General features: G+C 46.1%; 1 protein-coding gene across 2 annotated transcripts; it reads left to right on the forward strand.

Moving 5' to 3' along the window:
- Positions 1-32,536: 32,536 nt before the first annotated feature.
- Positions 32,537-156,094, forward strand: MTR (5-methyltetrahydrofolate-homocysteine methyltransferase). Of its 2 annotated transcripts, XM_044289004.1 has the most exons (33): positions 32,537-32,676; positions 35,972-36,174; positions 36,815-36,904; positions 37,098-37,167; positions 54,129-54,221; positions 55,125-55,231; positions 66,171-66,230; positions 66,561-66,655; positions 67,738-67,838; positions 77,527-77,588; positions 77,956-78,023; positions 78,128-78,207; positions 82,720-82,832; positions 87,145-87,285; positions 87,374-87,559; positions 90,429-90,608; positions 90,955-91,071; positions 92,579-92,719; positions 94,774-94,863; positions 95,318-95,470; positions 96,643-96,753; positions 104,608-104,708; positions 105,225-105,292; positions 106,586-106,706; positions 118,987-119,068; positions 138,133-138,231; positions 139,766-139,841; positions 141,427-141,582; positions 148,229-148,425; positions 148,941-149,141; positions 149,387-149,579; positions 151,872-151,984; positions 153,670-156,094. In XM_044289004.1, the coding sequence occupies exons 1-33, from the start codon at positions 32,643-32,645 to the stop codon at positions 153,757-153,759; spliced, it is 3,792 nt and encodes a 1,263-aa protein (XP_044144939.1). In that variant the 5' UTR covers positions 32,537-32,642; the 3' UTR covers positions 153,760-156,094. The 2 variants fall into 2 exon arrangements, with proteins under 2 accessions (XP_044144939.1, XP_044144940.1); XM_044289005.1 differs by lacking the exons at positions 32,537-32,676; positions 35,972-36,174; positions 54,129-54,221; positions 55,125-55,231.
- Positions 156,095-288,358: the final 132,264 nt, after the last annotated feature.

Below are 288,358 nucleotides of genomic sequence, written 5' to 3' on the forward strand. Positions count from 1 at the left end.
GTGTTCGCGCTATGACCTGAGGCTGCATGCGGCGTGAGCCCAGAGAAGATCAGGGAGTGTGACTGCAGGAGAGATCACTGGACCTGGAGAGTAGCAGCGGAGAGATCGCTGGACCTGGAGAGTAGCAGCGGAGAGATCGCTGGACCTGGAGAGTAGCAGCGGAGAGATCGCTGGACCTGGAGAGTAGCAGCGGAGAGATCGCTGGACCTGGAGAGTAGCAGCGGAGAGATCACTGGACCTGGAGAGTAGCAGCGGAGAGATCGCTGGACCTGGAGAGTAGCAGCGGAGAGATCGCTGGACCTGGAGAGTAGCAGCGGAGAGAACGCTGGACCTGGAGAGTAGCAGCGGAGAGATCGCTGGACCTGGAGAGTAGCAGCGGAGAGATCGCTGGAACTGGAGAGTAGCAGCGGAGAGATCGCTGGACCTAGAGAGTAGCATCAGAGAGATCGCTGGACCTGGAGAGTAGCAGCGGAGAGATCGCTGGACCTGGAGAGTAGCAGCGGAGAGATCACTGGAACTGGAGAGTAGCAGCGGAGAGATCGCTGGACCTGGAGAGTAGCAGCGGAGAGATCGCTGGACCTGGAGAGTAGCAGCGGAGAGATCGCTGGACCTGGAGAGTAGCAGCGGAGAGATCGCTGGACCTGGAGAGTAGCAGCGGAGGAGGAGAGGTAAGTGAATGTATTTATTTTATTTCTGATGGGCCTCTGATATGGGGGTTCTGATCGGAGGTCTGATCTGGTATGGGGGTCTGAGCTGAGGTCTGACATGGGGGGTCTTTGATATACGGGTCTGATCTGCAGTCTAATTAAAAAAAAATATATATATATATTTTTTTCCCTTTTCTAAAACCTGTAAAATCTTATAGTGGCAGTACTTGGTATTGCAGCTCAGCCTTTATTGATTTGAATGGGGCTGAGACGCTACTAATCCATGCGACTGATGTACAGTGATGTCACATTACCTAGGAAGAGGCTGCGGCGCTTAAAAGGGGTATTCCCATTACATACAATGCCATTGTCTGATAGGTGTGGGTCCCACCATTGGGACCCGCACCTACAACGAGAACGGAGCGGGGAGAGCTATGGCTAGAGGACCCCAGATTTCCCGGGTCCATCCACCACCAAGTGCTGCTCTCCGCTGCTCCCATAGAAGTGAATGGGAGCGTACCGCGCACGCGCAGCCCCTGTTCCCTTTCATTTCTATGGGGCAGAAGGAAATAGCTGAGCCAGTGTTCGGCTGTTTTTGGTGGCCCCATAGAAATGAATGGAGGGTGGCTGCACATGCGCAGTGCTCCCTCCGTTCATTTACCCCTCCGGTCTCATTGTAGATGCAGGTTTTAAAGGTGGGACCCTCACCTATCAGACAATGGGGCATATCCTAGCAATATGCCCCCATTGTCTGAGATGGCAAAACCCCTTTAAATGCCTTTTCTAACAGCTGATAGGCGGGGGTCTGTGGTGTCGTACCCCTACAGATCTGATACTGATGACCCATCCTGAGGATAATTCATTAATATCTTTTCCTGGATAGCCCCTTTAAGTACCAGCCCATTTTCATTTTTGATTTTTTTCTCGCCACTTTACAATAGCCATAACTTAAATTTCCATTCATATGTACAGTGTACATATATTTCCATGACTTGTCTATTGGACAATAATTTGAATTTGGACTGTATTATGGAAGAAGTCAAGTGTCAGAGGTGCCAGACAGCTGGGGGGTCCATTAAAAAAAAAATTATTACGCAAGTGCTAAGAGAGACTTATTAGTACAGAATTTTTTTTCATTAATGATCCAGTGATCTATCAAAAAACCTTACGTTGTTAAAAAACCCTACCCAACGTGACTTCCGGGGGTTTGCGCCTCCGTGCAAGCACTGTACCAGGGCATGGATAAGCTAAAATTACAGTGAGCGTTGACTTATGGATGCGCACATGGACACTGCACGTGCCCTCTCAGGGGTAAGGAGATCTGACAGTCTTTTGTCTTGTTAATTCTCCTTACCCTCACACTGCGCACGTGCGGATTGTAAAATCTCCTTACCCTCACTGCACATAGAGACCGACCTGATCCTGATCTAAACCAGCCAGCAATGAATCTGAAGCGCGCTGTGTAGTAAGAATAAGACGATTTTACAATCCGCGTGTGCGCAGTGTGAGGGTAAGGAGATAAAAATACCGTCAGATCTCCTTACCCCTGAGAGCGCATGCACGGTGTCCGTGGGTGCATCCATGAGTCAATGCTCACTGTAATTTTAGCTTACCCATGCCCTGGTACTGCACTTGCGGAGGCGCACACCCCTGGAAGTCACGTGGGGTAAGGTTTTTTAATGACTTGGGGTATTCCCATCATAGACAATGGGGGCATATCGCTAGCAGCATATGCCCCCATTGTCTTATAGGTGCTGGTCCCACAGCTGGAACCCACACCTATATAGAGAATGGAACCCTAAAAGTGAAGGAGGGCGCACTGCGCATGCGCAGCCTCCCTCCATTCATTTCTATGGGGCCGCCGAAAATAGACGAGTGCTGGCTCAGCTATTTCCATCTGCCTCATAGAAATGAATGGGAGCATGGGCCACGCATGCGCGGTACACTCCTATTCACTTCTATGGGAGAAGCGCTTGGTGGTGGATGGACCCCGGGAAATCTAGGGTCCTCCAGACACAGCGCTCCCCGCTCCATTCTCAATATAGGTGCGGGTCCCAGTGGTGGGACCCGCACCTATCAGACAATGGGGGCATATGCTGCTAGCGATATGCCCCCATTGTCCATGATGGGAATACCTCAGTTTTTTTTTATAGAATCCCTGTATGTAAAGATTGTGACTGGGGCGGTGTCTTACTGTGTGGACGGGCTGGCAGTGGCAAAGGTCCGGACTGGCTGTGGTATTAATGTTTTGGGTGGCACTGGTGAGACGTGAGGCAGCACAACTCAATGACTTCTTCCAGCCTGGGATGCGCGCCTGCTGCGGTGCTGCCTGACAGCAATACACTGGGCCAATCAGCAGCAGGATATTTGCACACTGCTAATGCTGATTGGCCCAGTGTGTGATGCGGTGCAGGCGCATGAGGGAGCGCCCAGTCAGTGAGACGTCGGGGGGAGGCGGGGGACCTGTGTGTTGGCTCCGGGAGGCGGTGAGTAGTGAGCGCAGCTGCAGGGGGCGGGGCATTCCGAGCGCTCCGGGCTGGAGCCGAATCTAGGCAGTTGCAGGGGGCGGGGCCTTCAGAACCGGCTTTATTTTTCACAGAGACGCGCTGATCGCAGAGGCAGAAGATCTGCTGTGTCTCTGTGCAGGAGTACGGGGGCCGCAAAAACTGGCTGTGCGGGGCGCAGGTTGTGCACCCCTGGTATAGGGTGAAATCCATGGCAAATCTGCAGTAAAATCCACAACAAATTTGCATGAAACACATAATTATGCCAGGTTTTTATTGCGGATTTGGTTCTCTTGAACAGTGTGTCCACCTACATGAAGATTGTATGGAGCAATAAGTCATATGGACAGGGATCATATACCAACACCAAATAAAAGGAATACAAAAATCTGAATCTAAATTAGGTTGGGGGTATCTACGTAGGTACTGTGACACAGTAAAGGGAATTGTATGTGGAGGCAGGTATTTTCCTCCCAGTGTGTGCTGCTGGACTAATTAGCAGTCAGGTAAGGTCAAACCTTTGTGTCAGGTGGAGGTGGAAGTCACTCCTGTGGTGGCTCTGCTGGACTCAGGGAGTCGGATGACCCTTGTGAGGGCTTCCCTGGTGCAACCCACCGAGCTTATGGGATGGAAAGTCGGGGTGCTCAGTATAAATGGGGATTTAAAAGAGTACCCCACTGCTCTGGTGTAACTAATCACAATTGCCAGCAGGCAGATACATGAGGTGGCCGTAACCACCAGCATGCACTATAGAGTGATACTAGGAAGAGACTTTCTATTGTTCCCAGCCTTGTGGCCGGCCGTTGTACATACTGATCCCCGGGAGATAGGGAAAGCTCTAGTAGCGAGGCCTGGCCCAGTTGTGGTGTTAGAACACTGGAAACCCAAGGCAGAGAGGCCCACGGTAGGTCCAGTGGGTGAGGGGGAGACAATTCCACTGAATAGGATAGGTAGGGAGCATAGGAAGATAGCTCAGCCAGCCCAGAATCGTGCCTATAATCGAGCATCTGGGGTCCGTAACTGTTGCCGGGGAGATACAGTTTGGGTTTTTGGGCCTCCTGTACAGTAAGTTCCTCGCTAGGTGGCAGGGACTCTACAAAACATCAGAGAAAGTTGGAGACACAAATTACAAAGTACGCCAGCCAGGTCAGCAAAAGCTGAGACAGGTCTACCATGTCAATTTACTAAAACCTTGGAAGGTTAGGGAGACCTGTACTGAGAACAGTCCGTGGCTGTTCTAGGGGGAAGAGATTCCGGTCCATGTGCTATAGGGGAAGCTGCTGCCACAGAAAAGATTACTGACAGGCTTTTCTGCTAAACAGACTCAGTGGGCCAGGTAGTTCGTTAGTCGGAACACAGATGTGTCCTCTGACCTCCCTGAAAGCCCTTCCGTAACCCAACGTGATATTGTCACTGAACCCCAGGCAAAAGTCTGGTTAAAGCCGTACCGGGTGCCCGTGGCTCAGCGGCAAGCCACCTCTGAAGGAGCGATACGGAGTTGGCCACGGCCTGTCACCACCTGGACAAAGAGAGAAAGTCCCGGGTCACCAGATGGCTCTGGTCACTGCAGGACTTTGAGTTCACAGTGGAGCACAGAGCAGGCCGGTTGCAGGGAAACGTGGAGGCACGGTCCCGGGTGCACTGTTTATGCATGTATTCACCCCCTCAAGGTTGAACAAAGGGGGGGTATGTGACACAGTAAAGGGAATTGTATGTGGAGGCAGGTATTTTCTTCCCAGTGTGTGCTGCTGGACTAATTAGCAGTCAGGTATAGAGATGAGCGAACTTCTGTTTTAAGTTCGGCGTCTAAAGTTCGGGGGCGGGTTAGCGGAGAATCCCGATCTGGAACCGGATATGGATTCCGACTTCCGTTGTGGTCCGTGGTAGCGGAATCAATAATGGCCGATTATTGATTCCGCTACCACGGACCACAACGGAAGTCGGAATCCATATCCGGTTCCAGATCGGGATTCTCCGCTAACCCGCCCCCGAACTTTAGACGCCGAACTTAAAACAGAAGTTCGCTCATCTCTAGTCAGGTAAGGTCAAACACTGGACTGGATCGCAGGTCCAGGTCCAGGTTTTTGTTAACACCTAGCTGCCTTTAAAAGACAGCTGGTTTCATGCAGAGGGATCTCTGTATTGGGATCTGAGGCTTGTGCCGGGGAGGAGGGCTGAGACCCTATGTGAGGGGAAACAGGCTGACTAAAGCCTGCTGATGGACTCTTGTTGGCAGAACAGGCCGCATGGTGTGAACTGACACCAATCCTGCAAGGTGACATTTTTGTTTGAAAGTGTTTTTTTGTTCTGTGAACTTTCTAACGTTTAAATAAACACTGAACTTTTGGTTTACAAACTGGTTGGTGCCGCTATACTGCGTCCGCTTATTTTGTTTACCAGAGCGAATCCCCACAGTACATAGAAATACAATAGGTACATATGAGATTGTAGATATTATAGACATGAGAATGATTGATTGATAGACATAGAGGGATGGATGGACAGATATAAAAGAAAAATAGAGTATGAGAATGATAGATAGATATGAGATAGATAGATAGATTAATAGATAGACAGACATATAGACAGACTGACATAAAGGGATGCATGGATAGATATGAGAGATAAATAGTTACAGTATGAGGATATGTAACACACCAGAGTGATGTTACCACTTCTGTACCTTGCTTTTATATTTTATGGTCTAACCTGTATGTCACCTATATATTTATTTCCAGGTCCCTCAACATTGTGCATTTACAGTATAATAATGTTATGTAACTGTTCATTTCATGTCCCTGGTTCACCAGCAGGCGGCAGCGTTTCTGGCAGAGCTATCTTAGATAGAATGGAACTTACAATTCCACCCCCCCCCCCCCCCCCCGGAGAGAAGTGGGCTAGTCCTACTTCCTGCAAGAAGGGTGGGGACCAATTAGAGTTCGAGTTTAGTTTACCCCCTGCAAGAGGAAGGGTGTCAAGGGTGCAGATAGATAGACAGACTGACATAGAGGTATGGATGGATAGATATGAGAGAAAAATAGTTACAGAATGATGATAGATAGATAGATAGATAGATAGATATCGTACTTAGTGCTTTTAGTGGTGTGCTGCTACTTTATTTGTATATACATAGCTCGCTAGCATAGCATGGTAGCTTGCACCTGCTATTAACCCTGGAGGTGTTGGTTCATTCTTTGATTATATAGATAGATAGATTGATAGATCGATAGAAAGAGGTAGATATAGACAGACTCACCACTTGAAGCCTTTGTAGTAACTTAGTGAAGCATGTCAGGGACAGCACCAGCAGGTCATCTCTGTGGGGTTAGAAAACAAGTAATGCCATCCCAGCATATAGACCCTATCACTGTCAGGTGAGTCCATGTGTGTGGTGTACATCGCCCAGATTGTTTGTCTGTTTGTTATGATACTAGGCTATGTTTAACTGTGGATAGGACGTTATACACTCAATCTACTCTATATTCTATATTTTATATGAGGACCTTTGTACCTGTTGGTCCACCCCTGTCCCCCTTTATGCCATTAGTGCTGAGGACTCACCCCAGAATTTATAAAGATGGCATACATCTGATTGATGAATTTTCGATTATACATGTATTTTATTGGTGTTTAGTGGTCTATTGTATACCGGGATGGTGTTTTTTCTGTCCCTACCAATAAAGTATTTTTTCATAATTGGTTGTTTAGCAGCTCAAGTCTTCTTTTGTTTTTCTCATCTCTGTGGGGTGTCCGGACGAGGTGCACAGTGCACCACACAAACTGCTCATAACAAAACAGCATGTGGGAGGAAGCAGTTGTTGCTTTCCTTCTCAAGAGACTTCACAGCTCACAGAAAACTCAGGGGCCATCACAGTTGTTGACGGGGAAGGAGGGATGAAGCAAGGTGAAAATGAATAGCTTCATTGCCTTTGGGAAAGTTGCTCTGGCGCCCCCTTCTCTTCAACCAGCACTGTGTCAGAAAAGCCGCATATTCAGCTCTGCTACATCTGTTTCTCTTTCACTAGCATTGATGCTGACCTGACACATATACAGCTTTGCTACATCTGTTTTTATCTTCAACCAGGACTGTGTCAGAACAGCCGCATATTCAAGCCTGCTACATCTGTTTCTCTTTCACCAGCATTGATGCTGACCTGACACATATACAGCTCTGCTACATCTGTTTTTATCTTCAACCAGCACTGTGTCAGAACAGCTGCATATTCATCTCTGCTACATCTGTTTCTTTTTCACCAGCATTGATGCTGACCTTCCACATATACAGCTCTGCTACATCTGTTTTTATCTTTAACCAGCACTGGGTCAGAACAGCCGACTATTCATCTCTGCTACATCTGTTTCTCTTTCACCAGCATTGATGCTGACCTGACACATATACAGCTCTGCTACATCTGTTTTTCTCTTCAACCAGCACTGTCAGAACACCCGCATATTCAGCTCTGCTGCATCTGTTTCTCTTACACCAGCCCCCAAGTGCCTCCATCTGCCCCCAAATGCCTTTATCTGCCCCAAGTGCCTCCATCTGCCCCCAAGTGCCTCTATCTGCCCCCAAGAGCCTCCATCTGACACATATAGCCGCCCATTAGCCTCATATAGCCGCCCATATAGCCTCCATCTGCCCCCAACGCCCCCCATATAGCCGCCCATATAGCCTCATATAGCTGCCCATTAGCCTCATATAGCCGCCCATTAGCTTCATGTAGCCGCCCATCTGCCCCCAAAGCCCCCCCATATAGCCTCATATGGCCGCCCATATGCCTCCATCTGCCCCAAAAGTGACTCCATCTGCCCCAATCGCATATATAACAAGTACTCACCCCGCTGTCTCTCCCATGCCCTCAGCACTCGTCTCTTCCTTCCACGAACTGATCGGCCGGCCGCGCATGCGCAGATCTATTTTCAACGCAGCACAAAATAGATCTGCGCATGCATGGCCGGCCGGAGCCGTGCGCGATCCTGAGAAGAATTGCGTCCGCCACTAGATCACCAGGGAATGATGTGCGCAGGCGCGGCCCATGGATGAGGCTGGTGAGCGGTGGCCGTATCCATGGGCAGCGACTATAAACAATGCTATATGATTTTTCAATTTTATTCAAAACCTATAGGATTTAGAAAAAGGATTACATTTAGGAAAAGCCTGGGGGGGGGGGGGGTGGATGAAACATGATTACCCAGATGATAATACCCCTTTAATACTTTTTTCCTATATTTTTTTTACTCAGACCAACTTGGTTCTTGAAGATCCAGTGGGTCTGATGCCTCTATAATACACTGCAGTACACTTATGATCATTAAGATGAGAATACCCCTTTAAATTAAACATATCGCAAAAAAGTTAAATACAGAAGCAGAGAAATAAAAATTTTGAAAATTTTGAAAAAGAGTCTCTTAATGGCTTGGATAATTAAATGTAGAAGTCCAGCAATACAAGTAGCAAGCTTATACTAAGACGGGGTAACAATGTGTAAAACAATCAGTCCAGCAGGGGTACCCTGTTTGTTTGTTAGATAACTAAGTTTAATAAAACCAAAACCCTGATAATGATTGATGCAATAAATTATTTCAACTTCTTGGATAATTAAAGCATCACAAAGTTACAGATTTTTTAAACTAGGCTCTGTCAGGAAGGTGAAAAATAACAGGAACGGGATAAAATCCATCTAGTGGGATTAATAATAATGATTATTTACGGCATAGTGAAATAAAAAAAAATGTTTTCCTTTAACCATATGTACCTTGCTATAAACAAAAAAGTTGAGGTATTTCAGGGGAAAAAGTATGGACACTTATGGAAAATTTAATTTGCATCAACCCTACCAACACTTTGCTATGGGGGTAATAATTGGTCCTTTAATCAAGAAAATGCAGTCCACCTGGCAGTCACACACATCAGTTGTGCTGCACTCAGGGCTCGGGCTGTTGTGTGCTCCTCCAGTCCCAGGCTGTAGAGAACAGAGAGCTGCTGATTGGTGGATTAGAATCTGATCAACCAATCAGCACTTCCCCTTAGAAACATGAATGATAACTGCTGTTACAAACTGTCATTCCTGGTTGCCGGCTGCAGGAGGAGGAAGATGTCTCCCAGCTTTGCTGTATCACCCCCTCTGTCTGCAAGAGAGAAGCATCCGTGTGTCTTTAGTGACGTCTGCGACCCCTCTTTAGATCTTGGTAAGTTCTCAGTCAGACATTGCAGGAGGGGGATCATTACTGGACCAGGGAACTGTATGGGATGATTGATGTGTATGAAGAGGTTCATCTAAACCCCTGCATAAGACGAGTGGAGCTTGTTCATAGCAGCCAATAAGGTTCCAGTGCCTTTGGTTCATCTATTCACTGCCCCCTTCATCGTACTGGTCACTTCCCACCTTAATTTACAGATCACTGCCTTATATTACAATTCACTCATATATTACTGGTCACTGTCCTAACTTACTGGTTATTACCCTACCTTACTGGTCTCTATCCGCCCTATTTTACTGCTAACTGACCGTCTGATAGCCTAGCTCAACTGCCCACCTCTCCTGAAGACCCCCCAGTCAAGTGGAGGACATCATCTCTGAAAGAGGGTCCCACAGATGCATCCTAGCAGTTTGAGCACCACTCCTACAAGAGTCCATGCCCTGAGTGATTTCACTGGGGAATTACTCCAGGGTGGTACTTGTGTTGGGATGCACCTCTGGCTGACTATCATCATTCGATAAGATAATGATGTAGGTGTGTGCTGTCAATAACCCCATAAAGATTTGTGAATGTTTAGATGAAATGGCTACTATCAGACAACCAGGAATGGATGTCTAACATCCCATGATCTATGCAGCTTATCTGGATACTTCATGCAGTATGGGAAGTCTAAGTGGCCATTTATGGACAGGTAGGAAAGATAGTTAGCTAACAAATGAGAAATGCATATATGAGTGATAATGTAATGATCAAAAGAGGAGAAAATGTGTCAGGAAAGAATTAACTCACATTTCTTGTATCAATCATTATCAGAGTTTTGGTTCATGTCAGGTTTATTTCCACTTTCCTGCATCTCCTCTATTGATATAACATTCAATTATTGCCTGGAAATTATTTATATGTTATATTCCTAGTTGAGGGCGTGGCTGTGTCCATTTTGTAGGAAGGATGACATCACAGCTAGAGTTGACCGTCTGATAGCCCAGCTCAACTGCCCACCTCTCCTGAAGACCCCTCAGCTTTTTGAGAGTTGGGTGGAGGACATCATCTCTGAAAGAGGGTCCCACAGATGCACCCTAGCAGTTTGAGCACCACTCTTACAAGAAGAGTCAATGCCCTAAAAGCGTGATTTCACTGGGGATTACTCCAGGGTGGTCCTTGTGTTGGGATGCACCTCTGGCTGGCTGTCGTCATCCTTTTAGGTAGATAATGAAGTGTGTGTTGTCAATAACCCCATAAAGAAGAGGAATGTTCAGATGAAATGGCTTCTATGAGGTGGTCAGGAATGGATATCTAACATCCCATGATGTATACAGCTTACCTAAATACTTCATGCAGTACATGCAGTTTAAGGGGCCTTTTTTAGACAGCTAGGACAGATAGTTAGCTAACAAATCAATGAGAAATGCATATATGAGTGATAATGTAATGATCAAAAGAGGAGAAAATGTGAAAGGAAAGAAGTAACTCTGATTTGTTGTATCAATCATTATCAGGGTTTTGGCTCATGTCTGGTTTCCTTCCACTTTCCTGCTTCTCCTCTATTGATATAACACTAAATTATTGACTGGAAATGATTAATATGTTATATTCGTAGTTGAGGGCGTGGATATGTCCATTTTGTAGGAAGGATGACATCACAGCTACAGAGTTGACCGTCTGATAGCCCAGCTCGACTACCCACCTCTCCTGAAGACCCCTCAGCGTTTTGAGAGTTGGGTGGAGGACATCATCTCTGAAAAAGGGTCCCACAGATGCACCCTAGCGGTTTGAGCACCACTCTTACAAGAAGAGTCAATGCCCTAAAAGCGTGATTTCACCGGGGATTACTCCAGGGTGGTCCTTGTGTTGGGATGCACCTCTGGCTGGCTGTCGTCATCCTTTTAGGTAGATAATGAAGTGTGTGTTGTCAATAACCCCATAAAGAAGCGGAATGTTCAGATGAAATGGCTTCTATGAGGTGGTCAGGAATGGATATCTAACATCCCATGATGCATACAGCTTATCTAGATACTTCATGCAGTACATGCAATTTAAGGGCCTTTTTCTAGACAGCTAGGACAGATAGTTAGCTAACAAATCAATGAGAAATGCATATATGAGTGATAATGTAATGATTAAAAGAGGAGAAAATGTGAAAGGAAAGAAATAACTCTGATTTCTTGTATCAATCATTATCAGGGTTTTGGCTCATGTCTGGTTTCTTTCCACTTTTCTGCTTCTCCTCTATTGATATAACATTCAATAATTACCTGGAAATGATTAATATGTTATATTCCTAGTTAAGGGTGTGGACATGTCCATTTTGTAGGAAGGATGACATCACAGCTACAGAGTTGACCGTCTGATAGCCCAGCTCGACTGCCCACCTCTCCTGAAGATCCCTCAGCTTTTTGAGAGTTGGGTGGAGGACATCATCTCTGAAAGAGGGTCCCACAGATGCACCCTAGCAGTTTGAGCACCACTCCTACAAGAAGAGTCAATGCCCTAAAAGTGTGATTTCACCGGGGATTACTCCGGTGTGATCCTTGTGTTGGGATGCACCTCTGGCTGGCTGTCGTCATCTTTTTAGTTAGATAATTATATGTGTGTGTGTTGTCAACAACTCCATAAAGATGTGTGAATGTTCAGATGAAATGGCTACTATGAGGCAGCCAGGAATGGATGTCTAACATCCCATGATCTATGCACCTTATCTGTATACTTCATGCAGTACAGGCAGTCTAAGGGGCCTTTTCTATACAGGTAGGATAGATAGTTAGCTAATAAATCAATGAGAAATACATATGTGTGATAATGTAATGATCAAAATGGTGAAAAACGTTAAAGAAATAAATTATTTCTGATACCCTGCCTGCCTGTAATCTAATTTCATTCATATTAATAATATATTCTGTTGTGCTTGAGAAAATTATACTTATATACGCATAAAAACTTTTTTAACAAGAAGACCTCATATCTTGAGGACCCGTCAAGCTTACCATCAACACCCCCATGCTGTATGTGACTATATTTTTATATTACAATATATTGTCATATTACTTTATTGTAATCCCCTGCGGGACCCTTAAAATGAGTGGAGGGGCAATTCTTCTTGAACTAGATGATCGCGTTAATTGCCTTCATTAAAGTGGGCAACATTAACCAGTTATTGATTGCCCATTTATATACATCTGGGGGGTGTTGCATTTAACACCACAAGGACATTTCTGAGTGTCCTTGCAGAGTTAGGATACTTTCACATCTGCGCTTTCACTTTCAGCTATTGAGATCCGTCATAGGATCTCAAAAGTGGGGAAAACGCTTCAGTTTTGTCCCCATTCATAGTCAATGTGGACAAAACTGAACTGAAGGGAACAAAGTGCACCAAAATGCATCACGTTCCATTTCATTGTGTTCCAATGACGCACACAAAAACACTGCAAGTAGAGCTTTTGAGAGTGTCCTGGGATGCAGAGCAAGAAGAATGGAAAATAAATGGTGGCATGCACTCCGGCTTTTGCAGGTCCGCCATTTACAGACAATAAAACACTTAAGAACGTGTACATGAGCCCTAATATGTATATTTACTTATATTCCTATGTAGTCCTACAGCCTGTCCACCTCATGCTGTGAGTAGAAACTTTATCTTTAGACCTCCATCCATTTCCATGGGATTGAGTGATTTGCTTGTGTGAAGATTGGTGCTTATCTTATTAAACAATACCATAAGGGCCGAGTTGACACAACATCTGGTATTAGCATAATTGAATTGGATGAGAAAATAGATGTTCCTACCACCACACAGCCTCCCAGATTCAGCGGAGCTGAAAGTCATCCTTTATAAAATATAGAAGGATCAGAACAATATGGGTTCCAAACTAAGGTTTTACCAATGCCTGGATCTTGGCTACTAGAGTTTGCGGAAGGAAAAAGCAGGAGGTAGACTGTCGATCCATCCAGAAGGGGCCATACATCTTGGGCCAGAGGTTAAAAACTGTGTTTAAATGGGTCTTGCAAACATTTAGTAAGCTTACCATGTCAATTCATTTGAAGAACATTGGCCGGGATCCCCAACTTTGTGCATGGCCCTCAAGGACTCAGTGATGGGCTTAGTTACCCCACAGTGTGCTTCATATTCCTCCCAGAAGCTCAATCTTTCTTCCTGGGGCTTCACCTCCACCCCAGGAAGTTCACCAGTAATGTCAGTAAAATCTGTTATTCTGCACAATCCACCTTTCCCCATCCCCATTTACATCAGCCAGTTGTTCTCATCCAGGTGCTTTTGCTCTACAGGCACATCAGATATACCAAGTGGACTGACATGCAGGCTTTCTCCGACTGCACCCACTCATTCCAAAGAGAACCAGGATCTTTTTCATCAGCCTCTCAGAGTATTTGACTGGCTAGGTCTAGCACTCATTATCCTATTATTCATTTATGCCTTTAATATGGCCTGAGGGCATTATTATACATATTGCATCCCAATTCTGTAGAAATATTTACCAACTTCCGATTGCTAGTCACCAACGTACGATTGCTAGTAATCTCCTGGTTGAAGGGTATGACTTTCAGGAATCTGGCTGGGATCTGGAACTGAAGAAAATACTCGAAAATGTAGATCAGTCGGGTGTTTACATAGGCAGATAAACAATCAGTATTACATTTTTCGTAACCAGAGAGGGAAATGAATGGTGTTCCTTATGGGGATATGTGATAGAAAATACAGGACCAGATTGGGGATACCAACCAGCAGAGGGGGTTCTCAAAAAGATGACAAGGGGACATCTTTGGTGGATAGACTGCATTTTTCTGACAAAGAAAGATCATGTAATCACAGGGAACAACCTGTTCTAAAACGTAGCCTTTAATCTAATTTACATAAAATAACGAACTCCCACAAACATACATAGAAAAAGAACAAAGAAAAGATATAACCTTGATGGCATGGGATGATACTGTGGTGTCCAGATGGCAGGCTCAGTGATGGATGAGGTGGACAGTCATGAATTCTGATCTGTCCCTATGCTCAACCCTAGGCTCAAGCCCCTGCCTATAAACGGAATAGCCGTCCTGATAAGGACGATCCCGTGTTCTGGAACCTCCTACTGAGTCCTGGATTACCCTATGATGTAGGTTACTACCTAAATCGGGACCTACTCTAGGTACACAGAACAAAAAAAAGGAAAATTACAGTATCTTGAGTGATTGATCCCCCACAGTCGTAATAACTGCGTATTGTGGGTGGGCAAGGATAATATTATGCCAGGTGTCACAGAAGACCCCAAGTATGGTTGCCTGTGAGTCTAAATATCATCAAAACAACAATATCAAACTTGCCGTACACATTTGTACATGCAAATGTACCATCAATATGAATACATGTACTGAACACCAGAAATACTGCCTCCTAAGTTGGTGGCGTAGGATCAGGTGTCAGAGTCCCAACGCGTTTCACCCTAATAGATTGTCGGGTTCATCAGGGGACATATTATAGTACAATGCTCTAATTTGGCATCGGTGAGAGGTGGCGAGACAGTCAGCAGGCCCCTCAATTGTGATGACACTGTTTGATCAAATTATTCACTAGTCAATTTAGTTCATTCATTGAATAGCTTATAAAGGTCTGATATTGTGACCATATGTTCATGGATCATTGGAAAGCACAAGATAGGTGCATATAAGATGGATATATAGCATGAAGTACGGGCTCCCAAATGGGTATATTAGAGGTTACCTTAGGTACAGTCTCATCTGTGCCATCACATGTATAATAAACAGTGAGATAAAAATAACAAGATATTACTTGCATGCCAGGATGAGACCAAGGAGGCCCCGCGCTATTAATGCGGTTCGCAGTATATTCACTCGCATATTCAGCAGCAGCCCATGTACATGCGATAGTGGTGCCTCACTGATCCTGTGTGTGAGGACGAGTGGCGTCCTCACACACAGGATCAGTGAGGCACCACTATCGCATGTACATGGGCTGCTGCTGAATATGCGAGTGAATATACTGCGAACCGCATTAATAGCGCGGTACATGTATTCATATTGATGGTACATTTGCATGTACAAATGTGTACGGCAAGTTTGATATTGTTGTTTTGATGATATTTAGACTCACAGGCAACCATACTTGGGGTCTTCTGTGACACCTGGCATAATATTATCCTTGTGAGTTATTGCCCACCCACAATACGCAGTTATTACGACTGTGGGGGATCAATCACTCAAGATACTGTAATTTTCCTTTTTTTTGTTCTGTGTACCTAGAGTAGGTCCCGATTTAGGTAGTAACCTACATCATAGGGTAATCCAGGACTCAGTAGGAGGTTCCAGAACACGGGATCGTCCTTATCAGGACGGCTATTCCGTTTATAGGCAGGGGCTTGAGCCTAGGGTTGAGCATAGGGACAGATCAGAATTCATGACTGTCCACCTCATCCATCACTGAGCCTGCCATCTGGACACCACAGTATCATCCCATGCCATCAAGATTATATCTTTTCTTTGTTCTTTTTCTATGTATGTTTGTGGGAGTTCGTTATTTTATGTAAATTAGATTAAAGGCTACGTTTTAGAACAGGTTGTTCCCTGTGATTACTTCAATTATACATATATACTTCCTGTGGTCATTACTCCCTCTGACGGGATATCGTCTTAGCTGTGATTTAAAGAAAGATCATGGAAAGAAAGGTGTGATCTGACAAAGGCAAAGCCAGGAGAGTGTCATCCTCTGTTTCTGTCCCTAGAGAACCCACAGAAAGTAGACCTGGGAAAATATGTGTTGGGAAGGTATCAAACATCAAGCAGTCTCCCTAACTCCCCCCTTGTAAAGTTCCAATTAGGAGATCTTAAAGCCAGGGTAGAGAGGCCTGACTCCTTATCAGGGAACCCTCTTCTCTCAGGGGAGAGTCGAGCCAGGGCCCCGTATACAATGGAGGAAACTTTGGCTGTGAAAACAGGATTATCTGATAGCAATTTTTGGTTGGAATGGATGCATCCCAGGTAAATATGTGAGGATGTATCACATGCTCTACAGCCAGGCCCCATCTGGGATCTGGGAGATGTGATATGGTTATGTACAGATATGAAGCGGAGGACAAAGTTGGAAATTGTCTGGCATGAACAATGCCGTTCCACATATTTATTCCTCTTGACTGGAAAAAGACTATAGAAATTTTGAGAAACCCTGAATAATAATATTCTAATCCCTCTCTATCAGAAGAAGAAACAGTTATAAGAAGGAAAAGGGAAACAAATTTAAGAGGCAGCCTTGATTCTCATGTGTATTGTGGTGAAAATAACCTCGCCACTGGGTTTTGGAGGGGCCTGTTTGCCAGCCTCTTGCCTCAGGATTATGGCCCATACTAACTTTGAAGGAGAAGACAGACCGGCTGCACAGCTTAAATCTGTGGAACTGTGGAAGCAGGAAAGCCATGCTTGCGGCCGGCCAAATGTGACTTCCATGGAATTCGGGAACCCCTGCTCGGATCTGGGTGATTTTTGGATATATTGTTCACCCAGATCAGAGCTATCCATGGGTGTATACATTATGGGGATATGTGGGGTTTTGATGTGTTTTCTGTGTTTTGGGAAAAATGTGTGGTTTCTGTCTGTGAGTGATTAAAGAGGACCTTTCATCGGTCCAAACATTGTGAACTAAGTATCATGACATATACTGCGGCGCCCAGGGATCTCACGGCACTTACTATTATCCCTGGGCGTTCTCCCGTTATGTCCTCCGGTATGTTCGGGGACTTGGTTATAGTAGGCGGAGACTTAGTTATAGTAGGCGGAGTCTACCCTTGTTCTGCTGGGCGTCTCCTTCTCCTAGGCTGTAGCGCTGCCAATCGCAGCACAGAGCTCACAGCCTGGGAGGTTTTTTCTCCCAGGCTGTGAGCTCTGCGATGTGATTGGCCAGCGCTACAGCCTAGGAGGAGACGCCCAGAAGAACAAGCGCAGTCTCCGCCTACTATAACCAAGTCCCCGAACATACCAGAGGACATAACAGGAGAACGAAGCAGCGCCCAGGGATAATAGTAAGCGCAGTGAGATCTCTGGGCGCCGCTATATATGTCATGATACAAACCGGATTCCAAAATAGTTGGGACACTAAACAAATTGTGAATAAAAACTGAATGCAATGATGTGGAGATGGCAACTGTCAATATTTTATTTGTAATAAAACGTAGATCACAGATCAAACGTTTAATCCGAGTAAATGTATCATTTTAAAGGAAAGATACATTGATTCAAATTTTCACGGTGTTAACAAATCCCCAAAAAGTTGGCACAAGTAGCAATAAGAGGCTAGAAAAAGTAAATTTGGGCATAACGAAGAGCTGGAAGACCAATTAACACTAATTAGGTCAATTGGCAACATGAATGGGTATAAAAAGAGCTTATCAGAGTGGCAGTGTCTCTCAGAAGCCAAGATGGGTAGAGGATCACCAATTCCCACAATGTTGCGCAGAAAGATAGTGGAGCAATATCAGAAAGGTGTTACCCAGCGAAAAATTGCAAAGACTTTGCATCTATCATCATCAACTGTGCATAACATCATCCGAAGATTCAGAGAATCTGGAACAATCTCTGTGCGTAAGGGTCAAGGCCGTAAAACCATACTGGATGCCCGTGATCTCCGGGCCCTTAAACGACACTGCACCATAAACAGGAATGCTACTGTAAAGGAAATCACAGAATGGGCTCATTGTCAGTGAACACAATCCACCATGCCATCCGCCGTTGCCAGCTGAAACTCTACAGTGCAAAGAAGAAGCCATTTCTAAGCAAGATCCACAAGCTCAGGCGTTTTCACTGGGCCAGGGATCATTTAAAATGGAGTGTGGCAAAATGGAAGACTGTTCTGTGGTCAGACGAGTCACGATTCAAAGTTCTTTTTGGAAATCTGGGACGCCATGTCATCCGGACCAAAGAGGACAAGGACAACCCAAGTTGTTATCAACGCTCAGTTCAGAAGCCTGCATCTCTGATGGTATGGGGTTGCATGAGTGCGTGTGGCATGGGCAGCTTACATGTCTGGAAAGGCACCATCAATGCAGAAAAATATATTCAGGTTCTAGAACAACATATGCTCCCATCCAGACGTCATCTCTTTCAGGGAAGACCCTGCATTTTACAACAAGATAATGCCAGGCCACATTCTGCATCAATCACAACATCATGGCTGTGTAGGAGAAGGATCCGGGTACTGAAATGGCCAGTCTGCAGTCCAGATCTTTCACCTATAGAGAACATTAGGCGCATCATAAAGAGGAAGGTGCAACAAAGAAGGCCCAAGACTATTGAACAGTTAGAGGCCTGTATTAGACAAGAATGGGAGAGCATTCCTATTTCTAAACTTGAGAAACTGGTCTCCTCGGTCCCCAGACGTCTGTTGAGTGTTGTAAGAAGGGGAGATGCCACACAGTGGTGAAAATGGCCTTGTCCCAACTTTTTGGGGATTTGTTGACACCATGAAATTCTGATTCAACATATTTTCCCCTTAAAAAAGGGCATTTTCTCAGCTTAAACTTTTGTTCCGTGATTTATGTTCTATTCTGAATAAACTATTAGAAGTTGGCACCTCCACATCATTGCATTCAGTTTTTATTCACGATTTGTATAGTGTCCCAACTTTTTTGGAATCCGGTTTGTACTTGGACCGATGAAAGGTCCTCTTTAAGTTAGCCTATTATGTCTGGTAATTGTATCACAGGCAGAGCCCAATATGTTTTGGTAATTGCATTTTGTTGATTACGTCAAAGACAATGCCAGTGTGTTTGTTAATTGCTTCACAGACAATGCCATTGTGTTTGTTGAATAAGGTTAGTTTTGTGTTTAAACTGTACAGGATTGGCTGCTATGTCATGTCCTCAGTATGTCATGTGTATATAAGTCAATGCTGTGTGTTCAATAAAGAGTTCCTGTTTTACATTCAACATAGAGCCTCGTCTCATGTGTGTGGGGATTGCTATACGTGTATACTCCCCTGACTATTATTCCTAGCTCTTGTAAGAGCTGTTCCTGCTCTCTGGATTTAGGAGAGGTTCACCCACTGGAGCCTGGAGCCTTGTCTTAAGTCCAGGGTGGGTAGGAGACGGCGAGACCTCAACCAAGCTTCGGTGGTTTGTGGGGTCTGCAGTGCTTACAGTGTCAAGTGGAGTGCTTGGAGTCCTCGGGAAGCGCTAGGAGCATCCATCAACGGAGGTACCCGGTCGGGGTGCCAGGAGATCCGTTATATGTATATAGATGCTATAGGAGTGCCCAGGGGGTCCCAGATGAGTTCAAAGCTAGAGATCAAGTGGCAGCAGGTTTTGAATCCCAACCCTCATCCCTATAATTACGATAAACAAAAATGTGGATTGGATCAATTACATTTTTTTTTATAATCAACAGAGATTTGTAAACTATACCAGAGATGCCTTAAAAGGAATCTCTGAACAGCTAGAACAGCTAGATTGCTCCCATATCCTGTTGCTTGAAGCCAAGAACAAAGGACAGCATGAGGGTCTCAGCCCATCCTGAAAGACCCCACTTCTGGAGGGGTCATTTGTGATATACGTTGTACCACTACTGACCAATGAGGACATTACACAATGTACTCCTCCCCCTTCCTCACTATGTATAGGAATGTGCTGTGTAATAAAGCTGAGAGCTGAATTGACCCTGCTGGTGTCAAGTTGTTTCTTCTGTGCACACAAAATCCTAGCATAAGCAAATGTTATAGCTCTGATTAGAGCATCTTTAACCATTTCTGTGTCAGGGGTGCAAAGATGGTGCATTGCACCTACAAAAGATCGCTATAGGTCACCCACAGAATTAACAGCCAGATTTTTTTTTATATTTCTGTGTCAGGGGTACAAAGCTGGTGTATTGCACCCACAAGAAATAATTAAACTGGAGGTTACCCACAAAAAAAATAATAATAATAAAAAATAAATAAAATAAAAATCGCCAGATTCCTAACACTCTCCCTCACTTCAGCTGCCTGCTTTCTGCCCTGCAATACTCTGAGTCACATGATGCACCAGCTAATCACAGCCATGCCATTAGTTGGCATGGCTGTGATGGCTTCTAAGTGCCTACAGCTTAAAAGCTGGTTGATTGGCTGTCCCGCAGCCTTTCAACAAGCTTTATTAAATGCCTGAACACCGAATTCAAACCCAAACTTTTACTGCAAAGTTGGCCAGGAGTCTCTTCCTGTGACTCCTCTGGAGCTTTCTGCAGTTGCTCTGCGAGAACCGCTAGTCCCTTCTCTAGTGTATCTAGGGACTGTGCGAAGTTTGTAGCTGTACTGACCTGTCAGGTCATCTACCCCTGCCTGGGTATGGGTCTCAGACACTAGGCTGCCGTCTCCCCACTCAGCTCTCGTCACGTCAGGTATAGCTGTCATCTGGTCGCTACTAGTAACTACCTTAGTTTCGCAGGGTCTTGACATGGCAGCCTCCCTGAGTTGCTATCGGTCACAGAACATATGTCACATATACTGCTCATGTCATTATCAACGCTGACCTCTAGGGGCACTGATGAGCTAATCTCCACCTGGGACATTTTATTAATCGTAGAAATCTGTGGAGACTGCATATCCACCTCTGGCTCGTGGGGTACACCCCTCAGCATTGCCACAGTTTCCTGCACATTCACTACAGTGGGTTCACTCAACTCCATGCTCTCAACACTTCTAAACACTTCTGCATCTTTTATAATTTTCCCTGCAGGGGGCGCTATTCCCCTGATGACAGCCTGCAGCGGAAAAAGCATGTCATTATTATCACATATTTCACATGACTTCATATTTTCAATATGCATTACATGGTACCATCACTTTGCACCTTCTCGGCTCCACTGTTTCTAATGGTCGGAATGGCTTCCTTTAAAGGGCTAGGTATCATTTCTGCGGGAGTTACGTGACCGACCGCAGAAGTGTTTCTACCCCAAAAAGCACGGAACAACCCGGCTGTCACTATAGCCTCACACTCAGTGAGAACTACCTGACAGTCCTCATTAACCGCATGTCTGTCCAGCATATTTATCACTTTATTCATCTCAGGTTTCCATATGTGCTACCTCTTAACTGGGCCATCATAGGGTCTCTAATTTTCGCCACCCCATGCCTAGCCTTGGTCACGGGCATTTTAGGCAACACAACCTTCTCCCCTGCAAAGGAACAACCGCAACAGGCTTACCCGCCTGTTCAGACCCTGCGTTTTCTCCAATGTCACACATTTCCGAGACCGTTCCTCACCTCAGTGATTTATCACTCACCGTCCCAGCAGGTATCCCCTGCCACTGGCTCACTGTCACTGGGTCTGTCACATAATAACAGGAGCGATCTTACCCAGCGATGTCGCGGGTTCGGCAGTCCCAGGAGCCAAGGATACTCCAGGATCCTCCATTACAAAATCACCTGCAGACTCCTGACTGCAGTGGTTGCTACGAGAAATGCTGTGACTCCATCCTCCTTCCAGATGTGGAGTCACACTCTTGGGAGACCTGTCCTTGGTATCTCCAGCCACAGAATATGAGCCACTTGCTCTGCTCCATAACTGCTGGGCAGCCGCACGCTGTTGTGGTTGGTTGCCCTTAGCAACAGCCTCAAAGATCCTCGGCACATCCTCTCTAGGACTCTGGTAGGTAACACTCGACTGGTAGGAAACACTGGCCCTCCTGAGAGCCGAACCGCTCTCCCCCTCTTTATCTTCCAGACGGTTGCCCTTGGCAACGGCATATCTTTGCTTTTCCCCCGATATTCCCGGAACACGATCAACCTCTTGGAACTTTGTACAGGGTCCATACAGCTTTGAGAACCCTTTTCTCATGGCCAGCTGCAACTGCGCCTCCAAAGCCTCTCGCTCTGCATCAAATTTTACCAATTCATTTTTAGTGTATCCAATCACTATGGACATTCTTCTCCCTGCTGTATGTGTCAGCGCCGCCGGACGTACTCTTCCCCGAGACTCATGGTGGTAGCAGGAAAAACTTTCAGCCACAAGTGCATTTTTGCTGGGCTACTGGCCCTTTAATTCACTGCAGTTTTACCTGCACCACAGCAAAATAGTCCACTCTCTTATGAGCAGCACCTGCTCCACTGGACAAAAAAAAGCTTCTGGCCCTGTAACTCCACACATGGCAAAAAACTGCTCCTGCAGTCTCATTGTTGCCCCTAGCAACCGACCGTTGCCCTTCTCTCATGGACAACCTGCACGCATCCTCCACCATATGTAGGGATCGTCTCTTATTCGGGAGTCAATCTCACAGAATTATCTTCATAACCACTGGGTTTCAGGCCCAAACAGTACGATTTATTTGACACTCTTCATACACAGCATGGCATAAAACAAAAGCCTGCCCGTCTGGGCTCTACCTAAACATAATAAACATTGTATCCCTAACTCGGCTATACGATAGCGTTCACACATGGAACCAGGTGCGGCTTACCCCAGACATACAGTCCACCAGCCCTCAGGCTGTAACAAGTGCAGTAGCTTTGGATGGGGTTGTGGTCTAGCAGTCCTCCTGACTCTGACCTTTCAACACTTGTTCCCAGGCGTCGCTGAGTCCCCCAAAGTTCAGGCTATTGCATAGCCTCGTGGCCCCTTAGCCTTGCCTAACTGAGACCACACTGACAGAGCCTCAATAGGCCTCTGTCTGCACACTCTCCAGAGTGAGACACACCCAATTCCAGCAACCAGATTAAATGGAATCCCTGGACGTGAGCATGCCCCTAGTCGCGGACTGGAGCATGGGGAACAGGCACCCACCCAGCACATTGCCTGTTCCCAGTAAAAGCCCGCCCCGGACTAGCTAGAACCAGCTATTCCAACTATATTGGTGTCCACCAGCCAACTTAGTGGTCACCTATCTAGGGGCCTTTACTCCACCAAGGCCGGGCCTCATGGTGACACGCTCCCGATGCAAACAACACCCCTTTTATCATGCTTCCCCGGGACTTTACTTCACACCACAATGTTCACATTGCCACACCCATTTCTAGAAAAGCCACACACATTTCCGGTGAAACAACTCCCTCAACAGGCAAGGTGAAAAAAAACCTTAGAAAAGTGTGTAAAACGGTTAGTAAATGTGATGCAAAGCATGCACACCATTTTTTGGGAGAAAATTGTGCCTAAAAAAATTGAGCATTTTCAAAGAAACATTCAACATCAACATACAGGAAAGGAGGGCGATTCAAACCTTAAAAAACAACAAAGGAATCACCATAAAACCTGCAGATAAAGGTGGCGCTATAGTCCTTTTGAACACTCTGGACTATATAGAAGAAGCACACCGACAACTCACAGACACACAATACTATATCAAAATGGAGGGAGACCCAACTCAGAAATATTTAAAAGAGTTGAAAAAGGTCATCAGAGGTCTTCCTGCAGGATCCACGCAACTTTTAGACTTGGTACCTGAGAATCCCAGGATTGGAGCATTCTACATGCTTCCCAAAATACACAAAGCAGGGAATCCAGGGAGGCCGATCATTTCAGGTGTGGGAACCCTCACTGAAAAAATCTCAGGTTGGATAGAGGGCATCCTCAAACCATTAGTGAGGAACACAAAAAGTTATCTACAGGACACCACTGACTTATTGAACAAACTGTCAGCCATAGGTCCCCTCCCTAAAGGCACAATCTTTGCAACCATGGATGTGGAATCCTTGTATTCGAATATCCCGCACAATGATGGATTAACTGCTTGCCGAGTATACTTGGAGGCGAATGGGATCGTCTCAGAGTCTGTACTACAACTGACCAAATTCATCCTCACCCATAACTATTTCTCTTTTAACAAGGAGATATATTTACAGTGCACTGGGACCGCCATGGGCAGTAGAATGGCACCGCAATATGCAAATCTGTTCATGGCAAAACTGGAAAATGACTTTTTGGTATCCTGTCTCAAAAAACCCTTGGCCTACTTTCGTTTCATTGATGACATCCTAATAATCTGGACCGACTCTGAACATGAACTGATAAAATTTCATGAACAATTCAACAAATTCCATCCCACCATAAACCTGACCCTCAACTATTCCCACACAGAAGTCAGCTTTCTGGACACCACCATAAAACTTCAAGACAGCTCAATACAGACATCCCTGTATCGGAAACCTATTGATCGGCCTACATACCTCAAATGGGACAGCTTCCACCCCAAACATATTAAAAAGTCCATCATCTATAGTCAAGCTATCAGATATAACCGAATCTGCTCCAGCCCATTAGACAGGGATGAACATTTACAATATCTGAAAAGGACATTTTTACACCAGGGCTACCATCCTGCTTCAATTGAAGATCAGATCACAAGAGCCACCAAGATCCCCAGAAGTCAACTTCTCCAATACAATGAAAAGAAACAGAACCAGCGCATACCTCTGGTTGTGACCTACAACCCACAACTAGAGGTACTGAGGAAAACTGCCATAAAATTACATCATGTCCTACGTAAGAATGAACGACTAAAAACAATCTTCCCAGACCCCCCCTTACTAGCTTACCGACAACCTCCAAATCTGAGGAACATTTTGATCAGATCAAGGTCAAGGCCAGGTACCACAGAAAAAGGAACCTATCCCTGTAATATAAGCAGATGCAAAACCTGTTCCCATATAATGACAACAGATAAGATCCGGATCCCCAACACACAGCAGGAATATAGGATCCCTGGGATATTCACCTGTTCTACATCTAATGTTGTTTATCTGATTCTCTGCACTAAATGTCCTGTTAGAGGCCTCTACGTTGGAGAAACAGGACAGAGACTCAATGCAAGGATGAGGTCCCATCGCCACACAATTAAAGAGAAGAAGCTACACTTTCCTGTGGCTAAGCATTTCTGTAGCCCAGGACACAATGTAGAACATATGAAAGTTCTCATATTAAAAGGTAACTTCAAATCCCAAAAAGCTAGAAGAATTTGGGAATACAAATTTATAACACTGCTTGACACTTTGAATACTGGACTGAATTTGTCCCCGGGATTTATGACACACTACAAGATCTAAAGAGTCTTCTGAACTTCTGACATAGTCGGGGCACCAGGTCTCTGAGATAACATCAATTTAGAGACCATAAAACTTTCACACCCCTTATCTGTAAGATAATTAAGGACTCATTCTCAAGATCTTTAATATGTTGTTGTTTTTTGTTTTTTTTTCAAATGTCCATTCATTACCCCCATGCCTCTGTTCTTATTGTATATATATTGCTGTTTCTTCATATATTCTTGTAGTACGCCTGATGAAGAGACCGGTGATGTCTCGAAAGCTCGCTACGTAACATCATTACTTCTATTTTTGTTAGCCATTAAAAGGTATCAAACCTGCAATACTCTTATTTTGTTTCTCTTAATGAGAGCACTAAACCATTAGTTTATCTGCTCATTTTATACCTTAAAGGCTATTTACAACTTAGGAGGCAATTCTTTTTTATGATCGCATGTTAATCATTTTTGGTTAAAAATCTTTTTTTCAGTTGGACTTTATTAAAAGTATTGAGCACAAAGGGTTAACTGTCTAGCTGTGTGACTGGTACTTTTGCTTTGTGATGGTCATGTAATAACCTTTATCTCTAAACTTCTGAGAGGTCATAAAAACTTATTTAAGCCACATTCTTATCAGTAAGATAAGAATTGAGCTGCATTTAGAAGGGCAGCGAGCAGAGATAAGGAGTCCGTCTTCCCAGATGACGGAAAAGACAGAAAAGCTAAAGGGTGCTACTAGAGTATGTCAACTCTGTGCAGAAAAAAAAGAAGCCATATTTTTAATAAAGACCAATTAAAAAAATATATTTTTAGTTCAAAATTAGCACAATGCAATAATAATAAAAATTGCCCCTAAAGGTGTACATAGCCTTTAAATACTGACTTTTATATAGTATCATGGCAGTTCTGAAATGGCCCTAACCCGCAAAGATGTCCTTCAACACTCAGGAGAGAAAAATCCCAGTGGAGGAAGCCTCTAGGGAGCTATGGCTAAAGGACTGCCCCTCCCATGGTCAAGGAATAGAAAGCCAACATATGGAATGAGGAATTTACAGCACGATATTCACTTGCTCTTCAAATGGATCTGACTCTGTACTGAGCCTGTAATCTGCCTCTTGTTACAGCAGATAAAGTATATCTGACTGTGGAAAGTCCAATAACTTCATGCCCAGTATTGAGAAGAGACCAAGGACTATAGCTCTTCTTCAGTATGTGTCTGAGCCTGACATGAAGCTAGTGGCCACCATGTAATAAACGTGTGGTGGCATCTTTACCACCCCAGCTGCTGATTGTTTACACTTCAAGATCCTGCTCTGCATCCATGGGTCCATAGTATAGACAGTGACACCATCACTTCATGCTGTTTCTGAGAAGAAGAAAAAAGATCAGACGTTTCCCTGTAATAACTCACTTACCCTAAATGCAGAATGTATAAACAGTTTAATTAGGGTTATTGAACTATGTGCCAGAGGTGCCAACCTATGTAGTGGATCACTGGTGGTAGTTAGGGGTTGTGTGGACTGAAGCTGACAGGACATTATCCAGTAGGCAGGGAGGATCTTTTGGTCAGTCCAAAACTCTACTTGTCTTAGGCTACTTTCACACTTGCGTTCGGAGCGGATCCGTCTGGTGTCTGCACAGACGAATCCGCTCCTATAATGCAGACGATGGGATCCGTTCAGAACGGATCCGTCTGCATTATATTTCTGAAAAATGTCTAAGTGTGAAAGTTGCTCAGACGGATCCGTCCAGACTTTACATTGAAAGTCAATGGGGGACGGATCAGTTTGAAATTGAGCCATATTGTGTCAACTTCAAACGGATCCGTCCCCATTGACTTACATTGTAAGTCTGGACGGATCCATTTAGATCCGCACGGCCAGGCAGACACTAAAACGCTGTAAGCAGCGTTCGGGTGTCCGCCTGCTGAGCGGAGCAGAGGCCAAACGCTGCCAGACTGATGTGCATTGGGGGCCGTACGGATCCGCTTGTGAGAGCCTTCAAACGGAACTCACAAGCGGAGCCCCGAACGCTAATGTGAAAGTAGCCTTAGAAGTGGACTTTCATTTGTACCATCTGCATCAGTTGCCTGTGGGTTTGTATTTGTGCTGTTGTGTTCAATAGCTGTTCATGTTGCCACTGCTCTGTACATCCTGGTTCCGGTTACTTGTGGTGTGAATTATGGCTATGTGCTTGCATCCCTCCTTAGTTCTGTATTGCCAGGGTTAAAGGGGTTATTGGGTAACTTATATTGATGACCTCTCCTCAGGATAATTCATCAGTGTCGGACCCCCGCCGATCAACTGTTATTAAAGACCAGCACTCAGTGAGTGCCGAGGCCTCTTCCTGGGCCATGTGACGTCACCATACATCGGTCACAAGGCCTAGATGCAGAATCAGTCCTTTTAAGGAAACGGGGCTGAGCTGCGATACCAAGCAAAGCCGTTATACAAAGTATGACACTGTGCTTGGAAACTCTGGTTAGAGTGGCTGCTCCCTAAAACAGCTGATCGGCGGGGTGCTCGTACACCCGCCAATGTAATAATAATGACCTATCCCGTGGATAACTCTTTTAACCCTTCCCTTGCTGTGTGTGTGTGGCTGCATCTGTTGGACTGCTATACAGTTCTGTGTCAGTTTGTTGGATATATCTCTTCAGTGCTATGACCTTCCCTGGTTGCGCATTTATGTCATGTTTTTCTTTGATCTGTTTGGTGTCAGTTTTTACCCTGTGTTTGTTCTATGCATTCTATCTAATCTGTTTGCTTGACCTTGTCATAGATATATGCTCTGCTAGAGTTTGTATGGGGCTTATCTGTCGTCCGTATTCCAGTTGTGTCTTGTCTTTGTCCTGTAGCAACAGTCTGAGTGTCTTGTGCTTCCTTATGCCTACATGTCTTAACCACTGCTGTCCAGTATCCGCTATGTATGTCCAAGTTTCTGTGGTTTGCGTGTCCAAGTTCATAAAGTCAGTATGCCGGACTCTTGGCCATTTAGGGTTCACTTGCCAGTATGTCTTGCTATTACTGAGTGATTGAGGTCCTGCAGCTCTTACCGAGTGTGAACGGGTTCCTGCAGCTCTTACCGAGTGTGAACAAGTTCCTGCAGCTTTTACCAAGTGTGAACTGGTTCCTGCAGCTCTTACCAAGTGTGAACTGGTTCCTGCAGCTCTTACCAAGTGTGAACGGGTTCCTGCAGCTCTTACCGAGTGTGAACGGGTTCCTGAAGCTCTTACCGAGTGTGAACGGATTCCTGCAGCTCTTACCGAGTGTGAACGGGTTCCTGCAGCTCTTACCGAGTGTGAACGGGTTCCTGCAGCTCTTACCGAGTGTGAACGGGTTCCTGCAGCTCTTACCAAGTGTGAACAGATTCCTGCAGCTCTTACCGAGTGTGAACGGGTTCCTGCAGCTCTTACCGTGTGTGAACGGGTTCCTGCAGCTCTTACCGAGTGTGAACGGGTTCCTGCAGCTCTTACCGAGTGTGAACAGATTCCTGCAGCTCTTACCGAGTGTGAATGGGTTCCTGCAGCTCTTACCGAGTGTGAATGGGTTCCTGCAGCTCTTACCGATTGTGAACAGATTCCTACAGCTCTTACCGAGTGTGAACTGGTTCCTGCAGCTCTTACCGAGTGTGAATGGGTTCCTGCAGCTCTTACCGAGTGTGAACGGGTTCCTGCAGCTCTTACCGAGTGTGAACAGATTCCTGCAGCTCTTACCGAGTGTGAACGGGTTCCTGAAGCTCTTACCGAGTGTGAAAGGGTTCCTGCAGCTATTTCCGAGGAGTGTGAACGGGTTACTGCAGCTCTTACCGAGTGTTAACGGGTTCCTGCAGCTCTTACCGAGTGTGAACGGGTTCCTGCAGCTCTTACCGAGTGTGAACAGATTCCTGCAGCTCTTACCCTAAGTTCAGACCTGAGCGTTTTACAGCGCGTTCCTACGCGCTGTAAAACGCTCAACACGGAGAAACCAATAATTCCCTATGGGAATGGTTCTCACCTGGGCGTTTTACAGCGCGTACGATCGCGTTGTAAAACGCCCGACGCTCAAACAAGTACAGGAGCTTTTTTGGGCGCGTTTGGGCCATAGACTCTTTGGACAACACTGCTGTCAATCACCCAAACGCGCGTCAAACGCGCGTTCAGTATAAAAAAAAACGCGCATAAAAACGCACGTCAAAAACGCGCATAGAAACGCGCGTTTGAGAAACGCCTAGGTGTGAAACCAGGGTTACCGAGTGTGAACGGGTTCCTGCAGCTCTTACCGAGTGTGAACAGATTCCTGCAGCTCTTACCGAGTGTGAACGGGTTCCTGCAGCTCTTACCGAGTGTGAACGGGTTCCTGCAGCTCTTACCGAGTGTGAACGGGTTCCTGCAGCTCTTACCGAGTGTGAACGGGTTCCTGCAGCTCTTACCGAGTGTGAACGGGTTCCTGCAGCTCTTACCGAGTGTGAAAAGATTCCTGCAGCTCTTACCGAGTGTGAACGGGTTCCTGCAGCTCTTACCGAGTGTGAAAGGGTTCATGCAGCTGTTTCCGAGTGTGAACGGGTTCCTGCAGCTCTTACCGAGTGTGAACGGGTTCCTGCAGCTCTTACCGAGTGTGAACGGGTTCCTGCAGCTCTTACCGAGTGTGAACGGGATCCTGCAGCTCTTACCGAGTGTGAACGGGTTCCTGCAGCTCTTACCGAGTGTGAACGGGTTCCTGCAGCTCTTACCGAGTGTGAACGGGTTCCTGCAGCTCTTACCGAGTGTGAACGGGTTCCTGCAGCTCTTACCGAGTGTGAACGGGTTCCTGCAGCTCTTACCGAGTGTGAACGGGTTCCTGCAGCTCTTACCAAGTGTGAACGGGTTCCTGCAGCTCTTACCAAGTGTGAACGGGTTCCTGCAGCTCTTACCAAGTGTGAACGGGTTCCTGCAGCTCTTTCAGAGTATAAACGGGTTCCTGCAGCACCCACTGAATGTGACTGGATTCCTGATCTGTTGGGCTGCCAGTGATCTGTGTCATGCCTGTGTACTCACCAGTGTCTCTGACCTCTGTAAGTCAGCTGCCAAGTACACCAAAGGTAGCATGCTGGTTCCTAACCCACAGCGAAGTCCATATCCCTGTACAGAATAGCGCCCTTAGGGTTTGGCCCATCAAACCAGCTACTTGGCGTAGTGGTTCACAATCATTGTCTGTATGCATGTACATAACACCTCTCTTGGAAATCCAATGATCCTACTATTTTGCAGGCAGGAAATTAGAGGATTTCTCATCATGTCATGTTGGTAGTACATTACTATAGCTTTTCCATCATTTGCCAGAGGTTCATAGGCAAACCCTATGGCACATTTCCCACAGTCATAAGAGTTTAACCCTTAAGTAACTTTCAGAAACTACATATTTCAGAGGGTCTCTGAACAAGACCATAGATATTATTGATCTTTTCATGGATGGATGGATGGTGGCAGATTGTTGGCCACCAGGATTTTACCATTTCTGAAGCATGTTGTGATCCAGTGCACCCTGTTCTCATCATAGAGGATTTATACTCTCTAGCAGCAGCGGGCGGCAGGTAATGAAAGTTCTTAAACAGAAACTGCAGGAGATCCTGGGCATTGTTGATGATATCGTCCAGCAGGCCTCTCTTCCTGCTGCTTCTCAAGAAGGGTGGGTTTTGTAGAGATAGGTTATTCATATTCTGCTGCCTCTGGGTATTAGACATTATTACTTCAGGTGATACCACGGCAGGTGAAAGGTAAAAACCCCACAAGTGCATCTTTCCCGGACAGGCACTCCCTCCCTTGGCTGAGATCGGGGAAGGCATCCACACCCAGCTGACACTGCTGGCTGGGTTTAATATAGGCCAGTCAAGACACGGCCTGGAACGTGGGGAGTAGTCACCCACCCAACACTTGACTACTAGCCCATTCACCTGGTTGCGTTCCTATGTCTGTGTCCGCTCACCACTGCAAATAAAGAAGATTTGATTTAGCGCAAAGAAGGGGTGAGTGCCGTCCTTTTCTCTCAGATGTATCGATATTTACTGGAAGTAACTTGCTAGTTACACGTAGGACAGAGCACCGCCGACCAGCGCTCTCAATCACACAGCAGGCACACTTGATCTTACCCTCACTGACCTGTCAGTGACACCAGAGATTAAGGGGTCTTTCTTCAGTACTGCAGTGCCACTCCGCTTCTTTTTCTCTGTACACAGTGTGCAACACTTGACTACTCCCAGTAAGAGCCGTCCCGGCTCAGCTATACAGCCATACTAAAATAGCAAAAGAGTTAATCAGCACTAGCTGCCGCTGACACCTGAAATTACCGGCTCTTACTTCACCGAGGCCAGGAACCTCGGTGACACATAACTCCCGTCAATGATGGACCCTTGCGCCTTCCTACAGCCTATTACTGGTATATACCAATGCTGGCCTGCAGGTGGCATTGGAATATACCAATTCAGCAACCTCTGGCACTCCAGCTGTGGTGAAATGTCAATTCCCAGTATTCTCCATTCACTTATATGAGAGTTCTGACAACAGTCATGCAAGTGTGCATGCTGAGAGTTGTAGTTTCACTACATCCCGAGTGCCGGACGTTGCTGATCCCTGCTATAATGGATAAAATCCCATTACTGAACACAAACGGCAATCTAATAATTGCATGATGAATTTTTTTTAAGGACAGAAAAAAATTAATTCAAATCACCTTTCACATGGAAACAAGAGGCAGTGTGTGGTATCTTAGGGCAAAGTCCGTGCTGAATTTCCCCCTGAAATAACTGGCAAGCATAAAAAACAGCTCCATCTAAGCCCAGGCATTTTACGCACATTTTTTGGGTGCAGATCCATGTAAAAAACGCACGTTGACAACTGCGCTAAATTTTGTAGGTGGATTTTCGAAAATCCCTCCTGTGAACATACCCTGAGGGTCTGCATTCATTCTGAGATGTGACGCAAGGAGTCATGTGGGTAGGACGCGTGCCCTATTCAGACAGGTGCGGTATTTACACGCAGGTTACCTCACAGAAGTTGGCAGCTATAAGTAGCATGCTAGATATCTTTTTCACACGTGGCTTGTCACTGTTTGCAGCCCATGGAAGCGGTGCAGCTCCCGGAGCCACCGTGTCCCCTCTCATTCCCACAGCGCTTCGCAAAGGCTACTACGAGCTGAGGTGGCCGCGGCAGCTGTCACTACTGAGCATGCGCACTAAGCTCCCCCCGCACAGGAAGCAGCGCACATCCCGAGACCGGCGCTCTCTGTAGGACACGCTGCTCCGGGGTCTCCGTTCTGTGCTGAGAGGGTTCCTGTCCCCCCCGCCTGCTAGAGCCATGCCTCCCACTATCCAGCACCCCGAGACTGCAGGTAATGGCAGCTCCCGTCACAGCCCAGCACCTGGTGGGAGAGTTGTAATGGGACGGGGAGGGCTGAGGATCAGCTGCGTGGGGGTTAATGCGCTGATCCATTTCAGAGGTCTCCTGCTTGTCTGTACCTCCTGTGTCACAGCCTGCTGCCATGTTTCATCTGTGCCATCCTGACCAGGGCACTCCAGCTGGTCCGAAACTACAATTCCCAGAAGGCTTCCTTCATTTCTATGAGAGCTTACATGCTGGGAGTTGTAGTTTCACAACAGCTGGAGTGCCGGAGATTGCCTACCCCTGCTGTAGACATGGGAGAACTGTTGTCAGGCTGTGTTCACACTGCACTCGGTGTATACATGTGTTGCAGTCCCATGCACCCTTATAGACTGAACATGGGAGAAATGATTGTCCCTTTGGCCTCTGCCTAGTAAGCCGGTGTTCACACATGGCTGATTAGCTGCACGTTTTCGTTGTACGGTACCAGTGACGTTGATGAGATTTTAAGAGAAATGTCACCTGCCGAGTGCCGTGCGGATTTGAAATTTGTTGCCTGTGAATTTATGCTGTGGGTGAAGTTTGCACCTTTTTTTTCCCACAGCTTGAATAACATGTGGTTTTTGTCATGTGTGTTTTTTTTTTTTTTTTTTTTTGCTGCAAAACCACTGCAAACTATTCCACTGCATATTCTGGCATGTGTAGACAGGTTAGGATGTGTTCACATGGGGCAGATAAGCAGCAGATTTTTTGGTTTGCGTTTTGGGTGCAGAAATGAGCAGTGTACATAACCGTAACAACAGCGGAGTGGAAGAGATCTCACCAAAACTCATTCACACAGTGCAGAAGAAACGCGCATTGACATTTTAGGGGGTCATATATTAAGCTGAAATACGCCTATATTAGGCGTATCGCAGGTTGCGGTGCAACAGCTAATTGCGGCGCTATCTGTGACTTTTTTTCCCGCTCACGGCAGGTTTAGAAAAGGGAACAGGCCCGTTGCATTTATCATTTTCCACGCCTGTTTTAGGCCTCATACACACGACAGTTGTTTTTTGCGTCCGCAAAAAAAAAACTGATGCAACATCATTATTTTTTTTAATTTTTTTTTATTATTTTTTTTCGGGAGGATCCGTTTTTCCCCCCCTGAGATTCCTTGTAATAAATGCCTATACTTGTCCGCAAGTGTGAAAAAAGTAGGACGTGTACAATTTTATTTATTTTTTTGCTGAAGGGAAACACGGACAACGGACACGGAACACAAACAGATGAACTATCAGCATTTTTTTTTTTTTTTTGCTGACCCATTGAAATAAATGGTTCCCCATCCTATCCGCAAAAAAAAGGAATGGAGGCCGAGAAAAACAACTGTCGTGTGCATGAGGCCTTAGGCATATAAAATGGTCTAAATGTAAAACAGCTCGGAAGCTGTCTCACATCTAGAACTGGATGTGCCGACGTTATGGAGAGGCCGGCGTCTCTTGATAACTTCGGTGGAACCACCGCCAGCGTAGCGGTTTATTCAGACTGGTGTCTAAAACACAGATCTTAATAAACGTGCCTCTTAGGGCTCGTTCACACGACTGTGCCGTCTTTCTCGGTCCGCAAATTGCGGATCCGTAAAAAACGGATGCCACCTGTGTGCCTTCTGCAATTTGCGGAACAGGAGGCCCATTATAGAAATGCCTATTCTTGTATGCAAAACAAACAAGAATAGGACATGACTCATAATTTTTGCGGGGCCACGGAACGGAGCAACACAGAGCGCTGTCCGCGTCTTTTGCGGACCCATTGAAATGAATGGTTCCATATGCGGAATGCAGAAAACGGCCTGTATACGGAACGCAAAATATGTTCGTGTGAACGAGCCCTTAATCTGCTGCACACCAGTTTATGTTGTGGATTCCACCCTTTGCAATGTGTAGGATGAAATCGATGCCAAATCCGTATCACAATCTGCACATAACCCATGCGGTCTATGGGGGATTTAAATTTTTTGTGCTGAAGTTTACGTCTTGTTTGTACGAATCCCCGAGGAATACCCAGCCTGCCGCATTCTTCCTTAGGCTACATGCACCCGAACATATTTTGTTTCCACGTCTGTTCCGTGTTTTTTATTTTTATTTTTTTGTGGATAGGATGCTGACCCATTCATTTCTATGGAGCTGGTAAAAAATGTGAATAGTCAACAGCTTGTTTTCCGCGTCCATTGTTCCATTCTGAAAAAAAAAATAGAGCATGGCCTATTCTTGTCTGTTTTACGGACTAGTATAAGCATATACAATGAATCCACAAAAAAAAAAAAAAAAAAGATGCCATCCGTGTTTTTATTTTTTTGCGGATTGCAAAACAAATACGGTCGTGTGCATGTAGCTGTATAGTCAGCATCTCGTAAAAGTATACTGCACAGTAGGCGTTCTCACAGTGGTGGCCTGCAGGTGTTTACGGTATGCCGCTATGAGTATAGGTCAGGGCTTTACTTTGGGAAATATTCCTAGCATATACATGCTGTGAACAGAGCCCAAGGCTGGTCGCATGACCAGATGTCGCCGTGTAGCACTATAATGGAAGCAAATGGGATTGCAGCACGACAAGTTGCCACAACCCCAGAATTACAATTTATTTTTATTTTTTGGCGCAAGACCTTCCCATTCACTTCCATTATGTTGTGAGGCTGCTCTGCTACGTAGCGCTGCTTGGTTGTGGACACTTGTCGCGACCATCGTGTAGTCCTGACAGCCCCTTTAGGCTGGGGCTGCTTGGCAGGCATGGAAACACAACCGCTTGGACTTCCGGGTCTGTACCTCCTCTCCGTTTGTGGACTGCAATACCGGCACGGCTGTTTCTGACCCTATGACCTCATTCTCATGACTGTATTTTCAGTCCTCATGCGATCCCATTATTTTCTGTGGGGCTGCAAAATAAATTTGATCAGCACACAGACATAGTCTGTAGACGAGTTTGTACCATGGGCACTTTGTACTGGAGCCAGATTGAATTTCCTTCTATGGGACTAAGCGCTTTTTTTTTTTTTTTTGCCTTCCAAACCCAATTTCCATATAGCGTACATTGAATTATGATGGATTTGTTATGCAGCCATTTGTATGATGTGTGATCTGGGGTCCTAGAATAATGAAAAAGGATCGTAGACTCTGAGAAAGTCCTTTAGTATATCTGTATCTCATTTGCTTTCTTGAAAACATTTTTTCAGCTGTGTTCAGGAATGTTTGTCATGGGAATGATTTTTATTTATTTTTAAATAATTTGTCACATTCTGTTTCTCATCCTTTAAACGTTAACTCAAGTCTCCACACATGAAGAACTAGAATCAATTCTCCAGAAGCGGATCATGGTCTTGGATGGCGCGATGGGCACCATGATCCAACAACATACTCTTTCAGAAGAGTCCTTCAGGGGCCAGGAGTTTGTAGACCATTGCAAACCTTTAAAAGGCAATAATGATCTTCTAAGCATCACCCAGCCGGATATCGTCTACAAAATTCACAAGGTATTCTTACGTCTCTGTTTAAAAATAAATAAAAAAATGGGCAAAATTTCACCCAGGGAAACCAGTTGTTGACCCACACTAGTAACACTAGGCTAACAGTAGCGTTGTGACATCCGTCAGCCTGTTCCCACATAAATACCGTCTGTCGGCTGGGCAAAAACCACTGTATGCAGCGGTATGTGTCCATCTGAAACCTAAAATTTATGCCAGAAAGTGGCTGGATCACCGCCACTTTATGGTCAATGGTGATCTGGCGGTTCCCGGAATTATCTGGCTATGCTGGATGTGGTGAACTCCGGCAGGCTGTTCCTCTGCTGGATTTCAAACACTGATGTGAACGTACCCTGAGCTATTAGTTTAACACCTTCTTATTCTGTTTTAGAAGATTGTAGAGTTACTCAATTAGATCATTATAGGTTCGGAGATGAAATTTGTGAAGGTAGTGAGCAGGGTTTCTGCAAAAGTCCTATGTATTTTATCGGCATTGTCACATCCAAGATTGGTTTGCATTTGATTCTTCTTCTGGGCTGTTGTTTGATCCTACCAAAGCCAGGCAGATCTGGCAGCAATAATCTAGAGGCTACAGGCTCCTTAACAATTCAAATAAAAGTTGATTTCTGCCAATATGTTCCTTCCGTAGGAGTATTTGCTCAGTGGAGCAGATATCGTGGAGACCAACACATTCAGCAGTACAAGTATTGCACAGGCAGACTATGGCCTTGAACACCTGGTAAGATTCCTTGTTATCTCTGATTATTTGCTCACTGTGCCGCTGGGGTCGCCCTTCTGAAAAGTCTCTGGTGACGGCTTATTATTTGACAGACATTTAATTTCTTCTGTGATGACTACATTGCTCCTTCACTGATCAAACATTGTTATTGTACACAACCCAGGATTCAATTAACGCGTCTCTGTTGTCACAGGCCTACCGCTTGAACAAAGTCTCTGCAGAAGTAGCAAGAAAAGCAGCAGATGACGTATCATGTGAGACAGGTGGGAATTTAAATCATTAGGCTTGGGCTATTCCGACCTCTATCATGAGTTACCATTTCTGAGCTTTCCAAATGGTGGCAATGTGTGAGGCCAGAGTGGCAAGACATTGTGTCATTTCCCATGTTAGTAGATTGGTGTCTCAGCTTTGAGGTTTAGATGCAGTGACTTTCATTTCTGCATCTAGTTCTAGCCTAATGCTGTCATATACATAAAATAGCTGGCCCCCAAATCCCCCTTAACCATCACCTACAAAAACATGTACCACACGTACCATTATGTAATGTTCAGCTGACATCCCACTGTCATTTAATGCCTTATATGCTTTGGTCAGTAGTAGCTGTGCCATCTGTAGAGAAGGGGTCCCTCAGCAACCTGCAATGCCTCCACAGGGCACCAGTGGGTTAATTTGGCCATGTGTTCATGTGTTCTGAATTTCCTTAGTATTGCGCAGGTGATATAATTAGTGTCCATGCATGAGGACTTACCACAGGTATTCATTCTGTGGGATATTCTCAAATCCTGACCGGTAAGTGGGTCCCGAGGACCGGAGTTGAGAAACCCTGCTATACACTTTGAACACCAGGCAGCGCTATACTGTGTAAGGCTCCTTTCACATCACCGTTTCTCCTTTCCGTTCTCCGGCTCAGTTGAGGAGCAGGAGAACGGAAAGGACGGATTCTGCAGATAACTGAGACCTAACTGAGCGTAACGGAGCCTAAAGACCCCATAGACTATAATGGGGTCGGTTCGTCTCCGCTCAAAAATCATGTTCTGAGCGGACACCAAATGGACCCCATTATAGTCTATGGGGTCTTTAGGCTCTGTTTCGGCTGTTTAACCCCTTCTATGCCGCAGTCGTTAGAAACCGCTGTATGGAGGTACTAAGCATTGGGCCGCTACTCTTGAAGGGTAAATTGAGGGAGGAGCTTCACAGGCATCCAGCTTGCCGTAGTATATCTAAGCCTGATCAGGCTCCTGCTAAAGGCACAGCACAGGGGATAAGGAGTCTCTCCCTCCCTCCCCTGTGTGCCGCTGCTGCCAATAAGAAAGAGGGACGGAGGAGGGGAGGGGCTGTGGCCACTGCGTCACCAATGATAACACGCCCATTAATACAAAGCCGGCACCCAACCTCTATGACAGGGCGCTGTGATCCTCGGTAGTTAACCTCTCAGGTGCCGTACCAGAGGGGTTAACTGCCGCGGATCGCAGCGCCTTGTCATAGAGGTGGGAATGCCGGCTATGTGATTCTGCCGCCAGCACCCGCCTCCTGTATTTGTATTAGGCTATATGCACACGACCGTTGTGTGTTTTGCGGTCTGCAAATTTCGGATCTGTAAAACACGGATGACGTCTGTGTGCGTTCCGCAATTTGCTGTCCGCATCTTTTACGGCCCCATTGAAGTGAAAGGGTCCACATCTGAGCCACCAAAACTGCGGCTCTGATGTGGACCAAAACAACGGCCGTGTGCATGTAGCCTTAAAAGGTTACTTATCTTCATTGCTGGCTATGAGCTGTGCGCTGCGATTGGCCAGTGCTGCAGCAAGGGACACGCCTCCTACAAAAAATCAGTCCAGTACAACAGACGGAGCTGAGACACCGGAGCCTATACCGGGCGAACGGAGCGGCGCCCAGGCATACTAGTAAGTGCAGGGGGACCCCTGGGCGCCGCTCTGCCCACAGATAGAGTTAGTTTTTAGTTTGTATACTAGTGAAAGGTCCTCTTTAAGGCCTCTTTCACACGGGCGTCATGTTTTTTGGCCGGATGCGTTCAGTGAAAAGCTTGCGATTTTTCTAGCGAGTGCTGTAATTTTACTATGCGATTGCGTCGCGTTTCACGCGCGTGTGGCATGCGTTTTTCACGTGCGTGAAAAAAAACGGATCCATCCACTAGATTCACCTGTAATGCAAAGACAATATAAATAGCCCCAGCATGCAGTGTTTTGTTGGACAGCTCCATTTTTTTGTGGTGGAGTGGTTTTTGTGCGGTTGACGTGTGTCTTTGTTATTGGATTATCCTTTGCAGGATGTCCACTTTCACCCTGTCATCAACTGACCATGTCTTTTTGCACTGGCTGGTGTCCCGTTGTTTTGAGGAGGAGCCGCGGAAGAAGCGTATGTGGGTGCATCCTATACTTTCGCAGAGGCCCAGCAAAGGACTCTTTTTTTGGCTTGTACGCTGAGCTCCGTGCGCACCCTCCAAAGTTCTTCAATTATAGCCCAAAAATCCAATACATGAATGTGTGTTTACAGATTGTGAATAAAAACTTTAAAATGTATGGATCTTTTGTGGCTAATGATGTTTTCCACAAATCATAAATCTATATTGTATTGTGTGTGTTTGTGCAAAATAAACACCAAAGTTAACAATTATTAACTTGAAAAATAAACGTGTTTTATTGCACACTATATTCCAGTATACTCTGGCTTTTCAAAAAAATAAATAAACAGGGAACAAATATAAATTATAAATTTACATAACGTCTTGATGGCGACGAGGCTCCCTGATAATGAGGGGCAGAAATTTGTTGCTGTGAATGAGGCCCGGAGTAGTGACTAGGCCCAGGTTGAGTGGACGATGGGCCCTGATATTGGGGTCCAGTAAATTGTGTCTGGGAAGGGGGCCCAGAGTAGTGACTAGGCCCAGGTTGAGTGGACGATGAGCCCTGATATTGTGGTCCATGAAATTGTGTCTGGGAAGGGGGTCCAGAGTATTGGCTTGGGCCAGGTTGGCTGGATGATGGGCCCTGCTGACTGTAACAGGGTTCCCCCTGAAACTGTGGCACATATGGGGCAATTGGTGGGCCATAGGGATCCCTTTGGGGCTGAAATTGTTGGGGGCCCTGTGAGGGCTGACTACCTGCGGGGTTGTGGGGGCTAAATATGTTGCCATGACAGCGCAGGCTTTCGAGCGCATCAAACATTTCAGTCGGCTTTTGGGGGCGATTAGCTACCTCCAGAACTATTTCTAATGCAGTTCTGGTTCGCAGTAGTCGTTCTGGAGGTAGCTGACGCATAAAATGGGCCAGACTATGGGCAAACATGTCAGGATGATCCTCCTGCCGTGCTCTAGATAAATAATCTAGAACTTGCAAATTGATGTTAGACTCGGCAGGAGGCATTGCCCGTCGTCTGGCCCTGCTGGGTAGAGCCAGAGGGGAGGTGGGGGACTCGCCACCAGATGCTGCAGGAGGCCTTGATGGTGCTGTGCTTGGTCCAGCTCCACTTTCAGGCTGGGCTGATGTGGTGTCCTCCTCACATGCACCTGATTGGTGTGGGCCCGACTCATCAGCTTCCTCCTCTAGGTTGTCTTCAGTTCTAAAAACAGTAGAAAATGCATAAACATATGTTGAAATTTCAATACTTTAGTTACATTATAAGTACAGATTTAGCAGGAATAACACACACACTCTTTAACATGAATGTCTATAATAATCATGTTATCTTTAAGCAAAATGGCGCGATAAGCTATTGCATAATGCATTTATAAGCATTTAGTTAGCATCACATGTCACATAAAGCATGTGTATTACCCTGCTACATCTGTAACCTATATGTCTATACCATAAATACTACTCAGATGACCATTTCAGTATGACTATAAAATGAACTTACGGACGCAGCTCCATAACATCGCGCAGGAACATCAGCTGCTCCCTGAAAAGATAGGGCCTTTTCTTGGGGGGACCAGACCCGCTCCACCCACGATGTTTCATCTCTTTGCGGAACTGGTCCCTGCAGCTCCGCCAACGATTCTTGACCTCCTCAACTGGTAGTACAAAGACATGAAAGGAACAGGTATCAATATCTACATCTATTCATAAAAAATAGTCAATTAACGCCTATATACTAGGAACAATAACGTATAACTACGTCTATATACTAGGAACAATAACGTATAACTACGCCTATATACTAGGGAGTACTGAAAGGCTCAAACATGGTATACATTGTGTAATTCCTTCTACTTGGGCCTTGTGTCTTCTCCCAGATTGGGGCAAAAAGTTCCTGGGTAATTTCCGTCCAGGCAGCATCCTTTTTGTAGCGGTCCTGGTACCCGGCAGCCCGAAGATCCCAGATGCAGGGCCTCTCCTGCACCAGGACAATCAGTTTTTCAACGTCAATGACGTGTGGTGATTTGGGCATTTTTTCACTCCGCAAGGGCTGGAAAAGTTTGGCAGCAAACTTTCTCCCTCTTCTCAGACACCAAACTGACGCAGATAGACGCAGACAGACGCTAAAAAACGCCTACTTCCTGTCTTTAAATTCTGAAGTGTTGCTTAGTTACAAGCGTGAAAAACGCGACGCAACGCATGGTATCCGGATTTACTGCGTTTTTCTGCCAGCCCCATTCACTTCTATGGGGCCTGCGTTGCGTGAAAAACGCACAATATAGAGCATGATGCGTGAAAATCGCCGCTCATGTGCACAGCCCCATAGAAATGAATGGGTCAGGATTCAGTGCGGGTGCCACGCGTTCACTTCACGCATCCGCACGGAAAAATTGCCTGTGTGAAAGGGGCCTAAAGGTTTCCATTCACTGCCAGCAAGCAGAGATGTAGGAAAGCTAGGGGACCTCCTCTGGCAGCTGAACTAGCCTGTGCTTAACACCTTATAGGCTGCTTCAGTGCCATTTTCCCTCTTTTTAACTCTACCACGTCTTTGGCACGGAAAGGAGCAGTTAAGGGCTCTCTGCCCATCAGCCCCGTGTCAGTAAGGAGCCGTGCACGGACATCGCCGTCCTTTTCTAGAACGTGCGCAGTATAGGCGGGAACTTTTCTAGAACGTGCGCAGTATAGGCGGGAATCTCACCGTGTCAATCTGTGTGCCTTGGGACTGCTGAGCGAACCCCTAGGCCTGGGGAGTCCCATTGTTTCATCATTCTGCCAGCAGTAACACGGACTGATGGGAAGGTTGACATCCGATTGCTATTCCCTATGTGGAAATGAATACTGGTCTTGTGAAATAAGGGGAATAGATTATATGATTTATGATCAGAAATGGTTTACTAGTCTGTGCATTGATAGGATTCTGTCTGCAGGAGCTCTGTACTGCCGGGGTCGCATAGCATTATATTGATTTATGATGCTTTGTAACCCTTACAGTTCAGGAATGTATTGGATAACACTGACCGCAATAGGTCAGTGTTATCCAGTACATTCCAGACCTCTAAGGGTTACATAGCATCATAAATCAATATAATGCTATGTGACCCCGGCAGTGCTATGCAAACCAGGACAGCGAGTGTTAAAGCAGCACAGCCGGTGCTTATACTTGTTCTTACGGATCTCTGCCTTCTCCTTGTGACCCCATAAGGACCCAGTCCTATAAAACACACTAATAAATCTGCATACGGGTGACTCGCCTCGTGTTATCAGCCGTGGACTGTGCGGCCCTAGTTGAAATGTCTCCAGCAGCTCAGCGTCACAGCACAGACTCAACTCCAAAACTTGCCAGACTGCTGGAAGCGGGAGCACAAGCCACGCCCACCCTCTATGGCAGGTAATCTGAGGGGCGGATCTTCACCCAGCAGAAGTCTGCAGCGTGTGTCTGTCTGCTGGATGAAAGCCTTCTTTTTTCTTAGAGGCAGAGCAGCGAGCGGAGGATCTAGGTGCAAATGGCGACAAGACTACAAAGTCTTGTCGTCATTTAGCAGTTCTAAGTCGCATTGGCGACCATTTTGGTCGCCATCTGGAGCCCTGTTTCCCCCCCCCCCCCCCCCCGCGTGATATCGATTTTATTTGAAGGAAATCGAATCCAAATTTTGGTATCTAAACAACCCTACTACCACGGACTGGTAGCGGAATCCATAACGGAATTATTAGATAACCTGAACCTTGTACGCCGAACTTGAAACACTAGTCGCAATGTTTCAGCTCATAGGTTGAAAAAGGCAGCCACTGTAGTGAATAAAGTGTTTGAGATGTGCGGACATATATATGTCATTTTTCAAACTGGTGTAAAGTAGAACTGGCTTAGTTCCCCATAGCAACCAATCAGATTCCAACTTTCATTTTTCACAGCTCCTTTGGACAATGAAAGCAGTTCTATTTTACACCAGTTTTGATAAATCCCCCCCCCCCCCTGTGTACTTCTATGTGTACATAGCATTGTGTGTCGTGACACTGTGTGGGACAAGTGACTGCTTACTGTGTGGACTGCACACAAATACTGTATTCAGAACAGAGCACATGTAGTGAGAGGTCAGTAATGAGATCTATATCAGGCTTAGGCCCCTTGCAGACAAGCATTTGTCGCGCTGCATGTCTTCAGCGCAGCTCCCGTCCTGACCTCCCAGCACTGACTGGGTCACATAGCATTATATTGATTTCTGATGCTATGTAACCCTTACAGTTCTGGAATGTATTGGCTAACACCCTGCAGCATTATGTCAGTATTATCCAATACATTCCAGAACTGTAAGGGTTACATAGCATCACAAATCCATTTAATGCTATGTGACCCCGTCAGTGCTGGGAGGTCAGGCCGGGAGCTGCGCTACGGATTTGCAGTGTGACAAACGCTCGTCTGCAAGGTGCCTTAGAACGCCATGGTTCTGACTGTAGATTGTTGCACTAATGTTATCAGCAGAAATATTTGTTGCTGTCCACAAATAATGGACTTTCTACAGAATGGAAAGTGAGAAATAGATCTGCTGATTACAAGCAGTCTGTATGGAAGTGGCTGCTAGCTGTGCTGGATATGGGGGCGGGGCATGTGAAATCCACAGGAACGCACACAGAGCTGAAGAGACATGAGAAACAGTGAGTGCATCTCATAGAAGAGCATTTCTGAGGGCATGTGAATTGGAGCTGATATCAGTAAACTAACAAGTGCAATTTTTTTTATGTGCTGCATTACAGGAAGATATGGGGTTATTGTGTGTGTGTGTGTGTGTGTGTTTTTTTTTTTTTTTTTTTTTTGTGTGTGCACAAAGGTGCCCATTGCCTTTAAATGGGTTGTGCAACCAGTAATATTGATGACCTATACTCATAAGTCATCAATATCTGATCGGTGGGGGTCCAACTCCCAAATCAGCTGTCTGCAGCACTACTTCCTCTTCCAGATTACACTGTGCGTTGTCTTGGAAGTCTCGGCGGTGCAGTGTTATTAGAAATGCTTGTTCCATTCAAGTGAATGGTCGCTGGCGAATGGGAAATATGGATTGTAGGTCAGCAGTATTAATATTTAGAGGGAACCTGTCACCATGAAAATGCAGGGCAATCTGCAGGCAGCATGTTATAGAGCAGGAGGAGCTGAGCAGATTAAGGCCTCTTTCACACTTGCGTTGTCCGGATCCGGCGTGTACTCCACTTGCCGGAATTACACGCCGGATCCGGAAAAACGCAAGTGTACTGAAAGCATTTGAAGACGGATCCGTCTTCAAAATGCTTTCAGTGTTACTTTGGCAGCCAGGACGCTATTAAAGTCCTGGTTGCCATAGTAGGAGCGGGGAGCGGGGGAGCGGTATACTTACAGTCCGCGCGGCTCCCGGGGCGCTCCAGAATGACGTCAGAGTGCCCCATGCGCATGGATGACGTGCCATGCGATCACGTCATCCATGTGCGTGGGGCGCCCTGACGTCACTCTGAAGTGCCCCGGGAGCCGCACGGACGGTAAGTATGCTGCTCCCCCGCTCCCCGCTACACTTTACCATGGCTGCTAGGACTTTAGCGTCCCGGCAGCCATGGTAACCACTCTAAAAAAGCTAAACGTCGGATCCGGCAATGCGCCGAAACGACGTTTAGCTTAAGTCCGGATCAATGCCTTTTAATGGGCATTAATTCCGGATCCGGCCTTGCGTCAAGTCTTTTAGGATTTTTGGCCGGATCAAAAAGCGCAGCATGCTGCGGTATTTTCTCCGGCCAAAAAACTTTCCGTTCCGGAACTGAAGGCATCCTGAACGGATTTTATTCCATTCAGAATGCGTTGGGATAATCCTGATCAGGATTCTTCTGGCATAGAGGCCCGACGACGGAACTCTATGCCGGAAGACAAGAACGCAAGTGTGAAAGAGCCCTTATATATAGTTTTGTTCAGTAATCTTTAAACTTTGCAAAATAAAAGAATTTTCAAGAAAAGGTTCAGTAAGACTTGTAATTTACATACAGTCCTGATCAAAAGTTTAAGACCACTTGAAAAATGGCAAAAAAAATCATATTTAGCATGGCTGGATCTTAACAAGGTTCCAAGTAGAGCTTCAACATGCAACAAGAAGCAATGGGAGTGAGACAAAACATTTTTTTTAGCATTTAATTTAATGAAAACAACGAATAAACTGAAACAGGCTGTTTTTCAGCTGATCAAAAGTTTAGGACCACACCTCCCAAAAAAAATTAAACACCCCCCCCCCCCCCCCCAAAACAGAAATCCAACCTCCAAACATGAACTCAGTAATGAGTAGCTCCGCCGTTATTATATATCATTCGGCATGCTTAATGCAAGCGTTTCCATGAGGTGAATGGGAATATTTCTCCAAGTGGTGAAGACGGCCGCACGAAGGCCATCTACTGTCTGGAACTGTTGTTCATTTTTGTAAACTTCTCTTGCCATCCATCCCCAAAGGTTCTCAATTGGCTTTAGATCAGGGGAACACGCAGGATGGGCCAAAAGAGTGATGTTATTCTCCTGGAAGAAGTCCCTTGTCCTGCAGGCATTGTGTTCTGTAGCATTGTCCTGTTGAAAAACCCAGTCGTTACCACACGGATGAGGGCCCTCAGTCATGAGGAATGCTCTCTGCAACATCTGGACATAGCCAGCAGCCATTTGATGCCACTTCCTGAAGCTCCATTGTTCCACTGAAGGAAAAAGCACCCCAGACCATTATGGCGCTCCCTCCACTGTGGCGCGTAGAAAACATCTCAGGTGGGATCTGCTTGTCATGCCAGTAACGTTGGAATCCATCAGGACCATCAAGGTTACATTTTTTTAAATGTCCCATGTTTGGTGCTCTCTTGCAAAGTGCAAACAAGCAGTTCTGTGGCGTTCAAGAAGAAGAGGTCTTTGAAGACATTTTTTGTTTTTGAACCCTTCAGTCTCAGATGCCGTCTGATGGTTTATGGGGCTGCAGTCAGCACCAGTAAGGGTTTTAATTTGGGTTGAGGATCGTCCAGTGTCTTGACGGACAGCCAATTGGATCCTCCGGCTCTGTCTTCCACTTGACTTTTTTGTTCCATAACCCTCAGGATCATTTAAGAAATTCCAAATGACTGTCTTACTGCGTCCCACCTCAGCAGCGATGGCGTGCTGTGAGAGACCCTGCTTATGCAGTTCAACAACCCGACCACGTTCAAAAAGGGAGTTTTTTTTGCCTTTGCCATCACAACGTGTGACTACCTGACAGAAAATGACAATGAATCCACATCTTTGCACAGATTTGGCCTTTTAACCCCTTAAGGACTCAGCCCTATTTCACCTTAAAGGGAACCTGTCACCAGGATTTTGCGCATAGAGCTGGGGACATGGGCTGCTAGATGGCCACTAGCACATCTGCAATACCCAGTCCCCATAGCTCTCTGCGCTTTTATTGTGTTAAACAGTTTTGATCCATATGCAAATGACCTGATATGAGTCCTGTATCCGGAGATGAGTCAAGCGGAAAGGAGCCCAGCATGCCCCGCGTCCTCCGAATCTCCTCCTTGCTGACTGACGTCACAGAGCTGGAGCACTGAAATCTCGCGATGCGTGAGCTAGCGCATGCGTAGTTCGTTCCCTGTGCTGATGCCAGCACAGGGAATGAACATGATGCCGACACTGTGCATGCGCTAGCTCGCGCATCGAGAGATTTCGGCTCTCCAGCTCTGTGACGTCAGCCAGCAAGGAGGAGATTCGGAGGACGCGGGGGTGGTGCTGGGCTCTTTTCCGCTTGACTCCTCTCCGGATACAGGACTCATATCAGGTAATTTGCATATCGATCAAAACAGTTTTTTAACACAAAAGCGCAGAGAGCTATGGGGACTGGGTATTGCAGATGTGCTAGTGGCCATCTAGCAGCCCATGTCCCCAGCTCTATGCACAAAATCCTGGTGACAGGTTTCCTTTAAGGACTTGGCCATTTTTTGCAAATCTGACCAGTGTCACTTTAAGTGCTGATAACTTTAAAACACTTTCACTTATCCAGGCCATTCTCAGAATGTTTTTTCGTCACCTATTGTACTTCATGACACTGGTAAAATGAAGTAAAAAAAATAAAAAAAAATTTGCATAATAAAATACCTAATTTACAAAAAATTTGGAAAAATTAGCAAATTTCAAAGTTTCAGTTTCTCTACTTCTGTAATACATAGTAATACCCCCCCAAAATTCTGATGACTTAACATTCCCCATATGTCTACTTCATGTTTGAATTATTTTGGGAATGATATTTTATTTTTGGGGGATGTTACAAGGCTTAGAAGTTTAGAAGCAAATCTTGAAATTTTTCAGAAATTTACAAAAACCCAATTTTTAGGGACCACTACAGGTCTGAAGTCACTTTGCGAGGCTTACATAATGCAAACCGCCCCAAAATGACCCCATTCTATAAACTACACCCCTCAAGGTATTCAAAACTGATTTTATAAACTTTGTTAACCCTTTAGGTGTTGCACAAGAGTTATTGGCAAATGGGGATGAAATTTGAGAATTTCATTTTTTTGCCTAATTTTCCATTTTAACCCATTTTTTCCACTAACAAAGCAAGGGTTAACAGCCAAACAAGACTGTATCTTTATTGCTCTGACTCTGCCGTTTACAGAAACACCCCATATGTGGCCGTACACTACTGTACGGCCACACAGCGGGGCGTAGAGTGAAAGGTGTGCCGTATGGTTTTTGGAAGCCAGGACAGTTTTTTTGACACCATGTCCCATTTGAAGCCCCCTGATGCACCCCTAGAGTAGAAACTTCATAAAAGTGACCCCATCTTAGAAACTACACCCCTCAAGGTATTCAAAACTGATTTTACAAACTTTGTTATCCCTTTAGGTGTTGCACAAGATTTAATGGAAAATTAACGGAACAATTTCAAAATTTCACTTTTTTGGCAGATTTTCCATTTTAATATTTATTTTTTTGCCAGTTACAAAGCAAGGGTTAACAGCCAAACAAAACTCATTTATTTATGGCCCTGATTCTGTAGTTTACAGAAACACCCCATATGTGGTTGTAAACTGCTGTACGGGCACACGGCAGGGCGCAGAAGGAAAGGAATGACATACGGTTTTTGGAAGGCAGATTTTGCTGGACTGTTTTTTTTTTTTTTTTTTGACACCATGTCCCTTTGAAGCCCCCCTGTTGCACCCCTAGAGTAGAAACTCCCAAAAAGTGACCCCATTTTAGAAAGTACGGAATAGGGTGGCAGTATTGTTGGTACTAGTTTAGGGTACATATGCTTTTTGGTTGCTCTATATTACACTTTTTGTGCGGCAAGGTAACAAGAAATAGCTTTTTTGGCACTTTTTATTTTTTATTTTTTTTATTTACAACATTCATCTGACAGGTTAGATCATGTGGTAATTTTATACAGCAGGTTGTCACGGACGCGGCGATACCTAATATGTATAGAATTTTTATTTATGTAAGTTTTATACAATAACTTCATTTTTAAAACCAAAAAAAGTTTGTGTCTCCATAGTCTAAGAGCCATTTTTCAGTTTTTGGGTAGGGTTTCATTTTTTGCGGGATGAGATGACGGTTTGATTGGCACTATTTTGGGGTGCATATGACTTTTTGATCGCTTGCTGTTACACTTTTTGTGACGTAAGATGACAAAAAATTGCTTTTTTCACACCGTTTTTATTTTTATTTTTTTGCGGTGGTCACCTGAGGGGTTAGGTCATGTGATATTTTTATAGAGCCGGTCGATACGAACGCGGCAATACCTAATATGCGTACTTTATTTTTATTTATGTAAGTTTTACACAATAATTTCAATAATTTTAAAACAAAATAAAAATCATGTTTTAGTGTTTCCATAGTCTAAGAGCCATCGTTTTTTCCGTTTTGGGGCGATTATCTTGAGTAGGGTCTCATTTTTTGCGGGATGAGATGACTGTTTGGTGCTATTTTGGCGTACATGCGACTTTTTTGATCACTTTTATTACCTTTTTTGGGAAGTAAGGTGGGCAAAATTTCAATTTTCTAAGTTTTTTTATTTTTTATTTTTATGGTGTTCACCGTGCGGGGAAAGTAACATGACCGTTTTATAGATCATGTTGTTACGGACGCGGCGATACCTAATATGTGTAGCGATAAATGTTTCTTTTTTCGCTTTTTTTTTTATTTTTATTTTTTTTTTGGTCCCAGACTTGACCACTTGGTTCTTGAAGATCTAGTGGGTCTGATGTCTGTATAATACAGTACAGTACAATATATATTGTACTGTATTTTACTTACACTTTGTCTGAACAGATCTATGCCTTTAGCATAGATCTGTTCAGCACCATGGGCAGCAGGACGCCTGAGAAGGTGTCCTGTTGCCATGGGAACCTTCCCCGTCTGCCACAACTTCGGAGACGGGGAAGGGTAAGCGGGGGGCTGCAAAGGCACAGCAGCCCCCCGATGGGAGAGGGAGGGAGCCCCTTGACCCTGACAGTTAACCTTTTCCATACCGCGGTCCGTACGGACCGCGGTATGGGAAGGGTTAAACGGCTGACATCTGCACAGATGTCAGCTGTTTATACCAGAGTGTCAGCAATGTGCTGACACTCTGGTATACCCACTAGAGGCCAACGAATTTTCAAGGGGAGGCGGGCGATCCCGCCTGCCGCACCGCCTGCCGCACCGCCCGCCTCACGCAACGCCCCCACCGCCTGCGACACCCCCCCCTGCATCAAATTGTGCAGGGGTGCAGGGGGGGGGGGGGGGTGACCCCCCCCCCCCTGGCATTGTGACAGGATGCCGGCTGAATGATTTCAGCCAGCATCCTGTTCAGATTAAGGCTACTTTCACACTTGCGGCAGGACGGATCCGGCAGGCTGGTCTCCCTGTCGGATCCGTCCTTCCGCTGTTTTGCCGTATTGCCGGACTGCCGCTCCGTCCCCATTGACTATAAAGGGGACGGGGGCTGAGCTCCGGCGCAGCACGGCGGTGCACGGCGAAAGCCGCCGGACTAAAAAGTCCTGCATGTCCAACTTTTTAGTCCGGCGACTTTCGCCGTGCACCGCCGTGCTGCACCGGTGCTCAGCCCCCGTCCCCATTATAGTCAATGGGGACGGAGCAGCGGTCCGGCGATACGGTGAAACAGCAGAAGGACGGATCCGACAGGGAGACCAGCCTGCCGGATCCGTCCTGCCGCAAGTGTGAAAGTACCCTAACCCCTGGGGCGCCGGAATCACTGTTTAAACTTGGGACGTACCTGCGTCCTTAAGGAGTTAAATGGATGTGGTCCTAAACTTTTGATCAGCTGAAAAACAGCCTGTTTCAGTTTATTCGTTGTTTTCTTTAAATTAAATGCTCAAAAAATGTTTTCTCACTTCCATTTCTTCTTCTATGTTGAAGCTCTACTTGGAACCTTGTTAAGATCTAGCCATGCTAAATATGATTTTATGCAATTTTTAAAGTGGTCTTAAATTTTTGATCAGGACTGTATTTATATCCCTGCTCCTTCATAGTTTATATGGGCGGGCCTATCAGTGACTGTGCATACCATTGTAGCTGCCAGTCCTTGATTAGGACTGCCCACATGACTGCTAAGCTCTAAATGAAAAAAAAAAATACGTTTTTACTGAATCGTTTCCTGAAAAACTATATATCAATCTTCTCAGCTCCTCTTGCTCTATAACATGGTGCCAGCCACTGCTTTTCATGGTCACAGATTCCCTTTAAAGGACATCTGTCAGCAGATTTGTAGCTATGTAACTGGCTGACCTGTTACATGTGCACTTGGCAGCTGAAAGCATCTGTGTTGGTCCCATGTTCATATGTGTCCACATTACTGAGAAAAATGTTTTAATATATGCAAATGAGCCTTTAGGAGCAACAGGGGTGTTGCCATTACAACTTGAGATCTACTTTTCTCGCCCATTTTTCTTGGGGGACCTTGGGTATAGCTCAGCTCCCTAGGAGGCATGACACTAAGTGAAAACTGTTAAGCCCCTCCTCCACAGCTATACCCTCAGCCTGGAGAGAGAGACTGCCAGTTTTTGCTTAGTGTCCAAGGAGGCAAGACACTCCCTGCTCTGCAGGGCTGTTTTCTCCTTGTTTAAATTTAGATTTTTACTTTTTTCCTTTCCTTTTTGTTCCAGACCATCAGGGACAACAGAGATGCACTAGACCTCTGTTTCTCCCGGGGTTGAGCTGCGCCAGTGACGGTCACCAGCACTGCTGCCTCCCCCACAGAAGGCAAGGTGGACCAGGCCAGCCAAGCTCCCCTGCATCCCGCCAGCACAAGGGTCAGCCGCACGTCAAGTCCCTCTTCCAGCGTCCTGCCACTACGGTGCCAGTAGCTGAAGGGGCGACCCTGCTGGAACGGACCGAGGATGAAGACGGCTGATGGCGAGAGAGTGGCTTCTCCAGCCCTACGTGTCCCCACCACCAGAACCAACCTCTTGTGTGGCGGGGTGCTTGCACTCTTGCTGGATCTGTTGCCGGCCATATGCATGACCCCCCCCCCCCCCCCCCCCTTCCGTGGGCGGTGTACCGCACTCTCGCTAGATTTGCTGCCGGCCATGGGCATGTCTCCTTTCCTCAGGCGACATACGTACACTCTCACTGACGGTGTTTGTTCTCTCGCCAGTACGTTGCTGGTCATGTGCATGGCCCCATCCATGGCGGGGTGCTCGCACTCTCACTGGATGCGATGCTGGCCATGTGCATGACCCCCATTTCTGGGCGGAATACTGCACTCACTGGATACATTGCCGGCCATGAGCATGCCCTCTAACTTGGGTGGAATGCTTGCACTCCCATTGGATATGGTTCTGGTCTTGTGCATGGCCACCCCTCATTCCATGGGCGGCATTTTGCACACTCGCGCGATCCACGGCTGTTTTTGTATATGCTGTGCTGGACTGGTACACGTCCCCCTTCATTGGTGGAGTGGTGCACTCTCACGAAATTCGGTGTTGGGTGGATTTTTGCACAATCACTTAATGATAGGATAACCCTGTGCATGCCCCCTTTCACTAGGTGGACCTTCCTGCGTTCTGCTGGATACTGTGCGGCCATGGTCATGGCCCCCTTCTGGGCGGAATATGGTATGTCCTACTTTTCCGAAGTAGGTACTGGCCTTGGCATCCCCCCCCTTTTTGGGGCTGGCCTTTGCACTCTTGCCGACTGCAGTGTTTGCCAGGTACATCGCCATTCCGACAGGTACATGTCGGAATGGCGGCCCTTCTTGTTCCGTCCTTCTGTCCTTTTCCAGGACAGGGCTGTTTCTCCATTCCGTCCCTTTCTTTCGTCTGAAGGTGGTATCTGCCTTCATCTCGACGGGACTATCGTCCTCCCCTTCCCGTCTCCGGGTACAGACTCTTCACTGATTGGATGTTGTTTGGGCCTTGTAGTTCTACGTGGAGATCTCCGACTCTTGTCGGCGTTCGGTCTCTTGTGTTTCCAAGAGGTCCGTGCAACGGTTGACGGTGCCCGGGGTGGCTTTCCTCCGCTTCATCCCGATGGCTATTTTGAGGTAACCGCACAAGGGCAGCGGTCTGCCTTTGGGGTCTCCTTTTTTTTGCCTTCGGTGCCTCCTGGGCCAGAGGCATTGGGCTTCGGCCATGCAATTGTGCATGGCGGCGATTGGTCTTCATTGCACGCCATACCAGGTTCTACAGGGTGCATATTCGGGCTTCGGCGAATGCTGCCTTAGGCCGCCTGCAGGCGGCGGTTCCTTGATACCTTCGGGTGCTTTGCCTTGGAGCTGTGGTCCCTCCCCTCTTGGACTGCTTTTGAACGTCCCAAGGTCTCCTGTGTCCCCCAAGGAAAATGGGCGAGAAAACGAGATGTTTGTATAACTTACCAGTAAAATCTCTTTCTCGCTCTTCCTTGGGGGACACAGCACCCACCCATTCATTGTTTTATTCTACACGGTTTCCGGAATTGGTTTACCCCGTTGGGTTGTTGGCCTCTTGGTTCCACTGGTTGGACATTGCCTTTTCACTACTTGGACACGCAACTGGCAGTCTCTCTCCAGGCTGAGGGTATAGCTGTGGAGGAGGGGCTTAACAGTTTTCACTTAATGTCACGCCTCCTAGGGAGCTGACCTATACCCAATGTCTCCTGTGTCCCCCAAGGAAGAGCGAGAAAGAGATTTTACTGGTAAGTTATACAAAAATCTCGTTTTTCTGCAACTGCTGCGCCCTCTGCACTTTGACAGGACCACGTGTGATCACGTTTATACTGTGTGGCCCTGTCAATTAGGGTCCATTCACACATCCGCAAGTGCACATGGCCGGCACTATAATAGAAAATGCCTGTTCTTGTCTGCGATTACGGACAAGAATAGGACATGTTCTATATATATATTTTTTTTTTGCAGAGCCGCGGACCGGAAGTTCGGGGCAGCGGAACGGAAGTGCGGATGCGGACATGACAGTGTGTGCTGTCCGCATCTTTTCGGGCCCCATTGAAAATGAATGGGTCCGCACCCATTCCGCATAATTGCCTCTGGGTGTAACGGTAACGTCCCCGTTGCTCCTAAACCCCCAGTTGCATATATTAAATCATCATTTTTCTTAGCAATGCGGACACATATGAACATGAGACCAACACAGATGTCTTCAGCTGCCAAGTCTACATGTAACAGGTCAGCCAGTTTCATAGGTTCAAAACTGCTGACAGATGTCCTTTTAACCTGCGCACTGCAAATCTGGTATGTCCTGATATTCATCTGGATTCACTGGTTGGTGTTACTGAGATGAAGGATGACTTCAAAGCCCGATAATTGCCCTTTATGTGAATTATATTGTTAGTCATGAAACCCAGAAAATTAAGCAAAAAAATGATTAGGGAAGTTTATCTTAACAGTTTTTTTTGTTCTTTATTTCAGGGGTAAAGAGGTTTGTGGCAGGAGCTATGGGGCCAACTAATAAGACCCTGTCTGTGTCCCCCTCTGTTGAGAGGCCAGACTACAGAAATATCAGTAAGTTTGACAGTTTTGAGAGGTTGTGATTGCCCTTTACACACAATACACTGTTATCACATTGTTCGTGAGTTTCCACTATAAAAGGGCTTGGCTCATCTCGCAGTTTGACTGCTAGACTATGCTACCAATGTCTGACAGGTGCGGGTGAACTGTGCAAGAGTGGCCACCCTCCTTTTGCTTTTCAAGGAGTGATGAAAATAGCCGACCGCCAGTTCAGTGAACGGACAGGCGGCACGGTGCACTTTACATTTATTTCTAGGGGAGTTCCAGAAATGGCTGAACGCACTCGCTCAGCTCTTTTCTGAACTCTCCTATTAGTGAATAGAGAGCATGGAAAGCTCTTTGCTTTGGGGGCCCAGTTTGAAAGATGAGTGCCGGTCCCAGTGGTGAGACCTTCCCCTTTTGGACATTGGTGGCATATCCTAGCAATATGCCACCACATTTTCGGGTTTGCCAACCCCTTTAAAGAGGACCTGTCACCTCTCCAGACATGTATTTTCTAGTAAACTTTTTATTAGACATTTGCATTGTGTCATTTATGGATCAGTGGACGCATATTGCCCTGACATTGATAAACAGATAATGTTTTAGCATACATCAGGTCAATGGGGCCCTGTGGATACGATGCGTCTAACAAGCATACCCTGCAAACGTGGTGTGGACTCATATGCAGATCTACTCTACTTAAAAATGTCCTATCACTGTCATTATCCACATGTGTATGAGCTTTCCTCCATGCTGCAGATCGGACCACATACACTGGGATAGGTTCCTTTTCATTTCCGTTGATTCCTTATGAATTAGAGGCCAGATAAATTGTCGTCGTTCTTTTTTATAGCGCTCTTCCATCATGTGTGTAATATATTCAACAATTCCACTTGCTCCTTTTTTGTTTTTCAGCATTTGACGAGCTTGTGGAGGCTTACGCAGAACAGGCGAAAGGTCTTTTGGATGGTGGGGTTGACATTTTATTGGTGGAAACTATTTTTGATACTGCTAATGCCAAAGTAAGTATCAAGCGTTTGTAGAAATGACAATTAGGAGAGGTGTGTTGTCACAAAATACTTTCCCTTTTATAAGAGCGATTGTCCCAGATTTGAAAAATGTGTCTCTTCCTCCAGAAACGGCATCCCATCTGAACAGGGATTGTGTCAGGTATTGCCGCTCATCTGCATTGACATGAATACAACCTGTAGGCAGGTGTGACACTGTTTGTGGAATGAAACAGATGTGCTTTCTCGCCCATATTCATTGGGGGACACAGACCATGGTATAGCTTTGACACTAGTAAAAGCTGTTGGCTCCTCCCCTGGCAGCTATACCCCCTCCAGCCTGGAGAGAGAGCTTCAGTTTTTTTTAGTGTCAATAGGAGGCAAGACCTCCCTGCTCTGCAGGGATCTCCTGAAGATTATTTTTTTTTTTATTTTAGTTTATTTTTTTTCCTTCTTTTTCAGATGGGAAAACAGTGGACGCCTCGCCTCCCTGTTCTCCCGGGGTCAAGTTGCGCCAGTGCCGGTCATCCGCACTGCTGCCTCCCCCACAGAAGACAAGGTGGACCAGGGCAGCCTCGCTCTCCTGCATCCTGAGGGCCAGCACCAGATTATTCTGAGGATTCTATCTCAGTGCAGGTGCTTCCATGTTATATAATTAACCCCTTCCTGCCCCTCTGCCCACTTGATGTTGGGCATCCAAATAAAAAAAAAAAAAAAATGTGCATCGCCCATGTCCTATAGAGGAAAAAGGAGGACATCTCATAGTTCCCAATCCCCCAAGATGGCGTCCGAGGTAGACAGCAATACTTGACGTATGCATTACCCCCTTCCTTGGGCGGAGTATTGCACTACTACTGGATGCAGTACTCCCTTGGATATTACCTCCCCTCCATCGGGGTCTAACCGCACTGGAACTGTCAGTGCCGGCAGTAAGCGTTCCCTTTTTGATAGGTGGCGGAACTGCATTCCCACTGGGGTCAGTACTTACTGTATGCATTAGCCTCTTCCATAGGTGGCGCTATGGCATTATCCCTGGTTCAGTGTTTACTGTATGTCTTACCCCTTTACGTAGGTGGGGTATTGATACGGGACTCTCCATATGCCTTACCCTTTCCGAAATAATCGTACTTTCTCTACTTGGATTCGGTTCCTGCTGGATGCATTACTGCATTGCCACCCTTCATGGTGGCGTACTTGCACTACCACTGTGCAGTGCTTGCCACAAGCATTACCCCCTTTCATTGGTGGGATAATTACATCATTGCATTTCCTCTACCGTGGGGAATGAGCACACATCTTGCATGTTGCACTTCAACTACGCCACGGCTATAGATGCCTTAACTTCTTCTACAAGTGGAGCGTAGCAAGTATCGTTACACGCTGGTGCCCTGTGCTCTTCTTCTAATGGTATTTCGGTGCCGCCAGTGGATACTGTGGCTGTTTCCACGTTGTGTCCTTTTCCTTCAGTGCCGGTTTGGGGCAGAAATATGACTACCTCTCTCTTCAGGGGGTTGCCCAGCGTCACTCATGTGTCCTAGCGTCCCTATGTCCATGGTCCTCCACTGTTCCAATATGTTATCCACCATTTCTGATGTGGGAAGTGGTTGTGCTGGCTCTTTGGTTTGGCTTTGCAGCGTGTTCTCCGCTGGTGCGGTTTTTACGCTGTTACTAGCGTTCGCAGTTGCTGCAGTGGGGCATCCCCTCAGGTAAGGATTCCACCCTGACGCTGGCTTGACGGTTGTTCCTGTTCAATGCCCTTCCCAGGTGGACTGTTTAAGGTTAGCTCTCCTTCCCTGAGGCAGTATGGTACCATGGCTTCTATTGGATTCCTCTAGTCTGCCCTCTCAGTTTGTGCTGGCGTGGCACGCTGCGGCTCCTACGGTATGGGCTTTGCCTTGCCCCCTTTTCCTTCCGTTTTTTTCCTTCTCTAGCTCAGGGTTCACGGTCACTCCGCAAACCTTGGTAGTTCCGACGTTACTACTTCCCCTCATCTCATTCCGGACTGACTGTTGGTCTGTGACGTTTTTTCCATATTCTCCTTCAGGTGAATCTTACCCGTTGGTCCTGGGTGTACTACCCGTATCTACAACTACCTCTCAAGACTTGACTACTGACTGCCACATCAGTCCGATAGTAGTCATGCCTTTTCTCTGCACTTTCCGTGTCTAGACTATAAAACTCGCCACGCCAGGCGGCGCAGGGGATGCTGTCGCGACTCGCCACCGTTGCTGGAGTTTTGTTCCTGGAGCAGAACACTCCTTCTATTCTTCCTCCTCGAGGCAGGAGTTTTTTTTTCTCTCTTCTTGGTCTGGTCGATATTTCCGTCGAGCAGCGTTGCTACACTGTCAATGCACGGTCGCTGACGGACCTCCTCTCCGCCGGTGATTCTCATATCGTCTCTACTTCTACCTGTCCAATGTATTGATTCCTTGGCTTGCGGTTGGACACGCCTCATTCAGGCGTTTTTTTTTCTTGGTAGTTTATCAGCCGGCTTCTCAGTCTCCCCACCAGCCTCTTCGGCTCGAGGGACTTTGGTGGACCAATTACCGTTTCCAGAATTCCCCCCCCTTGAACCCTTGCGGGAGATGTCTCTCCGGCCCGGTCCTGGAATGTAGTTTTTTTTCTTGTGGCTATCACATCCATCAGGCGGGTGTCCGGGTTGGGGCGCTCTCTTGCCGAGAACCTTCCTGTTTCTTCACAGGGATAAGCGATCCTCCGGTTTATTCCTTCTCCCGATGGTGGTCTCTGATTTCCATTTCAATAAAGAAATTGTCTTTCTATCACAGTGTCCCTCCCCTTCACACCCTAGGGAACGGGAGTTACACCATTTGGACGTTGTCAGGGCTCTGACTATTTATTTTGCCAGCCTCCAGTTCCTTCCAGCGTACGGGCTCTTCTTTTTTGTCACCCTGGAGGGTCCTCGCAAGGCATTGGCGGCCTGCAGGGTGGCAATTGCACGTCTGCAATTGCTGAAGCATACTGCACCCGGGGCAGGGTTCCGCCCTTTGGTGTCATGGTCAGGATTCACGGTTCGGCCGCGCAGTTGTGCAAGACGGCTATTGACCTCCTTTCGCACATTCACAAAATTCTTCAGGTGCATACGTGTATCGGCAGGCGCTGCCTTGGGCCGCATGGTCTTGCAGGCGGCAGTTCTTAGTTGCCTGCAGGGGCGCTTGCTCCATGTGTCTGTGATTTTCTCTCCCTGTGGACTGCACTCGGACGTCCCATGGTCTCTGTGTCCCCCAATGAATGTGGGCGAGATTTTTGTATAACTTACCAGTAAAATCTTTCTCGCTCTTCATTGGGGGACACAGCACCCACCCAGTATTGTTGTTCGGCCACAGTTGTGGCTGTTGCTGGTTGGAACCTAGTTTGGTTCTCGGCATTGGCTGTTTACTTGCTTCTCCCACTACTTCTCACAAACTGAAGCTCTCTCTCCAGGCTGGAGGGGGTATAGCTGCCGAGGGAGGAGCTAACAGCTTTATCTAGTGTCAACGCCTCCTAGAGGACATGGTTATACCATGGTCTCTGTGTCCCCCAATGAAGAGCGAGAAAGATTTTACTGGTAAGTTATACAAAAATCATGTTTTTAAGCAGTGGGAGATATTTAAGTGGTGCGTGAACATACGCTGCTGCTCCAGTACAAACTTAATGTGGTTGTACAGGTTAGAAGGATCGGGGAACTTGGGGCCTCCATACTATACAGTAGATCAGTAGGGACTGTGGATAAGTGATAAATGTTTAAAGGGCATCAGTCAGCAGATTTGTACCTATGACACTGGCTGACCTGTTGTATGTGCATTTGGCAGCTGAAGGTATCTGTGTTGGTCTCATCTTCATATGTGCCCACATTGCTGAATTTTTTTTTTCTTATATGCAAATAAGCATCTAGGAGCAACGGAGGCGTTACCATTACACCAAAAGGCTCAGCTGTCTCTGCAACCGCTGCACCCTCTGCACTTTGATTAACAGGGCCAGGCATGGTGATGTTTTCACTGCCTGGGCCTGTCCTTCAAAGTGGAGAGGGTGCAGCAATTGCAAAGAGCTGAGCCTCTTGGTGTAATGGTAACGCCCCAGTTGCTCCTAGATGCACATTTGTATATAGTAAAGATGGTTTTCCTCAGCAATGCGGGCACATATGAACACCGGACCAACACAGATGCCTTCAGCTGCCAAGCGCACATGTAACATGTCAGTTTCTTAGCTACAAATCTAAGTAAAATCCTTAAATTGTATCTACAGATATTACATGGTTGTTTTCAGCTATATTGGTAGACAAGAATGGGGTATATTCTCTCTTTAGGATCTATTCTATAAAAAAAAATCCTTTCAAGATCTGGTTATAACCAAATTGCTGCAAATTGAACAAAGCTATAAACTAAAGACCTCATAAAGCCTCTTCTAAGCACATGTCCTCTGCTCTCCTGCCTCTGCAGATTACATTATGACATACATGTCATTTCTGCCTCATTCTTATGTAGAACGTAGGCCAATGTAGATGTGAACCTGGTGAACTTGCCTCTAGCTGAGAACATGCTGATGATGCAATCTGTACTCTGCACATTAGTGAGATACCTTTCTGCGAGTGGTATCTAGAGAGCACAAGAGCAGTAGGTGAAGTGGCTATGGGCAAAATACTGAAGTTACTGTATATACAATTTTTCTAATGTAATTAGCATTTTAGTTTTTTTGAATTAAACGTCACAAATCAGTTATTGCATTCATGTACAATTTACAGTAAAGGGTGAACTAAAACATGATCTCTAAATGTGCTTCTTTATGATTGCACTCTTCCTTCTCACCTCTCATCAAACCATAGGTTAGAGGGTATAGTGGGATACATGGACTTTTTGATCAGCCATAAGGATAAAATTAGACTGTGTGGGTTCCGGTGTGGTGGAAGCGTGCTGCATTTTTTTGTCCATCCGCCTCTCGGCGTGTTTGCCGTACATTATAGTGAATGGGGCCGGAGTGGACTTTTGGTAGCACACGTGTGAAAGCTTTAGTACGGATCAGGCAGGCTGTTCCCCTGCTGTACAATCCTAACGCTAATGTGAAAGCAGCCCAAGCCTAATAAGTGCAACTTCTTGGTGTGTACAGTTCACTTTTCTGCAGTCCTCTCATCACAGGAAGACAATCGCTGATATCGCCTATCTATAGATAGTCGTTCACAATAGGTGATATTATTATTATTACAGCTTATCTACTCCCTCCTGACCCCTGCACAGGTCACAGAGCATGCCTAGAAAACTCTCCCATAGAAGTCAATGGGGTCAGCTCCTGTCCATTGTCTATTGCTCACGGTAATTGCTGTAAAGCATATCTCTAAATGATGCTGTTAAAAGCGTAGACAAGATGGCTGCCACCGTAATCCTGTTCAGAAAACCGAATAAAAAATCTACAGGGCTATGTGTCATGATCTGGTTTTAACTGGCAGAAAAAAAATGTATAGGTGACATGTATATCTCTGGATGGAACGGGTGCGGACCCATTCATTCTCAATAGGGCCGAACGGTATGCGGAGAGCACACTGTGCTCTCAGCATCAGCATTTCCGGAGCGTGGCCCCGCAAATAAGAAAAAAAATTGCAATTGCGGACAAGAATGGTCAGTTCTATGGGGAGTGCCGGCCGGATGTATTGCGGATCCGCAATACACCACGGACGTGTGAATGGACCTTACAGGGCGTATGGCTGCAGAATTAGACTACACCGTCAGTTTGTTGTCTGTTACCATGGAGACGTGGTAGAACTATAGGAGCTGAGACAGAGGTAAAAAAAAAAAAAGGTTGCAAAGGTTAAAATTAGAGATGAGCGAATTTCATATTTTGAAATTCGTTCACACTTCGTTTGTTGGTAAAAGGTGAATTGCGTTATGGATTCCGTTACCACGGACCATAACGCAATTCTGTGACGGAATGCATAACTGAATGCCTTTTAGAGGCATTCCGTTATTCATTCCGACATAATAGAAGTCTATGGGCTGCAAAAGGGATCCGTCCCGTTTCCGTTATGCAGGGTCGTCCATCAAACGAAGTGTGAACTACTTTAATGAGCTGTAATTCGCTCATCTCTAGCTAAAATGGAGGTCCGATCAGCATAAATATTTATTTGGAAAATGATCGCTACATGCTGGACCACAATGATGCATGGTATTTAAAAAATGAATATTCTCTTTACAAATAAGTTGATACTTTGCAATAGAACAATCTGAACATCTACAGTCATGGCCAAAAGTTTTGAGAATTACATAAATATTGGAAAAGTTGCTGCTTAAGTTTTTATAATAGCAATTTGCATATACTCCAGAATGTTATGAAGAGTGATCAGATGAATTGCATAGTCCTTCTTTGCCATGAAAATTAACTTAATCCCCAAAATGCTGTCATTAAAGGACCTGCTGAGATCATTTCAGTAATTGTCTTGTTAACTCAGGTGAGAATGTTGACGAGCACAAGGCTGGAGATCATTATGTCAGGCTGATTGGGTTAAAATGGCAGACTTGACCTATTAAAAGGAGGGTGATGCTTGAAATCATTGTTCTTCCATTGTTAACCATGGTGACCTGCAAAGAAATGCGTGCAGCCAGCCATCATTGCGTTGCATAACAATGGCTTCACAGGCAAGGACATTGTGGCTACTTAGGCTGCTTTCACACTAGCGTTCGGGTGTCCGCTCGTGAGCTCTGTTTGAAGGGGCTCACGAGCGGACCCGAACGCAGCCGTCCAGCCCTGATGCAGTCTGAATGGAGCGGATCCGCTCAGACTGCATCAGTCTGGCGGCGTTCAGCCTCCGCTCCGCTCGCCTCCGCACGGACAGGCGGACAGCTGAACGCTGCTTGCAGCGTTCGGGTGTCCGCCTGGCCGTGCGGAGGCGTACGGATCCGTCCAGACTTACAATGTAAGTCAATGGGGACGGATCCGTTAGAAGATGCCACAATATGGCTCAATCTTCAAGCGGATCCGTCCCCCATTGACTTTACATTGAAAGTCTGGACGGATCCGTCCGAGGCTATTTTCACACTTAGCTTTTTTTTGCCATTTTAATGCAGACGGATCCGTTCTGAACGGAGCCTCCGTCTGCATTAATATGATCGGATCCGTTCAGAACGGATCCGATCGAACGCTAGTGTGAAAGTAGCCTAAGATTGCACCTCAATCAACAATTTATAGGATCATCAAGAACTTCAAGGAAAGTTCAATTCTTGTTAAGAAGGCTTCAGGGCGTCCAAGAAAGTCCAGCAAGTGCCAGGATCGTCTCCTAAAGAGGATTCAGCTGCGGGATCCCTGTGCCACCAGTGCAGAGCTTGCTCAGGAATGGCAGCAGGCAGGTGTGAGCGCATCTGCACGCACAGTGAGGCGAAGACTTTTGGAAGATGGCCTGGTGTCAAGAAGGGCAGCAAAGAAGCCACTTCTCTCCAAAAAAAACATCAGGGATAGATTGATCTTCTGCAGAAAATATGGGGAATGGACTGCTGAGGACTGGGGCAAAGTCATATTCTCCGATAAAGCCTCTTTCCGATTGTTTGGGGCATCAGGAAAAAGGCTTGTCCGGAGAAGAAAAGGTGAGCGCTACCATCAGTTCTGTGTCATGCCAACAGTAAAGCATCCTGAGACCATTCATGTGTGGGGTTGCTTCTCATCCAAGGGAGTGGGCTCACTCACAATTTTGCCCAAAAACACAGCCATGAATAAAGAATGGTACCAAAACACCCTCCAACAGCAACTTCTTCCAACAATCCAACAACAGTTTGGTGAAGAACAATGCATTTTCCAGCACGCCATAAGGCAAAAGTGATAACGAAGTGGCTCGGGGACCATAACGTTGACATTTTGGGTCCATGGCCTGGAAACTCCCCAGATCTTAATCCAATTGAGAACTTGTGGTCAATCCTAAAGAGGCGGGTGGACAAACAAAAACCCACTAATTCTGACAAACTCCAAGAAGTGATTATGAAAGAATGGGTTGCTATCAGTCAGGAATTGGCCCAGAAGTTGATTGAGAGCATGCCCAGTCGAATTGCAGAGATCCTGAAAAAGAAGGCCTAACACTGCAAATACTGACTCTTTGCATAAATGTCATGTAATTGTCGATAAAAGCCTTTGAAACGTATGAAGTGCGTGTAATTATATTTCACTACATCACAGAAACAACTGAAACAAAGATCTAAAAGCAGTTTAGCAGCAAACTTTGGGAAAACTAATATTTGTGTCATTCTCAAAACATTTGGCCACGACTGTACATCAGGGGTAGGCAACCTCCGGCACTCCAGCTGTTGGGAAACTACAACTCCTATCATGCATACTTGCTCTGCTCTTCTAAGAACTCTCATCAAAATGAATGGAGAATGCTGGGAATTATAGTTTCACAACAGCTGGAGTGCCAGAGGTTGCTGATCCCTGATCTACATGTATACAATAGTCAGTGACATCCATGGCAAAATCTGGGATTCTTGGCATGCCCCCACCATATACCGTGCTTTGGCCTGTATCCCACTAACGTATTTGTAATCTGTATATGATGCGTATTTTGCGTGCTGGAATCCGCTGCTAATGTTAATGAATAGGGCTATTCACATGGGGGTATACTTTCCGTCCGTCTAGTTTTTTTTTGCATATTTGCTTCCAAATGCGCTCGTTCTGCAGGCAGAAAAGAATACGCACGTAAATCCTGGTGAATTACTGACGCAATACTGATGACCATACGGATGGTGTTTTATGCGTCATCCATGCGTGTTCTGGACGGATTTCAATACGCTCGTGTGGAAGAGGCCTTTATCACGATCTGTTTAGTCATATAATAATCATAACTGTTTGTTAGTAACTGAGGTCTATAAAGAAAAGTGTGTAAATGACCCTTATGTCCATTAGATAGGCGAGGACACATGGTTCTCATGATCTGTCTACAAACATGTAATGCTGTTAGATAAGGATGTTCGCTGCCACGATAGATACGTGCTAAAGTCCATGGTGTTCAGATGGATCGTGAAGCAACCGCACAAAGTTTGTGGACAATTTTGTCCAAAGCACAGTGTAAAGATTATACCATATTTTTTGCTTTAATCAGTATAGATATTGTATATAAAAATAGTGGATAAAAGTATCATACAAATACATAAATGATTCATGTAACTACGCAAGACATATAAAAAAGCATACATTTAGATGGAAAGCTGACAACCATTATAAAAAAGCACTGGTATATCGATCCATTGTATAAAGTCCAGGAGACAGTTCACATTTTGCATTGCAGGACACTTGCAGATTGCACTACCAGAATAGATGATTGTTGCTGGAATGTCCCCAGTTAGCAAGTGATGTTGCACCACTGTCATTTTGTATATCTATTAAGATGGTTTGGCTTTAAAAAGTTTATAAAAATACAGCCTATATATGCTTCACAATATAGCAGTCAATCTCTAACATACCATGGAGTATTTCCAATATGTCTTCTTACAGGACTGGTCTCTTTAAAGGGAACCTGTCACCTCAAAAACGCATATAAAACTGCCAGCATTACCTTTATAGTAGCCCCCAGTCTGTTCATAATCATATGTTTGATCCAGTAGTCTGATGCTCAATCTTGCCGGTCAGCTTCAAGTCAAGGGGGCAGCGGCTTCCTTGCTTCAAGTCAAGGTAAGCACGCCCTCTAACCGTCCCCTCTCTTGTTTGATTGCCTGAACTGCGTCCGGGATCGCAGAAGTCTCACGCATTCGTGGTGCGCCGCTGAAAGCCAGCTAACAGTGGCAGCCGTAGACAGGATCGCACCTTACCAAGGAGCGCATTGCGCATTCGCTAGACTTCTGGCTGTCAATCAAACAAGAGAAGGAACGGTTAGGGGGCATGCTTACCTTGACTTGAAGCAAGGAAGCCACTGCCCCCTTGACTTGAAGCTGACCGGCAAGATAGCGCTGATGGCACTTAAAATATAGTTTTTTTTTTTTAAGCTATTGAGCATCAGACTACCGGATCAAACATATGATTATGAACAGACTGGGGGCTACTATAAGGTAATGCTGGCAGTTTTATATGCGTTTTTAAGGTGACGGGTTCCCTTTAAGGGGATTCAGCACCCTACCTAAGCCTTGTCCACTCACTGTGTGATATTACGTGTGAGTCCTCCAGTGGACGTTCCAGTACTACCGAAGAGATGCCACTAGTAGTGTATTGCAATACTAGCGTGTCTATTGGCTGGAATAGAGAAGATGCCGACACTCCCACTTAAAAGAGTTGAACTTCTTTTAAGAGTAAGCAAGACGATGCAGGGATCTGCTTGTGCTAAAGAAGTGATACTTTCTTACCAGCAGACCCTGCGCTGCTTCTCCAGTTCCCCTGGCTTTGTTTACTGGCTGAAGCAGTGATGTCACTGCAACAGCACATGACTGCTGCAGCCAATCACTGGCCTTGACCACTGCGGCTGATTGGCTGCAGTGGTCAAGTGTTGTCGATGTGATGTCAACGCTGCGGTGCAGGATCTGCCAAGTAAGTAAAGATCCCCTGTGTTGTCTAGTTTCAGGAGGAAACTAGACAACACCTTTCGGTTAAGGGTATGTCACAAATCCCTTTAGAAGCAGATGTGTTATGAGTAATTCCACTGCTGATTGTATTGGGGGATGTCCAGTACACACTTCAAATGCATATTTCAGAGCCTCCTAGCCTAAATAGTAGGGAGGGGGAGAGCAAAGAGAGCAGACATAGCCAGGAGCTGTGCTGTTTATGTGTATAACATGCAAGCCCCAAATGAATGGGACGGTGACAAACATTTCTGCAAAAAATCAGCTACTTGTGAATATAGTGTTATACTGCAGGTTTTTGCTAACTACAAGTTTTACTGTAATTTCACGGTGTTGCCTTAATTGTATGGATATTTTTAAGGATATCTCAGTCTATAATTTCTGTTTATCGTACATAAGTATGTTATGCAAACTGACGAACCGTGTGCTTGTTATTTCTGCAGGCAGCACTGTTTGCCATCCAGAAGCTGTTTGAAGAGGACTACAAGCCTAGACCTATATTTGTGAGTATTAGAGCCAGAGCTCTCAGGCAGGTTTATCCAGTCTGTAGACTCCATATAGGCTTATGTGCACGTAGAGATGTACATAATGCAGTAAATTGTACAGCACATTGAGTTCAACTCTATGTAGTTTTGTATTGAATATGATTTATCTTTTAGCCTACAGGGGAACAGTATTTGGCTTATATCTGCATAGGCTGCTATAAATATATGCTACATGCAATTTGAGTGTATGTAGAGCATCATTAGACACATGTGCAAACTGCTTTTGTACTTTATAAGTGTTATATATATATTTACAGATTATTATATTTTTTTCATTAAACAATTTAGATTTCGGGGACCATTGTAGACAAAAGTGGACGAACACTTTCTGGACAAACAGGGGAGGCATTTGTAATCAGTGTATCACATGCTGAGCCCTTGTGGTAAGAGAACCTGTGTTTGTACTTTTATGTACACCATGTACTTTTTATTTATTTTCTTTATTTATATATTTTTTAAACCAGAAATTGCTAATTCACGATCGTAATTTCTGCCACATCAAGGTGGAATAACACGTATATTATGGCATTGTGGCTTTTGATCAGATTTTTCCATAAATCAATAATCAAAGATAAGAAACATTAAAGAAAATGCCTCTTTCTTCACTTATTCGCCTCTTCTTCTCCCTACCTCCTGCAATGATCACTTTCTCGGAATTTACCGAGTGCAGTCTGTACACTGAAAGATCATAGATGTCTGTGGAGAGAGGGGTGAGCTGTAGAGTGAGAGTGAGAGACACACAGATTCTGCTGCTGATTCTAGTAAGTTTCCCATCTCATCCCAGTCCTGGATTGACAGCTGCATTGCTCAGTATGCTGTATAATGTCCTCGATGCTGCTGCATATGAGGGTGTGCTCCGGAGAGATATGGGAGACATATACATAGCAACTAGACTCTACCCACTATGAAGTGAAGATTAGCGAAAACTGGCAATTAGAAATGGAACTTGCAGAGGAGCAAATCTGTGAAATATGTAGAATACAAGTAATGTTATTGTCAGAAATAATGCTACTCCTCATGTACAGATGACATCTTATTCATTTTTTTTTTTTTTATTTTTTTTTGATGCTTTGTACATCATTAAAACGGTATTTTAAACACTTATTAAATCATTTTTTTTTTAGTCTCACTAGCGGACTTCACAGTGATTTGTTAGATTGCTTTTTATAATGCTTGCACTGAGTGGGAGCAGTGGTGCAGTAACCAGGCACAGCCACTACACGGTGTATGGCGCTAAGTAGTTCTGGTGCCTGGTACCGGAATTAGTAAAAAGAACTGATCAGCGGCAATCCAACTTCTGACACCAGGTACTAATGGTAGGTCATCAATATGTAAATCCTAAAGAACCTCATTACCTTTCTTTATCATATTACAGAATCTTGTTTGTGGCACGTATGTATTCTTATGAAAATAAATTCCTTGTTCCAGCAACTTAATTTCTATTTTGTCTTTTTTTCTTTTTAAGCATTGGCTTAAACTGTGCTTTGGGAGCTGTTGAAATGAGGCCTTTCATTGAAACCATTGGGAAATGCACAACATCCTATGTTATCTGTTACCCTAATGCAGGTAAGTCATTGCTGTAAACTTAATGGGGTTCTTCAGGCTTTGTTAAAAATCCCAGAATCTTCTCACCTGTGGAAAAAAGACCATTTCCTCAGCACTTATCTGTCTGTTCCACCACCATTTGCCGCCGTTTCCGCTGACTGCCTGTGGGCTCTTTTGCTCTGTCCCCCAACAGTTGCATTCCTGAGTCTTCCTTTTCAACTGCATGTACAATATATGCAGCTGAACAGGAAGACTCGGGAGCACATCCGATTGGGACCTGAGCAGATGAGTCTACAGAAAGTCTGAGTACAGCTGATGCAGTGGCATTGGTGGCGCGATAGGCATTTAAGTACAAAGGGAATGTTTTTTCTCTTAAACAGGTGGGAAGATTCCAGGATTTTCTAAAAAGCCCAGAGAACCCCTTTAATGTTGTATACTGTTCACATATCGGGAGATAATGGTTGGATTTTTATTAGCTATTGGTCCTTGTGACTTTTCTGACCTAAGCTTTGATGAAGAACATTGCCCTTTTCTAGGTTTTACATTTAGTAGCACAGCATGAATCTCGCAGCAATACCCCATACTGTGGACACCAATTGCAACCCTGAAACAGACTTTCCAGTGGAAATGGATTTAAAAAGTTGAAATTTTGCCCAATCCTTCCATAATGACTTTTGTTTTTCAGTCATGGTTCCTAGAAATGTGGCTAGGCTTTTCCTTCACTTACGGCAAAGCTTCTGTTATAGGGGTCTGACACCCGGGATCCCTGCCGATTAGTTGTTTGAGAAGGCACGGATGCCATACATTGTGTATCAGCTGTGCTTGGTATTTTGTCTCAGGGCCATTCACTTCAATGGGGCTGAGCGTGATACAGAAGTGCCGGTGCCTTCAAAAAGCAGTTGGTCGGCGGTGTTCTCAGTTGTCGAACCTCGGTATGCCTCTTTTTAATGAGTAGTGGTGCCAGCTATCCCAGTGCAGTAATGAATTTGTGGCTGTGGGTTTGTGAAAAATATTGGTGACAAAATTGCCATCTTGTCCCCTGGCAATCTTAAGGTCTAAAACAGTAATTTCATCTTTATGGATCTCTGCCGTAAAAAATAGACTGAGTTAATTTATGTTCAGTGCATTAACAAACCTGTAGAACTGCTGTTCACTCCCTTTCCACAAGATAAGTACATTATCAATGAACCGGAGCGATAGCAGAATGCATTGGGACTAGTTTGGGGTTGTCTCGCCAAACACCACATTGCGTTCCCACCAGCCCAGGTATAGGTTGTGCACAGGGGGCACATGGGCTACCCATTGCCACCTCCCTGAGCTGGTGGTAGATCTGAGACAAATTCACACAAATTACATAACTTCATTACTGCATTGGGATAGCTGGCACCCCTACCCATTAAAAAGAGGTATACCGAAAGGTCAATACCTTAGGGTATGACACAATTGCAGCTCACTTGATAAATATTATGTGGCTGCAAAGGACCCCCAAGATAGGTTCACAAGACTGGGTTATCCAGCAAAGGTCCTTCATGCGGCTCATCAGCATTCTCTTGGCAGCAACAGGGACAACCTCCTCAATCGCATTATTGCGACTTTTGCTATCACACATGAAGTACGACAATTTTTTAATACCTACTGGGGCATCCTCTGGTCAGATCCTGATGTAAGTCAATACGTGGGAAATGCTCCTTCCATCACGTATTGTAGTGGACGTAATTTTTAAAGGGGCGTTTAGTCCACAGCTTCTTCCAAACACCAAGAACAGAGACTTTGCTAAGAAATGTCACTACGGGTACATACAGATGTGGCAAGTGCATGGCATGTAATTGTATCCTGCAAGGGAAACATTTTACATGCTCACATTCGGGCAAGATTTTTGATATCCGATATTTATTAATTGCAAGACCTCTGGACTGGTTAATCTTACCACATGCACATGCGGAGCCCAATATGTGGGCAAAACCATCAGAGAATTTAGAAGGCGCATTGGTGAGCATTTGGGGGGACATCAGAAATGATAATGACACCCCCGTTGCCAAACATGTGAAGTTGTTTCACAATGCCAACCCTAATGCCCTCAAATTCCAGGGAATTGAAGTGATCAAATGCTCACCAGGAGGGGTGGTGTCCCTGAAGAAAGAGGCAGGTTGGATATTTAGACAATGCACTCTCAAGCCCACAGGTTTGAATGATCAGATCTCATTCGCCTGTTTCATTAATTCATTTTGCCCTTGTCCGTAGGCGCACCTTCCGTCTACGTACAGAGTAACACCCCAGTCAGGGTGTGCATATACAGTTGGTCTACTACACACCATTTAAATACTGATAATCAAAGTATGGCTTTCAATAAGATCAAAATGGACACAGACCAGACTTTCCATCAAGATGGCCACCACTGCTCCTGTGCTGACCCAGGCTGATCCCTTTTGTACCCTCTCCAGGCTTGGCATCTCATCTAGGATTTGGGAAAGTGTGATCCTTTCCTCCCCTTTCTCTCATAGCGATTGTTATGTTTATTGGCCTATCCTGCTGTTATTTTGATTTTATTGAAAGCCATACTTTGATTGTCAGTATTTAAATGGTGTGTGATAGATTTTTAAAAGGGTCTCAGTAGTAGTAGCAGCACTGTGGACATTTGGTATGTGATGCAGATGCATTAAATTTGGGCCCAAATATGTGGGAATTGTCTTTCTTTATGACCATGAGATTAACCATTATCATTTGGGTATTACTACAAGAATATAATCTGATTCGCACACATATTTTTGCCTCCATTTCTGTATTGTTTGTTTTTGGAGTCTTTTTGTTATATGTGGTTCCCTGATGTACTGACCCCAGAGAACGGTTCAGAGAAACCCGTCGGGACAAAGTTTGCATTCCTGGGACATATTGTATGTGCACATTTCTTTTCCACTGGTGATCAAAACCTGGACGCCACTGGTTTATTTGGGAGCATATATGTATTATGTGCCATTATTTTTGTTGTAACTTTATTATTTTCTGATACGTATTTACTTATGACATTACTATTGGACTGTACTAATATTAGATCTCTTCTCGGGTGGCGGTATCTATACCTTGTCAGGGAGATATAGGACAGCCATTCTGTTTTGCTAGTCAGGACCTATAGTTTGATGGGGCAAGTGTGAGGGTGAGTCAATTTTCCTTTCCTTGTCCTGCCTAGCCTCATTGTTATCTGCTTTTTAAGGGCACAAATTTGGTGATTTTTTAATGATAATCAGTAAAGGTTACGTTTTACACTGGTGAAGGTACTCTGTGATTACATAATAATTAAGTTACACTAGTGACTACCTGACATCTGATGTCTATATCTATCAGAACTGTGAAAAATAGTATCCATACAGGTAGTGATTTATTTATATTTAGGATACAGCATCTATATATTTTCCATAAACGGTGGCTTGAGGATCAAAATCCCTTTTAATTTTACCACTTCTGATGTGTAGGGAACAAATCTTTGTCCTATGTTGCCCTGCCATACTGTAACTGTTTCTTAATACTAGGACAAGGTAAAGTAACAGGAGAAGTCTTAACCTGTGGAGGAAGGGTGCGTCCATCATTAATATAAGAGGGTTGTGAAATTCTGGGATTCCCGACACTAATTTCCCAAAAAAAACTATATCGCAGCTTTAAGAAGTGGTGCTCATTTACCTTATATCTAAATGTGCCCGTGCACATTAGATGAATGTCAGCCTGACCCACAATCATCTGATGTGTATGGGGATGTCCAGACTGCAGATTCTGGGGAAAGATGACTTAAAGGGCTTCTGACACCCCACTAAACAGTTTTTTTTTTTGTGTACTTATAATCATTATCCTGCGATATTGCTATACCTTATGTTATTAATAATTTAAAACTTACTTTTATGATATGCTAATTACCTTTCTACCAGCGAGTAGGGCGTCTACTTGCTGGTAGCAGCCACAGAAAATCGCCCCCTCCTCTTGTTGATTGACAGGGCCAGCCGGCTGGCCCTGTCAATCAACAAGAGGAGGGGGCGGTTTTCTGTGGCTGCTACCAGCAAGTAGACGCCCTACTTGCTGGTAGAAAGGTAATTGGCATATCATAAAAGTATGTTTTTTGCAAAATCTTCTGAACGAAAATTATTAATAACATAATGTATAGCAACATCGCAGGATAGGGATTATAAGTACACAAAAAAAAATGTTTAGTGGGGTGACAGAAGCCCTTTAAAGGGAACCTGTCACCGGGATTTAGGGTATAGAGCTGAGGACATTGGTTGCTAGATGGCCGCTAGCACATCCACAATAACCAGTCCCCATAGCTCTATGTGCCTTTATTGTGGAAAAAACCCGATTTGATACATATGCAAATTAACCTGAGAGGAGTCCTGTCCCTGACTCATCTCACATACAGGACTCATCTCAGGTTAATTTGCATATGTATCAAATCGTGTTTTTTCTACAATAAAAGCACACAGAGCTATGGGGACTGTATGGGGACTGGGTATTGCGGATGTGCTAGCGGCGATCTAGCAACCCATGTCCTCAGTTCTATACACAAAATCCAGGTGACAGGTTCCCTTTAAGCATTTTGGATCCTTTTGCGATAGCAACGTATTCCTATCAGCATCTTATCTCCCAAATGAGAAGACATACACCAGCTGAGCGTATGGTGGGGGTCGAGTAGAAGAGCTTTGGCTGTATGGCCACCTTAAAGGGAACTTGTCATCATGAAAATGCAATATAAACTACAGACAGCAGGTTATAGAACAGGAGGAGCTGAGTAGATTGATATATAGTTTTGTGGAAAACTATTCGGTAAAACTTGTAATTTATATATTTAAATTCCTGCTCATTTTGGGCTTTGAAGTCCAGGAGGCGGTCCTATCAGTGATTGACAGCCTTTCCTCTGACTCTATATACAGAGATAGCTGTCAATCACTGATAGGACCGCCTCCTTGACTTCAAAACCCAGAATGAGCAGAAATCTAAATTTATAAAATACAAGTTTTACTGAATCTTTTCCCATAAAACTATATATCAATCTACTTAGCTCCTCCTGCTTTATAACATGGGGCCTGCAGCTCACAAACCATGTTCAACATGACAGGTTCCTGTTAAGAGTTTTGAGAAGTATAGTTAAAGGGATTGTCCTGGTTCTGAGACGAACCTAGACATATCCCCATTTCACCCAGGCAACAGGAACCTGTCATGTTGAACATAGTTTGTGAGCTGCAGTCACCATGTTATAAAGCAGGAGGTATGGGAAAAGATTCAGGAAAAAGGCTTTTAGTTTTTTGGGAGATCCAGTGACGTATCAGGCTCTCCATGGGTAAGCTAGGCGGAGGCTTCTGCCTAGAAGTGAGCCCAGTGACATCACTGGCACTAATGAATGGATGGGCTTTTTTATTTATTTATACAATTTCAAATACATCATAAAAACAGAAAAACACAAGATTATACCTCTATTTCTCGCCCATATTCATTGGGGGACACAGAAACCTTGGGTATAGCTATGTCCTCTAGGAGGCTTTGACACTAGTAAAAGCTGTTAGCTCCTCCCCTGGCAGCTATACCCCCTCCAGCCTGGAAGCGCTCACTTATATACATTAGGTGCCAGTAGAGGGGAGTGAAGCACTGTGAGCGCTTTCTGTACTCGCCCTCCCTGGTCTTCCTTCCTGGGGCCATGGTGACTGTGCAGCGCCGGCCAGAGAAGACAGGGGAGCGTGACTTCTAAAGAGTCCGCCGGACCCGGAGTGGAGCCACCGCGCAGGAGGGTTAAAAAGTTTTTTTTATTTTAAGGTCTGATGGGGGTCTGAAATAGAGGGCTGATATGAGGTCTGAAGAAGGTCTGATGGGGTTCTGACAGGGGCGTACATAGAAATCATTGGGCCCCATAGCAAGAATCTTAATGGGGCCCCACTAACTCCGTCCACTGGCCCATCCCACCACCTGCCCTGGCTTCTCCCCTGCCATACCCCCAGCAGTTGCAGCCGTGTAGACATTAGGAGCTACTTTCACACTTGCGTTTCTATTTTCCGGTATTGATATCCGTCATAGGGTCTCAATACCGGGAAAAAAACCGCTTTTGATTGTCCCCATTCATTGTCTTAGGGCACTGTCCACTATAAGCAGCACACAAGCACAGCTCATTGGGGGGGGGGGGGGGCGCGCTATGGTGGTGCTGGCATAATAGTATACCAGTGCCACCATAGCCCCCCTTACCTTATGAACTGTCAGAACCTCCTAATGCATACCACAGCTGCTGCAGAACATGAAAAGCTTCGTTCACATCTGTGTTGGGGCCTCATTCGTGGATCAAGTCATAAATGCTGGACACAATTTTATAGCCTGGAAGATGGAAACCTGACAGATCTCATCATAGTCAGCGGGATCCGTCGGGTGTTGTCGTCCATGAAGTGCCAGATCCGGAACTGCAGTGATTTTCGTTGATTTGCTCCTATGACGGCAGAACAGCGAACGTCACCAGCACAGATGTGAACAAAGCCTAATACTCACCTCAGCTGCTGCAGAACATTATAATCGTGACAAGGGAACTACAAGTCTCATCATCACCAGATTATTATTGGAAATTAGGGAGCAACACAGGGAGAGGTGAAAGTGGAGAGAACTACAATTTCCAGCATGTCCAGGCTGTTATGATCAGATACAAGTAGATATTACACAGAGTATAAGGCCGGGTTCATATCACCATTTAGTTTTCAGTTCTTCTGATCCGTCAGATGAACAGAAAAATAAAGAAAAAAAATGATCCTGTATTTCAAGTATCAGTTCTGCACATTTGGCATCCGTTTATGCCATGTCGGTTATTTTAGACATAAAAAAGTCCTGCATGCAAAACGGAAAACTAAACTGTGATGAGAATCCAGCCTATGAAAAGAGAACTACAACTCTCAGCATGTCCAGATTATAGGACATCATCTAGTTGTACCAGGTAAGAGCTTTAAAAAGAAATAACTATAACCCCCAGTATGGCCAGACTTATTATGGGGCATCAGTATACATTTAAAAGAGGGGGTATAGGAGGAGAGAACTACAACTCCCAGCATTACCAGCCTGTACTAGGGCATACGTTTAAATTACCTTGAGAAACATATAATACGACAAAACTACAACTCCCAGCTTTTCTAGGATGTTATGGGTTATCCCAGAACACCACTAACCTCTCCTCCAGGCACCACACAGAAGCTCCGCCCCCTCACAGTGATATGCCACAGGTCTTTCACCAGTCCTCTGCACTGGTCACATGATGATGACATCACCAAAGGTCCTTTAGACTTCTGCTGCTCTGCTATTTATTGGCTTCCTGCACTGGTCACATGGTTGATGACATCACCAAAGGTCCTTCTCCACCTCTTACTTTCTCAGGTAGCCATACAAGTGTAATTAGTGGGCGGGGCCTATCCTCCACTGCGGGCCCCCTTCCCCCAGGGGCCCCATAGCAGCTGCGTGGTCTGCCTCTATTGGAGGTACGCCACTGGGTTCTGATATGAAGGTCTCATGTAATGTCCTGATGTGGGCGTCTCGTTTAATGTTTCAGGGGTCAGATATGATGTGTGATGAAAAATATTATTTTCTTATTTTCCTCCTTTGAAACCTGGGGTGCGTCTTATAAAGTGAAACATACGATAATTAGTCTGTTAATTGATTAATTGCTTGTTTAGAGGTCACTTAAAGATTAGAGTTATACTTGGGAGTTAATGAGTTAATATGTTAGCTGCTGCTGTAGTTCACTTGTCCTTGTGGAGTAATTAGTTCCAAAAGGTTATTAGGAGAGTGTACACTATTAGGGTCCATTCACACGTCTGTGTGTTTTTTGCGGATCCGCAAAACACTGACATCGGCGATGTGCGTTCCGCATTTTGCGGACCGCACATCACTGGCACTTAATAGAAAATGCCTAATATTGTCCGAACATAGGATATGTTCTATATTTTTCGGGATCGGAATTGCGGACCCGGAAGTGCGGATCCGCAATTCAGGATCCGGGCAGCACATCGTGCTGCCCCATAGGAATGAATGGGTCCGCAATTCCGTTTCGCAAATTGCAGAACGAAATTGCGGACGTGTGAATGGAGCCTTATAATAATAATAATAAAACCAAGTCTCATGCACTCCCCCACATAGTTCTTATGCATTATCTTCCACCAATAGGACCTCCTCTTCTCTCCTCCCTTGCCAGAAACCTTGTACTTTTCACCTCCAATACTCGCTGACCCCCATCCGTATTTGTCAGCATTTCCACAACCCCGCTCTCTCCCCGGCCATGTGCGGTATACTTTCCTCAGAGGCATGTGGTATGTCAGCTGAGTAAGCTGCTGGGCTGGTAGCGAAAGCAGATCTGATTAGGAGTTAGCCTGCGTTCCCTCATTAACTGTTTATCTGTAAAGAAGGCACAGTCCAGAATCCAGGTTAATCAATTAGGAGTTAGGAGAGTATATAGAAGTCTGAATAAATTAGTTTGGAAGTTGGCGAGCGTTTAATAAGAAAACACAGATTGTCAGTCGGAAAGGCACAGTCCAAAGCACTCTTTTCCTCGCTCATACACCGGAGGAAATACCTCTGACCTCCAACTGCCATCTCCAGCTGGATCTCCTCTCCTCTCAATAGCAGCACACGCGCCGTCCCAGCAGGAACACCGAGCTGAACACTTCAAAAGAGAGAAACAAAAACGAGCGGCACTCACCGATTTGTAGAAAAGGTATTCTTTAATCCAGAGCAGGAGGGGGGTGCATGGCCAGAAGAAGCGCACATACGCGCAAAACTGCTGTCGCTTGATGCTGTGTTTGCACTCCATGCACCCCCGTCCTGTGCTGGATTAAAGAATACCTTTTCTATAAATTGGTGAATGCTGCTCGTTTTTGTTTCTCTCCTTTGAAGATTACTTTGCATATGCACTGCTGCTACAGGCTGAGCACCACCGCATGGCATCACTCCTCGGTATTCATTTCATATAGCACATAGGCTGGTGTGGTGCCACTGATATACCTTTTCTACAGTTTTACCCGAGCTGAACACTGCCAGCAGCCAGCTCTCACCAACTCCTTTACTGCCCCCAAATGGATTCAACTCCCCACTGTGTCGCTTCCAAGGACGCTGCGCCAGGCTGGATTAGGCTGGGCTGAGCAGGTCAAGCGGGACTGAGCAGCCTGTACCCTGGCCTCTGTCATGACGTCTCCACCACCTCATGTCCCTGGCTTCTCCACATGGCCTGCAAGATCCGGATCAGTTAGCGGAGGCGGGGGGCGGAGCTTAGTGTCACGCGTCAGATGCTCCATAATCAATAGGCGGGCTTTTAGTGCTGCCCTAGCCTGTGAAACAGCTATCACCAATCAGTGCCGGTGCCTAGCAATGTAAAAAATATGAACAAACAGCCCTTGCCCTGCGCAGGGCAAGAGAGTGCATTGGAGCATGAAATGCTCTGATGCTCATTTCAGGGGTGCTGCCTGGGTGAAAATAGGGATATATCCGGATTCAGCTCTAAACCCGGACAACCCCTTTAAAAAGGGAAGGATGTTGTGTTATATCGGGCACTAAACCATCTGGGATTTTTGGGTGAAGGAGCAACTAGGTACCTGGCAACATGGATTCTTCCCGTCTTGTCCCACTGACTACTGTATGTTATTTGTACTTTACTGTAATAATTAATTTTTTTAATTAATGTTTTTTTTTTTTTTTTTTTTTTTTTTTTCCATACTTTTAGGTCTCCCGAACACTTTTGGTGGTTATGATGAAACGCCAGAAGTGACAGCTAAGCACATTAAGGTAACCTGACTGATGTATAGTATGTGCGCGCGTGCTGTCATGATGTAAAAATGTTTGTTTGGCAGTTTTAGGCCAGGTTCACACATGACTGGTGAGCTGCGGATTTCATACAGCATATCTGCAGCGTCCACACACTGCATAGAAACGCCTCAATGTAAATTTTAACTGCAGAGCAGATTTGAAATCGACAGCATGTTGGTTTATGCGTCAGATCTCTGCTGCAATTTCATCCATTGCGGTGGAGAGGGTGAGGTTCACTGGCTTCCCGCTTTCTGCTGGATTTTCAGTCCCATTCGAACCCAGCATTAAACTTCAGATTTTTCTTTTTCACAGATGCTACACATAATAATGTTAATTTCATTTTCAGGACTTTGCCATGGATGGTTTGGTGAATATTGTTGGTGGCTGCTGTGGAACGACTCCAGCACATATCAGGTAAAACTATGGAAAATAATGTGTTTTATTTATTTTATTTCTTAACATTTCTTTATATCACGATAATAACTTTAAATGTATATTCCGTGTTTCTGCTTTATCAGAGAAATTGCAGAAGCAGTGAAGCATTACAAACCAAGAGTCCCTCCTTCCACTGTGTCTGATGACTGCATGCTGCTTTCTGGTATGTCCAACTTTACTCCCTATTCCCTCAAACCTTTCTATCCTGCGATCTGACACTACTTTCAGTGGTTGTTCCATCCAGTTTACACACTCACATGTTACTGTGGCACATGTGGCCACAGTTGCTCAGTCACATATACATTTTGGCACTATACAGCATATAGCCTAGTGGTAGACCAACTGCCATGATACTATCTAATGCCCCTTCCCTGAAAAGGAATGTGGTGGAAAGTACACCATGCACTGAGCTTTTAGGAACATACTGTAGGGACATGTTTATTAAGACTGGGGTTTCATGCTGCAAATTTAGTAAGGGGTGCATGCCATTTTATAATTTGGTGTGTCTTTTGTAGCGCGTTTGCGGTATCATTCAAAGTAGAGGATGGGGGATCTTCTAGGTAGAACATACACCGCAGGGCATAATCTTGGTTTGGAGGCAGAAAGGCAAATAAAGGTGTCCTTCTACCTTCCGCTGGCTATATTTGGAATTGAGGGGTGCCGGACAGCCTTTTCAGCATATGTGGTGATGGACTGAAATCATGCCCACCACTACGCGGCCTACCTGGGCTGGACATCGAGCAGGCAAGGGCCTGTAGTGGTCCCTCAAGATCCATGTAGCTTCTGGAATAAACGGATGTGGGTTGGAGCAAGAGAGAACTGCTTAGTACTGGCCCAAGCTGTTCTAAAGACAGAAAATAAAATCTTTAGACTGTTAATTCATTATGTTTTGGCCACGTCCTTCCCCGATTAGCCACGCCCACTCCCCCCCTCACCACTTTTGAAAAGAGTTGCAAATTTCAATATGCCTAAATTTGCGACTTTGTCATTAAAGTGCCGTGAAATTGTTAGTAAGGTTGCTCACACGATGCTCTTGCTATGATTGCAATGTGCAGCACATCTCATGGCTATAGCATTGGGGATCCTCTTGTCATTTATTTTAGTTGTGTTTTATATTTTTATAGTGTTGTCATAAAGAATATTTTGGGGAAATTGTGAGGTGCCTGGGGCTATGGAAATAGTAAGCTGGCATAACTATGCCGATTTTGTATCTCCTATTGAAGTGAATGACAATTAAGAGTAACCTGGACCTACCCACATTTTCACCCCTCTGGCCCCTGTGATATGAGCATTGGAACATTTCATGCCCCGATGCTCTCCCTTACCTTTAAGCTGGATTGTGCAGGGCAAGGGCTTGTTTGTTGACCTCTGCACGATGCTAGGTGGAGGCTTCCACCCAGCAGTGTATTTGGTGACATCACCGGCTCTGATAGGCCGGCTTTAGTGGTGTCATAGCCCTTTTACAGGCTAGGTGAGCGCTAAAACCTGCCCATCAGTGCCGGTGACATCAGCAGGCTCACTGCTGGGTGAAGCCTATGGAGAGCCCGGTACGTCACCGGAAATGCAAATGCCTTTGCGCTGTGCGATTCAGCGCAGGGCAAAGGAGAGCATCTGAGCATGAAATGCTCTGATGCTCATATTAGTGGGGCTGCCTCTGTGAAATTGTGGGTATGTCCAGGTTCAGCTCTAAACCTGAACAACTCCTTTAACAGAAAAGGATGGCCTGATTGTCTATTTCTATAACCCCGGTGACTACTGCACAGGATGGGTGACCCGATCTTGGCCATGATTGACTGAGATAGGAATACACCTTTAAATTTGCAAAGAATTTAGGACCATAAAACTAGATTGTTTAAAGGCCATGTACACCTTCGGAGGCAATTTTTGTTTGATTGCATTTTACTGATTTTGGGTTAAAATTTGTTTTTGCAAATGGTCTTTGTTAAAAATATGAAAACGTTCTGTCACAGAGTTAACTGTGCGGATCATCTAATAAGGCCTCATGCAAACGACAGTATTTTTTCACGGTCCGCAAAAACGGGGTCCGTAGGTCCGTGATCCGTGACCGTTTTTTTCATCCGTGGGTCTTCCTTGATTTTTGGAGGATCCAGGGACATGAAAAAAAAAGTTGTTTTGGTGTCCGCCTGGCCGTGCGGAGCCAAACGGATCCGTCCTGAATTACAATGCAAGTCAATGGGGATGGATCCGTTTGACATTGACACAATATGGTGCAATTGCAAATGGATCCGTCCCCCATTGACTTTTAATGTAAAGTCTGGAGTCTCTTTTATACCATCAGATCGGAGTTTTCTCCAATCCGATGGTATATTTTAACTTGAAGCGTCCCCATCAACATGGGAACGCCTCTATGTTAGAATATACTGTCGGATATGAGTTACATCGTGAAACTCAGATCCGACAGTATATTCTAACACAGAGGCGTTCCCATGGTGATGGGGACGCTTCAGGTTAGAATATACAAAAAAAACTGTGTACACGACTGCCCCCCCCCCCCCCCTGTTTTTAACTCATTGGGCCCCCCCCCTCCCCTGTAGTTAACTCGTTGGTAGCCAGCCCCCCCTCCCTCCCCTGTAGTTAACTCATTTGTAGCCAGTGGGCCCCTCCCTCCCTCCCCTGTAGTTAACTCGTTGGTAGCCAGCCCCCCCCCCTCCCTCCTCCTGTAGTTAACTCGTTGGTGGCCAGTGGGCCCCCCCTCCCTCCCCTGTAGTTAACTCATTGGTGGCTAGTGGACCCTCTCCCCTCCCTCCCTCCCCCTCCTAATTAAAATCTCCCCCCTATCATTGGTGGCAGTGGAGAGTACCGATCGGAGTCCCAGTTTAATCGCTGGGGCTCCGATCGGTAACCATGGCAACCGGGACGCTACTGCAGTCCCAGTTGCCATGGTTACTTAGCCAATTTGTAGAAGGATTATACTTACCTGTGAGCTGTGCTGTGTGTCCGGCCGGGAGCTCCTCCTACTGGTAAGTGACAGGTCTGTGCGGTGCATTGCCTAATGATCTGTCACTTACCAGTAGGAGGTGCTCCCGGCCGGACACAGACATCGCAGCTCGCAGGTAAGTATGAAGCTTCTACAAATTGCTAAGTAACCATGGCAACCGGGACTGCAGTAACGTCCCGGTTGCCATGGTTACCGATCGGAGCCCCAGCGATTAAACTGGGACTCCGATCGGTACTCTCCACTGCCACCAATGATGGAGGGGAGATTTTAATTAGGAGGGGGAGGGAGGGGAGAGGGCCCACTGGCCACCAACGAGTTAACTACAGGGGAGGGAGGGGGGCCCACTTTCCACCAATGAGTTAACTACAGGGGAGGGAGGGGGGGCTGGCTACCAACGAGTTAACTACAGGGGAGGGAGGAGGGGGGCCCACTGGCTACCAATGAGTTAACTACAGGGGACGGAGGGAGGGGGGGGCGGCCGCACTGGCCACCAATGTGTTAACTACAGGGGGGGGAGAGGGGGTCTGCCCCCTGCTGCCAGGCAGCAGGGGGCAGTCATGTACACAGTTCGTAGTATATTCTAACCTGAAGCGTCCCCATCACCATGGGAACGCCTCTGTGTTAGAATATACTGTCGGATCTGAGTTTTCACGAAGTGAAAACTCAGCTCTGAAAAAGCTTTTATGCAGACGGATCTTCGGATCCGTCTGTATGAAAGTAACCTACGGCCACGGATCACGGACACGGATGCCAATCTTGTGTGCATCCGTGTTCTTTCACGGACCCATTGACTTGAATGGGTCCGTGAACCGTTGTCCGTCAAAAAAATAGGACAGGTCTTATTTTTTTGACGGACCGGATACACGGATCACGGTCTCGGCTACAAAACGGTGCATTTTCCGATTTTTCCACGGACCCATTGAAAGTCAATGGGTCCGCGAAAAAAAAACCTGAAAACGGCACAACGGCCACGGATGCACACAACGGTCGTGTGCATGAGGCCTAACCCTCATCTCTAATCTTCTAAGAGGTCATAAACACTTAGGGCTCTTTCACACAAGTGGATGCCGTGCGGATAATCTGCGTGAAAAAGTGCCAAGCCCCGCTCTGGACAGCAGAGACACGGAGTGTTAACATGATTGATAATGCTCTTTGCCTCTCTGTGACCTTTTTACTACAAAATCAAGGTTGAGATAAAGTTGTCACCGTGATTTTGTAGTAAATAGATCACAGAGAGGCACAGAGCATTATCAGTCATGTTAATGCTTCGTGTCTCTGCTGTCCATAGCGCAGCTTGGCACTCTTTCATGCAGCGGATTACCCGCACTGCATCCGCTTGTGTAAAAGAGCCCTTATTTGAGCCACATTATCAGTAAGATAAGAACTGAGCTATAAGTGCTCATAATTGTCAGAGCAGAGATGAGATGTGAGCTCCTGGTCTGACGGAGAAGACAGAAAATCCAAGGGTTGCTAATAGAGCATCTCAGCTATGTACAGAAAAAAGGGCTTCACATTTTTAATAAAGACCAATTGAAAAAAATATTTTTTTTAGTGCCAAATAAGTACAATGCAAAAATAATTTTAAAACAATTGCCCCCAAAGGTGTACATAGCCTTTAAAGTTGGATGTACACAAACCTTTCTGTGTGTGCCATAGTGTTCTGCCTAAGTGATGCTTTTATAAATTTGTAAATTGGGTTTGATTTTCCTTGCACAGGTTTGGAACCGTTTAGAATGGGGCCTTATACTAACTTTGTTAATGTTGGGGAGCGATGTAATGTGGCTGGGTCAAGAAGATTTGCCAAGCTCATTATGGCTGGACATTATGAGGTAAGATGTGTAGGAAGACTTGTTTAAAAAAAAAATATATATATATATATATATATATATATATATATAAAAAAATTATATTTTTACACACTGTATTTTTCACTTTATAAGGTGCACTTGATGATGAGAAGCTTTTGAGGAGGAAAATAAGAAAAAAATTTTTTTAACCAAAAGGTGTGCTTTTGGTGGGTTTTGAGCTAATGGGGGATCTGTGAATGACGCACTGTTATGGGGGATCTGTGAATGACGCACTGTTATGGGGGATCTGTGAATGACGCACTGTTATGGGGGATCTGTGAATGACGCACTGTTATGGGGGATCTGTGAATGACGCACTGTTATGGGGGATCTGTGAATGACGCACTGTTATGGGGGATCTGTGAATGACGCACTGTTATGGGGGATCTGTGAATGACGCACTGTTATGGGGGATCTGTGAATGACGCACTGTTATGGGGGATCTGTGAATGACGCACTGTTATGGGGGATCTGTGAATGACGCACTGTTATGGGGGATCTGTGAATGACGCACTGTTATGGGGGATCTGTGAATGACGCACTGTTATGGGGGATCTGTGAATGACGCACTGTTATGGGGGATCTGTGAATGACGCACTGTTATGGGGGATCTGTGAATGACGCACTGTTATGGGGGATCTGTGAATGACGCACTGTTATGGGGGATCTGTGAATGACGCACTGTTATGGGGGATCTGTGAATGACGCACTGTTATGGGGGATCCGTGTCTGTGGGTGACACTGTTATGGGGGGGGGGGGGGCGCGTCTGTGGGTGACACTGTTATGGGGGGGGGGTCGCGTCTGTGGGTGACACTGTTATGGGGGGGGGGTCGCGTCTGTGGGTGACACTGTTATGGGGGGGGGCGCGCGCGTCTGTGGGTGACACTGTTATGGGGGGGGGGCGCGCGCGTCTGTGGGTGACACTGTTATGGGGGGGGGGGCGCGTCTGTGGGTGACAGATATAGCATCTTATGCTATATTTGTGTCATTCACAGATTGTCGTCTCTTCCCCCATAAGTGTCCCTGTGTAAATAGTGACCCGCACAGGGCCCCGCACAGCAATCTTCATATGTAGTAGTTATGTAATCCTAATTAAAGTAGTGCAATCCTCAGCAGTAGTACCTACTATTAAACTAACGTAGCGCTGTGCAGCATTGTGGCTGGTGATGTATCTGTGTCAGCAAAGTAAAATGGCTGCATTCGCTTTATAAGACGCACTGCCATTTCCCCCCCACTCTTGAGAGATAGATAGATAGAGATAGATAGATAGATATATATATATCTATCTATCTATCTATCTATCTCTATCTCTATTTATATCATTTAGATGTTACCTCGCATTGTGCAAGGAGTAATTTTTGCCATAGGTGATGTAAAAAGTGCGTTGACTATATCAAGATAAATGCTTATTATAGTTAGAACTATAACTTCTGATGAAGCATTAACCACAGTTAAGGAGAGGTTTATCAATTTAATACAGTCAGTTTTGTAGGAGTCTGTGTTTACGTAATTTATGCCAAATTTATCACGTTTCATAGTTGCACTTAAGCAGCTTGACAGGCTAACCACGGTGACTCTCACAGACTTTTCAAAACTACAGGGAGTGCAGAATTATTAGGCAAGTTGTATTTTTGAGGATTAATTTTATTATTGAACAACAACCATGTTCTCAATGAACCCAAAAAACTCATTAATATCAAAGCTGAATATTTTTGGAAGTAGTTTTTAGTTTGTTTTTAGTTTTAGCTATTTTAGGGGGATATCTGTGTGTGCAGGTGACTATTACTGTACATAATTATTAGGCAACTTAACAAAAAACAAATATATACCCATTTCAATTATTTATTTTTACCAGTGAAACCAATATAACATCTCAACATTCACAAATATACATTTCTGACATTCAAAAACAAAACAAAAACAAATCAGTGACCAATATAGCCACCTTTCTTTGCAAGGACACTCAAAAGCCTGCCATCCATTGATTCTGTCAGTGTTTTGATCTGTTCACCATCAACATTGCGTGCAGCAGCAACCACAGCCTTTCAGACACTGTTCAGAGAGGTGTACTGTTTTCCCTCCTTGTAAATCTCACATTTGATGATGGACCACAGGTTCTCAATGGGGTTCAGATCAGGTGAACAAGGAGGCCATGTCATTAGATTTTCTTCTTTTATACCCTTTCTTGCCAGCCGCGTTGTGGAGTACTTGGACGCGTGTGATGGAGCATTGTCCTGCATGAAAATCATGTTTTTCTTACCTTGCAGACTTCTTCCTGTACCACTGCTTGAAGAAGGTGTCTTCCAGAAACTGGCAGTAGGACTGGGAGTTGAGCTTGACTCCATCCTCAACCCAAAAAGGCCCCACAAGCTCATCTTTGATGATACCAGCCCAAACCAGTACTCCACCTCCACCTTGCTGGCGTCTGAGTCGGACTGGAGCTCTCTGCCCTTTACCAATCCAGCCATCTGGCCCATCAAGACTCACTCTCATTTCATCAGTCCATAAAACCTTAGAAAAATCAGTCTTGAGATATTTCTTGGCCCAGTCTTGACGTTTCAGCTTGTGTGTCTTGTTCAGTGGTGGTCGTCTTTCAGCCTTTCTTACCTTGGCCATGTCTCTGAGTATTGCACACCTTGTGCTTTTGGGCACTCCAGTGATGTTGCAGCTCTGAAATATGGCCAAACTGGTGGCAAGTGGCATCTTGGCAGCTGCACGCTTGACTTTTCTCAGTTCATGGGCAGTTATTTTGCGCCTTGGTTTTTCCACACTCTTCTTGCGACCCTGTTGACTATTTTGAATGAAACGCTTGATTGTTCGATGATCACGCTTCAGAAGCTTTGCAATTTTAAGAGTGCTGCATCCCTCTGCAAGATATCTCACTATTTTTGACTTTTCTGAGCCTGTCAAGTCCTTCTTTTGACCCATTTTGCCAAAGGAAAGGAAGTTGCCTAATAATTATGCACACCTGATATAGGGTGTTGATGTCATTAGACCACACCCCTCCTCATTACAGAGATGCACATCACCTAATATGCTTAATTGGTAGTAGGCTTTCGAGCCTATACAGCTTGGAGTAATACAACATGCATAAAGAGGATGATGTGGTCAAAATACTCATTTGCCTAATAATTCTGCACGTAGTGTAAATGATTGGTGTCAAAATGAAAATGTAGCAATTTGTTGCACAGATAAGCCCAAAAAGTTGTAAAGACTTATTTTGTGACTATTTGAAGGAACAATTCGGCACTGCAGGGCTTGATATGGCATTGAATGGACTCAAACTGTCATTCATTAAAGGGTTTCTACCACTTAGGTGTCACATATTTAGCTGTCAGACACTAGCGATCCGCTAGTGTCTGCTCTGGCCAACCATCCTAATATAATTGCTTTTGGGCCGGTGGTTTGGCTAAAAAAACTACTTTTATTAATATGCTAATGAGCCTCTAGGTGCTATGGGGGCGTCATTAGCACCTAGAGGCTCCGTCTACCTTCAGAAACTGCCGCCGCCCAGCGCGTCCCTCCAGCCCGCCCATCTCCTCCTGAATGCGATCCTCCTTGTGAGCGCCTGTATTCGGCGCATGCGCAGTAAATGTCTGACAGCTTCCCTGCTCAGACATCTCCACTGCGCCTGTTCCTCGGAGCACTATGGCGTCATCGCGCAGGCGCAGTGGAGATGTCTGAGCAAGGAAGCGGTCAGACATTCACTGCGCATGCGCAGAATACATACGCTCACAAGGAGGATCGCATTCAGGAGGAGATGGGCGGGCTGGAGGGACGCGCTCGGCGGCGGCAGTTTCTGAAGGTAGACGGAGCCTCTAGGTGCTAATGACGCCCCCATAGCACCTAGAGGCTCATTAGCATATTAATAAAAGTAGTTTTTTTAGCCAAACCACCGGCCCAAAAGCAATTATATTAGGATGGTTGGCCAGAGCAGACACTAGCGGATCGCTAGTGTCTGACAGCTAAATATGTGACACCTAAGTGGTAGAAACCCTTTAAATAGGGTTTCTGGTAATGTCAGCCCTTTATTGTACATGGGTGATATGGAAGACCCCACATTTGCACCCTTCATTTCTCTATCCACGAGGTCAGAAAACCAGTACAAAGAACAACTTGTAGTGTGAAGGGATCGGCATCTTAATACATGAAGTCTATGGATGTAAATGCATGCTGTGTAATATTGCTTCTCCTGCAGAAACCTCCCTGCAATCCATCTATCGTTGTGAGACATTTCAGGTTGTATTCTAGCAGCGTTCTACTAAAATGAATCCTCCTGTGCTGTCTTCACAGGAAGCACTGACCGTTGCAAAAGCACAAGTAGAGATGGGGGCGCAAATCCTTGACATCAATATGGATGATGGAATGCTGGATGGCCCCAGAGCCATGGCACGGTTTTGTAATTACATTGCTTCTGAACCCGATGTTGCTAAGGTAAATTTTTTATTGTGCCGCCAAGGAGAGTAACATAATACAACCGAGAATTCATTCAAGCGGTTTAATTGTGTGTTTAACCCCACAGGTACCACTGTGTATTGATTCGTCCAACTTTGAGGTGATTGAGGCTGGGCTTAAATGCTGCCAAGGGAAATGTATAGTAAACAGCATCAGTCTAAAAGAGGGAGAAGAAGACTTCCTGGCAAAAGCGAAAAAGATAAAAATGTTTGGAGCTGCGGTGGTGATCATGGCTTTTGATGAAGTGGGGCAGGTCTGTTTTTTGTGTTCGTATTCTCTGGTTGGTAGATCTGTCACGAGGACAGTCTAGGGAAACATGGATTGTAAAGTCCAGCCTGTCTGAGCTAATGCTCGACAGACAGAATAGTTGACCCAAGTGTTAATGTGTCATCGGGGGAAATAGCTACTGGTGCAACACTCACTGGCTGACTGCTATCTGGTATGTATGGCCAGTATAGCAGGGGGATGAGGAATTCTGCGTTTCTTAGCTTTACATTAAAGTATAACTGTCAAATTATATTTTTTTTTTTTGGGAGTATTGGATTGTGGCGATTAATATCTCCTTGGTGGCCCTATTTCAACTTTTCACTTTGTTTTCAATTACCCCTTAATTCCACATTTTTGTTCCCTGTACTGCCTACTTTTACCTGTGCTTAAAATCAGGTTGCTATGCAGGGTCCGTCTATGTGTTGAAAGACGGAGGACGCAGAAGCAGGCAGCGTGCAAGGTCAGATTACTGACAGCCAGGGACTGTAAGTAAATGATCAAAGCCAGGTCCTCCCCAGCAGCTGATAACAGTGCCTGGGCTGTGTGCACTTCTCCCTGTCCCTGCGCTTGGCAGATGCTCCCTTACTCAGCAGACTGGGACAATGCAGAGTTGAAGCAGCGCAGACCAGGGAAGGGAGATCTGCCATCTGCTCAGTGTATAAATGAAAGCAACATGTAGTAAGAGGACCCCTTTGTGCTGCAGGAGATTACTGACTCCGGTTACTGACACTCTTGGGGGGCTATTGTTACTGGCTAGTGAGGGCAGGCGGGATTAGCCTCAGGGTGAGGGCAGTGGCGGCCATCTTAGGCTACTTTCTCACTCACGTTCAGAGCGGATCCGTCTGAGACGGATCCGCTCATATAATGCAGACGATGGATCCGTTCAGAAGGGATCCGTCTGCATCATATTGTAAAAAAAAATTCTAAGTGTGAAAGTAGCCGCAGACGGACCTGTCCAGACTTTACATTGAAAGTCAATGGGGGACGGATCCGTTTGAAAATTGAGCCATATTGTGTCAAATTCAAACGGATCCGCCCCCATTGACTTACATTGTAAGTCTGGACGGATCTGTTTGGCTCCGCACGGCTAGGCGGACACCCGAACGCTGCAAGCAGCGTTCAGGTGTCCGCCTGCTGAGCGGAGCGGAGGACAGACGGTGCCAGACTGATGCATTCTGAGCGGATCCGCATCCACTCAGAATGCATTAGGGCTGGACGGATATGTTCGGGGCTGCTTGTGAGAGCCTTCAAACGGAACTCACAAGCGGAGCCCCGAACGCTAATGTGAAAGTACCCTTAACTGAATAGTGAGATTGCAGTTTTATGCAGACTGGTTGCTAAGGGCTGAATCTTATTAAATATGGGGTAAGTCAGTCTAATAGGAACTGATTCTGGAATAGCATGTTATTAGCAACTACATATATGAAAATTGAAATTAGGGTCTAAGTGTGACAGTTATCCTTTAAAAGGGTTATCCCATTAATTTTAAACTTTTTTTTCTGGAAGACTTTATTCCCTTCTTGTGGGTGGGCAGCAGCTCACTTGACAGTCAAATGTCTGTGTCCCACAAGATGCATTGCAGTTAGCTGTGGTCAACCCTTTTCATCCTGTGCATATAGTATGTTGCTTCCCCACAATTTCCTTCTGTGCTGTCTAGAGAAAGGTATGGGTATATATTTGTATGAATTTAGAAGCAGGGATGAATGAATGAAAAGTGTCTGGGTACTTCACTATGAGATCACTACGCCAGCGTTGTGGAGAGGGAGGGAACAGGGAAGCTCCTGAGCATGTGAGTCCACCACTGAATGCAGGAGAAGGTGGACCAGAAGTATAAACAGCAGGGGGCGCAACCAGAGAGGAAAATGTAATGTACATTAAAAAAATATTTGTATTGCAGTACTTAAAGAGGACCTTTCACCGATCCTGACATTGTGAACTAAGTATACAGACATGGAGAGCGGTGCCCGGGGATCTCACTGCACTTACTATTATCCCTGGGCGCGGCTCCATTCTCCTGCTATGCCCTCCGGTATCTTCAGTCACTAAGTTATAGTAGGCAGAGTCTGCCCTTGTTCTGCTGTAGCGCTGGCCAATCGCATCGCAGAGCTCACAGCCTGGGAGAAAATAACCTCCCAGGCTGTGAGCTCTGCGCTGCGATTGGCCAGCGCTACAGCAGGACAAGGGCAGACTCTGCCTACTATAACTTAGTGACCGGAGGGCATAGCAGGAGAACGGAGCAGCGCCCAGGGATAATAGTAAGTGCAGTGAGATCCCCGGCGCCGCTCTCCATGTCTGTATTCTTAGTTCACAATGTCAGGATCGGTAAGAGGTTATCAAAGACCTATAATGCCCCCCCCCCCCCCCCCCCCCCCCATATGTCCGGGCCCCTCACACGGATAGTACCTGCTTCTCCGGGGTGAGGGATGCAGCCAATAGCAGGCTGCAACAGGAAAGAGCCTCCCTAGCATAGCGGGTGACGCTAGGAGACTCGTCCCCGCCGTGGCTTGCTATTGGTGTCTGCTATAGGATTGAGCTGCTATACAGTGCACAGCCCTGTGTTAATATAGTATGAAGAGGCTGCAATGGCCCCTGCAAACGGCTGATCGGTAGGGGTGCTAGGAGGGACCTAACCTAGTCTGTATCAATGACTTATCCTAAGGATAGGTCATCAATGTGTCGGTCCTAGAAAATCCCTGTAGTTTCACAGTACAAGCATATGCATATAAGAGATGAAAAACTGTGAAATATTTAATATGCTGAAATCGGAGCGTGTGTCCGAGGGATCCTAACATCCTTTAAGATGTATAGACCTTTGTAAATGTGCCTATATTTCATCTTTGTTTTCATTCACACAGGCTGCGGACGCCGAGACCAAAATCAGCATCTGCACAAGAGCATACAACCTCCTGGTTAATAAATTGAGGTTTAACCCCAATGATATAATTTTTGACCCAAATATCTTAACCATTGGCACTGGCATGGAGGAGCATGACAAGTATGCCATACACTTTATTGAAGCTACTAAAGCAATAAAGGTAAGTAGCACCGGACCTGAAGCATTCAGTTGAATGGAACAAGCACTTGCATTATTGACGCTTTCTCGTTACTAGTAATACTGGGTCTAATTTATTTATCTTTATTGTTTGTCTTATTGTTCACACCAGTCAAAGTTTATAAATTTTTGTATTTTACATTGATGTGTATGGATTTTAGGATACATCCTTCTTTCGTGTAAAAGTGTTGCAGGTACAGTATGCACTGCAACAAAGTAGAACAGTTCGCATGAGTGGGACTATTGACTTTTTTTTAGGGAAAGCGATCTCGCGTGCTAGAACTGTCATGTTATTGGCAATCACTGCAAATGATTTTGATCTTTGTTAGGAAACTCTGAAAGGAGCTAGGGTCAGCGGTGGACTTTCCAACCTTTCTTTCTCTTTCCGAGGCATGGATGTTATTAGAGAAGCCATGCATTCTGTGTTTCTGTACCATGCTATTAAGGTAAGGATTTATTTAGAAATCCCAGATTCTATAGATTTGTCAATAATCCAAAATAAACATATTGTACATGTACTTCTGCACATTTTGTTAAACGTAGTAGTGTATTTATCTTCACTAAAAAAATGAGGTGAATGTGCAGATGTGTCACCATGGTTGAAAGTACAAAGCAAAACCACACACAATGCCGCAGCACCCTGACCACCGTGAATATATAATTGGTAAATGTTGCTAATAATATATACACTAAATAAATGAATATGAGGAACTTGGGGTGTGTGTGTGTGTATATGTGTGTGTGTGTGTATATATATATATATATATATATATATATATATATATATATATATATATAAATATTTGTCCCATGACTCGGTGTCCTCTTCTAGATGGGACCCTATCCCCTCTTTGGGCCTCATATAACTAAATAGTTTAGAGGGCCTCTGTCAGCAAATTTGGTATGTATGAAACTGACCTATTACATGTGCGGTTGGCAGCTGAAGACATCTGTGTTCGACCCATGTTCATATGTGTCCCCACTGCTTAGAAAAATGTTTGAATATATGCAACTCCTAGAGGCTCATCTCTATCTGCAACTGCAGCGCCCCCTTAATTTTGATTAACGGGTCCAGGCAAATCAAAGTGCTGAGAGAGCAGAGTCTATAAGTGTAACAGCAACGCCGTTGCTCCTAGAGGCATTTTTCTCAGCAGTGGGGGCACATATGAACATGGGACAACACAGATGCCCTCAGCTGTCAAGCACATATGTAACAGGTCAGCCAATTCCATAGATACAAATCTGCTGGCAGATGCCATTTAATTGGGTTTGGTTTTACTATATATATATATATATATATATATATATATATATAATAAATATAATATAATATAATATAATATAATATAATATAATATAATATAATATAATATAATATAATATATATATATATATATATATATATATATATATAGAAAACCAGAGAAATCCAGCGGGAGCATCAACCTGGGTGTGGGTGCACTATCCGGTATAAGGTAGCGGCAATACCTCAATTGTTATAGTAGCAGGAAAGTCCAGAATGCACTCCAAAATAAAAGTGAAAAAAAAGTGATTTATTCACCCATAACAGGCACAACTCGCGACGTTTCGGCTCGCAGAGCCTTTCTCAAGCGAGAAAGGCTTGGCTTGAGAAAGGCTCTGCGAGCCGAAACGTCGCGAGTTGTGCCTGTTATGGGTGAATAAATCACTTTTTTTTCACTTTTATTTTGGAGTGCATTCTGGACTTTCCTGCTACTATATATATATATATATATATATATATATATATATATATATATATATATATATATATATATTAAAATGTGACCTCTGGTGATAAAATTTCTTGTGCTCACATTCCTGGAGATTCAGCCTTTGAATCTGAGTCGCAATGACACAAATATTGTCGTAATCTTCATTTACGTTGGGGAATGTTGCAGTTGTGCCATATTGTCGTCTTTTTGTTGTCTGTAGGTTGGCATGGACATGGGGATAGTGAATGCAGGAAGTCTTCCGGTCTATGTTGACATTGATAAAGAGTTACTTCAACTATGTGAAGATATCATTTGGAATAAGGATCCTGAAGCAACAGAGAAGCTTTTAAAATATGCACAGGTAAAAGGCAGTGCACAAATCTACTGCTTAGTGGTGAAAGGGGTTTTCTGCAATGGACATTATCACCTATTCACTGATTAGGTGATACATGTCTGATTGGTGAGCGCTCGGACCCACACAGGTCATTAGAATGGCACCCCTTCATTCCTCCTCACTGCATGATCCTAGTGAAGAAGAGCTTGAATGGAGCATGAGCCCTGCCTCTCCATTCTATGTCTACAGGGCTGATGGGAGCCGGAGAGCAATGTACTTGGCGCGGTCAGGGCCTGGGGCAGATCTTCACCAAGCTGGACTGGAGACGCTGCTGGATCTGGTCAGTCAGGTCACAGTGCAGGCAGAGGAACAGGACAGGGACATTTTACAAAGTGCAGACACAGAAAACTAAAGGATTTTATCCAGTCACAACTGATGTTTCTAATACACACCTTAGCTGCTGCAGAACCTCTTAATACACACATAATACACACCTTTTAATAATACTTGTGTTCCTGCTGTGTTTTTTCTCTTAAGACCACAGCTAAAGGTGGTAAAAAGGTTAGCTGCTGCAGAACCTCCTAATAGACACCTCAGCTGCTGCAGAACCTCCTAATATACATGGAGAGTATTCTTACATGGAGAGGGATACAATAGGCCAGAAGAACTACAACTCTCAAAATTACCAGACTGTGCAAAGGCATACTTTTAAATTACATGGAGAGGGATATAATAGGACAGAACTACAACTCCCAGCTTTTCTAGGATGTTATGGGTTATCCCAGGACACCACTAACCTCTCCTCCAGGCACCACACAGAAGCTCCACCCCCTCACAGCGATATCCCACAGGTCTTTCACCAGTCCTCTGTACTGGTCACATGATGATGACCTCACCAAAGGTCCTTCAGACTTCTGCTGCTCTGCTATTCCTTGGCTTCCTGCACTGGTCACATGGTTGACATCACCATAGGTCCTTATCCACTTCTTACATTCTGATGTAGCCATACAAGTGTAATTAGTGGGCGGGGCCTATCCTCCACTGCAGGCCCCCCTTTCCCACGGGCCTCATAGCAGCTGCGTGGTCTGCCTCTATTGGAGGTACGCCACTGCCCTGTTCATTCATAGGAAACTTAAGCTTGGATTTCTGGAACCATGTCAGAATTAAGTGGCATCTCACTTATTTTGGGTACAAAATCCATAAATCGCTGCAAAAGGTGCACCACAATGATATGTAACTGACAATACTGGCTAATCCCTCAGGCTAATGTTAAAAACTGAGACTTTAGCCAATGTATTCCAGTCAGAAACAACACAGAGCCCTTTTGCACCACCGTCAAGGTATCTCAGTGTGGCATGGGTCCTACCACTAGACTACCTATGGTGTGTGAACACTGTCTGAATGGTGCTAAGCTCTAACTCACAGCCAAGCCCTATCCCTTCTCCCACTGCATGAGTGATCTCACTATGGAGGTATGTGGGAGCTTGGCTGTGAGTTAGATCTTAGCACCATTCAGACCGTGTTCACACACCGTAGGTAGTCTAGTGGTAGGACCCATGCCACACTGAGATACCTTGACAGTGGTGAAAAAGGGCTCCGTTGTGCTCCTGACTGGAATACATTGGCTAAAGTCTCAGTTTTTAACATTAGCCTGAGGGATTAGCCAGTATTGTCAGTTGCATATCATTGTGGTGCACCTTTTGCAGCGATTTATGTATTTGTATATTTTCATCCACACACTACAATCTTGTGTAGGATGCCATTGTGGTGCATGTGGTCCGCTGCCGACATCCTCCATTTTATGCATTTTTTTTGCTGGGGATTACTGCTAGTAACGGATCACATGCAGAGGAATTGCTCCCCGGTTATAAACCTGCTACAGTGTTTGGGGTTTTGGAGCATTTCCTCCCATTTAGGCCACTTTATTTTAGTGATTTTACTAAATCCATAGCAAAAATCCAGCCTTTGATTTCAACTGTAGAAAATTCATGATTTTATCTGGTAAGTGCATTTTTTTTACTCTACATTAATACCGCACTTTTAATAATACTTGTGTTCCTGCTGTGTTTTTTCTCTTTAAGACCACAGCTAAAGGTGGTAAAAAGGTTATCCAGACTGATGAGTGGAGAAATGGCTCTGTGGAGGAGAGGCTAGAATATGCTCTGGTCAAGGTAAGTACATGGAGTAACTGGACAATAAAATTATTTTACTGTTTAGCACATTTTACATTTAGGCAGGGCCTTGGAGGCAGTAGTAAGTGGTGCAAATCATGGCATAACCCCTTGAACGGAGTCTCAACTGTTTTTGGGTTCTACTTGGATGCTGCATTCCAGTTTCCATCAGCCAAGGCTTTACCTTCATCTGAGGCTAGAAGGTGATGGAGTCAGGCATTGTGGTCTGCAGTCTTCTTTCGGTTTGAGGGTTTTACCTGACGGACTGCTGTATCTTCATACTTTAGTCATAGTTAAACAGCCAAAATAATGGCGGGTCAGAGGAGCGTTTCCACTGCCATCCTGCTGACGACGGTTGCTTTTGGCAGTATTGCTCGTTCATCCCCTTGCCTTATAAATTCATAATATAATTCTGTTACATACTATCTGTGCTTTTCTTCTGTTTGTTTCTCAGGGCATTGACAAATACGTCATTGAAGACACAGAGGAGGCAAAAGCAAATAAAGAAAAATATGCAAGACCCCTTCACATTATCGAAGGGCCCCTCATGAATGGCATGAAGGTTGTTGGAGAGCTGTTTGGTGCTGGAAAGATGTTCTTACCACAGGTAGAATAGAAGTTGTTGACAGCATATTATTCCAGGTGGTATTTTCTGTGGAAAAAATGGCTAAAATGGACAGTTTCAACTAGTTTGGTGTGTACGTATTGCCCGAGCTATCAGTTGCTGTGGCTGTGGCAACCTCTTGGTACAAACTTATGGATAGGTCATCAGTATCTGATCAGTGGTGTCCGACACCCGATCCCCTGCCTATCAGCTGTTTGTGAAGGCACTGGCGCTCGCAGTGCTGCTGCGTTCTACTCCCAAAACAGCTGATTTGGGGGGGGGGGGATGTGGACCTGGTAGTTGTACCCCCACCAATCCGATACTGATGACCTATCCAGACCAGGGACCATTTTCTTGATCAGTGTGGGTACCAGCGGTTGGACTTACACCAATCTATAATTTATCCTCTATCCTTTGGATAGTGTATAATTTGAAATAATCAGAATATTCCTTAAAGAGTAACTACAGTTTTGGGACATATTAGAACTTTTGATTGGTGGGGGTCCCAGCTCTGAGACCCCCACTGAGTGGTCAGAAGAGCAGCTTCTCTACGCTGCTGAGTGCGAGACTGTAGATGGTTTCAGTAGAAAGTCTATGAGCTCGTCCACAGTCTTGCGTGCAACAGCAAGGAGAAGCTGCTTTTGGCTGAACGCTTCTGACCCCTCATTCTAGTGATTGGTGGGGGTCCAAGACTTGGGACCACCGCCTATCAACCCTTCTGATATGTCCCTATGACCCACCATATGTAGTGTAGTTACTCTTTAAAGGTTGTTGAGCAGTATTTCCTTAGCACCAATTATGTTGCAAGTGTTCCTGTAACTTGATTGGCACTGAGACAGGTTTCTCCAAAAATACATTTAGGTTGGAACACTTTAAAGAGGTATTCACAGTGGTACATTGGTCCCCTTATGATGGGACATCAGTGTGTGGTTGGTTCAGATATAGTTAGTAGAAAGACTCTCTGCTGTACCACCATGCAGTTGTGTCTGGTACACTGTCTGGGCTCCATTCACCTGAATGTGGCTGAACTGTAGTATCAGAAATGGCCACAGTGACCAGGATGACAGTCACTTTCCCAGCAAGCATCACAGCTTCCTGATTTGATCTTTTGGCTTCCGTATGTCTCATGTTTCTGTATTATTAAAGCATTTGCCATATCTTTTTTTCCTGTAAAGGTGATAAAGTCTGCCCGGGTCATGAAGAAGTCAGTGGGATATCTAATTCCCTTTATGGAGAAAGAGAGAGAAGAGATGAGGGCTATAACTGGAAATACAGAAGAAGAAGATGTAAGTTTCTCTCCCATAATATAACATCTAGTTACCAGAAACATATAGCAAAGTATAGCATCGGTTTGTATTGTTTGAGCTGCGGTTGGTCTGGGAAATGCAGCCATGTTTCCCAGACCGAGCGTGGCCCTGTGATTTAGCCCTAAGACTGACGTTTCTTAAATTGCTGCATTGTTAGTTATAGTAATCACTAAACAACTTTTCCGGATCTGGGCTGCACATCGTGCGGCTGCATAGAAATAAATGGGTCCGCAATTCTGTTCCGCAAAATGCGGGACAGAATTGCGGACGTGTGAATGGACCCTTAAGGTGGAGTTAGATGAACCAATAATTGTCCAGATTATCGGAAACAACCCTTTCTGCGAACGCTCATTCCTGAGAATATGGCCACCTGTGCCGCTGATCATCCGATAAACAAGAGGTATGCTTGTTCATCGGGAGATCCTGTCATTCGTGCAGGCAGCGATCTGTCATCGTCTAAACAGCGATCTGCTGCCCAGAAACAATGATTCTGTATGGGGACGAGACATTGCTATGGTGATTCCTCATCCTCATACTGTGAAGGAGAATCTCTGCATGTAAATGCAGGGGTCTCCTTCACTGAGTGAGCAGCCGACTGTCGGGAATGAACGCTCATTCCTGAGAATCGGCCGCTCCATCGCCTTTACTCTTCTGTCTTGGAAATAAAGGGGGAGATTTATCAAAACTGGTGTAAAGGAAAACTGCTTTAGTTGCCCATAGCAGCCAATCACATTTCTAAAGGAGCTCTGAAAAATGAAATGTGGAATCTGATTGGTTGCTATGGTCAACTAAGCCAGTTCTAATATACACCAGTTTTAATCTCCCCCAAAAAGCCTAGGATCTCTGTACATTGTTAGACCTTGCCTTCACATATGTTAATAAAAAGAAATAGAAGTTGTCAGTAGTGCTCGCGTTGGGTGACTGGCTGTATTGCTCCTGTACTCGGTTATAATGCAGTGAATAGTCGGGGGTCGTTACCTTCTTCAGTTGCTAGTGTCAGAGCAGAGCACGCTCTCTGTGCCTCTGGAGTGGCCTCTGGCTGGTGGGGAAGGCGAATTCAGTACACATTGTGTGTGTGTGTAACAAACTAACACATGCTCCTGGCTGTGCCATGTGATTGTATATGCAAACTGACTGAGCTCCAACGACGGAGAGCACCGTCACTGATACTCAGACCTCATTGGGTGTACCTATGGTTCCAATGCAATTATAAAGCCATCAAATTTTGAAGTGTTATATGAGCAGCAGAACACCTTAGACAGTATCAATTCCACAATGCCGATACTGGCGGCATTAGTGTAGTTTACCCGAATGTATCAAACGTAGTTAGGGTTTGGATGCCCACCCATTCATCTCAATGGGGCCAAAAAACATGCAGACAGCACGCTCATGTGCTCTCCACATCCTTTGTCCTTAAAAAAAAAAAATGCAACATGTCTTATTCTTGTCCAATTTGCGGACAACGATAGGACATTTCTGCAGGAGTTAAAAAAATAAATAAAAAATTCTTAGATAACCCAAACACTAATTGTTATGCAAATACTTACCCATAAAATAATGGATCAGGGTATGGTAAGGTATTAGGCACATGCCAGCGAATATTAGCAGCACCGGTCTTATGCAAAGCTCACACTTCCCACAAGTCCTATAAAAGATACAAATATAACACCTGTTCTAGCGAATCTACGTTATTGCCACCTTGCAGGCCTATGTATTCATTTCCTAATAGATTTATGTGGATTCGGTCACAAACTTAATGTAGGGAATTTAGCATCTGTCCCCCCTTTTACACGCAGTGCACACGGGCATATGACTCATGGAAATTACATCATGAAATAATACTGATTATAACATCCGTCACCACACAGCAGTGTATACCAGGGCTTCCCAATAAAAGTATAGGAGATATGTGGAATCAGAGTGCATATTGAGGGGGACTCTGCACACTGAGTCATATGGGTCTGCTTAATTATTTCTCGTACATTCCATTGGGGGACACAGACCATGGGTATAGCTTAGAGGTATTAGTAGGAGGGACACTATGCAAATATAAAAGAGCTGCTCCTCCTCCTCGGGCTATACCCCCCAGGCTCCACCAGGGGGAACTCAGTCTTTGCTTAGTGTCTGGTGAAGGAGGGTGACACTTATTGATTCTACTCCTTTTTGTTATTTTCATTCTAGATGGGGACACAGGTCGGCATAGCGCTTTCCTGGTCCCCCGTGGAGTGCCCGCCGCCGTCTTTTAGTCCCTGCTGAGACTCTCTGCTCCCATTGAGGTTTTTTTCTATGTGGCATGACTTTTCTCAGCGTGGCGCCGCTTCTACCATCCCACAGCAGCACTCGCCAGCGACGGATCTCCCGCTTCATTCGGGGGCCTCCGACAGCACTGCAGGGAATGACGTACCTTCATTAACCCCCGCTACGCCGCGTTCGGCGCCGGGGGACATTTTTTCATATAGCGCAGGGAGTGGAGCGCGCGCTCTTTTCGCGCTTCTATGACGTATCCTGGGGGCGGACCTAGCGCTTCGCTCCGGCATCTTCCTCCGCCTGCTGAGAAGCTCCTTGCGCCTGTCGCTGCTCCCCTGCTCCTCTCTGGTGGTGTTTTTCTGTGTCGTTGCCTGGGTGGTAGGAGTTTCCATTTTCTAACTGCAGCTGGTAGATCTTTTTATGGTTGCCATCATGCCTAAGTCTGCCAAAACCCCTTCTCGGGCCCCAATGGGGTCCTGTATGGCGTGTCTTCTACCACTTTCTGTCACTGGTACCTGTGCCTCCTGCCCTGCCCCTGGACAGGATCATCCTTCTCCTCCTTCTCTTGCCCAGCCCAGTTCCCTCCCTGTCCCTGCGGAGCCTGCGGTACCCGCTTGGGAGCGTCTGGCGTGGCCGCTGATTTGGCCTTAGTCGCCAAGGCAGCCATGTCCTTTATGGAACGTATGGCAGTTTCCAATCCAGTGGCGCCAACCACTCAGTCTCCTCGCAGTGGTTCCCGCAGAGGACGCCTGACTACTAAGAGGCAGCGTGAGCGGCAGCATGCCTCCTCGGATGACTGTTTCCCCCCCTAGTCTAGAGGCGCGTTCGGACGACTCTCTCCCCCCCCCCCCTAGGGAGCGCAAGTCTGAAGGGGAATTGTCCGGCTCGGACGAGGTCATAGAGCCGGACCCTCCGCCTAAACTCTCCACCATGGTGGCTGACTTAGTAGCGGCTGTCCGTGACACCTTTAATCTCCAAAGGGATTCTCCTCCTTCCTCTAGGTGGGAGTTCACCCTTTTCGCGTCCAAGAAGCCGGAGGCTGCCGCGTTTCCTATCCATGAGGAATTTTCCGCGGTCCTATCCAGGGCCTGGGACCGTCCTAATCAAAAGTTTTCTGCCACCAAACGCATGGATACACTTTATCCTTTTCCGGCTGACAGTGTGGAGAGAGTCTTCTCCCCCTGAGGTGGATCCCCCGGTGGCCAGGTTAGCCAAAAACACGGCCCTCCTTGTCCTAGACGGCTCCTCTCTGCAAGACGCTGTGTACAGGCGCCTAGATTCTCTTTCCAAATCCATTTTCTCACTGGCGGGCTCGTCACTGCGACCTGCCTTTGCCTCGGCATGGGTGGCCAGAGCTCTCTCGGTGTGGTTGCAGCGCCACCACCAAGACCTGGCGGAACAAGATGCGTCTACTGACACACTAGATTTGGTTCTCCAGATGTCTCAGGCTTCCAAATTCCTTTGCGAGGCTTCCATGGACATTGGTTCCCTCTTTGCCCGCATTTCAGCCCTCTCGGTCATTCAGCGCAGAGAGGTCTGGTTGAAGGTGTGGGATGCCGACGCTTCTTCCAAGCGTTTCCTGGCAAACCTCCCATTTGAGGGTTCCAGACTTTTTGGGGCTGAACTGGACGAGTTAATCTCTGCCGCTACAGGGGGCAAGAGCACTCATCTTCCACAACCTAGGTCCACGCGCCCCTTTCGGACCAGGTCTTCCGGTTCCCGGTACCAGTCCCTTCGCCGCTTCTCGTCCAGCAGGACGTCGTCTGCTTCCTTCGCAGGGGGGTTACAGGACTCCCGCAAGAAGCCCTCCTTCAAGCCCCAGCCTTCCTGGCGCCCGAGGGCGCAGTCGGCCCGCCCTGCTGCTCCCAAGCAGTCTTCTGCATGAAGGGACGCCCCCACCCCTCGTGGTGGGGGGCTGCCTGCTCTCTTATCAGCAGGTTTGGAGGGCTCATGTTCAGGACGCCTGGGCTCTAGAAATTGTAACATCGGGTTACAAGATAGAATTTGCGTCCAGACTGCCGGAAAGTTTTTTCCCTTCTCGCGTTCCGGGGGATCCAGCCCGAGCCTCGGATCTCTTGATGGCAGTTTCTTCCCTTCTGGACCGGGGGTTATTACCCCAGTTCCCCCAGAGGAACAGGTCACAGGTTTTATTCCAACCTGTTTGTGGTCCCAAAGAAGGAGGGGTCGGTGCGTCCGATCCTGGATCTGAAGCTGCTCAACAAGTTTCTGCGGGTGCGGAGGTTTCGAATGGAATCCCTCCGCTCCGTTATTGTTTCTCTTCTTCCAGGGGAGTTCCTCGCATCCGTAGACATCCAGGACACCTATCTGCATGTCCCGATCGCAGAATCTCACCAACGATTCCATTGGTGGCCGGCACTATCAGTTTGTCGCCCTTCCTTTCGGGTTAGCGACCGCCCCTCGGGTCTTTACCAAGATCCTAGCGCCGCTCATGGCTCTTCTTCGCACCAGGGGCATTCCTTTGCTGCCCTACCTGGACAACATCCTGATAAAGGCCCCCTCTTTTCCGCAGGCCGAGGACAGCGTCCGGGTCACTGTTCAGACCTTGGAACAGTTCGGCTGACTGATCAACTTCCAAAAAATCCTCTCTCCTCCCGGCCCAGAAACTCTCCTTCCTGGGGATGGTTTTGGATACCTTGGCCGCCAAAGTGTTTCTTCCAGACTTCAAGTCCTCCCAGATCCAAGGGGCAGTGTCGCACCTGCTGCGCTCCCCACGTCTCTCCATCCAGGAGTGCATGCGGTTTCTGGGTCTTATGGTAGCCTCTTTCGAGGCTGTACCATATGCCCAGTTTCACACTCGTTCGCTGCAACAGGAGATCCTTTCCCTCTGGGACAGGACCTCTCGTGGTCTGGACGCTCGCTTCCGCCTGTCTCTGCGGTTTTGGGCAGCTCTTCCTTGGTGGCTGTCCCCGATGAACCTGATGTCGGGAAGATCTTTCCTCCCGTTCTCCTGGACGATCGTCACCACCAATGCCAGCCTCCTGGGTTGGGGCGTCGTTCTCCGGTCCCGTACGGTTCAGGGGGTTTGGTCGGCGACAATCTCGTCTCCCGATCAACATCCTGGAGCTGAGAGCGATTTTCCACTCCTTTCCTTGCCGGCCGCCCGGTGAGGATTCAGTCGGACAATGCCACGGCGGTGGCTTACATCAACAATCAAGGCGGGACCCGCAGCCGGGCAGTGATGCAGGAGGTGCAGAGAATTCTGCTGTGGGCGGAGTCGCACGTTCCAGTGTTGTCAGCGGTATATATTCCAGGAGTAGACAACTGGACAGTGGACTTTCTAAGCCGCAACAAGGTGGATCTAGGTGAGTGGTCTCTGCATCTGGATGTATTCGAAGACGTGTGCCGCAGGTGGGGCCGTCCGGATGTGGACGTCCAGGTTCAACAACAAGCTCCCAGTGTTCCTGGCTCGCGCCCGAGATCCGAAGGCGTACGGGGTGGAGGCGCTGGTGTCTCCGTGGCAGAACTTCAGCCTCCTCTATGTCTTCCCTCCACTTCCTCTGCTGCCGAAGGCTCTACGCAAGATCGAGGCGGAAGGGATTCCGACAGTTCTCATCACACCGGATTGGCCTCGCCGCGCATGGTTCTCGGACGTGGCTCGGATGCTGGCGGACGCCCCATGGCCTATTCCCGACAGAAGATCTGCTGTCTCAGGGCCTGCTCTTCCACCACAATTTACAGTCACTTCGTTTAACGGCGTTGCTGTTGAAACCGCCATCCTGAAGAGGGGGTTCTTGGATTCGGTGGTTAGAACCATGATCAGAGCGAGGAAGCCGACTTCCTCCTGGATCTACTATCGTACCTGGAAGGCCTTCCTTGCCTTTTGTCAGAACTCTGGTTTTTCTCCCCTTCGTTTTTCCTTCCCGATGGCTCTCTCGTTTCTTCAGTCCAGACTCGAGATGGGACTGTCACTGAGCTCCCTGAAGGGTCAAGTTTCGACTCTGGCCTGTCTTTTTTTCAGAATTCCCTTGCTGTCTTGGGTCCTGTGAGGACTTTTCTTCAGGGGGTGACGCATTCGGTTCCTCCGTACGTTCCCCCTTTACCTCCTTGGGATCTCAACTTGGTCCTGCGCGCCCTCCAGACGGCCCTCTTCGAGCCTCCTGAGGGAGGTCTCCCTGACCTTTCTCACCTGGAAAGTGGTCTTCCTTGTAGCCATAACTTCCATCAGGCGGGTATCGGAGCTAGCCACACTTTCCTGCCAGGAGCCTTTTCTGTTTTTTCACCAGGATAAGGTGGTGCTCAGTCTGGTTCCCTCCTTTTTGCCCAAGGTGGTCTCCCCTTTCCACCTTAACGAGGGTCTTGTCCTGCCCTCTTTTTGTCCTTCTCCGGCAAACCCCAAGGAACGCGCTCTCCATTCCCTGGATGTCGTCCAGGCCCTGAAGGTGTATCCGACGACTACCGCCTCCGTCACCTCCGATGGTCTGTGTCCCCCAATGGAATGTACGAGAAAAGGAGATTTTTTTTATTTATTTTTTGGGGTGAAACTCGCCTGTAAAATCTTTTTCTCGTCTTTTCCATTGGGGGACACAGCTCCCACCCATTCTGCCTGTTGCGGGAGGGGTTCAGTTCAATTCTGTTTGTGGTTGGACCTCATGGGCTTTGGTCCGATGGCTTCCATTATTTTTTTCTTCCTCCTTCTCCTACTGCTTTTGCAATGCCTGAGTTCCTCCTAGTGGAGCCTGGGGGTATAGCCCGAGGAGGAGGAGCTCTCTTATATTTGCATAGTGTCCCTCCTACTAATACCTCTAAGCTATACCCATGGTCTGTGTCCCCCAATGGAAAAGACGAGAAAAAGATTTTACAGGTGAGTTTCACAAAAAATCTCCTCCTTAGGCGTATGTGAGTAGAGGAGGCAATAATTATTTTATATCAGAACATTCACAAAGACCGGAGTTGAGGCTGATTCATATAAAGGCACTGGGTCTGGGAAACACGAGCCGTGTGTCTGCTGCATCTCCCGGACCAACCCCAGGCCGCCTGACCCCAACTGACTTGATCACAACGATTTATGATAGTCAGTTCCTATCTGATCACTGCTGTATTGTACTCACATCATCCATGTGAGTACAGTGCAATAGAGCCGCGATCAGATGGGAACTAACTGTATTATAAATCAATGTGATGCAGTCAGTTTGGGTCTGACGAGCTGTGCTCTGTCTGGGAGATGCGGCCAACACACAGGCTGAGCGCAGTCATGTGAATCAGGCCTAAGGCGACTCACATTTTATTGACACGTCTTTCTTATCTAGTCCCTTCACCCTTGGTGATGTCTGCCTATGTGATTATTTAACATTGACGATGGGCAGAATTGCATATGTTAACCCTTTAGGCACTCAAAATATTGTAATAGGATTTTGTTTCAGTGTTGGTATCACTTTGTGTATCAGTGGCAGCCATTTTTTATTACTTTACAACTGCTTTGGTGTGTTGTTCATATTTTCTTTATTTTGTTTTCTTTTTAGCTCCCTTCACCTGAAATGCTGTGTAACCATCTTCATCCTCGTTGTATTATTATGACTAGTATATTACCATATGCTCATTTTTCCTGTTTTTTTATGATATACTTAGGATCCATACCAAGGAACCATTGTAATTGCTACAGTTAAGGGGGATGTGCACGACATTGGCAAGAATATTGTTGGCGTGGTGCTTGGCTGCAACAATTTCAGGTATACAATTGGGAAATACGTTATATACACGTTTATAAGCTCAGATCCTCAGTAAATGTTACCTTTTTACAACTGTCTAATAATGCCTCTGCAGGCCGCACCAAGTGGAACTTCTTTTTGTAAATGCAAACTGGTGATTTGAGTTTTTTTTTTTTTTTTTCCCCAAGTAGTTATAAAGAAAATTTTAAATCCTGTTTTAATGTAATTTAACTCTTGCAATATCCCCACAACCTCCTTATTTCTTCTGTATAGAATCTTTTTTTAGGCAAAATATAATTTAAACTTTTCATCCATAGCGGAAATGTTGGCAAATTAGGTGATTTTAATAAATTTTCGGTATCGCTAGCAAAATCACAAATGTTATCCTTCACATATAAAGTCAGTGATGTCAGTAGCTGTTGTAACTTTTCAGTTTTTCCAATGACTGAATATGGGTACAGTAACATTGTGAAGAGAAAATTAGGGTTTATTGTTCCATTTATTTATCGTCAATGTATTCTTGATCTTGGGTTCTAGGGTTATCGACTTGGGAGTCATGACTCCATGCGATAAAATTCTGCGCACTGCCATTGAAAATAAAGCTGGTAAGTAGGTTTAAACTTTGTTTTCCCTTTTTATAGAACTTCACACAGTTTTAAGAATTTACCATTTAGTTCCTGATGATGATTTGATAATTCTTTGTAGCCGTCATACCTTTTTTTTTATGATGCAGAGCTCCAAATCCACTGCATAGACCCTTCAATACTAGCCATTGTTTCTGCCTTTGCCTTTAGCAGCTTACTGCATACTGCTTATACTTGGCCTAGGCAGCGTGCTGAATCTCCTTTAAAGAGACCAGTCCCATGTGGAGACTTACTGGAAGTACACCATGGTATGGATACTTATTGGCAATGCTCCTTGGGAAACTAATACCCATAGAGTATTTCCATTAGGTCTCCATAAAGGACTGGTCTTTTTAAGCACCCTGGAAGCCACCTCCAAGGCATCACACTGAGCCAGCCAGAATCTTACTCCATACTAATGAGGGTCAAGCACCCGAAACGGCTGTCTTTGGACAGATATCTGGCTTGGCTATAATCCCTTATCAAATCCCAATAGATAGCGCTGGTGAGATGGTTCTCTTTCTTGGGAGAAACCTCACTGCTTATACATAAAATTTAAAATAATAAAAGGACCTATGCGCACCACTTAGTCCCCCACCAGGACTGCTGCTTCGGTTTCTATGTACAGGCTGCAGCAGTAGCTGTATATGGCTTATGTGCTTCAGCCAATCACTGGCCTCAGCAGTGTATGGCACAAGACCGCCCGCTGAGGTTGGCAGCATTGGTTCTCTTGGCTGAATGCTAGTTTGACCAAGTGTGCATGCTTTCTTAATGGGGAAGTGGAATAATCCACTGTCAGACTATTCTGGCAGTGGCTTATCCTCTTGAGAGCAAAGGAAGGACATATTGAGATCCAGTCCTTCTCTTTTAAAAAATCTGCCTCCAAGGAGTGTGTGTGTGTAGGGGGGGTCAGGACGCTCCCATAGACATTAGGTGGTCAGCCATGGGATGAGCAGTTGTAATTGCACCTCATTGCGACTATAATCTACACTGTGTGCACTTAAAAACTGGAGGATGCAGCGCTTGCATTAGTGCCGCCACCCTTTCAAATAGCCGATCTTCAGGGGTACTGACAGTCAGATCCTGGGCGATTTTGCTGTTTAGGACCTTTCCTGAGGATAGGCCATCAATATCCTGACACAACCCCTTATGATATTAATTTTAACTGCGTGAAGCATTTACGTTAATATGGGACTGAGGCTGGTTAGCCAGTTTGTGCATGAGCAGTTTTACTATTACAGGCCATTAGTAAAGCACTGATATTCTTTGCTGCAGATATAATCGGTTTGTCTGGCCTGATCACCCCTTCCTTGGATGAAATGATCTTTGTTGCCAAAGAAATGGAGCGTCTCTCAATAAAGCTTCCATTATTGATTGGCGGAGCAACTACTTCTCGGTATGTTCTCTTTTTCTTTACATAAACCTCAGGTGGGTAATACGCTCATTCAGACAGCCGTATGCTGTCCGCAAAAATGCGGATCCATTTTTTTGCGGATTAGATGCTGTCCCATTCACTTATATGGGCCCTTTTCTTCCATTGCACGGCTTGGCAAAAAAAATGAAACATGTCCTATACTTGTCGGTAAAAATCAGGACATGGCCCTATTGAAGTCTATGGATCAGCGAAAAAAAAGTAATGCAATCCGTTTTTCTCGCCCAGTTTCCTTGGGGGACACAGAAGACCTTGGGTATAGCTCATCTCCATAGGAGGCGTGACACTAAGTGAAAACTGTTAAGCCCCTCCTCCACAGCTATACCCTCAGCCTGGAGAGAGAGACTGCCAGTTTTTGCTTAGTGTCCAAGGAGGCAAGACACTCCCTGCTCTGCAGGGCTCTTTTCTCCTTGTTTTAATTTTTGATTTTTACTTTTTTCTTTTCTTTTTGTTCCAGAACATCAGGGACAACAGAGACGCACTAGACCTCTCTGTTTCTCCCGGGGTCGAGCTGCGCCAGTGCCGGTCATCCGCACTGCTGCCTCCCCCACAGAAGGCAAGGTGGATCAGGGCAGCCCAGCTCCCCTACATCCCGCCAGCACAAGGGTCGCCCGCACGCCAAGCCCCTCTTCCAGCGTCCTGCCACTACGGTGCCAGTAGCTGAAGGGGCGACCCTGCTGGAACGGACCGAGGGTGAAGACGGCTATGGTGAGAGATTGGCTTCTCCAGCCCTACGTCCCCCCCCCTCACCCCTCACCCCACCCCGGTCTCCTGCGTGCCTGACCCCCATACTGACAGGCCCTCTGGACCCTTTTGTTCCTGCTAGCCCTAGGCTGGCCCCTGGCTGCCACAGGGCGACATTTTTCTCCCATAGGACATTGGCACCCTTCTTCCTGCAAGAAGAATGCCTGGGGAGCTGCAGAGGTTCGCACCTAGCTGCCCCTGACGTAGGGGTTAGGCAGGCTTCCCACCCTCACAGACCCGGTCTCAGGGTCCCCCTCCCTCTTACCGGCCACTGCTTCAGGGCCACAGGGCCCGCGCCTTGCTGCCCCTGACCCATCACGGGCACCGGTCCGGTCAGCACTAATATTCCGGTGCGGCCGGGCGCCGCAAAAGATTTTAGGCTCCGCGGCTCCCGCGGCGGTCCGCCATTCCAGGCCCCCTTACTTCCAGCCGGCGGGGTGGGCTCCCGCGGCCAGCGAGCCACCATTCCAGTCCCTGTCTCTTCCGGCCGGCCGGGTGGGCTCCCGCGCCGGCAAACCACCATTCCGGGCCCCTGTCTCTTCTGGCCGGCGGGGTGGGCTCCCGCGGCCGGCATTGGGCTATGCCCCAGCAGGTGGCGGTCGGCGGGGCTCCGCTACTTTGGTCCCAGGCTTCGGCCTGCTGGGCCGCAATCCTGACCGGCCCGCGGGGTGGGCTCCCGCGGCCGGTTTGAAGCGCCGTTCCGCCGCAGGTCCCGGCGGTATGACGGGCCGGGGGCCGCAATTTAGCCCCCGGCTTCGCGGCCTACTAGGCCGCAATATTCCGGTCTCTGGTGGAGGGGGCGGGAACTTCTCCAGGCGCGAATTTTCCCGCCTGGAGGTTCCTCCGCCCCCAGGGGATCGCACGCCGCCCTCCAGGCCGGATCCCTGTTAACCCTTTGGGTGCAGGCCGGCTCCCAAAATTGGGTCTGTATAGTTGGCCCCCCTTTTTTCTCCTGTCTCTCAGGGCCCCTATATGGTGGCTCCCCTTTAGCCTCAGAGGCTGAGTTTAAATAATAATTAAAAAAAAAAAAAAAAAAAAAAAAATGAAATAAAATAAAAAAAATAGATCATGATTTCTATTGGGCTGCGCTTGACGCTGCAGCCTCATCAGTAATGCTGCATGTCTGCATGACCTTTCCACAGGCGGCATGGTGTTGCGCTCCCAGCCTGCGTCGCTGCTAGGGCATTTCCCCTTTTAGGCGGTTTTCTTGCCTCTTCCAGGATACGGCGCTGGCCAAGTGCATTCGGCCCTCTGTAGGCAGCATTCATCATCTCTCCAGTTATGGTGCCTGCCATGTGCATCCCCCCCCCTCCTAGGCGGGCTACTGCACTCTCCCTGGCTGACCATGTGCATGACCCCCTTCTTAGGCGGAATGCTGCACCTTCACCGGATACGGTGCTGGCCTTGTGCACGACCCCCTTCCATAGGCGGAACGCTGCACTCTCTGGATTTGCTGCCGGCCATGTGCGTGACCCCCTTCCGTGGGCGGAACGCTGCACTCACTGGATTCGCTGCCGGCCATGTGCGTGACCCCCTTCCTGGGCGGAACGCAGCACTCTCACTGGATCTGTTGCCGATCATGTGCATGACCCCCTTTTTTAGGCGGGATACTGCACTTTCACCGGATACGGTACTGGCTGTGTGCACGACCCCCTTCCATAGGCGGAATGCTGCACTCTCGCTGATGTGCTATGATGTACTTATGTACTATGTTATTATGCTGCACTCTCGCTGATGTGCTATGATGTACTTATGTACTATGTTATTGTGCTGCACTCTCACTGGTTGCGCTGCCGGCCTTTTCTTAGGCGGTATGCTGCACTCTCATTGGATTCCCTGCCGGCCTTGGGTATGCCTCCTTCCCTCAGGCAGCATACATACATCCCTCTGTCTTTGGGTGTTTCCTCGCAGGTACGTTGCTGGCCACGTGCATGTACCCCATACATGGCAGGGTGCTTGCACTCTCGCTGGATCCGCTGTCGGCCATAGGCATGACTCCTCTTCCGTAGGCGGTGTACGCACTCTTGCTGGATTCGCTGCCAGCCAGGGGCATGCCTTCCTTCCTCAGGCGACATGCACGCGTTCTTAGTGACTGTGTTTGTCTCTCGCCAGTACGTTGCTGGCCATGTGTATGACTCCCATGCATGGCGGTGTGCTCGCACTCTCCCTGGAGGAGATGCTGGCCATGTGCTTTACCCCCCTTTTTCTGGGCGGTGTGCTACACTCTCACCGGATACATTGCTGGCCATGAGAATGGCCCTCTATCATGGGTGGAACGCTTGCACTTCCATTGGATACGGTGCTGGCCTTGTGCGTGACCACCTCTCACTTCAAGGGCAGAATTTGGCACGCTCATGGGATTCACGGCTGTCCTTATATGGCTGGGCTGGACTTGTACATGTCCCCATTCATTGGCAGAGTAGTTACTCTCTCGCTGAGTTCAGTGTTGGGTGTATTATTGCACACTCATTTAATGCTAGGATACCCTGTGCATGTTCCCCTTTCACTAGGTGGACCTCCTGCGTTCCTGCTGGTTTATAGGGTATGTCCTGCTTCTCTGAAGTGGGTTCGGCCTTAGGCATCACTCCCTTTTGGGACGGGTCTTTGCACTCTTGCCAACTGTAGTTGGCCAGGTACAATTTCCCCCCTTTCGGGGTGGACTGTTGCGTTCCATCGCATGCTATACTGGTTTTGTGCATAACTCCCTTTCAGGTTGCACTTTGCGATTCCGTACATGCTGTGGCGCTCTGGGACGAGCCCCCCTTTTCTCGCCCAATTCCTTGGGGGACACAGGAACTCTTGGGTATAGCTTATCTCCATAGGAGGCGTGACACTAAGTAAAAGACTGTTAAGCCCCTCCTCCAGCAGCTATACCCTCAGCCTGGAGAGAGAGACTTCCAGTTTTTTGCTTAGTGTCAAGGAGGCAAGACACTCTCTGCACTGCAGAGTTGTCTTGTGAAGATTTAGAGTTTTTAATTTGATTTTACTTTTTTTTTTTTTTTTTTCACTTGGATTTTTCCACAGGGACAACAGAGTCGCAGTAGACTTCTCTGTTTTCCCGGGGTTGAGCTGCACCAGGGCCGGTTATCCGCCCTGCTGCCTCCCCCACAGAAGAAAAGGAGGACCAGGGCAGCTCATGCTCCCCTGTATCCCGCCAGCACTGGGTCGCCCACCTGCAAGCCCCTCTCCAGCTACTGTCACTCTGTGCCAGTGGCTGAAGGGGCGTCCCAGCTGGATGGACTAGAGGGTGAAGACGTCGCAGGTGAGGTGGCTAGTGCAGCCATTCCGCTCCCCCGCTCCCCCCCCCCCTCCCTCCCTCCCCTCTCCGGAGGGTTCGGTGCTCCTCTCTGACTCCCCTTTACTGATGGCCTCGTTGCAGGCGCGATTCGGCGGCCGGGCGCCCTGTTTTGTACAGTCTGGGAGCGGCGCGGCGGCGATGACTCATGGGGGAGACTTGTTTGAGGGCGGCCGGGTATGCGACCGCTGTGCCGTTGCATGGCAGGACGCCGACACCCGGTCCTCCTCTTTGGGCTCCTACCTTGCTTCCGCTGCGGCGGGGGCCATTGGGGAGTCCTGTGATGGTGGAGCGCGGGATTTGAATCGCGCGCGCGCGCGATAATGTTTTCGGTGGGGGGCGGAGTTTCGGACCGGCCAGCGCTGGCTTGGTCTTCATTCAGAGGCCGGACGACTTTCTTCCCGCGCCTCTTTAGTCCCGCCCACTCTCGTGCCTGCGTGCTTCTGGGAGCTCACTGCAGGACGGACCATTGCTCTGATTGCACACCGCCGTTCTTCTGCTGCTGCCGCTGCCGTTCAGCTTCCTTCTGTGACCTGGTAGGACTGTTGACCCTTCCTCACTGTAGCCCCCTGGCCTGGACTCGGGTTTTTTTCTTTGCTCCTACCAACATGTCTGACCCCTTAGTGCCGGTGGGACCTTGGTATCATACCTGCACCGCATGTAAGGCGCCCTTTCCTCAAGGGCAGTCTGACCCGCATTGCTCGCTTTGCAAAGACCCATCGCAGGGTCCGCCATCTGTTGTGTCACCCCCTGGCCTCTTGGATCCCCCTGACTGGGCTAGATCCCTCTCCCAGGCTGTGGTTAGTCTCACTAGCGTTGTGGGCCGACTTGCAGATGTGTTGCCCTTGTCGCAGCCGGATGATTCCCCTGCTGGGCCCTCCGGGTCCGCTGTCCTGGCCGACCCGTCTGAGTCTCTCTCTGCAGGCGATTCCTCTAGAGCCCGCCAATCCCAGAAGCGGCCTAGGGCGGATCACCGGTCATCCTCGGATGCTTCGGTATCCCCCCCAAGGGTGCGTTCTCAGTCGGGCCCTTCCTCCTTGCAGGATTTGCCCTCTGAAGGGGAGCTGGTTGATTCAGATTGGGATATGGATTCGGCGCTGCCTTCAAAGCTGGCTTCCGCTGTGGGCCACCTTATAAACAGTATCCGTGATACCTTTAAAATTCGCGATGATCCTCCTGATCCTGAGAAAACCAGTGTTTCCTTTTTTCGCCAGAAGCAGGCTTCGGCGGTTTTTCCCCTCCATGCTGACTTTTCGTCAGTGGTTTCTAAGGCCTGGGCCCGTCCTGATGCACGGTTTACCCCGCCAAAAAAGTTAGATGTTTGTTATCCGTTTCCGGCGGATTGCATCACAAACTGGGCGTCTCCTCCCAAGGTCGACCCCCCTGTGGCTCGTTTGGCCAAGAGCACGGCTATTCCCGTCGCAGATGGTTCTTCCTTACAATCCACTGAAGATCGCCGTGTAGAGGCCCTTACAAAGGGTATCTTTTCGGCCTCCGGATCCGCGCTTCGGCCAGTCTTTGCTTCCGCTTGGGCGGGTAAAGCGGTTTCAGAATGGGCATCTCAGCTGGATCTGGAGCTTGAATCTGACGTCCCTATTCAAGACCTCTGTGCCCTGACTCAACTTATCGTTCAGGCTGGAAAATTTGTATGTGAAGCATCCCTGGATGCAGGGGCTCTTATTGCCCGTTCGTCTGCTCTGGCCGTGTCTGCTAGGAGAGAGCTTTGGTTAAAGGTTTGGTCGGCGGACGCCGCGTCGAAGCGGTCTCTTACTAGCCTTCCTTTCTCTGGTGCTCGTTTGTTCGGAACCCGTTTGGATGAAATCATCTCGGAAGCCACGGGGGGGAAGAGTACTCATCTTCCCCAATCCAAAGCTAGGAGCTCCACTCGTGGTCGTCCCACCTTCTCCCGTTTCAGGTCTTCTCGTAGGGCTTCCGCTCCTCGCTCCGCTTCTGGTCCGTCCACTAACCCTGTCCAGGACAGGCGTAAGAAACCCTTTTTTCGGACCCAGCCCTCCTGGCGCAAATCTCAACCTGCTCGCGCTCCCGCGACCAAGCAGCCCCCCGCCTGAAGGTGCGCCCCCACCCACCCGGGTGGGGGGACGTCTCCTCCTGTTCAGGGACTTCTGGCAGGCGCACGTCTCCGACGCCTGGGCTCTCGAGGTTGTGTCTTCCGGATACAAACTCGAGCTTGCGTCCCTTCCCCCAGTTCGGTTCTTTCGCTCTCGGGTTCCCCGGGATTCCCGAGGGGCGGCCGATTTCTTTGCTGCCGTTCAGACTCTTCTAGACAAAGGGGTCATCATCCCGGTTCCTATGGGGGACAGGTTCAAGGGGTTCTATTCGAACCTTTTTGTGGTCCCCAAGAAGGAGGGTTCGGTGCGACCCATTCTGGATCTGAAACGGCTGAACCGCTTCCTTCGTCTTCAGCGGTTCCGGATGGAGTCTCTCAGGTCGGTGGTGGCCTCTCTGGAACAGGGGGAGTTCCTGGCCTCCATCGACATCCAGGACGCCTACCTTCACATTCCAATCGCACGGTGTCATCAGTGCTTTCTGCGTTTTGCAGTGGGGTCCGAACACTACCAGTTCGTTGCCCTTCCCTTCGGGCTGGCGACGGCCCCTCGTGTTTTCACGAAGATCCTGGCCCCGGTCCTCGCCTTACTTCGTTCCAGGGGAGTTTTTCTGCTTCCATATCTGGACGATCTCCTGATCAAGGCGCCTTCTCTGTCACTGACTTCAGCCAGCGTGGATCTCTCGCTGCAGACCTTGCGCCAGTTTGGTTGGGTTATCAACCTACCCAAATCCTCTCTTGTTCCTTCCCGGCAATTGGTCTTTCTGGGGATGCTGCTGGATACCGATTCAGCGGTGGTTCGTCTTCCGTTGGAGAAGCGCCTGCTCCTCCATCGGTCGGTTCGGAGCCTTCTGTCCCACCGCCGTCCTTCTTTCCGGTTCAGCATGCGGGTCCTGGGTCAGATGGTGTCCTGCTTCGAGGCGATTCCTTACGCGCAGTACCACTCCCGCACCTTTCAGACGGCCATTCTGTCCGCTTGGGACAAGTCCCAGGAGAGTCTGGATCGGCATTTTCCCCTTTCCCCCCAGGTTCGTTCCTCTCTCCTCTGGTGGCTGCGGACCCCTCTTCAGGGGAAGTCTTTCCTGCCAATGTCTTGGCTGGTGATTACCACCGATGCCAGTCTGCGGGGTTGGGGGGGAGTGTTTCCTCCCCGATCCGTCCAGGGCACTTGGTCTCCGTCGGAGTCCAGACTGCCGATCAATGTTCTGGAGCTGAGAGCCATTCTTTTCTCGCTCCGACACTGGACTTCGTTGCTGCAGGGTCTCCCTGTTCGGGTCCAGTCGGACAATGCCACGGCTGTGGCGTACATAAATCACCAGGGGGGCACTCGCAGCGCGGCGGCGATGAGGGAGGTGTCTCTGATCCTTCGCTGGGCGGAGGTTCATGTTCCGGCCCTTTCGGCCATTTACATTCCGGGGGTGGACAATTGGGCGGCGGATTTCCTCAGTCGGACGACGATCGACCCGGGGGAGTGGTCTCTGCACCCCGACGTCTTCGAGTCTCTTTGTCTCCGTTGGGGTCGTCCGGACGTGGATCTCATGGCCTCCAGATTCAACTACAAACTTCCCATCTACGTGGCCAGGGCCAAAGATCCGGACGCTTACGGCGCGGACGCGCTCGTCCTCCCCTGGACGGAGTTTTCGCTCCTCTACGTGTTTCCGCCCCTGCCTCTTCTTCCGCGGGTCCTTCGGAAGATTGCGGCGGAGGGCACGCCAGCAATCCTAATCGCCCCGGACTGGCCGCGTCGTCCGTGGTACGCCGACCTTATGTTGCTTCTGGCAGACGCTCCCTTGCCTCTGCCTCTCAGAGAAGACCTCCTCTCTCAGGGGCCGATCTTCCACCAGCATTTAGGGTCGCTACGTTTGACGGCGTGGCTATTGAAACCGCGGTCCTGACGCGGCGGGGGTTTTCGGCTGACGTGGTCCGTACCATGATTCGTGCACGAAAACCGGCCTCGGCCAGGATTTATTATCGTACCTGGCGGGCCTATTTGGCTTTCTGTGAGGCCTTGGGGACTCCCCCTCTGAGGTTTTCCCTTCCTACGGTTTTGTCCTTTTTGCAATCTGGTCTGGTTCTGGGCTTGGGTCTCAGTACCCTGAAGGGTCAGATTTCGGCTCTTTCGGTCCTTTTTCAGCGTCCGCTGGCTCCGCTCGGTCCGGTTAAGACCTTTCTTCAGGGGGTTGCTCACTGTGCTCCCCCCTATCGCCCTCCTGTTCCTGCTTGGGATCTCAACATTGTGTTGGCGGCTCTCCAATCTTCCCCTTTCGAGCCTCTGCGCAGGGTTTCCCCTCGCTTGTTGTCTTGCAAAGTTTTCTTTCTCGTCGCTATCACGTCTCTTCGGCGTGTGTCTGAGTTGGCGGCTCTTTCTTGCGTGGAGCCCTTCTTGGTTTTTCACCAGGACAAGGTGGTTCTCCGTCCTGTTCCGGAATTTCTTCCGAAGGTGGTGTCCGCCTTTCACCTGAATGAGGATATTGTCCTTCCTTCTCTGTGTCCGGCCCCGTCGCATCCCCGGGAGCGGGAGCTTCACCGTCTGGATGTTGTTCGGGCTCTCAGGATCTACCTGGATGTGACCAGACCCTTTCGGCGTACGGATTCTCTGTTTGTAATTCCGGAGGGTCCGCGCAGGGGGCTGGCGGCGTCTAAGGTGGTTGTTGCCCGCTTTCTCAAGATGGCTATCGTTGAGGCTTACCGTGCTCGGGGCAGGGATCCGCCCTTTGGTGTTACCGCTCATTCTACCAGAGCGGTCGGGGCTTCCTGGGCTCAGCGTAATCGTACCTCGGCTGAACAACTGTGCAAGGCGGCCACCTGGTCTTCTTTGCACACGTTCACCAAGTTTTACAGGGTGAACACTTATGCCTCGGCGGATGCTGCTTTGGGCCGCTTGGTTTTGCAGGCGGCGGTGCCTTAATGTTTGCGGTGCCTGGTTCGCTTTTGATTGTGGTCCCTCCCTGTTTGTGGACTGCTTTTGAACGTCCCAAGAGTTCCTGTGTCCCCCAAGGAATTGGGCGAGAAAACGAGATTTTTGTATAACTTACCAGTAAAATCTCTTTCTCGCTCTTCCTTGGGGGACACAGCGCCCGCCCATTGTTTTTTTTTGTTGGCCTTCGGGTGTTTTTTTCTGGCTTGTTGGTATTGGTTTGGTTACTCCTTGCCTTTGTCTTGCACTACTTGGGCACATAACTGGAAGTCTCTCTCTCCAGGCTGAGGGTATAGCTGCTGGAGGAGGGGCTTAACAGTCTTTTACTTAGTGTCACGCCTCCTATGGAGATAAGCTATACCCAAGAGTTCCTGTGTCCCCCAAGGAAGAGCGAGAAAGAGATTTTACTGGTAAGTTATACAAAAATCTCGTTTTTTCTAGGTGGGTTGGCCTTCTCGCTGCTTGCGGGGCTGCTCGTTCGTATGCCTCACCTGCTTCCTGCGGCATACCTTTGTTTCTTGGGAGCCGATGCTTGCCGCCAGCCTTGCACTCGTCCCTAGGGAGTTCATTCTGTCCTCTTGACCGGACAGGCTCTATTTCTCTCTGCTGCACCGAGCTGGGTGGTGCTCATTCATTTAGTTGGCCTTTCATTCCAGGGAGTGTTCGTGGGTCCTAGATGCATGCCCTTTGCGTCCTTCTGCAGCATTGCTTCCCTGCGCTAGTGGTCCCATGGTCGAGAGTGCTGTTGTCTGCGGCGCCTCTCGAATTCTTCATTGGCGCTGGCAGGACTGCGGTTCCCTTGCCTGCCGCAATTTCCTCCTCTTCGGATGCAGTGTGGTATGAGTCCTTCCTCTTGGCGCCTCTACGCTTCTGTCTGATCTGCTACCGGGTTCGGGCTGCTCTTCTCGGGACGGTCACCCAACTTCTCTTGGGTGCTGGATTACCCAGGTCCGGAGGACCTCCGCCTTGGGTTCTTCAAGGTATTCGCCTTCTGCGAGGCGGTGGACCGGGCGTCTCAGTGTAGCGGGTTCTGTTTTTGAGCTGTCTTATGGCTTCCCTGTTGCCCACTCCTCCTCCTTTCGGTTGGAGGGTGTTATGTCGGCCTCTGTCTCGACTGCCTCTTTTCGCCGGCTTTGTTTGGCTCCCGCTCTATACAGATCACTCCGATGTGGCTTCCCGCCAGACTTAGGAGGCTGTGTTTTCACTGTCCTCCCCTCTGGGGTGAGCCTGGTTGTTCCTGTGGATGGTTCCGGTGTTCCTTTTGGCCTCGTACTGTCTCCCTTGTTCGCGCTGGCTGTATTAGCTGTGTGCTTATTTACCGAGTCTACCGCGTTCTGTCCTCCCGCTGGGTGCAGATTGCGTGGCCCGTTCTAAGACGATGGTCCTGATGTAGACTTACCTTCTCGGTAACTTGGGGGGACTACCTTTTCGATTCAGATTGTCCTTTGATCCCACACAGGGGCTGTACAACGTTGTTACATCAGCATGGTCTTTAGCCTGCCTTCTCCTGGCATCTGGCGGATCCTTTGGGTTCTTTCCATCTGTCCTTCTGCTCCCCCATTCGGGTGGATGCGGGTCAACGTTGTTCGGGGCCGACGGGGCTAGTTTTGTCGACCCTTCTGCCCGTGTTACTGGTCTGCGCCTGTTCTCATTGGGTTTTCGCCTGTCATTCGGGTTCACTGCTGTCCACTCCTGGCTGTGTCTCGTCCAGGATCTGTCGTAAGACTTAGGGTTTTTTGTCTGGGGTTCTGTGGGAAGCTGTGCATTCCCCACTCTGAAGTTCTTTCCCCATGGTTCTGTCTTTTAGTTGAGGTGTCAAGTGTCGGCGCTGTTGTTCCTCTTCCAGCGTTCCCGGCCCTCTGGGCCTGCCAAGACCTTCTTCCTCGGAGTGGCTCTTTGGTTCCTCTGTACTGTCCTTCGGTACCGCCCTGGGGACTATATCCTGAGCTCTCGGCGCTCCAATCTTGCCCTTGGAGCCGTTACAGGAGTTCTCTCTATCCTTCTGTCCTGTATGGTTGTGTTCCGTATCAGTCGTGTCTCTGACGGGTGCCGGCATGGCCCCTTTTTTTGTTACGAGCTTTCTGTCTTTTCCAGGACAGGGCTGTTCTGCATCTCGTTTCTTCCTTCCTTCCTTCTGAAGGTGGTGTTGCCTTCGCTTCAACACCTCACCTATTTGGACGTTGTTTGGGCCTGGCCGTTTTTTACTTGGAGATCTCCGACTCTTGCAGTCGTTCGGCCTCTTGGGTTTCCAGGAGGTCTGTGCATAGGGTTGGCAGACTCCAGGGTGGTTTTCCTCCGCTTGATCAGATTGGCTATTGCTGAGGTTACCGCACCTAGGGCAGGATTCTGTCTTTGGTGTCGCCGTTCCTTTCACCAGAGCGGTCGGTGCCTCCTGGGCCGGAGGCATTGGGCTTCGGCCGTGCATTTGGGCACGGCGGCCACAGGTCTGCCTTGCACGCCTTACTGAGTTCTACAGGGTGCATACTCTGACTTTGGCAGATGCTGCCTTACCCCGCCTGGGTTTACAGGCGGCGGTTCATTGATGCCTTTCGGGTGCTTCGCCTTGGTGCTGTGGTCCCTCCCCCTTTTGGACTGCTTTTGAACGTCCCAAGGTCTTCTGTGTCCCCCAAGGAAACTGGGCGAGAAAATGAGATTTTTGTATAACTTACCAGTAAAATCTCTTTCTCGCTCTTTCCTTGGGGGACACAGCACCCACCCATTAATTGTTTTTTCTCTGTGCGTTTTCCGAGTTTTTGTTACCCGTTGGGTAGTTGGCTTGTTGGTTCCTTGTTGGACTTTGCCTTTTCTCACTGCTTGGACACGCAACTGGCAGTCTCTCTCTCCAGGCTGAGGGTATAGCTGTGGAGGAGGGGCTTAACAGTTTTCACTTAGTGTCACGCCTCCTATGGAGATGAGCTATACCCAAGGTCTTCTGTGTCCCCCAAGGAAAGAGCGAGAAAGAGATTTTACTGGTAAGTTATACAAAAATCTCATTTTTGCGGACATGCTGACCTGTCCGCAAAAAAACGTATCCGCATTTTTGCAGACAGCATACGGCCATCTGAATGAGCCCTTATGGTAATGGTGTTACTGCACTTGAATCACAGGCTTTGCTGCTTGATGAGCTGTCTATATCTTATCCTAGTTTGTTTTACTGTAGATTTTATGAATGTACCCCTTTGTTACCTGGTGACTGTTGCCGTGTATTGCTTTAATTTTGCAGGACACACACCGCTGTGAAAATAGCTCCACGTTACAGTTCCCCTGTAATCCATTGTTTGGATGCTTCCCAAAGTGTTGTGGTTGTAAGTTGCATTTTTTTTTCTTCTACGGTATGGTTACCCACTTAGGCCCCATTCACACGTCCGCAATTTCGTTCCGCATTTTGCGGAACGGAATTGTGGACCCATTCATTTCTCTGGGGCTGCACGATGTGGTTTGATACACTGCAGTACAGAAGTATTGCAGTTTGTTATATGGGTGATAAATGGATCGTTTCAAGTCCCACTGTGGGACAAAAAAAAAATCCTGTTTTATATTATTAAAGGAAAAAAACACTTTTCACTCTTGAAAAAAATGCAGTCTATCAGAAACTAAAACAAGGCATGTAATTAGTATTGCCAAAACATTTAAACACAGTGAAGCAATGCTAGAATTGCTGTGTTTGTTCATCCTGCCTCCCAAAATATTTTTAAAGCAATCAAAAAAATATATCTACCCCATAATGGTACCAATGGAAATATCAACTCGGCCTGGAGTAAACGACCCCTCGCACAGTTCTTTTGGTAAAAAAATTAAAAAGTTTATGATCGCACAAAAACCAATAACAGATGTTATTTATGCGGCATGATGAATAGTGCAAAATGTACAATGCAAAAAAAAATTGTAGTGGAACTAATGTTTTTTCCCATTCACTGTTCTTTTTCAGAAAGTTACTTAAAGTTTTATATATAGCCCAAAACGGTGCCATTAAAAAGCACTACTCATTAGAGATGAGCGAATTTCATATTTTGAAATTCGTTCACACTTTTTTTACTGGTAAAAGGTGAATTGCGTTATGGATTCCGTTTTCACGGACCATAACGCAATTCTATGACAGAATGCATCCATTATTCATTCCATCATAATAGAACTCGAAGGGCTGCATAACAGATCCGTCCTGTTTCTGTTATGCAGGGGAGGACGGATCCCATAGACTTCTATTATGACGGAATGAATAACGGAATGCCTCTAAAAGCATTCCGCTATGCATTCAGTCATAGAATTGCATTATGGTCCGTGGTAACGGAATCCATAACGCAATTCACCTTTTACCAGTAAATGATGCGTGAACGAATTTCTCATGAATGTCATTGGGGGACACAGCACCATGGATATAATGCCCAGCTACCACTAGGAGGCAACACTAGATATAAAAAAGTTGGCTCCGCCCAGGTGAGCTATGCCCTCTCCACAGCCACGCGACTAATCAGTTTTAGTCTAGTGTCTGTAGGAGGCAGACATGACTCTGTTTTTTTGCAGGTCTTGCTGTTTTTCATTTTTTTTATTATTCTTTTTTCCTTTCTTCTGCAGGTCTCGGCCTGCTGCAGGATGGGGCAACCACTTTAGTTGCACCTCCTGGAGCATCCTTCTATATGTAGAGCGCTAGGTCGTTACCAACAGACGTTGCTGTGCTACTATCCTGTTTCTTCAGGAGTAGCCCTGGTTCTTCCAGATCCTTCCTCGGGCTCTATAGTGCGCACATGTTCAACTCTTGGTTCTTGCTCAGGACATCTGCCTTCTCCCTATCCCACCTCGGGAGCAACCGGGTGTTTCCCCTTGTTCCTTCTTTGGCTCTTTTCCCAGGCACTTGTCCTTGGAATCCTGACGGTCTCTTATATTTTTTCCTTTGGAACCATTTCATGCTATGGCCTCTCCTGGTCCAGTTGGGTCACAGGGTTCTCCAGCACCTGTGCGTCCAACTTTTTGCATGAGATTTCCTTCCCACCCTTGGGACTGCTTTGGGACGTCCTATGGTGTGGTGTCCCTCAATGACATAAACGAGAAAATTGGATTTTTGTACTTGACGTAAAATCCCTTTCTCATTCAATTCATTGGGGGACACAGATCCCACCCTTTGTTTTTTTACTTATTTTCCTGTCACTGGGCTGCTGTTCTCATTTCCTTTCCTGGTCCTGGACATGTTTGGTTCTTCGCTTTTGTTTCTCTCTCCTACTGCTATTGGTACAAACTGATTAGCATAGTGGCTGTGGAGAGGGTATAGCCCACCTTGGCAGAGCCAACTTTCTCGTGCTTTTTTTCCATTGGGGGACACAGACCATGGGTATAGCTTAGAGGTATTAGTAGGAGGGACACTATGCAAATGAAAGAGCTCCTCCTCCTCGGGCTATACCCCCAGACTCCACCAGGAGGAACTCAGTCTTTGCTTAGTGTCTGGTGAAGGAGGTTGACACTCTCTGATTCTACTCCTTTTTGTTATTTTTATTCTAGATGGGGACACAGGTCGGCATGGCGCCTTCCTGGTCCCCCGTGGAGTGCCCGCCGCCGTCTTTGGGACGTTGCCTGGCTGCCTCCATTTCCCCCCAAGAAGATAAGTGGATCCGGGCTCGACCTGTTAGCTCCGGCATCCCACCAGCTGCTGGGACGCCTGCTGCCTACCCTCCTCCAGAGCACTGTTCTCCTGGATTGGAGTCAGAAGTCTGAAGAGGCGCATCCCTGCTGGTCTGGACATCGAGGGAGCATGCTGAGCAGATAAGTGTTGCCCAATCCCTCCCCCTCCCTCTGTGTCTATTTGTCTGTGGCTACCTGGGTGAACTTGAAGAAGGATCCTGATGGGGCACTTTCTTCATTTTGGCACTGGAGTACTGGCATCTCTTCCCCCTTAAACTGTGGGCTTCAGCGCTTCTCTCGTCGGGCCTTGGCTGCTGCGCTCCCTCAGCGCCCGCCGGCAGGCCGCTCCTCCACGTGGTGTTTGTTTAAATCACGCGCGCGCTTATTTCCGCGCGCGTGCGCTTATTTTCACGCATATTTTCGCGCGTGCGCTTTTTTTTCGCGCATATTTTCGCGCGTGCGCTTATTTTCGCGCGCGCGCATATTTTCGCGCGCGCGCTTATTTTTCGCGCGCTTTTTTCGCGCCATAATGACGCGTTCGGGGAGGCGGAGCCTCGGCATGCCGCTCTGACTCTCCTTACACCGGAGACTCTGTTTGCTCATGGCCGTGCAGCTCCTCATCACTCTACTCCGTTTTGTGCCAGGCAAGCTGGTAGCTCAGTGGTACTGCTGCTGCTGCCCCATGTCCAGGCTTTCTGAGTTCAAAGCCCCTTTCAGCCTTCAAAAATTGTTTATATTATTCTAGATGGGGACACAGGTCGGCATGGCGCCTTCCTGGTCCCCCGTGGAATGCCCGCTGCCGTCCTTGGACGCTGCCTGGCTGCCTCCATTGCCCCCCAAAGAAGACAAGTGGATCCGGGCTCGACCTGCAGCTCCGGTATCCCACCAGCTACTGGGTCTCCTGCTGCCACCCTCCACCAGAACACTGCACTCCTGGACAAGGAGTCAGAAGCCTGATGAGGTGCATCCCTGCTGGTCCTGGAGTCGAGGGAGAAGTTCTGCAGGAGAAGTTCTGCAGGAGCAGATAAGTATTACCTGCATCCCTGCCTTACCCCCCTCCTCCACCCCTCCTCCACGTCCCTGGGGGCCTGCGGTCCCCGCTTGGGCATCTGCCATGTCCAGCGCGGCCGCTAAATTGGTCTTAGTCGCCAAGGCAACCATGTCCTTTAATCCTGTGGCGCTAACGACTCCATCTCTCTCAGTGGTCCCCACAGTGGGTGACTGACTACGAAGAGGCAGCGTGAGCGGCAGCATCCCACCTCGGATGTCTCCGTCTCTCCACCCCCCTCACCTCGCCGGTGGCGCTTGCGGACTGCTCTTCCCCCTCCCTAGGGAGAGTAATCCGAAGGAGAATTATCCGGCTCGGACGAGCCAGGTCCTTTTTGGACTATAGGGCATTTTCAAATCCTGTGACGCCAACCACCTCTCTAAGTGGTTTTCCACAGAAGACGCCCGACTACTAACAGGGAGCGTGAGCAGCAGCATCCCTCCTCGGATGGCTCTGGCTCTCCCCCCCCCCCCCCCCCCCCCTCGTCTAGAGGCGCGTTCGGGCGACTCTCCCCTCCCTTAGGGAGCGCAAGTCTGAAGGAGAATTTCCGGCTCTGATTAGGTCATGGAGCGGGACCCCTCGCCTAAGCTCTCCACCAGGGTGGCTGACTTAGTGGTGACTGTCCGAGACACCTTTATTCTCCAAGGGGATTCTCCTCCTTCCACTGGTCAGGAGTTCCCCCTTTTTCCGTCCAGGCAGTCGGAGACTACCATGTTCCCGGTCCATGAGGGATTTTTCCGCGGTCATGTCCAGGGCCTGGGGTGGTCTTAATAAGGTTCTCGACCACCCAGCGCATGAATATACTTTCCTTTCCCTGCTGACGGCGAGGAGAGGTGTCTCCTCCCCCTAAGGTGGATCCTCCGGTGGCCGGATTAGCCAATTATGTGGCCCTTCCTGTCTTAGTCAGTTCCTCTTTCCAGGATGCTGTAGACAGACGCATAGACTCTCTTCCAGGTCCTTTTTTCGCTGGCAGCGCGTCCCTGTGACCTACCTTTCACTCAGCAGGGGTAGCCAGTGCTCTCTCGGTGTGGTTACAACACCACCACCAGGAACTGGCGGTACGAGATGCGGCTACTAACACACTGGAGTTGGTTCTCCAGATGTCTCAGGCTTCTAAGATTCTTTGCGAAGCTTCTAGGGACATTGTTTCCCTCTTTGCCCGCAGGTTGGCCATCTCTGTCACTCAGCGCGAAGAGATTTGATTGAAGGTGTGGGATGCTGACGCCTCCACCAAGCGTTCCCTTGCTAATCTCCCCTTTGGGGTTTCCAGACCTTATGGGGATCAGCTGGACGAGTTCATCTCTGCATGCCTTTTGCCGTTTCTCATCTGGTAGGCCGTCGCCTGCTTCCTCCGCCGGGGGTCTCAGGTCGCCCGCAAAGAGCCCTTCCTTTGCACCAGCCTTCCCGGCACTAGAGGGCCCAGTCAGCCCGCCCTGCTGCTCCTAGGCCTATCACATGTCCCGATTGCGGAATCCCACCATCGATTCCTGCGCTTCGCCATTATGGGTCGACACTGTCAGTTTGTCGCCCTTCCTTCGGGTTGGCGACCACCCCGCGGGTCCTTGCCACGGTCCTGGACCGCTCATGGCGCTTCTTCGTACCAGGGGCATTCCTTTGCTGCCCTATCGGGACGATATCCGGATAGAGGCCCCCCTCTCTACCGCAGACCACGGACAGCGTCCGGATCACTGTTCAGACCCTGGAACGGTTCGGCTGGCTGGTAACTTTCCCAAACTCCTGCCTCTTCCCGTCCCAGAGGCTCTCCTTCCGGAGGGTGATTTTGGACACCTCGGCTGCCTAAGTATTCTACCAGCCTTCAAGTCCTCCCAGGTCCAGGGGGCAGTGTCGCATCTGCTGCGCTCCCCGTGCCTCTCCATTCGGGAATACTTGCAGGTCCTGGGTCTTATGGTAGCCTCTTTCGAGGCCTTCCATATGCCCAGTTTCACACTCGCCTGGCGCAACAGGAGATCCTTTACCTTTCAGCGGGTTCGGGCAGCTCTCCCTTGGTGGCTGTTCCCAAAGAACCTGAGGTCGGGGAGTTCCTTTCTCGCATTCTCCTGGACGATCGCCGCCACCGATGCCAGCATCCTGGGTTGGGGGGGCGTTTTCCAGTCTCGCACGGTTCAAGGAATTTGGTCGGCGGCAGAGTCTCGCCTTCCAATCAACTTTCTGGAACTGAGGGCGATTTTTTCCGCTCTCTCTCTCCTATTGGACCTCTCTCCTTGCGGGCCTCCCAGTGCGGGTTCAAACGGGCAATGCCGCGGCCGTGGCCTATATCGACCATCAGGGCGGGACCCGCAGCCGGATGGTGATGCAGGAGGTGAAGAGAATTCTGACGTGGGCGGAGACGCACGTTCCGGTGTTGTCAGCAGTTTGCATTCCAGGAGTGGACAACTGGACAGCGGACTTTCTAAGCCACAACACGGTGGATCCAAGCGGGTGGTCTCTGCATCCAGAAGGGTTCGAGGAAATCTGCCACAGATGGGACCGTCCGGATGTGGACTTAATGGCGTCCGGGTTCAACAACAAGATCCCAGTGGTCCTGGCTCGCGCCCGAGATCCGGAGGCGTACGGATGGATGCGCAGGTGTCTCCGTGGCAGGACTTCAGCCTCCTCTGTTTTCCTCTCCTACCAAAGGGTCTACGCCAGTTCGAGGCGGAAGGGACTCCGACCGTTCTCATCACCCCAGAGTGGCCTCGCCGAGTGGCCTCGCCGTGGCTCGGTTGCTGGCGGACGCCCCATGGCCTCTTCCCGACGGACAGGACCTACTGTCTCAGGGCCCGTTCTTCCACCGGAATTTGCGGTCTCTTCGTTTACCGGCGTGACTGTTGAAACCGCCATCCTGATAAAGATGGGGTTCTCGGATTCAGTGGTTAGGACCATGATCAGTCCGGGGAAGTCTTCTTCCTCCCGGATTTACTATCGTACCTGGATGGCCTTCCTATCCTTTTTTGAGGGTTCGGGGTTCCCTCCCCTTCGGTTTTCCATCTTGATGGTACTGTCTTTTCTTCAGTCTGGGCTTGTGCAGGGACTGTCGCTTAGTTCCCTGTAAGGTCAGGTTTCGGCGCGGGCCGTCAGAGGTCCCTTGCTCTTAAGGGTCCGGTGGTGACCTTTCTTCGGGGGTGGCGCATTCGGTTCCCCGTATGTTCCCCCTTTGTCTCCTTGGGATCTCAATTTGGTTCTGCGCGCTCTGCAGTCGGCCCCCTTCGAGCCTTTGAGGAGGGTCTCTCTGACTGTTCTCATCTGGACTTCCTTGTGACCATAGCTTCTGATACAGCTACATAGCGTAGTGATTAAAGTTCTGGGCTATTATGCAGTGGCTGTGAGTTCACGTCCCATCACGAGCTTTTAAGTCAGACTGGTGTCGGAGCTGGCCGCTCTTTCCTGTCAGGAGCCTTTCTGGTTTTCCACCAGGATTAAGTTGTGCTCCGTCCAGTCCCCTTCTTTTTGCCCAGGGTGGTCTCTCCCTTCCGCCTTGATGAGGATCTTGTCCTGCCTTCCTTTTGTCCTTCTCCGGCTAACCCCAAGGAATGCACTCTGCATTCCCTGGATGTTGTACGGGTCCTGGAGGTGTGTCTCGCGGCTACTGCTTCCGTCCGCCGTTCTTGGCGCTCTGGATCTGCTTGGCTATTTCCGCGGCTTGTCACGCTTGTGGTGGAGTTCCCCCGGCTAGAATTGCCGTTCTCTCCATTGGGGCGGAGGGGGCTTCCTGGGCAAGACGCAGTCGTGCCTCTGCGTCTCAGCTGTGTACGGCGGCCACCTGGTCGTCCTTGCATACCTTTGCAAATTTTTGTCAGTTGCATTCACTGGCTTCGGCTGATGCGGCTTTGGCCGCAGGGTTTTGCAGGCTGTGGTTCCTGTTTGACCGTTGGGGCGTTCCTCCTGGCGGTGCTGGTATTTTTTCCCACCCCATGGACTGCTTTTGGACGTCCCATGGTCTGTGTCCCCCAATGGAAAAAAGCACGAGAAAAGGAGATTTTTGTGAAACTCACCTGTAAAATCTTTTTCTCGTCTTTTCCATTGGGGGACACAGCTCCCACCCATTATTCCTGTTGCAGGAGGGGTCTTTAGTTCAGTTTTTCTGTTTCTGGTTGGACCTTATGGCTTGGTCCGATGGTTTCCATGATTTTTTCTTGCTCCTTCTCCTACTGCTTGTGCAACGCCTGAGTTCCTCCTGGTGGAGTCTGGGGGTATAGCCCGAGGAGGAGGAGCTCTTTCATTTGCATAGTGTCCCTCCTACTAATACCTCTAAGCTATACCCATGGTCTGTGTCCCCCAATGGAAAAGACGAGAAAAAGATTTTACAGGTGAGTTTCACAAAAATCTCCTTTTTTTGATATCTAGTGTCGCCTCCTAGTGGTAGCTGGGCATATACTCATGGTGCTGTGTCCGCCAATGAATTAAACGAGAAAGGGATTTTACTGTAGGTACAAAAATCCAATTTTCAAAATATGAAATTCACTCATCTCTTCTACTCTTCCTCCCGACCGCCTAACGCACGGATGCGTCCGGAAGGTGGTTGATTCATTCCTCCTGGACGCATCCGTGCGTCATCTCGCGATAGCAGAGATTTCCTGCGAACGTGCGCACACAGGCGCGCGCGCTCACACGAACGGAAGGTAAGCGAGTGGATCTCTAGCCTGCCAGCGGCGATCGTTCGCTGGCAGGCTGGAGATGTGATTTTTTTTTTTTAACCCCTAACAGGTATATTAGACGCTGTTTTGATAACAGCATCTAATATACCTGCTACCTGGTCCTCTGGTGGTCCCTTTTGTTTGGATCGACCACCAGAGGACACAGGCAGCTCAGTAAAGTAGCACCAAACACCACTAGACTACACCCCCCCCCCCCTGTCACTTGTTAACCCTTTATGAACCACTGATCACCCTATATAGACTCCCTGATCACCCCTCTGTCATTGATCACACCCCTGTAAGGCTCCATTCAGAGGTCCGTCTGAATGGAGCCTTACAGGGGGGTGATCAATGACAAAGGGGTGATCACCCATAGACTCCCTGATCACCCCCGTCATTGATCACCCCCTGTAAGGCTCCATTCAGACGTCCGTATGATTTTTACGGATACATGGATCGGATCCGCAAAACACATACGGACGTCTGAATGGAGCCTTTCAGGGGGGTGATCAATGACAGGGGGGTGATCACCTCATATACACTCCCTGATCACCCCCCTGTCATTGATCACCCCCCTGTAAGGCTCCATTCAGACGTCCGTATGTGTTTTGCGGATCTGATCCATGGATCCGTAAAAATCATACGGACGTCTGAATGGAGCCTTACAGGGGGGTGATCAATGACGGGGGTGATCAGGGAGTCTATATGGGTGATCACACTTCTGTCATTGATCACCTCCCCTGTAAGGCTCCAGTCAGACGTCCGTATGTGTTTTGCGGATCCGATCCATGTATCCGTGGATCTGTAAAAATCATACAGATTTTTTTGTGTTTTTTCTCACAAAGTCTCCCTTTCCGCTAACTTGGAACAAAAATTTAAATCTTTCATGGACTCAATATGCCCCTCACGGAATACCTTGGGGTGTCTTCTTTCCGAAATGGGGTCACGTGGGGTATTTATACTGCCCTGGCATTTTAGGGGCCCTAAAGCGTGAGAAGAAGTCTGGAATATAAATGTCTAAAAAATTTTACGCATTTGGATTCCGTGAGGGGTATGGTGAGATTTTTATTTTTTGACACAAGTTAGTGGAATATGAGACTTTGTAAGAAAAAAAAAACAATTTCCGCTAACTTGGGCCAAAAAAAATGTCTGAATGGAGCCTTACAGGGGGGGGGGGGGGGATCAATGACAGGGGGGTGATCACCCATATAGACTCCCTGATCAACCCCCTGTCATTGATCACCCCCCTGTAAGGCTCCATTCAGACGTCCGTATGATTTTTACGGATCCACGGATACATGGATCGAATCCGCAAAACACATACGGACGTGTGATCCGGCGCCGTGTGTTCAGTCAAACCGGATCCGGATTTTGCATGTTAAACCCGAAAATTGTGAAAAAAAAGTTAAAGTCCATAAATGGCGGATCTGTTTTTTCCAATGCATTTTTTCATTGTGATAAAAATGTAATCCGTTTTCACACGTTTTTCTGGATCCGGTGGGCAGTTCCCGGGTCGGAATTGAACGCCGGATTTAAACAACGCTAGTGTGAAAGTAGCCTTAGGTATCGCCGCATCCGTGACAACCTGGTCTATAAAAATACCACATGATCTAACCTGTCAGATGAATGTTGTAAATAACAAAAAATAAAAACGGTGCCAAAACAGCTATTTCTTGTTACCTTGCCTCACAAAAAGTGTAATATAGAGCAACCAAGAATCATATGTACCCTAAACTAGTACCAACAAAACTGCCACCCTATCCCGTAGTTTCTAAAATGGGGTCACTTTTTGGGAGTTTCTACTCTAGGGGGGCTTCAAATGGGACATAGTGTCAAAAAACCAGTCCAGCAAAATCTGCCTTCCAAAAACTGTCCTTTCCTTCTGTGCCCTGCCGTGTGCCCGTACAGCGGTTTACGACCACATATGGGGTGTTTCTGTAAACTACAGAATCGGGGCCATAAATATTGAGTTTTGTTTGGCTGTTAACCCTTACTTTGTAACTGGAAAAAAATTATAAAAAAAGTGACATTTTTTAAAAATTGTATCTCTATTTTCCATTCATTCTTGTGGAACACCTAAAGGGTTAACAAAGTTTGTAAGCCTCACAGAGTGCCTTCAGACCCTGAATTGGTCCTTTAAAAAGTTGGTTTTTGACAATTTTTGAGAAATTTCAAGATTTGCTTCTAAACTTCTAAGGGCTCTTTCACACTTGCGTTCTTTTCTTCCGGCATAGAGTTCCATCGTCGGGGCTCTATGCCGGAAGAATCCTGATCAGTTTTATCCTAATGCATTCTGAATGGAGTGAAATCCGTTCAGGATGCATCAGAATGTCTTCAGTTCTGGAACGGAACGTTTTTTGGCCGGAGAAAATACCGCAGCATGCTGCGCTTTTTGCTCCGGGCAAAAATCCTGAAGACTTGCCGCAAGGCCGGATCCGGAATGAATGCCCATTGAAAGGCATTGATCCGGATCCGGCCTTAAGCTAAACGTAGTTTCGGCGCATTGCCGGATCCGACGTTTAGCTTTTTCTCAATGGTTACCATGGCTGCCGGGACGCTAAAGTCCTGGCAGCCATGGTAAAGTATAGTGGGGAGCGGGGGAGCAGCATACTTACTGTCCGTGCGGCTCCCGGGGCGCTCCAGAGTGACGTCAGGGCGCCCCAAGCGCATGGATCAAGTGATCGCATGGGGCGCTCTGACGTCATTCTGGAGCGTCCCGGGAGCCGCGCGGACTGTAAGTATACCGCTCCCCTGCTCCCCGCTACTACGATGGCAACCAGGACTTTAACCTCCTCACGACCGCCGTACGCAGGATTGCGTCTTCTCGACGGTCGTGCTCTTCTGGGTGGACGCGCCGGTGCGTCCTCTCGCGAGACGCGAGATTTCCGGGTATGCCGGCCCGCGCATGCGCATCGCGGGCCGGCAAAATTCAAAGAAGAAGTTTGTCATCAACCTGCCGGCCACGATCATTGGCTGGCAGGTTGATGATTTTCAAAAAAAAACAATCGGAAGCCACATAACCCATCATATTAGTAAATATGATGGGGTTATATGGCTGCTGTGCTCCTCTGCTCCTTCTTTTGGTCGGTTGGTTCCAGCAGAGGAGCACACATCACTGTGAGTACCCACTACACTACACTTAGCCCCCAGATCACCCCAATTAACCCTTTGATCACCCCTTCTTGCCCCTGTCAATCACTAGTGAAAAGGAAAAAAGTGATCAGTGCAAACGGTCACTTTTTTTTTTTCACTGGTATTGACCGTTAGGTTTTAGGTATAGTTTAGGCCCCTTGGTTAGGTAGTTTAGCGATCAGTTAGCGCCCAGCCCACCGCACCGCAGTCCGTTATTCGCTGATTAGCGTATCGCTAATCAGCATTTGTACTTTTATAGTATCTGAAAGTGATCAAAACTGATCACGGTCAGATCTATAATTGTATTAGTGTCACTTTAGTTCGCCCTCCACCCAAAGCGCAGTGTTTGCCCGATCAGGCCTGATCGGTCGCCCACACGTGCGTTCGCCCACGCCCGCCCCACCGCAGTGACAAAAAAATTATTTTTTTTTGATCACTGCACATTCACTTTACATGCACTGCGGCGATAAAAAAAATCAGTTTTGATATTTTTTATCAACCGCAGCGGCCTCCGGTACTTCGCCAGCCTCCCCTTTGTAAGACAGGCTTGCTTTTTTTTTTCTTGGGTAGTCTCAGGGAATACCCCTAAATTTAGTTGCCCAAATGTCTAACAGGGGGTATTCTTCTGAAGAGGCCTACAGGCTTCTGACCCAGTCGGATGAGGAGTGGGAACCCTCATCTGATGAATCCAGCGGGTCAGAATACGAACCTGTAGAAAGCAGTGGCTCTCTGACCCAAAGTTCGGACGAGGAGGTTGAGGTCCCTGATAGCACCAGGCGTACCCGGCCCCGTGTCGCTAGACCGCAGGTTGCGCAGGATCCGCTTCAAGAGCAGCAGAGTGGGGCTGGTGCTGTCGGATTACGTGGTGAGGCATACACCAGCAGCCCATCCCTTCCTGGACCTAGTACCAGCACTGCCGTACAACCTGGTGAAGTAGCGAGCACCAGAAGGGCAGTTGAAGCTGGTACGGTGGCACGTGCAGTAGTGACCCCGTCGCAGCCACCGCAAAGACGTGCCCGTAGAGCCCCTAGAATCCCAGAGGTGCTGGCAAACCCTGATTGGCAGTCCCCAACTTCAGCCGCACCTGTAGTTTTCCCTTTCACTGCCCAGTCTGGAGTTCGGGTTGAGACAGATCGGTTCGGCCCTGGGATTTTTTGAGCTGTTCTTGACTGCGGAGCTCTTAGACTTAGTTGTGGCCGAAACAAACAGATATGCCACACAATTTATAACCGCTAACCCGGGAAGCTCTTATGCCCAGTCTTTCCGGTGGAAACCAGTCCAAGTTTCCGAAATTAAAACTTTTCTGGGCCTCCTCCTCAACATGGGCCTGACAAAAAAGCATGAATTGCGGTCATATTGGTCCACGAACCCAATTCATCACATGCCCATGTTCTCTGCTGCTATGTCCAGTACACGATTTGAGACCATCCTGCGTTTCCTGCACTTTAGTGATAACAGCACCTCCCGTCCCAGAGGCCACCCTGCTTTTGACCGGCTCCACAAAATTCGGCCCCTCATAGACCATTTCAACCTGAAATTTGCAGATTTGTATACCCCTGAGCAAAACATCTGCATAGACGAGTCCCTGATACATTTTACCGGGCGCCTTGGCTTCAAACAATACATCCCAAGCAAGCGCGCCCGGTATGGGGTCAAATTGTATAAGCTCTGTGAAAGGGCCACAGGCTATACCCACAAATTTCGGATCTATGAGGGAAAAGATCAGACCCTGGAGCCGGTCGGTTGCCCTGACTACCTGGGGAGCAGTGGGAAGACAGTTTGGGACTTGGTGTCACCCTTATTCGGCAAGGGGTACCATCTTTATGTGGACAATTTTTACACAAGTGTGGCCCTCTTTAGGCATTTGTTTCTAGAACGGATTGGCGCCTGTGGTACCGCGCGAACTAGTCGCGCGGGCTTCCCCCAACGGCTCGTTACCACCCGTCTTGCAAGGGGGCAGAGGGCCGCACTGTGTAACGAAGAACTGCTCGCGGTGAAATGGAGAGACAAGCGTGACGTTTACATGCTCTCCTCCATTCACGCAGACACGACAATCCAAATTGAGCGAGCAACCCGTGTCATTGAAAAGCCCCTCTCAGTCCACGACTATAACCTTCACATGGGAGGGGTGGACTTCAATGACCAGATGTTGGCTCCGTATTTAGTGTCCCGCAGAACCAGACGCTGGTATAAGAAGGTGTCTGTATATTTAATTCAATTGGCTCTGTACAATAGTTTTGTTCTCTACAGTAAGGCTGGGAGAACTGGATCCTTCCTCAAATTTCAGGAAGAGATCATCGTGAACCTCCTGTACCCAGGAGGTTCCGTGGCCCCATCCACCAGTGTAGTTAGCCGTCTACACGAGCAACATTTCCCCAGTGTCGTTCCTGGTACCTCAAACCGACCGCCACCCCGAAAAAAATGTCGTGTCTGTAGCAGGAGTGGAATAAGGCGTGACACCCGCTATTTCTGTCCTGACTGTCATGACCACCCTGCCCTATGCTTTGGAGAGTGTTTCTGGAAGTACCACTCACAGGTACACTATTAGCATAGGGATCATCTCACCAGGACAGGCACACAGGGCTATTAGGGCCCATTCACTCACAGCTGCTGCAAACGTCTCCTTTCACATGGGACAAAGTGCATAACGCACTTCGCCACATCTTTTGGCGATTTGCGCTTTGCACATTGACCCATGGGGAAGGAGAGGTTTGTTCTATAAAGGTAAAAAAAAAAAAAAAAAAACACCAGTAAGCAAACACGTTAATGTTTAGTTCAAAAGGTTAAAGTTTACATGTTCTGTTCCAAAGTTAATAAAATTATTGCGTTGTGGCCTGGTTTTTTCTTTTTTTTTTTTTTTTTTACCTTCCAGGTGGACCAACCGATCTACTAGCTGCAGCACCGATGTGCATTCTGACAGAAGCATTGCGCTGCTGTCAGATTACACGCAATCGGTGTATGCGGCGCTGCAAGACGGGATTTTCTCCTCTGCAGTGACAGATACGTTTGCCAAGGCATACGCGCTGAGGAGGAGGCGGCGTTCCTATGCTTTGGCAAACACTTTGTGTATATATATATATATATATATAAAAAAAATAAAAAATCCCGGCAATGATTTATTCATCCACATCGATTGATGCGAATGGAGAAATCTGGTTTGCCAGGGCATACGAGCTAAGTGGGTATGGATGTAGGGCGGAGCTCCTATGTCCTGGCAGACGCCTTTCCCCTCCATTTTTTTTTTTTGGGCAGAGATTTTTTCATCCACATTGATCGATGCGAATGAAGAAATCTGTGCCGTTCATTTTTTTTCTTTCAGCCCAGAGGCTGAACGGAAAAAAAAATCTCATTACCTGTATGCTCAATATAAGGAGAATAGCAGAAACTCCTAATGCTGGCCATACATGTAATGATTGTGGAGACCCTCAAATGCCAGGGCAGTACAAACACCCCACAACTGACCCCATTTTGGAAAGAAGACACCCCAAGGTATTTGCTGAGGGGCATATTGAGTCCATGAAAGATTGACATTTTTGTCCTAAGTTAGCGGAAAGTGAGACTTTGTGAGAAAAAAAAAATAAAATATCAATTTCCGCTAACTTATGCGAAAAAAAAAAATATTTATATGAACTTGCCAGGCCCCTCATTGGATACCTTGGGGTGTCTTCTTTCCAAAGTGGGGTCACATGTGGGGTATTTATACTGCCCTGGCTTTTTAGGGGCCCTAAAGCGTGAGAAGAAGTCTGGGATCCTAAAATGCCCTCCTAAAAGGAATTTGGGCACCTTTGCGCATCTAGGCTGCAAAAAAGTGTGACACATCTGGTATCGCCGTACTCAGGAGAAGCTGGGGAATGTGTTTTGGGGTGTCATTTTACATATACCCATGCTGGGTGAGATAAATATCTTGGTCAAATGCCAACTTTGTATAAAAAAATGGGAAAAGTTGTCTTTTGCCAAGATATTTCTCTCACCCAGCATGGGTATATCTAAAATGACACCCCAAAACACATTCCCCAACTTCTCCTGAGTACGGCGATACCAGATGTGTCACACTTTTTTGATGCCAAGGTGGGCAAAGGGGTACATATTCCAAAGTGCACCTTTCGGATTTCGCAGGCCATTTTTTACACTTTTGATTGCAAAGTACTTCTCACACATATGGGCCCCTAAATTGCCAGGGCAGTATAACTACGCCACAAGTGACCCCATTTTGGAAAGAAGACACCCCAAGGTATTCCGTGAGGGGCATGGCGAGTTCCTAGAATTTTTTATTTTTTGTCGCAAGTTAGTGGAATATGAGACTTTGTAAGGAAAAAAGAGAAAAAAAAAAATCATCATTTTCCGCTAACTTGTGACAAAAAAAAAAATTCTAGGAACTCGCAGTGCCCCTCACGGAATACCTTGGGGTGTCTTCTTTCCAAAATGGGGTCACTTGTGGCGTAGTTATACTGCCCTGGCAATTTAGGGGCCCAAATGTGTGAGAAGTACCTTGCAATCAAAATGTGTAAAAAATGACCGGCGAAACCCGAAAGGTGCACTTTGGAATATGTGCCCCTTTGCCCACCTAGGCTGCAATAAAGTGTCACACATCTGGTATCGCCGTACTCAGGAGAAGTTGGGGAATGTGTTTTGGGGTGTCATTTTACATATACCCATGCTGGGTGAGAAAAATATCTTGGTCAAATGCCAACTTTGTATAAAAAAATGGGAAAAGTTGTCTTTTGCCAAGATATTTCTCTCACCCAGCATGGGTATATGTAAAATGACACCCCAAAACACATTCCCCAACTTCTCCTGAGTACGGCGTTACCAGATGTGTGACACTTTTTTGATGCAAGGTGGGCAAAGGGGCACATATTCCAAAGTGCACCTTTTGGATTTCACCGGTCATTTTTTACACATTTTGATTGCAAAGTTCTTCTCACACATTAGGGCCATTAAATTGCCAGGGCAGTATAACTACCCCACAAGTGACCCCATTTTGGAAAGAAGACACCCCAAGGTATTCTGTGAGGGGCATGGCGAGTTCCTAGAATTTTTTATTTTTTGTCGCAAGTTAGTGGAATATGAGACTTTGTAAGAAAAAAAAGAAAAAATCATCATCATTTTCCGCTAACTTGTGACAAAAAATAAAAAGTTCTATGAACTCACTATGCCCATCAGCGAATACCTTAGGGTGTCTACTTTCCGAAATGGGGTCATTTGTGGGGTTTTTCTACTGTTTGGGCATTGTAGAACCTCAGGAATCATGACAGGTGCTCAGAAAATCAGAGCTGTTTCAAAAAGCGGAAATTCACATTTTTGTACCATAGTTTGTAAATGCTATAACTTTTACCCAAACCATTTTTTTTTGCCCAAACATTTTTTTTTTATCAAAGACATGTAGAACAATAAATTTGGCGAAAAATTTATATATGGATGTCGTTTTTTTTGCAAAATTTTACAGCTGAAAGTGAAAAATGTAATTTTTTTGCAAAAAAAATCGTTACATTTTGATTAATAACAAAAAAAGTTAAAATGTCAGCAGCAATAAAATACCACCAAATGAAAGCTCCATTAGTGAGAAGAAAAGGAGGTAAAATTCATTTGGGTGGTAAGTTGCATGACCGAGCGATAAACCGTGAAAGGAGTGTAGTGCCGAAGTGTAAAAAGTGCTCTGGTCATGAAGGGGGTTTCAGCTAGCGGGGCTGAAGTGGTTAATAGCGTCCTGGGTGCCATAGTAACACATCTTCAAATGCTTTCAGTACACTTGCGTTTTTCCGACGTATAATTCCGGCAAGTGGAGTACACGCCGGATCCGGACAACGCAAGTGTGAAAGAGGCCTAAGCCTTGTAACGTCCCCAAAAAATAAAATGTCATTCCTAAAATGATCCTAACATGAAGTAGACATATGGGGAACGTAAAATAATAACAATTTTTGTAGGTATTACTATGTATTATATAAGTAGAGAAATTGAAACTTGGAAATGTTTCAATATTTTTTTTTTTTTTACTCCATTTTACCAGTGTCATGAAGTACAATATGTGACGAAAAAACTATCTTAGAATGGCCTGGATAAGTCAGTGTTTTAAAGTTATAGACTGACACTGGTCACATTTGCAAAAAATGGCCTGGTGCTTAAGGTGAAAATGAGCCCGGTCCTTAAAGAGTTAGGCTACTTTCACACTTGCGCTTGATCGGATCCGTTCTGAACGGATCCGCTCATATTAATGCAGACGGAGGCTCCGTTCAGTACGGATCCGTCTGCATTAATAACTTAGAAAAATTTCTAAGTGCGAAAGTAGCCTGAGCGGATCCGTTCAGACTTTCAATGTAAAGTCAATGGGGGACGGATCCGCTTGAAGATTGAGCCATATGGTGTCATCTTAAAGCGGATCCGTTCCCATTGACTTACATTGTAAGTCTGGACGGGTCCGCCTGGCCGTGCGGAGGCGAGCGGAGCGGAGGCTGAACGCCGCCAGACTGATGCAGTCTGAGCGGATCCGCATCCATTCAGACTGCATCAGGGCTGGACGGAAGCGTTCTGCTCTGCTCGTGAGCTCCTTCAAACGGAGCTCACGAGTGGACAGAAGAACGCTAGTGTGAAAGTAGCCTTAGAGCAAACCAAAAGAAATAAGCCTAAAAAAAAACAATATTGCACAGCCTGCTCCAATTGAACAACAACCTATGCAGATAACAGGGAAAAAGAAAGCAGGACTCAGAACCTTGTATATAAAAATATTTATATTCTTTATATAAATAAATATGTAGCCCTAAATCATGTAACATGGGGACAAAACATCTAGATATGGAACAATGTAAACAAGCGCTGTACTGAGTATGGATATTAAAGCACCCACATAGCTCCCGTAAAAGATGGAAATACATGTACGTAACCGAAAAGTAGGTAAGCCTGTACCAATCCAAATGATATCCGGAAATAATTATATCAAATCTACATAGGAAACCTAATGCTACAGAGGGAATGAAAGAACATACCCACTCAAAGGGTTAACCACCCCTAACTCACTATAGGGCCAGGAGAAATCTAAGGAAAAAAGAAAACCCCAAAAACAAAAACCGAGGTCACACAATAACAAACCTTTGTTTGAGGGAGCGTGGTGCAAGGGGTCCAAGAACACACCTCAACGTGTGTTTTGCATTGGCTTTTTCAGGAGGCTTGCACTGCTCAGATTGTGCTGTGTGAGCAATGAATTTGTGTAAGGACGAGCGTGGCAATAGGTATCACTCTTCCCTATACAGTGGAGGTTATCGTGGCATGTAAATGCAGCTCTTCACCACCACTGATGAGCTGGCAGTTATTGGGAAAGAACAGTCCCTTCCCGATAATTGCCTTCTCAGTCGGGCAGTGGAACTATTCTTTTACACAGAGAACTCTATCAATTACAGATAACACCTCCCACGTGAACAATGAAGTCGGAAACCGAAGACAAACTATATATCAATCTGTTCGGCTTCTCCTGTTCTATAACATGCTCCCAGCAGATTGCACTTCATTTTGTGGTGACAGGTCCACTTTAACGGGTAACTGCTTACAGACCACCTAACGTCTTTGGATAAAAACATAGAAACATAGAATGTGTCGCAGATGAGAACCATTTGACCCAACTAGTCTGCCCAATAATGGCAGACTAGTCCACATATGACTGGGCAGAGTTTGCAGCTCCACGTAGCCAATGAAGATATTGGAAAGCTTGTGATCGCTGGGTAGGTGCAAGAGTCTTAGCAGACCTAGAGCAGCTCTATAATATAATTAAGGCAGCCTGTATTACCCTATTTGACTGGGACTAATTGATAATTTTCAATTTTGGGGCACCCCTTTACCTACCAGTTCCAGTGGGAAAAAACCCCTAGACTTTACCTCTGAGCCAGTAATGTTAGTGCTGCCTGGTTATCTACAATGAAGAGAGAAATGTTCATCTGTTTCTTTTTTATGTATTTAGTGTTCACAACTACTGGATGACAATGCCAAGTTAGACTACATAGAAGAGATAGCAGAAGAATATGAAGATATCCGCCAGGATCACTATGACTCTTTGAAGGTAGGCCAGCTGGACTAAAGCACAAATAGCCCCTCGCAGTTTTCAGTTTCTTTGCGTTTTAATTTTTTCACTCCCTGTCTTCCAAGAGCCGTAGCGTTTTTCTTTTTCTGTTCACATAGCCTCAATTCCATGAGTACTATGAGTTTTTTGTATTTACGGTGTTCCCTATGCGATAATACTCTTACTTTTATTCTCTGGGTTAGTACAATTACAACAATACCACATTTTTATTGTTTTTCTTGTGTTTTAGTACTGGGAAAAAAAACTTTGGAAAATTATTATTTTTTCTTCACCATATTTTGACCCCAAATAACTTTTTTATAGTTGACCTCTATGGTGCTGTATGAGTACTCATTTTTGCTGGGTGATCAGTACTTTTTATTGATACCATTTTGGAGTATATTTGACTTTTTGATTTTTTTTTTTTATATATAAATATTGAAAAAGATGGGTGATTTGAATGTTTAAGATATTTTTTATTTTTTTTTAAGTGCCACTAGGGGGCCTTAACATGCAATCATTAGATTATTTCTTCCATAGACTGCATTTATCTAAGAATGCAGCCTATAGGAGATTCAATATATTCCTTTAGAGTACTGCCACCTGCTGGCCGCCATAGGAATATACATGTGATGGCATGATAGCCTTTAGCAGGCTTCATGCCATCACCACAAACTAACGGCGTCCCCAATCTCAATGAGAAGAAGACGTTGCTGTAGAAAGCCGCATCAGCTGCCATGGTCGCAATTGACCACGGAATCTGAGGGATTAAATGACTGCGATCGGCATTATCGCCAATCGAAGAAATCAGCCCTGGCTGTCTCCTGTGGAAAAACGGCAGAAACTCGGCGACTATGGTGTTTACTTTGCTCGCAAGCGGGCACCACATTTAAAGACCTGACTTCTGCTGTACATGTACGGCATCAGTTGAGAAGAGGTAAATATCTAGCATGGGCTGATGTTATCTGCTCTGGCACTGTGACACAACTAACTGGAAGTGCTTCACCAACAAGGAATTTGCCATAAATATGTTCTGTCACTAATGTTTTTGGCTCTGATATCAAATAGAAAAATATATCTCCCAAATCTGCCAGCTCTTATTATTTTTAGGGCCAAGAGTTTTGTGTTTAAAGTTAGGGGACGTTAGGTATTGCTATATGTAGGAATACTTTCAGCTATGCCTTCAGTGGTGCCAGATCAGCTTGCTGATTTGCACTTTCCCTCTAGAACTGAGGTTTGGCATATATAAACTAACTGGGCAACTTCTGCACATGGGGTCTATATGTGCTTGTTGTACTGGTGCCTTCTAGGTACGTGTTTCTTATCCTTTGCCTCCTGTAATATTGTTTAACCAGTTATAAAAAAAAAAATAATACAAAAAAAAACTTGCACATAAGTGTTTGCTTTGTGATGCAGTCATTTGAAACGAACATTTAAATGTGTTTTTCACTTTATTTAAGACCATATGAAATCCATTTTGTTAATGTATTAATGCTCTTTTTAAAAGGAAAAATGTATATTTATCGTGTTCTAGGAGAGAAGATATCTGTCTCTACAGCAAGCAAGAGATAAAGGACTCCATATTGACTGGCTTTCTCATCCAGTTCCAGGTGAGAGTGTGAGATTGTGACATTGAATAAAGGTAAAAGGGTTATCTAGTTTCTCAAAAACAAAAAATCTGTGAATGCTATAAAATAATAAATAAATAAATGACTTGCCTCTCCAATCCCCTGCAGACCCTGCACAGACACTTCAATGGTCCCCACCATCTTTGCTTACAAGTGACAAGCAGATGACTGCCATGATACTATATTACCATATATAACAATAGTACAGTATCAAATCCACAGCAGCTAGATACAGTTTTGCATAGGAGCGGCTGCAGGAGAATTTAGAACTCCTAAGTAAAAAGTGCTATCTACATTGTACAGAGGTTCAGACAGGGTGCTGAATCTCTTTAGAGGACTGGTCTCTTTAAATGCAGTATATATTGATGACCTATCCTCAGGAAGGGTTATCAACATCTGATTGGCTGGAGTCCGACACCCCTGCCGGTCAGCTGTTGGAAGAGGAGGCAGCTCTCCATGCAAGCGATACGTCCTCTTCATTACTCTGCGTGTCGTCTCCCATACAATGCTCAGTGTAATGAAGAGGGAGTAGTGCTTTCATGGAGCGCCACCTCCTCTTCAAACAGCTGATCGGCGGGGGTACTGAGGATAGGTCATCAATATATACTGCCTGCACAATCCCTATAAGGAGACCAATCCTGTATGGGGACTCACTGGAAGTACTCCATGGGAAACAAATATGCAAAGAGATACCTCCCAAGAAAGAGAAGCATGCGCCACCTCTTGGAAATGGCTCCCTATGAGTCAAGATCCGACTTTCCAACAAGCCTTGGGATTTGGCAAGGGAATATAGCGAGGCCGAATAGCCATCCGTAGACAGCTGTTTTGGAGTGCTTGCCAGGGCAGTATAGTGTATAGTGTTGCCTGTGAGCTGTGGTATAATGATGATCGCAACTGTATTTTTTCCTTTGCATAGAACAAAATTGATAAGCAAGTTGTGAACATCACATAAAATCTGAGATGTATTTTTTTTTTTTTTTTTTTACATGCAAGGGAAACCATGAAGTTGCGCTCATCAATAAAGTTGAATTAAAAAAAAGTGACCTTTTTTCCCCCATAGGGGATTGCAAGATGACTCACACGTGTTAAGGGTCCATTCTGACGACCGTAAGTGTCTAGCGGTCTGCAAATTGCGGATCCACAAAACACTGATACGGGTAGTTTGCGTTCTACATTTTGCGGAACGGATGTAGACCCATAAATACGGTAGTCTGAAGGCCCTATCTTTTGTATCCTGGCATTATGTGGCCTTTGATTTAAAGCTCTAGTAACATAATTGCTTTCCATTGTCCTTCAGCTGATGCGAGGCAGGTATAAATGGCGGTTTGTCTTAAGCAATTTTTTACTATTAAAATGGAATATGATTATTTGCAATAAATACGGTAAATAATATTTTGACGAATTATATCGGTGTAGAAAATTGATTGTGTGTTCTTAAAGAGACATTCTGAGCAAAACTCAGTTCATCACCTTTGTGCTAAATAAATCTGTAGGAATTAGGCAGATTTTTTTGTTGCGTGTTCATGAATTTCTGCTTATTAACTTTTTTTTTTTACTTTAAACCCAGTAAAACCAAAGTTTTTAGGAACACGGGTTTTCAAGAACTATGACTTGGAGAAACTTTCTCAGTATATTGACTGGAAGCCTTTTTTCGATGTGTGGCAACTGCGAGGAAAATACCCTAACAGAGGATTTCCAAAAATCTTTAATGATAAAACAGTTGGTAAGAAAATAATTTAAAAGCAATATTCATCTTTGTTGCTGCAGGTGACAGTATATTTAAGACTTAACCTTACTGAGCCGTAACACTCACTTTGAAATGGAACAAAGGGTATGTCCAACTTTAACCTATGCACAGGATAGGTGGTGGGGATGACTTTTGGGACTCCCACTGATCACGAATATGGGATCAATGAGTCCCCAATGTAAATGGAAGCAAGGGTCATGCATGCTTTCTGATGCTCCGTTTATTCTTATGGTACTGCCAGAGATGGCCAAGCCATAAAAGTGAATGACACAGTGGGCACTCATGTACCACTGCACCATTCTCATAGGGCACTTCTATACCTCTGTTTTTGGGATCGCTGGTAGTCCCAGCAGTCAGATACTTATTCCCAATCTGTGGGTAGGTCATACCTTTTTGTTAGTGGAAAACCCCCTTTTTAAGATCCAAAGTTCTGTGAGTAACTTCACTACATATCTTTATACTGACAGAGACCCCATTTTCTGATGCTGTACTAAAATTCCTCAGCTTCTCTTTACAACTTTTATAAACTTCTGGTTGGAGTAATTGGTATGAGTGTTGACTTTGTGAAGGAAGTTTATGAATTTGACGCTTTGTCTCCTACCAATACTGGAGAGGTTCTCCAATCATTGGGCCACTTCTCCAGTTGGAGACTCCTCTTTTTCTTCAAGCAAACCACAAATAAAGCATTATGATTGTTGTGATCATTGCCAGTGTCAGCTCATGGTCTTTCTCATTCCCAGACATGTCATTCTTTGTCGGGTCAGCAATCAGTCTGTCACTGTTATCCCGGCCTGTACCGATATAAAAGCACAGACCTGTGACCTGAGATGAGATAACTGTATATACCGGACAGCTTGTCATATTCGGCATTAAATAAACTGCCAAAATTGTTATTTCTCGTGCATGGCATTGGGGGACACAGCACCATGGGTATATGTCCAACTACCACTAGGAGGCACTAGACACAAAAAGTGTTGGCTCCTCCCAGGTGGGCTATACCCTCTCCACAGGCACGAGGCTATTCAGTTTTAGTCTAGTGTCCGTAGGAGGCAGACCTGTCCTGCTTTTTTGCAGGTTCTGCTGTTTATTTTTATTCTTTTTCTTTTTTTTTTTTCTCTCTTCCGCAGGTCGGTTTTTTTCCACCGTTATACCTGCTGCAGGCTGGGGCTCCATCGTGTTCCACTTTAGTTGCCCCCCCTGCGGGCGCGTACTTCGGTACCATCGCCGGTCACCCAGTCCCCACGGACTGCATCCGCAGTGGCTTGCCGGCATTCCCACGGTTCCCGTGTTGAGTCTGCCGAAGGGGTGACCGTGCTGCGCCCGAAGACATCGGATGGTGAGTATATCGGATGGTGAGTATACTCCCCTGTCCCTGTGTCCCTGCCCCAGGGTTAGGTTCCCTTCTGTGGCCAGGGGGATGGGATCCACCTTAGCTGGGGGTCCTGGGGAGCCTCTTCTTTCCTCCTAGCCAACCCCCCCCCCCCCTCCCTCCTGGGGGGGTTTATATTCATGGTTTTTCCTCTCTTCTTTTCCCCCTCGGTTGGTCTTTTCTCTCCTCCCTGGCCACACAGTCTCTCCCTGGCTTCCCCGCTACTTTAGTCCCCGGCTTCTGCCGGGACTAGGCCTCATCTTCTATGGCCTGTCCCCGGCTCCCAGGTGCTCCGTTTGCCCTGATCTGCCTATCCCCAGGTGTCGCTTCCCCCCCCCTACCCTACTCACCTATTTTTATGGTCCGGTGGGCCCTCTGTCGGCCGCGGTTCACCCCGCCCCCTTTGCTCCATTCCCGGCCGCCTCATAAATCGAGGCCCCGGCTTTTGGGCCTGCTAGGCCTCAATTTTCCCGGCCCCTCCCCCTTGCTTCCCGGGCTTTTCTGAGCCCCGTCCGGCCCTCGGGAGGAGCTATCTCCTCTCCCTTTCCTGGGCTAACGTGTTTTTTCTGTTGGAGGGGGTGGTTAACCCCTCGATTGCTTCATGTCCCCTGCAGCCCTACTGACCACCTCTTTTTAGGGAACAAGCTGCTGCTGCACCTCTTTGGGGGAACACTGCGTCCGGGTCAGGATAGACAGCCTCTGCTGGCTGCTTTTTGAGCATCTCTTCTCCCAACAGCTCCTCGGTCGCCACGTGTTTTCACGTGCGTTCGCTGTCTACAATGGCTGCCATGTGGTCAGCCTGTCCCTGCTGGTGTGCAGTACCTCTTCCCAGATCCCATTGTTTTCCCTGAACAATCTTTTTGTGTAGGTTCCCCATGAATGGGTCCCTCCGTGTCAATGCCATGGGAACCTTGGCCGACTCTCCCTAGCAGTGTCGCTGGCACGCTACCAACCCATATTGCGGCCACCTCTGCCCTCCAGGGTCCTTCCTGCAGATGGGGCATGCTCAGTTAGGGGTACCTGCACCCGGGTTCGGCGAGGGGTAGCTCACAGTACACCCTCGGGTGGTCTCAACGGGGTCCCACCCCTCCTCGGCATCCTCGGATCCCCCCCAGGACAGGCCTGAGGCTGGTGACGAATCCTTCCTGTCACCCCATCCGTTGCCTCTGGGGACACCTCTGCACCGATTCCCTCGGAACAGAGCATCAGGCGGTCTTCCTCCATATAGAAGCCCTCTGGGAGGTCAAGACTACGTGCACAGAGGAACCTCTCCTACCTAAATAGGGTTGGTATCACCTCTAGTGGATTTTCGGATGGTGCTCCCCTGACCGCACAGGTATTCAACCGCACAGGTAAGGCAGCCGTCCCCGTGTTTAGCATACTGAGTCACCTACCCGGTGTCTGATACGTACGCCTTCTCCTTAACAGGGTGGTTCCTGCACCACTGCCATAGGCTGTCCCTGACAAGCCTTCCTGGTTCCCCTATACCAGGGGTTATCCTCTACACATTTGAGAGTGTTTCCGTGGGGTCCCCATCCTGGTGTTGGTGTTCGCCACTCTACCTCATTGCAGGGAGTTCCTGTTCTGGGCAAGCGGTTAGCTCGGCTATCGCCTCCTGTAGGTTGGTGAGTTCAGGGCAATTGTACAGCCGCCTTGCCCCTTTGCTTAGGTAGTGTACCTACAGAAGCCATTACTCCTGGCTGGCTCTATGGTGTTCCATACAGCACTATTCTCCCTTCCGGGTGAGATATACAGGCCGCTTCAATTGCCGTTTCAATTGCACCTGTCTGTTCCCAGCCACTTTGCTCCTGTCATAGGTGGAGTACCTACACCATCTCCTGATGCTGTAGCCGATTCCCCTGGCTGGCGCTATGGTGTTCCATGCGACACTATTTCTCCCTTCCTGGCGAGAGATACAGGCTGCCTTTAATTGCCGCTGCAATTGCGCCTGTCTGTTCCCAGCCAATTTGCTCCCTTCACAGGTAGAGTACCTACGCCATCTCCGGTGCTGTAGCCGATACCCCTGGCGGGCTCTGTTGTGTTCCATACGGCAACATTTCTCCCTACGGGCGGAATGTAGAGGCCACTTTCAATTGCCTTAGAATTGCCCCTGTCCGGTTCAGTTACCTGTCTGTTCCCTGCTGCCTTGATCCCTTAACAGGTGGAGTACCTGAGCCATCTCCGGATGCGGTAGCCGTTCCTCCTGTCCGGCTTTATGGTGTTCCATGTGGCATTTTCTTTCCTTACAGGACGAGATATTGAGGCCTCCTCCAATTGCCGTGGCCATTGCACCTACCTCATCATAGTGTGCACCAAACGGCCATCTTACTCCCTTCATGGGTAGAGTCCCTGAACCGTCTCCGATGCTGCAGCCGTTCAACCTGTCTGGCTTCTAGGGTGTACTATGCGGCCCTGTTTCTGTTGCCATTGCACCTACCTGATTGTGGTGTGCACCTGTCTTGTTCTTTGTGGTACCGTGCGGCCCTACTGGGTTCCATTCTTAACGCGGTTGCTGTTGCACCTCTCTGGGTCTAGGGTGCACCATGCGGCCACATTGCTTCGATCTTAAATGTAGTTCCTCTAACACAGCCATATTTCTACTTTACAGGTTGTGTACCTGTACCCTCCGAATGCTGTCTCATTCCCAGATGCTGTGGCTATGTTTCCACTCTCCTTAGTTGGCAACATGCAGCCACTTTACCCATATTTTAGGCGTGTGTTTGTAGTACCCCAAGCGCTGGGCCCTGTGGTGCGGTCTGTAGCTCAGACAGTTTCTGTATTACTGGGTGTTTTCTGCCCACGAGTTCTAATCTGTGCTGCGGTTGTTGGTTCCATCCATTTGGTTCTTCCATACATCTGCCACTCCTTTACTGTCGCGCTCATTGGTCTCCTTGTACCTCTCAAGGCACTGTCTGCACCAGGCCCCCTTCGTTCAGCATGTGCATGGTTACCATGTCTGGCAGGTGTGGGCCAGCCCAACCCCCACCTTGTCAGTCTACTGCTACTTCTGGTAGCTCCAGTATATGACCGATCTGTCTGATCCGGCGGGTGGTCCTCATTCAACCACGCTCCCTACTCCGTGGCCAGGTGGTTGTTGGCCTTTGTGCTGTAGTTGCTCTTGCCTTCTCTTTACGGTACTACGGTATGCTGTGCTCCGCGTTACCCCATGTTATAGGGGAGTACTCGCGTTGTTTCCTAATTGCTGAGCGGCCCATTCCTGGTGAAGTACAAGGATCTCCACTGGATCTTCTACCTTGTTTGGACACGTAGCTGGTGGCATCGGCCGCGGTTGCGGTTTTCTGTCATCGCTGGATGTCCGCCACACGGAATCCTTCTGGGTCCACGGCTTTTATCATTGCTGGACGTCCTCCCTGACGGGTCAAGTACAGGACCTCTGAGCGCCACACACACCTGTCTGAATTTTCAGCTGATTGCTCTGGTATCGGACAGGGCCCCGTAGTTCCTTCTGGGTCCAGGTGTTTTCGGTATTCCCTTGTTTTTTCTGCTTAGTTGTGCTACATGGCGAAAGGGCAGTCCTCTTGGACCTTGCCGTCGTCTGCACCTGTCTGGTACTTTCTCCCCCCTGGAAGTTTTCTGTATGCCGGTCGCAGCTGGTTTCTACATTTCTATGTAGGCTACCCCGGTTTTTTCATGGCGACTTCTGCATTCCTTATGCATATGGATGTCGTTTTGTGGTACATCCCGAGCTGCTGTTCTTGCCCTCTCTGGGACAATGTTTAAGGTTTGCTGGTCAATATTCTTGGTACGGCTAGTTGTCCATGGCCAATGCCCCTTCCCCTATGGTGGTTTCTTTTCGCCTTTCCTGGATATTCTGGCTTGCGTTGTCTTCTGGTGGTTCAGCTCCTGGTTCCTTGTGAGCCCATACTGGGTACTCTTTTCGGGAGTCCCTGTTCATTTGAGGTACTCTTTGGATTTGTGTCTCTTTTTTTTCCATCCTCCCACGTCAAGTACCTGGTATTGAGTGGTTTAGTGCTGCGGTTTGCAGTTCCACCGTATGGTCTCCTTCGGGAGGGACCTCCTCCTGTTGTAGGACCTTTCCTCTTTAGGTTTTTTGGAGTGCTCTCCTTCTACTCCCATGTCTCTCAGTCCAGTGTGTCCTGCCGAGGTTGCCTGGCCTGTATCTGGCTTCTTTTTTCCATGATACTTCACATGCCCAGAGTTTCCTCTGGTCTTACGCTTCACGGTGATATCTTGTTTCGGAGGCTTGTGCCTCGTCTCCTGTTTTTGGGGACGCAGGAGCTATCGTTCTTTTCCTGGTTTTTTACCTACAACCCCCTCCTTCTCCAGGGTTGGCGGTTTCCTCTAGCAGCCTTGGGTTCACCTTTACATGGGGCGCTTAGCTTCTTTCCTGGCCTTGCGGTGAGGGGAGTCCCCTCCCTTCACATGTGAGCCTTGCTATGGCTTCCCCCACTCGTTTGGTTTTCAGTGCTTCCCTGTTTCTTTTCTCCCCTGGCCTTTCAGGGGATGGCCACAGGTTTTTTGGGTCTGAGACAATGTAGAGCGTTGGGTAGTTTCACCACGCGGTGCTGTCCTAATTTTTTCTCCAGCCCTTGGCGGCGCTCTGTTTCCTTTTGCCACCTTCTTGCATTTGGAATTTTCTTCCAGTCATTTGTCCTGGGGTGCTGGCAGTCTTCCCTGCTTCTTCTGAGGTTTCTTCCTTGTTATGGAACCTCTTGCCCATCTCGTGTTTTTTCCCGTTGGGTCACATGGTTCTCCTGCACCTGTATGCCCAACCGGTGGCGCGTCTCTTCTTTTCCCTCCCTCAGGGACTGCTTTGGGACGTCCCATGGTGCTGTGTCCCCCAATGCCATGCACGAGAAAATTGGATTTTTTGTACTCACCGTAAAATCCTTTTCTCGTAGTAGGCATTGGGGGACACAGATCCCACCCTATGTTTTTTCTTCCGCTTCTCCGGGCTGGTCTCTTGATCTTTCCCGGTACGGGAGTTGTTGGTTCCTTGCTTTTCTTCTCTCTCCTACTGCTTTTGGTACAAACTGAATAGCCTCGTGCCTGTGGAGAGGGTATAGCCCACCTGGGAGGAGCCAACACTTTTTGTGTCTAGTGCCTCCTAGTGGTAGTTGGACATATACCCATGGTGCTGTGTCCCCCAATGCCTACTACGAGAAAAGGATTTTACGGTGAGTACAAAAAATCCAATTTTGTATTAGATGTATAATTGTATTTGTCATAAGGAACACTTGCAGTGTTTAAGCACATCACTCTTATTTTCAGGGGAAGAAGCGAAGAAAGTGTATGAAGATGCACAAAACTTACTACAAGTCTTAATACGACAAAGAAAATTTGAGGCCCGAGGCATTGTCGGCATCTGGCCAGCTCAAAGTGTACAAGATGACATTGTTTTATATTCTGAGGAGCATGACTTGCATTCTTCAGAGCCTATTGCTACTTTTTATGGCCTAAGGCAGCAGGTAATTTTATTTTTTGCTCAGTGAGTTTAGAAGTGGTGGCTGGAAATGTTGACTCATATTGTCACTAAAAACACCCACTGCTTGCCATGTGTGGCAAATGTGAAGGAGGCAGAGGTCACCTGAGATGTTTTGTGATGTCAATGTTGAGTTTTCATTGACATGTGCAGATTAGGTCATCCATATCAGATTGGCGGAGGTCCAAACCATGGCATGACTGTTAATCAGCTGATTGAAGAAGCTTTGACACTCCGTCAGGCGCTGCAGCATTTTTTTATTATTTCCCAGGCACAGCGCCATATGTTTTGTAGTAGGAAAGGTTTACCATGCTGCAAAATGTACAGTGCTGTGTTTGGTATGTAATGAAGAGGCTGATTGCTGGGAGTCGGAGCCCCACCCATCTGATATTCATAACCTATCCTAAGGATAGGTTATCAATATTAAGATACAGGAAAACTCCCTTACGATATCTTGAAATGTGTTTGTTAAATTCTAACGTAATGTTTTGTGTACTTCAGGCTGAGAAAGACTCTGCATCTACCGATCCTTACTACTGTCTGTCGGATTTTGTAGCCCCACTCGATACTGGAGTGCGTGACTACTTGGGCATCTTTGCCGTGGCCATCTTTGGTGTGGAGGAGCTTAGCAAAGCTTATGAGAATAAGGGAGATGATTACAACAGTATCATGGCGAAAGCCCTTGGAGACAGGCTAGCTGAGGTAAATCTGTCACCAATTTTGGGACTATGCTCATTTTGTTGTTTTATGGTTTGGTCGGTCTCCGATCAGGGCTGCATTGTATGATAATGTGTCACTTTGGCTGCCAAGAAACATTATGGCGCTGCTGTATGCTGTGAAACGTTATTTACTGTATGTATAAGACTCAAATTTGTGGCACTTTTCTCTGTGCATGCAAGAATGTTATTCTCAGTTTTAAGAACCCCTTCTCCATTTAATTGAACAAGGCATTTGCTGAGGAACTCCATGAAAGCGTAAGAAAGGGACTGTGGGGTTACTGCAGTGAGGAAACCCTGAATGTTGCTGACCTTCGCAGAATTCGATACGAAGGCATTCGCCCGGCTCCAGGATATCCCAGTCAGCCTGATCATACAGAGAAAATCACCATGTGGAAGCTGGGAAGCATAGAGGAAACTACAGGTGCTCTGTTTGCAAAGGATGAGAGATTGTCTGCTCTCTGGTTGCATAGTTTGACATTCAATTACATATGTGTAGAGTGATAGATCTGTTACAGGCCGATTCTCGGGTTGTGATCTAATCTCCACTGGTCACCTTTATAGTTAAGAAGGACGGACAGCGACGTTCAAGCATCCAGCAATGCTGGAATACACTAAGCCCTAGTGTGAAACTAGCTAGCTTACAAGGGTTTTGCCATCGCTAGGATATGCCCCTGTTGTCTGACCTCTGGGACCCACACCTACACAAAAACAGAGCTCAGAAAGTGGTGAATGGTGCACGTGCAACCGTCCCTCCATTTATTTCTATGGAGCTGCCGAAAATAGCCCAAGCGCTGGCTCGGCTATTTCTGTCGGCCCCGTAGAAAAGAGTGCGTGCGGTGTGCTCACCTTTACTACTATGAGAAGAGCGCTTGGTGGTGGCCAGACCCTGGGAAAACCCGAAGTCCTTTGATACCAAGCAGTCGCTGTACAATGTACGGCACTGTGCTTGGTGAGCTGAGTAGGGCTGCAATGATTAAGCTATGTAATCAATACTAATCGATAACTGGATTCGTTACCGACGAATCCAGTTATTGAATAATCGCCAATTCATTGCTATGCAGGCGGGCGGTTTACTTTAAATCACTGCATCTTTATTTTACCTTACAATGACGCTCCAGTAACAGGCAGAGCGGACGGCGGCGTAACGTCACTTACTCATGTGACGCGCCTGCTCCGCCTCCTTCATTCATAAAGTGGACGGAGCAGGTGCGTCACGTGAGTAAGTGACGTTACGCCGCCGTCCGCTTTGCCTGTTACCGGAGGGTCATTGTAAGGTAAAATAAAGATGCAGTGATTAGTCTGCTGTGAGCAGCGGGGCCGGGGCTGTTATGGGGAGGGGGGATCTGTGTATGGCACTGCTATGGGGAGGAGGGATCTGTGTATAGCACTGCTATGGGGAGGGGGGATTTGTGTATGGCACTGCTATGGGGAGGGGGGATTTGTGTATGGCACTGCTAAGGGGAGGGGGGGGGGTCTGTGCATGGCACTGCTATGGGGAGGGGGGGATCTGTGCATGGCACTGCTATGGGGAGGGGGATCTGTGCACTGTTATGGGGAAAGGGATCTGTGCACTGCTATGCCCATAACAGTTCACAGATCCCCCTCTCCATAACAGTGCACAGATCCTCCTCTCCATAACGGTGCCACGCACAGATCCCCCTCTCCATAACGGTGCCACGCACAGATCCCCCTCTCCATAACGGTGCCACGCACAGATCCCCCTCTCCATAACGGTGCCACGCACAGATCCCCCTCTCCATAACGGTGCCACGCACAGATCCCCCTCTCCATAACGGTGCCACGCACAGATCCCCCCTCTCCATAACGGTGCCACCCACAGATCCCCCCTCTCCATAACGGTGCAGTCCACAGATCCCCCCTCTCCATAACGGTGCAGTCCACAGATCCCCCCTCTCCATAACGGTGCCGTCCACAGATCCCCCCCCCCCCCCTAATGGTGCCGTCCACAGATCCCCCCTCTCCATAACGGCGCCGTCAACAGATCCCCCCTCTCCATAACGGCGCCGTCCACAGATCCCCCCTCTCCATAACGGCGCCGTCCACAGATCCCCCCCCTCTCCATAACGGTGCCGTCCACAGATCCCCCCTCTCCATAACGGCGTCGTCCACAGATCCCCCCTCTCCATAACAGCGGCGTCCACAGATCCCCCCCCCCCCCCTCTAACGGTGCCGTCCACAGATTCCCCCCCCCCCCCCCTAACGGTGCCGTCCACAGATTCCCCCCCCCCTTAACGGTGCCATCCACAATTTGTTTTAATATGGCCTTTGAACATCATTTTTCAAGTAAAATCATATAAACCTCTGTTTTGTAATTTTGGTATTTTTTCCGATTAATCGATTAAATTATCGACAACTAATTGATTATTCAAATGATTGTTAGCTGCATCCCTAGAGCTGAGAGAAGGTCGCGTTGCTACTGTGAGTTCTGGTGCCTTCAGCTGATTAGTGGGGATCCCGTGTGTCGGAGCCCACCGATCAGATACTGGTGACCTATCCTCTGGATACAAGTCTCTGAAAACCCCTTTTAAAAGCTATTTTTGGGTTTTTGATGGTACCACAAATTTGTTACATTTGTTTGTATACTTTTTGGAATCAAACAACTTCTCTTTAATCATGTATTTGCACCAGAGTGTTTTATACTTCATGTATCTTTAGCTCTTGTAATAACAACACTTATGTCTTGTCATTACAGGAATAAAGTTGACAGAATCACTTGCCATGTCACCCGCCGCTGCAGTGTCTGGTTTAATGTTCTCCAGTCCTATGTCCAAATATTTTGCTGTTGGAAAAATTACTAAAGATCAGGTGTGTAATATAGTTTTGAAAATACTGTACTTACTACTTTAAAGAGTCACTGTGTTTTCGGCAAACTTTTGACATGTTATAGAGACACATCAGAAGTTTTAATCTGTGGAGGTTTGAGTGCTGAGATCCCCACGATCACTAGGACAAGGAGAGTGAACACTAGCAAATTTCACTGCAGGAGGAGAAATGAGACTGACAATAGAAAGTCTATGGGCCCAACTCAATTCCATCCTTTGCAGCGAGGAGAGAGGGCAATATGTGAGGACTTGGACACCATCCAGTCAAAACTTTTTTGAGTTTTATGAAAATTCTGTGACCCTTGTGTGCCAGGACGGATCCGTTTTGGCTCCGCTTCATCAGGCCTGACTCGGATAGCAGTAAGTTCTGTCTTTGTGCTATCCGGACTGCATCCACATAGCACACAGCCCCACTGGTCTGTACCAAGAAGTTCAAAGCATTACACCATTCTTGTCAGTTTCTTGTCCAAGATTTATTAATTCAAATGAATGTGATGCACCTGGACCCTACACAGACAGGGGCGGATTGGCCATAGACTTTACAGGGAAATTTCCCGGTGGGCCGAGGCCCCGGGGGCCACCTGGGCCCTACTCACAGCTGGCCAGTGGAAGTTTTTGGAGATATATTTTGTGCTGCTGGCAGTATTTTGTGATGGACTATGATATTTGGCTCTGTTGGGGTGGTATAATGTGCCACAATATGGTTTTGCTTGGCCCTGCCTTCAATCAGTTTGGACCAAACTACAAAATGGGGCCACTTTCAGTAATTTTTCCAGGGCCACTTTAAGTTCCCAGTCTGCCCCTGTATACAGACGTCCACATACATCAGTGTTTTCATGGTGGAAATTAAGGGCTTTGTGAATCCTGCCTAAGGTCGGAATGTTCACATTGTCAGATTTTGTGAGTGAATTGGCTTAGAATTTTAGATTGCAAGACTGTCCAGGTTCTCTGGCCAAGATTTAATATTAGGTAATTATTTCAATGGTCACAGTGTAAGGGCCCGTTTGCACGGCGGGTTTTACAGCATGATTTTTTTAAGTGGACAGTCATGCTGAAATTCTGTCGTAAACCTGCCTGCATCCTTTCTGACTCCCATACATCTCAATGGGAGGCAGAGCTGAGGATCGCGGAGCGGCAGCTTATCGCCATGGCCGTGCAGAGAAGGGACATGTCCTTTGTCACTGCGGCTTTAAGCAATCTTCAGAGCTGCCTCCTATTCATTTCAATAGGAGGCAGAAAGGACGCAGCTGCTGTTGGTTTGTTTGCAGAATCCCGGCGAGGCTGTCTGCACCAAAAAGGAGCTGCAATCCCCGCTGTGTGAATGGGCCCTAATGCTTTACTTGTAGTCGGGTTCCACTGCAGATTACTGCTGGTTGTTGAGGGCCCCAGGACCAACTATGACCAGCTCATCATTGGAGGACCTTTCTAATAAAAGTTTTTTTTCTATACAACCCCTCTAAATACATGGTGAATTTGTTAGTGTATGTGAAAATGCTCAGTTACCATAGTATATGTAAGATTAAGATCTCAGAAGATCAATTTTGGTTGAACTTCCTGTTTTATTAATATAGACCAGGATTTAACTAATATATTGTGAGGGGGAAAAAGTGATTTCAGATAAACATTGCTGGATTCTTCCGCAGTCATATACATTCTTGTCTGTTGTAGGTTGAAGACTATTCGCGCAGAAAACACCTGACAGTGGAAGAAGTTGAAAAGTGGCTTGGTCCCATCCTCGGCTATGACCCTGAAGAATAAAACAACTCTTGACACAAAGTACCTGTACCTGGACTTTACTATATGCTGCTCACCTGACCTATTTCTAAAGGTCCCATACTTGGAAACAGGATTCTTTTCCTTACGGATGGGTCCTTTTTTTACTGGAAGCCTCGCTTATCTTTGTCACCTTTTCATGACTTTGTAAAACCACTTAAAGAGGTTGTCCATGATTACGAAAACCATGGCTGCTGTCTTTCATTAACTGCGCTGCACCTGTCCATGGACTGTGTGACTGGTAGCTCAGTTAGGCCTCTTTCAGATGGGCGTTGCGGGAAAAGGTGTTGGTGCGTTGCGGGAACATGCGCGATTTTAAAACACTGTAATGCGTGCGGGTGCAATGCGTTCAACTCGCGCTACGCATCCGCGCGGAATACTCGCCGTTTGAAAGGGGCCTTACACTTAGTCAGTGGAGCTGAGGTGCAGAATAACACTTGGTGCTGTTTTCGGAAAAAGGCAGCCATGTTTTACTAATTCTGGACAACCCCTTTCATGTTTTTGACCACATCCCTAAATACGTCTTGGTATTACATGCTGTTTACTGTAGGTGCCTAAATTAGGCAAAATGTATATTTATTCTTAATGCTCAGTTCAGCTCAATGGCGATGGCCAGAGCTGTGAAATTTCAAATTAGATGGTAAAGTGTAAGAGACGATTAATTTACCTGTGATTTAAGATTATGCACTTACAATCAGAACATACTGCGGCCACAATGATGGCCATTGTAGGACCCTTGATGAAATTTAATGGAGGTCAGACGTGCTTACCTGTGCGTGCTCTTAAGCTGGGCATACACTTAAAAGGGTTTTCCCAAAGTGTCAACTTATCATCTGTCTACAGGACTGACTTCTGAAGGTCCCTTCTCACTCAGGTCAACCATATGTCTAAAGGACTACCAAAGATGGCATAGTAAAAGTCCCATAGATTTTGAATGGAACAGCAATGTGCATGCTCGACCACCCCTCTTTTTTCAACACAAAACAAGGTATCCCTGTTTTTGTGCAGTCGATCCGCCATTGATGACACATTTACCACCTATCCATAGGATAGGTGATAAGTTGTTCTAGGTGAAAATGCATGTTTATTTCCATATGGGGACCAGTTTGGCAGTACTGTAGCTTATTTCCTGACATTAGGGATGCTCTCAGTTTAGATGGTTCTAGCTTATTTATCTCGAAGTGTACGGCCAGCTTTAAGGAGATTTTTATACGTACATGTTGGTACTTGTTATTGTCACATGTCTTGTGATCTTCTGTCTGCTGGCCTTCCCCTGGTGTAATTCCGGGCTGTTAAATCAAGCTAAATTCATACAGTACAGTTTATGAAGTCCTCGCCAGCAGTGAATCCTACAAGTGCATTTACATGACACTTTTTTGGGTTGTGCAATCAGAAATCACACACTGTGTTTTTACAGCAGTTTTCAGCTGTGTTTTGGCCACGTGGCTTGTGCAGGTGATGCCCATGGGTTCATCTGTAGTAGCTGTATAGCCCAAACCCATATTGCAAAGCTGTATGCAGTGTTTGAAAGTATGGCTAAATGCACCCTAAAAGAGGAGGAGAGACTTGTTTTTTGTATTTATTTATTTTTTCATTTACTTCTGGACTTGGCAGGCATAAAATTGGTATTAAAATAGCGCCCAACATTTTTCATACCGCTTTTCCTCCTAGAGTGCACTTTAAATATCACAATTAGCGATGAGTGAATTGACTTCGGCTGAAACATCCGAATTCGATTCGTATAAAACTTTGTTTCAATACTGTACGGAGTGAGCGCTCCGTACAGTATCAGAATGTATTGGCTCCGATGAGCAGAAGTTATTGCTTTGCGGTCTCGCGAGACTTCGCATAAAAACTTCAGAAATAGATTTTTCTGTAAAAAAAATAAACTTGGGTTCAGTTCCAAGTGGTACCAAAGTTTGATGCAAATATACTTCGAATGTTTTATCTGAAGTTGATTCGCTCATCCCTAATTACAATTTGTTAATAATTGGTTAAGTAATGCATTAAAGTTTTCGCGTGATTATAGAATTTGTTTAGATGGCATTGTAAATTTGTCTTAAATTTTGAATTTTTGATAAAAAAAAAAATCAGTATTGAAGCGTGAATTCAGCTAAATTGTCAAACTGTGCTGATGGTTTAATGCACTGCAGATTCTGAAGATCGGCTTGGTTAAAAGCCCGTTTTTTTTCTAATAATGGTTTGTGGAAATGCTGTACATGGACATGTCTGCCACTAGTGCATCAAAAGCATTTTGTATAATTTCAGATTGTATTTTGTAAGTTACCTTGAGAATTAAAGAGATAATTTTGCTATGTGATTTACCTGTAAGATCTAATGGTGGGTCATTCCTTTAAGTACAGATGGCATTAATCAAGTAGGGTTGTGATTCACCAAATCAATGTTTTAGATTCCCTTATGTTGGTTTTACAAGATGTCTAGGCAAATTGGTTCTCATATTATAGTCTATGAGCTGGCCCAACTATTGCTCCTTTCGAGAAATGAATATATTTAGGTAGATCAGGTCCAGATACCTCCTCTTCTTATTCTTAGTCCCCATGTTGATCCTGTGTCATTAAAGCAATTTTTTGTCGCCTTACATCACAAAAAGTGTAATACCATGCGATCAAAAAGACATACACACTCCAAAATTGGCCCATAAAACCATCATCTCATCCCGCAAAAAACGAGACCCTATATAAGACAGTTGCCCCCCCCAAAAACTATTGCTTTCCAAATATGGAGACGCTAAAAAATAATTGGTATTGTCTTTCACTCACTGCGCCTGCACTGAATACTAAACGGAACGGCGCGGGATTATGAGGACGATGCGGAGAAAGATGTCAATCAAGTGGATGTGGGCATGCCAAAAGGCGAGTAGACCAAGCCTCTAGGTGCTGCAGCAACGCCCTCATAGCACCTAGAGGCTTCATTAGCATATTATAAGTCTGTTTTTTAAGAGAACAGCGGCAGGCAGGGAGTTATACATCATACTGTTATGTACTGCTAACATTAGCACATCGCTAATCAGTCAGCTACATAACGATTTTTCTCATGACAGAAACCCTTTAAAAAGGTGGGTTTTGGAAATTTTCCGAAAAATTTCAAGATTTGCTTCTAAACTTCTAATCCTTCTAACGTCCCCAAAAAATAAAATGGCATTCACAAAATGATCCAAACATGAACTAGACATATGGGGAATGTAAAGTTATAACTATTTTTGGAGGTATTACCATCTATTATAAAAGTAGAGACATTAAACTTTTGGAAATTTGCTATTTTTTCAAAATATTAGATTTAGATAAAAATGAAATTTTTTTTTTTACTCAATTTTACCATGGTCATGAAGTACAATCTCAGAATGGCTTGGTTAAGTAAAAGCGTTTTCAAGTTATTACCACATAAAGTGACATGTCAGATTTTCTAAAAATGGCCTGGTCCTGAAGGTAAAAACTAGCTTGGTCCTGAAGGTAAAAACTAGCTTGGTCTTGAAGGGGTTAATGCCAGGAGTATCAGGTACTTATGCACCTAACCGGCGGTCACTGCGTGAATTCATCTGAGGATCGTGATACAGTCGACTGCTGCAGAGGGGGGAACAGTTTTATGCTGCAGAACAATCTTGCTACCCCGCCTACTTTTGTTTTCCTTGACTATTTTGACAAATTTAGGCTACTTTCACACTAGCGTTTTTACTGGATCCAGCAAAAAACGCTTCAGTTACTGATAATACAACCGTCTGCATCCGTTATGAACTGATCCCGTTGTATTATCTTTAACTTTGCAAAGACGGATCAGTCATTAACTCCATTTAAAGTCAATAGGAGACAGATCAGTTTTCTATTGTGGCAGAGAAAACTGATCTGTCCCCATTGACTTGCATTGGGGGGGTCATGCCGGATCCATCTTGCTCCGCATCCCAGGATGGAAAGCAAACTGCAACATGTTGCGGTTTGCTCTCTGGTATGGGAACACAACTAAACGGAACGGAATGCATTTTGGAGCGTTCTGTTCAGTCCAGTTTTGTACCTGTTGACAATGAATGGGATTGGCCAGCAATACAGCCTAGGAGAATGAGATGCCCAGGAGAACAAGAGCAGGCTCCTCCCAGTTGAGCCAAAAATCTGAAGATACCGGGAGAAGGGAGCGGCGCCCAGGGATAATAGTAAGTGCAGGGAGATCCCTGGGCGCCACTCTCCCATGTCTGTATGCTTAGTTTAGATTTTTTATTGTAGTGAAAGGTCCTCTTTAACCACTTCAGCCCCGCTAGCTGAAACCCCCTTCATGACCAGAGCACTTTTTACACTTCGGCACTACACTCCTTTCACCGTTTATCGCTCGGTCATGCAACTTACCACCCAAATAAATTTTACCTCCTTTTCTTCTCACTAATAGAGCTTTCATTTGGTGGTATTTTATTGCTGCTGACATTTTTTACTTTTTTTGTTATTAATCAAAATGTAGCGATTTTTTTGCAAAAAAATGACATTTTTCACTTTCAGCTGTAAAATTTTGCAAAAAAAACGACATCCATATATAAATTTTTCGCCAAATTTATTGTTCTACATGTCTTTGATAAAAAAAAATGTTTGGGCAAAAAAAAAATGGTTTGGGTAAAAGTTATAGCGTTTGCACACTATGGTACAAAAATGTGAATTTCCGCTTTTTGAAACAGCTCTGACTTTCTGAGCACCTGTCATGATTCCTGAGGTTCTACAATGCCCAAACAGTAGAAAAACCCCACAAATGACCCCATTTCGGAAAGTAGACACCCTAAGGTATTCGCTGATGGGCATAGTGAGTTCATAGAACTTTTTATTTTTTGTCACAAGTTAGCGGAAAATGATGATGATTTTTTATTTTTATTTTTTTCTTACAAAGTCTCATATTCCACTAACTTGCGACAAAAAATAAAAAATTCTAGGAACTCACCATGCCCCTCACAGAATACCTTGGGGTGTCTTCTTTCCAAAATGGGGGCACTTGTGGCGTAGTTATACTGCCCTGGCAATTTAGGGGCCCAAATGTGTGAGAAGTACTTTGCAATCAAAATGTGTAAAAAATGACCAGCGAAATCCGAAAGGTGCACTTTGGAATGTGGGTCCCTTTGCCCACCTTGGCTGCAAAAAAGTGTCACACATCTGGTATCGCCGTACTCAGGAGAATTTGGGGAATGTGTTTTGGGGTGTCATTTTACATATACCCATGCTGGGTGAGAGAAATATCCTGGCAAAATATAACTTTTCCAATTTTTTTATACAAAGTTGGCATTTGACCAAGATGTTTATCTCACCCAGCATGGGTATATGTAAAATGACATCCCAAAACACATTCCCCAGGTTCTCCTGAGTACGGCGATACCAGATGTGTGACACTTTTGCGCATCTAGGCTGCAAAAGTGCCCAAATACCTTTTAGGAGGGCATTTTTAGACATTTGGATCCCAGACTTCTTCTCACGCTTTAGGGCTCCTAAAAAGCCAGGGCAGTATAAATACCCCACATGTGACCCCACTTTGGAAAGAAGACACCCCAAGGTATTCAATGAGGGGCATGGCGAGTTCATAGAAATGTATTTTTTTGGCATAAGTTAGCGGAAATTTTATATATATTTTTTTTTCTCACAAAGTCTCACTTTCTGCTAACTTAGGACAAAAATTTAAATCTTTCATGGACTCAATATGCCCCTCAGCAAATACCTTGGGGTGTCTTCTTTCCAAAATGGGGTCAGTTGTGGGGTGTTTGTACTGCCCTGGCATTTGAGGGTCTCCGCAATCATTACATGTATGGCCAGCATTAGGAGTTTCTGCTATTCTCCTTATATTGTGCATACAGGTAATTAGATTTTTTTTTCCGTTCAGCCTCTGGGCTGAAAGAAAAAAATGAACGGCACAGATTTCTTCATTTGCATCGATCAATGTGGATGAAAAAATCTCTGCCCAAAAAAAAGAGGGGAAAGGCGTCTGCCAGGACATAGGAGCTCCGCCCAACATCCATACCCACTTAGCTCGCATGCCCTGGCAAACCAGATTTCTCCATTCACATCAATCGATGTGGATGAATAAATCATTGCCGGGATTTTTTATTAATTTTTTTTTTTTTTACATACAAAGTGTTTGCCAAAGCATAGGAACGCTCCTCAGCTCGTATGCCTCGGCAAACGTATCTGTTACTGCAGAGAAGAAAATCTCGTCTTGCAGCGCCGCACACACCGACTTGCGTGTAATCTGACAGCAGCGCAATGCTTCTGTCAGAATGCACATCAGTGCTGCAGCTAGTCGATCGGTTGGTCCACCTAGAAGGTAAAAAAAAGAGAAAACCAGGCCGCAACGCCGTGTTTGCTTACTGGTGTTTTTTTTGTTTTTTTTACCTTTTATAGAACAAACCTCTCCTCCCCCATGGGTCAATGTGCAAAGCGCAAATCGCCCAAAGATGTGGCGAAGTGCGTTATGCACTTTGTCCCAGGTGAAAGGAGACGTTTCCAGCAGCAGTGAGTGAATGGGCCCTAATAGCCCTGTGTGCCTGTCCTGGTGAGATGATCCCTATGCTAGGTGTACCTGTGTGTGGTACTTCCGGAAACACTCCCCTAAGCATAGGGCAGGGTGGTCAGGACAGTCAGGACAGAAATAGCGGGTGTCACGCCTTATTCCACTCCTGCTACAGACACAACATCTTTTTCGGGGTGACGGGTGGGTTGAGGTACCAGCAACGACATTGGGGAAATGTCGCTCGTGTAGACGGCTAACTACTGGATGGGGCCACGGAACCTCCTGGGTACAGGAGGTTCTCGATGATCTCTTCCTGAAATTTGAGGAAGGATCCAGTTCTCCCAGCCTTACTGTAGAGAACAAAACTATTGTACAGAGCCAATTGAATTAAATATACAGACACCTTCTTATACCAGCGTCTGGTTCTGCGGGAAACTAAATACGGAGACAACATCTGGTCATTGAAGTCCACCCCTCCCATGTGAAGGTTATAGTCGTGGACTGAGAGGGGCTTTTCAATGACACGGGTTGCTCGCTCAATTTGGATTGTCGTGTCTGCGTGAATGGAGGAGAGCATGTAAACGTCACGCTTGTCTCTCCATTTCACAGCGAGCAGTTCTTCATTACACAGTGCGGCCCTCTGCCCCCTTGCAAGACGGGTGCTAACGAGCTGTTGGGGGAAACCCGCGCGACTAGTTCGCGCGGTACCACAGGCGCCAATCCGTTCTAGAAACAAATGCCTAAAGAGGGCCACACTTGTGTAAAAATTGTCCACATAAAGATGGTACCCCTAGACGAATAAGGGTGACACCAAGTCCCAGACTATCTTCCCACTGCTCCCCAGGTAGTCAGGGCAACCGACCGGCTCCAGGGTCTGATCTTTTCCCTCATAGACACGAAATTTGTGTGTATAGCCTGTGGCCCTTTCACAGAGCTTATACAATTTGACCCCATACCGGGCGCGCTTGCTTGGGATGTATTGTTTGAAGCCAAGGCGCCCGGTAAAATGTATAAGGGACTCGTCTACGCAGATGTTTTGCTCTGGGGTATACATATCTGCAAATTTCAGGTTGAAATGGTCTATGAGGGGCCGAATTTTGTGGAGCTGGTCAAAAGCAGGGTGGCCTCTGGGACGGGAGGTGCTGTTATCACTAAAGTGCAGGAAACGCAGGATGGTCTCAAATCGTGTCCTGGACATAGCAGCAGAGACCATGGGCATGTGATGAATTGGGTTTGTGGACCAATATGACCGCAATTCATGCTTTTTAGTTAGACCCATGTTGAGGAGGAGGCCCAAAAAAGTTTTAATTTCGGAAACTTGGACTGGTTTCCACCGGAAAGGCTGGGCATAAAAGCTTCCCGGGTTAGCGGTTATAAATTGTGTGGCATACCGGTTTGTCTCTGCCACAACTAAGTCTAAGAGCTCCGCAGTCGAGAACAGCTCAAAAAATCCCAGGGCCGAACCGATCTGAGCTGTCTCAACCCGAACTCCAGACTGGGCGGTGAAAGGGGGAACTACAGGTGCGGCTGAAGTTGGGGACTGCCAATCAGGGTTTGCCAGCACCTCAGGGATTCTAGGGGCTCTACGGGCACGTCTTTGCGGTGGCTGCGACGGGGTCACTACTGCACGTGCCACCGTACCAGCTTCAACTGCCCTTCTGGTGCTCGCTACTTCACCATGTTCTACGGCAGTGCTGGTACTAGGTCCAGGAAGGGCTGGGCTGCTGGTGTATGCCTCACCACGTAATCCGACAGCACCAGCCCCACTCTGCTGCTCTTGAAGCGGATCCTGCGGATCCTGCGCAACCTGCGGTCTAGCGACACGGGGCCGGGTACGCCTGGTGCTATCAGGGACCTCAGCTGTAATGACCGGCAACACACACAGGGAGGAAAACAGGGAAGGCCCTGCACAAGGGAGAGGGAAAGGTGGTGACCCCTAACTCACCTTGCAGCTGGTACCTGCCTGCCCTGTCGTCCCTAGACGGGTTCCTCACCCGTGCGGCGATCACGTGCCTAAACCCTGGCTTTCCCTGAAATGAGCCCTAGATAATGAACGGGCCGGTGGGATCGCTAGTCCGCACCACTGCACTAAGTGGGAAACACCAGGGGGAGGACAGACAAACACAGACAAACACAAACACCCAGGTGGACGACAACAACTGTCCACAAAGGTCCAACAGGGATCCGGAGGGTAGCGTTCTAAGGCAACACTCAGAGAACGCAGCAACACAGCTCCAGTGGGTCAGAATAGATGTCCAGGCAGGAAGCTCTATATCTGGCAACCAGAGAAGTGTGAGAGGGGAATATAAGGAGGATTGGGAGTGCTGGACAAGGAACAGCTGAGAGAAGGAGCTACGGATCCCTGAGTGAGCCAAAAGGGTTTGTAAAGCAAACCCAGAAAGCTACAATAAGGAAACTTCCCTATCTGACATAGAGCGTGCAGCCAACCGCTGCGACCTCCTGACCCCGGGTACAACGGAGTCAGGCGTGGCTCTTGACACCCTCGTGACAGTACCCCCCTCTCTACGAGGGGCCTCCGGACACTCAGGACCAGGTCTCTCAGGATGAGAGGCATGAAAAATCCGGACTAGCCTGTCGGCGTTTACCTCAGACGCAGGAACCCACATTCTTTCCTCGGGACCGTAACCTCTCCAGTGCACCAGATATTGGAGAGAGCGGCGGACCCGACGAGAATTAACAATTTTGGATATCTGAAATTCCAAACTACCATCCACGACAACAGGAGGGGGTGGCAGCGGTGACGGTTCTAGAGGTGGAACATATTTTTTGAGTAACGACTTATGAAAGACATTATGGATTTTAAAAGTCTGAGGTAACTCCAGGCGAAAAGCCACGGGGTTGATGATGGCTACAATCTTGTAAGGACCAATAAACCTAGGACCCAGTTTCCAAGAGGGAACCTTCAACTTGATATTCCTTGTAGACAGCCACACATAGTCATTCACTCCTAGGTCCGGACCTGGCGACCGTCTCTTATCAGCCATGCATTTGTATTTACCTCCCATATTTTTCAAGTTAGCTTGCACCTTCTGCCATACTGAAGAAAGAGATGACGAAAACCGTTCCTCTTCGGGAACCCCAGAAGACCCCCCCTCTTTGAAAGTACAGAATTGGGGATGAAAACCATATGCACCAAGAAAAGGTGACTTGCCAGTGGATTCCTGACGGCGATTATTTATGGCAAACTCAGCTAACGGTAAATATGACGACCACAACTCTTGGTTTTCAGACACAAAACATCTTAGATATGTCTCCAGGTTTTGGTTGGTGCGCTCAGTCTGTCCATTCGACTGAGGATGGAAAGCTGAGGAAAAGGACAAGTGAACCCCTAAACGGGAACAAAAAGCTTTCCAAAATTTAGAAATAAACTGGGTTCCCCGGTCCGAAACAACATCGGAGGGGACCCCGTGAAGCTTCACAATCTCACTGACGAATACCTGAGCAAGAGTTTTAGCATTAGGTAGTGCGGGTAACGCAATAAAGTGTGCCATTTTGCTAAACCTGTCCACTACTACCAAAATCACTGTTTTACCCGCAGACAAAGGTAAGTCAGTGATAAAATCCATAGACAGATGTGTCCATGGTCTATTGGGAATGACGAGTGGTAATAGAGACCCTGCAGGACGTGTATGTGAAACTTTTGCGCGCGCACAGGTAGAACAAGAAGACACAAAATCCAATACATCCTGACGCAACCTTGGCCACCAAAAACGACGAGACAATAGCTCTAAGGTTGCTTTACTACCCGGGTGCCCAGCAAGTGCCGAATTATGATGTTCCTTTAATAATTCGAGACGTAGGTTCAACGGTACAAACAACTTCTCTGAAGGGCAAGAGACCGGGGCGTCCCCCTGGGCCTCTAACACCTTCCCCTCCAAGGCAGAGTGTACCGCAGAGACAACTACTCCTCTTTGTAGAATGGGTACCGGATCACTCACATTACCCCCTCCAGGGAAACAACGAGATAGTGCATCAGCCTTGGTATTCTTTACCCCAGGACGATAGGTAATCACAAAGTTAAACCTGGTAAAAAATAGCGACCACCTAGCCTGTCTAGGGGTGAGACGCTTAGCTGATTCGAGGTACAGCAGATTTTTGTGGTCCGTAAACACAGTGACGGGGTGGACTGCCCCCTCTAAAAAGTGACGCCACTCCTCAAACGCAAGTTTAATAGCTAACAGTTCCCTATTGCCAATATCGTAGTTCTGTTCCGCTGCAGATAGTTTTTTAGAAAAGAAAGCACAAGGACGCCATTTGCCAGGAGACGGACCCTGAGACAGCACAGCCCCCACTCCCACCTCTGATGCATCGACTTCAACAATAAAAGGCTGAGAGACATCAGGTTGGACTAGTACAGGTGCTGAGGTAAACCTCTCTTTTAAAGAGGAAAAAGCAACTTTAGCGGCGTCAGACCATTTAGAAAAATCAGTCCCCTTCCTAGTCATGTCAGTAAGGGGTTTTACGATCACCGAATAATTTTTAATGAATTTCCTATAGAAATTCGCAAAGCCCAAGAACCGTTGTAGTGCTTTGAGGTTCTCAGGAAGATCCCAATCCAAAATTGCCTGGACCTTCCTAGGATCCATACGGAAACCTGACGCAGATAAATAATAACCTAGGAATTGTATCTCCTGAACGGCAAAAACACATTTTTCAATTTTAGCATATAATTCATTCGTCCGTAGGACCTGTAGTACTTGTCTGACATGCTCCTCATGTGTTTTCAGATCAGACGAATAAATTAAGATATCATCTAGGTATATTACCACAAACCTGCCGATTAGATGACTAAAAATGTCATTAACGAAATGTTGAAAGACGGCAGGAGCATTGGTCAGGCCGAAAGGCATAACTAGATTTTCATAATGCCCCTCAGGGGTGTTAAAAGCTGTCTTCCACTCATCCCCCTCCTTGATACGAATCAGATTGTAGGCCCCCCTAAGATCGAGTTTGGAGAACCACCTAGCACCCGCAATCTGGTTAAACAGGTCAGGAATGAGAGGAAGAGGGTATGGGTCTCGGATGGTTATCCGATTTAATTCACGAAAATCTAGGCAAGGACGCAGGCCCCCATCTTTCTTTTTAACAAAGAAAAACCCTGCAGCCACGGGTGAAGAAGAGGGTCTGATGTGTCCCTTAGCCAAACTCTCGGAGATATAATCCTTCATGGCTTGTCTCTCTGGACCTGAAAGATTATATAACCTGGTCTTGGGTAATTTTGCGCCGGGAATGAGGTTAACCGGGCAATCATAAGGACGATGAGGTGGTAACTTCTGACAACCCTTTTCAGAAAAAACGTCCTCAAAGTCCGAAACAAATGTAGGTAGGGTAGTTATGGAGGCGACTAAGCAATTGCTATTTAAGCAATTTTCTCTGCACGGCTCACTCCACTCCAATATCTCCCTGGCCTGCCAATCCACCACTGGATTGTGCGCTACCAACCAGGGTAGGCCCAGCACCACCGGAGTGGGAAGCCCCTCCAGAACATAACATGAAAGCATCTCGTTATGGTGGTCCCCTACCCGAAGGTGTAAATTATGAACGATGTGGGTGAGGTTTCTCTGAGACAGAGGAGCAGAATCTATAGCAAATATGGGAATAGGTCTCTGTAACGTACAGAGAGACAAACCCATAGTGCGGGCAAAATGGGCATCTATCAAATTTACCCCTGCTCCACTGTCTAGAAAGAAAGAAACAGTCTCTGTCTTATCACCAAAAACAATAACCGCTGGCAACAAAAATTGCGATGTACGTATGGAGGAAACGTATACCCCCCGGCTGACATCCTCCACACAGCCTGGGGTTAGTAGTTTTCCGACGGTTTTTTTGTTTCTGAGGAAAGAAGGACAGACGTTAATGAAATGACCCCTCTCCCCACAAAAAAAAACAACCCCCACGCCTACGGCGAACCTCAGGAGGACGGACCTGACGAGTAGTTCCTCCTAGCTGCATAGGCTCGTCTATGTCCGTACAGACTAACTGCTGCTTGGGAGGGGTTATCAATGGCTCTGGTTTTTTCAACCTGTCCCTAAGGCGTCTATCTATACGGATAGAAAGGGACATAACTGCATCAAGGGAAAAGGGGGTCTCATACAATGCAAGCGCATCCTTAACCCTTTCGGATAACCCAGAGCAGAACTGACTCCTGAGAGCCGGGTCGTTCCATTGGGTATCCGTAGCCCACCTACGGAAGTCAGAGCAATACTCCTCTACCGGCCGCTCTCCTTGTAGGAGTCTCCGTAATTTTGATTCAGCCAGTGCGACTCGGTCAGGGTCATCATATATGAGACCCAAGGCCCCGAAAAACTCATCCACTGACCGAAGAGCCTGGGAATCAGTAGGTAAAGAGAACGCCCAGGACTGCGGGTCCCCCTGCAGCAGGGAAATAACAACACCCACCCGCTGTTCTTCATTACCAGAGGAGTAAGGACGCAGTTTAAAGTATAGTTTACAGGCCTCACGGAACGTCAAAAACTTGTCCCTTCCCCCAGAAAATCTGTCAGGGAGAGGGACCTTGGGTTCCGCAACAACCTGGTTACCAGTAGCAACCGCTGGGCTTGCGGTCTGTTGTAATTGCTGCTGTTGCTGGAGGACCGACGCCTTCAATCCTGCCACCTCCAAAGACAGGCCATGAAATTGTTCGGACAGAGCAGCAATTGGATCCATACTGGATTCTAAGTAGGTAAAAAAAATTTTTTTTTTTTTTTTTTTTTACCTACACAAAAATAAGGGCCAGATATAATGTAATGACCGGCAACACACACAGGGAGGAAAACAGGGAAGGCCCTGCACAAGGGAGAGGGAAAGGTGGTGACCCCTAACTCACCTTGCAGCTGGTACCTGCCTGCCCTGTCGTCCCTAGACGGGTTCCTCACCCGTGCGGCGATCACGTGCCTAAACCCTGGCTTTCCCTGAAATGAGCCCTAGATAATGAACGGGCCGGTGGGATCGCTAGTCCGCACCACTGCACTAAGTGGGAAACACCAGGGGGAGGACAGACAAACACAGACAAACACAAACACCCAGGTGGACGACAACAACTGTCCACAAAGGTCCAACAGGGATCCGGAGGGTAGCGTTCTAAGGCAACACTCAGAGAACGCAGCAACACAGCTCCAGTGGGTCAGAATAGATGTCCAGGCAGGAAGCTCTATATCTGGCAACCAGAGAAGTGTGAGAGGGGAATATAAGGAGGATTGGGAGTGCTGGACAAGGAACAGCTGAGAGAAGGAGCTACGGATCCCTGAGTGAGCCAAAAGGGTTTGTAAAGCAAACCCAGAAAGCTACAATAAGGAAACTTCCCTATCTGACATAGAGCGTGCAGCCAACCGCTGCGACCTCCTGACCCCGGGTACAACGGAGTCAGGCGTGGCTCTTGACACCCTCGTGACATCAGCCTCCTCGTCCGAACTTTGGGTCAGAGAGCCACTGCTTTCTACAGGTTCGTATTCTGACCCGCTAGATTCATCAGATGAGGGTTCCCACTTCCCACTCCTCATCCGACTGGGTCAGAAGCCTGTAGGCCTCTTCAGAAGAATACCCCCTGTTTGACATGTGGGCAACTAAATTTAGGGGTATTCCCTGAGACTACCCAAGAAAAAAAAAAGCAAGCCTGTCTTACAAAGGGGAGGCTAGCGAAGTACCGGAGGCCGCTGCGGTTGATAAAAAATATGAAAACAGATTTTTTTTTTATCGCCGCAGTGCGTGTAAAGTGAATGTGCAGCGATCAAAAAAAAATATTTTTTTGTCACTGCGGTGGGGCGGGTGTGGGCGAACGCACGTGTGGGCGACCGATCAGGCCTGATCGGGCAAACACTGCGTTTTGGGTGGAGGGAGAACTAAAGTGACACTAATACAATTATAGATCTGACCGTGATCAGTTTTGATCACTTCCAGATACTATAAAAGTACAAATGCTGATTAGCGATACGCTAATCAGCGAATAACGGACTGCGGTGCGGTGGGCTGGGCGCTAACTGATCCCTAAACTACCTAACCAAGGGGCCTAAACTATACCTAAAACCTAACGGTCAATACCAGTGAAAAAAAAAAGTGACAGTTTGCACTGATCACTTTTTTCCTTTCACTAGTGATTGACAGGGGCGATCAAAGGGTTAATAGGGGTGATCTGGGGGCTAAGTGTGGTGTTGGTGGGTACTCACAGTGATGTGTGCTCCTCTGCTGGAACCAACCGACCAAAAGAAGGAGCAGAGGAGCACAGCAGCCATATAACCCCATCATATTTACTAATATGATGGGTTATGTGGCTTCTGATTGGTCGGCAGGTCGCTGACGAAATACTTGGCTACGAAATGCCGGCCCGCGATGCGCATGCGTCTCGCGAGATGGCGCGCCGATGCGTCCAGGAGGAACAAATCAACCACCTCCCGGATGCATCGGCGCGTTAGGCGGTCGGGAGGTGGATAAAGGAAATGTGTTATCAGTGATTTATTGTTTAATTCACCTTTTTATGTTTAACATATTTTAAAGAATTTTTTATGACATTATTTTTAGTTTCCCGTGTGTGTGTGTGTATATATATAAATAATATTATAATATAAAAAAAATCCTGCAGTTTTCCCACTGGCCACTAGATCATTGTAATCATTGTACAGATCATTTTACAGGAATAGAATGACAAATAAGACAGGATCCACCATTCACAGTAGGTGAATGTAAAAACCTATCTATTCATTCCTTGTACAATGAGCTCTGAACAGGTCGCAGAGCATGTTTAGAAAACTCTCCCATAGAAGTCAATGAGGTCCACTCCATACCATTGTGTCCATTGTGAACCATAGGGCTGCTGTAAATCAATTTTCTTAATGTTTTCTAAATACTATTAGGAACAGCTCAGGCAAGATGGCTGCCCCCATAATCATGTCCAGAACTAGAATTTTTTTAGAAATCTGTAATCCGAAAATAAAAACAGATTAGAAAAAAGATGTTTTACTGGCAGAAAAAAACATTTTGTGATCCTGATCCTCGCAGAAAAACTTTGTTGGTAAGTATAGTGGTATGAATGAAACTGATTAAAATAGTGAGAATACAGTCCTATATGTTCTAATATCTCAGAATCAAATTTTGCATACGACATTGTGCAGCCGTCAGATACTCTGTAGTTGGAAATAAAACCAACTGGCATTGTATTACAAGCATGTCAAGTTCCACTATCTTCCACTAGATGTCAGCATTGCTCCCCTAATCTGTGTGTTTCATACATTCCACAGACATTTCTGGTAGTCACAGAAAACACAGTACTTTGATTTAGGAACGGGCTTGTCGCTGGCCATTGTTATATTGTCCTCAGGACACAGAGGCTTCATGGAATAACCCACCATTTTGGAATTCCCTTATACAACTGTTTCCTATCACATATCTGTTTTATTTTTTTATTTATTTATTTTTTATTTATTACATTTGTGCATTCTGTTATTTCTTTTGCAGGTTCTATAAATATGACCCCTTGATAACCGCTTTTCTTTTTTGGGGGGGTCAATATGACGTCTCATTCTAGGTGTGTTGGCTGCTTTGAGACCGATGCAATATCTCAGCATCGTTTATTTGCATGTTATCTGTGTGACAGAAAACAAATGTACATATGTGGCAGTTTGTTACAGATAAATCTGGTTCAAGGGTTTGCCCCAGAATCTGACTTCGCCAACCCTGAACCGATGTCGCCAGGGATATTTGGGCTTTGTCTTTAATTTGCCTAAGGCCTCATGCACACGACCGTTGTTTCATTCCATGTCCGTTGTTCCGTTTTTTTGTGATTTTCTGCGGACCCATTGACTTTTAATGGGTCAGTTGAAAACTCGGCTAATGCACCGTTTGTCATCCGTGTCCGTGGTTCCAGTCAGTCCAAAAAAATGTAACCTGTCCTATTTTTTTTCATGGAAAACGGTTCGCAGACCCATTCAAGTCAATGGGACTGTGAAAAAACACGCGGAGGCAAACAAGATTGTCGTCCGCGTCCGTTTCCCCCCCCCCCCCCCCCCTATCATTTGCATGGCAAACTTGACTTTTTTTTACTTTCCTTCTTGTATGGTGATCCTCAAAAAATAAAGGAAGACAAATGGAAACAAAAACTGAACTGGATCACGGAACCCCATTTTGCGGAACGGAACACAACAATGGTCGTGTACATGAGGCCTGAGGGTAGTATTAAAATGCCCCCATTCAAATGACCATGGTCAAGTTTAGGCCTTCACATCGGGCTACAAATACAGTACGGGTACATGAACACACAGCGGTAGTTCTCCTTCTGCATGCAGTATTTTACTGTGGTACCTGGTGGCACAATTTTTGCAGGTTCCAATAGTTGTATTTGGAAAAACCCGAATAGCGATTAGGATGTTGGACACCTTTTATGATTACCTGGCTGCTTACCTTTGCAGCTGGATCTTCTGTGCCTTCTGGTGCTTTCTTCCTCTTATCTTCTTGCCTCTTCCTCGTCCACAATACAAGCAAACCGTCAGGTGGGCAACGGCTGAGATGGCAACCACCTGAAAAGTCACTGGTATCGGCCGCCAAAACTAACACCACTGATAGCTGCCAAACTTGGAGGCTAGAAGAAATAAAATAAAAACACTGGATACACGGAAGATCCTCCCTTTCTCCTTCATCAACTCCTAGTTTGGGCAAAAAATATGCATCAAACATGGCAGCAGACTGCTCTATCTACTGTGAATCCACCATTAAACCATTTTCTCACGTTGATGAAGAAGCACCAGGAGCCTGAAGTAGTTTGGGCACATTGATATATTTTTTTGCCCAAGACTCTTTTTGGTTCCAATGCTTCTGGTATCCCCTGCCATTTTCCTAGTTGTTGCTGTTGACATGGTAAGTAACCGTTCAGCCACATTTGACCATTTTTAAAGTTCCTTTAGTACAGAAATGAATGCCTGCTTAATAGGTATCCCTACCCCATATTGCTCTGAAATATGTAGAGATTTTGGAACCTAAAGTGGAAAAGTTGGTGAAGTTCTAAAGCCCAGACATGGGTTACTCCTTACTATAGGGGTTAATACAATTGATAGAGACTAATCAACATAAAACAAATTCATGATATTGTATCATTTTAGACCATACAAAAGAAAAAGAATACACATTTTTATCACTGGGGTCCTATGGATAAAATAACCCTCCAGATATAGTGACAGCAGGAACATGTATGCTTTCCATACTGAAAGCTGCAAGGTGACCTAAAACTAATACGTCTTACCCCATATAACTTTCAGTGCAGGCCAGAAGCCAATTTTGTTACTTAATAGACAGGCGCTGGAAACGGTCCTTCTAATATTTATATATGTGGTTAAATTGCACTTGTAAACCGAAGCCAAGATTGATTCCTTGTTTTAGCATGATTGCGTGAGAAGGACCAACTACCAAAGCTTGCCAGGCAAACTGATTGCCATCTTTCTACAGTAACACGCAACCATTTAACCTCAATGGGTCACGAAAGGGTTAAGTGCGGCAGAAGCAATATGGGGAAAAAAGGTTTTGTATTGTGAGCGATTAAAATAAAAGGAAGAAGTTGAAATCTGCCTAGAGAGAATTACCTTCTGCAAACATCAGTGTGTACAGAGAACCTTGCCAAGAGAAACAAACCATTTACATGTATATTGTGTTAACTTGTAGCCTTTTTATATTCTCATTTATCCATAGCTACTGTGTTCCGATTTGGTGGTCACCCAAGTGTTGGAAGCAGTCTAGAAAGACCATTTATAATGCAGTAACTGAATGAGGCCAGCATAAAGTATTGACACAGACCCTGATTCCCACAGTTGGTCACTTACTACATGTCTTTCTGTAGTTTCCATAAAACCGCACTTTATCAGCTGAAGCCAGTGCTAAGTCCTGCATTTCATGAGCGGGGGGGGGGGGGGGGGGGCATGGGTATAGCTGTGACACTAGGAGGCGGACACTATTATTTATTATTAAAGCGCCATTCATTCCATAGCGCTGTACATATGGAAAGGGGGTATACATACATAATACAGACAAACACACTAAGCATGAACAAGACGAGTTACAAACTGATACAGAAGGAGAGCGGGCCCTGAGGACTTACAATCTACATGGCATGGGAGAAGGACACATTAGGGGCGGGTTAAGCTGGTCATGGTGGTATAGAGGCAGCAGGGTCACTGGTTGTAGGCTTGTCTGAAGAGGTGGGTTTTTAGGTTTCTTTTGAAGGATTCTACTGTAGGTAAGAGTCTGATATGTTGGGGTAGCAAGTTTCAGAGAATGGGGGATGCATGGGAGAAATCTGTGAGGTGGCTGTGGGAAGAGTTGGTGAGAGGATAGGAGAGAAGGAGGTCTTGTGAGGATCGGAGATTGCGTGTGGGTATGTATCGGGAAAGTAGCTCAGAGATGTAGGTGGGGCATAGGTTGTGGACAGCCTTCTATGTATTTGTTAGTATTTTGGATCAGTCGTGCAGCAGGGTTGAGGATAGATTGGAGGGGTGTGCGGGTGCTAGATGGAAGGCCACAGTGGAGAATGTTGCAGTAGTCTAGGCCAGTGTTTCCCAACCAGTGTCCCTCCAGCTGTTGCAAAACTACAACTCCCAGCATGCTCGCACAGCCAAAGGCTGTCCAGGCATGCTGGGAGTTGTAGTTTTGCAACAGCTGGAGGCACACTGTTTAGGAAACATCGGTCTAAGCGGGAGATGATAAGGGCGTGTACAATTAGTTTTGCAGACCAGATTTCTGCGATGTATCAATTGTATCATGTATCAAAGTTGAGGAAAGCACGGATGCGAGAGATGTTTTTGAGTTGGAAGTGGCAGGTGGTGGTAAGGGCTTGGATGTGTGGTCGCAAGGAGAGGGCAGAATCCAAAGTCACTCCAAGCAGTGGACTTGGTTGACCGGGGAAAGTGTGCAGCCATTGATTGTGATAGATAGGTCTGTTGGGGAATATGAGCTGGATGGGGGAAAGATGATGAATTCTGTTTTTATCCATGTTAAGTTTTAGAAAGCGAGAGGAGGAGGAGGATATGGAAGATGGGCATTGTGGGATTCTGGATAGTAGGGTGGTGATGTCTGGGCCAGAGAGGTAGATTTGTGTGTCGTCAGCATAAAAGTGATACTGAAAGCCGTTGGACTCTATGAGCTGTCCCAGGCCAAAAGTGTAGATACAGAGCAGGGGTCCTAGGACAGAGCCTTGCGGGGCACCAACAGAGAGGGAATGAGACGAGGAGGTGGTGTTAGAATGGAGATGCTAAATGTCCATTCTATGACGTGATCCAGGAGAGGGCCAGGTTAGTGATGCCAAGAGATGAGAGTTTGTAACAGAAGGGAGTGGTCGACAGTGTCAAAGGCAGAGGACATGTCAAGGAGAAGGAGGACAGAGTAATGTTTTCTGGTTTTGGCTGTTAGTAGGTAACTGGTGACTTTGGTAAGGGCAGTCTCAGTTGAGTGGTGGGGTCGGAAGCCAGATTGTAGGCGGAAAAAGAGGGAGCAGGAGGAGAGGTGAGAGGACACTTCAGAATGGACATGTTGCTAAAGTAGCTTTAAGGCAAATGGAAGAAGTGATATGGGGCATTAACTGGACAAAGCAGATTGGTGAAGTGAAGGCTTTTTGAGGATGGATGTAATGATAGCATGTTTAAAAGCAGAGGGGAAGACACCAGAGGTTAGTGATAGGTTGAAGAGATGAGTTAGGGCTGGGATAAACACTGTAGTGAGGTTAGGCATGAGGTGGTATAGGATTGGCTCAAATGCACAGGTGGTGAGAGGTTATCTGGACAGTAGAGTGGTGAGTTTTTCTTCTGTAATGGTGGAGAAGCGGGTTTTGGGAGAAGATGACTGAGCAGTTGTGTAGAGGGTCTGGGGGGACTGTGCACTAAAGCTTTCTCTAATGATGATGTTTGGAGTATGTGGCAAAGTCCTCTGCTGAGATGAGAGGGTGGGGGCGCTGGGGGACGGAGAAGGGAGTTAAGTGTTAAAAAGTTGTTTAGGGCTGTAGGACAGGGAATATATGAGAGATGTGAAGTAGGCCTGTTTTGCATCAGCGAGTGAAGATTTGAAAATGAGGAGGGATTGCTTGTATGCGGTGAAGTAATCCTTAGAATGGAATTTCTTCCATCGCTGTTCTCCAGAGTTTTTTGGTCAGGTTGGTGTGCCAGGGTTGTCTGTTGATTTTTATTTTTTTGTTTTTATTGTTTGTGAGGGGAGCAACAATGTCCAGAGCTGTACTTATTGTGGTGTTATACAGGGTGTTGGCAGTATCTGGGTCTTGGAGGGAACAAATGGCAGAGTGTGGGAGAAGAGAGTCAGAAAGCAAGCGAAAGTCGAGAGGTTAAGAGAAGGTGAGTAGGTTGTGGTTGGTTAGGGAGAGACGCAAATTAGAAAAGTTAGATAGGGAGCAGAGGTGTGTAAAGATAAGATCCAGAGTGTGACCATCTCGGTGGGTGGGAGCAGAAGACCACTGTAAGAGGCCGAAAGAGGAAGAGAGTGATAGGAGATAGGAGGCGGCAGGTGTCAATAGGGATGTTGAAGTCACCTATGATGATGGTGGAGATGTCGGCAGAAAGAAAGTGTAGGAGCCAGGTGTTAAAGTGGTCAAGAAATATAGTGGCTGGGGGGCGGTAAATGACAGCTACTTTGAGGTTGGAGGGAGAGTAGATACGAACAGAGTATACTTCAAATGAAGTGAGCGTAATAGAGGATGGCAGTGGAGTTGGGCTATAGGAGCAGGTGTCTGACAGGAGAAGACCAACTCCTCCATCATGTTTGCAGCCGGAACTGGGTTGGGTGTGAAATGAAAATTGCTATAAGAGAGTGCAGCATGGGAGGAGGTGTCAGAGGGTGTCAGTCATGTTTCTGTGAGACCCAGAAAGAAAAGTTTTCGAGAGATGAAGAGGTCATGAATGTAGGACAGTTTGTTAGAGTATGCATCCCATAATGTTCCTGCAAGAGGAACCAAAGGAGCAGAGGTCAAAAGAATGGTTATTAGGTTTAAGGGGTTGGAGAAATTTGTAGAAGGAGATTTGTAGTAGGAGGTAGAGGTGATAGTGGGGATTTGCTGAGGGGAGCCTGGATTTGGAGAGATATCACCAGCAATAAGGAGAAGCAGAGAAAGTGTTAGTAGGTGAGAATAAGAGAGGGCAGGAGGTATCTGTGTGTGTTTGGGAAGGAAGTGTTTTACATTACCAAACAGGTTTGTGCAAGTGGTCAGGTGAGAAGGTAAGATGGAGGGAGAGATGAATAGTTCATTGCTGGGTGAATGGATGTCGGGGTATTACACTAACTTTAAAAAAGTGTGAGCGCATCTCATCAGCTATATCCTTCCTACAGTGACTGTTGCGACCGTCTTACTTCAGGGAAGGGGGGGGAGCAGGCATGCCGAGACTGGTCGCCGAGTTTGTCCTGCGGTGTGCTGCATGGAGCAGGCCATGGAGTCAGTGCCCCCGCTCCCTTCTTCCCTTCCTCTGGCGCAAATTTTTTGCTCCTTCTAAAGGAACATCCACTTTTTTTTATCTTTTCTGTGGAACACCAGCACTGTATTCTTTTCAGGGGACACCTTGTCACAAGGGACTTTGAGGGACATAGGCTGAGTAAGCTACACCTATCCCTTCCTACTGAGTCCAGCTTCTCTTCTCTACCTCCCTTTCCTGGGGGTACTTGCAGGGAAACACTATTTATGAGCCCAGGCCCCAAAACAGGCGGCGACTTCTGTGAGCCATTTTGCTTGTGTTTTCTTATTCTAAATTTCAGTGCGGACAGTTAGATCCCCCCCCTGTTCTTCATGCTCTGTCCCACTGCCGAGCGTCTCTTAGCCTGACCCAATTGGCCCTTCCACCCTTTGACGAAACTGGAGTGGGCGCGTTCCCTGACAAAAATGATATACAATGTTTCCCATACCAACAAAGCTATCCTTGAAATGTTGGGGCATTTGTCCCCGCGGCCACCCTCTGATCATTCAGACTCAGGGGAAGTCACAGCTAGTTCTTATCATAGCCGACTTGCTAAATGGGCCAGACCATCCTCCCTTGAAGGAAGTCTGTATCTGCCATTTCTTCCACCTCCCCTCCACCTCGTAGGAAGTCTCACTCCGATGTGTGCTCCATGGAAAACGAATGTTCTGAGGGCATGTTATCAGACACAGATTTTAGCATGTCTGATGACTAGTCCTCTAAACTGTCCTCCATGGTAACTCTCATTGTGGCTGAAATAGGGACCTTACAGGTGGAGGAACTGGAACCCTTTTCATCTGCATCAGGTTTCTCCTGTAGATGTTCCCGTAGCTCGCCCAAATTTTTCCCTAACCATCTGGATTTTTATTCCTTGCTTTCTCTCAAAGTAGTGGAATTTCCGGGATAGACATTTTCCCTTGCTGAAACGCCTCTCGGGTAAAAAAAGTTGCTGTCCTCCAATTGTTGACTCATCGGTGTCTTGTCTGGCTAAGCTTACCACCTTACCTATAGCAAGTGCCTGGATGAGATCATCTCTTCCTCTTCAAGTGGTAAAAGCACCAATTTGCCACAAAACAGAGTTCGTTTCATTAGGACCAAAAAGTGTAAGCCTCTTTTTCTTCCCTTCCAGCGTTTCTCCAGTCCAAAGCCGCTTACCAACAAGTCTAACTAGGATCAGAAATGTAAACCTTCCTTCCAGCCACTTCCTTCCTGCCAAGTCCTCCTCTGAATGATGAATGGCTTTTTTCAACCTACAGCCATGTGGGTGGCCGTCTTCACCTGTTCCAATCAGGCTGGCTAGGTACGAGATGTCCTCTTGGGCATAAGCTGGAGTTTGCCTCAACTCCACTGTCTCGTTTTTTTCGCTCCCTGAACCTCTCCCTCTGTCACCTGTGCCTTTTTTCAAGCTACCCACACTCTTCTGTGGCAGGGAGTGATCCGGTTTCCGCACACAACAGTTTTCGTAGTTTTTACTCCAATCTCTTTGTGGTTCTTGTCTTTTTTTGGTCTTATGTCACTATTACAGGCTATAGTTACTAGACAGGGGTAGTTGATCCAGTGAGCTATTCTAATTGCCTGATTGGAGTCAGGAAGGATTTTTTTCCCCCCCTATAGCGTGGGAAAATTGTCTTTTTTTTTTTTGCCTTCCTCTGGATCAACTTGCAGGATAACAGGCTGAACGAGATGGACAGATGTCTTTTTTCAGCCTCTCACTTTCTAAACTGTTACTGAAAGGAGGGGACGCTCCGTCCCAGACCTCAAAGCTCTCAATCACTTCCTTCGAGTGCAGTGCTTCGGATGCAGTCCCTGCGATCGGTCATTGTATCCATGGAATCAGGGGATTAGATGTCCTTGATAGACATAAAGGACACTTGCCTGCATGTCCCTATTAGCGTCAGCCACCAGAAATGTCTCCGCTTTGCAGTCGGCCCCTTCCATTACCAGTTTGTGACCCTTCCTTTCGGGTTAGACATGGCTCTTAGAGTTTTCACCAAGATTTTGGCCTTAGTCATGGCCCTTCTCCATGTCATGAGGATCTGGGTTTGATGGTTTCTGCCTTCAAAGCAGTGCCCTTTGCTCAGTTCCACAACAGGGATCTTTAGAGGGACATTCTGAACAATCAGAACCGGTCTCCAGCCTCACTGGAGCAACCTCTTCGTCTTCCTGCCTTGACGCATCATGCTCTCAGGTGGTGGACAACTTCCCCACTGTAGAGGTCGGGCTGCTACTTCATCCTCCTCCACCAGACAGTGGTGACAATGAACGCCAGTCTGAGGCTGGGGAGATGTATTAGGCAGTCTGTAGAAGGCACTTGGTCTCCTGAGGAATGCTCGCTTCTGATCAACATTCTGGAATTAAGAGCTATTGAGGGACATCCTCACTCTGCGGTTTTTATCAGGTCCCCTCTCAGCATGTTTGTCATGTTGTTGTTGTGTAAATTTTTTTATATAAAAAAAAAAAATTATATAATATACAGGTCCTTCTCAAAAAATTAGCATATTGTGATAAAGTTCATTATTTTCTGTAATGTACTGATAAACATTAGACTTTCATATATTTTAGATTCATTACACACCAACTAAAGCAGTTCAAGCCTTTTATTGTTTTAATATTGATGATTTTGGCATACAGCTCATGAAAACCCAAAATTCCTATCTCAAAAAATAAGCATATCATGAAAAGGTTCTCTAAACGAGCTATTAACCTAATCATCTGAATCAACTAATTAACTCTAAACACCTGCAAAAGATTCCTGAGGCTTTTAAAAACTCCCAGCCTGGTTCATTACTCAAAACCGCAATCATGGGTAAGACTGCCGACCTGACTGCTGTCCAGAAGGCCATGATTGACACCCTCAAGCAAGAGGGTAAGACACAGAAAGATATTTCTGAACGAATAGGCTGTTCCCAGAGTGCTGTATCAAGGCACCTCAGTGGGAAGTCTGTGGGAAGGAAAAAGTGTGGCAGAAAACGCTGCACAACGAGAAGAGGTGACCGGACCCTGAGGAAGATTGTGGAGAAGGACCGATTCCAGACCTTGGGGGACCTGCGGAAGCAGTGGACTGAGTCTGGAGTAGAAACATCCAGAGCCACCGTGTACAGGCGTGTGCAGGAAATGGGCTACAGGTGCCGCATTCCCCAGGTCAAGCCAATTTTGAACCAGAAACAGCGGCAGAAGCGCCTGACCTGGGCTACATAGAAGCAGCACTGGACTGTTGCATGTCATTCGGAAATCAAGGTGCCAGAGTCTGGAGGAAGACTGGGGAGAGGGAAATGCCAAAATGCCTGAAGTCCAGTGTCAAGTACCCACAGTCAGTGATGGTCTGGGGTGCCATGTCAGCTGCTGGTGTTGGTCCACTGTGTTTTATCAAGGGCAGGGTCAATGCAGCTAGCTATCAGGAGATTTTGGAGCACTTCATGCTTCCATCTGATGAAAAGCTTTATGGAGATGAATATTTCATTTTTCAGCACGACCTGGCACCTGCTTACAGTGCCAAAACCACTGGTAAATGGTTTACTGACCATGGTATTACTGTGCTCAATTGGCCTGCCAACTCTCCTGACCTGAACCCCATAGAGAATCTGTGGGATATTGGGAGAAGAGAAAGTTGAGAGACGCAAGACCCAACACTCTGGATGAGCTTAAGGCCGCTATCGAAGCATCCTGGGCCTCCATAACACCTCAGCAGTGCCACAGGCTGATTGCCTCCATGCCACGCCGCATTGAAGCAGTCATTTCTGCAAAAGGATTCCCGACCAAGTATTGAGTGCATAACTGAACATAATTATTTGAAGTTTGACTTTTGTTTGTATTAAAAACACTTTTCTTTTATTGGTCGGATGAAATATGCTAATTTTTTGAGATAGGAAATTTGGGTTTTCATGAGCTGTATGCCAAAATCATCAATATTAAAACAATAAAAGGCTTGAACTACTTCAGTTGGTGTGTAATGAATCTAAAATATATGAAAGTCTAATGTTTATCAGTACATTACAGGAAATAATGAACTTTATCACAATATGCTAATTTTTTGAGAAGGACCTGTATATAATTTAGGAAATAGGGGTTCTGCACAGCTTGTTCTACATTTACTTCAGGGACCTGTTATTGAGGTAGGAGTAGGGCCCACTTCTGGGACCTGCTTTTATTGGACATTTATGGCATATTCTATCGGCATGCCATAAATTTAACAAGCCGTTTACTATGGAAGGCCTGGGAGCCTTCACAAGACCACCAATTGCCATAGCAAACAGGAAATCCATGATTTCACAGCGAGGGGGTGGATTGGAGGAAAGAGGAAGCCTTCTGTCTAACCTCTGATACTGCAGTCAATATCAACCAGATCCGTGTAGACTGCAGCATTGCCCAGTACATGGTCGATCCTAGATAGCGCGCCTCTAGCGGGTGTAAAACAGGAGTACCCTCTCAGCTGCGGATTTCTAAGTCTTCACATGCCACGGAGATGGGGTGGTTGGACAAGTCTGAACAGAGTGGTAACGGAAGAAGATCCGTCCTCTCTCAGCCCAGCTGGATGGTATCTATCCAAACATTCCTGCATGACCATATTAAAGTCCCCCATACAGAGCAAACGGGCCGTTGGATATTGGGCAGCGAATCCCAACCCTAGCAGGGGGAGTATTATATAGGTTAATTATAACATAGAGGACATTGTTGATAAACCCATATGCAAAAGTATACTGCCCCTCAGGGTCTGCTGCAGATTGCTGAATCTCCCATTTAAGATTCTTGTGAACAAGTATGGCCACTCCCCTAGAGTGTGAGGTTCCATACGCCTGCAGAGACCACTGCACCCATGGTTTAATGAGTCTACTCCCAGTGTCAGCCGTCAAGTGAGTTTCCTGAAGTCCCAGAATGTGAGGGCTATACTTTCTTATGTGCGAAAATACAGCTATTCTCTTGATCGGAGCCCCAAGCCTCTCACATTCCAGGACATCACTGTTAGAGACCGCACAAAACGAGCACAAAGTTCCCACCTGGACACAACAGGATCCCACTGTAAAGAGGGTAGAGACCCTATATTAGCATTCTTAATACAGAATGCTTAGTAAAATAGGGATGGAGGGGTTAAAAAAGAAATACAAAATTAACTCTCCCCATCCACCCCTTCTTCTCTTCTATCTTCTTCTTTGATGACCAGGAGGAAAAGGACCTGTGGTGACGTCACTGCGCTTATCACATGGTCCATCACATGATCCATCACCATGGTGTATTAAGTATGCTATTATTTTCCCCTCACCCATGACGGCACCCTGTGCGACTCAGGACCTCCCATCAGGACAGGAAACCTGAGAAGATAAAAAAGGACACACCTCCACCCAACACCAGTTCAGGTTTCCTGTCCTCCGGATGGGAGATCCTGAGAAGCAGCTGATGCTGAAGACGTACCTCCAAGACACCGGTGAAGCTGGGGAAGGTCTGTGGCTGTAGCCGTGGGAAGGCCTATCCCTGGGGAGCGGTAGTTCTGTGGCCGTGCCGGAAGCCGCTCCCCATAAGTCTGCCTGCGCCTGCCCTCTCTCCGGCCCTGCGGGGAGCCGCTGTGGCCGTGTTCAGGCGGCTCCCCATGCTGTTCCTTGCTCTCCCCGGTCCCAAGATGGCACCCGCGCGTCCATGCGCGGGGCCGTCTCCTGAGGATGACGTCAGCGGGGGGGGGGCGGAGCTTCAGCCCTGCAGGACCCGGAAGTAGAGGCCGGAGCGCGTTTTTTAAAATACAAATCACGGCGGCAGGTTCAGGCAGCCAGCTGGGGCACAAAATTGGATGTGCCGCGTAGCGATCCCGGTTTGCATCATGTCGGAGCCTACAGAAGGACACGCTGAACCCCAGGAACCCTTGAGGCCTCCAAGTCTGGTATTGGTCTGAGGATGGGGAAAAAGGAAAAAGCTTCAATGGGTGAGAGCGTTCCTTTTTATTTCTAATGTGGTGTTTCATATGATTGTCTCCCTTTTAGATCCCTAAGCCAAAGAAGGAGGAGGGCAGGGGGTTCTACTCCCCACTCTTTTTAATAAAGAAACCCAACGGTTCTTTTCGGATGATTCTCAACCTAAAACGGCTAAACAAATTCCTGAGATACAAGAAGTTCCCGATGGAAACTATAAAGTCGACTTTAGACCTGTTATATCAAGGTTGCTGGATGGCAAGTATAGACTTAGAGGATGCCTATTATCACATCCCAATTCACTCTTCCTCCCAAAAGTATTTAAGGACGGCTGTTCAAGTAAAGGGCCAACTTCTACACCTGCAATACAGGGCACTTCCGTTTGGGGTCTCTCGACCCCGAGAATTTTCACCAAGGTCGTGGCGGAGATGGTGGCATTTCTTCGATCGTCTGGGATAGTAGTTGTACCTTATCTGGACGATTTTTTGTTCATGGCCCAAACAAGGGAGCAGTTACAAACAGAGCTCGTCCTGGTGTGCTCTCTATTGAAGGATCTGGGATGGAAGATGAATCAGGAGAAGTCTTGTCTAACCCCTTCTCAAATTTGCACCTTTTTAGGAATGCAGCTAGATTCCACAGCTCAGAAGACATTCCTCCCTCAGAAGAAAGTGTCCTCAACAATAGAGCATGTGTGGTTCCTTTTCCGGTCCTTCCGATGTTCCATCAGAGAGGCGATGGCAGTACTGGGGCACCTGATGGCTACAATTCCAGCCGTACCATTTGCACAGATCCACACAAGACCGTTACAGTCGAACATCTTGAAGAATTGGAATGGTCTTCCTCAAACACTAGAGGAAAAATTTAATCTCTCCTCCAGAGCAAGGTACTCCCTTCTGTGGTGGACGTCCGAGAAGAACCTCTCGGTAGGAATGCCTTGGTCCTTCATGGAACCCATGTTGATAACGACAGATGCCAGTCCGTGGGGTTGGGGAGCTCATTCAGGGGGAAAATACTGGCAGGGAAGATGGGATTTAAGAACCAGAGACTGCACGTCAAATTACAAGGAGCTCAAGGCGGTAGAAAGAGTACTAAAGGTGGCAGTTCCAGAGGTCTCCAACAGGAAGTTGGTCTTCTACTCAGACAATTTAACGACAGTGGCCTATGTAAATCATCAGGGCGGAACAAAAGTACCATCCCTAATCTTCCTCTGCCAGGAAATTTTCTAAATAGCGGAAGACAGGAACCTGACCTTATCCGCAATACATTTGAAAGGGAAAGAGAATACGGTGGCCGACTTTCTAAGCAGAGTACAGCTCAGTCAGGCAGAGTGGAGTCTGAACGAGGAGATTTTTTCCCAGATTGTAACAAAGTTTGGGACCCCATCTATAGACCTCTTTGCCACCCGGAAAAACAGGAAGACAAAGAGATTCTTCTCCCTAAATTATACAGAGAATCCTACAGCGGTAGACAGTCTGGCTCAGGATTGGAGCCAGGAACTCGGCTATGCCTTCCCACCTATTTCCCTAATTCCGCAGGTTCTGAAGAAAGTGCGGAGGGAGGGAGCCACCATAATCATGGTAGCCCCTAAGTGGCCCAAGAGAGTCTGGTACTCCACCCTCTTAAGCCTAGCCAGAAGCCCTCCCTGGGTGATCCCTCCAAGGGAGGATCTACTATCCCAGGGGCCCGTATGGCATCCCAATCCGGGGATTCTTCAATTGGCAGTATGGAGATTGACAGGGACATCTGGTTGAAGAGAGGGCATTCCAGCAAAGTTGTTTCCACCCTTCTAGGTAGTAAAAAAACTTCAACAGCTAGGAAGTATAATAGGGTTTGGAATGTCTTTTCTTCCTTTCTAGGTTCTAGCCCTGATCCATTTAGTCCTCCAGAAATCCCTAAGATTTTAGACTTTTTACAAGCGGGCTTAGACAAGGGCTCAAGGCCTCCACCTTAAAAGTCCAGGTGTCGGCCTTGAGCTACTTTTTTGACTTCCAATTGGCAATCCACCCGTGGGTCAAGCGTTTCCTTTCTGCCGCTGCCAGAATCTGTCCTTCTGTTAGACCTCTTTCCCCTCCTTGGGACCTGAACAGGGTCTTGACGGTCCTAACCGATAGACCCTTTGAGCCCTTATTAGAGGTCCCTATTGATGTCTTATCCATTAAAATGGCTTTCCTCCTGGCCATTACCTCTGCTAGGAGGATCTCGGAGATCCAGGCCTTCTCGGCATTTCCACCCTATACGATCATCCAGGATAACCAAATAGTTATCAGGCCCCTGCCTTCTTTCCTTCCCAAGGTTGTCTCCGATTTTCATAGCTTGGAGGAAAAGTTTCATTGCTTGGACGTTAAGAGATGCCTGTTAGTCTACTTAGATGTTGTGGCTCCTTGGAGAAAGGATGAGAACCTCCTGGTCCAGTTTTTAGGAGGAATTAGGGGGGAAAAAAGCATCCCGCGGGGTTATTGCTAGATGGGTGAAGAAGGCCATAGCTAGAGCTTACATTTCCCTGGGTCTCCCCCCTCCTTCAGGTTTTGGGGCCCATTCTACTAGGGCAGTGTCTACCTCGTGGGCTGAAAGAGCGGATGTTTCTTTAGCCCAGATTTGCAGGGCGGCTACCCGCATACCTTTCTTAAACATTATAGATTGCAGCTCCATTCTGACGCCTTTTTTTGGGGAAAAAGTCCTTCAGGCTGTTGCCCCCCCCTAGGTTCTACTTATAGTTTATCTCGCACAGGGTGCCGTCATGGGTGAGGGGAAAATAACATTGCTTACCGGTAATCGTTTTTCTCGATACCCATGACGGCACCCGATATTTCCCTCCCCAGGTAGATAGATATATATATATGGCATTTTGCCAGGTCTATATGAAGTAATATAGATATAAGCAGAAAAAAAAAGGGGGGTCTTTAACCCTTTGCCACTTCTCTCCGGAGAACAATTTATTTCTTCCACTGGTGTTGGGTGGAGGTGTGTCCTTTTTTATCTTCTCAGGTTTCCTGTCCTGATGGGAGGTCCTGAGTCGCAAAGGGTGCCGTCATGGGTATCGAGAAAAACGATTACCGGTAAGCAATGTTGTTTTCCCTTATAACCATGTCTACCCCGTCAGTCATCAGGTCTGAGGCAGCACCAGGTGCCACAATCAGTTTGGGATAAGAGCCCAGCCCAGACTGTCAGTTAGGGGAGAGAGAGCCTTTGTGAAACAGAGTCCTGCTGTAGGCTCTGTACCAGTGTACCAGCCGAGACCTTGGGGTATGCTGTGACACCAGGGAACAAGGGTCACGAGGCCATGGTCAGGAGGACTGCTGGCCACAATCGCCCAAAAAGGTGTTGAAGGATAACCTGGAATGATTTTCTGGAGAAAGCTGCATTTATGTTCCACATGTGAACAGCGCTCGATCTAGGTGAGTCAGGGCTTGTGTTTTTGTATTAGCAAGTGCCTAGACGGGCAGGTGTTTGTTTTGTTTAATTTATGTTTTGTTGCTGTGAAAATAAACCTCACGTTTGGACCTGCAATTGTGAGAATGACCTCCGAAAAGGGCTAATCCCTCACAATTTGTGGAGGATGCAGGCAGGCATCTGTGCTGAAAAGTAAAAGGCAATGTGGTTGCTAGAGGCAATGACAACTCAGGAACCTGTTTGTTCGTTGGAGCAGGTGCTGCTGGTGATAATCTGGACTTTTTTTCTCTGTGGTGCAAACTGTGCAGGGATTTAAAGGTCCAGAAGCCCAGTAAAAGAAACTGATCTGTGAAAATGGCTGCAAAATGGTGTATCCCGTGGGAAAAGTCCTGCGAGTTGGTGATCGGGGGCATCCTGCTGGGGTTTATAGTAGACTCCCGCCAGCAAGTAAGCAAGTATCTCTGGTCCTGCCTGAAATTCTGAACTTTATAACAAGAGGGCCAGAGACAAAAAATAAGGTGTCACTGACCTCTGTGATGGACTATGGCTCCGTGCAGTCGGAGCTGTTAAAGTGCGAGACCCTGAGGCCAGAATTCGTTTTGGCAAGGATTTTCCCTGATTTTGGCAGATATGGTACGGGGAGAGTACTTCACGTTCTGCGGTCAGCGTTCTGGTGGAAAAGCCGTTGTATGCCGTTGCCAATGGCAACCGTTGGGAAGACAAGAAGATGGAGCACAGTGCAGTTTTCCAGAGTTCCTATATTACCTGCCACTGTGTACAGAGTCCTAAAGGGTGCTGCTGGAGGGACCATCAAGAAAAAGTCAGGACTCCAGGCCATGCTGTTTCTACTGGCAACGGTTGCAGTAAGCAGTCTTCTGGTGTTCGGGATGCCAGAAACCAAGAGAAGGCTGGTGATCTCGGTAGAGATGTCCTGGGAATATCTTTGTCTCCCGAGACTACCGAATCCACGACGTCAGGTGGTAAGAATGTTCCTGTGTTTATTGGTCTGGCAGACCCTGTGACAGTGAGCCGGCAACAGTTGCTACCTGCTGGAATGGTAGGTGATAAGTCGCAGAGGTTGCGGTTGCTCCCTCACAGGAATCTGCAGGGAAGAAGGTTATTGCGTGGCCCAAAATGCCCGTGACCAAAGCTAGGCTTGGGGTGGCGAAAATTAGAGACCCTATGCTGTCCCAGGTAAGAGGTAGCACGATATTGAAACTGGAGACTGGTAAAGGGATAAGATGCGGCTAATGAGGACTGTCAGGTAGTTCTCACTAGATGTGAGACTATGGTGACAACTGGGACTGATAGATTTGTTGGTAATATAATTACACTCAAACATGAGGGAATGTTGGTCCCTGATTTGTGAGGAGGTAGAAACACTTCTGCAGTCAGAGACAAAACTCCTGCAGAAGTGGTTTCTAGCACTTTAAATGAAGTGACTATTAGAAACAATGGTGCTGATAAAGTGCAAAATGAAAATGTGACATCTTGTGAAATAGGTGATGATAATGAAATACCTTTTCCGTTGCAGGATGTGGTGAGGGGAATAGCGCCCCCCTGGAGGAAAAATTAAATGATAAAAAAGGCAGAAGGGTTGATAAATGTTGAAAAATTACAGCTGGGTGAACCCAAGGTGGTGAACATACAGGAAAGTGTGGCAGTACTAGAGGGGGTACAACACATACCTCAGGGTTCTATGGCTGCTGGGGAGGTGTCCCAGGTGGGGTCTAGCTCATCGGTGCCCCTAGAGGTCAGGGTTAATAATGACCCTAGCGGTATAGGTGACGTGTGTGCTGTGACTGTTAGCAACTCCGAGAGGGAAGCTACCATGTCGAGGTCTTGCGAAATTGAGATGGTTACTGGTAGCGACCAGACAAGGGTTATACCTGACAGGCAGTGGTAGATGACCTGACATGTCGGTACAGTTGCTATCAGGAAGACTATTTCTCCCTCTCTTCACTGTCCCTAGATATGATAAAGAAAAGACTAGCTGTCTTCACAGAGTCACTGAAGAAGGCTGGACCAGGAGGCCCAAGAGCAGGGCGCTTCCAACAAACTGGTGCGTAAAACTAAGAAGAAACAGAAGTTTTATCGGCCCCAGGCTGAAAAGAAATTAATCTTGGCCCGATATGCCGAAGAACATAACTGAGCGAAGGTGGATGCTCGGGAAAAAGAGACCAAGGCCCTCTCCTTTGCAAGAGCCCTTGAAGAAGCGCAAGATGAGTTTGAGAGGCTGAACAAGCAACTCAGAGCAGAGATGGAAGATCTCATGGGCTCAAAGCAGGATGTCGGAAAGAACGTCTATGAGTTGGAGAAGACTAAGCCTGAAGAGTTAGAGGCAAAAGCTTCTCGAGATGACAGGTTGGCTCAATCAATGGAAAATAAGAAAACTGAAGAGGAGAATCCTCTACAAGAGGCTAAGAAGTCTAAGCCAAAGCCTGTTAAGAAGGGGTCCGGAGATGGTGGCACTGCAGTGCCGACAGAGACAGAGAAGATGGAAGATCTTTCTGCTGAACCTGTTGATGGGGCTGATGTGGATGCAGAGGACAAGACACTTATGGCAGTGGGTAGCCAGGACCTGGTCCTGAAAGACGTCTCCTCGGCCTGCAAGGCCATCCAAGTAGCCAGCAGCCTGCTGGGGAAGTAATACGAGGAGATGGACGACCAGTATGCGGATCCTGTCTACTACTGTGGGCTGGCTCTCCTGAATTCTTCACAAAAAGAGAACAGTGTCCTAAGTGAGCCTCTGGAGAAAATGCAGAAAGAGAAAGAGGAAAAGGACTTAAGAGGGCGAGTATATGATGCCGGGTCCAAGAAAACCAAGGCTGAAGAAGTTGAGGCCGAGGTGTTGGAGGACGCGAAGTCCGCAGGTGCTGCAGTGACCGAAGTAGCGGCTACCGAAGTGAAAAAAACCTCTGAAGAAGCAGAGGTCTCTGAAACGGCCGCCAAAGTGGGGGAAACCACTGCTGGAAAGAATAAGAAGTGAATCGAAGGCACATAAAAGAAGCGAGCGGGGATAAGCCTGCTCTGCTGAAGGAGCCCCGCAAGGCAGAGGAGAAAGGGTCGGGACACGACCATGACTGGGAGCAATTCGGTCAAGAGTTGCAGCAGTCTAAGAAAGGACATGATGAGCATGTGCAGAAGCCAGAAAATTTAAAAAGAGAGCCTTCCGGTCATATAAAAACATCTTCTGAGAGAAGTTCCAGAGACCAAATGCCAAATGTGGAGAGGAACAGAAAAAAGAAAAGAGACCACTGGTGTGAAAGCGCATCATCCTCGCTCGTGAAAGAGAGTACCTGCTCATGAGATGGGCAAGAAAATCCCGTAGGTCTTATCTGCTCCGTAATAAATTCATGTTTGTGACAAACCAAGCGCTGTTGTCCTGGGTCTGGCAGAATAAGGGGAAGACTGTAGGCCAGGTCGATGCCCGCTCACGAGCATCTGGATTTGATGTTAGTGTTCACCCCTACGGGCTTGAATAAAGGGGCAGTGAGGCAGTGACAGGTCTCATAGTTTCTAGATTTATGGCAGGAGTTTCCAGGTCTTCCCCGTCAGTCATCAGGTCGGAGGCAGCACCAGGTGCCATAATCAGTCTGGGATAAGAGCCCGACCCAGACTTAGTCAGGCGAGAGAAAGTCTTTGTGAAACAGAGTCCAGCTGTAGGCTCTGTACAAGTGGTCTCAGCCGGGATGGCTGAAGGGTCACGAGGCTAGGGCCATGGGGCTAGATGTTGGGGTACGCTGTGACGCCTGGGAACAAGGGTTACGAGGCCAGAGTCAGGAGGACTATTGGGCCACAATCCCTCAAAAAGGTGTTGCAGGATCACCTGGACTGTATGGCCCGAGAAAGCCGCATTTATGTTCCACATGTAAACAGCACTCGATCTAGGTGAGTCAGGGCTTGTGTTTTTGTATTAGCAAGTGCCTAGATGGGCAGGTGTTTGTTTTGTTTAATTTATGTTTTGTTCTGTGAAAATTAAACCTCACGTTTGGACCTGCAAACCGGCTGTTGTGAAGATAATTGTGAGAATGACCTCTGAAAAAGAGCTAATCCCTCACACCCTCCAGAAAAATTCACAATTACAAATAAGGATCTGGCAGGGATTTCAGGACCTATTCAGATCAGGAGTCATAATAAAGGTTCCACATACCGAAGTAGGACAAGGGTTTTACTCAAGACTTTTCTCGACAAACTCAACAATTCTTACCGCACAATAATAAATCTAAAACCCCTAAACAAGTCAATCGTGTACAGGAGGTTCAAGATGCAGTCAGTTGCCTCTACCATTCCCCTGACTCCGGAGGGGGCCTTTTTAACATCAATAGATCTAAAAGACGCCTACTATCATGTTCCAATCCATCAGGCCTCTCAAAAGTACTTAAAGTTTGCGGTAATAGATCCCAGGGTTCCCTCCACCACTTTTTTCAATATGTAGCACTTCCATTCGGAATTTCATCAGCCCCAAGAACCTTTACAAAGCTGGTGGTAGAAAATGTGGCATTTCTACGAAAGAAGGTATCAAATATCGTCCCCTATTTGGATGACATTCTAATCATTGGAGGCTCAAAAGAAGAAGCCTCCAGGAAAACAAGAGATTTCATGAACACCCTTTCAGAACTGGGCTGGATGGTAAACCTAAAGAAATCTACACTCACCCCGTCCACAAAATTCTGCATCCCAGAGGACTTATCTACCACAGGACAAGATAGGATCCCTCAGACACAAAGTACCAAAATTTCTGAACTCCCACAGATGCTCCATACAATGAGTCTACTGGGTACTCTAACCTATTGCATAAGTTCAGTACCATGGAGTAAGACACACACCAGAACCTTGCAAAATTTGGATACAAAAAATTTGGAACCAGAAACATTCATCCCTGAACAGTCTAATCAACATCCCTCCTGTGGTCAAAATAGACATGAACTGGTGAAAAAAACAAAGAGGAACTTCTTCAGGGCACATACTGGCTCAAAATACCAGAAGTCCAAAAAGTGACTGACGCCACCACTTCAGGTTGGGGTGCAAAGTTAGGAAGTCACTACTTCCAGGGGGACTGGTCAGTCATCATAAGAAACAGGTCCTCATGGCCCTTTATAAAAGGCCTCTATCTAATAAAAAAACTAACATCTGAAAATTATTTCAGACAATATCACAACAGTCGCATACAGTGCTGCCCATAATTATTCATACCCCTGGCAAATTTTGACTTAAAGTTACTTTTATTCAACCAGCAAGTAATTTTTGGACAGGAAATGACATAGGTGTCTCCCAAAAGATAAGAAGATGTACAAGAGGCATTATTGTGGAAAAAAAACATTTCTCATCAAACGCTTCCTATAATTATAGACCAGCTTTTTGCATGTCTCCACAGGTATTTTTGCCCATTCATCTTTAGCAATGAGCTCCAAATCTTTCAGGTTGGAGGGTATTCTTGCCATTACCCTGATCTTTAGCTCCCTCCACAGATTCTCAATTGGATTCAAGTCTGGACTTTGGCTGGGCCACTCCAAAACGTTAATGTTGTTGTCTGCTAACCATTTCTTCACCACTTTTGTTGTGTGTTTTGGGTAAATGTCATGCTGAAATGTCCACTGTTGCCCAAGGCCAAGTTTCTCTGCAGACTGCCTGATGTTGTCATTGAGAATCTTCATATATTGCTCTTTTTTCATGGTGCTGTTTACGGTGATTAGGTTCCCTGGTCCATTGGCTCAAAAACACACCCAAAGCATTAGGTTCCCACCACCATGTTTGACAGTGTGTTCTTTGGGTTGAAGGCTTCTCCTTTTTTACGCCAAATGAAGGAAACATCATTGTGATCAAACAATTACATTTTTGTTTCATCTGACCATAATACAGAAGACCAGAGGTCTTCTTCTTTGTCCAGATGAGCTTTTTCAAAGGCCAAGCAAGCTTTTGTGTGCCTTATCTGGAGAAGTGGCGTCCTCCTTGGTCTGCATTGTGCAGTGTCCGTTGGATTGTCTGCCTTGAGACATTGCCACCAGCAGAGCCCAGATTCACCAGGATGGCCTTGGTAGTGATCCTTGGATTCTTTTTCACCTCTCTAACTATCCTCCTGGCCAGCACAGGTGTCACTTTTGGCTTCCAACCACGTCCTCTGAGATTTTCTACAGTGCATATTTTTTGCTCAAATGTAAATAAAAGCTGAGAAATTGTTTTTTCCCCCCACAATAATGGCGTTTGTACATCGTCTTATTTTCTTTTTGGAGACACCTATGTCATTTCCCGTCAAAAAATTACTTGCTGGTTGAATAAAAGTAACGTTAAGTCCAAATTTTCCAGGGGTATGAATAATTATGGGCAGCACTGTACCTACAACATCAGGGCGACACAAGATCCAGTCCTCTGGCAGAGGTAGAGGGAAAATCTTTTCTTGGGCAGATTCAAATGTTCTCTCCTTAACGTCGGTTCATCTAAAGGGATCAGAAAATCTAGTGGCGGACTTCTTAAGTCGACAAATCTTATATCCAGGAGAATGGACTTTAAGCAAGGACACTTTTCAGGAAATCACTTCCAGATGGGGGCTACGGTACCAGAGATAGACCTGTTTGCGTCCAGGAAAAATGCCCAGGTCCACCGGGTTTGCTCTCTAGACCCCAGGGACAAACCATGGGCAGTGGATTCCTTGTCAATAAGATGGACATGGGACCTTGTTGATGCATTTCCACCTTTTCCTCCAATTTCCTGAGTAATACATAAAATCCAGAGAGAACCAACAACCGTGATCCTAATAGCACCTCACTGGCTAGAAAGAAGCTGGTTCTCGGCTCTGAAAAGAATTGCATTGGAAGAACCATGCAAAATACCCTTCTGGGGGTACTGGGTCTCCCAGGGGCCAATAAAACCTCCAAATCCGCAGATCTACAACCTAGCCGTCTGGATCCTGAGAGCAAGTCACTCAGAAGACAGAGTCTCTCAGAGTAATCCTCACTCTGAAAGCAAGCAGGAAAAAGGTTACATCAGCCATTTTGCCTTAAAATCTGGAGGAAGTTCTGTAGCTGGTTAGGAGAAGAACACCCAGACACTTCTTCTCCACCCATAAATAAGATTCTAGATTGCCTGCAAAATGGGCTAGAACTGGGATTAAGACCTATCACTAGTGTTGATCGAGCACCAAGTGTTCGGGTGCTCGGGTTGTACACCTCGGGATGCTCGGGTGCTCGGGTCGAACACCTCGGGATGCTCGGGTGCTCTACCGAGCACCCGAGCACAATAGAAGTAAATGAGAGAACCTGAGCATTAAACCAGGCACCCCCTGCTATGAAGAGGGGATGGTGTCTGGTTCATAGGAAAAGGTCATAAATTGATGGAAACACCACCGAAATGGTTCGGGAACAGCATGGGGAGGATGTCTGGATGCATCTTGGACTCCCAGGTCACTGCTGGGAACGATGTTGTCTGAGCAGTACGCCACTTTTACAAACTGACAATAATACACACAAAACCGAAGCTAAAATCGATTTTAGAGGAAAAATTGTTAGGAAACATTCTTTCCTGTATATTTACTTGTATATAAAGTGCAAATGCTGTAAAAAATTACAAGGAAGAGGCACTCTGATACAACCTGTATATCACATAATGGAGGGCCTCATTCACATTGTGGTGCAATTATTCAGGTAGTGGGATTCCTACACTCATAAAGCCTATGCACTAAGCAAAAGGGCTTCCAAAAGGAACCGATACTCAAATACACTCTTTATTACACATAAAGGAGGGCATCATACACCCTTGAAAAATTATGATTGATGGCTTGCTGGTGACCCTCAAAAACATTAGGAGCAAGGGCCTGCTGGTGACCCTCTAAAACATTGCTGGTGAGTGCTTTCTGCTGAACTGATCATTGAAAAATGCTGGTGAGCTGACCCTCAAAAACATTATATGCGAGGGCCTGCTGGTGAGCTGACCCTCTAAAAGATTTTAGGTGCGGGCCTGCTGGTGAGCTGACCCTGTAAAACATTATGGTTGAGGGCCTACTGGTGAGCTGACCCTCAAAAACATTATATGCGAGGGCCTGCTGGTGAGCTGACCCTCTAAAATATTGTAGGTGAGGACCTGCTGGTGAGCTGACCCTGTAAAACATTATGGTTGAGGGCCTTCTCGTGAGCTGACCCTAAAAAACATTATATGGAGGGCCTGCTGGTGAGCTGACCCTCTAAAAGATTGTAGGTGAGGGCCTGCAGGTGAGCTGACCCTCTAAAACATTATATGCGAGGGCCTGCAGGTGAGCTGACCCTCTACAACATTAGGAGCGAGGGCAAACGAATAAGCATGAAAGAGGAGGAGGAGGAGGACGAGAAAAGGAAGATTGAACTATATACCCTTTTTTTGTGGTGGAAGGGGTGCATGGAAATACAGTGTATTCAGTACATTATAAAAAACACATTTAATGTGCCTTCATGGTCAGCCGCTTTCCTCAGGTGGAGTAGAGAAGTCAGGGGCAGTAGAGAAGTCAGGCCTTGTTAATTTTTATAAGAGTCAACCTGTCAGCATTTTCAGTTGACAGGATGATGCGCTTATCAGTTATTATGCCCCCAGCAGCACTAAATACCCGCTCTGAGAAAATGTTGGTGGCAGGGCAGGCCAGCACCTCCAAGGCGTAGAGGGCCAGTCCATGCTACGTGTCCAGCTTGGACACCCAGTAGTTGTAAGGCACAAAGGGATCATTGAGGACGTTGACACGGTCTGCTACATACTCCTTCACCATCTTCCAAAATATTTCCCTCCTTGTGACACTAGGCCACGCATCAGGATGAGGGTGATGGCGGGGTGTCATGAAACTGTCCCAGGCTTTGGAGAGCGTTGCCCTTCCTCTGTAGGAACTGCTGTGTGTTCCCTTCGTCTCCCCTCCTCGGTTGCCTAAGGAACTATGTACTCTGCCGCCAGCTTGGTCAGCTGGAAATTTTGGGAGCAATTTTTCCACAAGGGCCTTCTGGTATTGCACCATTTTGCTCATCCTCTCCACCACAGGAATGAGAGATGAGAAGTTTTCTTTGTAGCGGGAGTCAAGAAGGGTGAACAACCAGTAATCGGTGTTGTCCAGAATGCGTAAAACGCGTGGGTCATGGGAAAGGCAGCCTAACATAAAGTCGGCCATGTGTGCCAGAGTCCCAACACACAAGACTTCGCTGTCGTCATCAGGAGGATCACTCTCAATCTCCTCATCCTCTTCCTCCTCTTCTGCCTATCCACGCTGAACATATGGAGTTAAACTTCCATGGGTACTACCCTCTGTAGCGGAGGGAACTGTCTCCTGCTCCTCCTCATCATCCAATTTGCGCTGAGAAGACGAACTGAGTGTGGTCTGGCTATCACCCTGTTGAAGGGTTAAATAGAATAAGCTATATGATTTGTATGAAGGACAGGAGGTTGGGTGACATCATACTAGAGGGTGAATATATATTTATATTGACCCTTTGTCTGTATAAGGAACTGTTCCTAGTCAGCACTATTGTAATGTGAGCTGCAGCTGTTCTTGTATGTATGTATGTATGGATGTATAAAAGGCCGTATGGTTAAGAATAAAATCAGAGCTGTTTCTGACATCATACTGCATGTGTCATTGATAGTTCTCCAGGCCTGTCTTCGGAGACAATGAAGGAATCATGGTGCATTGAGAAGGAAAGGATACTTTCAGCTGGGGGCTCTGTCCGGGATAGAAAATACAGGAATTCAGTAAGTATGGAAGATTCCTGTCTTTAAAGACTGGGGACATTCCGATGCTTTCCGAAAAAATTTCTGTTGCTTCTATTTTGAATCCACTTTAGACACACTGAAAGGAAGAGTATCTATCTGTAGGCAAGATAGACTATAAATAGACTACTGGCCAAGTCTAACAGATAAATTCTTTAGGGAAGGATTTGAAAGAGGAATTCTTTTGGGAAGAATTCAAATAGTGTCTGCACCTTGATTTCTCTTGTCACCCAATTTCTATTGCTTCTTTTCTGTTGCTTTCTTCTGCTTCTTGTTATGTTATGAAGCATTAAGTAATTTTTATGCTAAAGGTAAGCAGCAAATGATACTGTGAAAACTGTACTAACTTTCTTGTGTGTGTCCTGGATAACCGTAAGACGACCCACTTTTCTGGCGAGGGTAAACCCGCTAACCCAGAAAATAGTGAACGCAAGTGACGGTTTGAAGGGATAATACTAACAGTCTGTTGAGAAGGAAGTTGAGCCTAGACATAAGTCCTCTGACCCAGTTGACAGGAATTGTCGGAGCCTTTACGGTTCAGTACAGCCAGTTCTGGGGAGAGTTTTGCTCTGCCTCCGTCTCAATTAAGTTAAAATAAATGAGTGCAAGGAAAGGAAAGGTCTCTCCACCCTCTTTGAATGTAGGAGAAACATGTAAGGATTATGTAGCCCGGGTCTGTGGGACTGATTATTATTTAGTTACTCCCTGGGTGGATAATATGGCAGGATGACAGAGGGGATGAAGAGTATAAATTTGTTCCCTCGGGAAGGGGCTAATGACACCTTCCATATGGATATGGTAAAAGGGTTATGCTTGGGTGACACTGAAGCTTTCCCATATTATGGTCCAGACCTTCAATAGGACATGCAGTATATGAAGTCAGGAGGGGAAAATTGGCTTACTTATGCACCATATTGGTATGATAGACCAGATAAAAAGGTTAACAAACAGAAGGCAGAGAACCAGGAGGGATATAAAAAGAAACATGGGTTAGAAAAAGAATTGATAAGGGGTTCACCTCAGACGCCCCCTCCTCCCTATATAGGAAATATCCCACAGATATATCCATCCCTTTCAAAAGAAGATGACTTAGATTTACTGGCTGCATATACTGCTACTAATATCCAACCACCTACAGCTCCCCAGCTCCCGCAGCCACCTCCGCAGTTACCACAACCTATGCCTGATCAGAGTGGTCAGGATTCAGCGGCTGGTGCTGTTGGTGCTGGGGATGTCATAGCTCCAATGCGCCTTAGATCACAAAATAATTTTCCCAAACCTGAACATATACCTCATCATGATGAGGACAGTGACCTTGAGGAACAGTTTTCTTTTATGACTGTAGGGGACACCTTGTTAAAGAAACCTATTGAAGTTGATGGTACCCATAGCCCCTGTGGTTTCAGACGTACCATCTCTGCTATCGGCTCTTCCTGCCCATGCAGAGTTTTTTTTCTGTTATTGATTTAAAGAATGCATTTTTTTCTGTCCCAGTTGACAAAGAGACACGGCTACTTTTTGCCTTCACATTTAAATTTTGCCAGTATATTTGGTGTAGAATACCTCAGGGTTATATAGACTCCCCAGTAGTCTACTCAATTGTCCTCCAAGTTACACTGCGCCCTTGGATTGCCCCTCATGGTTCTGTCCTTCTACAATATGTGGACGATCTCCTCATATGTAGTTCTACTCAGGAGGCCTGCCAGGCAGACTGTGTTAGTTTATTACTGTGGTTATGTCAAAGTGGTCACAAAGTTTCTAGGAAGAAATTACAATGGTGTATGGAAAGTGTTGAGTATTTGGGCTTTATTCTCAGTAAAGGTGAGAGGAAAATCAGCCATGCCATAATTACCGCTGTACTGCTGTACATGCTGTACATGTTGACCTTTTCTTGGCATGATTGGTTACTGCCGCCAATGGATTGCTGATTGCTCCTACTATGATAAAATGCTGAGATGCCTGACTTCATTAAAAGGTCTGATAAAATGTTACAAGCTTTTAGTCATTTGAAATGTGCAATGGTTTCAAGTCCTGGTTTGTGCCTACCCAACTATGGTGTGATGTTTTACTTATTTGCCAGGGACAATTGTAAAACCATGGCGGGAGTCCTGGCACAAGATCATGGAGGCAAATTCTGCCCTGTTGCTTTTTTCTCAAAAGTGGTTCCCGTACAGGTTCAGGGTATGCCTGCGTGTCTCAGGAGTTTGGCAGCCTGTGCTATGGTCGCTGAGATGGCCACGCCTATCACCCTAGATCATCCCACCACTCTGCATACCTCACACAATGTTCAGGCCCTATTGAGGAACAAACATACGCAACATATGTCAGCAGACTCAGCACAAAGACTGAGTGGATATAAAGTTTGGTTGCTATCTAATCCTCAACTTAATATCAAATACTCAGCACCCACATTCGGTCCAATGGCTTTACTGAATGCCCTACTTGGCTACAAGGGAGAGCAGGATGATTTGCCTCCTCCCCATGCATGTACTGAACTTATAGATGAACATAACTCACCTAGGCCTGACTTACAGTCCACACCCATTGAAGGAGCACCTGATATTTTTGTGGATGGACCCTGTTCCCGCCCTAATGACAACACTTATCATGCAGGATACGCTGTGGTTCAGCTCCCTGATGTTATACTAGAATTGAATCCTATACCTTTTCAGTCAGCCCAAGCAGCTGAACTGATTGCCCTCACTGGAGCTTGTTGTCTTTTTGAGAGGAGAGATGTAAATGTTTACACCGATTCCAAGTATGCCTTTGGGATTGTACATGATCATTGGGTAATTTGGCAGAGAAGAGGCTTCATAGCTGCAGATAGGAGACACATCTCACATTCCACCCTAGTACATGATCTCCTGGCCACCATCCAATTACCAAGCAAAGTTGCTATTATCCATTGTAAGGCACATACTGGTCTCCAAACGCACATAGCTAAAGGGAATGCCCTAGCTGATCAGGCAGCAAAAGAGGCTGCTATTAGAATGGCAGCAACAGTTCAAATGCTCTCCCTAGTTCCAGACATTACCCTTACTGACAATCTATTTCTCAGCCTCCAGGATTTGGCTACCAGTAGTGACAAAATAGAATGGCAGTCGGTAGGTGCAGTACAAGACCCTCATACGGGTCTTATCTGCAAAGAGGGGAAACCATGTATCCCAGTTGCAAGCGCCCCAATTTTAATTGCACAATATCATGGTCTTGGCCATAGGGGAGCACGTGGTGATAGTCCAGCGCCTGGCAAAAGTACAAAAGCAGACTGAGTTCCCGTTTGGACCAGCCACCCAAGTGGTAGCAGTCACCAGAACCACGATTCTCACAGAAGAGGCTCCAATCTGGATTCACGCTAGCAGAGTGAAAAGGGTCCTGAGGCTTCTTCTCCGGTGACAGACAAAGACAAAGAGGGTGAAGCAGGTGTGAATTCCCCGAACAAAGAGGGGAGCTCAGAAGAAGTTTCCCTGAAAAGTGCCTTGCCACAGGCTGAAGATGATGACCCCACAATATACTGGGAGATTTGTTTGTCTGCTGATAATTCTTTGTGCTTTCTTGTCAGTCTGGCTTATTACTACATGTATTTATCACCCAGAGGAGATGAGTTTCTTCTGCGGTGCACCAAATAATCAGGAGCAAGATCCCTTTGCTCCCGTCCCCTTTTATTCTGAACAGAATAGTATAGTCAGGATGGCAAATGCCCTAAATGTTAGTTCATTGTGCCTTAAAGACTTACAGAGCCCACGAGATCTTATAAAAACATGTGTTATTGCTTTGCCTACACCCGATGAATCCATCCTTGAAGTCTGGTCAAAGGCTAACAATACACAATCTTTTATTCCCTTGTATGACTTCTGGAGGGAGTGTCAGAAATTAGGAAAGAGCAGGGATATTATTAGAAAAAATACTATTAACGTGACTGCAGTAGAGACTTGTTTTACCTTTTCCCAGGATATGACTTTATATTGTGATCATAGAGACATAAAAAGTGGATTACCTAAGAATAGTGTATATGATTATATTGACGACACTTGTAAAAAGAATAGTAGACTTGCTAGCTCCCTGGATAATTCCATGAGTTGTAATAAGACCATTGTGACTCCCAGTTTTATCTATAATATAATGCTCCCTAAGGGATGTTTTTTGTCTTGTGGTAACAACACTTACAATTACATTCCTGCTAATGTTATTAGAGGTCCCTGTGCGTTATCCAGGCTGACTTTGGCCCTTCCCAGTCAACCCCCTATCAGGAGAGCATACAGATCGGTTACCAAGACTTTATCAGAAGACTGTGACTCTACTTTACCCCTTTTCAGCCGTACAGAATATACAAGTTTGGGCGCCTCTATATTAGGAGTGCCTGGACTGGCTATATATAATACTCGTAATATAAATTATATTGCATGTCACTTAGCTAAATCTATGAATCATACCTCTATCGCCTTATCAGACATACTTTTAGATATACAAGGCGTAAGAGGAGCAGTGCTAGAAACTAGATTTGCTGCGGATTATCTGTTACTTAATCATAATATAGGATGTCAAGATTATTGAACATTATTGATCAGTATTATAATTATAATTGCTTCCTTGATTGTCATATGTTGTTGTATCCAATGTATTCCTTCCCTCATACAGATGTTTTGTGTAATGTGTCCAAAACCCACAGACCCTGGACAATCATATGCTACTTGCCTCTCTATGAGAGAAAAAAGATAAGTCATATTCATGACTTAAGAGGGGATTGAAGGGTTAAATAGAATAAGTTGGGTGTTATCATACTAGAGGGTGAATATATATTTACATTGACCTTCTGTCTGTATAAGGAACTGTTCTTAGCACTATTGTAATGAGAGCCACAGCTGTTCTTGTATGTATGTATGGATGTATAAAAGGCCCGTATGGTCAAGAATAAACTCACTTCCGGTTCCGGCGCCAACATGGCAAGTCGGGCTGAGTAAGCTCTCCGCTGACGCCCGCTATCTAAAGGACTGAATCCCCGACATACCGTACTTGACATCAGTCATAGTCTGGGTCTACCGCTCAAGAAGAACCCCCGGTTTCATATGGACCGGTTCCTGGTTACGATGGGGAGCAGGAATAAGCAGAAAGGACCGATGAAAGCGACCAGGTCACAGTCAGTGGCACGGATATGGCCGCTCAAGAGCCTCTCACAGAGAAGCCACTGACACAGGCAGGAGACGAGACTGCAGACGATCTCGACCATGGGGATGAATCCACAGTCGACTACAAACAGTTGGCTTTAGAAGTTGCAGCTCGTACCAACCGGATTCCCAAAAAGTTGGGACACTAAACAAATTGTGGATAAAAACTGAATGCAATGATGTGGAGATGGCAAATGTCAATATTTTATTTGTAATAGAACGTAGATGACAGATCAAATGTTTAATCTGAGTAAATGTATAATTTTAAAGGAAAAATAAGTTGATTCAAATTTTCACGGTGTCAACAAATCCCCCAAAAGTTGGGACAAGTAGCAATAAGAGGCTGGAAAAAGTAAGTTGAGCATAACGAAGAGCTGGAAGACCAATTAACACTAATTACGTCAATTGGCAACATGATTGGGTATAAAAAGAGCTTCTCAGAGTGGCAGTGTCTCTCAGAAGCCAAGATTAGTAGAGGATCACCAATTTCCACAATGTTGCGCAGAAAGATAGTGGAGCAATATCAGAAAGGTGTTACCCAGCGAAAAATTGCAAAGACTTTGCATCTATCATCATCAACTGTGCATAACATCATCCGAAGATTCAGAGAATCTGGAACAATCTCTGTGTGTAAGGGTCAAGGCCGTAAAACCATACTGGATGCCCGTGATCTCCGGGTCTGTAAACGACACTGCACCACAAACAGGAATGCTACTGTAAAGGAAATCACAGAATGGGATCAGGAATACTTCCAGAAACCATTGTCAGTGAACACAATCCATCGTGCCATCCGCCATTGCCAGCTGAAACTCTACAGTGCAAAGAAGAAGCCATTTCTAAGCAAGATCCACAAGCTCAGGCGTTTTCATTGGGCCAGGGATCATTTAAAATGAAGTGTAGCAAAATGGAAGACTGTTCTGTGGTCAGACGAGTCACGATTCAAAGTTCTTTTTGGAAATCTGGGACGCCATGTCATCCGGACCAAAGAGGACAAGGACAACCCAAGTTGTTATCAACGCTCAGTTCAGAAGCCTGCATCTCTGATGGTATGGGGTTGCATGAGTGCGTGTGGCATGGGCAGCTTGCATGTCTGGAAAGGCACCATCAATGCAGAAACCTATATTCAGGTTCTAGAACAACATATGCTCCCATCCAGACGTCATCTCTTTCAGGGAAGACCCTGCATTTTTCAACAAGAGAATGCCAGACCACATTCTGCATCAATCACAACATCCTGGCTGCGTAGGAGAAGGATCCTGGTACTGAAATGGCCAGTCTGCAGTCCAGATCTTTCACCTATAGAGAACATTTGGCGCATCATAAAGAGGAAGGTGCAACAAAGAAGGCCCAAGACGATTGAACAGTTAGAGGCCTGTATTAGACAAGAATGGGAGAGCATTCCTATTTCTAAACTTGAGAAACTGGTCTCCTCGGTCCCCAGACATCTGTTGAGTGTTGTAAGAAGAAGGGGAGATGCCACACAGTGGTGAAAATGGCCTTGTCCCAACTTTTTGGGGATTTGTTGACACCATGAAATTCTGATTCAACTTATTTTTCCCTTAAAATGGTACATTTTCTCAGTTTAAACTTTTGTTCCGTGATTTATGTTCTATTCTGAATAAAATATTAGAAGTTGGCACCTCCACATCATTGCATTCAGTTTTTATTCACGATTTGTATAGAGTCCCAACTTTTTGTGAATCCGGTTTGTATATTACCTGACCTGCAGGACTCTTTCTACTACGGTAGCTGCCTCCGTGTCACAGATCCACCAGGACTTGACCGAGCATGGCCGCCGTCCCACGGAGGCAGAGGGGAGGATTGCAGCGATCGAAGATGACCAGGGTCACTACCGCGCGGAATGCTCCAGGCTCCAGCAAGAGAACAAGAAGATCCTTGTTGGATGACCTGGAGAACCGTTCAAGACGGAACAACCTACGGTTAGTAGGTATTGCTGAAACGGTACCGCTACATGAGCTGGTGAAATTATGCGAACAAGAGCTCCCCCAGGCACTGAACCTTCCTACATATTGTAAGGTGGAGAGAGCCCATAGGATAGGCCGAGCACCATCACCGGCAGGACGGCAGAATCGTGAATTATCATTGCAAGCGTACGATATCTCGATTTTTCTGAAAAAGCGGCCATACTTAGGGCCTATAAGAATATTAAAACACCCCTGATGCTAAGGAGATCCAGAACCCTGCTGTTTGAAGATTTTTCAGCAGAAGTCACCAGGAAGCGGCGCAAATTTTCTTCCATCTGCTCAGATCTATATAAGGCACAAGTAAAATTTGCCCTGATACACCCAGCGATACGGAGGGTCCATGACGCGGAGGGAAACATTGATACCCACCAGGACCCACAAGAGGCGAGAAGAGCCTTACAGCATGTCTTTCGTAACGGAATGTGATCGCTCGCCGCGTGATGATAATAACTATAGGGGACACTCATTCCAACGAGACTCAGGTCAGTAAGTGTTGGGGGTAGTGACAGCATCACCTGACACATTCAGGATTCGTGACGAGGCTGTTATCATTCTATGTTCCTGTCAGAAATGGATCGACATGATCTAAAGGCACATAATGGACCTTGCATACTTGGAACTGTCTAGTTACTGGCCGATCCAGATATTTTTGCTGCAGTCACTATTTTTCACTGAGACCGACCGTTGACCTAGATACATTGAAAGTTTTGTTCAGCAAATGTTCTTTCACTATTTTTATAGCTTTTACAAAGGGCTAAAATTGGAGTGGTACATTAGCACGTCATCTCAGCGAGATGTTGAAGGGAGTTGTAATGCTATGTTGGGAAGAAGTGAGGTCTGAAAGTGTTGATGCAAGGCATGTTTCAGAGGGGAAAGGGGGGGGGGTCTTGTTATTGGGGGGGGGGGAGTTCATGTGTTTTCATCTCAGATACTGGTAGAGCATTTATGAGGGGAGACATAAGTAGTACTAAAAGTGTCCGATTTACTGCACAAAAACGGAATCGGAGCCAGAGATTTGTCCAGTGAGTTTTCGGCCAATGCGTTTGATTCACTCTTGCTTTCTGCAGTGCCGAAAAAAAGATCTATCAACCATCTATGGTCTTCTGAGAGATTTCGACTCTAAGTTGGGAGACGGCTCACTTTTTAAATCCTGGCTCAAATTCCCTAATTTGATTCTACCAGACCAGCTCCTAGAAGGCTGGAACCTTTTAGAAAGGTGATAGGTAGTGAGATATGGAGGGAAACATATTTCAAACTTATGCATAGGGCAATATACGGCTTTCATTTACCGAAATCAGTCACTGAAGTGTCAACAGGAAAATTGATGCACTGTCAAAAATGTAACACATCAAACACCGATGTCACACATGGACTGTGGGAGTGCCCTACGGTGCAAATTTTCTGGAAGGCTCTCTTAGACGTGTTGAGCTCAAATTGTGACCTGAAAATTACTATGGATCCAGAAATCTTACTGTTCCATGTGGGGAGGGATGAACTGCTTCCAAAGATCCCACCAGCTTTTCATTTGCTACTTTTGGCCGCTAAGAGGTGTCTGTTAAGCCACTGGCTGGTTCCAAAAGTGCCGGGTATAGGAGAGGTGATACAGCAGACTAACAATTGTCTGGCACTTGAAAGTATGGAGGCAGAACAAACAAAAACAAAGCTCACGGAACCCTTCTTCAAAAAATGGAGACAATATATGGAAGCATTACTACCTGAACAGGACATAGTCACTCCTATTGTTCCGTTCATATATACAGAGTGGAACTTGAAGTTAGGAACATCAGATAAATGGTACCAAATCCATACAAAGCATTCCTCGCCACTGCCAAGAGTAGGAAGTTAGATTTAACTGAGTCATTTGTAATGTAGTCTGTCATGTACAGGATAGCGAGTACGCGACTAAGGGAATTTTTTGCAGTAAGCGAGTATCTGAGATGAGGGGTGGTCGGGAAGGGGGAGGGGTGATTTTGTTATGGATGTTTTGAAAAAAATTAAATATATATAAAATAAAGTAAGTGACATGTAAGAAGCGGGTTCGGTGGAATAGAGGTGTCTTTTTCATGTATAATTGTACCATCAGAAGAAGGAACTTTGTAATGTAATAACTATACATGTTATCATATTGTACATCGAGCGGTGTGTCTCTTCTACTCGAATACTGTATTTACCTGTACTTTTCAATAAAGAGAAGTTTGCAAAAAAAAAAAGAATAAACTCAGAGCTGTTTCTGACATCATTCTGCATGTGTCATTCATAGTTCTCCAGGCCTGTCTTCGGAGACAATGAAGGAATCAAGGTGCATTGAGAAGGAAAGGATACTTTTACCTGTGTAATGTCTTCCCCCATTTCCACCTCTTCCACACTGATTCTTAAAACCTCACAGAGGTCAGACATCCATGCCCATTCCTCGCTTGTGAAGAGCGGAAGCTGACTGGAAAGGCGACGACCATGTTGCAGCTGGTATTCCACTACTGCTCTCTGCTGCTCACAAAGCCTGGCCAACATGTGGAACGTGGAGTTCCAGTGCATGCTCACGTCGGTGAGCTGGCAATTGTAAGCGCTGCTACAGCGTTGACAGACCGGCAGAAGCTGTTGATGACTTGCGGAAATGGGGACACACGTGGCGCAACTTCACCAGTAGCTCAGGCAAATTAGGGTAGCTTTTGAGAAACCGCTGAACCACTTAGTTGAACACGTGGGCTAGGCCTGGTATGTGTGAACTTGCCAAGCTCTAAAGCCGCCACCAAGTTACCGACATTATAAGACACAACCATGCCTGGTTCTAGGTTGAGTGGCGAGAGCCACAGCTCAGGCTGGTCTCTTATCCTCTGCCACAGCTCTGCGGCGGTGTGCTGTTTGTCACCTAAGCAGATCAGCTTAAGCACGGCCTGTTGGCGCTTCCCCATTGCAGTGCTACACTGCTTCCAGCTACCGACTGATGGCTGACTGGTGCTGCAAGAGGGTAATTCTGAGGTGGAAGTGGAGGAGGAGAAGTGGTGGTTGGAGCCACTAACGTAGGTGGTGGCGGAAACCCAGATGGAATTAGGACCCGCAATCCTTGGCGTCGGTAGCACCTGTGCCATACCAGTGTACGACTCGCTTCCGGCCTCCACAATGTTCACCCAGTGTGCCATCAGGGAAATGTAGCATACCTGGCTGAAAGAACTTGTCCATGTGTCAGTGGTTAAGTGGACCTTCCCAGTAACTGCCTTGGTCAGGGCACGGGTGATGTTACGGGACACATGCTGGTGTAAAAATAGTGGCAGCTGGGGACTGCGTAACGAGGGACGGCCGCCGACATCAGGCTGCGGAAGGCCTCAGTGTCCACAAGTCTAAATGGCAATATTTCCAGGGCCAATCATTTGGAAAGTTGCGCATTTAGTGCTATGGCCTGGTATTTGCGCTTGCACTCAAATGCCTAGGGTAAGGACATTTATACGCTGCACTGGGACACGGAAGTGAATGTGGTCGCTGATGGTGCTTGCGAAGGTCCAGATGCAGGGCGGGAGGCATCCGGGCCTGCGCCTTTGACAGGGGATTGGCCAGCATGTAACACAGGTGAAGAGGAGGCAATGGTGTGACCCGCAGACACAGATTGTGGACCCAGGAGTTCGGCCCACCTATTACAGTGTTTTTTTGCCATGTGGCGGATCATGCTGGTGGTGGTGAGGTTGCTAGTGTTCACGCCCCTGCTCATTTTGGTATGGCACAGGTTGCAAATTACAATTCTTTTGTCGTCCGCACATTCCTAAAAAAAAAGCTCCAGATTCCGGAACACCTACCCCTTGGCAAGGGAGATTTCCACAGGGGTGTGCTCCAGGGAACAGTTGTGGGCCTGGTTGGTGTGGCCTGCCTTCTCCTGTCACGACTGGCGGTGGGGGAAACCCCCAGCCGTGCGGTACCCGGAGATGTTTGGTCGCTGCAAGACCACAGGATCAGGGAGCAAGTCACCTCCTAAAGTCTCCCTGATCTGACCCTAACTCCTAACCTGCATGGGCCGACCTTTAGGGTAGGAGGACCCATGCGCAGGAACCTCGGGTCCCTACTATCCCTCCGCAGGTCCCTAGGCTAGGAGCTGGATAGACTACCTGTTCCTCCAGAACACGGAGGAACAGGAGCCTAGAAAGGCCAAGCTGGAAATAAAGGGAATCCAATACCACTTATGGCAGTGGCAGGTATGTGGAACTTCAACCTCACCTACCTGCCACAAACACACCGCCCGGAACCCATGCAAAAGTGCTGTCTGTCTACAACAACAGAGAAGACAACAGCACACACCATACATCACACAGGGAACCAGGGAACCATAAGGTGCAACAAGCCAGCAACCACATACACATAAACATAACATCAGACAAGGTAACAAAGGTTTTACTAACAAGGTTTTATGACCAGAAGGATGGTCCTCACCAGGCAGATGGAGGAGACAGGAGGCTGCTCCAGCCAGCATGGCTGAGAGCAACCTACTGAAGCCTGCAAGAGACTCAGGCTATATAGGCCAAAAGGCCACACCCACCAGTCAACCACACCCAGTGACAACACACACACTGGGAAGGGAGTTAACCCTTCCTACACCACAGAAGGGAAAACACCAACTTAAAGGGGAATAGCACACACACTCACTCACCTGTCACCGCTGGCAACGGCATGCGTGGCCACCGTGTCCTGCAGAACAACCAGCAGGCAGAGACCCTGCCACCACATGCACAACACCAGACGTTGCCGCGGACAACCGCAGGTGAAGGGAGGTGACCAAGTGCATACAACCTCGTGCACAACAAACAGACCAGGAAGTGCACACAAACACAGACGAAGGACGTGCACACCAAGACACGTTGCCAAGGGCAACCGCACGCATGCCTGTTATTCGCGGCAACCGCACCTGAGGCAAAACACTAAGTGCCCCCAGCTGCGGTTGCGACAACACCAGACCGCGGATAACTGCATGCGGCTCCCAAGGAGTCACGACCATGACCAGGGGTCGTGACATCTCCCTTTTTCCACCCCACTGCCTCTTCCAGCCTGTTGTGGTGCTGTGGATCCCTCCCCCTCTGTACTGCTGTCCTCGCTCGGCTAGCCACCTTCCCAGTTTGGGTCAGTGACTTCATCGTCCACCACCTCCGATTCCACTTCTTCACTCTGCTCCTCTTCCTAACTTCTTGACCTAACCACAACCTCAGTTATTGACAACTGTCTCCTCCTCATCATCAACCTCTTGAGACATTAATTGCCGTTGATTTATTGGCAACTGTGTCTCATCATCATCATCCACCTCGAAAAACACTAATTGCCATTCCCCACCATCATCTTCTTGTGACTGTGGATGCTCAAGAGTTTGGGAATCAGGGCACAAAATCTCATGTCCCTCTTCAAGCGGGCTTGTCGAGAGGCCCAAATGAAGGAATGGCGCTGTAAAGAGCTCATCGGAATATCCGAGTGTGGGATCACTTGTTTGGCAAAACTCTCCATGGTGGGAGAAAGGTGAATTAGGGTGAGTATTGTGTTGATCAGACTCTTGGCTACTAAGACTGGACTTGGTGGAAGACAGAGTGGTGCTTAACCGACTGGAAGCATTATCTGCTGCAATCCAACCGACCACCTGGTCGCACTGGTCTACTCTTTGAGAGCCATGTCCTGCGCGCCCTGCAAACTGGAACATGAAACTAGGTATGGTGGATGATTGTTTTTCTTGTGCTCTGGCAGCAGGCACAGTTTCAACGCGCCCAGGGCCACGGCCTCTGCGTGCACCATCAGCATCATGGCCACTTCCCTGTCCCTTACTGCTCGCCTTCTTCATATTAAATGTTATATATGCTTGAAAGTATGTCACGCGCACAGTAGTGTAGAATTTGTAATTGTATGCAGAAAAAAAAAGTATTTGGGTGTGGAGACGTCACACAGGAGATATACCGCAGATAATGTTGCTGATGTCAGCAGCGGCTAATAACAAATTACAGGGAAAGTCACAGGTATTAGGGATGTGGAAACGTTACACAGGAGATGTACCCCAGCTAATGTCACTGTCCGCAGTGGACACAGTCTATGGAAAAAGTACACTGGATGTCACAGATATTTTTGGATGCGCACACGTTACACAGGAGTAGTGATGTCCCGAACTATTCGCCGGCGAATAGTTCCCGGCGAACATAGCTTGTTCACGTTTGCCACTGCGGGCGAACATATGCGATGTTCGGTCCGCCCCTATACATCATCATTGAGTAAACTTTGACCCTGTACCTCACAGTCAGCAGACACATTCCAGTCAATCAGCAGCAGACCCTCCCTCCCAGACCCTCGCACCTCCTGGACAGCATCCATTTTAGATTCATTTGGAAACTGCATTCTCAGTGAGAGGAGGGACAGTACTGCTGCTGCTGATTCAATGGGGAAAGCGTTAGCTAGGGCATTGTTCTGTGTCCACAGACTCATCTGCTGTAAGGACAGCGTCCAGACAGCACCCCAAAAAGTCCTTTTCAGCGCTGGTACATCAGTGTGCTTTTTTTTTTTTTTTTTCAATTTTTCTATTGGGACACCACAGTGGAAGGTACCCGGACAATTTTTTTTTTCTAATAAGGCAATCCCAAACCTCTACTCAGTGATTGAAAAGGAATTCATGGCATCTCTGGCATACAGTGTTGGGGCAAGGGTCCTGACCACTGATACCTGGTGTGCAAAGCACGGTCAGTGCAGGTATATCACCTACACTGCGCATTGGGTCAACCTGCTGACGGCTGCCAAGCATAGAATGCGTGGCTCTGCAGCAGAGTTGGTGACACCGCCACTACTTGCAGGCAGGCCTACTGCCACCTCCTCTACTCCTCCTACTCCATCCTCTTCCATAACCTCCTCGGCTGAGTTCTCTTCTGCTGCGGCGTCGGGCTGCACATCAACTGAATCCCCCCAGCTCCCCAGGGGCTATTCCACATCCCGGATACGACAGTGTCACGCTGTCTTGGGGTTGACTTGCCTGAAAGCAGAGAGCCACACCGGACCAGCACTCCTGTCCGCCCTGAACGCACAGGTGGATCAGTGGCTGACCCCGCACCAACTGGAGATTGGGAAAGTGGTGTGTGACAATGGAAGCAATTTGTTGGCGGCATTGAATTTGGGCAAGTTGTCACATGTGCCGTGCATGGCACATGTGTTGAATCTCATCGTACAACGCTTTGTGTCTAAGTACCTAGGCTTACAGGACATCCTCAAGCAGGCCAGGAAGGTGTGTGGCCCTTTCAGGCGTTCCTACACGGCCATGGCGCACTTTTCAGACATTCAGCGCCGAAACAACATGCCAGTGAGCAGTGGCGTACACACAATCCATGGGGCCCCGGTGCGAAACTTATCTATGGGGCCCCCTCCCCGTCGGCCCCCCCAACCTGCTTCCAAGACCCCCCCCCACTACCTCCCCTACTAGTGTTGTAACTACAGTGTAATGGGCCACAGTGCATTTTTACAAAGAACTAAGGGCTCTTTCCGTGTGGGTAATCCGCTGCGTGACCGAGTGCCAAGCCCCATTCTGGACAGCAGAGACACGGAGCAGTAACATGATTTACTGTGATCTTTTTACTACAAAATCACGGTGACAACATTATGTCTCTGTGATTTTTTAGTAAAAAGATCACAGAGAGGCACAGAGCATTACAAATCATGTTAATGCTCCGTGTCTCTGCTGTCCGGAACGGGGCTTGGCTGTCATTCACGCAGTGGATTACCCACATGGGATCCGCTCGTGTTAAAGAGCCCTAAGCCCAATGCATGGCTACACTCACTCAGTCCTAATAAAATCTGGTCCTACCTCATCCAGGGTGTCGCTTGTATCGGCGTGATGTCCGCTGGATCCAGAACAAGGTCCCTGTGGTGAGAAAAACTGAATAATCCCATAAGGAAGGGATGGTGACTGCCCCTGTGAAATCACCAGCAGGGGGCGCTGTGCTGGCCTGTAAGACTGAGCCATGCCAATGTATAGCAGGGTAATCTAGGACATTTCCCCTAAGTGCAACCACACAGTACCAATGCCCACCTTGTGGCCCCTCACAGTAGTTATGCCCACCTTTGTTCCTGTCACAGTAATTATGCCCAGATATGTGCCCCCTCATAGTAGTTATGCCAAATATGTGTCCCCTTACAGTAGTTATGCCCAGATATGTGCCCCCTCAAAGTGGTTATGCCAGATTATGTGTCCCCTCACAGTAGTAATGCCAGATTATATGCCCCTCACAGTAGTAATGCCAGATGATGTGCCCCTTCACAGTATTTATGCCCGGTTATGTGCCCCCTCAAAGTAGATATGCCCAGATATGTGCCCCCTCAGAGTGGTTATGCCAGATTATGTGTCCCCTCACAGTAGTAATTCCAGATTATGTGCCCCTTCACAGTATTTATGCCCGGTTATGTGCCCCCTCAAAGTAAATATGCCCAGATATGTGCCCCCTCAGAGTGGTTATGCCAGATTATGTGTCCCCTCACAGTAGTAATTCCAGATTATGTGCCCCTTCACAGTATTTATGCCCGGTTAAGTGCCCCCTCAAAGTAAATATGCCCAGATATGTGTCCCCTCACAGTGGTTATGCCAGATTATGTGCCCCTCACATTAGATATGCCCACATATGTGCCCTTCACATTGGTTATGCCAGATTACATGCCCTGTCACAGTAGTTTTGCCTTCATATGTGCCCCCTCATAGTTATGCCTTTATATGTGCCCCCCTCACAGTAGATATGCCACATTAGGTGCCCCCTCAAATTAGTTATGGCAGATTAGGTGCCCCCCTCAAATTAGTTATGGCAGATTAGGTTCCCCTCAGTAGAGATGCCAACTTTTGTGCCCCCTCACTCTAGTTGTTACCATCAACCCCCCTCTGCCCCCCTGCCCCAAGTCTGCAGCGTTAGGAAAAAAAAATACACATACTTACCTTCTTCCCTGATGAGAGGAGGCAGATTGCTGGGCTTTCAGGTCTCCTCCCACAGCCAGCAGCGCGATCTGGGGCCAGCAGGGGGAGCTCCTGACCTGAGCTCTGAAGATCAGTGAAGCAGGGAGCAGAGAGGTTTCCCTGCTTCACTATATAGAAATTGAACTGCCTGGCCGGGTATGAGTGAGTGCGCGCTCCCCCCCCCCCTCTTACTTTACCCTCCGGCCCCCCCACCCCCATATTATACATGTAATGGTGGCATGGAGCGCTCTGATGGGGCCCGAAATTGCCACTGTACTTCATGCCAGGCCCCATAAGAACGCTCCATTACATGTGAGTACAGCGGGAGCCCTGCCAGCGGCCTGGGGGGGTCCACAGGCGGCCGGGCCCCCTGGAGTGCCGGGCCCGGTCGCAAATGCGACCCCTGCGACCCTGGTATGTACGCCACTGCCAGTGAGGCACTTGATTTGAGACAGCCTGACACGTTGGAATTCAACACTCCTAATGTTCGACCGCCTGCTCCAACAAGAAAAAGCTGTCAACGAGTATTTGTATGACCGGGGTGCTAGGACAGCCTCTGCGGAGCTGGGAATTTTTTTGCCACGTTACTGGACGCTCATGCGCAATGCCTGTAGGCTCATGCATCCTTTTGAGGAGGTGACAAACCTAGTCAGTCGCACCGAAGGCACCATCAGTGACCTCATCCCATTTGTTTTCTTCCTGGAGCGTGCCCTGCGAAGAGTGCTGGATCAGGCTGTAGATGAGCGTGAAGAGGAAGAGTTGTGGTCACCATCACCACCAGAAACAGCCTTGTCATCATCGCTTGCCGGACCTGCGGCAACGCTGCAAGAGGAGTATGAGGAAGAGGAGTCAGAGGAGGAATGTGGCTTTGAGGAGGAGGAAGACCAACCACAGCAGGCATCCCAGGGTGCTCGTTGTTGTCACCTATCTTGGACCCGTGGTGTTGTACGTGGCTGGGGGGAAGAACAGACCGTCAATGACATCAGTGAGGAGGAGGAACGGGAAATGAGTAGCTCGGCATCCAACCTTGTGCAAATGGGGTCTTTCATGCTGTCATGTCTGTTGAGGGACCCTCGTATAAAAAGGATGAAGGAGAACGACCTGTACTGGGTGGCCATGCTACTAGACCCCCGGTATAAGCAGAAAGTGGCGGAAATGTTACCAAATTACCTGAAGTCAGAAAGGCTGCAGTAGTTCAAAACCCCCAAAAAAAAAATGCTTTACACAGCTTATAAGGGGGATGTCACAGCATAACGGGAATCTAACAGGGGAAGAGGGGAAAGTAATCCTCCTCCTACCATGACCACGGTGGCAAGGACAGGACGCTTTACAGATGTGTTGTTGATGGAGGACATGCAGAGCTTTTTCAGTCCTACATATCGCCACAGCCCTTCGGGATCCAGCCTTAGAGAACGACTCGACCGACAGGTAGCAGACTACCTCGCCTTAACTGCAGATATCGACAGTCTGAGGAGCGATGAACCCCTTGACTACTGGGTGTGCAGGCTTGACCTGTGGCCTGAACTATCCCAGTTTGCGATAGAACTTCTGGCCTGCCCCGCTTCAAGTGTCCTGTCAGAAAGGACCTTAAGTGCAGCAGGAGGCATTGTCACTGACAAAAGAAGTCGCCTCAGTCAAAAAAGTGTTGATTACCTCACCTTCATTAAGAAGGCATGGATCCCGAAGGGACTGACAGTAGGGGATACGTTTAACTAACAAAAGGCCTGATGACATGCCTTGGCCTCAAAATGGTCCCGACGCTGCTGTATTTAATGTCTGCATACCGGATGACTTTCGTGAATTCTCCGCCACCAACTAGGGTTCAAGCCGCAATGTTTTAGTCACCTTTCTGCCTTGAAAACATAAATTTTTCCGGCCGCTGCTACAACAGCGGCTGCAACAATAACATTGTTTTTCAGGCATGTGTACATGCCTAATTTTTCTGGCCTCTGGTGCCGCACTGTGGCTGCAAAAACAAAACAAAACAAAAAAGGCACATACAAGTGTCAATTCCCCTTTCGTGATCGTTACCTTGTTGTGGTGAAGGGGCTTGCGTATCACAATGAAGCGATCATCACTTCTATGAGTGTGTTGGCAATGTTGCCACACCCCAGATGATAAGGTTGTTGCTTCATTATGATCAGACCCCATCAATTCCAATATAAATCAAGTACAAAGCTCAGAACTGAATTATTCCAGGATGTCGTAATGGTTTGTAAATTCAACAATGGTTAATCAATTCGACACACGTCGCCGGATAGGGGACTTAACAGGGATTAAACTGATAGGAATAGTACTAGTTAAGACACCACTCATATAAGGTGTCACAGCACATTGCTCCGTGCACTCGCAGTGCCCCAACTTAGTAAGAGGACCGACCAAGCTGCTTTTTCCATCTCCCGGTTCCTAAAATCAATTCAGTTTGGTGTATCAGAGTTTGGTATGTCACTGTGAAGGTGTACCCGGCCTAAATTTTTTTTCACAAAAGGCAATCCCACCCTGATATGGGACGTAACAGGGATTAAACTGATGAGAATAGTACTACAAAAAATAGCACTCATATCGGGTGTGACAGTAAATTGCACGGCGCAGATGCAGTGACCGTGGCGTGGATTCAAACAAAGGGGAGGGAGCCAGCGTTTTTTTAACCATCTCCCCGTTCGAAAAATCCATTTAATAAATGGACCCCAGATTGGGGACGTAACAGGGATTAAACTGATGAGAAGAGAGAACTATAGGAAATACCACTCATATCGGGTGGGACAGTAAATTGCACAGCACAGACGCAGTGACCGTGGATTCAAACAAAGGGGAGGGAGCCAGCGTTTTTTTTAACCATCTCCCCATTCGAAAAATCAATTCAATTCACCTTTCGGGGACCCTTGGTGTTGTACGTGGCTGGGTGGAGGAAGAAACCTTCAATGACATCAACGGGACATGGCTAGCTTGGTATCCAACCTTGTGCAAATGGGAAGTTTGCAGTTGGGCAAATGGACTGTTTGCGGTGCATTAAAAGGGGAGTTTGGTCTGTCAAGTGGGCGTAACCCTTACACTACCTGATCGATACAACATCATACCTGATCGTATACACACACTGGATGTTTTAAACCACGTTGTTCAAAAACAAAATTGGATTGTTAGGTGATTTATGCCCTTTATGGATTAAAATCCAACTCTGCATCAACTATGTAATTTTCCATGGGAGTTTTGCCATGGATCCCCCTCCGGCATGCCACAATCCAGGTGTTAGTCCCCTTGAAACAACTTTTCCATCACTATTGTGGCCAGAAAGAGTCTCTGTGGGTTTTAAAATTCGCCTGCCTATAGAAGTCAATGGCGGTTCGCACATTCGCGAACATTTGTAGAAATTTGTGTTCGCTGTTCGTGAACGGAAAATTTTATGTTTGCGACATCTCTACACAGGAGATGTAGCGCAGATAATTTTGCTGTCTGCAGCAGCCTAACTATTGCACGCTATTTAGCGCAGGATACGCTAAAAATTGATATTGCTGCGACACACAATAGTTCTTAAAAGGACTTTTGGGTCTGTAAAGTTTTAGCAATTTAGCTGCCCCCATATAGTTTTTTCCCCCCACACTGCCCCCCCATAGTAATCACACCATAGTAAATTTCCCTCCCCCAGACAGTAATTTCCCCCACACTGCCCCCACACAGTAATTTCCCCCACACTGCCCCATATAGTAATTTGCCCCACACAGTAGTTTCCCACACACTGCCCCCCCACAGTAATTTCCCCCACACTGTCCCCCACAGCAATTTCCCCCAGACTACCCCCCAATAATTTCCCCCACACAGTAATTTCCCCCACACAGCTCCCCACACAGTAATTTCCCCCACCCAGCCCCATATAGTAATTTGCCCCACACAGTAATTTCCCCAACACTGACCCCATATAGTAATTTGCCCCACACAGTAATTTCCACAACACTGCCCCCACACAGTAATTTCCCCCACGCTGCCCCCACACAGTAGTTTCTCCCACACTGCCCCCTACACAATAATGTCCCTCACAAGTGGTTTACTCCACACAGTCCCCACACAGTAGTTTCCCCCACACTGCCCCTATGGTAATTTTCCCCACACTGTCCCCCCACAGTAGTTTCCCCTACACTGCCCCCCCACAGTAATTTCCCCCACACTGCCCCCCCCACAGTAATTTCCCCCACACTGCCCCCCCCACAGTAATTTCCCCCACACTGCCCCATATAGTAATTTGCCCCACACAGTAGTTTCCCCCACATTTCCCCATATAGTAATTTGCCCCCCACCTAGTAATCCCTCCCATAGTTATTTGCCCCCACATAGTAATCCCTCCTATAATTATTTCCCCCCACATAGTAATCCCTCCCATAATTATTTGCCCCCACATAGTAATCCCTCCCATAATTATTTGCCCCACATAGTAATCCCTTTCATAATTATTTGCCCCCACATAGTATCCCACCATAATATTTTCCCCCCACATGTCCTCCTGTGTGCCCCCCATGTCGTCCCCCAAAGTTACCACATAAAATAAAAAATAATAAAAACTAAAAGCTAAATACTCCCTGCGCTTGCAGAGGAGAGGAAGGTGCGCACACTTCACTGTGCTGCTGCGTCCCGGCACAGGCGCGCGCGATGATGTCATCACGCACGCCTGCGCCGGGCTTTTACTTCTCCATAGGCCTCTAGGTCTGAAGCCTATGGCGGTCATTGGCGACAAGCCAGGGAACTATGTGCTACCGTGCCCCGCCGCAGTATGTGTGCATCAGCGCTCCAGAAATGAGCGCTTCTATCTGTATTGATGGAAGCGCTCATTGCTTCTTGCACCCCCCTAAGAGCCGGCACCCTCAGCAGACCGCACCCCCTAGACATGCCACTGACTGTGACCAAAAGATCGTATTACCATCTTTTACAGTCCCTTCGAAGGATAAGGATAAAGAAATATTGCTTCCTCTTGATGTGAGAAATATAATTCTACAATATCTAGATGCATCTAAGACCTTTAGGAAAGATGATAATCTTTTCGTCCAGTTTGTGGGTCGAAACAAGGGAAGAAAAGTTTCTAAAGCCTCCATAGGTCAATGGATCAGAACACCTATAGGTTGTTATTACTTCCTTCAAAATATTCCTTGTCCTAGGGGTATTAAAGCTCACTCGACCAGGGCAACGGCCTCTTCTTGGGCAGAAAAAGGATCAGATTTGCAAAGCCGCTACTTGGTCTAGTTTCAACACCTTTGTGAAACATTATCGCCTTAATCTAGCCGCCTCTGCAGATTTAGCATTTGGCCAAAAAGTACTGCAGGCGGCTTCCCACCCTAAGTGAATATTTGTTAGTTCTCACTTGTGGCCGTCATGGTGGATGAGATGGAAAACCGTAATTAGACTTACAGGTAATTCCATTTCCTTGAATCCACCATGATGGCCCATATATAATCCCCCCCCCCCCAAAAAAAAAAATATCTAAAAAAATAAATAAATATATAATCTCATTTATATACATAGTTTGGGTATGAAGTAATGCTCAAATGAACTCACACTTTGCTCACCTACCTCGGTAATTTGGAAGAACACAGAGGGTGAGTAGGGGTGGGGGAAATTTAAACACTCTGTGTCTTTCTGCCCCTACAGAGGTCATGGGTATCTGTCACTTGTGGCCGTCATGGTGGATTCAAGGAAATGGAATTACCGGTAAGTCTAATTATGGTTTTCTTCCTAAGATTGATAAGGATTCCACAGAAATCTTTCTCACCCCTGAGTCAACTAAAATGCTAGTGCATGCCCTGGTCATCTCCCACCTGGATGACTGCAAAACTCTCCTCTGTTGCCTCCCATCTAGCACTGTTGCACTCCTCCAATCTATTCTCAACTCTGCTTTCCAGTTAATCCACCTTTCCCTTAGTTTCTCCTCTGCCTCCCTCAAATTCTTTCACTGATTCCCCATTGCCTAGCGAATCCAGTTTAAAATACTAACAAATAAGTATAAGGCCATTCACAGCCTGTCCCCTCCTTGCATCTGTGACATGCTTTCCAGATACATCTCTACACATAATCTCTGATGCTAACAGGACCTACTTATTTGTTCTTCTCTCATCTGTTCTTCACACAATCGACTACAAGATTTTGCACATGATTTCTCCCATACTCTGGAACTTGCTACCCCAGCACATCAGACTCTACACCAACATACAAACCTTTAAAAGTATATAGTAGTGTGTGTGTATATGTATATATACCTGTATGTACAGTACAGACCAAAAGTTTGGACACACCTTCTCATTCAAACAGTTTTCTTTATTTCCATGACTATGAAAATTGTAGATTCCTACTGAAGGCATCAAAACTATGAATTAACACATATGGAATTATATACATAAAAAAGTGTGAAACAACTGAAAATATGTCATATTCTAGGTTCTTCAAAGTAGCCACCTTTTGCTTTGATTACTGCTTTGCACACTCTTGGCATTCTCTTGATGAGCTTCAAGAGGTAGTCACCTGAAATGGTTTTCACTTCACAGGTGTGCCCTGTCAGGTTTAATAAGTGGGATTTCTTATAAATGGGGTTGGGACCATCAGTTGCGTTGTGGAGAAGTCAGGTGGATACACAGCTGATAGTCCTACTGAATAGACTGTTAGAATTTGTATTATGGCAAGAAAAAAAGCAGCTAAGTAAAGAAAATGAGTGGCCATCATTACTTTAAGAAATTAAGGTCAGTCAGTCCGAAAAAATGGGAAAACTTTGAAAGTGTCCCCTAGTGCAGTCACAAAAACCATCAAGCGCTACAAAGAAACTGGCTCACATGCGGACTGCCCCAGAAAAGGAAGACCAAGAGTCACCTCGGAGGATAAGTTTATCCGAGTCACCAGCCTCAGAAATCGCAGATTAACAGCAGCTCAGATTAGAGACCAGGTCAATGCCACACAGAGTTCTAGCAGCAGACACATCTCTAGAACAACTGTTAAGAGGAGACTGTGTGAATCAGGCTTTCATGGTAGAATATCTGCTAGGAAACCACTGCTAAGGACAGGCAACAAGCAGAAGAGACTTGTTTGGGCTAAAAAACACAAGGAATGGACATTAGACCAGTGGAAATCTGTGCTTTGGTCTAATGAGTCCAAATTTGAGATCTTTGGTTCCAACCACCGTGTCTTTGTGCGACGCAGAGAAGGTGAACGGATGGACTCTACATGCCTGGTTCCCACCGTGAAGCATGGAGGAGGAGGTGTGATGGTGTGGGGGTGCTTTGTTGATGACACTGTTGGGGATTTATTCAAAATTGAAGGCATACTGAACCAGCATGGCTACCACAGCATCTTGCAGTGGCATGCTATTCCATCCGGTTTGCGTTTAGTTGGACCATCATTTATTTTTAAACAGGGCAATGACCCCAAACACACCTCCAGGCTGTGTAAGGGCTATTTGACCATGAAGGAGAGTGATGGGGTGCTGCGCCAGATGACCTGGCCTCCACAGTCACCGGACCTGAACCCAATCGAGATGGTTTGGGGTGAGCTGGACCGCAGAGTGAAGGCAAAAGGGCCAACAAGTGCTAAGCATCTCGGGGAACTCCTTCAAGACTATTGGAAAACCATTTCAGGTGACTACCTCTTAAAGCTCATCAAGAGAAGGCCAAGAGTGTGCAAAGCAGTAATCATAGCAAAAGGTGGCTACTTTGAAGAACCTAGAATATGACATATTATCTGTTGTTTCACACTTTTTTGTTATGTATATAATTCAATATGTGTTAATTCATAGTTTTAATGCCTTCAGTGTGAATCTACAATTTTCATAGTCATGAAAATAAAGAAAACTCTTTGAATGAGAAGGTGTGTCCAAACTTTTGGTCTGTACTGTGTATATATATATATATATATATATATATATATATATATACTGTATTTATACTACTCACAAAAGGTTAGGGATATTTGACTTGCGGGTGAAATTTCAGGATGAACCTAAAATGCCCTCTAACCTTTATAGGTGAACTTAATGTGGCCTTCTCGAAACTTTTGAATACACATGTCCAACTGTTAAATATTTCAGTACTTTTTGCACAACTTGCTGTTCTCTAACAAGGAGCTTAACAGCAAAATTCACATCAGGTGATTGATCCATGAATCGCCCAATACATTTCCTGGTTCAATTACAATTGTTATTTAAACAGTGCTCCTCATCATGCTGTTCACATTTTGACATCATGAGACCAAGATGACACCTAACAATTGATCAACAGTACCTCACCATTGCGAGGCTTTAAGCAGGATGTTCTCAGATGGAAGTTGCCACTGAGCTTAGCGTGTCAAAGAGTGTCATTAGCAGGTTGCAACAGAGATGCAGAGAGACTGGAAGAGTGACAGAAAGGCATAATAGTGGACATCCTTTAGCTACATCCCACGCAGATGACCGCTTTATTGTGAACAATGCCCTATGGAACCGAATGATGAATGCCATACAACTCCAGGCACATTTAAGGGTGTCACATCAGACCATTTGAAGACGTTTACATCAGCGTGGTCTGCGTGCTAGATGACCTACAAGGGTACCTGACCACACCACCAGACACAGGCGTCATTGTCTTGCATGGGCCAGGGAGCATCTACGCTGGATGAGGGACCAGTGGGCTTCTGTGCTGTTCACTATGCATCAGCCACTGTTGTCACCAGACGAGCCTTTGGTGGTGGCTATGTTACAATGTGGGCAGGTGTGTCTAGTCAATACAGAACTGCCCTACACGTTGTGAATGGTACAATGACAAGCCCATACTACTTGAATAACATTAATCCAGTCATTGTGCCTCTGCATGAACAACACATTCCTAATTTTATTTTTATGGACGACAATGCGCCCGTTCATCTAGATTGCATCATTAGGGAACGGCTGCTGGAGACTGGGGTATCTCGGATGGAGTGGCCTGCACTTTCTCCAGACCTGAATTCCATTGAAAACCTAAGGGATCAGCTGATTCGCATTTTTGTGGAGGTATACCCACCACTATTGTTGGCTTTTGTTTCAATAAATTGTTTGAGATGAAGAAATCGCTATTGCTTGCTTCTGCATCCATGCCCTACTTTCATGATATAATATCACTGTAGTGTGAACTTTTTGCAGTTTCCATACATTTTACCCCAAATATCCCTAACTTTTTGTGAGTAGTGTATATACTTTTGTCAAATACTATGGACTATGGACCAGTGATCCGGCACTCCAGCTACTGGGAAACTTCAACTCCCACCATGCACATCTTGGCTGTTCTTGTAACTCCCAAAGAAGTGAAAAGAGGATTATGGGAGTTATAGTTTCAGAACAGCCAGAGAGGTTTCTCATCCCTGGACTAGACGTATCTTCTCCAGTGGACCCCTCCTTTGTTTGCAAGGTTCTGCAAGCAGTATCACAATCCCCTAAGTTATTTATCTGTTAAAATCTCCTGTGATGCTGCCAACAGAGATGGAATGGAAAATTTGAAATAGTCTTACTGGTGATTTTGTTTCCATGAATCCACCATGACGGCATCGTTTTTTTCCCCCTCCCTAATTCATTAGTCCTTAATTTGGTACAAGGGTTAATGCTCAATTTACCTATTAGTTTTTAGACCGTGTTAATAATTTGGTAAACGCTGGTGGGAAGTTGTAGGAGGGAGAAATGTAATCTCTGTTCCTGACCCTACAGAGGTCAAGGGTCAACTTCTTTGTGATGCTGTCATGGTGGATTCATGACAACAGAATTACTGGTAAGACTGCAATTCAATTTATTTTTTTAATACTCACCTCTTCCCGTCAGTTTAAAGAGGATGAAGTCAGTTTTCCTTATGTAGATGATTGTGTGTATCATCCATGGCTGTTGAGGAGATTGTAGGCTGTTGTTGATCCTTGTAGACGGGTAGATAAACTACCTTTATCTATCAGTGATTAGCGATATATCAAGTTGATTGCTGCTTGTATTGTTTTATTTAGGGATGGGCTTGAATCAATGAGAAACCACTTGTTCTTCCTCTCCTGTTACAGTTACATTAGTGTTGGCTGCACATCCTATTACATGAGGAGATGTCCTGCCAACAAACGATCATTTTATGCCTACATTATATAACTGTAAAAGGCTGTTTGGCTGAACTAAAATGTATCTGTTTTGTTATAGTATGATTGGGACATTACATTAAATTGGCTAATGTAACGAAACTGTCATAGTACTAGTAACCTGTCCAGCAAAACCCACATCCACTGCCAGTCTTAATGCTAGCAACCCAGTTTGGCAAGAACTAGGGTGTAGAGGTCTGAATCGGAAACACCCCAATCACTAAATAGGGACCTGCCTACGGCTGAATAGCTGTCCCAATAAGGGTGATCCCACAGCGCTCTTGTTCATTCAGAATGCAATATAACTACTGATGATTAAGCCATGTATCCTCACTCAGGTTTTGTTTAGGTTTTTTTTTGATGTTTTGGCGCCAAAACCAGGAGTACATTGAATGAGAGTCGCAGCACTTTTCCTATGTACAGCACTTTTTCTCCCTTTATGATCCACACCTGGTTTTGGCTTAAGAAAGTCAGAAAAAAATCCCTGAACATTACCTGAGGTTGGAAACCCAGCTGTAGGATGTGCCTCTACAGTGGCATTGGGAGGCATCATGCTGATTAAGGCGCTCTCCACAAGGAGAGACAGTACCCCCCAAATCATGTAGAGATAGATACAATGGTGTGTTCAGACAGGCCAGTCCCCACCTTTCTATAGTAAATACAGAAAACAACAAATCATTGTCAGCATCACCTTAAGCTTCTTTATTCAGACAAAAAAACCTTCACGCCTGAATGAAGAAGCTTAAAGTGATGATGATGTCCATTTGCTCTATTCTGGATGCTGCAGAGTCTTTGGCTTACTTGGCACAGGAGTTGGAACATTCCTCTGAGTTAGAGGGCAGAGAAGATCCCTTTGTTTTTCCACTATATTTTATGTACAGCAGATAATAGACAGTGATCATGCCACGCCATACTGTAAGTACTAAATATACCAAATATAAGCTTCTAATCTCTACCAAGTGCAGACACATTGTCTTTCATTAATGTAATGTTCAGTCCTTTTGAATATCATTTGTTTGGGGGCTTTGCTCTATTGTCATAGCTAGAAGATTGAATTCCTGACACTTCAGATTGTTCTGTATTTGAGAACATTTTGGGAGACATCTAATCCTTATAAATGAATCACATTTTATTGTACTCTATGTTTGGGAACCGGTAATCCATGCAATATGCCTAATAACTACAGTACAACGAATTTGGAAATTCAACATGGTGAAAATACCAAGCTCTGTGTCACATTTAATATATTGTTTCAATATATGAGGAATAAAAAGGAAGCCACTTTGCTTTAAAAATCTAACAAACTTTTTAAATGTCTACAGCTCCTGCGCACCCCAATGTATCTTCATGGTTACAGATATCAAACAAACCCCAGTTTGTTTGATCCTGGAGTCATGCATTATTTTCTCTTCTACGGACTAGGAAGAGGAGTGGGCTGGTTGAGTCTTCTAATACATGGTTGCAGGTTCTAACCACACACAGAGTTTGTTTGCAGTCTGTACCTATGGAAACACTAGGTCTGCATTGGAGCTGCAGACATGCAGCATCCCACATCTGTGTGAAAAAAGGACACTTCAAACATCTGCATATCTTTACTTATTGAATTATAATGTATTGTATTTCTTATTTTCTGGCTGGCAATGTCTTTTCATCCATTCGCCCCTAGGTGGTGCTGGCACCACATGGTATGTAAAGAGGGTGTGTGTCTAGCTTTGAGGAGAATGTTAGTTGAGAGCAGTATGTAGTTGGAGTAAGAAGCAAGTCCATGGAGGAAGGAGACAGACCTAGGCCATCATGTAACGGCTGTACTTTCCTCTGGGCCCTGATCAAGCCTAGAGAAGATATCTGCAGAGGACCAGCACCAGACAGTAAGTCTATACACAGAGATGCAAGGAGACTATTAAGGGTAACAGCTAACTAAGGCTTATAGACCTCATTAGCACCAGTGATTAGGAGAAGCTTACAGAGTGCCTGAACACAACCAAACAGGCCAAGTTGTCATTATTACTGACTTAACCTTCCGGGTGGTAGTGACAATACATAAAATCCTTTCTAGAAGAGTTTCCTGGCAAAGAATGAAGTAGATGTGTTTGCCTGCCGTGAGGGGGACGCCCTTAAAGGAATACTCATAGATAAGTAATTATTAGCATCTTTAGTGCCGGTGTGCTGTGAAGTAAAGATAGAAATTCTATCGGATCCTTACCTGTCAAGAGTCTACTCCTAAAAGGACAATTGCTCATAGACATTTGCCACTACCAGAAAATAGAATACCCTTGAACTTGTTATGCATTACAAAAGCTGTCCATTGATAAATTGTACCAACTGTCCAGAGACTATTGATCTTCAGTAAATGTTCAACTGGTTTACAATTACTGACTCCTCATTCTTACAACTACTACTCTCAACCCTTGCACCTAACGGTGCTAGCGTCACGGACACAGGGGCTCAGCACCAAGCACCCTAAACATCACCACCATCAAGGGCACCTCAACCAACATCTATCTGGTGTTCCCTGCAATGGAGAGTACCCCAGAAGATCTCGTGCTGTCTTCCCATCCACTGCACTGCCAACCCAGGGAGGCATCTGCTAACTGTGAGTACAAACAACCACTACCCCCATCGGCCCACCGTGAGCTTCACGTGTTTTCCCCTGTGGTACGGCATGCTGCAGACACAATATAGAAGGATCTTTAAATGATTTTATTTTTCAGTGTGTTTTCTAACCCATAGATCAAGAATTGTGTTAAGGCAGCCTTAAACCTAAAGTCCAACTCTGATATTTAGATGTTGTATACATTATACTTTGGACTAAAGTGAACAAAGCAGTTTATGAGTGCAGCTATTTTCTTATATTCTTTGTCTGTGTTTGGTACAGCTACTGGGCTTGGCAACTTGACACATATAATAAACTTCTTGGCTCTGACTTTACTTAAGCTATAAAAATGATCACATAAATGTACCCCTAAATCAGGCTCTTCCTGTTTCATTATCTAAACACACTTAATAGATAATAAAAATAATAATTGCAAGGTACTGTATACATTTCTGTGCTCATTCAATTGGCATGTTGTGATCAAGCTTATTTTGAGTTCTTATTCAGAAAACACTAATATGTGCTATGTTTATGCAAAGTATGGGGCCCATAAGTTAGAAACTAGTGATCTGCAAGTTTTCTGAAATTTGTTTCAGTTCAGATTCTATCCATCCGGCCTTCAGATTCGATTCGCTCCATATAAATTCTGTTTGAATTGAAGGTGCCCCGGTTTCCCTGCAAAGTAGTGTATAACACTCCTAGATCTTCATCCACCCCCCTTTGAAGCTCCTTTACACCAAGACAGCATTAATAATGTCAAATTGACAGTGATTTATATATCTACAGGAATAGGGATGAGAGCTGGTGGTACAAACATCCTGTTTAAAAATACACTACACCAGGATTTTTATGCCTTTTTAAAATGAAAAAGCCATCCAAACATTATCCCTTTCTGGTGGCAGATGTCTGCTGTTATTTACACACACATGGTCGTATTGGAAGAAGGAACTGCTTTTTAAGAAGTGGCCCAAAAATTATTACTCTGGTGGCAGATGCCTACTGGTGTTTATACGCATATGGTGGTATCACAAGAAGCAATGGCTTTTTTATGGTTCAATATAATTTTTTTGAAAGACTGCAAATAAGCCATATACAGGTACAGTATACAATTGGCATCAGAGAAGATAAACTCATGGTATAAGAAACTGAAGATCCAAGGAAGCAGATCCAAAAACTAATAAAACAGGACAACTTAGAACAATGGTACTTCTAAGGTTGTTATCTAGCTGGTGTCCCTGGTCTTCATCCTTTAACTTCTATATAGTGATCTGGACTATTCTTCAGGGGAACCACCCTAGAACCTGATGTAGTCCCTTTTCAGTGACAGCTGACCCAGGCGAGTCAAGAGACTGGTGCATGACACTGAGAGGACATACAAACTCGTACTCAGTGGATGAGCTGAGGTCGGGGAAGACCGAATTCACTCAGTGAGGTTGGGTCTGGCAGTACAGTGTCAACATGAAACATCAGAAGTCAGGTCAGGAAACTGAAGGTAAAATCCCGGAAACATGCAGAGGTTGAGCATGGGTAGTCAGGACGGAATATAGTGCACCTTTGCAGGGACTAGAAATCTACAATACCTATTGCTCAGGCACCCTCCCCCAGAAGAATGAACAATCCCAGGGCAACCAATCATTGGCAGAGAATAGCTTTGGCTGCACTGGCCCTTCAAGAACCAGACATATGAGCTTTGGGGCTACATTCACACGGTCATCACACAGCTCTTTTCAGACCAATGACAGTCTGTGTGTAGAAAACAAAACATATACACTGACGAGCAAAAGGGTAACAATGTTTTAAACTTTTGACTTTTAGGCTACATACAGATGTAACAGGGTTAGCACTCCAGCTCTTACAGTGGGATGCAAAAGTTTGGGCAACCTTGTTAATCGTCATGATTTTCTTCTATAAATCATTGGTTGTTACGATAAAAAATGTCAGTTAAATATATCATATAGGAGACACACACAGTGATATTTGAGAAGTGAAATTAAGTTTATTGGAATTACTGAAAGTGTTCTATAATTGTTTAAACAAAATTAGGCAGGTGCATAAATTTGGGCACCACAAAAAAGAAATGAAATCAATATTTAGTAGATCCTCCTTTTGCAGAAATTGGAGCCTCTAAACGCTTCCTGTAGGTTCCAATGAGAGTCTGGATTCTGGTTGAAGGTATTTTGGACCATTCCTCTTTACAAAACATTTTTAGTTCATTCAGGTTTGATGGCTTCCGAGCATGGGCAGCTCTCTTTAAGTCACACCACAGATTTTCAATTATATTCAGGTCTGGGGACTGAGATGGCCATTCCATAATGTTGTACTTGTTCCTCTGCATAAATGCCTTAGTGGATTTTGAGTAGTGTTTAGGGTTGTTGTTTTGTTGAAAGATCCAGCCCCGGCGCAGCTTCAGCTTTGTCACTGATTCCTGGACATTGGTCTCCAGAATCTGCTGATACTGAGTGGAATCCATGCGTCCCTCAACTTTAACAAGATTCCCAGTCCCTGCACTGGCCACACAGCCCCACAGCATGATGGAACCACCACCATATTTTACTGTAGGTAGCAGGTGTTTTTCTTGGAATGCTGTGTTCTTTTTCCTCCATGCATAACGCCCCTTGTTATGGCCAAATAACTTAATTTTTGTTTCATCAGTCCATAGCACCTCCTTCCAAAATGAAGCTGGCTTGTCCAAATGTGCTTTAGCCCACCTCAAGCGGCACTTTTTGTGCTGTGGGCGGAGAAAAGGCTCCCTCTGCATCACTCTCGCATACAGCATCTCCTTGTGTAAAGTGCGCCGAATGGTTGAACGATGCACAGTGACTCCATCTGCAGCAAGATGATGTTGTAAGTCTTTGGTGCTGGTCTGTGGGTTGACTCTGACTGTTCTCACCATTCGTCGCTTCTGTCTAGCCGAGATTTTTCTTGGTCTGCCACTTCGAGCCTTAACTTGAACTGAGCCTGTGGTCTTCCATTTCCTCAATATGTTCCTAACTGTGGAAACAGACAGCTGAAATCTCTGAGACAGCTTTCTGTATCCTTCCCCTAAACCATGATGGTGAACAATCTTTGTCTTCAGGTCATTTGAGAGTTGTTTTGAGACCCCAATGTTACTACTCTTCACAGAAAATTAAAACAGGAGGGAAACAATTACAATTTACCTCCTTAAATATTCTTTCTCACAATTGGATTCACCTGTGTATGTAGGTCAGGGGTCACTGAGCTTACCAAGCCAATTTGAGTTCCAATAATTTGTTCTAAAGGTTTTGAAATCAATAAAATGACAACAGTGCCCAAATTTATGCACCTGCCTAATTTTGTTTAAACAATTATAGCACATTTTTTGTAAATCCAATAAACTTAATTTCACTTCTCAAATATCACTTTGTGTGTCTCCTATGTGATATATTTAACTGACATTTTTTATCGTAACAACCAACGATTTATACAGGAAAATCATGACGATTAACAAGGTTGCCCAAACTTCATCCCACTGTAACTCAAATTTTTTACCTCATCGTGTTATCTTGAGACAAAAGACATTGAAAAGCAATTGAAGGTGTTTGCTTAGATTAGATAACACAACTCAGAAATCTCATAAAACAGGAGTGTTAACTCTACTCCATTGGTATCTCACCATCCACTACAGCTTCGAACGTGAGACTACCATCATTTTATAGATAAACATCTTGGCTATCTCATACATAATACACAATTGGACTTGCAACTATATAGCATATGATTAATTATTCAGATTCTTGTCATGTAACTGCATTGTTACTATTTTGCTCCTAAAATTCTAAATTTAAATTTTTATTGTAAATCCACCTTTTGGCTTTCAACACTGCTTGAATCCTTCTGGGCATGCTCTCATTCAGATTCAAGCATGTCTCAACCGAAATCTGTTCCCAGGTCTCTTCTCCACATTCTCAATGTCCTTTTCATACCTATAGTACTGAAGTGCAAACAGTAACTCACATAGAACTCAGCATTGAGACCACCATCTATCCAACGCCTTTGACTGTGAAACAACCCCATATCATCAGGCTTCCTCCACCGAACTTGACAGTTTCTTCAATTTCATCCCGGTAACACCCTTTTCCCTTGTTTCTTCCAGGCCCATTTGCACTTGTCAGAGCCCACTCTATTGACTTTCGTCTCATCACTCCAAATCACGCATTTCCAATCTTCTACTGTACACCCTTTTTTGAAAACTCAAGCCAGCGCTTCTTATGACGATATTGAAGTCGAGGCTTCTTCACCTTTTTTCGGGCCACCATTCCGGACTTGTGCAATGCACGTCACATGGTGCATGCATGGACGTCTGTGATATCACTATTATGATGCTTACGAGCCACCTCCACTGCCGTGTTTGTTGCACCAATGGATAGACCTTGTGATGAGCTGACTTGATGAACTTCATTTCATATTCTTCTAACTGTCATGGCACTCACATGATGCAGTTTAGCAATTTTCTTGGCCCAGATCAGTGGCGTACATAGAGAAGTAAGGGCCCCATAGCCCCCCCCCCCCACACAGGACAGAAGGGTTTCTGCCTAAACCTTTTCCAATGATCCTTGGGCCATTTTTCCACTGTGTCATTTGCTAGAAGTTGTCCATTTAGAGGGTAGAGTCCTGACCGAGTTTTCACCTCCAGTAGAAGAGGAGATAATCCCAACTAAGACTAGGCCCCCTCTTGCCCTGGGCCCCATAGTAGTTGCATGGTCTGCCACTATGGTAGTTACGCCCCTGGCCAAGATACAGCTATTGATGAGCTGGATGATGCTGTTTCTCGTTTCTTGGGAAATCTTCATGACTGCTCCTGGATTCGAACCAGTGACCTTTCGGGTGGGAATCAATCTAATAACACACTGAGCTATTAGAGAATGTGAGAACAGGTTGTAATTTGCAGCATACAAGAAGAAAAAGATTGTTCCACCACCAGGAGAAAAACCATAGCAATGCAGATACCTAACAAGAATCTGAATAAATAATCATATGTTAGATAGTTGCGAGAGTTGCGAGTCCAATTTATGTATTAAATAGCCAAGATGATTGTCTATATAATGATGGTAGTCTCACCTTCAAAGCTGTAGTGGATTGTGAGATATGGAGCTTGAAAGTCAAAAGTTCAAAGCATCATTACCTTGTTGCTCATCAGTGTGGACAACACTCCCAGAGTGGACAACACTCCCCAAAACTCTTGCTGTGTGAGAGGCTGGCTGTGATTGTTCAAGACTCCTGCCCAGCAAAAACAGTTTAACGCTATGCTTTCTGTTTCTGCTGTGTCATTGAGCTTACCTCACATCCATATAATGAATCTTAAAGGCATATTCTCTTTTCTGCTTCTGTGAACACAATATATAACAGTTATATGACATCCAAACATGAAGTCACTGTAACTAACTCTGCCTTTGTCTTTAACACACAAACATAGGAAGCTATATTAGCAACCTAGGACAGGTCTTAACTGTCCAGCTACAGTTTGACCTGGTGGCATGAGATCTAACTCCGGTGTACCCCACAAAGCTGCTACTTGGTTGAAAATCCGCGATCTAGGGATCACTCTCCCTGGTATAGCTGATGACGACTGAGGCAGTCTGCTTTCACATTGTGTGAACTCTTTAGATGAACTGCAGAAAGAGATAATAGAGAAGCTTCTGCTAGGTTGAAAATCTGATGAGTGAGAGACATTAGGCCTTGAGCTCTTGTCACTCCCTGTTGGTTGATATAAGCCACTGCTGTCGTGTTGTCCAAATAAACTTTTACGTTTCTGCCCTTGATGATCGGAAGACTCTGTATCAAGTCTATCCTGATCACATCCAACTCCCTTAAATTGTGCGACTGGGAAAGAGATCTGCTGTCCCAATTGCCTTGCAACAGCAGGGACTCCACATGCACTCCCCAACCGGAGGGCCTCGCATCCGTGCTTAAGGGAATAACCGCCTCCCTGGTCCAAGGACATCTCCATTACCAGAGAGGGGAGACTCCCGTCCCAGTGCTGCAGGATCTGTAGCTGAAGAGTCCTTGAGTGGTACTGGGCCCGATCCACTCCTGAAATAGCGGATGTCATGAGACCCAGCACCGACATCGACTCTCTTATGGTGAGTGATGGAGACAAATGAAAAAGCTGAACTCTTGACCTGATAAGTAAGGCTTTCTGCAGGGATAGTAGGCACTTCTGAGAAGTGGAGTCCAGAATCATTCTCAGAAAACTGCATCTCTGGCTTGGGCATAGACTGGATTTTTCTAGGTTTATCTCCCATCCCAGGCTCTCTAGAACCTCCCTCAACCAGGCAATCTGACCCAGGAGATTCTGATCTGACCGGGCCACCAGCAGGAAATCGTCCAGGTATGTTATAATGATGATGTCCTGCTCCCTGACGTGGGCCATCATTTCTGAAATAATCTTTGTAAAGACCCTCGGAGCCTGAGAGAGCCCGAAGGGTAATGCTCGGAACTGAAGATGCTGAATTTTCTTATCTACCTAGACCGCTATTCTCAGAAACCTCTGGTGGCTGGGATGAATGGGGACATAATAGTATGCATCTCTCAGGTCTACTGTGGCCATGAAGCAGTCCTGGTAAAGACTGTTCACTACCGATTTGATGACTCCATACAAAATCTCTCGTACTGCAAAAAGTGGTTCAAACACTTCAAGTTTATTATGGTCCGAAACTAGCCATTTGGTTTTTTGACTAGAAAAAGAGTTGAATAAAACCCCTCTTTCAATTCCTGCTCTTTGTCACGGATGGTGTTACAGAAAACTAGAAGACACAAATGAAGATCCGACTGACTTGATCCAAAACTAAGGAACAATAGCATAAGCCCTGTAAGAGCCCTAGCTCTCTCCCTTACTGCTCAGCCTATGCAAAAATCTCAATGGTAGAAAATTGCATACCCTTTTTCCTCGACTGTATGACACCTGAACACCCTATAATAGTGAGGGGACGCGAGCACCGGCTCCCTACACTTAATACGGAGGGAGTCAGGGTCACCTAGGATCAAGCCCACAGGCAAACAGAAATAAAGAAAACAGACTTATCTTGTGGATGCAGAAGTAACAGCTTCTAGCATCAGCACACTCCAGGAAGTTGTATAAACCGCAAAGTGATGCAGTATGGGAGGGGATTTAAAGGGATGCAATCAGTACAAATAGATGACAGCTGAGAGAGGGAAATGAGATGACAAAACAAAAGCAAAACAAAAGAACCTCAGGCAAGAGGTTCTGAAGAAAGTCTGTCAGAGCTTCTCAGATGTCTGGCGGTGACACTCTGGGACACTTACTAGCACTTTTTTCTCTATTAGGGAAAAAAACCTCTGAAACGATGGCAGAATGTTTTGCGGGATTTGACAGAAAATTTGTAATTCTAAATTTTCCTACTGGAACACTATGGAATTTTAGTTTTAGGCCCTCCCCTATTGCTGACTTTATCCAGGGGCTGTTAGAGATCCTCTGCCATTGGTGTACAAAGAGGGACAGACGACCCCCAACAGGTGCCCTGGCGTCATTGGGATTGCTTTTTTGAGGCATCTGACCCAGAAAATAGAAATTCCGTATTCTTTTTGCTCGGACCTGCAAACTGTCTTGCTCTTACTTTCCCCTTAAAGGACCCTTTCTTAAATCTGGGACGGAAAGATCTTTTGGGTGACTATCAGAGGGAAAGCCCTTCTTCTTGTCTGAGGCGTTTTCTAATAAATCATCAAGAACAGGCCCAAACAAGAATTCTCCCTAACAACGGATAGCGCAAAATTTTGCCTTGGAACTGGCGTCTTCGTTCCAGCCCTTTAACCAAATAGCCCGCCGGGCAGAGTTGGATAAGGCAGAGGCCCTAGCGGAAAATCTCAAGGTATCTCCAGAAGCATCAGCTAAAAAATCCAAGGCATTGTTTATAATAGGGAATGAAAAAAGCAATTGCTCCCCAGGGGTACCTCCTTTAATGTGAGCTCCCCCATCCACACTTTAAGGGACCTGGCAACAGATGTAGTGGCAATGGCAGGTCTAAAAGTTGCCGCAGACGCTTTCCAATTTTTCTTTAAATAAACCTCGGCCCTTCTGTCCATTGGGTCCTTGAGTGAACTGATGTCCTCAAAGGGGAGCGCGGCCTTTTTGGACATTTTTGCTACAGGAGCATCCAGCTTTGGGGCTCTATCCCAAGGAGCAGACAATTCCTTATCGAAAGGATACTTCCGCTTCACTGAAGAGGGAACAAAGAATTTCCTATCCGGGCTTTTCCATTCTCTGGCAATCACCTCCTGAATGTTTGTAGGCACATCAAATATCTTCCTCTTCTTGGGGCCTAACCCTTCAAACATTGAATCCTGGACTGAATTTTGATCCTCCAACCACATCGTAGCCCTAACCGCCATTACTAGGGAGCTAGTGTTCTCCACATGAAAAAGTGGTCTCCCTGCGGCCTCATCTTCAGAAGAATCGTCTAATGACCCCCACTCTCCTTCTTCCTCCAGACCTGAAAGTATCTCGCTGTCACTGGAGGGGGAGTCCTTAGCAGCAGCAGAAGAAGTACCGGGACGGTGCTTTATCAAACCGGTAACCGACTGACTTCTTTACGTATTATTTGTTTAATGCTGCCCATTAAAGACAGTTTCCTCCTCCATTAACTTGCTGACACATGCTTGACATAGGGGTTTTACCCAGGTAGAAGGGAGCTTCTTCTTACATACACCACATCCCCACTCCTTTACTCTGGACGTCTTCCTGGAAGACTCCTTTGATACCTAAACAACAAAAATGACCCCATGAGCATATAAATAATATTCATGCTGGGGTCAAACCCCTCTTACCCCACCCTGGTACCGATGTATCATTGGTGGTCTCAGTGGGTTCTGAGCGCTGAACCTGCTCGATGTATCACACAGCCAACCAGCTCAAATGGAGGTACTGCACACACTCTTCTCACCCAGCGTATCAGTGAGCTGGCTGGGCTTTTCTCCTCGGCGCGCACAGCTGGCATTCCTCCCCTTTCGGTCCAAAGCATAGCTTCCTCCCACCGCTGCAACCTGGAAGTAAACGCGCGGGCCGGCGGCTTAACATGCGAACACGGACTCAGAGGTTTGCAGGAGCCCTGGAAGGTCAGGACCATCTCAGGAACTGGGAAGGCGGACGGAAGGGGTCAAGATAGAGAAGGGAGCCCAGACTTTTGCAGGGGCTCCCAGAGGAGAACTTACGCCGCACGGGGTAAACTTCCAAACACTGTATCAATAGCTGGGGCCCCCGCAGCTCTCGTTGCTAACTTTTCTTCCAGCGGAACCGATTCCCTCCTGCCCCTTAGGACAGGAAACACAACTGGAGATATAGGGGATAATCGCTCCTTTAAAAAGGCGGTTCTGGTTCCTGTTTCCTGTCCTGAGGAGGTGGAGGCGGTCTCTCCAGGGGTGCTGTCATAGGCGAGAAAGAAAGGCTACTCAGCTGAAACATTGCACATGCATTAAAAACACCCCTGGCTTTGCTTTGAATTTTGGAGTGCTACCTCTTCCTTTGTTTTGTTGGAGTATATGGGTGTATTCACATGTCTGTGTTTTTAATAGACTGTGAACACTGTTAAAAAAAATAGGGCATATCCTATTTTGTCTGTTTTTATAGCCCCACGGGCTCCATACAATCAAAGGGGACTGTTTTTAATGGACAGTTTTTAGAAAGACATCAGTGAAAAAATTGCCATGAAAAAAGTTTGATGAATGTAGTGAATGCAATCTAAGGAAGCAGACAGTTGCAAAGGGAAGACAACATGGAAGCAGAGCAGAAACATGCCAGAGCAGACACATGCTTGCTGGACAGTGCTACAGGACAGGTGAGTATTCCTGCCACCATGGCTGGTGAGAGCAGGGTTAGATTGAGAGCCATGGAACTCCAGCATTGCAGTGTTATTCTAAAGAATATATATATATATATATATATATATATATACAGTTGCAAGAAAAAGTATGTGAACCCTTTGGAATGATATGGATTTCTGCACAAATTGGTCATAAAATGTGATCTGATCTTCATCTAAGTCACAACAATAGACTGGTTTCAGAGAACAGCAATCGCTTAATAAAAGTCTGGTGGAGCAGATAGTGGTGCTGGCTGAAAGACCCCATGTCCGGGAGGAATCCATCTCTGCGGGGAGGAGAGTGCAAGCTTCTCTTCAAAAAATGGTTGCAGGGATGATGTGGGAACCTACCTCACCATTTTTGAAAGAGCCGCTGAAAGAGAAACTCCCAGCGGAACAGTGGGCAGACACCCTTGCTCCATTTCTGAGTGGGGAGCCACAGAAAGCCTACTATGATTTGAGTGAGCAGGATGCCAGACAGTACCCGAAACTGAAAGCAGAACTTCTCTCTCGCTTAGGTGTAACATCTGCGGTCAGAGCCCAGCGAGTGCACAACTGGACTTTCCAATTGGATAAACCAGCGAGTTCGCAAATGTATGATCTTTTTCACCTGGCTAAAAAATGGCTACAGCCAGAGGTATCTACAGCCACTCAGGTGGTGGAAAGAGTGCTCCTGGACCAGTTTGTTTGTGCTCTATCAGTTCGGAAACAGCGCTGTGTGGGACAAGCGGACCCCAGGGATGTGGATCAGCTTATCACCCTAGTGGAGCGGTATCTGAACACTGAGGACTATCTCCAAGACCTCTCTCCAACTTGGCCGGCCCCAAGGAGCCAGAAGTCTACTGATCGTGGTATTAGCCAGACCTCTTAAGTCAGTTAGCCCTAGACAGCCTTGGGCAGTCAAAAACATTGTTTGCTCGCGATGTCAAGGACTGGGCCACGTGGCTGCCAACTGTCCTTTGGCTGATGAGCCTATGGAGTGTGACAGTGGACGGAAGAGGTCATTGTTTGCGGGACCTGCCTACTCTGCCTTGCAGACCTCAGATATGGAGCGACAAACTTCCAGCTTGGTGATTGAAAGACACTTAGTTACTCTTGTGCCTGGAAGCCCGGTAGACACTAGGAAGCTGCAAAAGAGACAGATGGGGGTCATCTGCATACATGGGGATACAAAAGAGTACCCCACTGCTATAGTCCCTTTAGAAACCTTGTGCGGGAAAGTAACCCATGAAGTGGGGACTGTAAACAGTCTGTTGCATACTGTCATTGTGAGGTGTGATTTTTCCTCTGTTTTGGCAAATTAGGAATATGCTTGATAATTATTTAAGTGGGTCTTCTGTAGATCCTATTCCCCTGGCTGAACCTGAAAATGTGCAACCAGTAGGGGTGACCCAGAGTGAAACCGAGAATTTTCCCTTAGCAGTGCTTGCAGGTGATGCCGATGATGTCCCAGAGCAGCTCAACTCTCCCTGACCCACGCACAGCAAAGTGTGAAAGTAGTCAATGGGGTGCCTCAAGAAACTGGGGTAGAGAAAATATTTCCCAATTTTTCTATAGAGAATTAACTCTTATATAGAGTTGATAAGCAAAATGGACAAGTTGTGGAGCAACTTGTGGTCCCAAAATTGCATCACCAAAAGGTGATGGATCTAGCCCATTCACATGTGCCAAGAGGGCACTTGGCTTATGAAAAAACCAAAGACCGGATTTTGCAGAGGTTTTATTGGCCCGGGGTACATAAAGAGATAAAAAAAATACTGTGATTCATGCCCAGAGTGTCAATTACACAACCCGGTAGCGACCTTTAGGAGTCCGTTAGAGCCACTCCCGATTATTGAAACTCCCTTTGAGAGGATTGCAATGGATTTGGTGGGACCTCTTGTTAAGTCTGCCAGAGGTCACCAATACATTTTGGTTGTCCTTGATTATGCTACCCGCTATCCTGAAGCGATACCTCTTAGGAAAACCTCTGCAAAGGTGATAGCCAAGGAGTTGTTCCAGATGTTTACTAGAGTGGGCATACCTAAAGAAGTACTCACTGACCAGGGGATGCCCTTCATGTCAAAGGTTACAAAAGAGTTGTGCAAACTGTTGAAAATAACTCACTTGCGTACCTCAGTTTATCATCCCCAAACGGATGGACTAGCCAAAAGGTTCAACAAAACCTTAAAAGGGATGCTCAGAAAAGTGGTGGCACAGGATGGGAAAGACTGGGATTGTCTTTTACCATATCTTATGTTTTCTGTACGGGAGGAGCCTCAAGCATCTACCGGATTTTTTCCCTTCGAGCTCGTGTATGGTCGGCACCCTGGGGGTCTTTTGGATATTGCTAAAGAGACCTGGGAGAGTGAGGCTACACCCTACAAAAGTGTGATTGAACACTTGTCCAAAATGCAGGAAAGGATTTAAAAAGTAATGCCCATTGTAAAATAAAACACTTGCTGCAGGCCCAGGAGAGTCAGTTCCGTGTTTACAACAGGTCGGCTAAAGTAAGAAACTTCAACCCTGGGGATAGGGTATTAATCCTTGTCCCCACAGTAGAAAGTACATTTTTGGCCAGATGGCAAGGTCCTTATGAAATAGTCGAGAAGGTCGGAGAGGTAAATTACCAGGTTCACCAACCAGGTAGACGTAAGCCCTACCAAATTTATCATGTGAACCTATTCAAACCCTGGAAGGACCGAGAGGTGTTAGTAGCTTACAGCAGTGGAAAAAAGGGATGTAGCGTTGAGATACTAGAGGTAAAAATTGCAGACACTTTGTCGGGATCTCAAGCCCAACAGGCAAAGGAGTTTGTACAGAAAAATAAAGATGTATTTTCTGAGCTACCTGGTCGAACAGATAATTAAACATGTTATTGTAACCGAACCAGGTGTCAGAGTCAACCAAAAGCCTTATAGAATACCTGAGGCTAGACATAAAGCTGTCTCCCAAGAAGTCCAAACAATGCTTCAGTTAGGGGTTATAGAGGAGTCCCATAGTGACTGGTCTAGTCCTATAGTCTTGGTTCCCAAACCTGATGGCACCATATGTTTCTGTAATGACTTCAGGAAACTGAACACTGTCTCAAAGTTTCAATGCTTACCCAATGCCTCGAGTGGATGAGCTGATTGGTAGGCTTGGTAATGCTAGGTTCTTTACCACATTAGATCTTACAAAAGGTTACTGGCAAGTACCATTGACTGAGGGGGCCAAAGAAAAAACAGCTTTTAGTGTCCCTGATGGCCATTTTCAGTATGTAGTCCTTCCCTTTGGTTTGCATGGGGCCCCGGCCACATTCCAGTGGATGATGGACAACATTTTAAGACTACATCGTAGATACGCAGCTGCCTATTTAGACGATGTGATAATCCATAGCATGGATTGGGAAAGTCATCTACCCAGGGTACAAGCCATCCTGAATTCTATTAGGGAAGCGGGTTTGACAGCGAATCTGAAAAAATGTGCCATTGGGCAAGAAGAGGCAAAGTACTTGGGGTACACGATTGGGCGAGGGGTTATACAACATCAAATAAACAAAGTGGAAGCCATCCAGAGCTGGCCAAGGCCTTTGAACAAAAAACAAGTCAGAGCATTCCTGGGTTTAACTGGTTATTATAGGCATTTTATTGAAAATTTTGCCAGCATTGCGAGCCATTTAACAGACCTTATAAAAGGGAAGGATTTAACCATGGTCAAATGGACCACAGAAGCGGAACAAGCCTTTCAGAACCTGAAGCAGGCTCTATGTTCCCACCCAGTGTTAGTCACACCAGATTTTAAAAAGGAGTTCATTGTGCAAACAGATGCCTCGGATGTTGATATAGGGGCTGTGTTGTCGCAAGTGAGGGCTGGAGAAGAGCTCAGTGTACCTGAGTAAAAAGTAAAATGAACATGAAAATAAATACTCCATTGTAGAAAAGTAGTGTTTGGCAATTAAGTGGGCCGTAGAAGCTCTCATGTATTATTTGGTAGGGAGAACATTCAAACTGGTAACTGACAATGCCCCCCTTAAATGGATGTGCCAAAACCGTGAGAAAAAAAGGCGAGTGACCCAATGGTTCATGTCTCTTCAAGATTATAGTTTTACAGTTGAACATAGGCCTGGGCGTCAGCTTGAAAACGCTGATTCCCTGCCCAGGGTGTACTGTTTAAGGGCACAGTGTGTTCCTACCCCAAGGTCGAAACAGAGGGGAGGATATGTGACAGGACCAGGGGGAAAGTAGTAGAAGGAGTCTATATTTCACCTAGGTTCCTGTCCTATATGTTCTAAAAAGCAGCCAGGGAATTGACAGCAAGGAAAACTAGGTTCTCTTTCCAAGGGTTTTGTTAAAAAAAAAACTGGTTAGAAGGGTCTGGCTGCTTGGAGCAAGGAGAGTTGGGTGGGTCCTTGCTCCAATTAGCCACTCACGATATTCAATGTAACTGTGGCTAATTACCTTGCAACCTAGGTGTGCTATAAAAGGGCAAACAGATCACTAGCTGAGGTATCTGCTCCTGGGAAGAACCCTGCTGTGTGAGTAAAAACAACTGTGTGTTTTGTTGATGAAGCTGGGCACAAGACTTAGTTTCATGTAGTTAGGGACTACTGCCTGTTTAGACGTACTTCAATTGTTTTGAACTGTTTTTGTTTAATACTTTTTTTTCTGCAGAAGTCAATAAAACTGGCTGAGGCCAGTTGCAATATACTTGCTTTGACTGGACTGTGTTTTATGTGCCTATAGCGCCCGTCTATCCCAGGAGACAGCGGTCCCATGAGCTAATCCCGTATATATATATATATATATATACAGTACAGACCAAAAGTTTGGACACACCTTCTCATTCAAAGAGTTTTCTTTATTTTCATGACTATGAAAATTGTAGATTCACACTGAAGTCAGGTGGATACACAGCTGATAGTCCTACTGAATAGAGTGTTAGCTACTTTTTTCTTGCCATAATACAAATTCTAACAGTCTATTCAGTAGGACTATCAGCTGTGTATCCACCTGACTTTTCCACAACGCAACTGATGGTCCCAACCCCATTTATAAGGCAAGAAATCCCACTTATTAAACCTGACAGGGCACACCTGTGAAGTGAAAACCATTTCAGGTGACTACCTCTTGAAGCTCATCAAGAGAATGCCAAGAGTGTGCAAAGCAGTAATCAAAGCAAAAGGTGGCTACTTTGAAGAACCTAGAATATGACATATTTTCAGTTGTTTCACATTTTTTTGTTATGTATATTATTTCACATGTGTTAATTCATAGTTTTGATGCCTTCAGTGTGAATCTAGAATTTTCATAGTCATGAAAATAAAGAAAACTCTTTGAATGAGAAGGTGTGTCCAAACGTTTGGTCTGTTCTGTATATATATATTGAAAAAAAAGGCAGCACAGCCTCAAAGTGGTGATGGGTAGTGTTGATCACGAATATTCGAATTTCAAATTTTTATTGCGAATATAGGTACTTCGAAAATTTGCGAATATTTTGAATATAGCAATATACACTCACCTAGAGAATTATTAGGAACACCTGTTCTATTTCTCATTAATGCGATTATCTAGTCAACCAATCACATGGCAGTTGCTTCAATGCATGTAGGGTTGTGGTCCTGGTCAAGATAATCTCCTGAACTCCAAACTGAATGTCAGAATGGGAAAGAAAGGTGATTTAAGCAATTTTGAGCATGGCATGGTTGTTGGTGCCAGACGGGCCGGTCTGAGTATTTCACAATCTGCTCAGTTACTGGGATTTTCACGCACAACCATTTCTAGGGTTTACAAAGAATGGTGTGAAAAGGGAAAAACATCCAGTATGCGGCAGTCCTGTGGGCGAAAATGCCTTGTTGATGCTAGAGGTCAGAGGAGAATGGGCCGACTGATTCAAGCTGATAAAAGAGCAACGTTGACTGAAATAACCACTCGTTACAATCGAGGTATGCAGCAAAGCATTTGTGAAGCCACAACATGCACAACCTTGAGGCGGATGGGCTACAACAGCAGAAGACCCCACCGGGTACCACTCATCTCCACTACAAATAGGAAAAAGAGGCTACAATTTGCACGAGCTCACCAAAATTGGACTGTTGAAGACTGGAAAAATGTTGCCTGGTCTGAGGAGTCTCGATTTCTGTTGAGACATTCAAATGGTAGAGTCCGAATTTGGCGGAAACCGAATGAGAACATGTATCCATCATGCCTTGTTACCACTGTGCAGGCTGGTGGTGGTGGTGTAATGGTGTGGGGGATGTTTTCTGGGCACACTTTAGGCCCCTTAGTCCCAATTGACCATCGTTTAAATGCCACGGGCTACCTGAGCATTGTTTCATGACCACCATGTACCCATCCTCTGATGGCTACTTCCAGCAGGATAATGCACCATATCACAAAGCTCGAATCATTTCAAATTGGTTTCTTGAACATGACAATGAGTTCACTGTACTAAAATGGCCCCCACAGTCACCAGATCTCAACCCAATAGAGCATCTTTGGGATGTGGTGGAACGGGAGCTTCGTGCCCTGGATGTGCATCCCTCAAATCTCCATTAACTGCAAGATGCTATCCTATCAATATGGGCCAACATTTCTAAAGAATGCTATCAGCACCTTGTTGAATCAATGCCACGTAGAATTAAGGCAGTTCTGAAGGCAAAAGGGGGTCCAACACCGTATTAGTATGGTGTTCCTAATAATTCTTTAGGTGAGTGTATATTCGTAATTTAGAATATTCAATATTTTTTTTTTTTTAATCAGTATATATGATCCCTCCCTGCTTCTAGCTTGTGGGCCAATAAGAAGGCTGCAATATACTTGACTTTAGGAGTAGTAGTGTTTGTGAATTTTGCTCTATATTTGTTTTTTTCAAATATTCGCTATATATTGCTATATATTCTTGTTCTAGAATATTACGAAAATTCAAAAAAACAAAGTTATAGCAATATAGCGAATATTCAAAAAATATCGAATATAGAGCAATTTAGCGAATATAGTGCTATAATTTTTTTGTCTAATAGTTGTAAGTTGTCTAATAGTTGTAAGTTGAAAAATTCGCAATAAAAATTCTAATCCGAAAATTAGAATTACAAAAATTCGCATATTACACAATCATTACCTTGCCGATTTTTTCAGTAAAAAAAAATTGTGAATTTTCGAATATTCGACGAATATTCAAAAAAATATTCGCAAAATATTGCGAATTCAAATATGACCCCTGCCGCTCATCACTAGTGATGGGTGCATGGCCCGCTGGGAAAAGCCAATCCCACAACAAGAAGTAGGAAAAAGGCAGCATTCCAAGAAAAAAAAAAAAAAAAACTTTATTCCCCTCAGTGGCAATGCCTTTTTCATATAGTCGTGTCGTGGCCAAAAGTTTTGAGAATGACACAAATATTAGTTTTCACAAAGTTTGCTGCTAAACTGCTTTTAGATTTTTGTTTCAGTGGTTTCTGTGATGTAGTGAAATATAATTACACGCACTTCATACGTTTCAAAGGCTTTTATCGGCAGGGTGTTGGCCCTTCTTTTTCAGGACCTCTGCAATTCGACTGGGCATGCTCTCAATCAACTTCTGGGCCAATTCCTGACTGATAGCAACCCATTCTTTCATAATCACTACTTGGAGTTTGTCAGAATTAGTGGGTTTTTGTTTGTCCACCCGCCTCTTGAGGATTGACCACAAGCTCTCAATCGGATTAAGATCTGGGGAGTTTCCAGGCCATGGACCCAAAATGTCAACGTTTTGGTCCCCGAGCCACTTAGTTATCACTTTTGCCTTATGGCACAGTGCTCCAAAATGCATTGTTCTTCACCAAACTGTTGTTGGATTGTTGGAAGAAGTTGCTGTTGGAGGGTTTTTTGGTACTATTCATGGCTGTGGTTTTGGGCAAAATTGTGAGTGAGCCTACTCCCTTGGATGAGAAGCAACCCCACACATGAATGGTCTCAGGATGCTTTACTGTTGGCATGACACAGAACTGATGGTAGCACTCACCTTTTCTTCTCGGGACAAGCCTTTTTCCTGATGCCCCAAACAATTGGAAAGAGGCTTCATCAGAGAATATGACTTTGCCCCAGTCCTCAGCAGTCCATTCACCATATTTTCTGCAGAAGAACAATCTGTCCCTGATGGGTTTTTTTGGAGAGAAGTGGCTTCTTTGCTGCCCTTCTTGACACCAGACCATCTTCCAAAAGTCTTTGCCTCACTGTGCGTGCAGATGCGCTCACACCTGCCTGCTGCCATTCCTGAGCAAAATCTGCACTGGTGGCACTCCGATCCCGCAGCTGAATCCTCTTTAGGAGACGATGCTGGCACTTGCTGGACTTTCTTGGACGCCCTGAAGCCTTCTTAATGAGAATTTAACCTCTTTCCTTGAAGTTCTTGATGATCCTATAAATTGTTGATTGAGGTGCAATCTTAGTAGCCACAATATCCTTGCCTGTGAAGCCATTTTATGCAACGCAATGATGGCTGCATGTGTTTCTTTGCAGGTCACCATAGTTAACAATGGAAGAACAATGATTTCAAGCATCACCCTCCTTTTAACAGGTCAAGTCTGCCATTTTAACCCAATCAGACTGAGTTAACAAGATGATTACTGAAATGATCTCAGCAGGTCCTTTAATGACAGCAATGAAATGCAGTGGAAAGGTTTTTTGGGGATTAAGTAAATTTTCATGGCAAAGAAGGACTATGCAATTCATCTGATCACTCTTCATAACATTCTGGAGTATATGCAAATTGCTATTATAAAAACTTAAGCAGCAACTTTTCCAATTTCCAATATTTATGTAATTCTCAAAACTTTTGGCCACGACTGTGTATATATATATATATATATATATATATATAGAAATGGAAATTCAAGGCAGCACTCCTGGTAGTAGATGGTGTGGGTGCCAGCGGTGGAGTCACCTCACCAAGGTGTACCATATAGAAAGAAGAATGACACCGCAGCACTCCATTTAGTGAAAAAAGTGGGACCCTTTATTCACCTATGCAACGTTTCGGTCCGCTTGCTGGGACCATTATGGTCCCAGCAAGCGGACCGAAACGTCGCATAGGTGAATAAAGGGTCCCACTTTTTTCACTAAATGGAGTGCTGCGGTGTCATTCTTCTTTCTACATATATATATATATATATATATATATATATACAGTACAGACCAAAGGTTTGGACACACCTTCTCATTCAAAGAGTTTTCTTTATTTTCATGACTATGAAAATTGTAGATTCACACTGAAGGCATCAAAACTATGAATGAACACATATGGAATTATATACAAAACAAAAAAGTGTGAAACAACTGAAAATATGTCATATTCTAGGTTCTTCAAAGTAGCCACCTTTTGCTTTGATTACTGCTTTGCACACTCTTGGCATTCTCTTGATGAGCTTCAATAGGTAGTCACCTGAAATAGTTTTCACTTCACAGGTGTGCCCTGTCAGGTATAATAAGTGGGATTTCTTGCCTTATAAATGGGGTTGGGACCATCAGTTGCGTTGTGGAGAAGTCAGGTGGATACACAGCTTATAGTCCTACTGAATAGACTATTAGAATTTGTATTATGGCAAGAAAAAGGCAGCTAAGTAAAGAAAAACGAGTGGCCATCATTACTTTAAGAAATTAAGGTCAGTCAGTCCGAAAAATTGGGAAACCTTTGAAAGTGTCCCCAAGTGCAGTCACAAAAACCATCAAGCGCTACAAAGAAACTGGCTCACATGCGGACCGCCCCAAGAAAGGAAGAACAAGAGTCATCTCTGCTGCGGAGGATACGTTCATCCGAGTCACCAGCCTCAGAAATCGCAGGTTAACAGCAGCTCAGATTAGAGACCAGGTCAATGCCACACAGAGTTCTAGCAGCAGACACATCTCTAGAACAACTGTTAAGAGGAGACTGTGTGAATCAGGCCTTCATGGTAGAATATTTGCTAGGAAACCACTGCTAAGGACAGGCAACAAGCAGAAGACTTGTTTGGACTAAAGAACACAAGGAATGGACATTAGACCAGTGGAAATCTGTGCTTTGGTCTGATGAGTCCAAATTTGAGATCTTTGGTTCCAACCACTGTGTCTTTGTGCGACGCAGAAAAGGTGAACGGATGGATTCTACATGCCTGGTTCCCACCGTGAAGCATGGAGGAGGAGGTGTGATGGTGTGGGGGTGCTTTGCTGGTGACACTGTTGGGGATTTATTCAAAATTGAAGGCATACTGAACCAGAATGGCTAATTCCATCCGGTTTGCTTTTAGTTGGTCCATCATTTATTTTTCAACAGGACAATGACCCCAAACACACCTCCAGGCTGTGTAAGGGCTATTTGATCATGAAGGAGAGTGATGGGGTGCTGTGCCAGATGACCTGGCCTCCACAGTCACCAGAACTGAACCCAATCGAGATGGTTTGGGGTGAGCTGGACCGCAGAGTGAAGGCAAAAGGGCCAACAAGTGCTAAGCATCTCTGGGAACTCCTTCAAGACTGTTGGAAGACCATTTCAGGTGACTACCTCTTGAAGCTCATCAAGAGAATGCCAAGAGTGTGCAAAGCAGTAATCAAAGCAAAAGGTGGCTACTGAAGAATCTAGAATATGACATATTTTCAGTTGTTTCACACCTTTTTATTATGTATATAATTCCACACGTGTTAATTCATAGTTTTGATGCCTTCAGTGTGAATCTATAATTTTCATAGTCATGAAAATAAAGAAAACTCTTTGAATGAGAAGGTGTGTCCAAACTTTTGGTCTGTACTGTATATACTGTATATACACACATTATCTCAGGTGCACTAATCTTTGATCAAGTCTTTTGTATGTAAAAAATATGGTGAATTGGACAGACTCCACTACAGCATGCAATGACTGTGACACACACCAATATGTCAGGGGGCACACCATCAGTCACAGGTTTCATATTGTAAAATATTTGTTGTGATTGTGAAATATGTGATTGTTTTACTGTGACTTTGGAGATCTGGGAATAAAATAGGCTTGACAAGGTTTTGTTACATAAAATGTTTGCTAAACTATGATACAATACATAACACACACACACACACATATATATATATATATATATATATATATTGTAAGAAGGAACAAGGAGCCGTCTTTGACGGAAGATACGTGTCACCGAGGTTCCTGGCCTCGGTGAGGTAAGAACCGGGTTTTTTTCCTGAAGTGTCAGGTCTGTAGTGCAATCTGACACTTCAACTGTTAGAATGGCTGTAAAGCCAATCCGGGCCGGTTCTTATTGGGAGCAGCCAAAGAGCAGGGTGGGTGGCTGTTCCCCACGGTTCCAGGCCGGGTTTTGGCTTGAATATAAAAAACCCAGCCAGCATGTTCAGGTGTGGATTATCCTCCATGACAGAGGAGCTGAGGAGTCTGTGGTTTGAGACACTGAGGGATCTGTTTGTGTGAGCCATAGGCTGGGGAAACAGGCCACTAAAGACTGCTGCGGACTCTGGGTGAAAATCATCTGCTGACCAGGTGACGTCTTTTTGCACTGTGAACTTTGTGTGGTGTGAACAGGCACCAAACCTGAACACTTTCTTTTGGCTTGTTTTCTGGCTATGTGTGAATAAACACTGAACTTTGATTTAAACCTTGTTTTTTGCCTCTGTACTGCGTCCGCTTACCCTGCCTACCAAAGCGAATCCCCACATTTGGTGTCTGATGCGGGCAAACGCAGTAAGGCAGGCCTGAAGGCCGAAAAGTTTTTGTTTATCCGGGCACAAGTGCATGTCCTACATTAAGCCGGCAAGGTTATGACCCGTATCCCCTGACAAAATGGAGGCGGTCGTGAAGGCCCTCGTGGAGGCTAACTTGCAGCAGAGGGAGGCTAACAAGCAGCAACAAGAAACGAACCAGCTGCTATTGCAACATGTGATGGCGTTGCAGGCGTCAGGAGCGTCCCAGAATGTCCACGATGCCCGGAAAGCTGTCCGCGCGGCGATTCCGAAGATGACCCCCTCGGATGACGTCGAGACCTATCTGGCGGTCTTCGAAAAAGTGGCCGTGAGGGAAAAGTTACCCCGAGACCAGTGGGCTGAGGTCGTTGCTCCGTTCCTAGCGTCCGGTCCCCAGCAAGTATTGTTTGATCTCCCCGATGATCAGGCGGCCGACTACCCGACAGTAAAAGGTGAGATCCTGGCGAGACTCGGGGTGAATGTATTGGTCCGGGCCCAGAGGGTGCATCGGTGGGAATTTAACCCGGCTGAACCCGCTAGACCACAATATTATGATCTGCTGCACCGTTTGCAAAAATGGCTGCAGCCGGACATGTTGACTCCCACTGCTATGTTGGATCGGCTGTTGGCGGATGTGTTTTGGAGGGCTTTGCCGTACCCTCTCCAGCACTGGATCGGCCAGGTGTCTCCGAATAATGCCCTGGAGATGGTCGACCTGGTGGAGCGCTATGAGGCCACCAGAAATCTACAGGGGGGTTCTTTTGGGAGGGGGCCAGTCAAACCCCGGAAAACTCCGCCCCAGACCCGGCGGCCGGTGCCAGCTAGACCCGCCCGGGATGTACCCCCTGCCGACCTAAACCCGGTAGTCTGCTGGCGTTGTCAGGAGCCTGGACACATAAGGGCGGACTGTCCCCATCGGGGGGAACCCATGGACACCAACTATGGCTTCCGCCACTCATTATATGCCAGGATGTTGTGTGCCACAGGAACTTCAGAGACTATGGACAATAGCCACCTGTGCCAGGTGGAAGTGGGGGGCACTCTGGCGGTGGCTCTGCTGGATTCAGGGAGCCTGGTGTCCCTGGTAGGAGCTGCCCTGGTGCGGCCGGCTGAGTATACTGGCCGAAAAGTCGGTGTTGTTTGCATACATGGGGACTTAAAGGAGTTTCCCACCGCCCGGGTCTCTCTGTCAATGGTGGCCGGCAGGTGGATGCATGAGGTGGCCGTCGCCACAAAGCTACCATATGAATTGATCATTGGGAGAGACTTCCCCGGCACTCTGGCCGGATACGAAAGTTACCCGGGAGACAGATGTACCCCTAGCAGAGTGGCCTGACTCAGGGGGGAGGCCAGAACCTTGGGAACCGGAGTCAGAAGGACCAGCTGTAGGGGTGACCGCCACTTCGGTGGAAGAGGGGGAGACAACCCCGTTAAGTGTGATGGTGGGAGACGTAGAGGATTTGCCGCCGGGTCCTGAGCTGGCAGACCTCAATGTCTCTAGGGATAATTTCGGTACAGCACAACACCAGGATCCGACTCTATCTCGAGCCTGGGAAAATGTGGTAGTAGTTGAGGGTGAGCCGCAACAACCGGGGCCGAATCTATGTTCCCCCGTTTTGTGGTTCAACAGGAGATGCTGTACCGGGTAAATAAACTACGGGGTGAACATATTGAACAGCTGGTGGTGCCCCAGGCATATCGCAAGCTCGTGTTGAAATTAGCCCACCAACATGTTCTTGGGGTACACCTGGGCCAGCAGAAAACGCAGGACCGGATTTTACAGCGGTTTTACTGGCCCAGTGTGTTCAGAGAGGTAGAAGAGTTTTGCAAGTCTTGCCCAACCTGCCAGATAACCAGCCCCCAGCCACATTTCCATAGTCCTCTGGTCCCTCTCCCGATTATTGAGGTTCCCTTCGAGCGGATCGCTATGGATCTTATAGGCCCAGTACCGAAGTCAGCTAGAGGGCACCAGCACATCCTGGTCATCCTCGACTACGCCACGCGGTACCCGGAGGCGGTGCCATTGCGTCATACGTCAGCCAAACTCATAGCTAAGGAGTTAATGGAAATGTTTTCTAGAGTGGGTCTGCCTAAGGAGGTTCTAACTGACCAAGGGACCCCATTTATGTCCAAGGTCATGAGGGAACTCTGTAAGTTGCTCCAAATAAAACAGTTACGGACATCCGTGTATCATCCGCAAACGGATGGCCTGGTAGAGAGGTTTAACCAGACGTTAAAAAATATGCTGAAAAGAGTGGTGTCTAAGGATGGGAGGGACTGGGACCTTCTTCTGCCCTATCTCATGTTCGCAGTGCGAGAAGTGCCCCAGGCCTCTACTGGGTTCTCGCCCTTCGAACTACTATACGGCAGACACCCTCGTGGTTTATTAGACGTCGCCAAAGAGGCGTGGGAACAACAAACCACACCGCACAAAAGTGTAGTTGAGTATGTCACCCAGATGCAGGGACGGATGGAAACAGTGTTACCTCTGGTTAGGGAGCATATGGAGGCAGCGCAGCGAGCCCAGAGTAGGGTCTATAATCGGCAGGCTCGGGTCCGAAACTTTAACCCGGGTGATCGGGTGTTGGTTCTGGTACCAACGGTAGATAGTAAGTTCCTAGCTAGGTGGCAGGGTTCTCAGACCTCCCTGGACGCACGTCCGTAATCCGGCATGACATTGTCACTGAGCCTCAGGCGAAAGTCCGGTTGAAACCTTACCGGGTACCCGAGGCTAGGCGACAAGCCATCACGGAGGAAGTGCAGCTAATGCTCCAGCTGGGTGTCATCGAGGAGTCAAAAAGTGAGTGGGCCAGTCCGATAGTATTAATACCCAAGCCAGACGGGACATTGCGGTTTTGTAATGACTTCCGCAAACTTAATGAGGTGTCCAAGTTTGACGCGTATCCCATGCCCCGAGTGGATGAGCTTATTGAAAAGTTGGGCCAAGCCCGGTATTTTTCTGTGTTGGACCTCACCAAAGGGTACTGGCAGGTACCCTTGACGGAGGCTGCCAAAGAAAAAACGGCTTTCGTCACGCCAGAGGGGCTGTATCAGTACAAGGTATTACCCTTTGGTCTACATGGCGCTCCCGCCACGTTTCAAAGGTTAATGGATATTGTACTCCGTCCACATCGTCGATACGCTTCAGCGTACCTGGACGATATCGTTGTCCATAGCAACGACTAGGAAAGTCACTTACCGAAAGTCCAGGCTGTAGTGGACTCCCTTAGAAAGGCGGGCTTAACCGCTAACCCAAAAAAGTGCTCGATAGGGTTAGAAGAGACCAAGTACCTGGGGTATGTCATTGGGCGCGGAGTGATCAAACCTCAGGTGAACAAAATTGAGGCAATTAGGAATTGGCCCCGACCTGTCTCTACTCGGCAAGTAAAGTCGTTCCTGGGTATGGTGGGGTACTATATGAGGTTTGTCCCCAATTTTGCTACAGTCGCCGCACCATTGACAGGCCTTTTGAAGGGACGCAAGTCAGTGACGGTCCACTGGAATGAGCAGGCGGAAAAGGCTTTCTCCGCTGTGAAGTCGGCTCTGTGTGGGTCCCCGGTTTTGGTGACGCCCGACTTCAAAAGGGAGTTTATAGTGCAGACCGATGCCTCAGAGGTAGGTCTCGGTGCTGTACTATCTCAAGATATTGACGGGGAGGAGCATCCCGTTGTTTTCCTCAGCCGGAAGCTCACCCCAGCCGAGACTAGGTACAGTATAGTGGAGAGAGAGTGCCTGGCCATCAAGTGGGCACTCGAGTCTCTCCGCTACTACCTTTTGGGGAGAAGGTTCCGTCTGGTGACCGACCACTCCCCTTTGAAATGGATGAGCCAGGCCAAAGAGAGGAATGCTTGGGTCACCAGGTGGTTCTTATCTTTGCAAAATTTTAAGTTTTCCGTGGAACACAGGGCAGGCAGGTTACAGGGAAACGCGGATGCCCTATCCCGCATACACTGTCTGGCAAGTGTTCACCCCCTCAGGGTTGAACAAAGGGGGGAGGTATGTAAGAAGGAACAAGGAGCCGTCTTTGACGGAAGATATGTGTCACCGAGGTTCCTGGCCTCGGTGAGGTAAGAACCGGTTTTTTTTCCTTAAGTGTCAGGTCTGTAGTGCAATCTGACACTTCAACTGTTAGAATGGCTGTAAAGCCAATCCGGGCCGGTTCTTATTGGGAGCAGCCAAAGAGCAGGGTGGGTGGCTGTTCCCCACGGTTCCAGGCCGGGTTTTGGCTTGAATATAAAAAACCCAGCCAGCATGTTCAGGTGTGGATTATCCTCCATGACAGAGGAGCTGAGGAGTCTGTGGTTTGAGACACTGAGGGATCTGTTTGTGTGAGCCATAGGCTGGGGAAACAGGCCACTAAAGACTGCTGCGGACTCTGGGTGAAAATCATCTGCTGACCAGGTGACGTCTTTTTGCACTGTGAACTTTGTGTGGTGTGAACAGGCACCAAACCTGAACACTTTCTTTTGGCTTGTTTTCTGGCTATGTGTGAATAAACACTGAACTTTGATTTAAACCTTGTTTTTTGCCTCTGTACTGCGTCCGCTTACCCTGCCTACCAAAGCGAATCCCCACAATATATAGATAACATACAGAGTAAAATAATTGACGGACAGTTACCTAGGCTGGAACAAGTGAATGAGCTCCCCATCGACCAGTTCCCAACACGGCATCTGGCTTATGCCCATGTGATACAGAGCAATAGATGGTTACAATACATCTTACCCGATCAATGTAATCAGAGGATCTCTTTGTCACATGCATTGACATTTTCTAGCTTCCTGGCCTTTCCTAACCCCTTCTAAAGATCTTCAATGTGTAGTAAGCATGTACAGTTACCTCAGCCCTTAGGAATGAGTTCTGGTACCAGGTACCATACCAATCCTGATAACTGTAGAACAATAGGGCCTATATATGCTCACTAACTATATTGCAAGGAATATGACTACATTTAAAGAGAAAAAATAAATGGTAAGAACCACTAAAATAAACCCTGCCACATAGTAACAGATTGGAGTGATTCATATTAATAATAAATTGGGTTGTACTGTATAGCTTTAAAGGCTGCAACAGTGACTGACATCATGGTTGCAAGACCCTATTATGCAGCTGGACAGTCTGTGATTGTGAGTTATGTGATTTAAGTTTGGTCTGATTTCATATTGATAGTAAATTGAATAGTATAGCTTTACATTCTGCACACTAGTACAAATAGTCCAATATGGCTATGACACACTGACTCCTGTCTCTAAACCCTATCTCTATGTGAAATAATTATAAATCTTATAGCTTTTGACTGCTTATTGTGAAAGAACCCCTCTTCCACTAAACTAGCTATAAACTAAACTATTCTCTGTTTTAGGATCCCTTTCATCTATCCTCTATCTTACAGATGTCCTGTTCTTCCAATGTAAAAGCCCAGAAAACACATGCAGGTCCTGTTTTGGTATGTTGGAGTTCCTATAACCAGGGGCGTAGCTAAAGGGGGTGCAGAGGCTGCAGTCGCTACTGGGCCCAGTAGCCTGAAGGGGGCCAAAGACCCTTATGCCACATAAAAAGACACTGGCATTATAGAAAGTACATGCTGGTCAAGTTACCCCTCTGGCTGGAGGGAAGGGGTTAGGCCAATAATTTGGCATGTCAGGGGAGAGGGTAAGGTTTTTGCCTCAGGCAGCACGAAGGCTATGTGCTTCCCTGCCCCTGGCCACAAAGCACTGAGGGAAGTGGGGGCCCAAGCTGAACTCTAGCACCAGGGCCCATAGCTACACCTCTGCCTATAACACATCAGCTGACATCATATCTATAGTTCATTATTGGCTGAGGATGACTGTAAGACATTATAGACAAGACCACCAGGACCGGGGCCCTGTGATCTTCCTTCTTCATGTTCTCATCTTCCCTGTATTCTAATATGCAAACTAGCAGACACCATTTTGAACAATTTTTGTGGGACGAATCCCTAAAACCTTGGATTCAGTAGAAACCAAAGTTTTTGGGAAAAATCTAATGAATTTGATTTGTGTGAGTGAATTGATTCCAACAAATCAATTCTGTAGGGGACTTGTCCTTGCAGGTGAAGAAGCACCACCCTGCCGCAAGATTGACCAGGCTGCATAATCTGAAGCTGCTCTGAAGCCAAAATAGAGCCTGTGTACTTGATATGCTAATCAAAGCAGTGGTGCAGGCAGGAAATTGTCAAGGCTGGGCTAAATGTCTGGCCCTGTCAATCTTACCACAGGTGGGTATATATTCACGTATGGTAAGTGGATAACCCCTCACTGGTGAAGTAGTCCTGCTGATGAAACTAATCATATTGTTCTTCTCTAGTGTAGAATCAATTTCCTCATCTCTATTTGTGACCAAAGCAGCATCTAAGGAAGTCTGTTTGTTCTCTGTGTACTTTGGGCAGTGTTCACAAACAAGGACTCAGGCGACTGAACTCCAACACTATCACGATCGGCGTGACTATCACATACGTGACACAGAGGGAGGGAAAGAGGAAGGCCCTGCCCAAGTGAGAGGGAAGGTGGTGACCCCTGACTCACCTTGCGGCTGGCACCTGGCTGCCCTGACGTCCCTAGACGGGTTCCTCACCCGTACGCCGATCACGTGCCTAAAACCCTGGCTTTCCCTAAGATGAGCCCTAGATAGTGAACAGGGCGGTGGGAACACTAGTCCGCACCACTAGCTCTAAAGGAAAACACCAAGGGGAGGACAGACAATACAGACTCAACATATAATCCCAGGTGGGCGACAACAGGAGACAACAAAAAGCCCAACAGGGATCCGGAGGGTAGCACTCTGGAACAACAACCAGGATTCACAGCTCCAGTGGGTCAGTATAGAAGTCCAGGCAGGAAGCTCTATAACTGGCAACTAGAGAAGTGTGAGAGGAGAATATAAGGAGGTTGGGAGTGGCAGACAAGAAACAGCTGAGGAGGAGAAGCTACGGATCCCTGAGTAAAACAAAAAGGATTGCGAGGCAAACACAGAAAACAATCACTAAGAAACAACGTGATCTTTAGACATAGAGCGCGCAGCCACCCGCTGCGACTTTCTGACCCCGGGTATAACGGAGTCAGACGTGGCTCTTGACACCCTCGTGACAAACACACAGCCCAACTTCAGGAATATATCTAGTTTATTAGGGGTCACCTGGAAATAATAAAGATTAAGCTCTTTAAAGGGCTTATCCGACCCCTCCAATGCCTTGGCCCCCTGTATAGATTATACTTACCCCGCTCCCAGACACCCACGTCGTTCCCGATCCCTGCATGGCCGCCACTGCTTTTTTTCAGCTCACATTCTTAGTGCATTATTTGTTTATTTATTTTATGCACTTATATAGCGCTATATTCCGCAGCTCTTTGCAGACATTAGCATCAAGCTGTCCCCAATGGGGCTTGCAATTTAAGATCCCTATCAGCATGTCTTTGGAGTGTGGGAGGAAACCGGAGTACCTGGAGGAAACCCACACAAACACGGCGAGAACATACAAATTCCATGCAGATGTTGTCCTTGGTTGGATTATCTTTTCAACTGTAAAATAACATTTTGGTCAGTGTGTTTCTAATGGTGGTACCTGAGGCACACAAGGCCTTTGTGTTTTTTTTTTTGACTCGATGAGTCGTAACTAGGAGAAATTTTTGGTAAGCTAGCCAACTCTGGGAGGATTCACCACTATCCAAGTTTCCAGAAAAACTTGCTAACCTACAAGCTGAGAAAGGCAGCTGCAACATCCAGAATAAGGATTATCATGTATCCCCCTAAAAATCCATTGTTTGTCAACAGTACATCCCTACTTACACAGGATCATGTGCTGTCAACAAATAATGATTTTCCGCACCTTATAAATGACAGATTGCCAACAAAATTTGTATTTTGCTATTTGTCAGTTGATTGGTGGCAACTGTACATAGGGCGATTATCAGGAATGAGCATTTGTATGAACTTTCCCTTTCACAACTGGAGCCCTGTATTTCGAAATTTAGACACATGACCAAGAAGAGCAACATACAATCAAGTTAGCACATTTTTACATGGATCCGTTTCACTGAGAATCCACATTAGAATGGAATAGTGAGCATGAATGAGGCACAGTCATCACTGCTAGACTAGAGGTCTGAAATGTATTGGATAACACTGACATAATGCTGTCCGTGTGTTATCCAATACATTCCAGAACTGTAAGGGTTACATTGCATCATAAATTTCATGATTTTACTATTCCATGACGTAAAGTCATGATTTTATAAAGGACACGGAGGCGAGTATTGCTGTCTCTCTCTTTACTGTGTTTCCATAGCAGCAAAGAAAAACACTTTAAACATGCAGTAACCATGGCAACAAGCCCCACCCTGTCACTCCCAGTGTCCATATAACCCCTAGTCACACTGGAGCAGTCCTCTTTCTTTGGTGGTCCACAAAACTGCAAACTGATGGACGCCCAAACATGAATGACGAACAGACTTCAGGTCTCCCGAACTAGAAACCGACCACTGGAACAGAGGTCCGGATTCGACTTGTCCACGAGACTGTGTACATTCCGGACATCCCGACTGGAACCTCGATCAACAAAACTGCGAACATTCCGGACATCTTAGCTTGAACATCAACCTAGGAAAACCAAGCAAATACATACGGTAGTATACAATTCAGACACAAGAAGACACATATCAACTGATTCATATAAATGAACTAAATCAAGCTATCCAAATGACAGATAAAACAATCGATATTCTAGGGAGGGAAAAAGCGGGTGGGCAATACTCGCCTCCGTGTCCTTTATAAAATCATGACTTTACGTCATGGAATAGTAAAATCATGAAATTTTATTCCAGGACACGGAGGCTCCTATTGCAAGTTTAAAGCTGGGCCACCACAGACGAGAAAGCATGAGATGGTGGCCTAAAGTAAAATTCACGAAAGGTAGATGCCCTAGACCAATCCGCTAACCTCATAACATCCTCTAAACGGGCACCAGAAACCGTCATAGAGGTGGCAGAGGCACTGCGAACCGAATGAGCCGTAAAAATGGAGGTATCAATACCCGCCAGGGATAAAACCCATTTGACCCAACGCGAAAGGGTAACACTGGTCACCGGGTGAAAAGGTCTACGAAAGGATATAAAGAGATGAGGAAACTCAGGAACACGCAACATACAGGTACGACGTTCATATTCCTGCAGACAAATGCCAGGACAAAGTTGCGGAAACTCCGGAAAATACTGATAGGACACCGAGCGAATGTTTGTCTTCGTACGCCGGGAGATATTAAACGTCACGCCCACAGGCGAGAAGGATCGGGCGTCATGATCCAACGCCCGGACGTCAGAATCCCTCTTGCAGGAGATCAAGCACAAGAGGGTGACCAACTTAGCCGATAGTTGCCTCAACGACAGGACCTCATTAGAGGGCCAAGCCTGGAGGAAGGACAAAACGATGGAAACATCCCAAGTAGCGGAAAAACGCGGCCTCGGAGGACGAGAAAGGCGAGAACCCCGCAACAATCTACAGACCAGGGGATGCTGGCCCGCCGGACGACCTTCAAACCCCAAGTGCCTAGATGAGATGGCAGACCTATAAAGATTAATAGTCCGATATGCCTTGCCCTCATCAAACAAGGCAGACAAGAATGATAAAATAGCCGTTACAGGAGCTTCAGTGGGATCCAGATTCCCTGAGAGGCACCAACGAGCCCAGGAATCCCAAGCCGAGCGATAAGCTCGTCTGGTTCCGGGTGCCCAAGCGCTTGCCAGCAAGAAACGAGCCGTTTCCGAAACTCCTGAGACCTCCCAGGGACCCCCGAGACTCTGCACGCGAGGAGGTGTAAAGTTCCGTCGATGAGTAGCGGATGAAACCGACCCGCCGGATCCCTGAGCAGGTGGGGAAAAGCGGGGAGCAAAACTGGCTCGGCGATGAGAAGATCCAGAAGGTGGGGAAACCACGACTGCGACTTCCAAAGGGGCAAAATGAGAAGCAGTTCCGCTGACTGGCGACGGATCTGGAGAAGAACCCTCGGGATCAGAGCAAATGGAGGGAATGCGTACAGGACTGGAGTCGACCACTCTTTGAGGAAAGCGTCCACCGCTTCCGCCTCCGGATCCGGACGCCAGCTGAAAAATCTGGGTAGCTGCGTGTTGAGGCGTGATGCAAACAGGTCGATGGAGAATGGACCCCATCGAGATGACACGGCATCGAAAACCCCGGAATCCAATTTCCAGTCGCTGGCATCCGAAAGATACCGCGAACTCCAGTCTGCTCTCACATTGTGGAGACCCGGAAGGTATTCCGCGACCACCATGATCCCCCTGGAGAAACATTGGTCCCAAAAATCCATGGCCAAATGAGTGAGCACTGACGAGCGCGTTCCACCCATAAAGTTGAGGTACCGGACCGCCAACACGTTGTCCATGTGGAGTCTGACACAAACCTTGACCGTGTTGTTGACAAAGCTGCGGATCGCCAAAGATCCCGCCAGCAGCTCCAAGGAATTGATGTGGAGCCGGGATTCGCTCCGGGACCATGGACCCCCGGTGGAGACGCCGTTGCAATGTGCGCCCCACCCGTGGAGACTGGCGTCCGACTCGATGATAAGATCCGGCTGAGGCCCAAAAATGGCTCGGCCGTTCCACATTGAGAGGTTGTGGATCCACCAGCTCAACTCGTGCCTGGTCTCCGTATCCAGCACGATTGTATCGGCATAAGATGCACCCTCCCGAAGGTGAGCAATCTTGAGGCGCTGAAGCGCCCTGTAATGGAGGGGCGCCGGAAAAATTGCCTGGATGGAGGAAGCCAGAAGCCCTATTATCCGGGCCAGATGTCTCAGGGATATCTGAGGTAACGACAGAGCGTGCCTCAACTCCTTCCGAATACTCAGAACCTTCAACTGCGGCAGACTGAGAGATTGTGAGACCGAATCGATCTGGAAACCCAAAAATTCCATAGTGGTGGACGGAATCAAACAAGATTTCTCCTGATTGATGACGAACCCCAGACCGGAGATGAGGGAGGTGGCCAACTGAAGGTGTGACAGAAGGGAAGCCGGACTGGACGCCATGAACAAAATGTCGTCCAGGTATACTATCAGACGCACCCCCCGACTGCGCAACCAGGCTACCACCGGGCATAGTAGATTGGTGAAGCACCAAGGGGCGGAGGAGAGGCCAAAGGGAAGGCACGTAAAGCACCACACTTGACCTCTCCAGGCAAAACGTAACAAATCCCTTGACTCCGGTGCCACCGGCACCGTGAGGTAGGCGTCTTTCAAATCTAATTTCGCCATCCAATCTCCTGGAAGGAGCATGTCCCTCAAGAGATGAATCCCCTCCATCTTGAAATGGCGGTACCTGACGAAACTGTTCAGTGCCTTCAGATTGATGACGGGGCGCAGCTGACCCCCTTTTTTCTGCACCAGAAAGATGCTGCTCAAGACCCCCTAGGAGTCCCCGGGAGCCAGCTCTATTGCCCCTTTGTCCCAAAGGGCCGAGAGCTCAGATTCTATGAGGGCTCGAGCGGAACCGGACGGCACACGGGTACAAGGGGGAGAAAGACCCACAGGGTTTGACACTAATTCGATCACGAATCCCCTGACCGTAGAAAGAATCCACGGGTCGGAAGATACTTTTCTCCACGCATGGGAAAAGAACTGGAGTCTTCCCCCCACCGGACAATTGGACATAGGAGGAACATTGAATAGCTGACTCACCGTATGGTTTCCTGGAGCTAGGGTGTCCACGGAATCCTCTGCCGCGGTTGTAGCCGCCCCGGGTGGGAAAAAAGGAGGGCTGATGTTGCTGGTCCTGCAACGAGGGTCTGTGGACAAAGGAGCCTCTGCCCGAACCACGGGCATAGGAGGAGGAACGGCCGGGCAGACGGCCCCTGAAACTGCCGGCCCTGGCTGAAAAACGGTTTGGGAAAACCTTGCGCATAGACGCTTGCGCCTTATCAAGGGCAGTAAAAGCCCCAACATATTTACTGAGCTCTTTAATAAAAGGCTCTTCAAAGAGGAGCCCCTGGGCATCCTTGCCCGCCTCAGAAATAGCCAAATTAGCCAGTTTCGGCTCAATTTTCATAAGAAGCGCTTTGCACCGTTCTATAGCCAACGAGGTGTTAGCGTTGCCCGTAAGGCAAACCGCTCTCTGAGCCCATCCAGTTAATTCTTCAGGGTCGACCTGATTACCAGCCACCCTGGCCGCCTCGGCCATGTCCAGAATCTTGGCCAGTGGCCCCATGATGTCCAAAACTTTATCCTGGCATGCCCTAAGGGCAGAATCCAGGCCTTTGTGGGGATTAAACCCTGTTTTAGTCAAGAACTGGACCATCTTCGGGTCCACCACCGGCGTCTCACAAACTTTATGCGGGATCAGGGGCCTAGGGCATTCAGCCCGCAGTTTTGTACGTGCCTCCTTTGTGAGAGGTTTACGGGCCATTGACTCAATGTACTGGGCTACATGCGTGGCAGGAAGCCACTCAGAAGACCGCGGGTGGTGTAAAGCATTGGGGTCAAACATAGGATCCCCCAAAGGATCCAAAAGAGGATCCGCAGACCCAGACGGGGCATCCGGGTATGCCGCAGCAGGGGGTGGCGGCAAATCTACATCAACAGGGTCAACCGCGACCCCAGTCAAATCCTCCTCTGAGCCATGCAGGGAGTAGCGCTGTGCCTCCTCATCAGACTCTCTATCAGAGTCAGAAACATGTTCGGGCTGTGACCGCGCCGACTTCCAACCTCGCGCACGTTCTGCCTGGCGCGGACAGGCTCTTTTACGCGACCTCAGCGCGTCGTCAGTGGATGGAACAATGCCATCATTCTCTGTTGTTCTGGAGGCATGAGGAGGCTGAACAGCTAGGGCTTGAGTCACAGATTGTGAAATTGCTGTGGACATGGACCCCATGGCAGACATGATAGCGCTTGATATTGAGCGCTGAATGGCCAAGCTCTGGGCATCCACCATAGGAGGTTCCCTGGTAGGGACACTAGATCTCCTGGATGAGGGAGAAACGTGGCCCCTGGACTCCAGGTCCTGAGGGGGGCCGACATTAGGGGAGCGGGAGCGTGAATGGCGCGACATGTAGAGGGTTAGTCACCCTGTAAGGACAGAAGGAGAAACGGAAAACAAGACAGTGGAAAAGAAAAACCAGACTGCACAAGTCCAGGACCGGCATGCAGGAGACTCCACTGAGGCAGAAGAACCGCTCCGGAACAGCGCGCCGCACGAAATCCCGCGAGACCTCGGCCGCAGTTAGCACCCGAGATCTCGCGAGAAGAAGGAGGAGAACAAAGAAGAAGGAGAAGAAGCGCGCGAAATGGCGCCGCCTCCTCCCAAAGCGCGGACGAGGAGCGCAGGCCTGGGGATAACGAGGGGTAAGAGGGTAATACCCCACAGCGATAGAAAAGAAGAAACGGTACGCCCACTCCTCCCCAGCCGAATCAGAAACGCCGCAAACGGCGGGGAGAGGAGGGGCAACCGAAAGGAAAAAGGATATATATATATAATCGATATGTAATCGAAAAAACGCACACCAGTAAGGAAAACCTTCAGGTTAATAAACAGTAGATATCACACAATATAGTACAATAATGAGATATAATGCCCTAAGGAATGCCCAATGGGAACACCTCAGGGCATAAGACAACTGCCACGGAAGTGTATACTTCACTGGAGCAGCAAAGAAAGAGGACTGCTCCAGTGTGACTAGGGGTTATATGGACACTGGGAGTGACAGGGTGGGGCTTGTTGCCATGGTTACTGCATGTTTAAAGTGTTTTTCTTTGCTGCTATGGAAACACAGTAAAGAGAGAGACAGCAATAGGAGCCTCCGTGTCCTGGAATAAAATCAATATAATGCTATGCAACCCCGGCAGTGCTGGAAGTTCAGGACGGGAGCTGCTCTGTGACACTCGCTCTTCTGAAAGCGGCCTTAGAGGTGGCTACACAGGTGCAGCCACATCTACAGTTAGGTCCACATATATTTGGACAGAGACAACATTTTTCTAATTTTTGTTCTGTACATTACCTCAATGGATTATGAACAAAACAATTCAGATGCAGTTGAAGTTCAGACTTTCAGCTTTAATTCAGTGGGTTAAACAAAATGTTTGCATAAAAATGTGAGGACTAACGCATTTTTTAAACTTAAACCCTTAATTTCAGGGGCTCAAAAGTAATTGGACAAATTAAATAATTGCTAATAAAATGTAAATTTCTAATACTTGGTTGAAAACCCTTTGTTGGCAATGGCTGCCTGAAGTTTTGAACTCATGGACATTACTAGACACTGTGTTTCCTCCTTTTTAATGCTCTGCCAGGCCTTTACTATAGCGGTTTTCAGTTGCTGTTTGTTTGTGGTCCTTTCTGTCTGAAGTTTATTCTTTAACAAGTGAAATGCTCTATTGGGTTCAGATCAGATGACTGACTTGGCCATTCAAGAATATTCCACTACTTTGCTTTAATAAACTCCTGGGTTGCTTTGGCTTTATGTTTGGGTCATTGTCCATCTGTATTATGAAACGCCAATCAGTTTGGCTGCATTTGGCTGGATTTGAGCACACAGTATGTCTCTGAATACCTCCGAATTCACCTAGCTGCTTCTGTCCTGTGTCACATCATCAATAAACACTAGGGACCCAGTGCCACTGGCAGCAATGCATGCCCAAGCCATTACATCGCCACCGCTGTGTCTTACAGATGATGTGGTATGCTTTGGATCATGAGCTGTAAAATGCCTATACCATACTTTTTTCTTTCCATCATTCTGGTAGAGCGTGATCTTGGTTTCATCTGTCCAAAGAATGTTCTTCCAGAAGTGTGCTGGTTTTTTAAGGTATATATATTTATAAGGTATATATATATATAAGTCCGATCTAGCCTTCTTATTCTTGAGGCTTATGAGTGGCTTGCACCGTGCAGTGAAACATCTGTACTTCCTTTCATGCAGACTTCTCTTTATGGTAGATTTGGATATTGATACACCTATATCCTGGAGAGTGTTGTTCACTTGGTTGGCTGTTGTGGAGGGGTTTCTCTTCACCATTGTAATTATTCTGCGATCATCTACCACTGTTGTCTTCCATGGCCATCTAGGTCTTTTTGCATTGTTGAGGTCACCGATGCAGTCTTTCTTTCTCAGGATGTACCAAACTGTAGATTTTGCCACTCCTAATAATGTAGCAATTTCTTGGATGTTTTTTTTCTGTTTTTGCAGATGAAGGATGGCTTGTTTCACTTGCATGGAGAGCTCCTTTGACCGCATGTTTACTTCTTAGCAAAATCTTCAAAATGCAAGCACCACACCTCAAATCAACTCCAGGCCTTTTATGTGCTTAATTGAGAACGAAATAATCGAGGAATTGCCCCCACCTGCCCATGAAACAGCATCTGAGTCAATTGTCCAATTACTTTTGGTCCCTTTAAAAACAGGGTGCCACATGTAAAGGAGCTGAAACTCCTAAACTCTTCATCCAATTTTAATGTGGATACCCTCAAATGAAAGCTAAAAGTTTGGACTTTATGTCCATGTCCATTATATAACTATAACTTTAATATGTTTTAGTGTTTTAGTGCCAGTGTCCAAATATATATGGACCTAACTGTAAATAAAGTTATGATTTGAATTTTGGACCATTGGAGTGCTAGAATTTTCTGATGTATGTCTAAACTCCTTGTTTCTTAGCATGGTGTCAACATAGGTAGGTAAGCGGGGAAATAACCAAACACAGGAAAACAAATGACTAGGCCCAAAAGCTAGGGAGAAAAGGGTCAACTCCTAGCGATCCCTAAAAGCTTTCCCTAAACTGCTGTGCCCTTATGGTGGATATGCACATGCCCTCGTGCCTAAACTTAAACACCCTGGGCAAACCCTAAGCAGCAGGGAAAAGGGAGGAGGCAACCTGCTTCTTCAAACCAGGAGAAAGCAAGTGTCTCTCTAGAGGCCTAGATAAAACACACAAAGGGAAACCATGGAGAAGACTTATCTTGAGCAGAGCTGGAGCAGACAATCCACCACACATCCAGAGCTCCCAGGAAAGAACTATAACCTGCACAGGCCACTGGGGGAAGGAGGGATAAATGGCCTCACTAACAATGAAACCCAGTACACCTAAGGGAAGGTGGATCCAGCTCAAACCAAAATCAAAATAAACAGAGAAGTCAGACATGTGCAGCCAGTCTGACAGACCTCTGCACATTCACAGGGCAAGGTGTGACACATGGATGGGCAATAACAGTGGATGACTATTTAAAGAGCCATTGCTATCTAAGAAAAACAGAAAATCAATAGTTCAGTGGGCAAAAGAGCTCAAAAATTGGATCACTGTACTGGAAAAAACATTGCCTGTTCCGTTAAATCCAGATATCTGTTGCACAATGCTGATGGTCAGAATGTGACCCAAGCAGCATGAATCGATGAACCATTCCTGTCAGCATTGTCAACAGCTCAGGCTGACAGACCTGGAATAATTGCATGGGAAATGTCTTCTTTGTAAGTCCTGGGTCCTCTGAAACCTGTTTATAGATGTTTAAATAGTAGGGCTAACATAAGCATAGGGCAAACCAAGATCATCCTTTCATGGTGGCTGTTTTCCCAATGGCAGAATAAACCTTCGAACAGAACAATGTACCATGCCATAGTCATGGATTGGTTCCACGAACATGACAGTCAGCATTCCTTGCTGCAGGCCTGCACAGTTCTCAAATCTTAATCCTATAGAACATCTTTGCAATGGGGTAGAACAGGCTATTCTAATTTCTGGCAACTGCAGTATGCTTTTAACACTTTGTGTAATATATGCCATGGTGATTTGTTATGATTCTGAAGGCTAAGGGAAGTCCAATGTGCCATTATATATGGGGATCTCTAATAAAGTGGCTGTTCAGTGTGTATTTCTAACAAGATCAATCTCCTGTAGCCTCTGAGTAGGGAATGTTGCAATGTTGGCAGGAAGGTAAGAAATTTAACTATAATATATGCTAACTGACATCATGGGAAGGAATATTTTGGCATAAATACAGTGGATATAAAAAGTCTACACACCCCTGTTAAAATAAATCATCAGAACTTTTTCCACCATTAATGTGACCTATAAACTGTACAACTCAATTGAAAAACAAACTGAAATCTTTTAGGTAGAGGGAAGAAAAAATTAGTGTGCACACGCTTAAACTAATACTTTGTTGAAGCACCTTTTGATTTTATTACAGCACTCAGTCTTTTTGGGTATGAGTCTATCAGCATGGCACATTTTGACTTGCCAAGATTTGCCCACTCTTCTTTGCAAAAACACTCCAATTCTGTCAGATTGCGAGGGCATCTCCTGTGCACAACCCTCTTCAGATCACCCCACAGATTTTCAATCGGATACAGGTCTGGGCTCTAGCTTGGCCATTCCAAAACTTTAATCTTCTTGGTGAAGCCTTTCCTTTGTTGATTTGGATGTATGCTTTGGGTCATTGTCATGCTGAAAGATGAAGTTCCTCTTCATGTTCAGCTTTCTAGCAGAAGCCTGAAGGTTTTGTGCCAATATTGACTGGTATTTGGAACTGTTCATAATTCCCTCTAGCTAAGGCCCCAGTTCCAGTTGAAAAAAACAGCCCCAAAGCATGATGCTGCCACCATAATGTTTCACTGTGGGTATGGTGTTCTTTTGGTGCAGTATTGTTTTTGCGCCAAACATATCTTTTGGAATTATGGCCAAAAAGTTCAACCTTGGTTTCATCAGACATAACACCTTTTCCCACATGTTTTTGGGAGACTTCAGATATGTTTTTGCAAGATGTAGGCTGGCTTGGATGTTTTTCTTAGTAAGAAAAGGCTTTCATCTTGCCACTCTACCCCATGGCCCAGACATATGAAGAATATGGGAGATTGTTGTGTTAAAGATGTGGTTTGATGGTCCATTCTGAGTGTTGTTGACCACATGCACAGTGAAGCTCAAAGAAAAGCATAATTGGATTGATTTCAAGGAAGTGTTGAGACTGGTTTTCCCTTGTGTGACTGTTGATCATGACTCAAAAGAATATGGAAAATTGTATGAAAACTTCGATCCAGAAAATCAGGAGCACTGATGACCTCCAGTCCCCCATATAATGTCAACGCCAGTTAGGGAAAGATCATCTGACTTCCCCTTGCTCAAATCCAGTGTCACGGGAGGCTGTTCGCTAGGTATGGCTTGTCGTGGAAGCTGGTGAAGAGGAGGCGGAGCATTGGGACAGATGTTTAGGTTTAGGAAGAGAATGAAATTCAAGGGGGGACTGTTAAAGATGTGTGAATTTTATTCTATATTTTTTGTATATCTAGGACTGTAATGAGTTAACTTTTTATTTTCCAAGTGCCTTCCTCCCACCCCTCTCTTTGTTTCAAGACTGGAGAGGAGAGAGAGGGGGGTAAAGAGCTGTGCTGTGAGAAGTGTCTGATTTCTCATCTTTCTACAGGTGTCCCATAGAGTGTGGTGGAATGCGTAAGCCAATTATATGGCTTGATGATATGTATATATTATTCACTGCCTATAGAGAAGCACCTCTTTGAAGCGTCACATATGACGTAGGCAGTATTCTTGTTAGAATAAACTCCATTACAAAATGGCAATAGTAACCAGATGTTTACATTAGTTCACATTCCAAAGTAGGACCCAGTGCGCAGAAGCCAGGGTGCTATCTCCTCTCTCTTATCTCTTCTTCCTTTTTGACCAATGAAACAATGTTTTAGCCTCAGTGAGGACTGCCCTCTTCTGAAGATGTATATACGCTTACCCCATGTAATAAAAGTTAGAGATTGCTTTGACCAACTTCAGTGTCTAGTCTCTCAGCCACGCGTGGATATTAACCCCTGGGGGGTACATTGATTTGGAACACCAGAGTGTATCTTAAATGCCCTAATTTAGGGCGGTTTTAACAGTTGTCACATGAACCACTCAGCCAGTACTTGCCAGATATTCCTGCAGCTCCTTTAATGTTGCTGTAGGCCTCCTGGTAGCCTCCTAGACCAGTTTTTTTCTCGTCTTTTCTTCAATTTTGGCAGGACATCCAGTTCTTGGTAATGTCACTGTTGTGCCATATTTTCTCCACTTGATGATGACTGTCTTCACTGTGTTCCATGGTATATCCAATGCCTTGGAAATTCTTTTGTACCCTTCTCCTGACTGATACCTTTTAAAAATGAGATCCCTCTGATGTTTTGGAAGCTCTCTGTGGACCATGGCTTTTGCTGTAGGATGCGACTAAGAAAATTTAAGGAAAGACAAACTAGAGCAGCTGAACTTTATTTGGGGTTAATTTGGGGTTAATAAGAGGCACTTTAAATGATGACAGGTGAATGCTGACTCCTATTTAACGTGATTTTGAATGTTATTGCTTAATTCTGAACACAGCTACATTCCCAGTTATACACTTATGCAACCACATTATTTTATTTATTTTTTTGTTTTCTTCCCTCTACCTAAAAGATTTCAGTTTGTTTTTTAATTAAGTGGTACAATTTATAGGTCCCATTAAAGGTGGAAAAAGTTCTTAAATGATTTATCTTTGTCTCATTTTTTAACAGCACAGAAACCTGACATTTTAACAGGGGTGTTGTAGACTTTTTATATCCACTGTATATGAGAAAGTTATAGATATCATCATTTAAGGTTGGGTTATCTTACAGCCATTTTAAAGGCCTATTAAAGAGATCTTCAGTAGTGTTGGTCAAGCACCAAAGTGCTTGTGTGCTCGAGTAGAACACTTCCTGATGCTCAGGTGCTCTACAGAGCACACAAGCACAATGGAAGTCAATGGGAGAACTGGAGCATTAAACCAGGCACCCACTGCTCTGAAGAGGGGACGGTGTCGGGACTCTAGTTCGGCTTAGAAGTCCCTGCTCTGATTCCATATATGGAGTCAGTGTTTGTGGACACCCCAGTGTATTTAAATCTAATTTAGCCTCTATTTCTGAAAAGTTTCTGTCAGGATTCAAACTCACAACCTTTTATATTACAGCCAAGAATCTTAACCACTACACTATAGAGCTGCATGGCCAGTTACTTTGAAAATGAAAAAATAAAAAAAATGAGACTTCTGCTGTATAGGAATACTTACTACTAGTAAGTATTCCTATACAGTAGAAGTCTCATATATATATATATATATATATATATATATAAAAAAAAAATTATTTTTATTTTTTTAAGTAACGCGCCATGCAGCTCTATAGTGTAGTGGTTAACATTCTGCTAAGTTCCAAAGAGGATGCCTGGTCCTCTATAATATACATAGAAGCAAAAAACGGAACAGAACATCCTGAGACAAATCGCAGGTGCAAGCTACTCGGCAATAATACAGCAAACAAATAAAGTAGCAGCACACCACTAAATGCACTAAGACTGAGTGAACAGGTGAATGTGTGAACAGGGTCAAATACATGATGTCAATACTTACTGCAAAGCAGTGAAGAAGCCCTTTAGCGCTAAGAGCTTCTTCACTGCTTTGCAGTAAATATTGGCGTCATGTATTTGACCCTGTTCACACATTCACCTGTTCACTCAGTCTTAGTGCATTTAGTGGTGTGCTGCTACTTTATTTGTTTGATATACAGTACAGACCAAAAGTTTGGACACACCTTCTCATTCAAAGAGTTTTCTTTATTTTCATGACTATGAAAATTGTAGATTCACACTGAAGGCATCAAAACTATGAATTAACACATATGGAATTATATACTTATCAAAAAAGTATGAAACAACTGAAAATATGTAATATTCTAGGTTCTTCAAAGTAGCCACCTTTTGCTTTGATTACTGCTTTGCACACTCTTGGCATTCTCTTGATGAGCTTCAAGAGGTAGTCACCTGAAATGGTTTTCACTTCACAGGTGTGCTCTGTCAGGTTTAATAAGTGGGATTTCTTGCCTTATAAATGGGGTTGGGACCATCAGTTGCGTTGTGGAGAAGTCAGGTGGATACACAGCTGATATTCCTACTGAATAGACTGTTAGAATTTGTATTATGGCAAGAAAAAAGCAGCTAAGTAAAGAAAAACGAGTGGCCATCATTTCTTTAAAAAATGAAGGTCAGTCAGTCCGAAAAATTGGGAAAACGTTGAAAGTGTCCCCAAGTGCAGTCACAAAAAACATCAAGCGCTACAAAGAAACTGGCTCACATGCGGACCGCCCCAGGAAAGGAAGACCAAGAGTCACCTCTGCTGCGGAGGATAAGTTCATCCGAGTCACCAGCCTCAGAAATTGCAGGTTAACAGCAGCTCAGATTAGAGACCAGGTCAATGCCACACTGAGTTCTAGCAGCAGACACATCTCTAGAACAACTGTTAAGAGGAGACTGTGTGAATCAGGCCTTCATGGTAGAATATTTGCTAGGAAACCACTGCTAAGGACAGGCAACAAGCAGAAGAGACTTGTTTGGGCTAAAGAACACAAGGAATGGACATTAGACCAGTGGAAATCTGTGCTTTGGTCTGATGAGTCCAAATTTGAGATCTTTGGTTCCAACCACCGTGTCTTTGTGCGACGCAGAAAAGGTGAACAGATGGACTCTACATGCCTGGTTCCCACTGTGAAGCATGGAGGAGGTGTGATGGTTTGGGGGTGCTTTGCTGGTGACACTTTCGGGCATTTATTCAAAATTGATGGCATACTGAACCAGCATGGCTACCACAGCATCTTGCAGTGGCATGCTATTCCATCCGGTTTGCGTTTAGTTGGACCATCATTTATATTTTAACAGGACAATGACCCCAAACCATGAAGGCTATTTGACCATGAAGGAGAGTGATGGGGTGCTGCGCCAGATGACCTGGCCTCCACAGTCACCAGACCTGAACCCAATCAAGATGGTTTGGGGTGAGCTGGACCGCAAAGTGAAGGCAAAAGGGCCAACAAGTGCTAAGCATCTCTGGGAACTCCTTCAAGACTGTTGGAAGACCATTTCAGGTGACTACCTCTTGAAGCTCATCAAGAGAATGCCAAGAGTGTGCAAATCAGTAATCAAAGCAAAAGGTGGCTACTTTGAAGAACCTAGAATATGACATATTTTCAGTTGTTTCACACTTTTTTGTTATGTATATAATTCCACATGTGTTAATTCATAGTTTTGATGCCTTCAGTGTGAATCTACAATTTTCATAGTCATGAAAATAAAGAAAACTCTTTGAATGAGAAGGTGTGTCCAAACTTTTGGTCTCTACTGTATATATATATATATATTTATATATATATGTATGTATATATATATATATATATATATATATATATATGTTTTTAGCCATAATATATTATTATATATTTAAAATATATAATATATGTAAATATATTTAAATTTATTAAGGCTAAACATCAGTAGTCGTTTCCCACATATTATGCATTCATATATATCAGAAGTATGATTATATATATATATATATATATATATATATTTTTGTAATTACACATTAAAAAAAAAGATATATACAGTGGGATGCGAAAGTTTGGGCAACCTTGTTAATCGTCATAATTTTCCTGTATAAATCGTTGGCTGTTACGATAAAAAAATGTCAGTTAAATATATCATATAGGAGACACACACAGTGATATTTGAGAAGTGAAATTAAGTTTATTGGATTTACTGAAAGTGTGCTATAATTGTTTAAACAAAATTAGGCAGGTGCATAAATTTGGGCACCACAAAAAAAAATGAAATCAATATTTAGTAGATCCTCCTTTTTCAGAAATTGCAGCCTCTAAACGCTTTCTGTAGGTTCCAATGAGAGTCTGGATTCTGGTTGAAGGTATTTTGGACCATTCCTCTTTACAAAACATCTTTAGTTCATTCAGGTTTGATGGCTTCCGAGCATGGACAGCTCTCTTTAAGTCACACCACATATTTTCAATTATATTCAGGTCTGGGGACTGAGATGGCCATTCCAGAACATTGTACTTGTTCCTCTGCATAAATGCCTTAGTGGATTTTGAGCAGTGTTTAGGGTCGTTGTCCTGTTGAAAGATCCAGCCCTGGCACAACTTCAGCTTTGTCAATGATTCCTGGACATTGGTCTCCAGAATCTGCTGATACTGAGTGGAATCCATGCGTCCCTCAACTTTAACAAGATTCCCAGTCCCTGCACTGGCCACACAGCCCCACAGCATGATGGAACCACCACCATATTTTACTGTAGGTAGCAGGTGTTTTTCTTAGAATGCTGTGTTATTTTTCCTCCATGCATAACGCCCCTTGTTATGGCCAAATAACTCAATTTTAGTTTCATCAGTCCTCAGCACCTTATTCCAAAATGAAGCTGGCTTGTCCAAATGTGCTTTAGCCCACTTCAAGCTGCACTTTTTGTGCTGTGGGCAGAGAAAAGGCTTCCTCTGCATCACTCTCGCATACAGCATCTCCTTGTGTAAAGTGTGCCGAATGGTTGAACGATGCACAGTGACTCCATCTGCAGCAAGATGCTGTTGTAGGTCTTTGGTGCTGGTCTGTGGGTTGACTCTGACTGTTCTCACCATTCATCGCTTCTGTCTATCCGAGATTTTTCTTGGTCTGCCACTTCGAGACTTAACTTGAACTGAGCCTGTGGTCTTTCATTTCCTCAATATATCCTTCCCCTAAACCATGATGGTGAGCAATCTTTGTCTTCAGGTCATTTGAGAGTTGTTTTGAGACCCCCATGTTGCTACTCTTCAGAGAAAATTAAAAGAGGAGGGAAACTTACAATTGACCCCCTTAAATGGTCTTTCTCATAATTGGATTCGCCTGTGTATGTAGGTCAGGGGTCACTGAGCTTACCAAGACAATTTGAGTTCCAATAAGTTCTAAAGGTTTTGGAATCAATAAAATAACAACAGTGCCCAAATTTATGCACCTGCCTAATTTTATTTAAACAATTATAGCACATTTTCTGTAAATCCAATAAACGTAATTTCACTTCTCAAATATTACTGTGCGTGTCTCCTACATGATATATTTAACTGACATTTTTTATCGTAACAACCAACGATTTATACAGGAAAATCATGACGATTAACAAGGTTGCCCAAACTTTCGCATCCCACTGTATATACATTTTATTTAGCCTCTATTTCTGAAAAGTTTCTGACAGGATTCGAACTCACAACCTTCTACATTATAGCCCAGAATGTTAACCACTACACTATAGAGCTGCATGGCCAGTTGTTAAAAAACAAACAAATATGAGACTTCTGCTGTATAGGAATACATACTACTAGTAAGTATTCCTATACACCAGAAGTCTCATATTTATTTTTTTAAATTAGATTTAAATACACTGACTCGAGCATCATGCTCGAGCACACGCGATATTTAGCCGAACACCACGATGTGCCCAGCATAGCGATGCTCGAGCCGAACTGGTGTGTTACAAAGAGCTGCCAGCACTGTTACATGTGCTGCCCCTGGTATCACACGCTCCCTATCGGCCTGACCTCTCAATGCCTTCCAATACGTTTCCGACCGCAGATCGTCCACTGTGGGGATGCGATAGGTGAACTGAAACCGCCGGAATTTGGGCAGCAAACAGGCTAGGAGGGAGCGTGCGAACTACAGAAAACATACACTATGCAATATGTAGGTAGACTGCCACCATCCCTTGTAACAGGGCAAGGGAAACCCTTGACTAAACACGACAACTATCCGGGTAGCGACTCTTCAGAAACGGCTAGGATTCGTTCTGCGGTGCTCAGAGCAGGTATGAGGCTGAAGAAAATGACTTTAACGTAATTTATTATACATACAATACAAGTGATTAACATATACAGAAATTATTAAAAATAACAATTATAGGGAAGGATAGTCCAGTGTAAAATAAAAAGGGAAAACAGATGAAAGGGAATACTTAGTTTCTGAAGAAGAATGTCCTTTGTGGAAAGTCCAAGAAAGTCCGTTTGTTCCAGAATAAAAAGTCTGGTAAATATGGCTGCCAGCCCTCCTTGGTCCTCGTGGCTGGCTTCTTCAGATGATATTACACAAGGGAGGACTCCCATTAGATTTCACTCATGGCCTTATGAAGGGTCCAATTGTTAGGGCGGGATCTCAGGCCCAGCCCCTGGGCTGGGTGCTGTTATTCGGAGGGAAGTTCAAGTTCCAAAAATATGACAGTTTGATATCTCAGCACACGTCCGTCGCACACAACTGATAATGACAGATTTACAATCCTCTGAAAATATCGATCTCATTGACACTATACATGAGAATCATATTCGGTTACTGAGATGTTTAATAACCTGGATGTTGCTTATCCCAGCGGCATATGTTTTATATCAGAATACTCAGCGGATCCTGACCAACAAAATGATAATTTACATATCTATCCTACGTATGATATTCGTACAAAGGGGTAAAAATCATATGACATATTCATTTTCCATTGGTGCCAGAAAGTCTGACTCAGGCTGGCTTGCAGGCCCTCTATCAGTGACAGACCAAATGTTCTTGTCAGGTGTCGGTTCGCACCTAGCTATGAGATTTCTGCAGCAAGGAAGTTCATTGTGTAGGGTTAATTAAGGAAACTAGCTGTAATTACGTTAAGAGAACGTTGGCCTCCTAGGACAACAGCTTGCAATTACAGGAATTGAATTTATCTTTATTGCGTTATCCGCTCGGCATCAGGAATTGAATCTGTAATTCCTGGATGCGACAATCAAAAAAATCGATTGATTGCGTTTTATTTCTGGATATCTTGCGGTTTCTCGCGGTTCATCCGTGACATGGTGTTTGGCCGAGCATGCTCGCCCAACACTAATCTTCAAGTGATTAGGCACCCAAAAATATTATATTATTCAGTGAGAAATTTATAATCCGGTGCATCCATTGACATGTAAAAACCTCAATCCTACTGTTAGAAAGGCTCTGGTTGCCATCCAAGTTTAAGTTCCCAGGATATGTACAGGATGTGTTTCTGGCAGCCTCATTTCCTCAATTTTGCTGGCCTATCTCTACAGACCACACATAGTACCACATGGTGATTAATTCTATGAAAGACATTCAAGAGAAGACATGTTTGTTGGCACAAAGTGTGCTGAAGTTTCTAACTGTATATCATTTTATCTTTTCATATGCCAGCTGTGCTATCACTATGATAATTGTAATGAATAGATTATGATACTTTGAAAACGCTAAAAGGGTTATCTCACGAAAAGTATTACTATGCAATGAATAGGGCATTTCAAATGAAATATAATTGCAATGTACATGCAATAAAAATATTATTAGGTTTCTTATGTACATTACAGTTTCCTCTCTAGTAGCAGCCCCTTCTGATTCTCCTTTGGTTGAAATTGTGATCCACCTTCTCCCTCCTTTAGCGGTGGACTTCTGACTCTCCTTTGGTTGAAATTTTGGTCCATCTTCTCTCTCCTTCAGTGGTAGACTGACATGCTCAGTAGCTTCCCTGCTATCTTCCTCCCCTCAGTGCTATTGGTCTCATAGTGAAGCAGGAGAAGCCCAAAAACCCTCCATTCATTCATTCCTGATTCTAAGTTCATAAAAATATGTAGCTATCGTTCTCTAGACAGTGGAGAAGGAAAGGGGGGACAATACATACCATAGCACAGTTTATTAGTGAAATCACTGGGGCTATATGTACAACTAATCAAAGGTACAGTGCTTATTACAAGAGAAAGGTATAATGAATGATGTATCAAAAAATGAATAGTCAATTTTAACGGGGCTTTTCAATTTGTATCAACATCTTTTCAAATAATTTAAGGTAGCTATATGTGTTTTATTTTCCCCCTTTTACCTTTATTGACTATTGGACTATGTCCATACAGCTCTTTCTTATTTATGTAATGTTGTGTCCATGGGCATCTCAAAGCAGCAATAGGAGCAGTGAAAGGGTACTGTCTATGTAACTGGGTGGGAGGAGCTATAAACATCATGGGTTTGGTTGGATGTAGCAACAGGAAGTCCTGCATGTAGGATGGAAACAACAGAGTAATTTTTTTTACATGGTGAAACCGCGTCAGAAGAGTTCAAATTAAAAAAAAAGCATGAGGAAGATGTACATGAGGTAAACAACTACATAAGCATATCTGTTAAACTTAAAAACCATAGTAACCCTGGATAAGCCCTAAAATGTCACATCCTACATTGAATGACAATGTTATATAGAGTGTAACTGAATTTGCCCTTACATTATTGATTAAACAGTACTTCAAAAAGAATATAGTTTTTTGCATACTGTCAACTTTTTGTCTGATGAACACAACCATGAGCACCACACTTTTGGCTATCTGACACATTGGTGCAGCTTCACACAATATATTTTTATCTATTCTCAGGCTGTGCTTATGGTCTTTCCTGATAGTCCGGTATCAAATACCCAAAGCTGCTGTGGATCCCTCACTTGTGGCCCTTAACAAAAGAGTCTTGGAAACACATGTGAAAGGCGCAAAGAGCTCTGGTTTGGTAAACTCTTGCCTTGGGTGCTCTTCTTCAAACCTTAGGCCACCCCCCTCCTCAGGCAAGATGGAGCACAGACCTGAGAAAGAGTGGAAAAGGACACAACAGATGCAACTTAGACAGATTAATGGGGAGTACCTTATGGCATGAGATAGGTCGATGGCAAAATAGGGTCCTAAAAGAAAGAGATCTACAAAACAGGGTCCAGTCCTAAGTATCTCACTGTCCTTAATCTCCTAGGACTCCTGGATTCTTAAATCATCCAGTGGAACTCCTCTTCTCCCAGCCAATGTGTAGATCCTTAAATCATGGGTCTGGTAAAACACTCCTGCAGCTGGCGGCAAAGCTGAAGTGCTGGTTACCACCAGTGGCCACAATTGGTAATGCAGGATCTGTGGCTGTTGAACAGGAGCACCCCCTAGAACCAGAAGCAAAGGCTGGGGCCTGTCCATGGAGTATATCCAGCTTCAGTGGTGGCAGCAAACAGGCCTCAGGATATAGCCAGCCCAGACATTATTGCCGGTAATGCTGTTGCTGGAAACTTCCATGTAGTAAACCTGGGGTGGCAATGGCTGGGTTGATATTGAGCATGTTGGTAACTGGTTCTATGGTGGCTGATTGGGGCTCTGGGAATCCCGAGATCAAGGGCTCCAGTTTTTGTTTCGGCAACAGCCCATAGCAGAGTGCGCCATTGATTGACTCCCACAGACCTTAAAGTGAAAAAGGCCCCTGATGTTCTTCAGGCCAGACATTGTACCACAACCAATGGCATAGCCAGATTCACCAATACCAGTGGCAAAGTTGCCCCAGGGACCTGGCATAGGAGTGAACTCTATTTGGTTCCCTTGGTAAAGGCTGTGGAGGGGTGATGGCAGGTATGGCCTCTTCACTGACCTGGAACTAATGAGGATCTCATCCTTTGTCTTGGCGTCCATCAGAAACTGCCGCCTCTCTCCGTGGAGAACCACTTGATGGTCTCCACACACCGCTGGAAGACTAGGGTGACCAGCAAGTGGATGACCCAGTCCTCCATCTTCTACTTGTGCAACAGGGGATCTTGTGGTCCTTTTTCTTCTGAAGATGCAGGACTCCAGCTGTGGTCTATGGTTTCACTGTGTAGAACAAAGGCTTCCATCAGTTGATGGAACAGGAGCCATGGCTGCCACACCGCCTCAGCAGTGTGCTTCCTCTCTCCCTCCCCAGAGCTCATTAGTACCAAGAAGGAAGGAACAGAGTTGTTATCCCTGTTCCTAGCCAACCTTTGCCATCCATTCCCTACTGGTAACAACTGCCATATGACGCATATAAGATATACTGTATCACATAATTAGTTACTTTAGTAGTATCCCCTGGGTCTAGGGTACTACACAAGTCGCTACCTCCCAGTTACATAGTTCCAGTTGTCCTCTTCAGCTATTTCCTATGAGTGGATAGTATATGGCATCTAATGGTATAGTAGGAGAAATGTTTGTGACACAGATCTGTTACTATTACGGTATGTTATTCTGTAAGGTGTACATTCTGTGAACTATATGTGAATATGAACAACTGATCTGAATCATCTTGCCCCAGGATGAAACAACTGATTGCATATAAGTATCAATCATCTCCTCTTAATATTTGGATTTGAACGTTTAATATCCGGAATAGGTAAATAAGTGTGATTTACATGATATCCCCTGGTGTCCCGATACATTTTACACCAAAATATAAAAAATTAGCAAGATCTAAAAAAAAAAAAAGTCAGATCTAAAGATACCCAGATAATCAACTGATTAACATTGCATTTTATTTTGCTTTTGAATATAATTTCTGGGAAGAAATCCAAAACGTGTCTGCTATAACAAAGCAACTGCAAGGTTATTACAAGATTTGATTAAGCAGCACAGCTTAAAAGAAAAAAATCTGACACACATTTGTTTTTGTTCTAGACACGCCAGTCACTAATAGTCTTTAATTGTATAAACTATATACAAACACAAGTATAACTTTGCGCTCCTGAGCCACTGATTGGAATCTATAACTGCCACCTACCTTGTGCAGTTTAAAAAACTGGCATTTTCGTAGGCCCTGTTCACACGTTTTTTATTCATTGGGTTTATTTTGGTGCGGAATCCATGCCAATATGCCGCCAGTAGCAGTGCTGAACCTGCCTCCCATTTTTTTCAATGGAAAGCCATGCTGCACTTATGGCGACTGTGGTATGTAGCTGAAAGCGCACCAAGAAAGGACATGTCTGATCTTGGTGTGGTAGGTATCAATGGGGCTAAACCACAAATGGGCCAGCTGAATTCACGTAAAAAAAAAAAAGAAGCAGAAACCTCTGCAGATTTTGACATTGTCAAAATCCGTTGTGTGAACTAGCCTTTAAAAGGGCCCTACAGTCACCAAGGCTTGGCGCAGTTGCTACCTTTTGCACAACATGGTATCTACATCCCTGGTTATGAATTTTCAGTATTGCTCCTTGATCTGAAGAAGGTGCCAACTCCATTAAAAGTCAACTCTAGATGACCATTTTTCCATGTAATTTTAGGTGGCCATCTCAAAGAGTTTTGACCTTTTATTTTAGCATTTGCATTATGCTCAGCATCCTTCACATATTTTTGTTCTTTCTTTACAATGGTATTATCACTAGTGTTGACTAATGGTCTGCTCTCAACATTGTGGGTGCCTTACCGTTCCTGTTTGCTCCTCATACCATTTCCTTCTCTTATGCTGTCAAAACTCCTGGGAAAAGTTAATAATTCTGTGCTCACACACGACCGTATTTTACATTCATATCCGATCCGCATTTTTTTGCAGATTACACACGGCCTCGTTCATTTCTATGTCTCTGTCATCCCTGTGTTGTCCGCATCTGTATGTTTGTTCTGCAAATTATAGAATGTGTCCTTGCTGTAGAGAAGAATAGTCATTTCTAGTGATGAGAGTGGAAAAAATGCAGATTACACATGGAGGGTATCTGTATTTTGCAGATCTGTAGTTTGTGGACCACAATATGAACATGGTCATGCGCATGAGGCCTGATCTGAATTTCAGCTTTAAAAGGGTTATCCATGACTACAATATTGGTGATCTATAACTAGCATGGTATGGAGGATGCTTGTGGATCATGTGAGACAGAAGATAAAAAGTCAGTCGAAAGGAGACCTTTCAATGTGACAATGACATTCATTGTAACACATTCCAGTAAATTTCCCAGGGAATAGCTGAGAAAAGAGGACATGGGTTCTTCAATGGCCAAGTTAAAACCCAAATCTATGTCTCATTGCTGTGGAGGTTAAATTCAGGATGTGAATTTAAGAAAACCCATAGCCAAAACAATTCTCAATAGAAAAGTAAAAAAAAAAAAAAATTCTGTCTCTGTGATTTTTGCTAAAAGCAGTTTGCTAATGTTTTTTTTTTATTATTACAACCAGAGTTTGTTCAGTTAAAACAAAGTGATCTTAAAAATATTATACTTGAAAAATTGGTAATTAAAGAGGTATTCCAGTTCTGGTTATCCACGGAATAAGGGATAACTATTAGATCTATACAAATGGCTGGCTCTGTAACGCCCCAGAGTGACATTACCACTTCTTCACCCCGTTTCGTCTTTAATGATCTAATATAACGTCATCTTATGTATTTTGTTCAGGTCCTATACACTATGCATTTCTAATGTTTGTAACTGTTATGTTCACATATAATGTGCCTGGTTCACCAGCAGGTAGCAGCAAACAAGGCAGAGCTATACTTAGATAGGATGGAACTTTTCATTCCATTCTAACCCCCCTCTGGAGAGAGGTGGGCGAGTCCCACTTCCTGCAGGAAGGGTGGGGGGCCAGCTTCTACATCATCTAGCTTACCCCCTGCTAAGGGAAGGGTGTGCAGGGGCACATCTCTGCTGGACATGTCCACGCCAGTCAGAGCACTCTAAGCTCTGCTGGCCATGGAGGCCAAAGCTTGAAGCCTCAGGAGCCAGGAGGAAAGTTCCCTGGTATAACCTAGAGCCAGACTACAGAGAGAGAGTGCAGCATGCAGAAGAAGCTGAGTTATACAGCAAGCCTGTCAGTACAGCAGAGTGAGAGAAAGATATAGCAGAGTGGAGTTTGCCTGCCAGTTACAGTATATGTTAAAGCCTGCTGGGACCAAGGCAAAGCTTGAAGACTGTTTCTGATCAACGTTTATTCGAGTAAAGCTGCTGTTCAACTACCTACAAGGTCTGGACTCAATCTTTCTTTTAAATCTGTCAATTATTCCCCCTATTTATTGCTTCGGAGCCAAAGCCTGGGGTCCAGCCGTATTCAGGTAGGAGCACCGTGACCCACATAAAGAGACATTTTAGGCTGCACTATACTACTCAGCATTTCCTACACCTGAGACGCAATTTATAGTTGGGCCCTAGGGAGAGGCCACCCGTTGCAGCTCACAGCATAAACACAAGTTATTCAATTCTAAGCCAATATAAGATATATAAAATATAACATGAGATACTACCAAAGATATAATCACAGTCACGGTCCCTAAATATTATCCTTTTTGCGGAACTCTCACAAAAGGTACTAAAAGTATTTTATATATTGCAGTACAGAATTCTGTTTAAAAAAGGGTAAAAAAAAATAAAAAATCCAGTGTTGGTGCACGTTTAGTTATTCCTCCTTCCAAACTTAATATATAGTCCCAATTAGGATAGTAAGATCCTCTATAAAAGCTGAAGTCATGTAGCGCTGCACATCATTCTGCTCTTACTAGTGTAGGGATAGGATGCTGCTGCTGTGAGGGAGAGAATAAGAAAGAATCTATCTGTTATCAGAACTTGTTAACTCAACGATCTACTGTGATTTTGTTTTGTGGGTGCAGTGCAACATTTTTTTACTCTGCCCTGAGCCCAGTGACACAGAAAAATAACTTTTATCCGTCTGTTAGTTAGGTGGGCGTCGGCGGCCATTTTGTGCAAGTTCAGTTCACCAGCACAGCACGTGTGCCAGGGACAATAATTTAACCCTGTTCTTTTAGTTCAGTGGGCAACATATATACATTTTTTAAGTGCACCTGCACTGCATATGTGCCAGGGGAAGGCAAAATAATATAGGGAATCGTATACCCTGTGAGTTCACGGACCCAGGGGGTTACATATTTAAAATTTTTTCTGTAAAGTACAATCCAAGTAAATCCATCTGTTAGATTCTGGGGGGACAAATTATATATTTTTTGCTAAAAAGTACATTTGCGCCCTGCACTGCGTTTGTGACAGTCCAATACAAGCGTATGCAAGACCCTACATTTGGGGCAGTTACTGCATTTCTGACAGTCAAATACAAGCTTTAAATACTGCAGTTATATTCTGGGTTTAAAAAAACACCCATTTTGTGCAAGACCCTACATCTGGGGCCTTTGCTGCATTTGTCACAGTCAAATACAAGCTTTAAAGCTTTAAATACTGCAGTTATATTATGGGTTTAAAAAAACACCCATTTTGTGCAAGACCCTACATCTGGGGCCTTTGCTGCATTTGTCACAGTCAAATAAAAGCTTTAAATACTGCAGTTATATGTCACGGCCTATGGTGTGTTTTGTGACACTTTCCTTCACTTGGTTGCCCGTGGCAACGTGTGGTGTTGTGTACATGTGGTGGCAGTGTCTCAGCCCTATGGCTGATCCCCAGGACATGGTTGCCACGCATGCCGTTGCCCGCGGCAACAGGTGAAGTGTGTGTTTATTTGTGTACTTCCCCTTTAAGTGGCCGTCTTCCCTTGCCTTGTGTTGGAAGGGTTAACTCCCTTCTGTGTGTGTGATCACCTGGTGTGTCTGAGTGTGGGTGTGGCTACTTTGGGCTATATAGCCTCTGCTGTTTTCAGTTAGCTGAGGGGTTCTTCAGCCATGGTTGCTGGAGACATCCTCCTGTTATACCATCTGCCAGTGGGGGCCACCCTTGTGGTCATAAGTTCACTTATGGTGTTTGGAAGATTGTTTGTACATGGGTTCCAGGTTGTTTGTATGTGGCAGGTAGGTGTGATACTAGTCTCAATTACCTGTCATTGCCATATGTCTGTTTATGTTCCCCTTTCTTTGTAGCTTTGCCAGTGAGACTCCTGTTCCTCCGTGTCTAGGAGGAACAGGTCGTCTTCCCTGCTCCTAGTCCAGGGCCACCCTGAGGGCTAGCAGGAATATCAGGTTCCGGAGTATGAGCCCTCCTACCATCAGGGTCGGCTCATACAGGCTAGGAGACAGGGTCAGAATTAGGGATTGTTAGGAGGTGACCTGCTCCCTGATTCCTGTCCTGGCCATGCTCTGACCGTCCATCTTCTGATACTGCACGGCTGAGGGTTTTCCCCATCCTCAGCCGTGACATTATATTCTTGGTTTAAAAAAACACCCATTTTGTGCAAGACCCTACATTTGGGGCCTTTGCTGCATTTCAGATAGTCCAATACAAGCTTTAAATACTGCAGTTATATTCTGGGTTTAAAAAAAACACCCATTTTGTGCAAGACACTACATTTGGGGCCTTTGCTACATTTGTCACAGTCAAATACAAGCTTTAAATACTGCAGTTATATTCAGGGATTAAAAAAACACCCATTTTGTGTAAGACACTACATTTGCAGCCTTTGCTGCATTTCTGACACTCCAATACAACCAGTCAATATTGCAGTTACATTGTTGGTTGCCAAATTTACATTTTTTGTGACCGTGAAGTAATTGTATAAAATTCGCCTGTCACACTGTTGTGTGACCTCAAGAAATTTTTCCTCTTTATGACACCGGCACTGCCTTACTCTCAGTGAAATTAATTGTTGACTATTGGTGGTTACATTGTTGCCATCTGTTAGTTTGGTGGGTCAACGCAAAGAATGAGAGCAGCGTCAAATAAGGGACGTGGTCTCGGTCTTGGTGCTGCTAGTGGAGCTCCTGTTGCAAGGAGAGGAAGTGATCGATCTGTGCCAGCTACACGCACAAGTGAGACATCTTCCTCAGGTGCAAGTAGGCGACAGAACCTTCAGCGTTATTTGGTAGGGCCGAATGCATCTCTACGAATGGTAAGGCCAGAACAAGTACAGGCAATAGTAGATTGGGTGACTGACAGTGCCTCCAGTTCCTTCACATTGTCTCCCACCCAGTCTCCTGCTGAAATATCAGAGTTGGCACCTGCAGCCCATGTCCATCAGTCTTTCAACTCACCCCCTTTCAAATCAGCCAAGTAGTCTGAGCCCCAAGTCATGCAGCAGTCTCTTATGCTTTTTGATGACTCTGCTAGCAGGGTTTCCCAGGGCCATCCACATAGCCCTGCCCCAGAAGTGGAAGAGATTGAGTGCATCGATGCCCAACCACTTATGTTTCAGGATGAGTACATGGGAGGACCACCGCAGCACGTCTCGGATGATGACGAAACACAGGTGCCAACTGCTGGGGCTTTCGAAAGTGCGCAGACCGACAAGGAAGGCAGGGGTGAAGACTCGGTGGAAGATGATGTGGAGGACGATGAGGTCCTCGACCCCACATGGAATCAAGGTCATGCGAGTAACCTGTCTAGTTCGGAGGAAGAGGCAGTGGTCGCACAGAGCCACCAGCACAGCAGCAAAGGGAGCAGGGTGCAAAAGCGGAGCGACCGTCCCCTAGAAAGTATGCCTGCTACTGCCCACCGCTCCAAAGGACCAGCACAGCAAAACCAGTTCCAAGGAGTTCCCTGGTGTGGCAGTTCTTCAGACAATGTGCTGACAACAAGACACGAGTGGATTGCACCCTGTGAAATCAGAGCCTGAAGCGAGGCATAAACGTTCTAAACCTGAGCACAACCTGCACGACCAGGCATCTAAGTGCAAAGCATGAGCTACAGTGGAGTAGACACCTCAAAAACCAAGAAAGGTCTCTAGCACCTCCTGCTTCCTCTTCTGCTGCAGTCTCGGCCTCTTCATCCCCCTCTGGAGTGACAGTGGCACCTGCCACCCCGCAAACAGAGGATGTGCCAGCAACGCCACCAACTGGGTAACCAAGCATCTCCACAATGTCCCATGGAAGCGTTCAGCTGTCTATCTCCCAAGCACTGGAGCGAAAGAGGAAGTACCCCCCTACCCACCCTTGATCCCTGGCCCTGAATGCCAGCATTTCAAAATTACTGGCCTTTGAAATGCTGTCATTCCATCTGGTGGAGATGGAGTTTTAAAAGCCTTATGGCGGCAGCTGTCCCACAGTACGCCGTGCCCAGCCGACACTACTTTTCCAGGCGAGCCATCCCTTCCCTGCACAAACAAGTGTGTGTACTGCGCAACGCCATCTGTGGCAAGGTCCACATAACTACGGATACGTGTAAGCACGGTCAGGGATGTTATATCTCCCTAACAGCACACTGGGTAAATGCAGTGGCAGCTGGGCCTGAGGCGGATAGCAGTTTGGCGCATGTCCTTCCACCACCGAGGATTGCAGGGCGCTTCTCTTTGCCTCCTGTTGCTTCCTACTCCGCTTCCTCATCCTCTAGCGCCTCCTCATCCAGTCAGTGTAACACTTTCACCACCAACTTCAGCACAGATAGGGGTAAACGACAGCAGGCAGTTTTAAACCTTCTGTTACCGCGCAGGAGCTGGGGAAGGGCATGGAACAACAGACCGATGAGTGGTTGGTGCCAGTGAGCCTCAAGCCCTGCCTGGTGGTGTGTGATAATGGGCAAAATTTTGTAGTAGCTCTGGGCCTAGCCGGTTTGACGCACATCCCTTGCATGACATATGTAATGAATTTGGTGGTGCAGAAATTCCTTACAAATTACCCCAATATTTCAGAGCTGCTGCAAAAAGTGCGGGCCATCTGTGCGCGTTTTCAGCGTTCTCACCCTGCTGCTGCTTGCCTGTCAGCGCTGCAGCGTAACTTCGGCCTTCCCGCTCACCACATCATATGCGATGTGCCCACAAGGTGGAACTCCACCTTACACATGCTGGCCAGACTGTGTGAGCAGCAGCAGGCGATAGTAGAGTTTTAGCTGCAGCACGCACTGGTGAGTCGCTTTGCCAAACAGCACCACTTCACCACCAATGAGTGTGCTTCGAGTGATGATGGAAGAGGATGTGGCACAGGAGGAGGAGGAAGAGGGATCATTTAAAAGGGTTTCAGGCCAGTCATTCACAAGTGGCTCCGAGGGTGGGTTCCTGCACCGACATACGCTAGGTACACAAATGTCCAGCCAGGGCACAGTTCTGGAGGATGATGAGGTGGAGGATGAGGAGGAGGAGAAACCGTGTTCACAGCAGGGTGGCACCCAAACCAGTTCATGGCCATCACTGGTGCGTGGCTGGGGGAGGATACAGAGGACACAGACGATACACCTCCCACAGAGGACAGCTTGTCGTTGCCTCTGGGCAACCTGGCACACATGAGCGATTACATGCAGCAGTGTCTCCGCAACAATCGCTGAGTTGGCCACATTTTAACTTGTGCTGATTACTGGGTGGCCATGCTGCTGGATCTCCGTTACAAGGACAATGTACTGTCCTTAATTCAGTCCCTGGAGTGTGATCGTAAGATATGCGAGTACAAGCGCACGCTGGTAGATGCGCTGCTGATGGCATTCCCACCTGATAGCGGGGGCGCAGTGGAAGCACAAGGCAAAGGAAGAGGTCACCAACGCAGCTGGGGCACTTCCAGCACCTCAGAAGGCAGGGTTAACGTGGCAGAAATGTGGAAAAGCACGCCACAACAACCAGCACCACCAGCTGATATGGAACATCTTAGCAGGAGGCAGCATTTCAGCAACATGGGTGAACAGTACGTGTGCACACGCCTACACGTACTTAATGATGGGTCTGCCCCCATCAACTTCTGGGTCTCCAAAATGGACACATGGCCTGAGCTTGCCCTTTACGCCCTGGAGGTGGTGGTCTGCCCTGCTCAACTCTAATTACGACCAATACTCAGGGTTGCACCTAGCCATTCTGCTGCCTGAGGTGAAAACTGAAACAGCGCCTTCCCTACCTAATGCCAATTTCTTAACCTAACCCCTTCCCTTCAGCCCATGGCCCTTTGGCTGCCCCCCCTCTTGCCCCTACTTGATGCTGCCTGAGGTGATCGCCTCAGCTAGCCTCATTGGTGGTGCACCCCTGCCACTACTGAAATTAACTCAAGCACAGAAGAGGCGTACAACCAGTTAAGTGTCTAACCAATGCTGCTCTGAATTCTTTATATATCGACAAGAGAGTGTACAGTAGGATGGGATGGCCTTTGATGTTGGCAAGTAGTGCAGCTGTATGCTATATTGTGTCCATCTATTGGAAACACACTATCTGTAGTATGAATATGATTGAATAGGTGGTGCATAACTTGATAATTGGAACTATCCTAATTGGGACGATATATTAAGTTTGGAAGAAGGAATAACCAAACGCACACCAACACTGGATTATTTATTTTTTTACCCTTTTTTAAGCAGAATTCTGTACCGCAATATATAAAATACTTTTAGTACCTTTTGCGAGAGCTCCGCAAAAAGGATAATATTTAGGGACCGTGACTGTGATTATATCTTTGGTAGTATCTCATATTATACTTTATATATGTTATATAATTGAATAAATTGTTTTTCTAATGTAAGCCAGCCATTTGTATATGTGTGTTCAAAAACCCCTGTGTTCAAAATTATTCAACCCCCAATGCTGTAAAGGGTTTTAGGGAATTTAGTGTACATTTGTAATTGTGTTCAGAATGAACTCTTACAAGGACTTTTTAAAGAACCAAATGCAACTAAAATTACATAAATTGTTTTTGTAATACAGTATTAAATGTGTTTTTTTGTGATTTCTTCATTGACACAATTATTCAACCCCTTAAAGACTACCCCATTGACACAATTATTCAACCCCTTAAAAACTACCCCTCTTAAGAACAGAGGTTCATTCAAGTGTTTTCGATCAGGTATTGAAAACACCTGTGGATGTCAAGGAGCAGCAATCAAGCATAATAAGCACCAATTAGGCAGATTTAAAAGGACTGTGACAGCTCCTTCTAGACATTTACTAGTGTGTTTACAAACATGGTAAAGTCAAGAGAATGGTCCAGGAAGACAAGAGAAGAGGTGATTTCTCTTCACAGGAAGGGCAATGGCTATAAGAAGATTGCAAAGATGTTAAACATACCAAGAGACACCACAGGAAGCATCATTTGCAAATTCAAGGCAAAGGGCACTGTTGAAACGCTACCTGGTCGTGGCAGAAAGAAGATGCTGACTTCGACTGCTGTGCGCTACCTGAAGCGCAAAGTGGAGAAAAGTCCCCGTGTGACTGCTGAGGAACTGAAAAAAGATTTGTCAGATATGGATACTAAAGTTTCAGCACAGACAATAAGGCGCACACTGCATAATGAAGGCCTCCATGCCAGAACTCCCAGGCGCACCCCCTTGCTGTGTCCAAAGAATAAGAAGAGTCGACTGCAGTATGCCAAAAGTCATGTGGACAAACCACAAAAGTTTTGGGATAGGGTTCTGTGGACTGATGAAACAAAATTAGAACTGTTTGGGCCCATGGATCAATGCTATGTTTGGAGGAGGAAGAACAAGGCCTATGAAGAAAAGAACACCTTGCCTACTGTGAAGCATGGCGGGGGGTCAATCATGCTTTGGGGCTGTTTTGCTTCTACAGGTACAGGGAAGCTTCAGCGTGTGCAAGGTACCATGAATTCTCTTCAGTACCAGGAGATATTGGATGAAAATGTGATGCAGTCCGTCACAAATCTGAGGCTTGGGAGACGCTGGACCTTTCAACAGGACAATGATCCCAAGCATACCTCCAAGTCCACTAGAGCATGGTTGCAGATTAAAGGCTGGAACATTTTGAAGTGGCCATCGCAGTCACCAGACTTAAATCCGATTGAGAACCTCTGGTGGGACTTAAAGAAAGCAGTTGCAGCGCACAAGCCTAAGAATGTGACTGAACTGGAGGCTTTTGCCCATGAAGAATGGGCGAAGATACCCGTAGATCGCTGCAAGACACTTGTGTCAAGCTATGCTTCACGTTTAAAAACTGTTATAACTGGAAAAGGATGTTGTACTAAGTACTAAGATTGAATGTCACTTGGGGGTTGAATAAAACTGATAATGATGTGAGCACAGAAAAGACATTTGTGGTTATTTCATTATAAATGTTATGTTATATTTGTGTGACTTACAAGTGCCTCTTTGATTTAATTGTAAACAAGATGACTGAAATGATCAAAATCTATGTCAAACTGGCCAAAACACTCAGTGGGGGTTCAATAATTTTGAACACAACTGTATGTTCTGGTGAGTTCCCTATATTTCTTTATTCAATAACTATTAGATAATTGGGGGTCCTATCGCCAGAACACAGGAATGGGAACCTCTGAAATGAATTGAATGGCAGGTTGAGCATACAGTACACACTACTGCTCCATTTATCTCTATGGGACTTCCCATAGAGATGGATGGAGCGGCAGTGCGCATTTGTAACCACCAGAGTGGCATTACCACTTCTGCCACTTCTGCACCCTGCTAGTGTCTCTAATGTGCTAACCTAATGTCATCTTATGCATTTAATAAGTATACACTGTGCATTTGTAATGTTGGTAATTGTTATGTTCAAATATAATGTGCCTGGTTCAACAGCAGGTGGCAGCAAACATGGTAGAGCTACAGTAAGAATTGAGCTTTTTATTCCAACCCCCCTCCTGTGAAGGAGTGGGCGAGTCCCATTTCCTGCAGGAAAGGTGGGGACCAGTTTTTAGTCAGTCCAGCCTACCCCTGCTAGGGGACAGTTTTAGCTTAACCCCTGCTAGGGGAAGGAAGCAGGTGCATGTCCCTGTTGGACGAGCCCTTTCTAGGCCAACTAGAGCACCTTCAGCTCTGCTGGATATGGAGGGAATCGTTTGGAGCCTCTGAAGCCAGTAGGAGTTTTCCCTGGCATAATAAAAAAACAGACCAGACTACAAAGTGAAGTACAAAATAAAGAAGAAGCCGAGTTCTATAGTCATCCTGTCAGCACAGCAGAGCCAGAGAGCAGCAGATGCAGCAGAGAGGAGTTTGCCTGCCACAGTTAATGCTAGCGTCTGCTGGAACCAAGAGAAAGCCTGAAAACATTGGAGAAATGTTTATTGAAAGTAAAGCTGTTATTAAACTTCATCACAAGGTCTGGACTCAATTTAGTCTTCATCCCCTAATTCAACTACCCCTTTTTCTGCTTTCAGAAGGCAACGCCTGTGGTGCAGTGTATCCAGGTATGAGCACAGTGACACGTGCACCAACATTAAGGGACATTTAGTCCACCCTACACCACTCTGGCATGCCTACATCTGAATGCCATCTACTACATCACTAAAAGGGGCCATTGTTGCTTCACTGCAACTGGCGTCACGAAAAACATGTACTTTAAGGGACCCCTTGCTGTGCGCCAGACAACTGCACATTCTTGACCTGCTATTCCATTTATTTTGAGGGGCCCTGCAGGGTACAGGGTCCACATTCTCAGAAATTAAATATAATGCTTGGTTTTCATTCGGGAGAACACTTTTTTTGGTAGGACTTTATTCTCTGCTATTTTTTGACAGAATCTGTGATGTAGGCCCGAACAGAGCCTCCAACGATGTGAACATGTTCTAAAGAAGGGCAAGATGACCTTCAAGAGCAGTCTATTTGAAATCAATCCCGTAGGACAGATTGTCAGTCCAGGCCTGCCTCTGTGTTCTTCAGATGTTATAGACAGGCTACATGTATTCCCTTGTAAATTCATTATGTCTAAGAGAGAATACGATGCTTGCAAAAGCACCTTAGGGTGGCACAGGTTGAATCCATACCGGCATACGACATGCACCTAATCTTCATCACCTGGAGGAAAACTATACAAAAAAGGGGAGGATAAACAAACTCCATGCAGACATTTCTCTTGCTGGTTTCAATTCCTTAGTCCCAGTGCTAACCAATAAGCCACCATGCCTACCCTACTGTACATTATGTCTATATCTATGACAATATAGCTTATGCACTTTAGATACTAAAATTGCGGGAAGGCCCTTTGTGATCAAGTTTATAATTGTAATTACAATGTGTAAACATGAAATACAAAAAGTAATACCAGGAAAATAATGATGTGTTTGTTCATGAGAATGATAAGCTTCAGAGACTGTCTTTAAAGGAGGAAGTTATTTTTTGGACTGTACAAAGGCACTGGTGTTGTGAAGGTGTTTATAAATTCTTTCAACTGGCTTGTATCTGTTTGGTTTGTCTTAGACAAGAGACTTTACGTGACAATTGTCCACACTAAACATAATAGTTTCAGCTGAAATATTTTCTGAAGTTTCTAGTTGTGCCTTTGTGAACTTTGCTATGATGGGTGTTGAAAGTAATGTATATTGCAACTAGACTTTCCAGAAAGAGTATGCATTTACAGTCTCACTTTGTGTATATATATAGCTATGGAAGTATATACTATATACGTTATTATAATGCATTGAAATATACTAAATTGCTACCCCTTTAAGAAGCCATATGCAGTCAGGAACCAGAGTGCACACTCTTTCTTTCCTCGGTTAATTCCTGTCACTGTTGTTCCTGCCTGATGGTAGTTTGGGTGCCCTTGATGCTAAGTGTTTGTATAGGTGCAAGGCAGGGCTTGTAGAGCATTCAATGGCCAGTGTGTGGTGATGTAGGAGTCAGTAAACCAGGATAGCTTTAAACAGAATAAACATCTCAGAATAAACATCTCTCTTTACTGTAGTGCAAAATGTGAGTTGGAATACATCCAACAACAAGGAAGAACTGTCTCATCTGTACATTGTGCAATTCTTTTCCCAAATGTATGGCTTTTGGCAACGCTTTGGCCTTATTTATGAACTTGGCCTTATTTATGAACTTGCTAAAGTCTTTCTGTAGAATCTTTGGCTAGTTACTGTATTCTTACAATGAGGCATTCAGTTCGTACTGCAACATGCAGGTCCACATGAGTACGATTGGCCAAATTGGGAACAAGTGTGTAGGGTGTCTTAATTCGTTATCCCTCCACAGCACCAAAGTCTGGACTAGCTGAAGTAGCAGGTTACCTTGCTGACTGACTCCATGTTGCGCCATGCCGATTCTCTAATCTTCTAGATCTCTCTTCTTTCTTTCTCCAAGAACATGTAGAGAACTGTGAGTCTCTGAAATTTCAGGTTTGTGTCCTGAGGAGAGGAGCACATGGTGTCTGCTTCCTACTTCTTCAAGCTCTCCCTCAGACTGCCCCAGAGCACTTTAGAGCTAGGGGTGGAGCTAGCTCACACCCTACGCTTCTAAGAGGGATGGGCCAAGATTAGATAACCCTCGCTGTGCCTACACCATACATAGGTATGCTGATTACAATAAATAGCACAAAATAGCATTACATTGCTTAACATTACATAAAGAATAAACCATTTGCAGATACTCCTTGTACTGCACATATATATTAATTTCAGTTTGGGCGAACACGCCATCTTCAGTGGGACCAGCTGACCAACTAACCTGTATAAAATGTCTGCCTGTCATTTGTTTGGCATATGTTGGGGAAAAAGGGATGTCGAATTTGAACAAGCCCAATCTAAGGTATCTGGCATTGGCATATTGCCTTCTCCCAGCTGAAAACACATGCTTACACACATGTGTATGGGGAGTATGTTGAGAATAGCTGCTAGCTGAATGCTAGTGAAAGTTTATGGCCAGCTTTGATGTGATCTCATAGGTCAAACAATAGTCTTTTAACCTGATTTAATACTAGATTTATCTAGGGCTAGATAAATCTAGTCCTAAATCAGGACTATATTTATCTTTAGACTTTGGGACCATGTTTACAGAGGTGCAGGGCTGTAGCTATGGGGGATAGAGAGGATAGAGAGGCCCTACTGTCTGAGGGGGCCAAAGGTCTTTCTTACATCTGAGCAGACCCCAGTAAGAGGGGGGCACTGTTCTGGATATTGCATTAAGCCCCAAGATCCTTCAGTTAAAAATGTAGAGAGATGGTTCTTCTAATACACTGTATTTTTGTTGTTTTCTTTTTATCTATCAAACATATTTTGTGCAATTTTAAATTGAGTAAGAGGAAAAGCGTTAGTTCAGTGGCAAAAACTG

This window comes from Bufo gargarizans, chromosome 4 (genome assembly GCF_014858855.1).
Source record: "Bufo gargarizans isolate SCDJY-AF-19 chromosome 4, ASM1485885v1, whole genome shotgun sequence".
NCBI lineage: Eukaryota > Metazoa > Chordata > Amphibia > Anura > Bufonidae > Bufo > Bufo gargarizans.

Coding starts and splice junctions, on each gene's coding strand:
- MTR (XM_044289004.1), top strand. CDS start 32,643: ATGCCTCCCACTATCCAGCACCCCGAGACTGCAG. Junction 55,232..66,170: donor TTGATACTGCTAATGCCAAA/GTAAGTATCAAG, acceptor TTATTTCTGCAG/GCAGCACTGTTTGCCATCCA. Junction 87,560..90,428: donor CTTTTGATGAAGTGGGGCAG/GTCTGTTTTTTG, acceptor TCATTCACACAG/GCTGCGGACGCCGAGACCAA.